A 288,358-nucleotide genomic window follows, 5' to 3' on the forward strand; every position below is an offset into this window, starting at 1 on the left:
AAAATCATGTTTCTGCACCAAACATTTTCTGGAAAACAAGGACACCCTCACAGCTTTCCAAGACGGAAGGCAGTATCCGATGTTACCTTACTGATGAATATCAGTGTTTGTCTCCAAAATAACTAAAGGGTACAGCTATTTCACAGTGATCTATAGTCCTTTTGCAAAATCACTATGTCTAATCATGCCTCCTCAGTACAGAAGTTGCATTTCTATAGATCCAAACTCCAATAACCATTAATTTACATATGAAATACAAGTCAGATGTCTGCCCCTTCCTCTTCATTGTTTAAATTAAACAAATTATTATGCACATTTTTATTCCTCTGGGTATATGGGTTGCCTGGGACACCAAAATAATGTGAATTGATTTTGAAATGAAATGTCACTTGTAGAAGAAATCAGCTGTAAATTTTCAGAATCTCATTCAACTACTCATAAAGCATTTGTAGAGAGGGAAGGCATGGGGCTTAAAGAAACACAAAGTAGTGGAATAGAAGGTTGCTGCTCCCCAGATAAAAAGGACTGGGGCTTAGGAACCCGAGACATTTGGCATCCTCCTGCTCCCTTATACCTCAACCCTTCCCTCTCTGATTTTTCTCTCTTCTCTTAGAGTCAGGGCCCTGTCTTAACACATCTTTCATTCTAAGACAGCCTCTAGCCAACAGCTGTCCTGCTGTCCTTAACACAGCCTTACTATTTTGTTTCCCTTTTCCATAGACTCTAATAAAAAATAAAGCACACATAAGCAAAAAAATTCTAAATGTTTGTTGAATATTGTCAAGTGCCAGGACTTGATGTAATTATTCATCATTCATGTCATTCAAATGGTAAATTAACTTTTTCAGGCCACTAGAGTATGAAATAGTGCAATTTAACATATTAAATAGGCCAGATAAATGAATAACCTTTCCAAAGGGCTTCATTTATTGTCAGAAATAAAAGAAACACTCCAGAGAATATGTCTTCTAAATTTTCTGGCACCAGAAAACCAACTTTGCTTTTCCTCTCTTTCTCTTTTCTTTTCCCCTTTCATTTCCCTCCCTCCCTCCTTCTTTCCTTCATTTCCTCTCTCATTTTTCCTCTTTTTCTCCTTCTGTCTCTTCATCTTCTTTCTCTCAATCCACTCATAAGGACAAGTAAACCTGGGATCCAGTCACTAACTTTGGAAGAGTGAAGGTTAGATCCTCCTGGGCCTCAGGTTATAAAGGCTTGTCTCAATTCCTGAGATGGTAATCTCAGCTGATACTAAAAGAAGAATGTGTCAAATCTACACAGAGTCACAAGGTCGCACCTGTATCCCCAGTATCAGTATCTACAAGCTAAGGATTGCCTGAATGGAGCCTTTCGTGTGCCAGCTTTAGACCAGTATAACCAGCACTACCAAACCTGGTATGAGGCTTAAGTGGATTCCTTTGGGGCCTTTAAGCATCAATCTTTCTCTTCCCACACAGAGCAGCCTCCAACAGGGAGACTCCTCCCCCTTCTCTGGACAAAATTAACTTGTGCTTATTTGTGAGCATTAAACATAAGTAGACGCATGTGTGATGCTAAAAAGGAAAAATTGGGAATTTATTTATTTCAGTTCTCCAAATTATGACTTTAAGGTGTTCAATAGAATGTATTTTCTTAGCCATCATTAGCATTATTAAATTCAGTAAGAGTGAGTGCATGAAAAGAAATATGAATGGTGAAGGACTGCTAAAAAATGTTTTTACAATAATGATAAACGTAGTCTATAATTAGTAGACTATATATCTAGAAAGATTTCAAATATCTATTTAAAATTACTGACTTAATCTGTAATGAAAATGAAAGGAAAATAAGACTCAAAAGTTGTGTTTAGATAGTTTTGCTCTGCAATCTAGTTTTTCTGGAGAAAGATAATTATTTCTTTTTAAAATTTACCTATTATAGTGAACCTTCTCTTCAGTTTTTCAAATGTGATTCATTTATTCATATGTATGCTCAATCTGTTTGCCTTGTTATCTTTTTTAAATGCTAGCTTAATATTAAATAAATCCCAGATATATTTCTCCTCTCTGTTATTTCAGCTCAGCATTATGATCTTTTTTTGTTGGCCATATTCATGCACACTACAAAAGATACTTCAGATTCAAAGAGGGAGTGCTTTTATGCTGGCACATGCTATAGACAAAGTAGGCCAGTCTCCAGGAGGCATAATTTTAATGCTATAATACAAGGACCTAGACATCTTTCCTTAATACACCTGCCACAATGGTTTCCAACTCTTTTACAAAGTCACAGATTCCCATAATGAAGACACTCCTCTGGGTGGGACAATGAAGGTGGACTATTGTATAATTGTTTTTTTTTTTAATTGGAGCTGTGTCACAGAACGCCTAGATCACAAACTACTCATGCCTCTGAACCTCAGTTTCATCATCTGCAAAATGTAACAGTAATGAGCTGCACAGATTTTATGATTCATAATATCTCTCTAAGCAAAAACTTGTGTATCAGAATCATTCAGTGTATTATAGTTGTTATATTACTATTAAAATGTACAAGATATATAGAATCAGTAAAAATTGACTTTGTTCACTAACTGTGCAATTGTGATTTATAAGAAAAAATATATTTGATCATTCAGATGGCCAAAATATATTTCTCATATATATTTGGTTTTCATTCAGGGTTCCTGGGTTACAGTGTCCAAAGGTCTAAAGCCTTTCATATTCCCTAAGTATTCAGAGTGTTGCAAGTGTCTTCATTATGTTAATGAGGTGACTTTTGCAATCACTTACGGATAGAGGCAGTTTGCCCTATTAGCTGGGCATCTGATTTAAGGGTTGAAACTTTCAGTTTCATCCTCTGTCCTGTGGGGAGGGGTGACATGTTGAAGACTGAGTTCATCACTCATGACCAATAATTAACCAATTGTCTTTCTGTACTAAAACCTCCATAAAAATCAAACAGAATGGGATTCAGAGAACTTCACTGTTGAGGTCAGGGAGATGTGGGAGGTCGTGGCGAGGTCGTGGGAGTTGTGCGCTTACCCTCCTACTTTCCTCAGGCATCTCTTCCACCTGACTGTGAATTTATCCTTAAAGTGTGCTAAGCTATTAACCTAGGTAATAAAATGTTTCTCTGAGTTCTGTGAGTCTCTTGAGCAAAGTAATCAAAGCTCTGATTGACAGCCAAAAGCACAGGTATTAGCTGGACTTGTAATAGGAGTCTGAAGGTGCGTGGGGACACTTTTGTGGGACCCAGCCCATAATCTGTGGGAGCTGCTGCTGTCTCTGAGTAGATAGTGTCAGAATTGAGTTCAATTGTACAGACAGCTGATGTCATAGAGAATCGCTTGGTGTGAGAAACCTCCACATACTTGGTAACTGCAATTGTCAGGAGTGAAGATTTCTGCGTGAAGGTCAAGGAGATACACAGGGGAGAAAGATAGCGAAAAACTTTTTTTTTTCCCTGCACAGGAAGGAAAAAGTCTGGAGATCTTTCCTTCCTACTGGCTCTTGTTTATAGTTGCTGTGGAAGGAAAGAAATAACATGTGTGATGCAAAAGTAACACTGAACCTCAACCTCTGTGCCCTTGGGCGCTATTTGCACCTCCTTCCTTCTCCTCTGACCAGCTTCTCCTGCCTTTTCATCCCTCCTTCCTCTATACCTCCCTTTGGAGATCATAGCAGCATATGCCCTAGGAAATAATAGTTTGCAAGCTGTAAACAGAAAGACTATATTTTGAAGGCAATCAAATGACCTCTCCAGTTTCCCAAAGTCCAAAGAAATAAATTAATCTTTTATATCAAAGAAATTAACATTCAATGAGCTTACACTTAAACAGGACATAAATACCCAGCGTTTACATAGTCATTCGCTCTCCTTCCTCTTTCATAGGATATAAGGATGGTGAAAGGAGAGAGTAAGAATTTGGGCGCAGCAAAGGAAGGAAGGCGGGAGGCTTGATATTGAAATAATTCTTTAAAAAACTCTTTCATCAAAGCTGAATGGGATTTATGGGAGTGGGGTGTAAGGAAGTTGATATCTACCTCTGTCCCATGAACATTTCTCAGCCTTTCCTGATTTTATGGTGAAAACATCCACATATTTGTCATTAAACTTAAAGTAATTTAATGACTCTTATACTTCCCCCAAACAAGTTGCTATGTCCTAAGCTAATAACCCTTGAATTTCAGTTTACTTCCAGAAATAATCATGTATGCTCCTGTAATGATACATATAAATTCCTGTCATATTTCTCATAGTATAATTTTTTTTCTGAAATGTTTCTTTAGTCCTATAATATATGTCTGTCATCTGTCTGTGGATACAGCATTTTTAAAGTTTTAAAATGGATATGCAATAGTTACACATGACTTAGTAGTCATTTGTGATATCATGCCTTGTATAATATTATGCCTGCTGAATATTTTGCTATTACTGTCTTCTGTCTTCCAGATATATGGAAAGTTTTATTGTCCCTATAATGGCTATAAAGGTCTTTAATAATTTTGCCTTCAGCACTACCACCCAATGATGGGCCACACAAATACTTATTTTTGAGATTCAGAGAAGTCCAAACTACAGAAAATAAAGCATGTCCCTAGATTGTGTTAAATTTACATTCTGTAGCCAGGGAAAAAGAATGGACATCGATAGAGTTTCTGTCACAGATTGTAAGTAAAATGAAAAAGTATACATGTGTGTATATATATTTGCAATAAAATAACATTGATGTATTGATTTAAAAAAAAATCATGTATTACCAGAAAAAATTATTATACTTATGCTAATCTTTGTTGTAGGCTGAAATTTAATCAGATGTGTATGAAAATGTTCTGCAAACTAGAAAGTTGGACACGATTATGAAATGTTTTGATTATTTCTCATTTTAGTTGCATGCATTGATAAAACATATTGCAAATGTGGCTATTTAGCCCTAACATTCACAACTAATTTGCAATTTATCAATTCTAAAATATATGCTACTTTACTATATTTGACTAAGGATGTAGTTCTCCACTGTTGTCAGGCAGAAGCTATAAAGTTGTTTTTATTTGTGCAAAGTTTCAAAGATTTAGAAGATAATACTGTTGATTAAAATTTTGTGGCCTGTAGCGAAAATAATAGGACTCTACAAAGATGGGTGAGTCTGGGTTTGAGAAGTTCTAAATGCAGAAAACTAAAATCCAGAGGACTGTTCAGGAATAGTTGCAATAACTATTCTTCTTCCATTAAGAATTCTTCCATTAATAATTCTTCTTCCATTAAGAATCTGAAAAATCTATAAGAAATACCTAAATAGTTATTACACCTTCCAGCTTCCAGATAAGTTCTCAAAAGGAAGGAAGATATTTAAAATTTTCTGAAGTAGAAACAAAAGAAAGAATGCTAGTGTGTTCAAGCTACGGGTCAACTGAATTGTTACAATAGCCAGTTCATCATTTGATACACTATTAGCAAATTCTCCTGGAGAATTGACAGTAAGCCAGGCCTCTCCAGTGGCACAGGGGGTTGAGCGCAGCGCTGTGAAGCGGTCCGAGACTCCGCGGCGCCGGTTCCTTTCCCAGCCAGCCAGGGAGATTCCCACTTGGCGTGGCAGACCTCTTCTGTCTCGCCCGCTGCTCCGCTCAGCAGTGTATTTCGGTCCTTCTGCCTGTTCTGCTCCATGCTTTGTCTGGTGGATTCTCTCATCCTCCTGCACCTCTGGCCTCTACCCCAGTGCTTGTATAAATAAATAAATCTTAAAAAAAAAAAAAAAAAAAAGAACTTACAGTAAGCCGAGCAAAGTGACACTAAAAAATAACATGCTTACCTCCTTGGTATCTTTACTCTAGGTCACATCCTGGTCCTGCCCTTTGAATTTTATCATACAAATTTTAAGAGGAGGCAAGGAGACTGAAACTTTAAGATCGAGAAAGCAGTTTTCATCTAGATACAGTGTAAAGCTAGCCTCTCCTGCCTACCCCCTTTACCCTGTACCATACTCCTTCAATGCCTCAAAGTCTACTGCAGATCAGTACACAGTACTGTGGAAAACCACCACCACTGACCTCTTGCTCCTCCATCTAAAAGTTTCACCTCTTAGCTCAGTGACACCATTGTGAATTTTTTTTTTTGAAGATTTATTTTTATTTATTTATACAAGCACTGGGTACAGTCAGAAGCGCGGGAGGATGAGAGAATTCACCAGAGCCAGAGCGGGGAGCAGAGCAGGCAGAAGGACCGAGGTACACTGCTGAGGGGAGCAGCGGGTGGCAGGAGAGGTCTGTGCGCCATGTGGGACCCTCACCCGCGGCCGGGGATCGAACCGGCACTGCAGAGGCCGTGGGCAGCTTCGAAACCCAGCGCTCAACCGCTGCGCCACCAGGGAGGCCCTCCATTGTGAATTTTTATAAACTCCTTATGTCCTTGTCTCATGTCAACATTATCTAAAATAGTCAAAGTCATCGAATCAGAGTGAAGGGGAGGGATGAGGAAGTGGTAAGTGGGGCACACTAATCCACCAGCATTAAGTTTCACTTAAGGAAAAGAAATAATCTCTAGAGATCTGCTTTATAGCACTCAAATATAGTCAGTAATAAATATGTTGTACAAATAATTTTGTTAAAAGAGTAGATCTCATGTTGTGAGCCTATCAGAATAAAATAAAATTTTAAAAGAAGAACCCAAGATGAATGTAGAGATTTTAAGAGTGTTCAAACCCCCTGATGAATTCAAGTACTTTGAGTCATATGAATTATAGTCTAAGACACTGGGAATGGGGGGAGTAATGCAATGAACTTAAACAGGAGTGCTAATTAGTAATCTAAGTGAAATCAGTTCCAAAAGACTGAAGATAAGGAAATTTCATTCTAGTGACCCTACAGGGAAGTACATGCATATCACAAGTGATTGGTTGCTAAACTTAAGCAGACTGGTGAGGATTCTTCTGTTCCACAAACAACAGTTCTTTCTGGATTGTTGAGCTTGAGCAGGGATAATAGAGACAAGAAAGAAGGTGGGGAAGGTAGTCTGCCTGATAGATTTCTCCAAATATTTGAAGAATTGTCACATGGAAAATGAATTATGTTCATATTGATCAATCTCAGAGTTAGAGATAGATAAATTTGGGTTCAATATAAAGGGCTATCTAAAATCCTAATGACAGAACATATTCTCTTGGGTAATAATGAGTTCCCAGGCATTGTAAATGCATATGTATTATATTATAAAGGAAAGTCAATGACATTTCTTATTCCTAACCTGAAGATACTGAGAGTCCAAGACTTAATGACCTTAAACAGTCTTTTCCATCCATACAAGGCTAATACAACATCTCAAGATTTCTTCTTTCAGCAGTTTTAAAATGACCAGATGGTCACTAAGAAGTCACTTCTGCTTCAATCTGCCATGAAACGAGACATTTAAAAAATAATTTAAAAGACTAATTAGCATACAAATGGCTAAGAATTCCCCATATTCAAGACTATCTTCAAATTGCAAGTTAATTTTAAATTTGATTTAAAATGAGTACTTTTGGTTTATGGTCCATAATATTTATATGCTCATCTGCTCCCCTAGAAGTAAAAAACAAAATGCATTTATTACAAATCATGGTCTATCGGTCTCATAAATTATATAATTTAACTAACAATTTCTGCATTCTTCACCAGTGCAAGTTAATGTTAATTATCAACTCAATTGAGAATATAAGTTACGTAAGGTTAAATTTTGACATAGCCCAAAACACAGTCTGTAAGCTATCTAGTATGTATATTTAAATAAATGCCTGAGATCACCAAATGGAGCTTTCACATGGTGGTATGAATGTAAGATTGCATTTAAACAAAGCAAAGAACAAAGAAATCTAAGAAAGGATTCTTTTTAACTACAGATGATACCCTCAGAAGTGGGTGAAATCTGAAATGTGGCCTCGCCTCTAAAGCTTTCATTGAGATGCCAGCTGTGATGACAAATGACGTTTATAAATCTTAATAACTTCTAACTGCTATATCCCTTTCTTTGGGCAAATTGTGAAAATGGTAAATTCAACAGAAAATCCCCTAGAGTGGGTAAATAAACATAACCCTCTCCTTGCAAATGATTTTTGAGATTTTTATTTTGTATTATGTGACTTTTATTTATTCAACATTTTCTTTTTCCTCAAAAAGACTAGGAAGCATCCATTCCCATTGTAGTCTCTTATTGCCTTTGTTTTTATAAATGAGGCACAAAAGGCTTTATAACCCAAGGCTCAATCTTAGAACTGGAATCAAAGTTTTTTTATTACAGAATCCAATATATAATCTAATATAATATATCCTTCTGCCACCTTAGTGCTGACAACTTCATTAATAAAACTAATTTCAACTCAATCCAGATTTGCAAGATGTCATTACTATCCCAGGCCAAAAAAAAAAAAGAAAAGAAAGAAAGAAATAACATCTATCCTTTTGAAATTTACTTAGCAGAAGATAGTGTGGTAAGGAAATTAAAACATTAAAAAAACTTTCCCTCATCCCTTTCAGTTTTTATGTTCCCATTATCTTTCTCAATTTGAGGGTATATTTACACTATAGTTAGAATCCTCTATTTCCTTTATTATCATCTAAAATACTTTTTCCCAATGAATAAAACAGTTCTGCAAACAATAAATATCTCTCATGGCTTTGCAGAGAAGATGTTTCTGTCCAGAGAAGAGAGTCAAACTGCACCATCTTAATGGGCCATGTGCAGTGCCCTACTCAAAAAGAAGGAAATGAAATAATTAAAGATGGAAATAGTATCTTCTTTCCGCTACCACTTCACAGCCAGATCTCCCACTTCATTTCCAATGCTATTGCATTAACACACTTTTATCATCCTGTGACTGGAAGAGTCTTCTGATTTTCCTGGCTCCAATATTATTTTTCTGCTTCAGTTCCCTCATATGTGAAGTGGAGAATAATAATGACTCTTCTTTCATCGGATTGTTGTGAGAAATAAATGAGTGAACACATAGAAAATGTTCCGTATCTGGCATATAGTAAGCACTAGGTAAGTGTTAACCTCATGCAAAATTTCATCCTCTGCACTGCAAGAGTAATCTTTCTATGTCGATCATATGCATAGAACCAGAATCTACCATTTTTCATCTCTTCCATCATCACTTCTCTAGATTATTGCAACAGCATCCTTACCAGTCGTTCTGCTCCTGTACTTGATCCTACAATATGTTTAGCTCAGTAGCTGAATCATCCTTTTGAATTTTAAATCAGATCATGTCACTCTTGTGCTAGCTTGCTCATTCTCTCTCTCTCTCTCTCTCTCTCTCTCTCACACACACACACACACACACACACACACTATCTCACTACAAATACAAATCAAAGTTCTTAAAGGTCCTATAAGGCCCTTCACAGCCTGTGATCTCCTTTCCATTGCTTCTCTGACTTCAACACCATCTACAGCCTCCTGCTTTACTGAGATCAATCCCTCAGGTCACTTCAAGGTTCTTCACACATGCTGCCCCTGCCCCCACCACAAGGCCTTCTTCCCTCTGGGACCTCTTCTGCCTTCACCATACTCTGCTAATTTATTCTTTCAGCTCCTTCAAATCTTAGACTATCTTATTTAGAACTTCAAGTCTTCCTCCACCCTAGTATTATTGAGATCCCTTAATCTGCTCTGTGTTCCTTTAGTATGCACGGTCTCTTGTCACGCTATATAGTTTACTTATAGATTATTTCCAATCAAGAAACAATATTTCTTACTCTGCAAGAGCAGAGATATTTTTCTAATGCCTGGAAGAGTGCCGGGCATGTGACAAATTCAAAACCCATTTATCCTATAAAACAATGAATGAATAAATGAATAAATGAATAAATGTGTTGTAACTCTGTTATCTTACAATGATAACAATCATTTCAAGAGAAAAACAAACAGCAGTATGACCATCAAGGAAGAGTCATGTCTGAACCCCCAGGATCTCTAGGTCTTTCTATAGTCACATTAACTCCAGGGAGTTTCTCTAGAATGTGAGTCAGAAGAAGAATGATTATGTATGAAAGGATTACTCCAAGGAGCTTCCAATAAAGAAAGTTAAATAAAGTTAAATAAAATGTTGAGGCAGGAAAAGTTAGAGGTAAACAAGAGACCAGGAGAGGAAAGCAGAAGAGGGAAAGAGAAAGAGGAAACGAAGAAACTGCAGCCTATTTTCCACCCAAATTGCCCTTGCAATGCCCTGGTAGCCTGAATATCAATCCACATACCTCCTATGGGGAAGGCCTGAGGTTGAGTCCCATAAAGTTTTTTCTGTCACTGCCCTTTGAGCTTTTCAGCATGGGTTTCAAGTATCCTTCCCTTTCCCCATTGCTCATAAGCCCCCTTTTTAGTTTAGGCATTTTCCCCTATTTTGTTATGTGTTTCTTGGGTCAGGGTCGCATAACATGCTGACTAAGGTTAATTACTTCATTAATTCCCCTAGTTTCCCGATGCGCAGTATTACTTTTATCACCTTCTGTTCAAAGATGAGTTGAAGTCATTACTAGGATTTTGTGCATGAAGGCCAACTAAACTTCAAATTATAGGTCAAGAGACAAAGAATAAGAAAAAAGTCCACAGTGCCAGTGATGAAAGTTACCTCCAAAATGTGATCCACTTTTACCCTCTAGTTATCTTTCTGGGCATTTATTATACACCCTGTTCCTTCACACAGTCTCTTGCCTCCATTGTAAACTTTAAAGCAAAATACATATCAGCAACATAGAGACAAGAAAGTGCTTTGCCGTCCCACCCCAGGGTACTTCCTTAACACTCTCATCCACTCCATCCATTCATTCAACACAGGGGAAAGCACTCACTGTGTGCCAGCTAGTTTGCAAAGCTTTGGACATAACCTTTTGAATGAGGCTACTCTCTGGTCTCAGCCTGAACAACATCATTAAAGAGCCAAAAACTAAACCAAAGACTTTTGTCAAGTGGGAAATACAACAATAGTAGCAATAACAAGAATAGTAATCATTGCTGAAATGTATTCAATGTTTTCAATGTGCTAGCCACACATTATTTTTCATCTATTAACTCATTTCTAACTCATTCAGATATTAACTCAAATAACCCCTTTAAAGCAGACTCTATTGTTATGCTCTATTTTGCAAGAGAGAAAAGTAAAGCACAGAGAGATTAAATCATTTGCCCAACTATTTAGTGAAGGGCTGAGCATTGATGTGAACCCAGACACAGAACCTAAACTCGACCCTAGCAACACACATCTGACTTAATCTCTGACCCTGACTTGTTGACAACCACTTCTGTGCCATACTCTCATGCCTGCTCTGTGCCATCCCCAGCCTTGAAAACAACTCAGAGCTGAAACCAAGTGCAGAGTCACGAAAAGCTGCAAGGTAAATTAGCACACCAGGCACTATGAAGAAAAGACCAAATAAAGTATAAAGGAGGCTCAACACAGGGAGTGGCCATGTTCGCTGTGTTAGGCATTCGGGGAACTTCTCACAAGAGGAGTTTGAACACCCAGAGAAGACTTTTAAGAAAATCACTCAGGGCAGAAGCCATGTCCCATCATTTCTATTCAGTCAAGTCTCTCCTCTTTTAAAACCATCCTCCAAATTTTCTTCATAAGTGCCCCCCTTAATTTTCGTCATGATTAATTTCATGTGTCTGCTTGATTGGGTCACACTATACCCAGATATTTGGTTAAACACTTTTCTGCTTATGTCTTTAAGGGAGATGTGGATGAGAGTAACAACTGTATTAGTGGACTGAGGAAGGCAGAGTGCCCTCTCTACTCTGGGTGGACCATGTCCAGTCCATTAGAGGCTTAAGTAGAGCAAAGGTGGGCTAAGGGAGAGTTGGCTCTCTCTGCTTCTCCATTTCCTAGCTAGGGCATGGTTGACCCCTGATGCAAAGTGGAGTCATGCTGTAACAGTGTGGGCCCCAGGAAAGGGGGAGGTTCCAGGCTCCCTGGACCACCCAAGGGAGGGTGGAACTGAGCAGGGGAAAGAAGAAACTGTAGAAGGGACCGAGGAAGGAAGGAATCAGGTGGAGAGAAGGAGACCTGGGAGAGGCACATGGAGCTGAGAGACATGTGAAGAAATTGCACTCACCTTTTGGTCGTGGACTTGTTAGGGGGAAAAGGATGTCCCAAAGCAAATTCCATATAGGTTTTGTGGACTCCACCCCCACCCCAGGTCAAAGCCAAAGACACTGGGAACTCCAAATCCCATCACCACCAAAGGGAAGGTGGCTGGGACCTGAGGGTGGGGTTAAGCAGCCAGGTGGATACAAAAGGCAGACACGTGGGCTTTGGGGCTCTCCATTTTTGGGCTCTTGGCCAGCAGCAGCGTCCGGTCAGCTCTGAGAGCGACTTTGGGGTTTCCAGTTCGTCGGATCGGGTAGGACGCATTAAAGACTTTATTTCCCTATTTTCTCCCTGAGTTGTACATTTTCCTTATTTCCTTTTCTCTTGTAAATAAACCTTTTATTAACCCTTTTGCATGTGTCTGTAGTAGAGTATTCATAAGTCCCTTTAAAGCGCGCGGGTGAGGACCCACAGCCAGGAACCCGTTCAATATCGGGGTTGCTCTATAACAGACTGGTTGACACAGATGTGGGTGAGACTCGTGGCGAGGTGACAGTGGTGGTTTTGCCTTGATTTGGATTTTGCTCCTTTCCTCCCAGACTTGTCTGGTTGTTTCTGATCCTTTTCTGTGGATCCCCACCAGAAGGTTCTTTATACTTGTGGCAGGCTTTTGGGTCTTGCTCTGGGCCAATCCTGTTTGAGTGGACTTTTACCCACAAGGGGACGGGTAACTTTTAAAGTTCCTTTTCATTAAAGTCTCATATGTTTTGTGTTGATGTGACGGATGGCAGAACCCATTTAGAGGAGGCAGGTTTGAGGGGTCTGGGCCCTTCCCTGCCCTGTAACAATGTCACTCACTGTCCTGTACCTCCAGCCTGGAGACAGCAGAGGCTGGATTTCCTCAGCCACCATAATCAAATGATCCAAAAATACAATGGGTTCTGTTCCTCTGCAGGACCCGGACTAATACAATATTCTTCCCATCACTGTTTTCCTGTATTTGCTGGACATGTGTATGTCTTTGGTTACATCAAGGAGGCAGATGATGAAGGATAAGACCAGAAACCTGGCTCACACAAAGCCAAGAGCTGGAGGTGGGGGTAAAAGGGATTAGTATCGCCATTGACCCAGCTATAGAAACCAGGATCCTTAGGAGACAATGCCTAGATTACAAAACATAAGATCCAAGCAGGTATCAGACTGCTCTAGGGAGTGTCTAGAGCACAGGCCCAAGGGTAAAGATATGGAGATTGAGCTCATTGTAGAATCTCCAGTTCCTTTCAGATTCTCTAGTTATTCAAAATCAGCAACTCACAGAAGGCTCACAAGGAGTAAGCCCTCCCAAACAGAAGATTATATCAGTGCACTCCCTGCACGGGCTCTGGACAGCAATCCCACTGCCCAACTGTGACTCTGCAGGTGCTTCTTTTCACCAAATCTGTCCCTCTGCAGGGCAGCAGCCTTCTTGCCTGCCCAGGACCTGTAGACTTCTCACTGACTTCCTTCAGCAGAGGCAGCTCTCCTCAAGGGCGCCCACCTACAAACATGCAGGCCTCTCTTAGCAAACCTGTCCCTTTTGGGGCAGCCCTTCCTGCCTGCTTGTGTCTATGCAAGTACTTTTTACTGTTCTATCCCTTTTCCAATAAACCTGCTCTTTAATTATTTTTAAAGATTTATTTATACATACAAGAGCTGGGGTACAGGCCAGAGATGTGGGGGATGAGAGGATTCACCAGAGACAGAGTGGGGAGCAGAATTGCAGATTGACTGAAGTGCACTGCTGAGGGGAGCAGCAGGTGAGACAGGAGAGGTCTGCTGCGCCACGCCGGCCGGTGACCAAACTCATGCTGCAGAGGCTGCGACAGCTTCATAGGTTGCCTCTTAACTGGTTGAGCTACCAGGGAGGCCCTAAACCTGCTCTTTAAATATAACATCTCTGTCTCATGGAGAAACTCACCCAAGAAACTTGCTGTGTGTCACTGAAAGGGGAGCTCTGGTGAAACCTTTCCCAGAGTGAATCCAAGGACCCTGCACTCCAAACCTACTGACTCCAAAAACGACATCACAGACATGGGAATATCTCCACAGGAACATGGTGAGTCCTCACAGGGAAAAATCCCATCACTCAATATTCTCCCCCTTTGCTGCACCCAGTAGCCACCCAATGCATGTCACTAACTTGGGGATTGGGCTAGAATTTGTCAACAATTGGCAGCATTAGGTAGGATCTCTGTATGAATGTGTGCCCTTTCTGGCAGTATCACAAACTGCCAGATGTTGTAAGACAAACTGCTGCCAAACTCACTTTCCACCAGAGCGTCAGCGAATGGTCAAACTCTTGGTTCACCTACAAAGATGTAGGTGAATGAATCTTCTATCCAGGGCAACCTCTCTAAGTCTAGTTGACCACCGAGGCAGACTCCGGCCCCAATACTATCAGAAAATTCTGAGAAACTAGAAGGGTCTCCCTCATGGGCCTGAGATGGCCCCCAAGGACGTGAACTCTTTAGAAGGGAGAATCTAGGGCCATATAGAATATAAGCTCTGTAAGGAAAGTGGTGGAGGCTCACTCATTCTTGAATCCTTGCTGATAGAATTCCCAAGTTCCATGCTTTCTCCACAGTAATGTCTGGATTCCTCCAATTTAAGAGGAAAAATTAGGGGAGTCTTTAATTACAGTAAAATCTCCCAAGTAAGGACTTACTGGAAAGGTCTTCTGTATTACTGGAAAGTCTCCAACTTAGAATATAATGAACTTTTTATTCATTAATTTCCTATATATGTTTGAGCATTTTCTATGCATTAAATACCATTCTAGTCAAATACGGGTAGAGCATTAAATGAGATGAAATCCTTGCCTCACAGGGGTGTCCAAGCAGCCTCTTCATGAATGACACACTAAGAAAGCTAGCTTCTGTTTTACAGAAGCCTTCTGCATCCATTCTGGAATCACTCAGTGTTACTTCCTTTCTCACCGGTCAAATTCCAAGTTAAGACAATGAATAAAATAAAATTCATAGTCTTTGTTATCCTCTGAGAGGTGAACCTCAAACTTTATTTGCACATATGAAACTTTTGTAGAATTTGTTTAAAGTTCATACCCCCAGGCCATGATCTCAGAGCTTCTACTTCTATAGGTCTCAGGTGAGACACAGGAATTAATATTATGGCAAGCACCCAGGTGATTCTGTTACAGATGTTTGACTCTCAGATCTCACCAGGAGAAATGATCTCAATTCACTCACATTTTCTTTTCTAGCAGGAATTAAAAATTACAGCTTGACTTTATTTTGGATCATAATTGTCCTATTAAATGTTCCCCAGATCCCAGAATGTCCCCTGGTGTCCTCAGTGGTCTCTCGCTGGAGTAACAACCATGGGGGTGACGACTAGTGTAGCTCCCCCAGCTTCATTATTTTGTTGATCCTTTCAACTCCTTTTCTTATTATGAGGAATAATAAGAATTTCTACGTATGAAGCAGACTGTGGAGTCTGTGTCTACTGCTATTGAAAAGAGAATGTAGGGATTTTCTTTCATCATTTTTGCCTTTAATTCCTATTGACACATTTTGGAAAATCGGAGTCCCCAGAATTCTGTTACTGTTTTATTGTCAGAGGACATTTGGTCTCAAGAGACAATTGTTAGCTTGACAACTGAGAGGATTTCAGTCATTGGGAAGCTTAACCTGATGTAGAGGGGGAGAGCACTGAACAAAGTTTCAGAAAGCAGTTTTTATTTTCTGAATGTATCTGACTAGCTTTACATGAAGAAAATTAAGTAAAATTTTGACATGTCCCTTCAAATTAATTGTTCACAGTTGCCCTTTAAGATAAGGAATTCTGAAGGCATCTGCAGTTCTGAAAGTGAGCTTCCCCTTGCTACTGATGGTTCTCTTTGTCATTACCCTCAGAACACTATACTTACCATCATTTTTCTCTTTTAGAAATTCTAAAACAGACAAATACCCATTTTTTCACACATTTTCCATAAATCCCCTCAAGGTGTAGGTACACATGAGAGATACTGCGGGTGAGGTCCCAGACCACAATAATAAAGCAAGTATCACAATAAATCCAGTCACAGGCAGCTTTTGCTTTCCCATGTGAAACCTATATTTATATTATACTTAGTCTTTTCAATGTGCAGTATATTAAAAGATACTTCATTGACAAAAAAAATGCCACCATCTGAGTCTTCAGCCAGGCACAATCTGTTTTGCTGCTGGAGAGTCTTGCTTTTATGTTGATACCTGACAATTGCATTGGTGGTTGCTGAAGTTTGAGGTTGCTATGGCAACTCTTAAATTACCATAGCGATGAAGCTTCCTGAAGTGATGACTCTTTCATGAAAGATTTCTCTAGCGCATGTGTATTTGATAGCCCTTTACTCACAGAACTTGAACATCTTTCAAAATTGAAGGCAATCCTCTCAAGACTTGCCACTGACTTTTTCAGTGAAGTTCATATAATATTCTAAATTTTTCTTGTTATTTTAACAATATTCACAGGTCCTCACTAAGAGTAGTTTCCATCTCAAGAAATCACTTTCATTGCTCATGCACACATGAGTTGTCATTTATTAAAATTTGACTATGAGATTACTTGTGATTGAAGTAATTCAGTTTCATCTTCAGGTTTCACTTCTAATTTTTTTTTTTTTTTTTTTTTTTTTTTTTTTTGCATAGAAGTGTTAGGGGGAAAGGAAGTCCTGAGCAAACTCCATACAGGCTTTGTGGACTCCACCCCACTACACTGGGAACTACAAATCCCATGATCACCAAAGGGAAGGTTGCCAGGACCTGAGGGCGGAGTTCAGCAAAAAGGCTCTGGTTTGGGTATTTACTGGCCATGGGGCAGGGGTTGGGGGGAGTGTTGTCGGGGGCTTGGTCATGAGGTGTGCTAGGGTTTTTGCCAGCTCTGCGGGTCATTGGGATTCCAGGTCAGCGGAATACGTAGGACGCATTTACAAACTTATCTCCCTTTTTTTCTCCCTGAGTTATTCATTTCCCCTTCCCTTGTAAATAAACCTTTTATCAACCTTTGTGTATGTCTGCAGTTTAGCATTAATAAGTCCCCTTTAAGTGAGCGGATGAGGACCCACAGTCAGGCAACCCCATTTTATATTGAGGTATGCCCTGTACCAGAAGGACTGGGGTAGAGTCCACAAGTGTGGGGCATTAGAGGATTCACCAGAGACAGAGTGGGGAATTGAACAGACAGATCTACTGAAATACACTGCTGAGAGGAGCAACAGGAGAGGTCTGCTGTGCCATAACTGGGTCAGCTCCCTGGCCAGGGATGGAACTCAGGTGATAATGGTGATAGCTCTGAGACTTAACCCCTAGACCACCAGGGTGGGCCCTCACTTCTAATTCTATTGATAGTTCTCTCACTACTTCCACCACCACATCTGCAATTCCTCCATTGAAGTCTTGAACACTTCAAAGTCATCCATGAGGTTTGGAATCAACTTCTCCCAAATTCCTGCTAATGTTGATATGTTGGCTCCTATCCATGAATCATAAATGTTCTTAATGACATATAGAAGGGTGAATCCTTTCCAGAGGATTTTCAGTTTACTTTGTTCAGATCAGTGGAACTACCAACGGCAGCTATAGCCTTACAAATTGTATTTCTTAAATAATGAGATTTAAAAGTCTGCACTGAAAATCTGTTATGCACTCTAGGCACCTTCAATAATTCTCCTAACTAAATCATCTAGATAACTTGCTGCAGCTTCTACATCAGCACTTGCTGTTTACCTTGTACTTTTATCTTAAGGAGATGACTTCTTTCCTTAAATCTCATGAACCAATCTCTGCCACCTTCCAGCTTTTTTTCTGCAGCTTCCGCACTTCTCTCAGCCTTCACAGCACTTAAGAGAGTTGGGACCTTGCTCTGGATTGGGCTGTACCTTAAAAGGGCATGCTGTGGCTGGCTTGATATCTTACCAAGACCACTAAAACCTTGTCTGTACAAGCAATAAGAAGGTTCCGTTTTGTGGGTTCACTAGAATGCACTTTGAATTTCCTTCAACAACTTTTCCTTTGCATTCACAATTTGACTAACAGTTTGGTTCAAGGAACCTAGCTTTCTGCCTTTCTCATCTTTCAACAAGTCCTTTTCAATAAGCTTGTTTCTAGCTTTTAATTAAAAATGAGGTTCAGGCAATTCTTCCTTTTCCCTGAACACTTAAGGTCATTTGTAGGGTTATTGTAAAGGTCAGGACTGGACACAGTACAGGTTTTCTGATCCCATGCAGACCGGGTAAAGGAGGAGTCAGAGTCCTTAGTGGCTTTTTGCAGGTCTTTTTATTGGGATTTACCCAGTACACAGCAGGCAGGGGTGCTGGGGGGCCGGGAGGCTGGCAGTCCTCCCAGCCCCCGGCAAGTCTTCACTCTATCTGGGCTCTCCGGCCTTCTCTCAGCTTCTGCTTCTCTTGCTTCTCTCTCGGCTTCTCTTTCGGCTTCTGCTTCGGCTTCTCCTGGCGTCCCCGTGACGCCGCCCTTAAAAGCACAGTCTTAGCGCAGGTGTACCCACTTCAGGTGCCCGCCATCAGGCACGCATTCAGGATCACAGGGTTCCCTCATCTATCCTGATGGCGGGAGGGCAGAAAAGCCTGATTTTTCTTTACCCTACAGTTATTAATTAGCCTGATTTCAACATTGTGTCTTAGGGGGTAGGGAGGCCCTAAGGTGGGGAAAGAGAATGAGGATTAGCCTGTCAGTGCAGAAGTCAGAACACACACATTTTTGGGTAGAGATTGTTATCTGATACTGGCACAGTTCATGTTGTCCCAAAACAAATACAATAGTAACATCGAAAATCACTGATCACAGATCACCTTGATAGATTATAATAACAAAATTTGAAATATTACAAGAATTACCAAAATGTGGCACAGCATGAAATAAGCACACTTACTTATGGATGTACGGTGCTGAGAGTTTTGTTCAACACAAAGTTGCACAAAACTTCAAGTTGTAAAAAAATGTAATATCTGAAAGTGTGAGAAAGCTGAGTACAATAAAATGTGGTATGCCTGTATCTCCTCCTTTTCATTTTCCTTTTATTCCTACCTCCTGTCCACAGCACATTCCCAATCCAACACGTGTTACCTATCTTTCATTGACTAGTAACCAAATCTCTACATTTAGCCAGGTGTGTGTTTAATTTTTACCAAATAATCTCTATTCGATGAGTCTACTTTTGCAGGCAAGTGTTGGAAAAATAAATGAGAACCAGAACACAACACACACACACACATACACACACACAAACAAACAAACAAACAAACAGGATTTCTTATTTTCTTCTATTACATGAAAATACTTGGATTCAGGTTCAAAAAAAAAAAAAGATATCCCAGTATTTCAAGCAAGAAATAGGTGGAATTACTCAAACTTCCAGCTCACATTAGACTCTAACTTAGTCCATAATTGAATACAATCAAAAACAATGCATATTCAATAGCATCTCAATTATACTGAAACCTCAACATGATATAGTAGTAGTAGTAATAGGCCAAGAACCCTCTCAAGGCCTCACCAAGCTAATTAATGTAGTCAGGATCAGAACTCAAGATTGCACAACTGCCCTACCCACAGCACTGATTCACTCTACTCCTGCTTGACTGCAGATAAGTCATTGAGGATGTGAACTTGAGGGTGAGACACTCCAGAGGCAGCCAATTCAAACCAGATGGTAAAAAATACACATAATTATACACATATACCATCGTCAACTGTTATGAGAATATATGTAAATTTATATATTAAATATATTAGAATGAAGATGAATAATGTTTTGCAAGATAGCTGCAAAAATAGGGCCTCCCTGGTGGAGCAAGGGGTTAAGCACAGCACTATGAAGCTATCTGCAGCCACTGCACCACGAGTTCAGTGAACTATCCACATGGCGCAGCAGACCTCTCCTGCCTTGTCCACTGCTCCCCTCAGCTGTGTATTTCAGTAGACCTGCCTGTTCTGCTCCCCAATCTCTCAGGTGAATCCTCTCACCCCCTGCACTTCTGGCCTATACCCCAGTTCTTGTATGCATAAATAAATAAATCTTTAAAAAAAAAAAGATAGTTGCGAAAATAAGGTGCGAACGAAATGGAACCTAATGGGAAAAGCGTTTGAGTTTGTTTTCTATTGGTTTGTGTCTGGTGATGGCACTGACCCAGGGCTGCCCATGGAGAACGACATGAACTCTTGTAGACATACTGCTTAGTCACTAGAAAGGAATGTCAGTTTAGGTTCTCCAGGAAGCAGCACCAAGACAAATTTAGGAATACAATGTTTACTGAGAAGGTGGAGAAGGGGATCATGTCCTTGAAAGAATGTCTCAGGCTGCAGTAACAAAAAAGCTATAAACTGTCTTAGAAACAAAAGAAATTAATTTCCTCATAGTTCTGCAGTGTGAGGAGGTAAGGATATTCTTCCCCTTCCCTACCTTTCCAATTAATCATCCAAAGATATTAATCAACAAAAGATAAAGAGGAAAGAAGAAACTGTCACCTATGAAAAGAAAAGGCATGGGGGAGTAAGATAGGACAGGGAGAGTGTTTTGGCAGCAAGGCGCAGGGCAGTTTCTCTATCAATTCAGGCAGATGGGCACAGGAAAGTGCTGGAGCCCTCAGTGGCTTTTTAGGCTTTAATGATCTGTCTACACCAATTGTGCAGCAAGCCCACAGGCTGGCAAGGCAGGAGTCGGGGAAGGAGGGATCAGGAGGCTGGCAGGCTGTAGGGGCAGGCTAGGACACAGGCAGGTTTTCTGATCCCATGCAGACCGGGTAAAGGAGGAGTCAGAGTCCTCAGTATTTTTGCAGGTTTTTTATTTGGGGTTCACCAGGCATATGGCAGGCAGGGGTGTTGGCTGGGGGGCTGGGAGGCTGGAGGCCTCCAGCCTCCCAGCCCCCAGCAAGTCTTCACTCTATCTGGGCTCTCTGGCGTTTGCTGCTGCTGCTGCTGGCGTCCCCCCGTCCCATCTACCTATGCCCACACCCTATTCCAGGTGCCCGCCATCAGGCATGCATTCAGGACAAGGATCCATCATCTATCCTGATGGCGGAAGGGCAGAAAAGCCTGACATTTTCTTTACCCTACAGTCCACCCCCTCAGGGTTTTCTGCCACACAGTCTATATATATATATATACAATTTTCTAAGCAAACAAACAATGCAGCCATGGCCCACAAAAGCAAATACATCAAATATAACAAAATACAATTAACAAAATACAACAGAACACAAATAAGTCCAGGCAGGGCACCAACCTAGTGCAAAAGACAATTATTGGTACTAGCAGATGAGCCACCAAATCTGCTGCCGAAGGCACTGCTCTTACGAGGGAGGGGAATCACTCACGGCATCTACTATATCACACCAGGAGCCGTCAGGCTTCCTGGCCTTCTCTGGCTGTAGTCTCGGCTACAAGCCACACACAGCATCCACCCCCAGGATGTACTAGCTCTGGGATTGGCAATTTTATTCTGTTGGGGGTAATTGCCAACCCTCAGGGTTTCTGTCTGCAGTCGCTCCAACACTCGGCCTTCAGGGCCACCCATGCGACTCGCAGAGCCCTGCACTCAGGCCAACCCACTGCACAAGCACATGGGTTGGGGATCCAGACTCTGCATTCGGCTTGGGCTCCACCCCAAGCCACGTCCCCACCCGTCCCCCAAGGACGGGCTCCTCAGCTCCTCACCCTCACTCAAGAATGAGCAGGGCATCACCCACAGGTGATTTTACGAGACTCACAGTTCTTCAGCATACTCAGGCTGCTTAACAGCCGCTTAGGTCTTCTCAACTTAGCATCAGTACCAGCTTTTGCCTTCTTACTTGGCTTTTCTCCTCCACCTGGCTGCTGGGCATGCACAGGCTGCTTTTGGCCATCTAGGCCCGCTGGCCACCCCCAGATTCTCAAAAAAAACCATTACCTGCCAAGGTCCTCCGCCTTCCGGCGGGATTGTCAGTCCAAGTTTATCAGTTCATGTCCATCAGTTGAAGTCCATTGGCCTCTCCCTGCTTCAGCAACGGCCTGCTGCCTCAGGGGTCATTGGCTGGTCCTTTCCTGTGTCATTGACTGGTCCTCTCGGGCGTCTTCTTCACGCCAGGTCTCATCCTGTAGCTCGTGGACGTGTCCATCTTCTGTACCGCCATGGCGCCTCCAGCGTCGTCACAGGCAGTCTTTTACTCCTTAGTCCCTCCAGGTCTTCGGAGGGCTCCAATACCCGTCTGCATGGATCCTGCCGACTTACGCCAATTGTAGGGGCAGGCTAGGACACAGGCAGGTTTTCTGATCCCATGCAGACCGGTTAAAGGAGGAGTCAGAGTCCTCAGTAGTTTTGCAGGTTTTTTATTTGGGGTTCACCAGGCATATGGCAGGCAGGGGTGCTGGCTGGGGGGGCTGGGAGGCTGGCAGACCTCTCAGCCCCCAGCAAGTTTTCACTCTATCTGGGCTCTCTGGCGTTCTCTGCTTCTGCTTCGGCTTCTCCTTCAGGTGCTGCTGCTGCTGCTGCTGCTGCTGCTGCTGCTGCTGCTGCTGCTGCTGCTGCTGCTGCTGCTGCTGCTGCTGGTGGCATCCCCCCGTGACGCCACCCTTAAAAGCACAGTCTTAACTCAGCTGAATCCCATCTACCTATGCCCACACCCTATTCCAGGTGCCCGCCATCAGGCATGGATTCAGGACAAGGATCCATCATCTATCCTGATGGCAGAAGGGCAGAAAAGCCTGACATTTTCTTTACCCTACACAGGCCTCCCAGGCCCTGGTGAATCTTTACTTATTTTCTTTGGGTTCTCTCTGGCTTTCTCTTATGATCTTTTCCTCTCATAGCCCTTGCTCACCCTCTTGTAGCTCTTCTCCTCCGTAACGGTTCTCTGTGTGACGCCACCCTTATAGCCCCTCAGCCTCCAGGCTCAGGTGTGCTCACTTACACATGCCCACACTATGCTCCAGGTGTCCACCATCAGGCAAGCACACCCTGGGCCCACACTCCCAAGGGCCTCCTGCATTAGCGAAACCAAGGCTGCAGGTGATAGCCACAGAGGGTGGCATAAAAGCCTGACCAATCTTCATTTACCCTACAGAGAGCCTCAGACTGTGATGTAGACCCGACAGCTGTCCAAACCCACTGAGCAGAAATGGCTGGCCCACAGGAACCCACCCTGCGTATTAATTAACTGGGATTTGCCTAGAAGGGGTTGACCACAAACTGAAGATATTTGCATATCCTCAAAGGGCTAAAGTTGGAGGCCATCAGTTAACTGCAGGCTGTCTGAAGCTGAAAGGCAAATTACTCCCTGAAGGGAGGTCCCTGTGATTATCATCATGGCTTTCTCACAAGGTGCTTTCTATTAAGTAGCAGGCAGGTCTTTCTCAGGACCTATTAAATCCAAGGTGAAATCTCCTTTTTTAGTCCAGTGTTCATGTTTATCAAGTAGCATTCAGATGGCCCTTTGCTTCTGGTAGGTACCTCAATAGTGGAAAAGAAGAAATCAAGGAAGCAACTCAAAGGATAATAGCTTCTAGGGGAACTGAAATGAACAAATAGACCCACATTGCTGCTGGCCCACTTTCCAAGCTTGCATGTAAGATGGGTCCACAGCAAGGTTGATTCATTTGCCAACATCACAGACATGAAACTCAGAATGGTCCAGACCCATTCTACATACTCACTCTTATTAAGAAGCATTAGTTCCCAATAGACTAAACAGTCTTGCAAAGCCAGATAGAAATCCTATTTCTAAACATGAAAAGCTAAGTACCTGTTTTAGATGCTGTTAATCATATCAATGCTTAACAACCCATGAGATCTCTTCAGATACAGTCTGTTAAGTATTGCTCACACATATCACCTTGTATTATAGCAGGCATTCTTAATGACTTTGAATTTTCAGTCCATTAATGTTGTTGCAGTTGAAATAGATCCATAAATGCCAAGATAAATTCATTTCAAGGGTCCTCTTTTAATGAAGCTTTTTAGCTTTCACTGGTTTCATTTTTAAAAGGTTTATTTATTTATACATACAAGAACTGGGGTACAGGCCAGAGGTGTGGGGATGAAAGGATTCACCAGAGACAGAGTGGGGAACAGAACAGGCAGATTGACTGAAATACACTGCTGAGGGGAGCAGCGGGTGAGTCAGGAGATGTCTACTGTGCCATGTGGGTAGTTCCCTAGTTGGGGATCCAACTCATGCTGTAGTAGCTGTGGATAGCTTCATAGTGCTGTGTCTTAACCCCTTGCAACACCGCAGAGGCCCTGGTTTCATATTTTCTAACTTAGAAAATTTCCATGGTAGAATGTTGATGTCTTAGTGTCAATATTTGAGATCATGGCCAAAGGTCATGTATATTTATAACAAAAGTCTATAAGACATATAGAGAGGGGAGAGAAAAATATTTAACTTTAAAATCAGTCCTAATGTCTAACAGCCCCTAAAAAGTTCTATTTAAGTCAACATTCAGACATTCCTCTCCCTAAGCAATATATTGTTTTGGTTATTATATACAATGTCCACATGAACACTCCTTTATTGAACACATGTAAACAGTGAGCCCTAGGGCGAGTTAGAGTTAAGTAGGCAACTTCAGGGATAGCACAGACAGGGACTGCAGAAGAATTAAAGAGGCTTCTGAGATAAGGGCAGAGAAATCCAGGAGGGCTAATGAGGGCAGTAAATTATAAGAGATCTTGGACAGGGGCAGTGAAAGAAAGACTAAGCTAAGAGCTGGGAATCTGGACACAAATGTCTGGGGAAGTATGGCCACTGGGAGAGAGCCAATCACAAAGAAGATGACCAGATTTTAGAATAGAGAGAAAAAAAGTTTAAATACCCTTAGACATGGACCCACAATGGCTTCCTTGCCCCCCCTCCCCAAGCACAGCATACCTGGGAGTCCTTACTTTCTTCCTTTAAATAAACTTTACTTTCTTAAACAAAGTTTGTTTCTCTCTGCTCACTTATCTAAAATATCTGCAAATTCCTTTTCACGGCTTCATGGGACAAGAATCCATGGTAGTACAAGGGCTAAATAACAGAGTACAACGATGTCAATAGGTTTGTTGTCTATATGGTTAAGAGTGGAACAATAAATCTGTGTGAGGGATTTCTTTATAATGTATATCCAGATATGAGATTGTCAGGTCAGAGGCATTTCACACATACCTAGGACCACTGCATTGCTGGTCCCAACTTTGGCACACACTCTCACCCCCATGACAGGACGTGATCATTACGTTTTCTCAAATCTTTGTCAGCATGTAATACTATCTAACTTTCTGGTTCTTGACAAAATTATGGGTGAAAAGTGGTATTTCTTTGTTATTTAATTAGCATTTTCTTCATGAATAGTGAGGTGGAGCACTTTTTATATTTACCAGCCATTCAGTTTTCTAAGTTGCCTCTTCATATCCTCTGCCATTTTTCTTTTAAATTTTCTTTCTTTTTGTTGATTTACATGAGTTTCTTATATATACTAAATATTAATTCCTTGTAAGTATTAGAAATATTACCTCTCAATCTGCTACCCAAATGTTAATTGTCTATGGGATTGCTCATTGTGCAAAAATAATCAATTTTGTCTATTTAGTCACATTCACTGGCTTTTTGTTTTGTGTTTTTGGTGTTCTGACTTTATTTGTTTTGAACTTCTGAGGTCTTATTTAAGCATGCTTAACCTACGTACAATGAGATAAATAAGTTTTGTAGTTTTTTCTTTCATAATTAACTCCTGAACACGTATTTTAAATACTGTGTGAGGAATCTAACTTACTTCTCTCCACATTGTTAGCCAATTTGTCCTGATTTGTGATATGCCTCATATGTATTCATGTAAACAAAGACTATATTTCATGCTAGATATAAAATACCCCTTGCCAGGGGAAATCCCTGATCTTTAATTTTTCTTAGTTATTTGAAGATCTACATTAACCCATATAAATGTTAGAATTAGCTTACTTTCCCCTACAGAGATCTTATATATATTGTGCTTAGAATTACACTGAAAGTATAGATTAATGTTGGGGAATTGGTATATATTTGTCATTTAAAGTCATTTAGAGTACCTAATCCTCAAATATGTACATTTTATTCGCTGTACATTTTATTTCCTAAGGATTTTCTAAGGACATTTAAAAACAGTTATGTTAAGCTGTGATAGTACCTACTGCTATGCTACAGAGAAATGCATATGTGAAATAAAATGTCTTATGGAAAGATACAAATGGAAATACATCTATGTAAATTGTACATGGGGATTGTGCCTATTTGTGGTTTAGAGAGCATGGTGGTGGAAAATAATGTAAAATAGAAAGTTATGGAGTCAGACACATCATGAGTTGAATTCCAAATTCTTGACTCACTGGCTATAGGAATTTGAGCAAATTACTTAATCTCTGGTGCTCAGTTTCTTAAAGTCTGGAATAGAAACATTAACAACACATAATTGAGATGAATGTAAAATGCCTGGCACATGTCAGGTATCTGATAAATGTCAACATTCCTTCTCTTAAATTCTATCCTTGGACTCAATCCCTTGAAAACATTGTATCTTTTATTCTCTAGCATCTTTAATAAGGCTGCACTCATCTGCAAAACCCCCACCCCCACCTTTGCCCCATAATCTGTTCTCACCCTAGAGGAAAATGCGCTAAAATTCATTTAGCTCTTAAAAGAAACCAAAAAATTAATGCTCTCCTTCCTTATCTTCTTATCTCACTCAAGTACTAAATCTCAGACCCTGAACACAGGTGAGCACAACCTTAGCCAGGCACACATCACTAATCTACAAACACAAAATTCCTCCCTGCATCCCAGAAAGCAGTCTCTGTGTGTGCCACATTCCTAATCATGCAAGCAATTTCATTCAATACATCAAGTTCATTTAAGTAGCCTTCCAGTTATTTTTTATCACATTGTCCATAATGTAGGTATTCACTAATTTGTATTAAACCAATTAAATTACTAAACTGTAAATAAGATTGAGATTATTGCATGTAAGTAACAACAGAGTGCATAATTTTTGCATGCATTTTTCAAGTTGCAACTATATATTCGTGTTCATTTATGCATGAAACAGGGACTCATGAAAAAGGGACTCTAATTGTTTCATTTATCATTGCATGCCCAGGAGTTAAGCCTACCCAGAGTATTTATTCAATAAATATGTGTTTAATGCATGAATGTTTTGATTAATTGATTTTTTAAGTCAGAGGGCCAATTTATTGTCAACCAGATACTGAATTTTCTTTTTTTTTTTTTTTTGCAGACTGAATAAATTGGCTTATACTGTTTCTTTGTTCCACATTCCTCAATCAGACCCTTTGATTTTTCAAGGTAGAGATTTTAAATGATGAAAACTACATAAGGAAACACTAGATATCATAGCTTCAATCAAAATTAATTCTTCTCTTTACATACAAATTTTTCACAAATGAGATCCAACCATAAAACATAATTCTATACACAGTGGCTATTCAATATATCTTGCTAAGCAAACCAATTAAATTATTAAAATTTGAACATTAAGTCAAGATTACTACAAGAAAGTAACAGCAGAGTATAAAGAGGAAAAAACTTTGAATTCTGATAACTAACTGGATACAAAGTAACTGCTATGATCCCAGGAAATGTAGGTGAATGGAGTGCTTGGGTCATGTTCTATCTGTGAGACATTAATCACATACAGTCGAATTACCATCACCTTTCATTACTCATACAGGCACGAACAAAAGACCCTTTCCCTTGAAATTCACATAGTGTTTCATGTAGACACCAGGGGACCACATTTTTAGGAATCTCTGCTGGTATAACTTGTACTTGAAAGTCTGTGAATGCCAGGTTACAGGGGCATGCTGAGAGAAACTCCAGCATTCCCCTGGGAATCCCTAAATTCCCACACCCTCGAGTTATGGTGGGCACCATAGCAACATCTGTGTACATCACCGCTTCGACGTGGATGGGCCACAGCTGCTAAGCCCTACTGGGGATCTAGCACGCCCTGTCTGGCTGCACATTAAGTCACAGTCTTAGTCCAAGATTTCTGAGAATCTCTGAGCCCTTCCCAGGAGAAATCATTAAAGTCACACTGACTTGAGCAGCGAATGGGATGGCAGTATGTCATTAGCTATTTTATGGTCGTGGGGGAAAGCCATTCCAGAAGGCAGCTGGCTGCACCTGAGAGGTGTGGCCCCTCCAAGTGCCCCAGAGGAAAATGCGCTCAGCAATGAGGCCCAAGACTAGTTATCTCAGTCAGAGGGCTGGGCAAGGCCCTGCGGCTCAGGTCATAACCACACTTTGTGTTAGGGGTGATGGGGTTTTTCTGATTGATGTGAATTAAATTAAGAAATGCAGGCTATCCTCAGGTACCTGGGAATGTTCTGAAAATGTCTAAACTCAATTCAGAAAATATACACTGCAAAGATATCCAAGTATAGGAAAAGAGCCCCACATCTGCTTTTCACAGGTTGCCAGAAAAAGCCTCCCCATGGTCTCTATAATCCTCAAGTATCAAACCTAGTATACACATAAGCCTAGACCTCTAATTCATGCACAATGTTGTAAGCCAATGTCACCTCAATAAGAAATTAAAAGGATCCCTCCTTGGTTATGTTGAAAACTAATCTCCCCTTTCAGTACATGTTCAGGTTGTGCACAAAATAATTATGCCACTTCTAAGGGGGCACATTTCACATCGTAAACATACAGAGACATTTGAAAGCTCATAGATCAATATAGAGATTCAACCTCTCAGCCAGTTTCTGGATCAGCAGGCGAGACCCCTCACTGCATAAACTCTCACTGCCATGTGTGGCCATCGATACACTTGGGAGAACATTCTGATCACACTCATTTTAACACACACACATGAGCACAGCTGTGTCCTATCATGAGCTCATGCTGGGTGTTCTCTGAAGTCCCATCTCTTGCTGCTCTTGGCCACTATCTTCAGAGTCCACATCCCCTCCCCTACGCCATCCCAACCTGTTTGGGTCGTCTCACCTGTGTAAAGAAGGATGCAAGCTGCTACCATCTGGTGTGCGTCACCCACCCAGTCCAGGGACATGTGAGTCATCTAGCCAATGGAAACCTATGCCTCTGAAGCCTCTTCTCGGGCCCCTCTGTCCTCACACCAGGCAGGTCCCTGATGGCTGAATATACACAGGGTTTTCCAATTCCTCTGTGTTTCCTGGTTTTCATCCATATCAGTCTGCCAGGAATCCTCTGTTGTGCACCCCCACAGCACATCCTTCAGAATGTAGGACAGGCTCCAACCCTCCCCTCTGGGACACTCTCCTGACCTCTCAGCCTCTGAGAAATCCCACACTGGACCCCAAACACCTTGTACCTCTCACTGTACCTACGTTCCATAGGAATTTCCACAGCTTATTATGGGCATTTTTCCCTCACAAGATTTCGATCTTCTCGGGACAAGAAACCTCTTTTTCCTCTCCAACGTCTATACAAGCAAGCACACTGCCTGCTAGAGAAATGTTTGATGGACTCTATTACATCAAACATAATTCTTTAGATGGCCGACAGGTCTTTCCATCATGTTGCTATTCAAATCCATTCAGAGTTATCCTACCCGCCCCTCCCCTTTCAATGGTGAACTAACTCTTCACCAATGAACTAACTGGTCTCACTGTCCCCAAAACACACCTTTCATTCTCCTCGCCCTGAAACACCTCCTAATACTGACCACGGAGTTGCTTGCTACCTCTCTTTCCTCATTCAGTTCAAGGATGACCCAATTTCCACACATAGCCACCCACCATGACCCTGGTCCTCTTTGTTCCTGCCTTTACAACAACACTGAGTACTCATCAATGGGAGCTCACCATGCCTGGCAGACTCAATAACTGCTCGACTTCACTCTAGAACAATCAGTGGGCCAGCTTACTTGGCAGGGCTCCCCAATTCAGTTATCTATAGGGTTTTTTTCTCAAACAGTGAAGTTTCCTCTAGACATTCATCCTCACACATCTGGCCAGGGTTTACCCCTGACTGCAGCTTGGCGAAAAGGAAGAAGAGGGTTGTGGGACTCACCCTTCTGTGGGTAGGCATTCATTTAATTTTCAGTTCGCACTCCTGATTTCTGATGTGTTCAGTGTCCCTGTCTTTCTCAGAGTAAACCCACACCTTCCACTGGGAGTATAGCACAGGAATCCATCTGCTCCATGGAGTCTTGGGATTCAGTTTTATTCTTTCAATCTCCTCCTTTGCCACTGGCCTCATGAGCTATGAGCTCATGAATTTCCCTGGTCTTGATCCTCCTCAACAAGATATGAAATTGCAAGAACTGATCTATATATTTTTTAATAATATAAATTTTATATTTATGTGTTTATGACAATCTGGCATTCGTATGTTCATGTTTTAAAATTTATATTCCACCTTCATTCAATATAATAATGGATGAAGACAGAGACTCTATCAGATCAGTGATAAGAACTGCCTGGCACACAGTAAGTACATAACAAGTATTTGTTGTGTGGATGAATGAACAAGCCCTCTCCTCAAGAATTAGGGTTAGGAAAATCTATTAGATAGCTCCGGGTGGTCATGCAAGGTCCACCAGCAGGAGGAGATTCCAATAAAATGTAAGAATTTACCAGGGAATAGGGATGATTCCAGGCACAGGCTAAACACAGATCTGGGCCTACAGGAACTTGGCCATGGAATGGATGCCTGCATGTGGGGCCATTCAGGCCCAGTGTTGAACAGTGTAGACACCAAGGGATGAGAAATAAAACATTGGTCCTCTCAGACTGACTAGCTTGACAATCTTCTCTTCCTGCTGGACCTGTGAGAAATAGACTGGCCTCCTTTAAGCAAAATAAACCCGAGTATTCCACAACATTTGTAAGGAATAGTGGGGATGGAGAATAGGGCCTTGGAGATGAAGTGAAAAAAGACAAAAAGTGAACTTCCTAATACCTGAGTGCATAAAGATTAATTTAGAAAACAAAGGAAGCTTGGTCAGTTAGTTTTTATGAAACTGGTAAAACAGACCATACTGGCTAAAGTCATTATTTCATAGAATGGTGATGAGTGCCACTGACTTTTAGATTTACTCTGATAATTAGTTATGAACCACCCGATTGTGTCCGGCACACACAAGTGCTACACAAAAAGGAGGGGTGCTAGTATTATTATTAGACAGGTAATAGGCCACCCCAGTTGTAGTTAAATGACTGTGCTGCTAAAAATTAGGTCAGTGCAATTTTCTCAGTTACTCCTCAATAGTAAATTAAAAACTTGAACAATTTCCATCAAGGCACTGAAGCTGCGTCACTAACATGATGCAGGGGAACGCTGACCTCAGCTTTGAGGAAATTCATGTTTCTCATTTAATTGCTTTTCCTTGCAAAATAACATAGCCTTTTATTCCAGTGACTTTTAACTATATTTCTCTGATTTTGAACTCAAATATTCTCCTTTATTTTTTTCTACATTACATTTTTTTAATTAATTTTTTTTACATCATTGTTCATTTTTGTAAACAATATTTGCTTCCCCCACCCCCTCAGGTGTAGTCCCCATAGAGTTTCCTTCACCAGTTCACCCGTGCACCATCACTTCAGTCCCCTATGCTCCTCCCTCCCTCCCTCTGATCCCTCTCCCTCCTCCTCCCCTGCAGTATGTCTCTGGTTTATAATTGTTTGTTTTTGCTTTGTTGTGTTTTGTATTGTTATTATTTTTTTACACTGATATCTTATTTGGTTCCCCTATATTCCTGCTATAAGTGAAACCATCGATATTTTTCTTTTTCCTTTTGGCTTATTCCACTGAGCATAATTCCTTCTAGCTCCATCCATATTGCTGTGAATGGCATGAGTTTATCTTCTTGATTACTGAATAATATTCCATTATGTATATATGCCACATCTTCTTGATTCAGTCATCTATTTTTGAGCATTTGGGTTGTTTCTGGGTTTTAACTATTGTAAATAGTGCTACAATAAACATAGGGGTACAGGTGGTCTTTTGAATAGATGTTTATGTGTCCTTTGGGTAGATCCCTAGGAGTAGAATTGCCCCACTGACTAGGAAAAAAATCTTTGCACTCCATTCAATGGATAAGGGTCTGATCACAAAGATACTAAGAACTCACATGACTCAACAAAAACAAAATAAACAATCCAGTCAAGAAATGGGCAGAAGAACTTAAAAGACATTTCTCCAAAGAGGAAGTGCAAATGGCCAACAGGCATATGAAAAATGTTCAACATTCCTTATAATCAGAGAAATGCAAATCAAAACCACATTGAGATACCACCTTACCCCAGTATGAATGGCACATATCACATAGTACGGCCTCCCTGGTGGCACAGGCGGTTGAGCGCTGCGCTGTGAAGCTGTCCACAGACTCTGCAGCACAAGTTCGATCCCTGATCGGCCAGAGGGCAAGCCACATGGCACAGCAGACCTCTCCTGACTCACCTGCTGCTCCCCTCAGCAGTGTACTTCAGTCAATCTGCCTGTTCTGTTCCCCACTCTGTCTCTGGTGAATCCTCTCACCCTCCTGCACATCTAGCCTGTACCCCGGTTCTTGTACAAATAAATCAATCTTGGAAAAAAAAATTAATATGATGTTAAAAAAAAAAAGAATGGCACATATCAAAAAGAAGCAACAACAAATGTTGGTGAGGATGTGGTGAAAAAGGAACTCTCCTACATTGCTGGTAGGAGTGCAAACTGGTCCAGCCACTATGGAAAGCTGTCTGGAGGTTCCTCAGTCTACTAAAAATGGAGCTATCAAATGTTCTCCTTTATAAGGGAAGTAATGCCTACCTCACTAGCATGTGATAAGAATCAAATGAGCCATTTGTAATTAGCACATAAATAGGACTTTATTGTCATTGCCACCCTTTCCATTCAGAGCACACACTCACTTCATGTTTCTGCATGATCCATGAAGTGATGTGGTTAGCAGCCCACAAGGGGACAGAGTAAAAAGCTCCTTTCTAGGAGCTTTCTAGGTCCTCTTTTGATTTCTAAGGCCCTTTATCATGTGCATAATGGGAACTTTATGGGAATGGTCTATTCACAAGATTCTGGAAGGATTTGACATGAAATTTACTGTGTGGTGGCATCAAAACATTTTTATTTTGGACCTCCCTGGTGGTGCAAGGGGTTAAGCACTGTACAATGAAGCAATCCGCAGCCTCTGCAGCATGAGTTCGATCCCCTGCCAGACAGGGAGATACCCACATGGCGAAGCAGACCCCTCCTGTCTCATCCGCTGCTCCCCTCAGCAGTGTATTTCAGTCAGTCTGCCTGCTCTGTTCCCCCAATCTTTCTCAGGTGGGTCTTCTCACCCCCTGCACCTCTGGCCTGTATCCCAGTGCTCGTGTGCATGCATGAATAAATAAATTTTTAAAATATAAAAAAATAAAATTGCGTGCACAGACATCATTTAAAAAAAAAAAAAGACATTTTTATTTTGATCCTGGGTACAACTTGGAATACCTTGGATGAGTTACCAAGTCCAAATTGATTGTACAATATAAAACACCATGCTGACATGCAACAGCCCCATTTCCAGAGGGCACTCAGATATGAATTAACCTACATTTGCTTTGAATATAATTAATGGGGTGAATATTAAGGCCATTATGGGTAAATCAGGAGTCAAATAACCATGTGCCCTTATGGGCTGTGATTTTGTTATAGATCTATGTGGGGGGTTTTTGTCCATTGGCTTTTATTTCGCTTTGTAAGAATTCTCAAAGGGTTTCTTACTCTTGTGTTCAAGGTAGAGTTGCCAGATTTAACAAATAAAAGCACAGGAAACTCAGTTAAATTTGAATTTCAGAAATTGAATTCTTTTAGCTATTTTGAAAAATTAGTCACTGATTTTTTAAATCCAAGCAAATGATCCTCTATTGTTTGGGGGAAAGACAAATAATATATTTTAAAGAAAGCAGCAAATCTATGCAGTCTACATAAAATTTTATTCTTAAATAGCCTACAACTAGAACAAATTGAATATTTTTAAATATGGGAGTCATGAGTAAGAATTTCACTTTGGGATGGGAGTTCTGGCATATAATGTATAATGTACAACATTATATATTGTATAATGTACAACAGATAGGGAATAACAAAGCCTTTTGAGAGCTCGTTAACTAGGGAAGGAAAGAAGTGTGCAGATCAGAGATAAAAAAGAAGGCAAAGATATGTGGGTGATGTTGGGGCCATAAGTCTACATGTCCAGGCATGAATTAAACAAGGCAGAAAAAAGAAACTACATGTCAAATGTAATTCTAGAGCTCTAAGACTAGGAGCATAATATGTCTCATTCAAGGAAATTGGGGAAGTCAGGAGAAAAGGCTGATTTTAAGGACAAAAATTCTAAAATCTCTTATGGGCTTACAACATTTTAAATGTCCTATTAATTATGTATATCTAAAGCAAAAATATCTAATTTTGTGTGGGGGCTTATGATATATATATATATTTTTTTAAAGATTTATGTATTTATGCATACAATAACTGGGGTCCAAGCCAGAGGTGTGGGAGGGGGTGAGAGGATCTACCAGAGACAGAGTGGGGAACAGAGCAGGCAGACTGACTGAAATACACTGCTGAGGGGAGCATCGGGTGAGACAGGAGAGGTCTGCTGTGCCATGTGGATAGCTCCCGGGCCAGCTGGGGAGCTCCTGCTGCAGAGGCTATGGATAGCTTCACAGTGCTGTGCTTAACCCCTTGCGCCATCAGGGAGGCCCGACTTACGATATATTAAAGTAACCTTCCAATGAAAACAGAGCTCATACTTAAAATATAAAGACAACAATTATATAATCTCCCTGGCATGACAAGTTCTGATTGTAAATTTTACCCACTTAATTAATCTTCTTTCAAAAAAAGCAATTATTTATTTTGTTTAACTTGCTTAATCTACCCAAACACTGGTTTGGGTGGGGCACTGTTCCACGTGCTGGGATTACAGAGGCAGATTGGCAGGGCCTCTACCCTCATGGAAAATGCTAGAGGCATCAAAGATAAGAATAGATGCTTGAATATTGTACAGCAAGCCCTCAAATAACACCATGTCATTATAACATTGATGAGGGGAAAAATTCCAGGCAACAGCTAACAAAACAACATTACTTAAGGATTTGGTTTTGTCATACACCATTTCACTGAAAGTTGCATTTCCAAGAACCTATGAATGACATTAACGGAGGACTTAATGCATACCATTTCAACAGGAGCCCTAAGTAGAAAATAAAGCATGGTAAGTATTAAAGAATATTGTGCTTCTGGGACTCTATCCCAAGATGATTGAGGAAGAGCTCTCTGTTGAGGTAGCATTTGAATAAGGACTTAGATAAAGTTAGGAAGTGAAATCCAGCAAAAAGCAGCCCAGGCAGAAGATGAAGAGCAGCAGCAATGTCCCCAAGGCAAACAGAATAGAGAGTATATTTGTTAGAATTCTTCTCCCCTCCCACACTTGCATGGCTTCACTTTGGGAAAAGTTTGTTCTCTTCCTTTCCCTTACACTTGGGTGTGCGTTTTGCTTTCTGCATGGGAGTGGATGCAATAAAAATCACATCTTTTCAGAAGTTTCTAATGCTCTTGTGCGGTTTGGCTTGGTCTCTAGTGTTCCTGCCATTTGTCATCAGAACTTACCCTGGGTGGCTGCTTCTCCCAGAACAGAGAGCCACAGGGCACACTTGAGCCACAGCCTGAACCAGAGCTGATCCAAACAAACCACAAAGTCATGAACAAGGAAAAAATTTTCATTTCAAGCCACTAATATTTTAAAAGGTAGGAGGACTTCACAGGATTATTGCCATGAAAGGTGGCTGATACAATAGAAGCAAGTTCAAATGCTGGGGGAATGAGAAAAGACCAGGGACTAAGAACAGAATATATGGCAGGAAGAGCACTTACACACAACAGAGGAAAACCGTAGGCCTTGTTGGCCACTTTGAGGAGTTCAAGTTTGAAATGTCTTCAAAGTGGGATAGGGAAGATTGTAAGGTTTATGTGTTTTTTAAGATTTTTCTGGATGCTGTGTGAAGAAGAGTATTAAAGGAAACAAGAACGAGGAGGGCTATCAATAAAAGATGTTTCAAGTAGACTAGGGAAGAGATGATGATGATGATCAGACCTAGACTGTAGCTGTGGGAGGGAGGATAGATTCCACTTCACATTTATTTGAGGGTGGAGTTGGCAGGACTTGCAGTGTGTTGGAGGTTGGCCTGCAGCTCAGGAGGCAAGGGGTGATTCCCTAAAGTTTGGGCCTGAATAACTACCTAGACTTTCCCAGCATAGATCTTCCTTTATGGGAGACAAAAGAAAACATAAGTCATGGTTCCCATATATGAAACCTTATAAAATAACACAAATTTTAAAGTAAAGTGTCCTCCACCTTAATACAAAAGAAAATTGAGTTTCATAGTAATACTGAAGATTGGATGGAATGTGTTACATAAGAAATATATGCACTATTCATACACACAGCACATACACAGATTTATAAACCTACACATGTACACATGCACATGGTTTTAACCTTGAGATGAAACTCCCTTAAGAAATACTCTAGCGGGCCTCCCTGGTGGTGCAAGGGGTTAAGTCTCAGCACTATGAAGCTATTGGCAGTCACTGCAGCACAAGTTTGATCATGGCCAAGAAGCTACCCACATGGCACAGCAGACCTCACCTGTTTTGTCCACTGTTCCCCTCTACTGTGTATTTCAGTAGATGCACCTGTTCTGCTCCCCACTCTGTCTCTGGTGAATCCTCTCACCTCCCAGCACCTCTGGCCTACACCCCAGCTCTTGTATGCATCAATAAAATAAATCTTAAAATAATAAAGAAAAGAAATACACCTATCTATATTGCTGCAAATGACATGGGTTTATCTTTTGTGATTGTTGAGTAGTATTCCATTGTATGTATACCACATCTTTTTGATCCATTCATCTGTTTGAAGGTATTTAAGTTGTTTCCATATGCCGGCTACTGTAAATAGTGCTGCAATAAACATAGGAGTGCAGGTTTCCTTTCCAGTTAGTGTTTTTGTGTGCTTTGGGTAGATTCCTAGGAGTGGAATCTCTGCTAAGCAAAATAAATCAGAAGGAAAAAGATAAATATTGATTGGTTTCATTTGTATGGGAAACTGTGGAGAAACTGAACAAAGGGTCAGGAAAAAGACAAAACTTGCAAGCTGACCATAGATCTGAGGCATGCAGCCAGGGGTGGGGAGGGAGAAGGGTCAAAACAGAGGAAGGAAGAGCACAAGGGACTGTGGTGATGGATCACTGGGGCTGTGGTGGTGGGAGATCTATGGGGACAACACCTGAGGGGAGAAATCAAATACAAAAATTAACAATGATGTAAGAAAATAAATTAATTGTATTAAATTTAAAAAAGAAATACTCTCAGTCACGTGGGGATTGCTGGTGACTCTATTTTGAATTAGGATATTAATAGCAGGAACTAAAAGGAAGGAACCAGTGGGAAAGACTTTACAAGGAATTTTCTCATTTATTCAAATGAGCAATTAGTTAAACTGGCTTCAGAGTTTTAAGTAAGATTGGCTGGGAAAAGATGTATTCTGAGGAAAAAGAGAAAGGCTGGTTTGGGGAAGGAGGTAATGTTGGATTTTTGTGTGTCACATTCAAGGTGAAAGCAGCACGTTCTGTGGAAATGAGCAGTGGAGCCCAAAGAAAAAGTGATTTCTGTAATAATAGTAATCACCACCTAACAGTTTGTGAGCACTTATCAGTTATTTGGCAATGCTAAGTCCTTTACATGTGTTATCTTGTTTGACCCACATAAAACCCCTAAAAGCCAGGTCCCAGTGAGAAAACCATCTGGGAGAGTCACACAGTTTTGCAAGTGGCAGAGCCAGGCTTATGCAGCCCGCCAATCTGACTCCAGAGCAGACACTATGCTATGGAGGCCAGAGGGAGAAGCAGGTGTAGAAAGTTCTGGGAATTAAATGTTCCCTTGATCTCTTGTTTGGTCAAGCTGAGGCTGATTTTCATTAGCACTATCACTGGGTATCTGCTTCAGTTGGCTTTTCCTCCTCATCCAGCCTTTCAAACTCTTGGAGGAGACTCATATTCTTATTCCTCCCCGTTCATGTTGGTCATCCTCATTCACTTTTTCTTCCATTTATCCATGAAAACCTTATGTGGAATCATCAATGGACCAGGCACTGCGCTAGAAAAGGCGACTGTCTGGGCTCTTCACCCTTGAGGAGATACACACTAACAGACAAGGATGAGGTGAAGATTGTCATTTGATGCGGTGTGATGACTGCTGTAATGCAGGTGGCAGGCTGGGTCCCCCATTAACTACTCATCAAATTTAGAGGTGCTTTTGTTCTCTTTTACCAGATACTAGAAGATTATTTGTTTTCAAGATCCTTAATTAATTACTTCAGCAAAGACCAAATCTCTAAATAAGGTGATATTTTGGGATTCTAAAGCTCATATTCAGAGAAAAATGATTATTCTTCAGAGAACAATTTTGCCTGCAAGTAACAGCACCCAGCTTGAGTCAATCTGGCTAAAAAGGAGGGAATGAGCTCACGTAAGTAGAAGGGGCAGAGTATTAATAGGGCTGGCCACTGAAGGTTGCTTTCTCCCTCTACTTGTCTCCTTTGTGCTGGTCTATCTCTGTGCTGCCTGCATTCTCTACACCTTCAGAAGGGCCTCTCCCTAAGGCTGGACACAGGGCCACCAACAGCACCTATATTCACATCCTTACATCTTTACGGTCAGGAAAGAGTCATATTGCCCAGGGCACAGCTGATTGTGTTGACTTTTTCCAGAAAAAAGAGAACTGTGCTCTACAAATTAAGAAAAAAAAAAAAACTGTTCTCCTAAAATGGTTTAAAAGCAAGAGAAAAGGGTGAAACTATTGTGAAATTGAAGTGTCAAACAGAAGTTGTGTGATATAGAAGCTGTGATAACTATTCATAAATATCACTATAATTCTTCTGATAAAATAAAAATTGAATGGTTTTTAAGCCACTAGTAAAAAATAAAAGGGCACAATTCATTGAATTCACTGGAAAATATAAAATAGTCCATCTTGAAGGGTGAAGTAAAATCTTTCTTTGGCAACTAAAGTCATCACAAAGCTCTCTCTAGCAAGTTCCTATATGGGATGCAAATAATACAGTAGTTGAAAAATTTTTACTGTAATGTACCCATTAATAAATATTTTGGGTTTTATAACCAAGAAGCAAAATCATCTAGCTACTTATATGACCATCTGAAATATGAGTATTCAAAAAAAAAACAGTTATAAAGAAAAAAAAACAACAAAAGATAATTTTCTTGGCTAACAGATCATATAAAAACAGGTGGCAATTTGCTCTTCAGGCTGAAGCTTGCCAGGCCCTGGTGCAGGACTTCAGGCAGCAAAATTTCAAAGTCTTTCATTAAGCATAATCTTGGTTTTCTTGGTAAACTCATTATCAAATATCTATGGTTAAGATGACAGCAATCATGCAGTTTCATTTTTCTATTTACTTCTAAGGAAATGGTCCAGGACTGTGAAGCCACCTGCTGGTGGTGCTTTAGCTCTAGTCTGTAGTAGAACCCAAACAAGAGCCTGGTTCTTTTAACTCCTGATCCCCAAATTTTCCCTCTATGCCAAGGTGCCTCTTAGACAGATTCATTCTTCTCAAACAACCAGATCCAAACTACTCAAGTTTAAACCCTCAAGCATTCCTGCCTAAGCCAGGCCTGATCACATAGTTGGCCCCAATTCAAAAATTGATGGGAATGACATGGCAAACTTTAGCAAAGAAAAGTGACAGCTGTGGAGAGGGAGTTGTCCCATTTGAAAAGTGCACTTTGTCATGTCTCCAAGGCATGGAGTGCTGCAGCCCCAGCCACCGCCCTCTTGAATCTTCCAGAAATGGCAACAATACCAAGAACCATGATTATAATGAACATCTTTCACTGACTGTGATCCAAGCACTTTTGTTAGATTTGTGAGGTTTTCATTCATTGTTGAAGATTCCAAACAAGGAGCTCTGAACTTCTCTGCAGTCTATTTTTTAATCTGCCATCAGGAGTCACACAGCCTGAGCATGTTAATAATGCACATTACATGATCCAATTTGTTTGTTATTATTGAGGCTGGTTTTTAAAGCTGATAATTTATGGCTTTAACATGCCACTATAAATTAAAACAGGGTGGGTGTCCAATACAGCTCACAGGAATGACATCCAACCCATGGAACATCCACAAATTCTCCCATGTAAAATCTTATGGATGATAACTTCTTGTGTTCCTTGGCAAAGGCACATTGATTTCTCAACACAAACACCTCCCCTATGCTCTCCAGTGGGTAATTCACTCTCTACTGTTGTGAATTTTCACAGCAGTTCACCAAGATCTCGTGCTTGGACATAGAGATATCTATCATGAGGCCACCATAGAAACAGAAAGCATTGCTAAACAAATTTGGAAAATTGGAATCTGTTTCCTTGCAGAAAAGAGTGGGAAAAAAGTTCATTTTAAACAATAAGTATAGAAAAGTTGTGTTTAAAGTGTCTAAGGAAGCAGGCTAAAGTATTCTAATAATAAGTTGGCAAGACTTTAATGTCAGAGACCTAAAGACCTCTCCAGTCTTACCTCTCCATCAATCCAAATTACTTTCTTTTATTCACCTTATCATTTTCAGCCTTTGTCACTTTACTCAAGCTACTCTCAGTATCTAGAACTGTCCTTATTCTAATATCCCAATCACCAGTACACCTTTGTTTTCCATACAAATGCAACCAAGGAAGAACAAGAGCAAACTGCCATCCACAAGCACTAGCAGGATGGACTGAAACGTTTTCCTTCTGGCCTTTATTCAAAGGTGTCCTACCGAAGCACACAGTTATAGTCATAAAGTTAACACACGTACCTGCCCAGTAGTCAGAGATCTGTCAGAGGATATGGGGAAGGTAGAGCAGTGACAGATCCAGCCACTGCTCTTACCAAGGTTGTGAATGCACAGATCAGCAGCCCTAGTGAGCTTCAGAATTCCTTCTTCTCACTCCACATCACACAGGAATCTACCGGTGGCCCACCCTAAGCAGAAGCATAAAGAAAAGCAAAACCAGAAAAACGTAGTCAGTCTAGTCAAGTTGACACATGACAAAGACACCAAAAGACTTTAATTTACATCATTTGCTTTGTTTTGAATGAAGAATGCTTTTGCTAAAACTGATTTTTTTAATTTTTAAAAGAAATTAAATCTAAACCATTATTTTTTTTAATTAATAATAAATTTTATTTTTATATTCCCCATACAATTTCAACCCCCTCATTCTGACCCCAGTCCCTCCCTTCCTGCCCCCCACCCCCCAAAAAGTGTCTCTAGTTCATAGTTTTTTGTTGATTTTGATTTTCACTTTCTTACAGTAATTCATTTTCCTGGTCCCTTATTTAAGTTTTCTAGATTCCTGCTATGAATGAGACCATCCGGTATTTTTCTTTTTCTTTCTGGCTTATTTCGCTGAGCATGATCCCTTCCAGTGCCATCCATGCTGCTGCAAATTGCATGTGTTTATCTTTTTTTAAATGCTGAGTAATATTCCATGGTATATATGTACCACATCTTCTTGATCCAGTCATCTATTTTTGGGCATCTGGGCTGTTTCCAAAGCTTAGCTATTGTAAACAGTGCTGCTATAAACACAGGGGTGCAGGTGCTCTTTGGAATTGATGTTTCTCTGTCCTTTGGGTAAATACCTAGGAGTGGAATTGCTGGATCATATGGAAGCTCTATGTTTAGTAGGTCCAGAAATCTCCACACAGCTCTCCATAGTGGTTGGACCAGTTTGCACTCCCACCAGCAGTGCAGAAGAGTTCCTTTTTCTCCACACTCTCGCCAGCATTTGTTGTTGCTAGTTTTTTTAATATGTGCCATTCTCACTGGTGTAAGATGGTATCTCGTGGTAGTTTTGATTTGCATTTCCCTGATTACAAGTGATGTTGAACATTTTTTCATATGCCTGTTGGCCATTTGCATTTCCTCTTCAGAGAAGTTTCTTTTTAGCTCTTCTGCCCATTTTTTGACTGGATTATTTTCTTTGTTGTTGTTGAGTCTCATCAGCTCTTTGCAGATTTTTGTGATCAGCCCTTTATCATTAGTGTTGTGTACAAAAATGTTCTCCCAGTTGGTGGGGTTTCTCTTTGTTTTTGTTATTGTCTCTTTTGCTGTGCAGAAGCTCTTTAATTTGATGTCGTCCCAGCTGTTTATCTTTGCCTTCACTATCACTGCTTTGGGTGATGTGTCTGTAAAGATGTCTTTGGTGTGAATATCACGTAGTGTTTCGCCTATATTTCCTTCTATGTATTTTATGGTTTCAGGTCTTATGTCTAGTTCTTTAATCCATTTTGAGTTGATTTTTGTGTATGGTGTGAGGTAGTGGTCAAGCTTCATTCTTTTGCATGTAGCGACCCAGTTTTCCCAGCACCATTTATTGAACAAACTTTCTGGGCATAAATCTAACAAAAGAGGTAAAGGACCTATACAAAGAAAACTATAAAACACTGTTAAAAGAAATAGAAGAAGACACAAAGAAATGGAAAGACATCCCCTGCTCATGGATTGGAAGAATAAACATTATTAAAATGGCCATCCTACCAAAAGCAATATACAGATTCAATGCTATTCCAATCAAAATTTCAATGTCATTCTTCAAAGAAATAGAACAATTATTGATGAAATTCATATGGAATCACAAAAAACCCCAAATAGCCAAAGCTCTCCTGAAACAAAAAGAAGGAAATGGAGGCATCACACTCCCAGACTTCAAACTATACTACAAAGCCATAATCATCAAAACTGCATGGTATTGGAACAAGAACAGACATACAGACCAATGGAATCGAATAGAAAATCCAGAAATAAACCCAAAGATTTATGATCAACTAATCTTTGACAAAGGAGCAAAGACTATGCATTGGAGCAAAGAAAGTTTGTTCAATAAATCTAAACCATTAAACCAAGAAATGCATGTGACCTAATCTACTCATTTCAAATAATGCATTTCTTTGACCATTTTTTGCCATTCTTTTTAATCTTAGTGTACATAATATCTTACAAATTCCTTTTGGTGTTTTATCAATATATTAACAATGTTAAAGTTAAGACAGCCCTTCTGCCCACCTGTGGCTGTGCAGGTGTTTCCCTTTGCAGACCTCCCTTTTAGGGGCAGCTCTTTCTGCCCGCTTGTGTATGTGAAAGTGTCCTTTATTCTTCTCTTCATTTGTATAATAAACCTGCCCTTTTGGATATATTTAAAACCACATCAACAATGTTAAATTTAAATGCATTTAGTAAACTTTGCTGTAATCCTTGGAACAAGTCATCATAGAAACAAGAAATCATTTATCATGAAAGTAAAACACACTGATGATATTCAAATAGTGATTTAGAAAAATAATGAAGTAACAGAAAAGGAAGGTGGCCAAAGGCCACCTTAGAATTTCCAGTTCTAAGGTATGTAAGTCCAAGGAATGTAACGTACAACATGGACTTTTGCTGCATGATAAACAGGAAAGTTGTTAAGACAGAATATCATAAGAGTTCTCATCACAAGAATTTTCCCCCATTCTTTTTTTTTCTTTTTTCTTTTCTTCTTATTTTATCTATTTGAGAAAAAGAATATTAGCTGAGCCTAAGGTAGTAATCATTACATATTATTATAAGTAAAGGCAACATGCTTTGTGATGCAAATTATTATACAAAATTAAACAAACAGGAGAGATAGGCAAGCCATGTATTAGAAAACATAATGAAGGATCAGGTGAATATCAAAGGGCTTGGTATAATAATGTGCACCCTTTATAATTGTCCATAGTCTTATATATTCACAGGTGGGGCTCTGTCCTTCCACAAATACAAAAGTTCTAAAATGTAGCATCTGACAGAACATCTCTTTTCCTTTGATTCACCACAAAGACTTATATCTCCTCCAAAATACTTATCATATTTACACATGATTTCTTTTCAACTGCCCTTTTAAATCATGAACTTCCAAAAATAAACACAAGTGAAAAATAGCACTTGATAGGAGAGACTGTATGTATCCATCAGTCATTTTTTATGAAAATTTGTGGAACTTGAAATAAAATATTGGCACATCTGGAAAATCTCGCTAAGTTGTAATCTTAATATTATGGTACTATTGTTTTTATTCAGTCCAAATAAATATTGATAGCATTAAGGTGGGGGTAGTCAGAAAAACAGGTCAATAATGACAGCTATAGCATCCTTAGTAGTCATGAATACCTTATTTATTTGTATAGTAACGACATATTGGCATGGCGTGAAAAAAGTTGAAAATCAGGTTTTCCAAAGCATGGGTCAACACAAGTATTGACCTCTGTCAAAATTGTGAACTTTGATGTAATTCTCTATATTTAAGCCATCTTCCCTCTGATAGCCAGTGAGATCAGACCAATATGAATCTTTAACTTTGCAACAAGCAGCAAAGTGCTAAACACTTCATGTATATCATATCATTTCACCTTTACAGAAAATGAATGAGGTAATATTATCTATGTTTTACTGAAGAAGAGAGGGTGGTTGAGCAACTTGTTCCAGATCCGTCTGATTCCAAAGCACATGTGCAGCTAAGACAGTATACTGCTTTCATCTAACTCTGTTCATTTAGCTCTGTTCCTGATCACAGCCCTCAAATTTTAAGGATTTCCTTACCTTAATGACAGCCCATATTTATGGAGCACTGACCCAGAGCAAATATGGGTCTGAATGATTTATGGCATTATAGTCATTTAATCCTCACAATCACCCCATGAGCTAGAGACTATTATTAACTTTATACACAAAAGGAAGGTGAGCTTAGGCAAGCATCCTTTAAGTGTGAAGAAAGGATGAGATGTGTGAGAAAGGATTTGAAACCTATCATGAATAGAGGAAGAAGAATCTGAATCCTGGGATTGATTCAAGTCCCAATAGTGTCACATTTTATATCTGTATTCAGATTTTAAAAAATAATAAATCCATACACTTACCTACTTAGCTCAACCTGTCAAGCTGCTTTATTTCTAAGCTTGCTCTCCTCACATTGAATTGCTTCATACTTCTTTATGAACTGCTTTTACCATTGACCTTATCAAATTTGTTTATTCTTGCATGAAACTCTTTAAAAATTTTGACTGACAGTGAACCCTCCGTGGTAAAGACACTTCAGATGACATAGCACAATATACTACACATTAGCACCCAAGGACCCCAAGCCTGTATCTGGTTCCCTTTGCTTCATAAGGGGAATTAAGACATATGCCAGGCCGGAGTTTTCTCTGAAACTCTCCCACATGTACCCACATGATGCCCCCTTAGCATTCCAAGTACCCACTAGAAATGTCACCAGACTTGTCCCCATCATTAGTTCTAGCAAGTTTCTCTGTTTTCAAGCCAAACAGATTCACCCTGGCTGGCAGAGTCTTCCTCCATAATAAGAACACGTTAATCAAAATATACTAATGTAGTTGCTGAATTACTGGGTATTGAAGGATTGAAGCAAAGTTTCTTAAATGTATTTAGCCTTAAAATTGTTACTATATTGACATAACACCAAAAGAGCTTGCAAGACATTATGCATGCTAAGGTGAAAAAGAGTGGCAAAAATGGTCAAAGATATCCATCATTTGAACTGTAAAGAAATGAATAAATTAGTTTGTGTGCATTGCTTTATATTTTATAATAGAACCCAAAAATCAGAAAATGCAGAAAGCTATTACGTTAAATAAATTTTTAACATATTTACATTAAGCAGATTATTAACATATTAAATAAATTAAATGATCATTATTGTCTTAACAAAAAGACAATATATATTTAGTAATATCATTATTTAGTTTTATATTGTTATTTTTTAAATGAAAATAGTATTTAATGGTAGTTATATATTGGAAGTGCTGTCACCATGTCAGAACATTTATCAGAGGTTACCTTAAGTGTATACCTAAATTTTTATTCCATTTCAACAGTCTTTGAAAAACCTATTTTTCACAAATTATGTTGTAGCAAAAATAAGAACACAAAACCAAATGTCCCAATTTTCTGGTAGACTTGTATTTAGTTGTCTAAAGTCTTTATTTCATCTTTAAATCACATCTCAATTTTTAAGAAAGTAGAGATTGTAATTATTAATTTTTTCTTTGAAAAATTTGACTTATTTAAATCAGTTTGAGTGTTCTTAAAGTTTATCTTTTCAAACCAGCTACATAAGAAATACATTTGTATAGTATATGTTTAACAAAAAATGAACAAAACAATATAAAAAATGCATTTTAAGTTTACCACATCATGCAACACACAAAAAAATCATAAATTAATTGACCTCCATCACCCTGAGGATTCATTTGTATGTCTTCAGTGTATATCCACATACTGGCCAACAGTCTGCATGCAGTTACCTACATGGGGCTTCTTAGGATTTTTACCCACATTCTCAAAGCATGTTATCTCAAAATAATAAAGACAAAATGATAAACTATATTGTATTTATGTCTTACATATATAGTAAATACATTTTAGGCAAAACACATTTCCAGACCCTCCTCTTTCCTCTCCCCTTCCACTCCTAGTAGAGTAATTCATAACATCTCAAAAACAGTAGAAATCTTAAGTGGTATGAAACATCTGCAGAAATCTATATTAAATATTTTCCCTCCTCATAATAAATGTGCATTCCAAGCTCCTTAACCTAAACTTCTGAAAGATTGCTGACCACACACTCGTAACTGAAGTTCATCAGAGACTGCTCAGCTTCTGGTGTTAAAAAGTTAAAAGTTTTCATCTTGGAGGCTACACCATCAGAGGTAATGTCAGGAATGCAGTGATGGCCATTGGAGAGGAAAGACTCTGAGCTCCGGTCCACTAATCAGGACCCAAATCACTGATACTTCCCCCACACAAGTTCCCTCCTTACTGGTCCTCTGTGAAACATGCATGATATTAACATCCTTGTGGTTTTTTTTTTTTTTAATAATTTGAGTATCTACCACATACAAAGCTCTGTCCTAGGTGACCAATACATAGTTGAGAAAAAGGTAGACCAGGTCTCTCAGGAAGTTCACAACCCATAAAGAGAAGATAGACAATTGACAAGGACACAAATAAATTTTTTAAAGGATTGCAATTCATGTTATCTTTTGAGGATGATAAAATCTGTTAATGTGTGGGAGCTTTGTTATCAGATGTAGTAATCACTATATCTGTTATATATATAGTAACCATTATATTATTTATATGCATATATGTGACCACTATATTATATACATATAAAGTAACCATTATATATATGTATATGCAAATGATCATGTGTTCATTTAAGTTGAAATTGATTAAAATTAAATAAAACTAAAAATTAAGTTTCTCACAGTAGCTACATTTCAAGTTCTCCATAGCTAGTCATGGCAAGTGGTTACAATATTGGAAAGTTTTATCATGAAAAATTTTATTTGATAGCTCTGTTAGCTAGAATAAGGAAAAGTTGGGACAAGGGAATATTTTAGATGGTGTTAATATACACGTACAACTGTGCAATGAGAAAAACAAATGATGCTCAATTAAATTGGAGCTATTATTATTTTAATATTTCTTATGAGTCTATATATTTTTTCTCACTTTATGCCTCAATTTACAAAACCTGGAAATAGATCTATTTAAATGCAGTTTGTTTTTAATTTCTAAATCATAAACTACTAATATTTGAAATTCTAGGTTAATAATTTAAGATCAACATACTTAAGCAAAAGATCAAAAAGAAGGAAAAATTTTCCCAAAAATATTGATGAATGATAAATTTCAGGAAATAGTTAAGTGCATTAAGCAGAAAGGATAGTGGGAACAATTTCTTCAAGGCTATAATTTTATTTTAAGTCAGAAAACATGAGACATATGCAATGTCAAACCTTGAAAACAAATTCTCCTCTCCTTGATTTTTTGTAACACTGGTACTGATGTATCCCATCCACCAGATCTTAAAGATCTTTATAACAACAGAACTTGACCTTGTGTAAGGCTACATTTAAAGTGAATATTTGTACACTGAATCATATCTCCCAGTGAATGTTATCTTAAGAACATTTTAGTTAATAAAAGAAAATAGCACCAGTACATGAAAATGGGTATTTACTGAATTCCTCAAATATGACCAATATTAGAAAAAGAATGACAAAAAACTAAAAATTTTTAGTATTCAATTAACCACAGTGTGCTGTGCACTGTGCAGTCATTTTAAAAACTTCATAAAATAATAGTCAGATGAATGATTAAGTCAAATTTATCTTTGCACATTTATTTAAGAATCACACATAGGTTAACTTAACACCCATCAAATCTCATTTCTATTTCTTTGAAAATGGCTAAGCAGCACATTGCCTATGCCTCAACCAGGAATTTAGCAGAATTAATGCAGCAAAAATCTATAAATAGATACATTTCCAACTAGAGCTGTGGGGTTAGGGGTTAGTTGAATTCCTGTTTGTCAGTCTAACAAGAGTGGTGTTAATACCTGTAATTGCAGGTATTAACTACTCCTATAATAGCCATCAAGATTTTGTTGTCCAAAAGACTAAATGAAAAAAGAGGTTAACTCTCTAATTAGAGGAGCTGAGAAGTGTTGCTTGAAGCAGCAGGGAACTCTGAAAATGATTTTCCTCTCTTTGGAGCTGGTGACCTCAGGGTAGACAAAAGTGACATGTTAACCATGACATATAGACACCATGTCCAAATTTATGAAAACAAACAAATATGAACGGTAAAGCCCCATTAGAGGAGCACCTATGCTGGTTCGCTAGTCAGGTATTGCTCAGAGCTCCTGATAAGAAAACTGATGAGAGCCGTTCAATCTTCTTTTTATGGTTACTCATCCAAGGAGCAAGCAAAGCTCTCTATTTGTACCTTTTCATTGTACAAAGAAAGCTCTCAAAATTGTGTCTTTAAAATACTGTAAGGAAAAAAAAATAAAGGAACTATACGTGAAAAAAAAAATACTGCAAGAAACAAACTATGTCCAATTATAAAATAGGGCTCTGGCTATGACCTTTTAGCACCAGTCATTTCAATTATATCTTCCAGATTTCCATCAACAACCCTCGGAAGCCTTAACATAAATTAATGAGTCTTTGGGACCATGCAAGAAATAACATGCTTTTTGTCTGAAACACAACACATTAGTAGACTTAAAGTGGAAACCGTATGCTCAAACTTCCTGTTTTATTCCTGATCCCAAGGACAGTGACGCAATTGTTCAAGACATTTTGCACTAATAGTCCACAGGAGCATGTCGACTTGACAAAGCTTCGGGTGAGATATATCAAGGGACTTGTTACTTTGAACAAAATTGACACTTCACTATGCAGGTAACCACATGTATAAAATATCTATAATTTTTTTCCTCTCTGCTTCCCAAAACATGTCAAGTTCATGCTTTGAAAGAAAGAAGTATATGGAAAACTAAAACCAGAATCATGAAGTTTTACTTACCTTTTTAATTGGTTTCATTCGCTTATATCATAAACATTTTCCCATGTCATTGAATGTTCCTGTAAAGCATGGGTGCACAGTGTAATGGAGCACTCTAACTTTAACAGTTCCTATATTTGACCAATTGGGCCACTTCCAAATTTTCTATTATAAATGACACTTTATGGAATATGCTTCTACATAAATCTGTCTGCATGTGTTTCTTTGAGACATTTCAAAAGTGGTAGTACTAGGTCAAATACTTTAAGTGTTTTTAGAGACTGTGATAAGTGTGGTCAGATTTAGAAAGCTACACTGATTTATGTACAACAGAAAATGAAAAAAAAAAATGTTCTTGTGGAGCATTTACTGGCAAGAACTGAATGCAAAATGACCGCACTTTTGCTTTGGTAGAATTCTTTCCTGCAAGGGCAGTTGGTTGACCCTTCACGGCCACCAGATGTCAGTCTACAACAGAGCAAACTGAACTGGACCTCACTGGCAAAGCAGGAATCCACTCTGAGGTATATTCTTGCCTAGCCTATCTTTCCCTTGGGCTATGAGGCAGTAGGACTTGATCAGATAGACAAAAAAATAATGAATATCATCCATTAGATCAAGCACAAGGATGCTGAAACGTCTTTCAATGGACACAAGGTTTAGGACCGCTGACTTGTTTTTGCTTTATAGTTCCCTAAAGTTCTTTTCATACCCTGGTGTCACAGATGAATTTTTACAGAAAAACTGGTTTCCTAGGAAGTAGCTGAATATTTCATGTCAACCCACATACTTGTTAGCTAGCTCACAATGAGACAAAGTCTCCAGGGGTAATATGAAATGTTTTAATTAGATATCTTTGATTATTTTTTTTCTACTTAGTAGCAAGACGAGGAGTGTCACCAAGCTAGAAGGAGTGATTGCTGCGATAGTCCTTCACTTTCACTTCAACCAGGGTGCTTACTTGATTCCTTTCCCTAGCTCTGAAAAGGTGCTTCATGCCCTAATGCATTTGGAGTTTCCAAAGTTGTGATAAAGCTGTTGTCAAAATGCTTGGAACATACAGAAACCTTTCCTCTAGCAGACACCATGATGCTCTAGCAGACACCATGAAATCAGCTGGCAACAGCCAAAAGCAGTTGAATTTCATAGCAGATGCACTAGAGCAGTTACCTGAGCAAGAGATACATGAAAAGGGGCAAAAAATACAACAGTTCTGGCGCTGGCCATGCTACTCATGCTGTCTGACAAGGTCCAGCCATGAGGGAAAACCCCTGAAAAGTCAGGAAGCCCATGCTGTCTGACAAGGTCTAGGCATGAGGAAAGTTTCTGAAAGGTCAGAAAACTTCACAGCTGGCTCCTGCTATTTCCGTTCATTTGTTTGTGGCAGTTATTGAAACCATGGGCATTTTCTATGAGCTTTAGAATAACACAATGAGTGTTGGCATCAGTGCCAGTTTCGGTAATGCACACCTCAGTAGTTTGAAAAAATGTACCTTCCAACATGATTGATAATGAAACAGTTTCCAATAATTCTCCATGTCCTCTAGTTTGTAATTCAGTTACCATGAGTAACACTGAGTTTTCTAACAAACCACACTTGATAGAACTGATGGAACTGAACCCGGGAAAAGTCCCCACTAGAGAAGGCCCTGAGGCGCCCCGGGAGGCGAAATGGTCAGAGAGAAACACACCTCATACTGTTCCCATGGCACCGGGACCCCTTGGTTCTATATAGGAAATGGAAGGCCGCTCTCGATTTTATAATGCCTGCTTAGCCTTGTTTTAGTTACCTAGCTTGGCTGCATAAATTGTTGTGTACAGCACCTGTTTCTATTTTCTGAATAACATACATCACCTAGGGAAATACGTAACCAAGTGACCAAGTTAATCATAGACTAGGAAAATTTAAAAAAAAAAAAGGACTGTACACTGTTAATGATCATTAATAAATTCTGAAACAATGTAAAATAAAATCACATGATTGCATGATGTAATGATCAAATAACAATTTCCAATGTATAAATGAAGACCCGCTGAGACCCTCCGCGGGAAGATGTCTGCACCCTGATCAAATGTCAGTGTCTCCTTACTGCCTCATCTACCTCATCTTTCCCTTCCCCTCATCCCTCCACTTCACCGATGCCTTCTTGTTCTTGCAGAACAAGTTGGAGTCTGTCCCCGGTTGGAGCTGGACTCCGGCAAGTTCCTCATGCTTGTGCCAAAGTTATGAAATGAACCGAAGCTTTAGTCTTAAATATGCTAAGGAAATTAAAAGGATTTACTGTTGATACCGAGGCTTTTATAATAAAAGCATAAGAAATACACACAAAGAGTGTGTAGTTTGATATTTGAGATAAGGATACCAACATCTATTGAGTAATAAACCCAGGCAATCAAAAGAGATAATTAAAAGAAAACAGGGATGAAAAAAAAATGTTGAATCTATATTCAAATAATTAAATTGTACAGAATGAGATGTATACATCTAAGTGTTTGAGAGGGCAATTGGGTAATGCAGCCGGCAGAAAAAAAGAATTAATGAATCTTCTCTGAGTCTATATTCACAGAAATGCAGTGATTATCCTATTAAAGGAAACTTCTGCCTCATTAACCAGATACAGTGTTTTGCTCAGTGCAGAGGGGAGATGGCAAACTGGACTCCATTATGCGGGAGAAAACAAAATCACAGAGTCTCAAAGCCATGTTCCTTCTGCAGAGAATGACAACTTCCCAGAAGAGAAAACCTAGGCAACAATGTGGTAGCTCTCTTCAAATAATGAATGATTAATATATTAAAAAGTCAATGTCATTTATCCCATCCTCTCTTGTTCACAAAACTAGAATCAATAAGTGAAAGTCACAGGGGGAAGGGTTTGAAGGCAAAGTCATAGGGCACAGCTCTGCGGACTCTGCACCTACAAATGGAGCTGGTTGAGAGCATGAGGTGGGGCCTCACAGTTTCACCCAACTCACTTTTATCTTTGCACAAAGTTTTCCTACACACACAATACGAACAGTACATTATAACAAGTCCTCAAACGGGTGCCTCCACCTTGCCAAGCCTTGCACATTCCCATTTCTAATTCCATGCGGGCACACTGTGCTTTAGTTGAGGCCATGTTCAAAAATTAGCATGAGGCCTGACCAAGATGGAAGGTCAGCCGGAAACACAATGAGCTCATGAAAGTCTTTAATGTCTAGAATATCTTTTCGGCAAAAATGTTATAAAAGAGAATCTCATCTTTGAATATCTTTCTAATTCTAAGATTCTATCATTCCTTAAAAAGTCAGAAATCAACCAAGAAAAGTGATACAAGCTATCAATCCAAGGGAAGAGTTTTTATTTTTATTTTTTTAATTAAATAATAGATTTTATTTTTATATTCCCCATACAATTGCAATCCCCCCATTTTGACCCCAATCCCTCCCTCCCACCCCCACCCCCCAAAAAGTGTCTCTGGTTCATAGTTTTTGTTGATTTTGATTTTCACTCTCTTATAGTTATTCATTTTCCTGGTCCCTTATTTAAGTTTTCTAGATTCCTATTATGAGTGAGACCATCCGGTATTTTTCTTTTTCTTTCTGGCGTATTTCGCTGAGCATGATCCCTTCCAGCACCATCCATGTTGCTGCACATTGCATGTGTTTATCTTTTTTGAATGCTGAGTAACATTCCATGGTGTATATGTACCACATCTTCTTGATCCAGTCATCTATTTTTGGGCATTTGGTTGTTTCCAAAGCTTAGCTATTGTAAACAGTGCTGCTATAAACATAGGGGTGCAGGTGTTCTTTGGAATTGATGTTTCTGAGTCCTTTGGGTAAATACCTAGGAGTGCAATTGCTGGATCATATGGAAGCTCTATGTTTAGTAGGTCCAGAAATCTCCACACAGCTCTCCATAGTGGTTGGACCAGTTTGCACTCCCACCAGCAGTGCAGAAGAGTTCCTTTTTCTCCACACTCTCGCCAGCATTTGTTGTTGCTAGTTTTTTTAATATGTGCCATTCTCACTGGTGTAAGATGGTATCTCATGGTAGTTTTGATTTGCATTTCCCTGATTACAAGTGATGTTGAACATTTTTTCATATGCCTGTTGGCCATTTGCATTTCCTCTTCAGAGAAGTTTCTTTTTAGCTCTTCTGCCCATTTTTTGATGGGATTATTTTCTTGTTGTTGAGTCTCATCAGCTATTTGCAGATTTTTGTGATCAGTCCTTTATCATTAGTGTTGTATGCAAAAATGTTCTCCCAGTTGGTGGGGTTTCTCTTTGTTTTTGTTATTGTCTCTTTTGCTGTGCAGAAGCTCTTTAATTTGATGTAGTCCCAGCTGTTTATCTTTGCCTTCACTATCACTGCTTTGGGTGATGTGTCTGTAAAGATGTCTTTGGTGTGAATATCACGTAGTGTTTCGCCTATATTTCCTTCTATGTATTTTATGGTTTCAGGTCTTATGTCTAGTTCTTTAATCCATTTTGAGTTGATTTTTGTGTATGGTGTGAGGTAGTGGTCAAGCTTCATTCTTTTGCATTTAGCGACCCAGTTTTCCCAGCACCATTTATTGAACAAACTTTCTTTGCTCCAATGCATAGTCTTTGCTCCTTTGTCAAAGATTAGTTGACCATAAATCTGTGGGTTTATTTCTGGATTTTCTATTTGATTCCATTGGTCTGTGTGTCTGTTCTAGTTCCAATACCATGCAGTTTTAATGATTATGGCTTTGTAGTAGAGTTTGAAGTCTGGGAGTGTGATGCCTCCATTCCCTTCTCTTTTTTTCAGGAGAGCTTTGGCTATTCGGGGTTTTTTGTGATTCCATATGAATTTCATCAATAATTGTTCTATTTCTTTGAAGAATGACATTGAAATTTTGATGGGAATAGCATTGAATCTGTAGATTGCTTTTGGTAGGATGGCCATTTTAATAATGTTTATTCTTCCAATCCATGAGCAGGGGATGTCTTTCCATTTCTTTGTGTCTTCTTCTATTTCTTTTAACAGTGTTTTATAGTTTTCTTTGTATAGGTCCTTTACCTCTTTTGTTAGATTTATTCCCAAATATTTGATTTTTTTTGTTTCGATAATAAAAGGGATGGTTTTTTTATTTCTTCTTCTTCAGATTTATTGTTTGTGTATAGGAAGGCTACTGACTTTTGCGTGTTGATTTTGTATCCTGCCACTTTGCTGAACTGATTGATGAGTTGAATTAGTTTTTCTGTGGAGTTTTTGGGGTTCTCTATGTATATTATCATATCATCTGCAAATAGTGATAGTTTGACTTCTTCTTTTCCTATTTGGATTCCTTGTATGTCTTTCTCTTGTCTTATTGCTCTGGCTAGGACTATTATATTGAAAAGCAGTGGTGAGAGTGGACATCCTTGTCTTGTTCCAGATCTTAATGGAATTGCTTTCAGCTTTTCACCATTGAGAATGATACTGGCTGTTGTCTTGTCATATATGGCCTTTATGATGTTGAGGTACATTCCTTGTATCCCAAGAATTTCAAGGGCTTTTATCATGAATGGGTGTTGCACTTTGTCAAAAGCTTTCTCGGCATCTATTGATATTATCATATGGTTTTTATATTTCTTTTTGTTGATGTGTTGGATAACGTTGATTGATTTTCGGATGTTGAACCATCCTTGTGTCCCTGGAATGAATCCTACTTGTTCGTGGTGAATTATCTTATGGATACATTGTTGGATTCTGATAGCTAAAATTTTATTGAGGATTTTTGCATCAGTGTTCATTAGGGAGATTGGCCTGTAGTTTTCCTTTTTTGTGTTGTCCTTATTCAGTTTTGGTAAAAGGGAAGAGTTTTTAAATGAAGTTTTAAGGAAATAATTGTGACAGCACCACATGGGCTTTGGTTCAGATACCAGTTCCTGGAATCTCTGAAACAAGACTAAAGCCAAAGTCAGTGGCATTTCAGGGTGCGGACGAGAATGGAGGACACTTGAGCTTGGAGAGCATATTGATTGACCTTTACAGAGGAAGCAAGGACCACTCTGAAGTCAAATTGAACCAAGTTTTAAAAGCCAAGAAGGAAGATCACACCAAGACATCTCCACAGTGGGGCTTTGGGAACACTGGGGAAACCCTGCATAAGCAGCATCTCTTTAAACACCTGCCAGAAACTTGAATTTTAATAATAAGCTTTTGGGAAAAAAAACATTCTCTCCATGCTTTCTTTTTCACTTTCTTTTCATGATTGTGCGCTTTCCTGATTCTCTGGCAGCTGTTCTTGATCTCATTGCTAGTCACTTCTTTTAAGGTCATTGTCTAAATACTAGCATCCTCCCCGGGCTCCATCTTCTACTAATACCTCTTGTTCCTGCCCCATCAATCCCTGGGTGAACATAACTGGTATTAAACATCACTGCCGTTTGAATGGCATTAACATCCCAAATGTACATCTCCAGGCCAAATGGATATACGCAAATGCCCACTGGATCACGCCACTACACAAGCAGACATGTTCCCCCCTCACCCCCAATGTCAAATCTGCTCTGACCATTTTCACTAAGGGTAGCAAAATTCAACCAGCTGCTCAAATCAGAAACCCAAATATATCCTAAGTTTCCTCCATCTTGTCTCATGTTACAGATGACTACAATATCCATAATCACCAAGTTCCAGTAATGCTAGTTCCTAAGTTTACCTTATCCTACCCCACTTGTATCTTGATGCCACTGTACCACCTCAAGCCTCACAGAATCTGGTTTGGACTATTGCCATAGAATTCTGTTTAAAATATCATGCATACTTGGGCCTCCCTGGTGGTGCAAGGTTTAAGTCTCAGCGCTATCAAGCTATTGCCAGCTTCCGTGGCATGAGTTTGATCCCCAGCGAGGGAGCGAACCCACATGGCACAGCAAACCTCTCCTGACTCACCCGCTGTTCCCCTCAGCAGTGTATTTCAGTCAGTCTGCCTGTTCTATTTGTTCCCCACCCTGTCTCTGGTGAATCCTCTCCCCGCCCCAGAACTGACCTGTACCCCAGTTCTTGTATGCATAAATAAATAAAATAAATCTTTAAAAATAAAATGTACAGTTATTCCTCCAAAAGTTAGATTCAAATTCTGTGACCTTCAAATTTAAACTATAATTAATGACTTATTTCCGATGAATACAAAACAGTGGAAGTGAAAATGAATGGCCATATCATTAAAGCATCACTGCTCTTTATAATGATGTCTCTTAGGTCCCTGGCTCTAGAGGAAGTCAGTTGCCATGAAATGCAAACCATCAGGTTGATCCTATGAATTGTTCTGAGCGGCTTGAAACTGAAAGCTCTGGGAAATAGCTGATGAGACTATTACACTGAGACTTCTAGACAGAGGTCTCACAAGCCTACAAGGAGGTAGATTCCCAAAATTCAGGTGACCACAGCCTAGTCAATATCTTGACTACAACCTTATGAAAGACTCTGAACCACCCCCACCCAATTAAGATGCTTATGATTTCTGACTGTGAAGCTATAAGGTAACAAATGCTTGCTGTACCAAGTCACTAAGTTTGAGGGTAACTTGCTCTAAAGCAATAACTTATACACGATCTATCTCCTTAATGCATCTTAAATCCATCCATTTTTCTCCGACTCCACAGACAACTCCCTGATCAAATTATAATCAGCACCAAGGCAGCAGCAAGTCTCCAAATCCTCTCATATTCACTACTACCCTCCCCATGCAATTCACTAAATCCTAAGGGATCATTTTAAAGCATAATTCTGATTCAACCCATCCCCTGTGTGTACTTAAGTGACCTCCATTCCTTCTGATATGCAGTTTGCAACGTTTGACAAGAGCCTATATGATTTGGCTCTTACATCTTCTACAGCTACCACTCTCCAACCACACAAATGGCCAAATGTTTCCTACTTCACAGCTGCAGCAGCAGTTTTCTAGGACTGCTTTAACAAAATGCCAAAGATGGGATGACATCAATTAATTTTCTCATAGTTCTGGAAGCTAAAAGTCCAAGATCAAGGTGTTGGCAAGATTGGTTTCTCCTGGGGCTTGCCTCCTTGGCTTGCAGATGACCATCTTCTCACTGAGGAAGAGACCTCTTCACATGGTCTTCTCTCTCTGCATTCTCTTCCCTGCTGTCTTTAGGTGTAGTGTTCCCCCTTTATCTGGTTGGGAATGAGGGAGGGGATACATTCCAGGGCTCCCAGTAGATTCTGGAGGGGCAGGTAGTACCAAACCCTGGACATTCTATATTTTTTGCTATCAATACAAAACCTACGGAAGTTTAATTTATAAATTAGGTACAGCAGAGATTAAAAACAATAGCTAATAATAAGATGGAACAGTAAAAGTAATACACTGCTATGAAAGTTATGTAATATAGCCTCTCTCTCAAAATATCTTTTTTAATAAGGATTTTATTTATTTATTTTTGTGTAGAAGAACTGGGGTGTAGGTCAGAGGTGTGGGGATGAGAGCATTCCCCAGAGACAGAGTGGGGAGCAGAACAGGCAGATCTGAAATACACTGCTGAGGGGAGCAGCAGGCAAGACAGGAGAGGTCTGCTGCAGCACGTGGGTCAGCTCCCTGGCCAGGGATCAAACTCAGGCTGTTGCAATGGGCTGTCATGGTGGTAGTGCTGAGACTTAACCCCTAGGCCATGAGGGAGGCCCTCTCTCAAAATATCTTATTGTACATAGTAATTTTGGACTTTGGTTGACCACAGCAGAAAGCAAACCCACAGATAAAGGGGACTACTAAGTGCCCAAATGTTCTTATCTTAGGACAACAGTCATATTGAATTACAACTCACCCTAAAGGTCTCATTTTAACTCAACCACCCCTTTACATACCCTAGCTCTAAATTCAGTCATCTTTTGAGACACTGGAGTTTAGTCTTAAACATAAGAAGGGGAGTGAGGTGTGTGCAATTCAGTCCGTAACAATAACCTTCATTCTTTCTGTCTTCTCTGCTGGACGTGGCTTTGCTACAGGAGAGAAAGAGAAAAGATGCAGAGGGTAGTTGGAGCAAAGCAGGACAGGAAACACTAAACAGGAGGAGAAATGGAGATTAATAGACCTTAGATAAATACTGCCTACCTCACAAGTTTGCTAAAAAGAATTTATTTAAGGTTGCATCGTTTCTGCCTCCGATTGCAGAATATGATGTGAAGAAAGAAGATTGTAAACTCATGGGAAAATATAACATTAGAACATAAAAGGTATAAAAAAGCAGCTTCTCCTGCTGCAACAGGATAATAGCATAGAGGTCAGAATGTTAACTATCTGGCTATATACCAGAGAAATGAAATACAAATTAGCATACAAAATACAAAAATACTTATCCTTATGGCCAATTTTAAAGTCAAATTCGCTTTCATGAAATATATCTGCTTAAACGAGTTAAGAAACTAGAGGAAGAATTTTTCACACTTCCAAAAAGAAAATCTAAATGCAATTTAGTGTTTCTGGGGTATTTCTTACCTCTTTTAACCTACTGGCATTCTGGAAAGAAAACTGATCAAATATTGCCATTTGCTTAGGCATAATAAAAACAAACTTTATATTTATCAATCCATTTTACAATCACTACTCAGGTAATGAAAATGAATTCATGTCATTGTTCTCACTAGTAGCAAATGCACGTTATTGCCAAAAGTTACTCTTTTAATAAATGCTCATATTTCTGTCAATGTTTGCTTATATCTGCACATGATCACAGCAACAATACCAACTGATGTTAGAATAAATCTTCACAGTTTACACAGTATTTTCACATACATCATGTTTCTGAAGGCTCACAATAGATATATAGTGTTTTCAATGCACTGGTTAGCACAAGAGTTCAAAAGTATTCATATAAAACTGGGAGTCAAAAAGGTTAAATGACTTCCCAAAACCACACAGATAATAAATGGTGGAGCAGCACTTGAGTCTTATCTTTTAAATTTAACTCAGGGTGTGTTTCTATACATAAGAGTTCATTCCTACAACTGCATCCTAGACTTTATTCATGTCGTAGAAACACAGATGCATGAAGGTCAGCCCTTGCCTTGATATCATTTGTCTAGAAACATGCATGTAAATAAGAAAGTATAATTAAGTGTCAAAATCCATAACATAAATATCCAGAAGGGACATGAAGAAGAGTAGACATTTCTCCCTAAAGTATGTCCCGGCAAAGGGGTAAGAAATATCTTCATAAAAAATGCCTCAGATGAGTAGATGATCATCAAATGATGACAGAAGACATTTCTGGCCAAGTGGGACATGTTACCAAAGAAGGTATTGAATGTTCTTTTCACTAAACACTGCATATAGCTCAATTCAACTAGAGCATAGTGTATGTGGAGATATGAGACATAGTGATGACTTCAGGCATGAGATGAGGTAAAGGTTTAGTTATACAGGCCTTTTCTACAAATCAAAAATTATAAGCTATGTCATGTTGATTGATTATGTGTAGAATAGGTATAATTTGGATTATAGGCACTGTGACAGTGGTGTGTTATATAGGATGGATTGTAGTATAAGATAGGAAGAAGGTAAGTCAATGAGGTCTTTTTTTTTGGATAAGTTAAATGATAAGGATATGAACAAAATAAGCAGTGGATAATATGAAGAAAATTCAGTTATCAGAACTCTCCCAAACATGACCATTATTCCCTGGTGGGAATAAAAAGAACAGTCTTTAGGATGATATAGGACCCATTTCCATCAAGGTAGGAAAAAAGGAGGAATAACAGATGATTAATTCAGTTTTAAACAGGCTGAGTTTACGATGCTTACGGAACACGCTGAATCATTATCTGGTAGGTAGTTTGAAATAATAATCAGAACTTAGGGGAGAAGTGGGTAGAAATTTGAGTCATCATGAAAATATGAGAATAGTTTTCGATATTTCTCAAAGAGAAAGAGGACACCCAACAGAGAAGAAGGCCATGAACAAAGCTGTAAGTGGAAAACAACATTCAATGTATCTGAAAGGAAGAGAAGCCAGTAAGGAAGAAAATATCAGAAAGGAGGAGAGTCAAGAGAGATATATCTCAAAAGCCATGGGTCAGAAAATGTCAATGTCAGGTATCTCTGATAAGGCAAGGATTATAGGGACTGTACAAGTTGGGTGATCTTGGCACTTTGGATGTCACTGCAAATTACCACGGCAATTTTAGCAGATTAACAAGATGCTAACTACAGAAAGTTTGAAAGGTACTGAAAAAAAAGAGATGAAAATAAATAAAAGCTCTTCTTCCAAGATGTTTACTGTGAAAAAAAGAAGAGAGAAGTGTAGTAGTTAGAGAAGAACATATATGCTAAGGAAAAAAAAAAAAAGATTGTTTATTTTTTGGTTGGAGAAACTTGGACATATTTACAGTGAAAGAAGAGAGTAGGGAGAAAAATGTAAAAATTGGACAACAGAAGGAATAATTCATGTGTCAGAGTCCCAGAGGAGGCAGGAAGAAATAAAGTGAAGAACCTACATTAATAAATCAAGTTTTGGGCCTCCCTGGTAGTGCAAGGGGTTAAGACGCAACCTATGAAGCTGTCTGCAGCCTCTGCAGCACAAGTTCAAATCCAGCCAGGGTAATACCCACATGGTGCAACAAACCTCTCCTGACTTGCCTGCTGCTCCCCTCAGCAGTGTATTGCAGTTCATCTGCATGTTCTGTTCCCCACTCTGTCTCTGGTGAATCCTCTCATCCCCCACACCTCTGGCCTGTACCCCAGCTCTTGCATACATAAATAAATAAATCTAAAAAAAAGAAAAAAGAATCAAGTTTGAAAAAAAGAAAGAATCAGGAGGAAGAGAGACCAGTAAAGTAAGGGAAAGAGAAAAAAGGGGCTGTTCAGAGTAATAGCCACAATTTTTCCAGTCAGAGAAAGTGAATAGTGTGGGAATAAATGAAGAAAAGCACAGAAGTTTGGAGTCGTAGTGGTAAACTGGAAAGGGAACTGATTACAGTGTGAAAGTAGTAAGGACTAATAACACTAAGGTTTCCTGGTTGGAAAGCATGCCTTAGCAGTGGTTCTCATTTGGAGGATATATTGTTTTCTCCAGAGCTTTCACCAACCTTGGATGTTGTTATAGAGGAGGCAGAAAATTAGATAATGTAAGAATAGGGGTTAGCAAAATAAAGGCAACAAACAGAGCTGCAGTGAGGATGTTAGAGGATTTGTAAGAAAGCGGTTAAAGCTGACATAATAGACAGCTCCTGTAGATTTATTCAACCCATTCTCTCACTCTCTCAACCCTTTCCTCCCTTGTCTTCCTCTACTCTTGAGGTTGGGTAGCTAAATGCTTTTTTTCAGGTTTTATTGCAGTTGAAGTTGACCTCATGACCTGGTTTGGACTAATGATATAAAAATTTCAGGTTTTGCATACCTGAAATAAAGGAGCAGGTATGGACAGAATGGCCCTTTTCTACTTCCTCCTGTTTTTCCTGCCTGGAACATGGAGCAATCCTAGAGGAGTAACAGTTATTTAAATAGGAGGCAACAAAGCATGAGAAGCAAAGCCCAAGGTGATAAAAGGTGGAAAGTGCTGGGCCCATAGTGGCACCTTGGGGCATGTTATAGATGGAGCTCATTAATTGAAATCCTAATTCTCTGTACCTCACTAGTGACCTTCTTTGAAAATAGGATTTTACAGAGATAATCAAGTTAAAATGAGGTCAGGGGGCCTCCCTGGTGGCACAAGGGGTTAAGCGTCAGCACTATGAAGCAATCTGCAACTACTGGAGCAAGAGTTCAATCCCTGGCCAAGGAGGTAACCCACGTGCCACAGCAGACCTCTCCTGTCTCACCTGCTGCTCCCCTCAGCAGTGTAGTTCAGTCAGTCTGCCTGTTCCATTCTCCACTTTGTCTTGGTGAATCCTCTCACCTTCCCCCTATCCCGCACCTCTGGCCTACACCCCAGCTCTTGTATGCATATATAAATAAATCTTTACAAAAAAATAAAATAAAATGAGGTCAGAATGGTGCATACTAATCCAATATGACGGTGTCCTTACAGAAAGGGAAACTCCATACATGATAAAGGAAAATATTAGGAGATGCTTCCACAAGCCAAAGAACCCCAAAGATTATCAGTAAAATACCAGAATCTAGGGAGAGACACAGAATAGATTTTTCCTCACTGAGCTTGTAAGAAACCAAATCTGCTGACACCTTCTTCTTGGATGTCTAGGCTCCAGAATTGTGAGACAATAATTTCTCAATAGTTACAATAATTTCTCAATAGTTACTCAATTTGTGAAAGCTTGTGACAGTCTTAGAAAATTAATGTAGAGTATCCAAAATTCCTACAGTAATCCTTACATCCACATTTGAAGGTGAGAAAAATGGACATCTGTTTCTTTAAAATTAGTCACTGGTTTTTTGATTTCCTATAGTGGAATACAATCTTAAACTAAGAGACCTAGAAAATGAATGAAATTAAGTCATACAGGTGGTAGACATTGGGATGAAATGTTTGGGTCAAGAAAAACAACAGGGAACAGTTGTGCTAAATAATCAGATTCTAGGTGTGGCATTTTTGATGATATTAGAATATGATTATTGAAGTTAAGAGATCAGGAAACCTTGAGTCCAGGTTGGTAGATTATTTAAAACCTTAAGCCATCTATTATGATTTGAGAATATAAAATGAAAAGATTGAGGGCCTCCCTGGTGATGCAAGGGGTTAAAATGCAACCTATGAAGTTATCCGCTGCTTCTTCTGCAGGACAAATTCAATCCCCAGCCAGCCAGGGAGCAACCCACATGGAGCAGCAGACATTTCCTGACTCGCCCGCTGCTCCCCTCAGCAGTGTACTTCAGTAGATCTGCCTGTTCTGTTCCCCACTCTGTCTCTGGTGAATCCTCTCAACTCCCCCCATACCTCTGGCCTGTACCCCAGCTCTTGCATGCATAAATAAATAAATATTTAAAAAAAAAAAAAGGAGTTCCCAGTGAATGGGTTGTAAGATTAAATAAATAAATAAATAAATAAATAAATGAAAAGACTGAGGTTGGAAAGAAAGACTAGGGGTGAGCAAACTTGAATGTCATGAGAAAGGGTGATAAAATCAGATGAGAACTCAGGAGACAGAAGGATTTTGTTCTAAGAATGAAAAATAGTGATTTGGAGACGTTATGATGGCTTGATAACTGATAGTGTTCCAACACCATCTCCAGGCTACATGGTAGATAAAATATTGGGAATAGAGTCTATTCAGCTAGGGAAAGATAGAAGTGAAAGTGACTTTGAACTTGCATAATATATGCTATACCTCAAAATATTATCACCTGAATTATTCAAATCATTAATGTCAAACAAAATAAAGGAGTTAAAATTATCTGAGTGAGCCTCAAATTTGGAAGGGGTTTATAGGTATTTAGTTCAATCTCATTCAGAGTACAAGGGCTCTCAACCTTGAGTTTTCATGTCAAGTTGAAGGCCTATCCCTGGCCTCAGAATTTCCCTTGATTTTGTGACTCTATGTAAGAGACTAGAGCGAGTGAGGAATAGTTGGTTCTTATTGTTTTGAATATGTTGATTCAGCAGATTATTTTTAAATGCACCCAATTTAACTCCCATTTCTTCCTTCAGATTCCAGTACAAAAGAGACTCCAAAGAAAGAGCTCTTGTAACTATAAATATACACTGAGAAATTGCAGTGTCTCAGAAAATAGGTTAGAATATCAGAGAACTAGCATTCCACAATTTTTAAAGATAGTAATAAATGCATATTTACTACTAATACACTAAGTATTTCATTCCTTAATTTATTGAAATGTTATCATCATCCTTCAGGAGAAATGAAAAAAAAAAAAAAACTACACCTCTAAAATGAGATAGAATTCATTGATGTGCTCCCTAGTCTTTCAGAAATCTACCAGACCCAGAACTATAAAGGGACTCACATTCTCTTTGTATTGGGGAAATCTACTGACTTATAACTCAATCTAATTGAGTGAAGTACATTACTATCTTTAATCCTCTCCCTCTTCTATTGGAAACAAGGAGAAAACTTAAAATCCAAATGATCCGCAAAGTGCTCACTGCTAGGAGAAGAAGCTTCCCTGGATTTGGAAATTTGTCATCCTGACATTTACTGCGTAATGAACAACAGCTTGCTTCATTTTGCAGAGTGCTGGACTGAGTGAACGGATGCTGGCTATCAGTTGGAGAGCAGAGGTATTCACTTGGATTGGATTCTTTGAAGAATGAAAAATAAAGTACTGATTAAGAACATGCAAATTATGTGATAGAGAAGCATCCCTGAGGCTATAAATGTCTCATTTTATATTAAATGAGAAATGCTCACCATGAAGAATTCTCAGTAACAGGTTTGAGCAGCCCACTTGACTCCCCTTGAAACACAGGTTAAATGAGAAGGCAAATATCTCTATTAATAGATAGTCATCAGTCTCTGCAAAAGGTACTTTTGATTTTTCTGAGGTCAAAAAAATTAAATAATCCTAAATATGATGCTTTTTTTTTTTTTATAAATCTTTTAAACTTTTTTTTAATTTTTTTTATAGAGGCATGTTTTTATTTATTTATTATTTATTTGTTTGTTTTTTGTTTATACATGCACTGGGTACAGTCAGAAGCGCGGGAGGGTGAGAGAATTCACCAGAGCCAGAGCGGGGAGCAGAGCAGGCAGAGGGACCGAAGTACACTGCTGAGGGGAGCAGCGGGCGGCAGGAGAGGGCTGCGCGCCATGTGGGACCCTCCTCTGGTGGCCGGGGAGCAGCCGGGGATCGAACCAGCGCCGCGGAGGCCGTGGGCAGCTTCGCAACCCAGCGCTCAACCGCTGCGCCACCGGGGAGGCCCTGATGCTTTTTTAGAAATATATGGTTCTCAAATAAAATAAAACCATTAAGTGATACAGTAATACAGCTTTCTTTACTTTTCTGTACCTGAATTTGGCTTACCGGCCCCTATCTTCATAGATTATTTGATGGTATTATTTCACCATAACTGAATTCCTGTATTTAACCACTCAGCCTGTTTTGGTTTATTTCTCTTCAGTTCAGGGATTATTCTCCCCCTCTCCTTACTCCCAAGGGCATCTGGACTTGGGGGCTTATGTAGCATCACAGCACCAGCCAGTGAGTAGTTGAGTTGCATTGGGTATGTGTGCTCTTCTCTGTTTTACTAAAGAAACATTTTTTTCACACTTTCTAAAATGGTAAGAAATATTTTATTCAAGACTATCAAAATAAATATTTTCAATAAAGGAGAGAAATTAGACTCAATATGGCAAGGAAAAGTGGGAATAGAAAATTACTAAGAGGAGATATTCAGGTTAGGGGGATTGTTAAACCAATCTGATATGATTCTGGCTGGAAAATCAAGGACTTACACATCAAAGGTGAAGGATAAGGACTTCAGTTAGATCTAATAGGTAGGAAGATGATTTGGTAGGATTCTTTGCTAAGGCAGGACTGGACAGACCAAAGACAGGACAGCACCAAAGTCAAGGATTAGTTGGAAAGAGGGCTAAGAGGAACTTGACCAAAGTCTAATCAATAAAGTCCCTGCCAGTTCCTCCTGAGGCCTTGGGCTCAGTCTGTCTTCTCAGCGTGTGCTGCTGAGGTCCTGATCACACTGCCCCCCACCCCACTTCACCCATGACCTCCCCTTCTCAGATCACTCATTCAGTCTTACTAACTCCACCACTGAGGTCTTTCCAGGCAAACAAACTCTGCATCTGCCTAGGGGCTCAGAGTCTGCTATCTGCATTCCTTCATCATATTGGGGTACTCAGGAGAGACTTTGGGGAGATAATGTCAAATCACCCACCTTGACATCCTCAAAGCTATTATTACTCTAATATTTGAAGTTTACAGGCATATTAGATCCTGGAATGAGAATGCATCTGGGAACAAAGGTACACAGACCTTGGTTTTAGTTTCATTTAAGTGGGTGGGGAAGAGCTACTCTCAAAATTTCAAAGAGATCTTGGATAAGTTGGACAGAAGCTAAAGAAAGTTGTTTTCTCATCACAATCCATGACCTTAGCCAACATAACCATTCCATATCTCTAAAGTCTTTATATTTCCTTGTTTATGAAATGAAGAGTTTATCAATGTAATGCTTCTTAACGCAGGACACACACCACAAGCAATATGTGCATTTAACATTATGGAAAGAAACAGTTTATTTTTTTCTTTCTGAAATTATCTTAATAGTGAGCATTAGAATAAAAAATATGGTTATACCGCAGAATACTGTGGTTGGTCAGTACGCCATTCCCACACCAATTCAGAAACTGCATTAGTTGTTTTTGTAATGAAAACTTACAGCCCTTCCCAGGAACAGTGATCTTTCCACTCTATTTGGGCAACAACCACATTTCTGAAATCCCAACAACATGTTAGCAGGTACCCAGTCATCAAGATGAGGTGACAAACTTGTGATTGACCAATCCGCCCAGCAGAAAGGACCTGAGAACCTGGCAGATCCCCTAAACTCCACTGCTGGCTTCGGCAGTGTCGCTCTCAGGGAGCCCAGATGTCACTGTCAGCCTAGTGTCCCCAGGCTCAGGGAACAGGGCAGAACAGGACAGTTGTGATGGCCTGGCTGTAGTGATTTCTTCCAGCCAGAGAACGGAGTGACAGTGACAGATGGCCAGAGCGCTCAGCAGAGCAAGTCAGTTTTATTAGATGTTGAAGGCTATAAGGATTAAATTTTAGTTCACAGCTATTTAAACTTCTGAAGAAATTCTTTCTAGGTGAAGTAAACAGTGATGACAAAGCAAAAGTTTTGAGCCCTTTTACCCTAGGCCAGTCTCGACCTCGAGCTGGACACTGTTTCTGTTCCCTCCTCTATTTAGGGTGTCTGAGAAACAGATAAGCAATAAGATCATGCAATTTGTTCAATGAAAACCAGGGCACAGAGGAAAGGGAGGAAGATCTGGGTAGCTGGGATAGAGGAAGCTGCCCGCAGATGGTCTCTGCCTTGCCCTGCCCGGCCAGGAGAAATGATTAAGTGGGCTCACCTGGAGCCTGACACCTGCACTCTTTTCCTCTCTCTCTCCCACCTCTTTCAAATCTCTACTCATGCACTAAGTCTGCCCAATCCAATTCATTTTAAAATTTGTGAGCACCTGTAGTGTAGAAGATACAAAGCAGAACTTTGTGGACCACAATGTAGAGACTTAACATGACTCAGACAGAGTTGCCTGCAAAGAATTTACAACCTTAGTGGGATGGTCACTGATGTAAATGAACATACAGTGGAATTAAGGAAAGGTTATCTGTGGGATGCAGAATATCCCAGAAGCTTATGCCGTGTATGTTATCAATATTAGGAAAAAATTAGAGAAAACATTGAATTTGATGAGGCATGGGTCAAGTCCACATGGAGGCATAAATGGGGAGAGGCAAGGAGGGTGGCCAAGTGTATTTGAAGGAAAAAGCACGTGGGAGGGGGCATTGCAAGTGGAGAGGCCATGTGCACTTGGCCAGGAAACAAGCTTTAGGCTGATGTGGAAGGTCTTGAATAAACCAAGAAATGTAGACTTCATTACATTATAAAGGCAATCAAGATACATATAAGTTCCTGTCCTGCAGGTAATCCTTCCACACTGTGACTATCAGATCACAAAGGCAATACGACACCAGTGGAGACCAGGTCAGAGTTACTGCAATGGTAGAGGTGGAGATGACAGAGCTGGAGAATAGCTAAGGTTTAACTGGGGCACCAATGATAGTAACTAGGAAGCAAATATGAATATCACTGTATCAGGGGAAGCAAGAGACCTTGGTGAGTGATGGTGCAAAAATATGACCCATTTTATTAGCTTGCAACACGAAAGGTGATCATACCATTTATATTGTGATTAAATGTCCCAAACATCCATCTTACCCAGGGGGACAAAACTTAACAGCCTGGTGTCACTGTTGAACTGAGGCATAGCTCATACCCACTTTAAACCTCCTCATCCAAGAAACCAGTTACAGCATCTTTCTAACTTGGTTCCCCTCCGTGCCTAATGTATTCTTCTGCCAAAGACATAATTTGTTGTACAAAACTACCATGAGATACCATCTCACACCAGTGAGAATGGCACATATTAAAAAAACTAGCAACAACAAATGTTGGCGAGGATGTGGAGAAAAAGGAACTCTTCTGCACTGTTGGTGGGAGTGCAAACTGGTCCAACCACTATGGAGAGCTGTGTGGAGATTTCTGGACCTACTAAACATAGAGCTTCCATATGATCCAGCAATTCCACTCCTAGGTATTTACCCAAAGGACACAGAAACATCAATTCCAAAGAGCACCTGCACCCCTATGTTTATAGCAGCACTGTTTACAATAGCTAAGCTTTGGAAACAACCCAAATGCCCAAAAGTAGATGACTGGATCAAGAAGATGTGGTACATATATACCATGGAATATTACTCAGCATTCAAAAAAGATAAACACATGCAATTTGCAGCAACATGGATGGCGCTGGAAGGGATCATGCTCAGCGAAATAAGCCAAAAAGAAAAAGAAAAATACCGGATGGTCTCACTCATAGCAGGAATCTAGAAAACTTAAATAAGGGAACAGGAAAATGAATATAAGAAAGTGAAAATCAAAATCAACAAAAAACTATGAACCAGAGACACTTTTTGGGGGGTGGGGGGCGGGAGGGGAAGGATTGGGGTCAGAATGGGGCGTTTGCAATTGTATGGGGGAATATAAAAATAAAAAAAAATTAAAAAAAAAAAGAATTCTGAAAAGACATAATAAAATATATGTGAGATGAAAAAAAAAAATGTGAATTTCTCATAAAAAAAAAAAAAACAAAGTTGATACATCACACAAGACCAACTCTTAATCTTTTCAGTACTTAGATAGGGCAGTCCATCTTCCTCATGGGTTATCATGATATAAATCTATTGTGGCTCTATACCATACCAGTGAGGAGACTCAGCAAGTTGGAAAAAGGCATAGAGAAAGACATAGACATCTGTGAAAAGTGAGCAAGTTGGCTTTTAAGACTCTTGATGAGGTTTAGACACATGCATGTAAGTGTTGACTCTCATTCCTTTTAAACCAATTAGAAAATAAAGAAAGTGTACTTCCTTTACACAGTAGGGTAGTCAGTAAAAAAATTTGTCATTCCATTTTACAGATCCTGGGAAAAATAAATTGAACACATCTTAAGCAAAAATCTTGCCATGACTAAATATTCTTTTTTCAGAAGTTGTGTTTGTTTTTCTGCTCAGAGAACAGTCATTATGGTGACCCTTAAGGTAGTCATTAACTATGATAGGAAGTGTAGGAGAAGAGCAGATGTGGGATGAGAGGGAAAGACCATCTATTGTGTTGAAACTGAGGTTCATTCATATTCCAATTTTATACTGAGGTTCACATGAGAGGTTATTATTAGAAAAGCAAACTAGTGGAGTATTGGCAGAGATCATTGCTGGAGTTATGAAACTGAATGAGATTGGCCTCAAAGTGAAGATAAAAAAGATAACCTCATGGGACACTTTTATTTAAGGGTCAAATGGAAAAAGATGAGTGAAAGAGATTAAAGAGCAGTTCATGAGATGAAGACCACGGGAACTATAAAAATCAATGGAGAGGGTAGTTCTAAGAGGAAAAAAACCACACTAAAACTCTTCTTAAACTTCATTTCCTATCTTTTTAGGGACAGAGACAATGAAATCAAGTTATTTGTTGATTCGAGAGATAAAGTGTTGTGGTAGACACCTAGAGGAAAAATGTTTTAAAAAGAACAAGGAAATGAATGAAAGAACTGCTGGACATTAAAGAGCTTAAATTGTAGCATGAAGCTAAAGGTCATCAAATGGAAATGAGTCTTCTTGGATTCTCTAAAAGTTACTTGGATAATGTCTTTATCAAGTAAAGCAAGTTTTTTTTAGAGCTCAGTAAGACAGCACACCTTGATGGGGCCTTGTAGCATCTTGGAAGAGGAAGTCATAGAGGGACATTTATAGGGTTCAGAACTTGGCTGGGTGAATTTTAGTCAGGCCTTCAAGGTAGTAAGTGTGGATTATAATAATTTTTCTAATGATGTACATGTGAAAGCAAGGATCTTGAAGCAAATCTTGATAATCCACCTGTCAGTCTTATTTCTTAGGAGCAAATATTTCCCCAAGCAAGGGATTAAGTTATTTTGTGTTTGCTTTCATTATTATCTCATTATTATTTTTCAGCATGGGATGAAAAATTGTTTGGGTTTCATTTCTTATTTTGTAATTTTCTGGAGATAGCAAGAGAAAAGCGCGAGTGAAAGACAAAATGTGAGGTTACCCAGAGTTTACAACAGACAAATTAGGTAAGATAATGCTAAGGAGGTGACACAGTCAAGTCTGTTAAAGAGGGCATTGGGGAGAAAGGCAGGTTAAACAGGAAAGCATATAAAGATGAGAAGGAAATGAGCAGAGGTTCAAATAATAAATAATAGGGCCTCCCCTGGTGGCGCAGAAGTTGAGTGCTGGGCTGCAAAGCTTCCCGCAACCTCTGCAGCCCCGGTTCTATCCCCGGCCACAGGCAAGGGTCCCACATGGCTCGCAGACCTCTCCTGCCGCCCGCTGCTCCCCTCAGCAGTGTATTTCATGAGTCTGCCTGTTTTGTTCTCTGCTCTGGCTCTGGTGAATTCTTCACCCCCACCGCCACACTTCTGACTGTACCCAGTGCTTGTATAATAAATAATCTTTAAAAAAAAATAAATAATATTTGAGTTTCAGTTTGAAAAGGTGAAATGATAGGAGGTGGAGTTGAGAAAAGATAATAACATTTTAAAATATAGGGAGTAAAAAATGATTTAATCACACTTTTACTAATTATAAGTAATGGATTCCCTAAATTATACCAAAACTTAGATATAACCTGGAATAAATAATTCCCTTGTCCTTTTCTCCCAATTCTGCCTGGTAAATTCATTCTCATATGAAAAAACAGTTCAAATCTTTCTGCGATGTTTCCCTGCTTTGTCAGCCATTATCTCTAACCAATTTTACACCATCTCTGTCTAGATCTCCATAGAGACTCCTATCCCAGTGTATTATTTTTACTTGGAATGGGTGGGAAAACCACATTGCTATTTAAAAGCAAACCCTACAGCAGCCATTTCTGCCCCTAAGAGAGTGACAAAATTTCCCTACAGAGTCTTCTATTTAACAACATAGATCCACTATGGTTATGACCTACAGAGTGTGATTTGGAATGGTGCAGTGAAACTAAGAGAGAATACAATTGCATTTAAAATGAGCAAGAATTTGGTATTGGAAGCAGATCAAAGGGGAAATATAAGACTACTGGACACTCAAGGAGTCAAGCAAACTCCTCACAAAGGGAGTCAGTGGAGCAAAATTGACCAGCTCTCAACAGTAAATGTGGCCTAGTAGATTCTAAAAGGAGAGGATTCTAAAATAATTTGGTGGCATCCACAGAATTAGTTTCTGTGTAGTCTTTGTCACTGTATCATCCCAAATCTTTAACAAAGCACCCCATATGCAAGAACGCCTTATTTTTTTTTTTTTTTTCAGGAAATCCAGGAATGGTAGATGAACACCACACCTGAATAGAAAATAGAATAAATAATGGAAGCTGAGACTCATGGAAAAGTCAAGGTATTTGGAGTCATCAGGAAATTCAAATGTGGTGACCATGAAAATGTAAGCCCATGTCATAGGACAAAACAAAATCTTATCAAGGATGATAACTTCCCTTAGGAGGTGCAATCAGTGTTAGCACAATTTTTCTTAAATGTCCAAGGAAAGGGGTTCCAAATGCCATCTGAGATGACTATATATATACCCCACTAACATTATGTCATACACTGATATACAGTTGTTAATAAGTATTGGTAAAGTAAATAGATAAAATGCAACTCTATTTTATTATATTAGATCCTATATTTTCTTGTTAGTGTGAGAAGAGTGTATTAGCAAGAGAGAAAAATCTTTAATTTCATGTTCAAAGACCTGTAATAGAAAAGGAACTCACATATTTTCATGCCATGTCCTACTCTTGAAAAGTGGATATGAAAGCTGGAAGGAAAACACTGTGACTACTGAGAGAAGGTAAAACATATGGGAAATGAAATCCTTATGGAGGAACATGAGTGTGTAAAAAATTATGCAAAAGAAATAATGACCAGGTTGACAAACTTAGCTTCCATTATACAGTATTACACAGGTAAATTTTTATGTCAGCTCTATAGGGCAGAAAGTGGCAATACCTACACAAACAGGAAACCAGAGGCAAAACACACATACACACACACACACAGAGAGAGAGAGAGAGAGAGAGAAGAGAGAGAGAGAGAGAGAGAGAGAGAGAGAAAAAGAGAAGAAAATCAGACTGAACTGGTTTCTATACCTTGAAGCATGCCAGTGGTAGTTTCCAAAGCACAGTCTCCTAACATTGGCAGCAAGGAAACTAATATGCACAGGAAAGACCATTTTTAAAAATCAGATGATTCTCTACCAACCTTCCTGGAATTGTGAAGGCCTGTTGACATTTAATTTCACTACCTAGCTCTCTAATAAAAGAACTATACTTGGCGTACACTTGCCTTTGGTTTTACTCATAATCTTTTGCAATTTATCAGATAATGCTGGAGACATTCTAGTAAGTTAAGAACCATCACATTACTATTAAATTGTGCCTTAAAATAATGTAGAGTAACTTGTGTTTCATACAACTATGTCATTTTTTCCATACCATTCTGATGGAATCTAAAGCAATAAACTTTGCTTCAAAGAATTAGATTTAGAAGCCACTTTTATAAAAATGAAACACTCTAACAGTCTAAAGTAGTAAAATGAAGATCAAGGCAATATTTTTCTTTATTTACAGAATCATAACAAGAAGAGTGAATTTCAGATGATAGAAAGTGTTGTCGACAGAGGTGAGATGTGAAATTACTCCAGTCCCTAAAATCACTCCATATAAATATATAGCTTCAGTGCCAGTTTTCTTTACATAGCAGTGAAAAACAGACTGAATTTAAAAGTTAAAAGCTTTTTTATTATTAGGAGTTTACATGGGATAAATAATATATAAACACTTCAATATAGACTAGTTTATGGAATAATATGACACTAGGATCATTATTAGAACATTTATTAGGAAAGTAAAAAGTCTTTATTCCACTCTTCAGGAAAAATCAAGTGCCCCCAATTCTCATTTTTTTGAAAAAGCGTTTACAATACTTGATACCAGATGATTTTGTAAAGTGCTTTGAGAAACTGAATAAGAAGAATGCTCTCAGATACAAAGCAGTGAGCATTTTTCTCCTTTCTTATAGTAAAAAAATAAGTACTCCATTCAGTCCATCAAGTCATTTTACAAAGCCAAACAAATCACTTATTTTCTTTGCCTTGTATTTTTGGGAAGATTTCTAGGCAATTTTTCAAAAGAATATTCCCTGACTATTTTTCCCAGTTACCTTTCATGCTTGAGACTGACTTTATAGTTATTCTACCTTTATGCTCATTGTATAGAGATTCTTAAACAAAGCAAAGTCATTAATAAGAAGCTGTAGAAATAGATTACTGAAATTAGAACAAAAAAAAGACTATTTATTTTGAGTTTACTATAGCAAGAAAGTTAAGATAATTTATTGCTTATAAATGTGTGCAAGCCATCATCACTTGGATTTAGCAGTGACTCAAAGGTGGATAGGAAATAAGAAAACTTAATAGTGAAAGAGAGCTTGATTGGGGAAATCTTCAGGTATGATCTAATTGGAAGTTCTTGGTATTAGGAAGCTAGAGGAGGGAGAACTAAAAGTATGGCATAATGTAATTGGTTTGGAGACTATATTTGCTTTCCTTTGATTGGTGCTAAGTTGGAAGCAGAAACAAGAAAAAAAATTAGGGAAGCTGGCAGTGATTGATCATGCTGTACCCATTGTAGAAGGATGCTGGATAGGTTGTAGTTGCTGCCTAGGTTGTGGTTTGACTTCCCAGGCTATTTGCTGTGGAGATTGTGGGTCAGAGTTCTATTATCTATATGATATGGCCTGGCCACTATCAGTAATATTCAGTCTCTCACTTCCCTATTTAATCAGGTTTTTACTTGTGAGAGTTTCATCAATTCAAAGAGGACAAGAGATCCAATCGTGATTGCTCATGGGTTATCCCACCACCTTTTTAATCAAACTCTAAGCAAGATTGCCTTGAACTCTTGGTTATATGATCACGGCTATCATCTGATGAGAGAGCAACTATTCAGAGCAGACAGCAGTGGAGCAATGTAGTGACCATTATGACAAAAACAAGAACAATCAATCAACAGCTCCTTTAAAACACACAGAACCAGAATTCTAATTGCCCAGCTCAGGCCAAGAACAAATTTCATAGTCTAGAAGTATCAACCTGAATAAGACAAGTAAATTTCATTATGGCAATATATGATCTATTCTACCATGTTCCACCATTAATACAAGTAGGTATCAGAAAGTAGGAAAAGAATTGGTAATGACATAGATGCCACAGCAACTAGTCAGCAAGTCCAGAGCAAAGTGTTTGTCCATCAGTGCACTTGCCAATGAGTTGACATGAAGCTGTATTCCATCTAAAGCAGAGGTGGATCATTAATAACTTCTGCCAAATTTAGTGATGAGTGCACACAGTCTTTTTCATTTTTATGATTCCCACAGATGGGAACACTGCTATTATTGCTTGTATAAACAATGAGTCAGTAACTCCTCCGGGTAGGATACCTGAATATCAAGGGTGGCATTGTTTCAGAGCTTGGGTCTGAATCAGAATTTCTAGTCTCGATGATTTGTAGAATTAGGGTCTCTATGTACAGACAAGTTTCAGAGAACTACTTCTAAAGTGTATGAATTATTGGCCTGAGATGTCAGATGTTCTAGGCAGGACCAGGCTTTCTGGATACAAGAAAGTGGTATCCAGTTGGGGCACATAGAAAGCTAGCAAAAAAAAAAAAAAAAAAAGGGATTATTGGCGCTAAGGGTTTGTACCAAGGCCTTACATTATTTATGTTGTATATTTAATCTCTATTTGTCTTTTATTTGTGACAGATATTTGGTCCACCACCCTATAAGGGTGGTTGACTTCAAATTTAGACTAACCCTTGTTCTTATCAGTAGACTGTAATAATTCCTACAAATGATAATGGACTACAATTTCCTAGAAGAGGGGGAGACAGCAAAGTCATAGTTTGGTTTGTTTAAGGTCATTTGTCAATGTTTAAGATATAACTGAAAATGCTATTTACCTAATGGCACAATAAGTGCTATAAGTGTCATGATTCCTTATGATCCCATTTGATGAAACTAAAACTTAGCAATTTTATCATGGGAATCCATGTGATGTGATAGATGAAATGTCCAGTAGTCAATAAGATTGGGAGCAGTGACTCCTTTTGGGGATTATCTAACAATAATAACATTGGAATGACTCTGTTTTGTTTTGATCTAACAATTACCATAAAGAGAAGAGAGGCCATTGTGCGTAGCTGAACAGAGATGTATAGAAAATGAGAATAATTATAAAGAAACAGTGGAAAGCAAAACAGGGATTATTCCAGGATTTGAGTCTGATATCTTCGGTAAATCTGTCCACTCTGAGCTCATAGGCTTATTCTGAGAGTCTTGGGTCAATGGTCTGCTTTTGAAGATCAGATGCAGCTAGAGGATTTCTGAGAGCCCACATTTAAAGTTCCTGTCTGGAGTAACATTTCAATACCGTGGAATTCTTATTGTTGTAAAATGTGAACTCAGGAATTGACCAGTTGTAGTTTCACTGCTATATTTATTTCTAACAATACCTTAAAAGTTCTACCAATGAGGTTCACAAGCAGATTTTCTCTGAATATCTCTTCTAAAACACAAAGTATCCTGGCTGAAATGATAAAATGGGGAAGAAGTTGGGGAAAGGTGGCCTTAACAGATTGGTGACAGGAGTGAGTATAGTAAATTAGTTTCTTGAAATATTTAATCATGCCTGCAAAAGTGAGCATGAAAGAGTGAAAGTAATAAAATCTCATAAGTTAATTGGCTGAAGAGTGCAGCAGGATGCAGCAAGATGCAGTAAAATATGAGGTGACATTCTAAATGTATGAGCCTTCTAGTCACCAGTTTATAGACGGATCATCAATGTGTCCCCAAGGGAGTGGACCATATGATCATAAGGATTATTGAGAGTATATCGATGTCCATGGGAGTTCAAGAATTTCTGAAAGCTTTATTAGTTTTAAGCGACAAATGACATTGGTTCTTTCAAGATTTCCAGAAAATTATGGGTGGTAAATGCAATGTAGTTTCTGATTAACAGTCAACACCTTACCAAGTTCTTTCATAATAGTTCCCTTGAAGTGTGTATATTGGTCACTTAATATAAAATTTGGTATACCCTGTTTGGAAACACAAAATCTAGCAGTTTTTTTTTTTGAATAGTTTTTGTCAAGGATGTATTTCAACCCATCCTGGAAATAAAGGTAAAGACTGTAACTTATTCAAATCACGAGAATAAAGTTCATCTGAAGGTCTTCCAAGGATCCATAAAGCTTGATTCCTGGCCATCCATCTTTGTAGTTTTCCCAGGATTATGCTATAATTGAAAATAACTATCTTTTGGGCCTCCCCGGTGGTGCAGCGGTTGAGCGCTGGGTTGCAAAGCTGCCTGAGGCCTCTGCGGCACCGGTTCGATCCCTGGCTGCTCCCCGGCCACCGGAGGAGGGTCCCACATGGCGCACAGACCTCTCCTGCCGCCCGCTGCTCCCCTCAGCAGCGTACTTCGGTCCTTCTGCCTGCTCTGCTCCCCGCTCTGGCTCTGGTGAATTCTCTCGCTCGCCCTCCCGCGCTTCTGACTGTACCCAGTGCATGTATAAAACGAAAACAAACAAACAAACAAATAAATAAATAAATAAAACATGCCTCTATTTAAAAAAAAAAAAAGTATGGCTAAGCATTTAAAAAAAAAAAAGAAAAGAAAATAACTATATTTTTCAAGTTTCCTCATCAATGTTGATTCAAGATAACAGTAACCAATTTTCATTATGGGAAGTTTCACAGGGAAATTTAACACATACATTTGAGGTGATTTGACATTTCAAACTAAGTAAATTGAGAGTGACAGAGATGATGTGAGTGAAGGATCAACCATATATTTCCATTCTTCCTTATCCAAATCAAAAGCTAAAAGTTGGTATTTTTTTTAATTCTCTCTTTTAATTGTTCCCAAGACTTATACCTTGAGAATTTAGTTAATATCATAACCTTGGTTAATACTGCTTGTTTGGGCCTCCTCGGTGGTGCGGCGGGTTGAACGCTGCCCTGTGAAGCTGTCCTCAGCCTCTGCTGCGCGGGTTCAATTCCCAGCCAGTCAGGGAGAAACCCACATGGCATGGCAGACCTCTCCTGCCTTGCTCGCTGCTCCCCTCAACAGTGTCTTCAGTCTGCCTGTTCTACACCCTGTTTTGTCTCTGGTGAATTCTCTCAGCCTCCCATGCCTCTGACCTTGTAGGGTAAAGAAAATATCAGGCTTTTCTGCCCTTCCGCCCTCAGGATAGATGATGGATCCTTGTCCTGAATGCATGCCTGATGGTGGGCACCTGGAATAGGGTGTGGGCATAGGTAGATGGGATTCAGCTGAGCTAAGACTGTGCTTTTAAGGGCGGCGTCACGGGGACACCAGCAGCAGCAGCAGCAGTAGCAGCAGCAGCAGTAGAAGCCGAAGCAGAAGCCGAAAGAGAAGCCAAGAAGCAGCAGAACGAACGCTAGAGAGCCCAGATAGAGTGAAGACTTGCTGGGGGCTGGGAGGCCTGCCAGCCCCCCAGCCAGCACCCCTGCCTGCCATATGCCTGGTGAACCCCAAATAAAAAGACCTGCAAAAAACCACTGAGGACTCTGACTCCTCCTTTACCCAGTCTGCATGGGATCAGAAAACCTGCACTGTGCCCAGTTCCAGCCTCTACAGACCTGTGCCCCGGTTCTTGTATAAATAAATCTTTAAAAAAAAAAAAAGTTGCTTGTTTGGTATAATAAACTGCCAAAGCATTTCCTTCAGCTTCTCTATCATTTCTTTTGACATGGACCTCAACTTTTATAATGACCACATCTCCAAGAAGTCAGAGCGCATGAAAATTCTTTATCTGTAACTCATTTTTGATGAGGGTTCCAACAGATGAGAATTCCCCTTTGTTTCTAAAACATGCCAATGTCTTACACTGTTCAAAAAGCATGCCTACTATTTGTGTATAAGTACACTCTCTAGTGTCTGGAGAATCAACAAGCTCCAGAAAGTTCAGTAAGCTCTGCAATTTGATCTGATTTTACCACAGATAGAAGACTGTATTGTAAAGGAGAGTTTAAATTAAGGACAGCATATCCTGTTTGATAGCCTCTGGTTTCAGTGCTAAGGAAGGACCCATCAATAAATAATATCAGGTCTGGATTTTCAATGGGGGTAGCTAATGAATTTCGGTAGGGTGTAGGAATTTCCCTAACTGAGGTTAAGCAATTGTGAGGTTCCACATCTTCTGGCAGAGGTAACAGAGTAACAGGATTCAGGGTGTTGCAAAAGTGAGCGTGAGAGAGTGAAAGTAATAAAATCTCATAAGTTAATTGGCTGAAGAGTGCTGTATGTTCTCAATCAGTAGTATTATCTACACTGTCTAAGGAAATGAGCAGGGAACCTAAGACCTAGCAGAATCATCAACAAATTTTGCCATGGCAACTATTGTGCTAAGACAATAGGGCTTTTGCCACCAGGTCAAGAAGGAGGCCTTAAGAAGTAGTGATTTTAACAATCACTATGAAGTTTAAACCACAAGCACCTGTCCATATTGTTCATGCACAAACAGACGAAAGGATTGTTTGAACTTATGAATACTCTTTTGAGTTAAACTGCATCCTCATTCAGAAAAGACATGTTGAAGTCTTAGTCCATACCTCAAAATGTGGTCTTATTTTGAAATAGGGTTATTACAGATGTAATTAGTTAAGATGAGGTCATGCAGGAACGGAGTAGGCCTTTAATTCTACCTGAATGATGAGGAGACAGCCATGTGATGATGGAGGTAGATTTGTCCACAAGCCAGGAAGGTTAAGGATTGCTGGCTAACACTAGAAACTAGGAAGAGACAAGGCAAGATTCTCACCTATCGGTTTCAGAGGAAAAACACTTCTGCCAACAACTGATTTCAGGCATCTACCGTTCAGAACTGCAGGACAATAAAATCTTATTTTTTTTTAAGCTACCAATTTGTGACACTTTGCTAAGGCAGCCATGGGAAATTAAGACAGATCCCTGGGGAAGGGAGATCTTGAAGAGTCCCCTTCAGGTTCCAGAATTCCTCTTCATGTTTAGGCTTCCAGAAGACAGAATCTCTCCCTGGGAACTTAATCGATTCATAAAGATATGTCACACTGAGAAAAAATTAACACCTATTAACTGTGATATCCACTTAAACCTAGAAGTTCTCTCAAGTGTTATTCTGTGAAGTATGTAGGGTAAGTTTGCATGTCTTGACCAGGAAAATGAGTGTCTCCTTAGATAGTTTATGTCCAATAAAGGAGTACAACTAGTTAAGAAAGGAAGGATTTAAGGAAATTGATTTAATTTATTCCTATTTAAGTTTGTCAAATTTTTCATTATTTTTGACCAAAGATTTTTGGCAAAACAATTTTTTAATTAGAATTTTTTTTAGAATAGGTAACAATGCTGTATTGTACACTTGAAAATGTGTTAAGGGTAGATCTCAAGTTAAGTGTTCTTACCATAATAAAAAATGAAGTAAAATTGCAACTAATTTAAATATACTGTCAGAACAAATAGAATGCTTTATCAACTACCATTTATGTTAATGGAGTTTGGAATTTATTTTTAAAAATATCAACACCAAACACAAACTGCTCATGGTGGTAAATATATTTTGTCTAAATATGAATCCATGTAACTTGTCTTTTCCTTTTCAACATGTTTTGATTGATAATGTTGCTCTACATCAATAAGGATTTTTATCGATATCAGAATGTTTTTTTATTATAAAGATTATGTTCAGAGAAAGGAGGGCACATCTTATTAAATAATTTTTTCTAAGTTTGATTTGGAAGCCTTTGCATAAAAATAAAAAGCATTGTCTAATGGTCTAATTTTATTCTTTTACATGCAGCACCATTTGTGGAAGACACATTCCATTTGCCAATGTATATTCTAGACTTCTTTGTTGTGGATTAACTGTTCATGTTAGTATGGGCTAATTTCTGGACTCTCAGTTCTTTCCATTGATCTTGTGTCTGTTTTTATTTCCTTACCATATTGTTTTTATTACTACAGTTTTGTAGTATAGTTTCAAGTCTTGTAGTGTGTTACCCCCTTTCTTTTTTGTCAGGATTGTTTTGGTTATTCAGGATCTTTTGTGAATCCATATAAATTCGATTTTTTTTCTATTCCTTTGAAAAAATGGCACTGAAATTTTGATAGGGGATTGCATTGAATCTGTATATTATGATGGGTAAGAGACAGAGACCATATTAACAATGTTGATTCTTCTGATCCATGAGCAAGGAATATCTTTCAGTTTCTTTTTGTATTCTTATATTTCTTTTAATAACCTCTTAGAGATTTCATGGTACAAGTCATTCATCTCCTCTGAAAAATTTATTCTTAAGTATTTTTTATGTAATAGTAAAAGGGACTTTTTTAAAAATTTTTTTTTCATCCAGTTCTTTGTTTGCATATAGGAAACAACTAATTTTTAAATATTGATTTTATGGTCTGCCACTTTACTATACTGATTTATTGTCTCTAATACTTTTCTCATACCACATACAAAAATTAATTCAAAAAAGATTAAAGATTTACATTTAAGACCTAAAACCATAAAATACACAAAAGAAAATAGAGACAAAAAACACCCCATGACATTGACTTCATAAATGTCTTTGGTGACCCAACTACAGCAAGGAAAATAAAAGCAAAAATAAATAATTTGGACTCCATCATACTAAAAACCTTTTGCACAGTGAAAGAAGCTATTCAAGTGAAAAGACACACTACCAAATGGGAGAAAATATTTGCACATTCTACATCTCACAAGGGACTCCTTGTACCATCACTGACCCTTAGCCTATTTCTGGGGTTGCATCAAAATGGTGCTATCTAAACAACCAACTTTATTGGTAGCTCATGGTGGTAAATATATTTTGTCTAAATATGAATCCATGTAACTTGCCTTTTCGTTTTCAACACGGTAGCTCTTATAGCTATTGTTTTTGTTATACATAAAGGAACGGGGAGAAATATAGGAGATCTCACTTAGGCTGATTAACTAAACCTAATCCAGGTATAATAAAGCTTTCTTGACTTAAAAGACAAATCTTTCAGCTACTCTGTGCTTTTATAGGTTTCAGAACCGTAGTATGATTCAGCACAGATGTTGCCAAATTGATTTGCTTTCCCCTTGCCTGTTCAATAACTGAGAAATCAATGGCCAGAAGAAAAAGAGAGGGAGAGAGTTCTCAAAAAGGAGTGCTTTTTTTTTTTTTTAAAATAGAGGTAATTTTGGTTTACCACATTGTATATGATTTAGAGGTATAGGATCACCCCTTCAGGTGTTGCTACCACATCACACCCACCACCAAGCCATCCATAGTCCTCTACCATAGTCCATCCGGCCTCGTCTCTGCTTCGCTCTCTCCTCCTCCCTCTGGTAGTTTCAGTTCTACAGTCATATTTCTAAGACGTGTTATTTGTTTTCCTTACCTGACCCTTTGTTTTGTTTCTTTATATTCCCCATATTAGTGATGCCATTTCTATCCCCCAAAAGCTGGAGAGTCATCTTCCTTCAACCTCCTCAGTTTTGGCTTCTTACTTCTCAGGAATAACCTCTGCTTTCCTTTGGGGAGCTCCCTTCAACCACCCAAAATTTTTGATCTTGTGTGGACAGTCTTACCAACTAAAAATGGTGGATATAATTTTTCTCTACCCTCCTGAGGGAGTTAATTAAAGAAATGGTCCCTTGGTTCCTGCTACTTGAGAGGAACCCTTGTCCCTGAGCGCTAATATTTAACTTTTCTTTCAAATTTGAGCTATCCATAGTTTTTTATTTTTCCTTAAATTAGCTAGAATCAGTTCTTCTGACTTAAAACCCATGAAGCTGGCAATAGAAAGACTTTAAAATTTGTGATCAAATAGCCCCAAAATGCAAGATGTCCAGATTTTGACTGGGTGCCATTTTTACAGCTTTAAGGGTTGAACCCATTTACCTAACAGAAGCATATGAAGGAAGGCCTGTCAATTTCAAAGGCTCAGCAACTATGTTAAGAGTAAAAAAAAAAAAAATGCCAAATCCAATCAAGCAACCTAGATGGGAATTAAAAACTTCCAAAAACAATAAAGGGAAGTGTACTTCATGAACTAGGGGAATAAACTCTTTACATTGTGAAGCATTTCTAATAATTGGTATTGCAAACAACAATCCAATTATTACCTCAGCTCATATCTTTATTCCTTACATGTTACACATGTGAGAAAGTACCACTAAAATTTCTTAGGCTTTGATAAATATTACTGTAGTGAGTAAATATTTTAAACCCAGGAAGATTTAGACTTCAATATTTAAATATTTTAGAGAATTTTATGTAATCTCTACTATTTGACAGAATTTAGCCCACTAATATAGTTGTCTTTACAATTCTGTTTAAAAATACATCAATATATAATTAGATTGGTGATTTTAAGTAGAAAATTTGTTCATTTATAATCAGATCGTACAAAAGAACTAATGAATCATTATTTACAAATTAAATTATTTCCTTTCAAAGAACTATTCAAAAATTCAGAGAGGTTTTGTTCATTAAGCCTGACAACAGAAATGCCCAAAAGGGAAATAAAATATTAAGTTGATAATTGCAATTTAAAATGTTTTATGATGTTTCATTTGCTTTGCATAGAGTGCTGAATATTATGCAATAAAATTATAAGTTGAATAGAAGAGTTTTGGTATTACTTACTTTAATTTTAAAATAAAGTCATTATTAAAATGATTAATAAAATAGCAAATAATAATATGGTAAAGTTTCAACCTTAGGTTTCTAATTACTCCACTGCCAATTAGAAGATCCCACCAGCATTTCTCTGTGCTTTAAGGAACAATTTACCTGGCAAAGCAAGAGGCTAAGTAAATTTTCAATAGCCCCAGATTGCACCATGACAGTTGCTAACCATGTCTGGTTATTTTGACTTCAAAATGTGCCTGATATAAATTGAGACATTGTATTAATATAAATAGACACTGGGTTTGAAAATTTCAAATGAGAAAAAGAATGTAAAATAATTCATTAATAAATATTTTAATATATTGGATTAAAAAAGGCACATTACAATTAATATTACCTGCTTTCATCCTTCTCTTTTAAATGTTACTTCTAGGCATTTTTAAATTACATAGGTGTTTTGTATTTTACTTTTGTTAGACAATGCAAATCTACAGTACCAACTCAATCTTAAGTTTTAGACTTGTTTAAATAAGAGGCTTCATTATGTGCATCACTTCCGAGAGAAGCCAGTTTCTTCCTTTCTGAGATATTTTAAGGACTTCCGCCTTAATTAAAATAAAAATTTGTGACATGTGGTTTAGTGTTCTCAAAGAGCCCCCACAGCCTCAAACAAGCTCATTTAAATCAGGGAAACAATCGTGTTTCATCTTGCCCTTTTGAAACTTGAAACTGCCCTTGTTTGAGCAAATGTTTCTTGGCAAAGTTCCAGAGTAACCCTTTTGTACATATTGCATAACTGCCTTTAATCTTTCTTGTCATTAATATTAAAAAAGAGGGAACTGGAGTTAAGAAAAGCAAAGCAAAGTGATGTGAGGAAGCCCCCAGAGACATTTTCGCAATGCAACTTGGATGGAGAAATGAAACCAAAGCAAAACACATGGGTCTGGAGGCTACTGCATCCCTGCCTTTAAGGAAAAAGGTGAGGTGAGGAAGGTGCTGTCAGATACTGCAGCTCAGTTGTAGTGGGAGTAATTAGTACTAAGGGCAGAGCTCAAGTTATATAACTGTGTGAAGGAATAGCTGTGGCAGGCATTAATGATTCTCTTGGTATTTCATTTTTTAAGCTTATTTTTAGATAAAGTACTTTTTTTCTTATATTACTACTAAATTTTGGACAGTATTTCATTTCTGCCCTCTGGTACAGTCCCCGCAGTTCTCCCACCAGTATAGCATCCTTGACCATCACCATAGTCCCTTGTGCTCTTCCCTCCCCTGCTTTGACTCCTTCTCTTCCCTTTGCCCTGCTGTTTGTCTCAGCTCTATGGTTTGCCTGCAAGTTTTGTCTTTGTTTTTAATGTATCCCAAAGTTTCTCCTCTAACACTAGCTAACTTTTTATTGGCACTTAAAAGATGACAAACCTTTCTCATTTATAATCCATTCAATCATCCCAGGAGGAAAGTAAGGTTTAGAGGTGCCATGTAATCAGCATCCCTGAGTTAGTAGATGGCAGAGGGGGATTCCAGTCTGGAAAAATCACAGACCAGACATTAGAAAGACGCCTCTAACCACTGACTGTTGCCTTGCCAGCTTTCTCAACCACATTATTCTGTCTCTCTTGAGCCATGATAAATCCAAAAGTCCAGAGCCAGCATTTCTGTATTATCTTACATATCTGACATTATGCATTGATTATAATAAGTTCAAAATGTGAAATAAGTCAACCAAGAGCAACTTTTGTAAAATATTGAAAGTCTACAACACCAGAAATTCATTTTATAATGATCAAAAAAAGTGTGAGAGTCAGTAAGAGACAGATTTATGTTAGATTTTATCCCAATGGAACATTTTAAAAGAATCAAGAGAATTCTATGAATAAGCTGACTTTTGTCATACGTGACAAAAGGGTTACAGGCAAATTCTATCCCTGATCCTCTTGAGGAGAGTAAGTCCCTGCTGTATCTCATTGTCTCTTTTGGCTTCCTTCACATTTAAACTCTTTAAATATTTCTCACTTCCTTTATCAGGATAACTTTATAGAGTGTAAAGTTTAAACAGATTACATAAATGCTTGGAACAATTCCTAACACATAACAGAAGTTCAATAAATGTTAGTAGGTATTATTATATATCACATATGCGTAATGTTACTCTGCATATATTTTTGTGGCAATTCCGTGTTTGACTCACTACTATTAAAATATAAGCTTCCTGATGGCACGGGCAATGAGCCACTGAGACACATATTACAACTGTTCCCCGCCCTCTAGTTCACCTTTCCATCTGGGTACAAGAAGAGATTGTGCTGTCTTGCTTTCTTAAAGTTGGCCATTGATTTGCTTTAATCAATGAAATACGAGCAGAAACCTTATTTCTGGGTAGAAGATGTAAATGCTGCACTTAACTTTCTACTTCTCTCTTCTGCTGTCTCAGTGAGTAAGGAAGCAGGTATTTTTATATGCAGGTAAGAAACTGAGTCAGTTACTCTGGGAAGTGACCTGGAACCACAGTCAGCTTTGATCAAGTGAGAAATCAATATCATTGTCTAAGTCTCTGAGACTTTGGGGGTGGTTTCTTACAGAAGCATAAGCTAGCCTACTACAACCTATTACATCCCCAAAGTCTAGCATAAGGCCTGGCACTTAGTAATTGATCAAGATGCTATCATGTATAAATTGAAAGTTTGAGTCATTAATAAAAATGATTTCATTTTAAGAAATTATTTTCAGCTCAATTTTAAGTGATTATTTTGTGGGGATCCCAAATCATTATCTTAGTTATCAAAGTCATTGTAGTCTGGGGGGACCACATTACCGTTTTGTTGCATTTCAACAGAATATTTTGGGGGAGGTGGTTCTGAAAAACCTTTATTTTTCTCCTAGAATCACTTACTTAAATCACCCTATTTAAAGAGGCCAGTGCCTTATAGAGTGTCACTGCAAAATCCCATCTGTGTGTAGTTTCTACCTCCATGACAACCACAACCCAGAAGCAGAAAGTCTTCCCATTCATGTAGATTACATTTGAAACCAGAAGAACTTCAAGGTCAAAAGCCTTCAGAGAACATGTGGGATAAGTGAAATTTGTAGTTACTTCCTCCAGGGCGGAGGAATGGGGAATAGATACTTTATTGCAGTATTTTTGCTTTACATTCCACCAAGAATCCATAAATTTACTAAGACAAAAGAAAAACTATGAGCCCAGTTTAACTTGCTTGCGGGGTTAGCATTACAAGTGGTCATGTGGATTCAGAGGAATTGACCTCACAGATAAGCGATAAGGCCCAAAAGAGTAAGAAAATAAAGCCCGAGGCACCAGTAAGAAGCCAGAAAAAGAAAGTTGTTCTCCAAAGCTACTGTTGGTCCTGAGCAAATCAATTTTTTAGGAAAGGTCATTAATTCCTGCAGTTTCCCAGTTCTTGCAAGTAGGAAACCACCCAGGCTATTAACAACATAGATTTGGGGAGCAGATCTGGTATTTGGCTTAATAATGTGTAAGAAATAAGCAAGTCTAGAGTGAAGGGAAGGTAAATGAAAGGTCAACTTTGATCTGTATCAACACACAGAACTTTTTGGTTTTCAAGAGGAAGCACATTCAGGCATCTGATCTGTACCATTAGCTGGTTGTCTGACCTTGGCAAGTACTTAAACCTGTTTGTGTTTCCATTTCCTCCCTTTAAAGTGACGATACTTTTCAGTGCCCATATCAAAGGATTACTGTGAGAGTCTGACTTGCCTAATACCTGCACAGAACGGTTGTCCAGGACACAACCATAATTCAGGAAATGTCAGCCTTTGTTCTTTTTTTTTTTTGAATTATTTTTTTTTCATAGAGGCATGTTTTATTTATTTATTTATTTATTTGTTTTGTTCATACATGCACTGGGTACAGTCAGAAGCACGGGAGGGTGAGAGAATTCACCAGAGTCAGAGCAGGGAGCAGAGCAGGCAGAAGGACCGAAGTACACTGCTGAGGGGAGCAGCGGGCGGCAGGAGAGGTCTGCGCACCATATGGGAGCCTCCTCCGGTGGCCGGGGAGCAGCCGGGGATCGAACCGGCGCCACAGAGGCCGCGGGCGGCTTCGCAACCCAGCGCTCAACCGTTGCGCCACTGGGGAGGCCCTCAGCCTTTGTTCTTATGGCCCTCGTGTATAAACTTCCAGCTCTTACCCGCTATGTGACTTTGAGCACAATCACTTGCCTTCTCTGTACTGTAGTTTTCTCATTTGTAAAATGAAATGATTTTCTGTCCTGGGGTTGTTAGGAATCAACAACCTAGCCCAGTGTCTGGCTCACAGTTATCCCACCGTCACTGATAACTGGTATTACCGCTATTTCTCCTAGTAAGAAGCTGTATAGGACAGCAGTCATACTAACTCAGGCATAGGGACGTGCAATAGGGTTGAATGTGTGTAAGGGTTTAATGCACACCCAGTAACAGTCCCAGAAATAAGGGGAAAAATTCTCATCCCTGGGAAGAAATCCGTATATTGTTTGCAAAGGTGTGGCCTGACTCTCCCAGGGGACGCCTAAGATGGCATATGGCCACATGCTTAAAAGCGGTAAACTCATGTAACAAACGCTGAGATAAATTTCTAGAGAGCAGATACCTGCTTTTACTTCTTCACTTCTTCTTAGTACCTAACACATTGCAAGTAGTTGCAAACATTTGCTGAACCGATGCAAAACTCAGACCTCGAGCCCCAACTATCCAGCAGAGGCCGCCCTGGGCCAGGGCTCCCGGGACCTGAGCGCTGGAAGAGGGAAAGCTAGGGGGTGGCCCTGTCGCCACTACCGGGCCGGAGTGGGAGGGGTTTGGCGGATGCTGGCGCGGCAGCAGCGGAGGCGGCCCTGGGCTCGGACGGGGATGGAGCAGAAGCACGCCGGGCGCGGGAGAACACGCAGCTGACAGAGCCGCGCTGCGTTCGCCTCTCTTCCCAGCCAGCCGCCCGGCTCGCAGAGCTGCCCGCCGGGCAGAGGAGGAGCGCGGTGCGCGCGGAGCTCTCGGTCAGTCCCGGCAAACTCTTCTACCGCCCGCGCCGGATTCGGCACCAAGCACCAGGGTACCATGGTCTACCAGACTCTCTTCGCTCTCTGCATCTTCACAGCAGGTATTTCGGGGCGCCGTCCTCCCTGAGCGACCCCTCGGCTGGGGCCAGGGCTAAAGCAGGGAGAGCAAGAAGTCGCCGCGCGCCTGTGGCCAGAGCGCTGTGTGCCTCGCGAGCTGTGCGAAGGTTATGTGCGCACTTGAATTTGGGGTGATGCGCGCCTTTGGAGATCCTGTGTCTTGCTGGAGGAAGGGGGTGACGGGGCTTTTCTGACGCAGTCTGGGCGCTCACAAACTCCGGGCTTTGTGGAACAGGTGGCTGCGGGAAGCTTTCAAACCCCGGGTGGGTGACACTGACTGCAACGCTAGGTTTCTCGGGTCTCCAAGCGCGCCCTACCTGAGTCAGGCGCTAGACGTCTTGACGAGGTTTGATTCCGGAAGGGAAGAAGCAGCAGGGGTAGCCGGGGTGTAGAGGGGTCAAACCTGAAAAGATTTGAAGTAGTAGCTGCATGCCCCGCGCGGTTATTTTGCGTTCCGAGAGACTTGGCATCTCTTTTCTCCAGCGTCCCTTCCTAGTTACGCCTGGGGATGATGCGGCAATATTACAGTCTCACCCCCAGCATCCACCACCCGGTCAAATCCGCGATCGCCGCTTACGGTTTGCAGTTTTACCGGGTGGGCCGGCGCATCCCCGAAATGCGTGCCTGATCAGAAACTATTAACTTGACAAAACCAGCATCCCTCCTTTCTATCCCTCCTGCCCTCACCCCACACACACACTCTCTGCCTCAGGACGACGGCTTCCCCTTTCGCGCCTTGCAGGTCTCTGGATCTTGGAAGGTGGCAGCCTCCAGCTGGGGGCTGGGGGCAGAAGAGCAGGAGGTCTGAGATCTTCCTGCTTGGGGCCCAGGAGAGATTCAGAACAACACTTTAAGTCTAGAATTGGGGTACCCAGTTTTTTTTCAGAAAATGCAGCTTTTCAGCGTACAACTATGAATAAGGTACTGGTGCAAAAGGGAGTGCGAGGGCGTGATCACTGACGTTTTAAGAACCTGTTCCAAAGCCGTAGAGCATAAGCCGATTTGACTCACGTTCGCGGTCCGTGTATTTTTCTCCCCCCTAAATTCCTTGGGTTCCTGTAATTGTGAGCACAACTCGTTAGAACCCCTTGAAAAGAAGCTAGGAGTTTCCTGGCAGCTCACAAAGGATAATACTCATTTGAGGGAAACTTTCGCAACTTGAAGCTATAGCGTGTTTTTATTTCTACTACTAATCTTCATCTTGCGGGGTGGGGTGGGGGGCCGGGAAAATGCTCCCTTTTTTGCTCTCAATCTGCGCGGTTTGGAGATGCATTAGGGAAGGGAACGGTTTCCCGACATTGTCAGGTGGCTTCTGCCACGCCGCCTCCAGCGCTGGAGCCCTGCATCCTGGCAGGTGTAACAGCCAGGGCCCGGGGTTGCCACGTGTGCTAATTCCTGTAATCCTCGAAGCAAGACCTGTTTACGAAATGACACGAAAAGAACCTTTGCTTTCTCCTTACAAGAAATTTTTTTAGGAGCTTCAAGGCTCAGAAAATCTTGAGTGAGTCAGGAGAGCCAGTAAGTAGGACTGTTTGCTAATTTTATTTCATGGCTTGTCTTTTGTATTTGTGTTTTTAAACAGCTCTGGCAGTTGGCAAAACCAAAATTAGTCCTGCTAGGCAGTGTATGGTAGTGTTTTTTTCTAAGAAGTTCAAGATTTTTTTCTTGACTGGTTTTGGAATTCAGCCCAGATTAGATAGCTAGCTAGTATAAATACAATACACACACATACACATATATGTATATGCACACATATATAAAATACATACATCATAAATATATATGATGCAAGTTTTAACCTTGATATAGAGATAATATAAACAGACAGATGTAGATTGTATTTTTTTTATTTTTTTCCCCGCAGGAGGGTGAGAGAATCATCATATATATTTATTATTTATTTATACTATATATCTCTATATCTATGTGTATTTATTTATATCTATATCTATGTTACGTCTAACTTTTACTGGTTGCTTGTTTTCTTAAACCAGCAGTATAGAAAGTCACCTGAGATGGCAGTTTGGTCAAGGCTGGAGTTAGGGGCAGACCAATGGTCATTTGGGAGGACTCCAGCTTGGTGTGACAAGTCCTTCACATGCAAGGGCCAGACCAACAGTTTGGCAGCCAGGGCCACCTTTGAGGCCAGAATTAACTGGAGGCTGGGCTTTCTGAGCACAAACTCTTGTGGGTGCCAGAATGAAGAGGCTGGTGCCTCGAGGGCCAGCTGAACAGCCTCACCCACTATCCCCCACCAAGTGAGTTGAAGGTCAGGCCAAGAAGATCACTGCCTTCCAGTTCTGGGTCTTCACCAATTCTGGAAGACATAGTTATGATTCTAGGTGCATTCTTTGTACACTTACAAACAGTGATGAAGCCTCATGCTTGCCCTGTGAGGTTTCTGACACTGGAGAAGTCTTTTAGGAGTCAATGTGTCTACAACTTACTACCAGAAAAATAATAGAAGGATCGGCATAAATACCTGATGAGGTATTTCATCAGGATGATCCCCAGACAGGATGTTCTCACAAATTAAAATACCATCTTTCCAGGAAAAAAAAAAAAAAGAGATGTGTTGATACTGGGGAGAGGGGGAGGGTTCCTGAAATAAAAGTGTCATACATGTTTCAGTGGCTCATTAGGGGGTACCCTTGGCAAAGCTCTAGTTAGTTTCACCAGGCTGTTGCTTCTTTTCTGTTTCCTTCTTTATTAAAGCCCTCCAGCTTTAGAGGAAATTTTCTACAAAATTCTTTAGGTGATATTTTCTTCAGGCAGGAATGGGACTTGGCAGGGGGCTTATTTTTAGCTTAATAAATCCATTCAATAAGTACACAGCATTTCCTCCAGCTATTATAATGGACACTTACAAATATGTATGTGTTGTCAACAAGCCAGCAAAAGTAGATCTCTATATTTATTCACCTGCATTTTAAAAAGAGAGAAACCTTGGACTGTTCAATATTCTCAAAGTTAATTGTGGTAGAAAGCTAGCATGGCTTTTTTGCAAACCATTCCCAAACACCTCTTATGCCTGTATATACAACGCACACAAGACCACTGCCTCCAAATTAAACACAAGGCAGAATCGACAAAGCCTGGTAACAGATTTTAGCAGGGAGGGAAGATGGCAGGCTACAGCGAGCTTTCAGGCTTATCCCACTCCCTCCTCCCTCTGGTTTCTGGTCCTTCATCCCCACCACCTCAATGCTGTTGTTTTGATAAAAACCCCTTCAAGGGTCTATGGCCCAATTTGTTAACACGCACACACACACATACACACACACACACAAACACCTGCCTCACTGAGATTATCTGAGATATACCAGACATTTCAAAAGACCTTTTCCTAATGCTCAAGGAGGAAAAGGGGAAATAAGCTTAGGTAAGAGAAGCACAAAACCTATGCTGCTAATCTCTTGCCCTGTCTGCTCTCCCCTTCTCCCAGAGCGAGTACTACATTCTACCCCATTACCCAGAAGACTTACTGGCCCCTTGGAGATGCAGACCAGGAGAGCCAGATTCCTGACTGCCCCCAGGGTCTGGTGGTGCACCTGTCACATAGTTCATCTCAGGTGACTGACATCAATCGAGAAGGTCTTTATTCTTAAGGAAGACACAACCCTACACTTTTATACCCTACCCTTAGTTTAGGTCCTTATATGTGTCAGGACTTTATCATAAGCTTAGTAATACCTTATCATAAGTCATATCATAAACATGCTAAAAATATACCAGAAAATGTACACACATTCACAGGAGCAGTCAGCTTGCCTGTAGTTTATCGAGGTGGGTGGGGTGCAGAGTTGCTTACATTCCTTTTGCGTGGTTACCTCCTGCTCACCTGAAGTTTGTGTCACAGTCAAAGTAGTGACATCTCCTTCACGTGAAAGCTGAGCTGAGGAGGAACCTCTTCTTTGTTACCTGAGACACTGAGACAGTGAGTCAAGTGGAAAGCTCGAGATTCTGCTGCTAGATCACCTAGGGACCAAGCTGAGTTTCACCAGTTACTGATTGTGTCATTTAAGGCAAGTAACTTGACCACTTTGAGTTTTAGCTACAAAACTGGGGTAATAAAACATCAGGCTGTTAAAATTGTTAAATGATTTCAGCTACTTACAGTGCCTGGGACATGGTAAGCATTCAGACAGTATAAGCTATTGTTATTACTATATTATTCTTGTCTATAAAGTTTATGGTAGTGGATACTAGCTAGGTTGTCCTCTCCAAAAACATTTTATATGTTTGGACTTGGACTAAGTAAATCAAAGTTCTCAACTAATATTCCAGCACTGTGCCAGCTGTTCTGGCAAACCCTAATATGCAAATTATGAAAATATTCAGCTGAGCCTACTAAACGCCTAATTTGAAAAGGTTAATAATGTGCCAACTCAGATTAAGTACAACTGTCCAAAGAGACTCAGTAACAAATAGAAGAAAAGTCTCACCAAGGACTTTCTTTCTTCCCCCAATTTGCAAACTGGTGTGTTTCAAAAACCTAACTCAGCTAAAGCTTAAGGTCAGCTTCCCAGAACCCCAAATTTGGATAATTCCTAGCAGACAACTTACAATTTATGGTGTCTGAATGATCCACAGTGGATCTTTACAGAACACAGAATCATCAATAATTGCCACATCTCAGGCCTCCCTGGTGGCACAAGGGGGTAAGCACCGCGCTATGAAGCAATCCACAGCCTCTGCAGCACAAGTTCGATCCCAGCCAGCAAGGGAGCAACACTTATGGTGCAGCAAACCTCTCCTGTCTTGCCCGCTGCTCCCCTCAGCAGTGTATTTCAGTCAGTCTGCCTGTTCTGTTTCCTGCTCTGTCTCTGGTGAATCCTCTCACCCCGCGCATCTCTGGCCTGTACCCCAGCTCTTGTATGCATAAATAAAAAAAATCTTAAAAAAAATAATTGCCACATCTCTAATTTAACTTGAGCATTTGGAACTGATCTTATTGTGCTTGTGTTTTTATGAAAAAATTATTGTCAAGATGGAGCACTTTCTTAAGCAATAATCTCCCCTGGGAGAAGGTTATGCCACCCACAGGGAACAATGGAGAGGACATTTAAACAATATTTCCAAAAGGGATTAGCTGTCTGAACACCCAAATGAAAGGAATTCTGCCCTGCCATAACATTTACAACAATTTGCTCCCTTTTGAAAGTACCTGTCAGTGAAATTGCACCTGTTTGTTTAGAAATCAAATATTTGCTAATAAGATATTGAATGAAACAGGTGCTTGGAAAAATTAATGTTTCATTTAGAAGATGGTGGCACTTTTGAAATAGATAGGCAAGTAGTGTGAGAGCCTTATGAAATGAATTCTTTTTACTTGGAAACTCATGGCTACTAGGTCATCTTCCAAGCAGGGTGACTATAAAATAAGACTGATTTGCATAAGGAGCCTATGACATTACATTTTAGTCACAGTTTAAATTACTTAAATGGTGAGGATTGGTGAAACATCAGATTTTTTTATATATGGATCTTTAAATGTTTGTCATAATCCTTTACATCAGCTTAGACCATTTCTTTGACCTGTTATAATGGTCATTTATAAACCCTGAGACCTTTGCCATTTTATGAGTAATAAAAATCGTTCAAACAAAAAAGACAACTGTATCTTTTGATCTGTGCTTTTTATTGTTAAACAGTGGTATAATGTCAACTGTCCTTTGTCTATTCTGTTGTAGCCAGAATTAGCAAATAAAAATACAGGTCACCCTATCTAATTTGAATTTTTTAAAAAAACAAGAATTCTAAATATTTCCCATAAAAATTCAGGGCGCACACTTAAGCTAAACAATTCTTCCTTATTTATCTTAAATGCACATCTACTGGGAAACCTTTCTTTGTCTGTGAATCCTACCTTTCTTTGACCTTTGATCTGTGGTTCATTTATGCAAAAAGTTATATAGGGTTAGCTTTATTCTGAACCCTGCCTGACTAGACTTCAGTTACCTGCATCATTTCATTAAAAGCAGTCTGTTCCCAGGGAGATATAGAGATTTCACAGTAGCTCTCTCTCCAGTAGCAACTACAAGCATAGGGATTCAGAGGCAGCTCTCCAATGAAATATTCTGAATCTGATTGCATATCCATTAACTGTGAATTATTGTGTCTTTCTGAACATTTGATGGTATTTCTATAGCCTCCCTAAGGCTGCATTACCTTACCTTCTTGTGACCCTTCCTTTTAAAAAACAAAAAAACCTGTGTTTTAAGTGGTAGTAATATTCTCACATAGGAATTGGAACTGGGAGTCTTCTAGAATCCAGCTGGAAGCTGATTAAAAAAGAAAGATATAGAATAGCCTCAGATTTCAATGTTCTCTGCTATGCCAGGATCTTAATACATCTCACAAATATTAATTATATAAGGTTTACATAATTCCTGCAGGATAGTTCTATTGGTATCACTTGAAAGCGATGGCTATGGAGAGGCCGAAGCCACTTATTAGACAGGATTTCAAGGCAGATTGAAAAAAAAAAAATCCCTAAGTAATTGGACTGTGGTAGAAATTTGCACCTTTTACACCTAAGGCAAAATCTATGAATAGGTAACTGTTAAGTAGAAAAAACTGTGGGAAATTGCCAGGTGTGATATTTAGAAAACATGCCTATTCAATACAAAGTAAGATGAATGGTAGAATACAACTTTGAAGATAATATCTCCCACTTACAGTCCAAATTCTGACACCTGATTTTCTTTTCCAGCTGGGAGGAAATAAGGACACGGGAACGAACTTTAGTGCAGGTGTTGAACATGAAAAGAACTGGTGGAGAGAAGGCTTTGTTTGATTTCTTTATTTTGGGTGGTTGGTTTTTTGTTTTTTGTGTTTTTTTTTTTTTTTTTTTTTGGCAATGATCATAAACTTCTAACCATCATTCAGATTTCTCACTGATTAGAATACATTATGTTTTCTTATATGTGATTATTAAAATACATGTTTCCTTTGAACTGATATTTTTGCCAGCCCTGGGTAGTCCAGAAACATAACCTCATTACTGACAGTGCTTATTCACCACCGTTATATCCATGATAACTTGTTACTGGTGCTTTTGAAATTTTTTTTAAAGATTTATTTATTTATGCATACAAGAACTGGGGTACAGGCCAGAGGTGTGGGGGGTGAGCGGATTCATCAGAGACAGAGTGGGGAACAGAGCAGGAGGACTGAGTGAAATACACTGCTGAGGGGAGGAATGGGGGAGTCAGGAGAGGTCTGCTGCACCATGTGGGTAGCTCCCTGGCCAGGGATCAAACTCAGTGCCTGCGGGCAGCTTCATAGCTTGCATCTTAACCCATTGGGCCACCAGGGAGGCCCCCCTTTTGAAATTTTTCAGTTTCTGTTGGAAAAGCTTTTGTAGTCCCACTGATAGACGGCAGACACACACCGCTGTATGTCACTGATTTGATTGTTTAAACACTCCATCCTACAGGATTCTTACTTTGTACTGTAATTTGGATTCTTTAGGAAGAACATACCAAGTACTGTAAGCATAAAAAATGCCCTCTTGATTCTCTATGCAAAAGCTACAATGCACTGCCTACATGTGTTTAGGGGACTATTTAAGACTCCAATCATTCTATGGAGCTTATGTAATGGGCCATATTAAGTGAGGATCTCAGTAAATCTCAGAATTGCAACATGAAGGAGCCTTGATGCCACTTGTTCATAATAGAGCCCTAGAAAAATCTCTTGGACTAAACATATTTGTTTTGGCCTGGAAAAAGAAGTGACTTATTGGTGGACCACAAACTCTACTGGCCATAGGAATTCTTGATGAATCTGCTGCATGAGCAGCAACACCAAGACAAACTGTCACACCCAACCAAGGGGGAATCCTGGATGCTTTATTTTAAAATTATAATGTTGAGGGAGATGGCATTCAAGAGGAGTGTCCAGAAGTTCTCATCTATGGAGGTCTGAGCAGAAGAAAGGATTATGAACTTTTAAGGCAAGATATATCATTTACATTGTAGGAGATACTGATGAGGAATGAGGTGTGCTATCAAATTACACATGGAAACTGGGTAAGAAATGAACACTAGGAAAGGGCAGTGGCTGTTGCAGAATTTCTCATAGGCTCCATCGGAGAGGAAGAAGAGACTGAGAGAATCTCAGATGGGCTGAATGAAGAGGGTGACTGTTGAAATTATTTGGGGCAAAAGATCACCTTCTTGCTATGAATGGAAAATTTATCATTTCTTTTGGTGGTGGTGGCAGGAGGTGGGGATGGGGTGTTAAGGGATTCTTCTCAAATTATGAGAACATAAAGCCCATTGTACTACACGTTTTTAGTTCCAAGAAAGCTTGCAAATTAAACCTTTTAGATGAAATAATGTGGTGGCTCTTATAGCCAGTCATTAAGGTACCCTTGACACTGTGAAAAGGGATGAGGAGTGAGAAAATGCCCTGAATTGGAGAGATGAATTCAGCAGCATGGTTTGGATCCATTAAGGAACTGGGATGCTCACTTGCTTGCTGCCTTCCTAGAAATGCACTTCAAAAAGAATTCTGCTATGAGAAAACTGTCCTCTAAAAGCTTATATGAAGAGAAACACAGCCTTGATATTTATCAGGTAAGGCTTGGATTTGTGTTATTTCATATGCGATGCAGCACGATATGGTAGAAGGACTTCAGAGTAAGAGTGGCTGGTACGGAGATCTGTTTCCTCCCTGTAGAGTTATGACATGGAGTATATGTAACAGTCAACAACTGTTTATTAAGACAAAAGACTTATTTTGTTTTATTCCATTTTTTGTCTGCCTCCCATTATTAGATTGTAAGGTACATGAGAGCAGAAATTTTAGCTCTTTTGTTCCCCTGTATCCTCATCATGTAGAAAAAACAGAGCAAGACATGTAGTGAGTACTTAGTAAATACTAGTTAAATTAATTTTTAATTGAGAACCTGCATATACTAAATGCTATTCAGTGTTCTGGAGATATAGCAAAGAACAAAATAGACAAAATTCTGCCTTCAGGGAATTTACATTCTTTTAAGATGATGAGTATTGAATTGTTCAAAAGACAACCCATAGTTGAAGACCTGATACTCATCTTAAAGTCATATACATAGAAAGTCAGACTCCTAGTCTTCCTTCTCCCTCTCACCAAAAAACCTGCACTGAAGCCTTTCCCATCTCAAGTAATGGTAACTCTAGCTTTCCAGTTGTTTAGGCTCAAAATTATGAGTCATCTTTGAATCTCATTTTTTTCCCAACACCCTTCATCCAATCCTTCAAGAAAATTTGTCCTACCCTTTAAAATATGCCCAGAATTCAAACATTTGTTGCTTTCCACATTGATCTTCCTTTGGTCCAATTTGCCATGATCACCTGGAACACTGTAGTGGTCTCCTCTCAGGATGCCAGCTTTCACCCTTTCCCTCCTAAGCCATGCTCTCTACCTGGTGATAGTTGAGCCATTGGAAATGTACCAGATGATGATTGCTCTGCTCACAGTTCTGCAATGGCTCCTCATTGTACTCAAAGTAAAATCTCAGGGCCTCAAACTGACCCCTAAGACTGCAAGAGCTGGTGCCCATTCATTCTGGGACCTGGATTTCTAGCTGTTTCTTTGCTCACTCTATAGCAGTCACACTGAATTCCATACAGCTTACAAAGGTTGGTTCTTCTATTTGGTATATACTTGATCCAGATATCACCTGGGTAATTCCCTCATCTACCAAAAACCTATGCTGAAATGTATGTAACCTTCTCAATGATACTTATCCTGTCCACATTTTAAAACTGCAGTCTGCTCCACTTCCCAATACCATCTTCCTAGTGTCCCTTATCTGCCTCTTATCTCTACTTTTTCCTTAATGTTTATATCTTTCTAACTTTCCTTCACCCTTGCCTCCTGGGATTTTGTCTCTCTCTAATGTAGTATTCCAATTCTAAATAGTGTGTGTTTCTTGGGGGGGGGGGTACCTTAAAATATATTTGTTAAACTAAATGATTAAAATACACTTTTGAGGACTGATGAAATAAAGGCATAACTCAGATTTTACCTCCAATCATCCAAAAATGAGACATTAGCAAACTTGCTTACTTATCAGATTCTTATGTCTAGTGTTTCCAAATAACTCAGACTTTTATTTTTTCATTGAGGATTAAAAAAGTGAAATTTTAAAGTCAGCTATATTTAAGCTAACCGTACACAAAACACTTTTTTTTTGCCGTGGGTATTACTTTAAAATAGCTGAAATTTCTTAAAGTCTCTGGCCAATTAAGAAATGTCATCTTTGAGCTCAGCTAGAGAATATAAAGATAACTTCCCTATTTGAACTTTTTTCAGAAATTTCTGATTAAATAAAAATAGCCTAATAATAAAAGTGATTTTATTCTATGGGAAGCATAACTGGCAAATTCCCAGTAACATTTGAGAACATTAAATAAACTCAGATGCTTGAGTGTTGAGGTTGTAAGTTAGTAATAAGCTCAGGAACAGAATAGGAATCTTCTTGGCCTTACCAACCCTATGTTCTTCCTTCACTGGTGATTCTTAAATATGAATTATGTTTTAGTCCAAGCAACAGATAAAAGTGATGTGAAATCCTGACTAAAATCAAGCCTGTATCCTGTGAGCCTTTGATATCAAATATCAACACCCCTTAAAATGACTGATGTTAAAATCATCCAGGCTGGCACATCCCCCAGCTTTACCGTCATTACCGTCTAACAGATACTTGTGGTACTTTCTGCCTTACCCAGAATAGGAACTTTTCATTATTTAGCAGCTGCCAAAAAGGACATGAGCTTAAAAAAATAGCAACATATTCAACTTGAGGCCATAGAGATAATGGTCAAATTTAAAATTATATCACCCTGGGGCCTCCCCGGTGGCGCAGCGGTTGAGCGCTGGGTTGCGAAGCTGCGCGCGGCCTCTGCGGCGCCGGTTCGATCCCCGGCTGCTCCCCGGCCACCAGAGGAGGGTCCCACATGGCGCGCAGACCTCTCCTGCCGCCCGCTGCTCCCCTCAGCAGTGTACTTCGGTCCTTCTGCCTGCTCTGCTCCCCGCTCTGGCTCTGGCGAATTCTCTCGCCCTCCCGCGCTTCTGACTGTACCCAGTGCATGTATAAACAAAACAAACAAAGAAACCAGCAAACAAATAAATAAAGCATGCCTCTATAAAAAAAAAATAAAATAAAATAAAATTATATCACCCTGAAGATCAACAGTCCAATAAGCCAACCAAAGATGACCACGGTGTATCTATCCATTCTTGGGAAGAGAAGGCACCTGGTCACCTTGACGTGTAGAGACATTGAGGAAGTGGGAAAGTGGTAAATAACCCTGACCTTGTGTTTGAGGACAGACAGGGAACTGTGTCAGGTGTTGTGAGTGTGACTGGAGGACAGTTAACCGCCTACCCCTGCGTGAGAGATACCATATTCTCTGATGAAATGAAAAGGGCCTAATTTCTCACCGGAAGGAAAAAGGAACACACATCAAAGAGAAGGCTGGTGTTGCCCCAATTTTCAAAAGGCAAGTGTGGCTACTGAAAGATCACAAATTATGGTCTCACAGAAAATAGGGTTTCAGCTTGGAGGATAAACAGAAAGAAAGGAGATGTGGCTTTTGAGACTCAAAAATTTACAGGAAAACTTTGGGTAAAAAATATTTAAACTTTACTAAATGACAATTGTCCCTTGTTTTATAACACTTTGTAAATCTGCACTCGAACATTAAGTTTCTAAATTTCTTCTTATGAAAACATAAACACAGAGAGAAATGCCTCTATCACCTATCCAGACCTGATTCAGTCTTACTTTTTTTGCTTAAGAACTTTTAAAATATCAGTACATCGACAATGATGTAAACATGTATCTACAAAGCACTGGTCTGATAAACTAGCACACATTAATCCTTCAACTGGGCAAATACTAAGCAACTGTTTACAAGATTGAGGTGGTTCACTCTGCACTTATATCTAAAAATAGTTGCACTATATTGAGCCAATATATTGTAGCTTATATTTCACAATATACTGAAGAAACAAGTTACGGAATAAAATGAACATTGTGATGAAATATTTAAAACATTATGTTTATGTGAGTGCCTGCAGAGTCATTAGAAGGATACAATTATTGTCTTTGGCAAGTGGGCTTTGGATCAGTTTCACTTTTTATGCTCTCTGTGCTTTTGTGTTGCCTGAATTTTTTTTAATAATTTGTATTGCCTTGCAATTAAAAAATCAAAGATATTATCAATAGTTTGGTCTTTCTTTATCAACAATTAATGTGACCATATTAACTGTTAGATGAAAATTTCTATCTTCAAAACCTTGTTTCAAAAATCCTTCTGATGAAGGCTTCAAAAATAAGATCTTAGAAAAGCAAATAACCTCAAAAAGGTTTACAGGATATCGCTGATGTAATGGGCAGGGAAGGTTCTGGGAAGAAATTGACTTAAAGTAATATTACATTTTCTAAAACCAGAGTGCTGCATAAATCATTGATTAGGACAACTGTCTTGGATAGTATTTTAAGAGGCTCTGGGCTAATTGATCAGTATTTAAGTTACTTTGTTAGTTTATATTGTTTTTAGCATTTGTCACTCATGAGAGCAATTTTAAATTAAAATATTCTAAGCTTTTTAAAAATGAAACTTATCAACTTAGGTATTGAATACAACAAACAACTCTCAGAATAATGTATAACTTGCTTTTCTTTTGGCAACACTAAAATTGTGACATTGTCTTTCAGTAATATAATCAATAAAATGTGGTTCAGGCAAATGCAGGAGGAGCCATTAATATTCCAAGACTTCATCAGAGAACAAAGCAAATGTGACTAGGTAGAGAGCGAGAATAAATAGAATTAGAGGAGACTTTGGTGTGATCTAGGCCAACTCTTCATGTTATAGATAAAAGTAGATATGTTGGAGAGAGAGGGAAAATTATGTTTTTATTTTCTGTTGTACTAGTCACACATTATGTGACTTTCATCTGCATCGTCATCATCTAATTCTCCCAACAACCCCATGGGAAAGGTAGTAAGATTCCTACTTTGCCATTCAGCTCTGAGTCTCAGCAGTTAAGTAATAAGTCATCGATCTCACAGTTAGTTGGTGAATGACAGAGCTGAGCTTTGAACCAGGCCTAGTACCTTGTACTTGTCTCAGCCTCCACTTCATTAAACTGCCCATAAGTTGATACTTCTTATGTAAATTGGCCTCCTTTATAAAATTATTCCTAGTCATTTAATTCTTTCTGCTGCCATTGTGAAAAGGATCTTTTTTTTTTTAAGATTTATTTATGCATACAAGAACTGGGATACAAGCCAGAGGTGCAAGGAGGTGAGAGGATTCACCGGAGACAGTGAGGAGCAGAACAGGCAAACTGACTGAAATACACTGCTGAGGGGAGCAGAGGGAGAGACAGGAGAGGTCTGCTGTGCCATGTGGGTAGCTCCCTGGCCAGCTGGGGATTGAACTTGTGCTGCAGAGGCTGCAGATAACTTCACAGTGCTGTGCTTAACCCCTTGCACCACCAGGGAGGCCCAAGAATCATTTTCTTAATTTTTTCTTCTAGCTCGTGGTATACAGGAGTGCAACTGATTGTTGTATGATGATTTTGTAGCCTACCACGTTACTGTTTTCATTTGTTGTTTCTAATATCCTTTTAGTGGCATCTTTAGAGTTTTCTATGTATTGTATATTATTCTGTCACTGCAAATACTTCATAGTCTAGATTTCTTTTGTTTCTTTTTGTCTGATGGTTCTGCCTAAGAACCTCTAATACAAAATTAAATAGAAGCAGTGTGAGTGGATATCCTTATCTTGTTCCTGAGTATAAAGGAAAAGTTTTCAATTTTTCTCCCTTGAGAATCATATTAGGTGTGTATAATATATGGCCTGTGTCTTTGTTTCTTCTCTCTCCTTCCCATGTGTGACTGTGTACATGTTGATAGCTCAGTACTTACTGAATGAATGGAAGAAACTAAGGTTCAAAGAGGTGAGCCTGGAGGTGTCACAGCTGAACATTGACTAAAAATCTCATAGATATAGGAATATAAGTCTCCCAACTTCAGAGACTCCAGAACCATGTCAGCATTGTTCCCCAGTTCTCCTCTTAAAGTTATGATTTAAAGATTTATTTATTTATTTATACAAGCACTGGGTACAGTCAGAAGCGTGGTAGGGTGAGAGAATTCACCAGAGCCAGAGTGGGGAGCAGAACAGGCAGACTGACGAAGTACACTGCTGAGGGGAGCAGCAGGAGGCAGGAGAGGTCTGCGCGCCATGTGGGACCCTCGCCCTGCGGCCGGAGATCGAACCGGCGCTGCAGCGGCTGCGGGCAGCTTTGCAGCCCAGCGCTCAACCACGGCGCCACCGGGGAGGCCCTTAAAGTTATGATTTAAAGGCTTCATGGTCTCTGACATAACTAACATATTCGGCTGCTTCAAGTTACCTATCTTTTGCTATGCACTGTCAAGTGGAAGAGCAGAGATTCTAGAGGAAGCAGGAGAGAACTGTAGGACAAATGTGTTGATAGTGAAAAGAAGCCTGAGAGCTGGGACACTACTTGGATAAGGAATTCACTTTGGTGGGCACCATAAATACACTGGACACCAAAAAACCCCAGGGGAAGCCCAAAAAAGAGGTATGGGAGGCTGCTGGATGACCATCTAGCTTCCCATACGTGATCATACATTAGCATGTGAAACCAGAACAAGATTGTGGTGATTTCCAGACAAGCTTGCTATCTTTGGGCAACATCTCTTATATAAACATCTTTATAAAATAAAATTTCACCTTACACAAGTTGAGTCCAGTAAAAATCATCTTTGAAATGATCCATAGGTAGAGTTAGCCAGTGCTAACTACAAGAGAGACTTTTACTAGAGGGAAATAATCACCATGTGTCCTCTGAAAAATGGATCTTTTTGTTGTTTTGTATCCACTGAGAAAGGGCACGGCCATGTTTCCCTATAGATTGGTGTTCTGATTTTAATATTGCAATTCCCAGTTTAACCTTTGAAATGTGTTGTCAAAACAGAGTTTACACAAGGCCAATACACAGAAGTTCATGAAGGCAAACATGTCTATGAAAATAGATGTACTTGGCTGTCCCTCTCCTGCTTCCCAGCATAACCCTGCTTCAGCACTAGAAAGAGTGACAAAGAAGGGAGTCTGGTTTTCTTCTCTTGATTTTTATGTCACTCAAAATCCTGAATTTTTTCCTCCGAACTGAGGACTCTGGCAATCTATCCTATTGCCATCCACCATGTCTAGAGACAGTTAAAAGGAGGTATGGTTTCCTGGGTAGAAGGGAGAATCCTTCCTCTGTCTTTATTACCCAACGTGGAGGTTGCGGTAAGTAAGTGTCCTGTCTCCAAACATTACTCCCCAAATTGTTGTGACCCACGTGCTCCCTTGAACGATGCCAAACTGCCAGGCTTGGGATAAATATAGATTAGCTATTGTCTTAGTTTCCTAGGCTGTCATAACAAATTACCACAAACTTGAATAGCTGAAAACAACAGAAATTTATTCTCTCACTGTTGTGGAAGCTGCAAGTATGAAATCAAGGTTTCAACAGGACCACACTCTCTCCAAAACCTGGAGAGCCCACGTATCTTTCAGCTTCTGTTAGCCCCAGGCGTTGTTTGGCTTGTGGAAGCCTGTTAACTCTAATCTGTATCTTGGTCTTCAAGTGGCTTCTTCTCTCTGAGTCTGTGTGTATCCAGATTTCCCTCTTGTGAAGAGACCAGTCATCCAATCCAATCATATTGGATTAGGGCTCACCCTAACATAGTATGACCTCATCTTAACTCAGTTACATCTGCCAAGACCAGATTTCCAAATAAGGTCACAGTCACAGGTATTAGGGGTTTGGGCTTTCTCTCTCTCTCTCTCCACACAAACACACACACACACACACACACACACACACACACACATACTTATTTAGAGGGCACAGTTCAACCCACACCAGCTATATTATTATCACATCTAACATTCCCCCACAAACAAAAGAAACAGTTAATAGCTTAATCAATAATAAGCTACTTATATTAGAGACAACAAGAGCTATTGTCTTAAGTATATTTTTATTTGTTTATTTGTTTATTATTGATTTAGTTCCTAATGGTAGAGGCTGGTTGGAACTGTTTAAATCAGATGCTTCTCAACCAGAGTTGGAGGGAGACATAGCATATGGAGACAGTGTTCCTAACCACTAAACAGAACACACAGGCAGTGTGACAAGCAGGATATAACAAAAGCAGAGGAAAAAAGTAAAAAGAAGGGAGAAATGGAGAAGGAAGGAAATGGCATCACTTGGTTCCAAAATTAGCAGACTGATTGCAAACCAAAGGTCTAAATTAATAAGATTTCTAATGGCTCTCCTTAGAGCCTGAATGACTTGTCCTAAGCAATGGTAGTTCTGCTACTTGGCCAACCTGCTCACTGTAAGAGACTTTCCTAAGTTTCAGGAAAGTTCTAGTTTGAAAATGGCTAGTCACCTGTATACCATTTGGGAGGCATGAGACAAAATTTGAGGTCATCTTTCACTTTCCTGTCATGTGTAATATTTGTTGTTTTCAACTTTGTGCCTGAAGTGAAGTTAAGAAAAGAACAGAAGCAAAAAGTTACATCAGTGCGAATAGCCTCTTCTTTTTTTTTTTCCCCACAAAGCTTATTGCTTGGTAGATATGCAGTTCCACTGTGTGCAGGGAGAACAAGCTCCATTCCCCAAAAGGCATCTTTTACTCAGTTCTATTTAATGTATTGTTGGGTTGAGATACAGGAGGTTCAGGAATCTTTCATGGGAAAAGGCAGAAATTGTGACTTTCTAGAATGGATTTGAGTCTGCCAATCTTAAGAGTATGTTTCATGTGTGAATATAGATATCTGTGGATTATCTGTCCTTACTAAAATAATTAGAAGAATTTAAAAAGGGGAGACCACATAGGACTAGAAAGAATATCTTTTTCAGAGAAAGTTAATGAATGTACACAGTTATTGGAATACTTAAAATTCAATTCTCCCTCCCTATTTAAAAAAACAACAGGATATTCTATACATGTAACAGCTATCAACAAATATTTCCATGTCTTCTGATTAGTAAGTAGGATATTTATTAGGTAGAACATAGACATTTATTTGGTTCTATAGTTTCCTATTAAATTTTTTTAAATTATAGCTTTCTTACAAATATGAGTGAGAAATCAACATTTGAAACCTTTTCCCTTAGGGGAAAAAATAATTTCACTTATAGAAGATTTAATTCCTTGCATAGTTTTGTGTCTATTGGCAAGAGAAATAGTCCAAGAAAGGTGAGAGCCCAACTATCTAAAGCCTTCATTGATTTGGGTTATTCTTAAAGGAATAAGAAAATTCAAGGCTTTGATACTATGAACAAAGTTCCTTGAGAAGAACTGAGCTCATGCTGAGATAAAAAGTTACAAAGCAAGAGAACAACCTCATTATATTTTTTAAATCCCAGAGCAAGCCATTGTTTTGCCCAAGCAATGTGGTAAAACAGCCTGGGACTCAACATCCGAGCCCAGGAGACTAGCAGTAAAGAGCTTTAGAAGCTTTGAGTCTGTTTTAAAACAATTAAGATTAAAAGAGTTAATCAGGAAATCTGATGTTATATAAGAGCTGAATAGATCATCAGCTCATATATCTGACGTGGGCCACATGCTTGGGTTAACCAAATTTTTCCACAGAAGATTGTGCTTTGTGATAATTCTTCCAGAATGAAAAAAAATGACAAGAAACCTTGAAGTTTGAAAAGTGATCCTTACCACCACAGACTTCTGAGACCATCCTGCCTTCTCCAGAGACATCTGACAGAGAAAAGCAGATGAGCCAGCTGGGCCTCGAACCCCAAAGGGCTCAACAGGAAGAGGCAGGAAAGTGGGTCACATCTCATGAAGCAGGTTTCTCTCCTGGCAAGTCAAGCTTGCCAATTTGGAGACTATCAACTCTACCATGGCTGCTCTGGCCACCTCGCCTCCTCTCCCAAGGTGACATGGGCCGCTCCTTGAGACTTTACTTGGTATTTGAGACAGAAACTATGAATAGATCTGGACTACCTCCTCTGAACATTAAACTTAATACCCACAATGAATAGAAAAATCTCATTCACTACTAAAGGAGTCTCAGTTCTGAGATGGTGTATGAAGGGATGAGTTCTAGGGATAAAACCCAGTTTCCCTTTGACTTAATCAGCATTGGGTTTTTAGAAAAGCATAGAAAAATTGAACTAGAGACACAAGTTTCATTGACATGTCCCAGTTCATCCTTCACTAAATCTTTGCTAGTCCGTGACATCATTTATCTTTTTTCTTAAGCTGTATGCTAGTCAAACTTCACCAACGGTAGCAGCTTGGATCTGAAAGAGCAGCTATGCTCTTGGCTAAGCACTTACTACAAGGTTTTTAACAACTCAAATTTAATGGCTTTGACTCATGATGCCCAGCAAATAAAAAAAAAAAAAAAAAAAAAGTGCTGCCGTTACGAAAATACGAAGCAAGCAACAGATTGATCGGACCTTGATGTAAACTCCACAGATCTGGCTGCTCATTTTCTTTTTACTTGTGACACTGATGGCCCATTCTAGCACCAAGTTCAGAAAACATGAACCAGCTCGGCTGCACTGTCAGGAGAGCAGTTTCTGCTGGTTGTGATGACAGTGCTAAGTAACAGGCACCAAACCCCCATCTGCAAGGGGAACATTGGTGTTCAATACCAGGACTCCTAAGTACAAATCATATTGTTTTCATATTTCCTTAATTTGTTTTATAAAAATGCACTTTTTTTAGCATCGGGCATAAGCAAGCCTTGGCTTTTCTTTTCAATGAGGAATTTAACAGAACATAGGCAATTAGCTGGGCATGGTGGAAATTCAGGGAATCTGCTTAACAGTTAGATCAAAATTCACATAAGAGTTAAGGTTTAAGTGCTGGTAGACTAAGTTGCCTTCAAAAAATGTTAACAATTTGGCTTTAAATGGGACAGTAGATTAGTTCAATCTGTGCTTCCCTGCCACACGGCATCTTTTCAATATATAAATTCAATTTATGATAAGGAAAATGAATAAGATATTCATAAGCTTGTCTTGATTTAATAAGAATGACAAATTAAGTGTTCTGGTAAATATTACAAATAACTGAGCTTTCTCTATATAATGCAGGTTGTCATTTTTTGTAATGGGAAAAAGCTATTTTAAAACTACATTTAACATTTCTGGTAAATTCTTTGGTAAACTTTGTATCTCCATTTGTCATCTCTTAAGTAAGAAGATTAAAGGAAATGAGCTTTAATATCTGTTCTTTATGATCTAAAACAGATTCTTAACCTGAGGTTTACCAACACTTCAATGATCCATATATAAGCATTAAGAACACCTCATTTTAGGGCCTCCCCTGGTGGCACAGTGGTTGAGTGCTGGGCTGCGAGGCTGCCCATAGCCTCTGCAACATTGGTTCCTTCCCTGGCCCCAGGTGAGGGTCCCACAAAAAAAAAAAAGAACACCTCATTTTGTATCCAAAACAACTAAAATTGTATCTAGCTTTGCATGTATATACTTCTGTACATTTTTTTCCTTGGGTAAAGATCCATTAATTGTATCCAGTACTTGAACTCTGTGTCTTAGGGAGGTTAAAAACATCTTATATTCATTCTGTGATTAATTTGACCACTTAATGATTTACTCTTCCTTTGAAAATTCATAAGGCTCCTGCAGTGACCTAGTGCTTGCGCTGTCATGCTGACAGTAGTACTGGCCCTACTTTATTAGGTTGATGGCTTTGAATGCACGGATTGCTTTTGCACGCATTCACCTTACCCTCAAGTCACCCTCCAAAGCCCAGATCTCAGCCATGGACGAGAGAGTAAGTGTGGACAGAACAGCTCAGAGATATGTTACGAAAGTGGTCTTTGAGAGCCCTGGGAGTCGGTCGTGGGTGTCCTAGTTTCTTGGTTTGGTATTTCTGCTAGAGCCCATTATGCAGAATACCATCAAAATGGCATTTCTTAAATTTGCAAATTCTTTTTTTTTAATTACTGAGGTAACATGGTTTTACAACACTGTATGTGGATTTAGAGGTATAAGGTCACACCCTTAGGATGTATGTTGCCACAGCACACCCACCATCTTGTTCCATTGTGCCTCCTACTTTGTTCTACCTCTCCCCCTCCTCTGGAAGCCTTAATTCTATAGTCAGGTTTTTAGAATTTGTTATTGGTTTGCTTTTGCCTGATCCTTTTTCTTGTTTCTCTATATTCCACATATAAGTGACACCATCCAGCATTTGTCTTTCTCTTTCTGACTTATTAGAAAAATCTCATATATGTGTGTGTATGTATGTATATGTGTATATACACACACATATACAATGGAGGGGCTTATGCTAAGGGAAATAAATCAGGAAAAGCTACATTTTTAAACAGCATTTTAGCATTTTGAAAATCACTTGTTAGTAAAGCTCTCCAAACTCCAGGCTCAAAGAAAATAAACTGATCCAAAACTAATTAGACTAGTGACCATTATGAATTCAAATTTTAAAATGGAAAATACTATGTTGGCACACAGTTTTTCAGGCTCCTGCTCTTTAAATTCTAATAAAATCATTTAAATAGCACCTTGTGAGTTCTACAAAGCTTTCAGGTACAAAATAACCCTCAAACCTCACAAGTTCTGACAGTCAGATAGTACTCCCTTTATATAGATGAGAAAAATTAAGGTGTATAGAAAGTGGAGTGACCTGTCCAATCTCAGAGCAAGGGTGAAGCCAGAATTCAATGCCAGTCTAATGACTGCATATTTGCACCAGCTCACTGACCCACACCTGTCTCTTCATTGTTCTTAGGACACTGGAGGTAGGAAGAGGCACACAGTCTGGAAATACATTTCCAGGTAAGACAGATTCATGCATCAGAGAGAAAGCTGTCTGTAAAAGACAAATAATGTAAATAATGCATCCCTTGCAGTCTAGATTTGAAGAATTTTTCTAAAATTTCATTATCTTGCTTGATACCAAGCATAGGATAAATATATGCCTCACCAGCAAGAAAACTACTGAGACTGAAATCCTCCAGCAATTTCTAACTGCAACTTTTACAACTTTTTTCATTGAATTGCATTTTCTTTTTCTTTCCAGAAGAACATAGCCTGCTTCAGAACAGGGGAACTATGAGAGAGATTTAGGACAAGAAAGGCTATTATTGCTCCCTACATCTTACTGGCTTTTCGCAAATTCCCTAGGAACTGAAACTTTATTCTATTATCTTTTGCCAATGTTAAACCTTTTTCCCTAAGTAGTTCCATGACATTAAGTGGTTGGCAGAGATATTTTTATGATCAGGCTGTACTGAAGGCACATCATAATGCACTGGGAGATGCATGATTTATGTATTTTTATTTTGACTTTTAAAATATTTACATCTGGGCATAGATACATAAAATAAGAGAGTGTTTTGCTAATACCCAGGAAAGAACCATTCAAGTTCAGCTGGTTTGATTCCCTCACTGTAGTGGTAGAGGCACAGCTCAGAAAAGAAATTGGATTTGGCACCCATGACCCTGCTTGTGAATCCCAATCCCAACTCTGCCATTTGCACACAAGAAAAAGAGAAACTAACATTACAGCAAATAAAGTGCCAGCCACTATGTTAGGCACATTAAGATGTTTTCTTATCTTACCCTACAACAGCCCTGAAAGGTTGCTACTACTAGTGTCTATTTCCAGGTGAGAAAATAGATTTAAGGTTATGTGTCTAAAGCCACAGAATGAGTGCCCTAAATTTGAATACAGATCTCACTGCCACTAAACTCATACTCTTTCTATTTGACGTTTCTTTTCTGCACTTCATTGTCTTCATCTATAAAGCGTGATCATCGATCATACCTTTAGGATTGTTGGATTTCAGGCAAATAATTTACATAGAATAACTGATATGCAGGTGAAAAAGGAAGTTGCTAAATCTGCTGCTTGGCTTCTGTTGCGTGCTGGAGCGGCAAGTTCCTGTGGTGTGCTGCATGCCCACCGTAGTAGCCACAGCTACCTTGACCCCCTTCCCAAACAATAAAGTCTATGATAGATGGGGTGACAAGCTTCCGCATACAGACTGTATAAAACCTTACCATTCCTGCAATTCAGGGTTCAGACCTTTTGGGAGCTATCCCACTGAACCCTCAGGTGTGACAGATAAATCTGAGCGCCGCCTGATTTCTTTGGGAAATTGCCATAACACAGGAGCTCTTCAATAAATAATATTTCTCTTTCAACACTCTGTTCAGTAGTAATCCATATTATTTGTTTGTTTGTTGACTTGTTTGTTTAGGTTGATTGATTAGGGTTTTGTTTTGTTTCTTGCATTTGGGTCTAGGCCAGCACTTCTTACAATGCAGAAGCATAAAGATGACCTCCAATACAGGTGCTTCTGTGACTTTAGAGGTCAAGAAAGGCCAGAATAACTTTTTTTCTGCGCTGTGTCTAGGTGAAGAACTGCAGGGCAGAGCATGGGGGAGGGGGAAGGGGGCCGTGCTGTTCTGCTTCTTGGGAGAATGTGTGTTGCCAGGTGTCTTTTTACAGTGCATGAAGGCCCTTGTGAATAACTTTAACAACTTCCAAAAGCAGCTGCAGTCCTATTGTTTTGGGAGTGCTTGAATCGAAATAGAAGGCAAGCTCCACCCTGATAGGCCTGCACTATTTCCAAGTGACCTCTGTCACCATAGGCAGGTAGCCCAGCACACCGCCCAGGCCTGATGTGGGTGGAAAATGTGAGCGGAACTCCACTAGAATGGATGGGAGGTAGCAGCATCTCCTTGCCTGTGAGTGGAAGCCTGCTTGCAGAGAGGCGTGGGAAGAACAACTTGTCTCCAGAATAATTAGTATGTATGTATGTATGTATTTGTGCACATGTATTTGTATTTAACTTTTCTCTCTGCCTGAAGGACCTGGAACCTTCTGCTTGGAGATAATGAATGCATCCAAACAAGTTCCAAGAACAATGGAAAGCATTTAGATCAACTGGAATATTTGGAAAAGATGGTTGTTACTCTTAATCATAGATAGATTATTTCAATTTTTTTTAGTAAACATTGATTCAGCTCCTTATTTTTCCCTGAGGGTATATGAAATGATTGAGGCACAAATTTCATCTTAAAAAAAGTACAGCACAGGGCCTCCCCGGTGGCGCAGCAGTTGAGCGCTGGGTTGCGAAGCTGCCCGCAGCCTCTGCAGCGCCGGTTCGATCCCCGGCTGCTCCCCGGCCACCGCAGGAGGGTCACACATGGCGCGCAGACCTCTCCTGCCGCCCACTGCTCCCCTCAGCAGTGTACTTCGGTCCTTCTGCCTGTTCTGCTCCCTGCTCTGGCTCTGATGAATTCTCTCACCCTCCCGTGCTTCTGACTGTACCCAGTGCTTGTATAAATAAATAAAAATAAATCTTTAAAAAAAAAAAAAGTGCAGCACAGTCTGGTAGAAGACAGGACTGGACTAAACTAGGCTAAATAATATAATACTTTAATAAAGCCTGGTGGGTTCTGGGTGTGAGGTATGAATGAAATGTAACATAAACCCAAAGCAGATAACTATTTGATATTTCAGTTAGTTTTTAAGGAATAAATAGTTAGTTTCCATGGAAAGAAAAGGAGGGGAACAGGGTCTTAGACAACATCTGTGCAAAGGCCCAGCAGACACCAGAAGATTTTGAGGATTCATGAGACTTGGCCACAAGGGAAGGACACCAGACACCACCCTTGGAGTCAGTATGAAACATCTGGGGCTCTGGATGAATCTGGTCAGTGGACTCAAGTCCTAGATCCACCATTCCTGGGACTAGGCTCTCAGTGTCTTCCTCATTTGTGACAGAAGGCTGTTGTGAGAATTAAATCAAAATTACTTTGGCACAATTCTAACAATGCTGGTGCTCAATAAATATCAAGTCTTAGTAGTATAAGTGGCAGTGATAAGTAGTATGAGGTTATTGTAATTTTACAATAATTGTAATTTTTTTAAGAAAAAGAACAGAACTTTCCAATAAAATGCTGTCACATGGAAACGTTCTCTTTCTATACCACCCAATTAGTAGCCTTTACCTGCATCTACTACTGAGCACTTGAAATGTGAAACTGCAATTTTATTTTAAATTCAATTTAATTTTATCTAAATAGCCACACATGCTTAGTGGCCACTTTGTTACAGTGTGGCAGTCAAGACTCGTGGGAACATAAAGTGTTTAACGGAGAGATCTTGGAGGCTGAAATATACTTCCCATATTCTCATCTGCAGCCCCCATTTACAAATGTAGAAATGGAGCCGCCAAGAGGGAAAAAGTCTTGCTCAGGGTCACACAGCTCATCTTGTGGCTCTGCCCGCAAGGCTCTCATTATCCTGAAATCTGATTGGATTATCTTTTCCACTTGAGAAAGTAGCTCTTCTCTTATCCAAGCATCATGGGTCCTGAAGTCTCTGTCAAGTGCCTTTCCTTCCCCCACAGAGCACATTTCTGTTTGTTTCTAACACACACTACATCTAATGGATCTCCAATAATCTACAATGCTGGACAGATGTTTTAATTCCTGGTTTTGACAGATGCTAATAGGAACACAGTATGTATTGGTAGCAACTCATTTAGTACAAAATGTCTAGCACTGCTATTTTCATAGCCAATACTCTTTTGTTATTGTTACACTATTATTTCTTCATGTTGTTATTCTGCCTGGGTATTACACCAAAGTGTCAACAAAAATACTGACCTTCTACACTATTTACAAAACATGAGCCCAAATTCTTTACGCTTGAAAAATTGAGGGATGATCAAGTACAGGCACAAGTCTTTACCACAACTACTGTAGTAAGTTAGCCTTGAACTGAGAGGGCTAGGCTGCTGAGACCATTTGTCACCAGAGCTACAAATGGAACTTTTTCCTTCTGCTGGGAGAAGTCTCGGCCTTTTTCTGTAGCAGGCTCTGGTGACGATGGCTGATGATGTCAAGGAGCTGACCTGCAGGTTTGTGGGACTAGCTTTTTGGCTCATTCTCTTCCTTCCAGACACCTGTTTGTGGAAGAAGCAGGGTGTTGGGTAGCCAAGGGAGTTTGAAACAAGTCAGTCAGAGTTATTCACAGCTCAGGTAGTGTCTGCTATGGTGGGGTCTGCTATAATGCTTCACTCTTGCCCTTCCAACCACTTCTCTTTGCACCCCCCTTGCAGGACAGCATTCATCATTTTGAATGTGGTCTGAAGCCGGTGCTGCATGATTGCACAGGGCACGTGGGTCTCCGTCCCCTTGAATTCTTAGAACATTCCAGTAGGCCCTTGTTCAGCCAGGACTGCACTTTTCATAACTTTACTTACTCTTATTCATTCTTTAGGTCTAGTGCAAATGTTAGTCTTTTGGATCAGCATTTCCTGACCTCTACTCCCAAAAGTAGATGAGCACTTCCCACACCCTGCAAATTACACAGCCACTCACATGCACGTGCTCACACAGTAGGTCTCATTGCATCCTTCCTTGATATTTTCACAATGATTCCTGTCATAGTTCGAAAGAACATCTTATTTGGATTCTAGTCCAGTTCCAGACACTTTGTAGGAGCTTAAAAAGTATCTGTTGCATTCAAATGTAACTAACAGAAGTTATAAACAGAGACTAGCCAATGGAGCAACTAAACACAAAGAGTAAATTTTTTTATTGAGTGAGTGAAAGAATAGACTGTCCTATGATTTCTAGGTTACTAAAGAAGTCTCTGCATCTCTAGCAGTCTTGCCTAACGAACACTTAGGAGTTGGGAAGAGGATATAGGGCAAATAACTGAATCATGAGTAAATTTGTGATTGCTTTTATTTTTTTTGTTTTTATTTATTTATTTTTAAAAGATTTATTTTATTTATCTTTATTATTTTTTTTACATCGTTGTTCATTTTTAAACAATATTTGCTTCCCCCCACCCTCTCAGGTGTAGTCCCCATGGAATTTCTTTCCCCAATGCACCCGTGCACCATGTGACTGCTTTCTAAATGTTTCAGTGAAGGAAGCCAATATTAAACACTTAGCAAAATAACCTTAATTACAATTTCATTCCCCCATTACCCAAGCCAACACAATTTTCTTTGACTATCCAGTTCATCATCATCATGAGTGGACATTGTATTGCAGGTCATTTTCTGCCTGACAGATTTTGGGTAGGAAAAAATATTTCTATACCTCCTTTTATGTGAAAGAACACATTTGTGATTGCAAAAAAAAAAATTCTTATGTACTACATCCTTATGCCTTCTGCGTAGATGAGCCTTCAGAAGTGTCTTTGATGAACAAGATGCATGAGAAGAAAGATAGATGGGGGAGTCTGCGGAAGAGATGGGCTGGAGTTGATGGCTTCCATAGGCTGCCTGGGTAATTGGAGGCCACATGGGCTGCCCTTCCTGTGTAAGAAGGAGAAATACTGTTACCAGTGGAAATTTTCACTAACTTATGCTCTGTTGTATGACATTGACTTTCTCCTCCTTGAAGTCCTCAGTAATATTACTTCCTCATGTCTTGGGTAATGGGATTAGTTCTTGAAAGCTATGGAATGTGAAAAGTCTTGCTCTAAGGTTAATGAGCAAAAGCTGCCATGTTTGTAATAGAAGAATCAAAATAATCAGAAAAACAGGATCAAGAGATTAAAAGGACAATTTACTTCTGTGGTATTTTCAAAACTCAAATTCTAGCCTAGTGAGAGAAATACACACCAGCCCAAATCAGAGTTATAGTACTAGATATCTGAACAATGTTCCTTAGGAGGGCTAGGTGATGAAACAAGGAATGATGGAAAAACTGTCACAGACCAGAAGAGACCAGACAGACATGAAAAGTGAGTGCAATGTGGGACCTGGAAAAGAAAGAGAACATTAGTGGGAAAACTGATGAATCCAAAATCTATTTAACAGCAATCTTAATGAAATTTAAATGTTTAATGAATAGTATTGTACCAATGACAATGTCTTAAGTTTTGACAAAAGCAAGATGTTAACAATGAGAAAAACTAGGTGAAGAGTCTCTGACAACTCTGGACTATCTCTGTAACTTTTTTGTAAACATGAAATTATTCCAGAGCAAACGGTGTATTTAAAGGTAATGTGTCAAAACTAAAATAGCCAATGTTTTCTGTAAATCTGAAATTGTTCCAAATAAATTGTTTATTTAAAGATAAAGCCTCTAAACAGAAGTAGTCAATGTTGGCTCTTTGTTAAATTATTAAGAGAAGCAGGTAAAATAAATGACTGAAGTTTTCTAAAAAACTTACTTGAACAAGGTAGTCACAAAAAGGAAAACTTAAACTCCCTCCTAAACAGTGACACTTGTTGTCAACAAAATACCTTGAACTATGCTTCCTCTTGAATACATTTAAAGAAAATATTATTCAGACACTTGTTAAAATGACAAGGAAACTATTTAAAGTCGTTGCAATAGGGATGAGAGATGGGACCCGATTCTGAATACAGCAAGGCCAAGTGGGAACGTACAGCCAAGGAGCAGTGTGAGGGTCAGTTGATGGAAAAATCACTAAGAGGAGACATCAGGATAGGATTCTTGCTAAAATGACCTAAAAGGATTCTTACTGAAGGCAGTTCAATGACATATACATTGAAGATGGGGGATGAGAAACTTGGTCAGGTATTACCAATGATCAGATATCAAGGTTGAGGGCGGGGAAGTATTCTCATTAAACTGAGTGGGATTCTTGATAAGATTGCCCTTGGCAGGCAAAGACAGAATAGGGAGGGAAAAGAGGGACTTCAAGAGTGAGAAAGGAAGAAAATTCTGACTAAAGCCTGTTCAAGGAGAGTTTATCATCATCAGTCATGCTAATACCATCTGAATCCAATTTGAGTGGCGCCTGTGCTACCAGCATTCATCTTGCTTGACTCCTGTCCAGGTAATTTGGTTGCATCCACAGTCTTGGCATGTTGCAGTCTGGGAGCAGATTCCACCTGTGATTTCATATCCAGCATCTGGATCCTGGCCATTGGCATTACTGGGTTGATGCTGTGTGAGCCAATTTCTTCCCAAATTGATTGAATTATGAGTCTGGAGACACAAGTGTATGGATTTGGCATGTAATTTTGCAGATGGTTTGATACCTAGAATTCACCTGGTGGTTCTTTCCCAGAACAGAATTCATTTTATTTTTTTCAGAAGATCTTTATGCAGATGTAAGAACTTTACATGCAGTGAAAACACACATCCTACAACTTTGCCAATTTAAGTCAAGAAGATAAACTGCAGGAGGACTACTTTGTTTCCCTTCATACCAGTCCAGCACATTTATTCACATTCACATTCACATTACCCAGGTGTCCAGACTTTGCAAAATGGATATGCTCAGTCTCTGCTCCGCCTTACTCTGGGTATACAGTCTTGCTTCTTTGTCGTTGGACTAAGTTCTGAAGTGGTGGTATCTCTCCATGTAAAGTCAGATGACGAAATGAGGACAGCCAGGCAATTTCAGGCAGAACCAGTTTTGGTTTTTGGCCTGTATTCTGACCTAAAATTATCTTCACAATAGCTCCAGTTCTCCACCTGCCTTTGGACATAAGGACACCTTAGAACTCTGGCCACAGGGAGACAGACTGTGTCATAGGGAGCACAGAGGACAGGGCTCCCCAGGGAGGAGGACAAGAGGTTGACATTGGCACATGGGCTGAGCTGGTGAAAACTTAAATTCGAAGTTGTTCCCTTTTTTTCTCAGGTTTCAGTTCCAAAAAAAATTTCATAAGCTAACATATTCTGACTCTCTCATCTTCTTAAATAAATTCTGAAAGGATAGGAAAGATCATAAAATCTAACCAAATCCATGTCTACCTATAAGGTCCTCTTGTTTTTGAGGCTGTGGTTTTTCCTTAGAGAATAATTTATATGCGAAGAAGGTGAAACAGCGGCTGGGTAGTGGGCAAAATGTAGCCATTATTAAACAACACACTGACAGATTGTCAGGTAACACCTAACACATAGATGGGTTAGTTGTTGTTGGGTTTTTTTTTTTAATTTATTTACTTATTTACATCTTTGTTAATTTGGGGCTAGTATTTGGTTACTCCCCTCAGATGCAGTGTCCATAGTTCTCCCACCACCAGAGTAACTATGACCCATCCCCATAGTCTCTTGTGCCCTTCTCTCCCCTGTTTTGACTCCTCCCCCTCCCTTGCTGTATGCCTCAGATCTATGGTCTGCTTGCAAGTTTTGTCTTTTATTTTGTTTTTCCTGACACTTTGTTTGGTTTCTCTATTTTCCGCATATCAGTGAATCCATCCAATTTTTTTTTATTTTACTTAACATATTCCCTTCCAGTTCCATCCATGTTGCTGCAAATGGCATGAGTTTATCATTTTTCATTGCTGAGTAGTATTCCAGTGTGTGTGTGTGTGTGTGTGTGTGTGTGTGTGTGTGTGTGTGTGTGTACCCCATCTTCTTGGTTCAGTCATCTGTTTGGGGCATTTAGGTTGTTTCCATATCTTTGTTAATGTAAATAGTGCTATAATAAACATAGCAGTACAGGTTTCCTTTAAAATTAGTACTTTTTGTGCCCTGTGAGGTAGATTCCTAGGAGTGGAAATGCTGAATCACATGGTAAGTCCCTTTTTAGTGTTTTGAGGATCCTCCCAATGGCTTTCTGTAGTGTCTAGAACAGTTTGCTTCCCCACCAGCAGCGTAAGAGGATTTTAGGTGGATTACTTAAGCATCCCACCAGCACAGTGGATAAAGCAGAAAACAGAATTTTCATGTCTTGGGAGAGGTTGAAAAGGAAATATTGGTGTTTCATTATTCCTGAAGTCTTATTGGGTTTTTTCCCCTACTACTTTCATTTCCATCTTGCAAATCTCTTTAATTGTAACACCATCTCTTGGACAGCATTCCAAATAAAATTAATATACAACTATGACTTCATTTCTTTTCAGCAGTTCATGATATTTGAAGACAGGCTTACCATAATTTATTTATAGAATTTGATCCCATTTCTGTTTCTCTATTTTATCTCCTAGAAAGCAGTGGAACATAGCTCTAAATATATCAGAAAAATTAGACATTGAACTTTACTTTCCCCCAAATGCTACAAATAAAATTAGAGCATTTGTCTCAAGAAAAATTGAGGAAAAGAACATTACATCATTGGAAATCAGATTACTAAAACATCAGATCTCGATAATTAAGTTTATACAGGTCAAGAAATAAGAAAGTTGATTTATTCTGGTTTTATGCCTCACCCTTTATGTGGCTGCTTCCCAAACTCTGTACCATCTCAACTTCAAATGAGACTTGAAATTTGCACATGTCATACCCTTATTATTTACTGGTGTGCATAGGGAGGAAAAAAAGGAAAATAATACTGGCAATTAAATTAACTGAAATAGTAATTAACTGTGAAAACTCTGCCTCCTTCACTTAATCCTCCTCACTGCAGAGAGGAAAAAAGCAGTTTAGGATGTGTTGTCTCCTGTGCTTTCTTTTGCCAATTTTACATGCAATTTTTTCCAGCACAAAGGAGAAGCTTTCCTTTTAACCATTTGTTTGTCTCTCCATTTTTCAAAGGTAGGAAATACATGCTGTAATTTCTTTGGACAGAATTAAACCAAGCTTAAGTTTAGGAATGTATCAAAATTGTATCCTACAAATAGGTATTTCTTTTTTTTTAAAGATTTATTTATGTATGCATACAAGAACTGGGGTGTAGGCCAGAAAAGCCAGGGGTGAGAGGATTCGCTGGAGACAGAGTGGAGAGCAGAACAGGTAGATTTACTGAAACACACTGCTGAGGGGAGCAGCGGGCAAGACAGGAAAGGTCTGCTGCGCCATGTAGGTCAGCTCCCTGGCCAGGGATGGAACTCGTGCTGCAGTGGCTGGCAATAGCTTGACAGTGCTGAGACTTAATTCCTACACCAACAGGAAGGCCCAAATATATATATATATTTCTGTTTGGTGAAAAGCTGACATCTGTGGAGTCATTTTAAAATGGAGTCAAGGAGCCATTACAGAGAAATTGCATTACCTGTCTCATTTGAATTGGGCTAGAGACCCTTGGACTGGGCCAAAGGCTATTTTTTTTAGAAACCATCAAGCAAACAATTGTTTGAGAATTGATGATTCTGGACTTTTAGGTGGAAGGTGGAATCAGGCAAGTTTTATGCTCATTCTTTCTAGAAGACAGTAACCAGTATGTACAGTCAAGAATGGTTTATTAACACTAATCAACTCTTTTCTTTTACCATTTATCTCTTCTTCCTACTCTCCTTCCATAAAAAACTTCTAATTTGGTCCCTTTGGGGACATGTTTTACGTTTTCGGTCTAAACCGTGTACCCCAAAGTACAATTCTCTGATCCCAAATAGACATAATTTGTCTTTTATTTGTCTTCTGAATTTTTAGACTAACAATTCCTGCTCATTCTGAGAGTAATGGTGCTTCCCACATTTAAATAGTGTTGTGACACATTGAGAATATCTCCAACTACATGATTAACATCTGGAGGCCTGACACTTCATGTGGTCCCACTGTCACTGCCTAGTATAAGAAATGTTTAAACCTGAAAACCTAGTGCTTAGGTGGTGCTAATTCTGTAACATTACCTGGTTCCAATAAAAATTGAAAACCACACTTGTAAAAATGTTTCTTTGGGGAAAAATGCTGAGAAAGACTAGAGTAGATTATGGGCTAGTTTGCTAGAGCTGTACTTCAGACTCAGTTGAATACAGGAACAGAGTAAACCACATTTGGCTGCCATCTCTCTGCTGGTAGCTACTGTCAAGGTGCTTTACAGTGTGCTTCTGTAGGGCTGTGGTGAGGAAGGAGAAGGTGAGGCAGAGACATCTTCTGTTCCATCTCACTTCTGCTCAGAGGGACCCAGATTCGCTGGCCCCTGTCGTGTTATGGGGACCCAGGACTGCTTCCCAGCTGTTAGGTTTGCAGGCACTCAGAGGGAAAGCATAAACCTACTTAGCATACAGGATGGGATTCAAATGTAAGGTTATTTCCAAGTTGCCTCAGGGAACACCAATTCTGGATGCATACCCTCATCTCAGCCAGCATCAGCATGCATGAATGCTGAATGATGATTCACAGAATGATCTCCAAAGTCAAAGGGGGCAGAAGGACTCACATTTTATCACAAGAGCTCAAGCAACTGGTCTACTCACACCACTTGGAGCGTGTTTCCTTTCTTCACGAAGCAGGGAACAAAAAGAAGATAAAGGTCAGAAGACCAGACGGCAGCATGATGGAACCCAAAACTTGATGAGATGCCTTCGTTCTGCTCCCAGCAGGCGGCCTGACTGCTCCTTTTCTTTAGGCCCACAAATGCCTACTGTCAGCTGCTGTTGTTGCTAGTTTTTTTAATACGTGCCATTCTCACTGGTGTAAGATGGTATCTCATTGTAGTTTTGATTTGCATTTCCCTGATTACAACTGATGTTGAACAATTTTTCATATGCCTGTTGGCCATTTGCATTTCCTCTTTGGAGAAGTTTCTTTTTAGCTCTTCTGCCCATTTTTTGACTGGATTATTTTCTTTGTTTTTGTTGAGTCTCATCAGCTCTTTGTAGATTTTTGTGATCAGTCCTTTATCATTAGTGTTGTGTGCAAAAATTTTCTCCCAATCAGTGGGGTGTCCATTTGTTTTGTTTACTGTCTCTTTTGCTGTACAGAACCTCTTTAATTTGATGTAGTCCCAGCTGTTTATCTTTGCCTTCACTACCACTGCATTGGGTGATGTGTCTTTAAAGAAGTTATTGAGGTATATGTCATGCAGTGTTTTGCCTATATTTCCTTCTATATATTTTATGGTTTCAGGTCTTATGTCTATTTCTTTAATCCATTTTGAGTTGGTTTTTGTGCATGGTGTGAGGTAGTAGTCAAGCTTCATTCTTTTGCATGTAGCAACCCAGTTTTCCCAGCACCATTTATTGAACAAACTTTCTTTGCTCCATTGCATATTCTTGGCTCCTTCGTCAAAGATTAGTGGACCATAAATCTGTGGGTTTATTTCTGGATTTTCTATTAGGTTCTATTGGTCTGTGTGTCTGTTCTTGTTCCAATACCATGCAGTTTTGATGATTATGGCTTTGTAGTATAGTTTGAAGTCGGGGAGTGTGATACCTCCACTTCCTTCTTTTTTTTTTTTCAGGAGAGCTTTGGCTATTCAGGGTTTTTGGTAGCTCCATATGAATTTCATCAATATTCTATTTCTTTGAAGAATGTCATTGAAATTTTTATTGGAATAGCATTGAATCTGCATATTGCTTTTGGTAGGATGGCCATTTTGATAATGTTAATTCTTCCAATCCATGAGCAGGGAGTGTCTTTCCATTTCTTTGTGTCTTCTATTTCTTTTAACTGTGTTTTATAGTTTTCTTTGTATAGGTCCTTTACCTCTTTTGTTAGGTTTATTCCCGAGTATTTGATTTTTTTTTTTTGCTTCAGTAATAAAAGGGATGGTTTTCTTGATTTCTTCTTCAAATTTATTGTTTGTGTATAGGAAGGCTACTGATTTTTGTGTGTTGATTTTGTATCCTGCTACTGTTACTAAACTGATTAGTTTGATTTGTTTTCTGTGGAGTTTTGGGAATTCTCTATGTATATTATCATATCATCTGCAAATAGTGATAGTTTAACTTCTCCTTTCCCTATTTGGATTCCTTGTATGTCTTTCTCTTGTCTTATTGCTCTGGCTAGGACTTCCAGTATTATATTGAAAAGCAGTGGTGAGAGTGGACATCCTTGTCTTATTCCAGATCTTAAAGGAAATGCTTTTAACTTTTCACCATTGAGAATGATATTGGCTATGGGCTTGTCATATATGGCCTTTATGATGTTCAGGTATGTTCCTTGTATCCCAAGAATTTCAAGGGCCTTTATCATAAATTGGTGGTGTACTTTGTTGAAAGCTTTCTCAGCATCTATTCATGTTATCATATGGTTTTTATATTTCTTTTTGTTGACGTGTTGGATTATATTGATTTTCAGATGTTGAACCATCCTTGTATCCCTGGAACAAATCCTACTTTTTCGTGGTGAATTATCTTATGGATACATTGTTGGATTCTGTTAGCTAAAATTTTATTGAGAGTTTTTGCATCGGTGTTCATTAGAGAAATTGGCCTGTAGTTTTCTTTTGTTGTGTTGTCCTTGTTCATTTTTGGTATTAGTGTAATGTTGGCTTCATAGAACGTGTTTGGTTTTATCCCTTCCTTCTCAATTTTTTGAAAGAGTTTGAAGGATAGGCACTAATTTGTTTCTGAATGTTTGGTAGAATTCATTTGTAAATCCATCTGGTCCTGGCCTTTTGTTTCTGGGGAGGGTTTTGATTACCATTTCAATTTCACTGCTTGTAATTGGTCTGTTTAGGTATTCTATTTCTTCTTTATCTAGCTTTGGGTGATTGTAAAGTTGTAGGAATTTGTCCATCTCTTCTAGATTGTTGAACTTGTTTGTATAAAAGTGTTCATAGTAGTTTCTGACTATTCTTTTGATTTCTGCTGTGTGACAGATACTTCTTTCTGCACATGTAGCTCCCAGAGTTCACATAGTGGGGCCGGCTGGGGCTGTGGAAGCCCTGAGCAGGAGCATTGGTAGCATGTGCCACCCTCTCTGAGCAGAACAGGGGAGCAAACGCTGAAATTCCTGAGTCATGCCTGGTGGCAGAGCACTGCCTGTACAACCTTCTTAAGGAACTAGAGACACAGAGGGCAGGCATGACTCTGGAACCATCTGCAAGATCTTGCACCATTTTTAGGGACCCCTTCTTTGCCCTACACTTTGGTTTGTTTAATTTTTACAATGTAAACGATATATGCACTTCAAACCATATTCCTCACTTGTGTTTTGAAACCTATCTGTATGTTTCTTTTAGAGCCCCTACATTTAATGTTGAGCTGTATGTTTGTCTGTTTCACAACAATAACATAAGAAAGAAGCACAAATTTAAGTTAAAATCTGTCTAAAATCTTTTCCTGTTTTCCATATTCATCCACAGCTGAATATGCATATTCTCAAAATTCTTTTAGCACAGCTCTTAGAGCATTGTGTGAGCACTGATATTCTGCTATAAAAACAACTTCTTGGAGTCAAGAGTTATATTTGGGGACTTGTCTTTTACTCTAACACCTTTGTGAAAACACTTCTGGTAAATATGCAAAGTAGTACTCCACAAGCCCTCATTCTGATCAGCAGTAACCTAGACTCAATCTGAGCCTATTAACAAATGACCCTATATGTTATCTGGATAATTGTATTTTAAATGTTAAGTCCTTGATGACATAATCTTGATGATGCCCCCATATTTCCAGCCAGTAAGATGAAGTGAAAATTCACAATTTTGGCCTAGAAGGACTGAGGATATCTGGAAGGCACACAGGCAGATCCACTGAAATACACTGCTGAGGGGAGCAGTGGGCCAAATAGGAGAGGTCTGCTGTGCCATATGGGTTGCTCCCTAGCTGGCCGGGTGGAACTCTTGCTGCAGTGGCTGGAGATAGTTTGATAGCTCTGTCTTTAACCCCTGTGCCACCAGGGAGGCCCTCTTTACTATTTTTTGTAGTTTGATTTTTGATTTTTGTTTGTTGATCATTAAAGGGTAAAATCTGGTTGTTTTTACAGTATCACGCTCTACACACAACACAAACAAAATTGAAAATTTAGCAAGCCCTGCCATTTAGGGGATGCTGGAGAATATATATGGAAGAGAGTAACATATCTTTCCCAATAAATATAAACAGACTCCTAAAGAGTTTAAAAAGAATAAGTTATCTCCATACAGAAAATACTTAGACTTCCCTCAAAATGACCTTAGTGTCCAGAAAGCAGCCACGGTCTTCCTGAGGATTGCGTCACAGCCCAGGGCTAGAGCTGGGTCATCCTCAACTGCATTGGAGCCCTGGCAGGGAGCAGAATTGAAGATGACTCCTTGCCCTGACAGACTGGATAATGTCTCTTTCTCTCCTGGAACCTCTTGCAGTGGGTTCTCAAGCTGGCCACTGAGTTGAACACAGATATAGAAACTCACAGTCTATAAGTTCTGGTTGTCCTCTGATAAAATTCCTGATATGTTGGCTAAGGGAACCCAGGCCATCTCCCTCAAGTTTCAGCACCCTGAGATCCTAATGTTGGAAGGCCATGCATTAAAGGAAATTTGCCTCCACATGAGAAATGAGAGGCCCAGCTCCCTAAGTTAAACTTAAAAGATGGTTTGTGGACAGGAGGTGCACAGCATCTGGGGATCCTGGGCTAGATGAGACATTCCAGATAATTCTCTTCCAAGTTTAATGTGTGCCTCAGGAAGATGGGATACCAACTCCCTCCTGCTGTAACCAAGATGTGCTAGGAGGATGGACCACTGGGAATTGTGTTGTTGTTGTTTTTTTAAACATCCTTGTTTACTGTTACACTATATAAGATTTCTCCCCTCCGGGCAGGCACTGTAGTTTTCCCACCACCAAAGGACCTGTTGAGCAGCATCCAAGAGAGGACCTGTCCTTGTTTGCAGACTTCCATATTTTTGCCAATATTGACTCTGCTCATTCAAGCTCAGGACACGTGGAGACAGATAAGGCTTTTATTGGCCATCCTAGCCTGTCAGAAACTTTGCATCCCCTACCTACTTTATTTGCACAGAACATGAAGGTGATTGCAACCACAGTGCAAGGAGATGAACATGGAGGCAGCCATTACTGGGAACTTTCAGATTTTGGCCACCTGAGGGGGTGACTTTCAGGAGCAACATTGGGCACTACAGCTGCCTGCAAGCCCACTCCACCACGTCAGTAGGACCGTCCAGCCCCAACCTGCCAGAAAGTTGATGCCACCATTGCATGTCCCTCCAGAGACAGCCCATTTGCCCTCAGCCCCTGAATGTCCATGTTGTCTCTGAAAATCTGGAACAGACTGACCATGGCATCCAGTTTTGGAAAGATTGCAGCCTCTGTTAGATGCATTAAATTCTGACATTTTTTTTAAGAAAGCATCTTTAGCCTGGTTTTAGAATTAAGTTAGTTCAAATTAGAAAGCAATACAACAGTTAATGAAAGTTTTGTATCTGTCAGTCATACTAGATTATGATTATGTTTTTGTTTCCAGAAAGCAAAACAGAAACAAAAGACACATAGCTCTACCCAAGCAGTAGTAATGTCAATTTCCTCCATTCCCTTTGTGAGTTTTAAGATAGTTGAAAGCTATGAGCATAGTTGTGAATAAGAGTGAAGGAATATTCCTGATTAGGTTTTGACATTTCCCAAGTGTTTTACAGGCATCTATATACCGAAGAAGTTGTAAACAATGTTATTGAGTCACCTCTATTTCATTCCTTGTATTAATTAGACCAACATAGTCAGGAATTAGTTTACCAACCTCTGTATAATCAAGCCGCCCACAATGGCTTGGGGATAGTTTTTTTTTTTTTTTTTTTTTTTTTTTCAGAATGAGCTTTGCATTATTATATTTGCCATTTTATAGTTGCAGTATATAGTTATTGTAGAAAATTGGAAAATTCAGGCAAACAAAGCTTTTTTTTCTTTTTAAATAACCACTTCCTCTTCCTACTCCCCAAAGTCATTGCTGCGCAACTTGCATGCAGGAGTGTATTTTTCAAATAAAATCACAGACACCTGGATTAAGGTTTGACTCTCAGCACCACTGGCAAATGTGAATTTACTCCAGAGGTAACCACCCTGCATATCCAGGGGAACTTTCAAAAACTCTTCCTTCAGGAACATTTTCTGAGAAGTTCAGCCAAGTTTTAAAAGAAAAAAGGTCTAAAGCAATTTCCCCAATCATACCATTATTACGTTTCCATTATTCCAAGACACATAGAGGTTAGTTCTAATTATTTTAAACTGGAAATCATGGGCCACCCCAGTGGCGCAAGGCATTGAGCGTTGTGCTGTGAAGCTGTCCACACTCTGCAGCACGAGTTCGATCCCCAGCCAGGGAGCTACCCACATGGCACAGCAGACATCTCCTGACTCGCCCACTGCTCCCCTCAGCAGTGTATTTCAGTCAGTCTGCCTGTTCTGTTCCCCACTCTGTCTCTGGTGAATCCTCTGACCCCCCACACCTATGGCCTGTACCCCAGCTCTTGTACGCATAAATAAATAAATCTCTAAAAAAAATAATAAACTGGAGGGCCTTCTCGGTGGTGCAGCAGGTTGAACACAGCACTGTGAAGCTGTCTGCAGCCTCTGCAGCAAGGGTTTGATTGCCTGGCCAGCCAGGGAGCAGCCCACATGGCACGGCAGACCTCTCCTGTCTCACCCACTGATCCCCTCAGCAGTGTCTTTGGTCCATCTGCCTGTTCTGTTCCCCACTCTGTCTCTGGTGAATTCTCTCACCCTCCCGCACCTCTGACCTGTACCCCGGTTCTTGTATAAATAAATACTTTAAAAAAATGTGCTCTACTTATTAAAAAAATAATAATAAATAAACTGGAAATCATTATCAGCCCTTGAGCCAGTAAGCTCACCAGAGGACTCTGCTCTGATACCATTAAGTTGCTTGTTAGTCTCAGGCATGGTCCCCTACTTTTCCATTAACAATTTAACAGGAAAAAAATTCAGATCCCACTGCCCTCCCTCTCTCCCAACAGCATAGAAAATTGTTCCAAGGATCAGATACTGTCATGGACCTGCAATGACACCTCAGAATCCCATCCTCGTCAGAGGGAAAACTACAGACCAACTACAGTTCAGGACCAGGAGGGGTTAATGAAGGCCACTGAGCGGCACCGCCCTCCCCTGCTATGAGATTCACAGAAGAGTCACTTTGATCACAGATAAGGCCTGGGGATGAGGTTGTTTACAAAACTAAAACTTCTCTCCTTTTATGCAGGGAATTTTTGAAATCTTAACTCCTAAGTATTTGTGTGTGTGTGTGTGTGACAAATCTTCTGCAGTGTATACTTTTCTGACTCAGAAAACAAAACAGCTTTGCATCACTCTTGCATCTGTGGCATCTCAAGGTCTCAGGTCATTGCTGTGGCACTTCAGTGATGCAGCAATGCCATGGAGTGCTGTGTGGTCCAGCCATTAGACACCGGGAGGAGTTTACTCTCCATCCTGAAAACTGGCTCTGCTGGTCACCCATCTGGACACGATTTACATCCTCTGTCAAAGTGTCTACTCCCCTCTGCTGCTTCTGTGGCCACAGCTACAGCCTCCTACAGCTGCTCACTTCAGCTTCCTGCCCACACTCCTCCTACATCCTCTTTCTTTCACTACTTTCCCTCTCCTTTAGGTCTGACCCTGGAGAGCTTGCCTTTTTAACTATAACCAGTAACTGAAAACTTGCAGTTTTCTTTGCTTTCTCTTTTGCCTTGACCTTTCACCGGCCCACTAAAGCACGGGAGGGTGAGAGAATTCACCAGAGCCAGAGCAGGGAGCAGAGCAGGCAGAAGGACCGAAGTACACTGCTGAGGGGAGCAGCGGGCAAGACAGGAGAGGTCTGCGCGCCATGTGGGACCCTCGCCCGGTGGCCTGGGATCGAACTGGCGCTGCAGAGGCTGCAGGCAGCTTCGCAGCCCAGTGCTCAATGGCTGCGCCACCTGGGAGGCCCCTCTTTCTTCATTCTTTATGCCATTTATATCTTCCTGGCTGTTTTTGTTCCGCTCTCTCCTGAGAGGCTCTCTGGACCATTAAGAGTTAACTCGTTGGTGATGCATCTTATTATCTCCTGTGCTGTTGGAGAAGCCATTCTACAGCCACCTAGGGTTAATAAAGGGACCTTCTAGCCCCCTCAGAGTGCCTCTCACACTGTAGGTGAAAATACTGATCTGAGAATGTAACACCTTCTTATGTTATACACCAAAGCTGTACTTTGTGAAAAACAACTCAATAATTGAAGCAAGTTTAATAACCTCTGTCATGTCTTGGCATACACAGAGAATGACACTACTTGCACTGCCCATTAGGGATTAGTGCAAAGGGAAGAGAGTACCTGGGGCCACTTGCTCAGTTGCCCCTAAGGCTGAGGGGTTCATTGTCTACACACACACACACACACACACACACACACACACACACAATGCTTACAACCTGTTCTTTTTTTTAATATTTTATTTTGTATAATTCTTACATCATTTTTCATTTTTGCATAATGTATACATTTTCATTTTGGTTATATTCCCCATACAAGTGCACCCCCCTTATTTTGACCCTAATCTTTCCTCTTCCTGCCCCACCCCCCTTGTAGTGAGTCTCTGGTTTATAGTTGTTTGTTGATTTTAATTTTTACTTTGTATTAATTAGTCTTTTTCCTGGTCCCTTATTTAGGTTTTCTAAATTCCTGCTATGAGTGAGACCATCCGGTATTTTTCTTTTTCTTTCTAACTTATTTCGCTGAGCATGATCCCTTCTAGCTCCATCCATGTTGCTGCAAACTGCATGGGTTTATCTTTTTTGATTGCTGAGTAATATTCCATGGTGTATATGTACCACATCTTCTTGATCCAGTCATCTATTTTGGGGCATTTGGGTTGTTTCCAAAGCTTAGCTATTGTAAATAGTGCTGCTATAAACATAGGGGTGCAGGCGTCCTTTGGAATTGATGTTTCTGTGTCCTTTGGGTAAATACCTAGGGGTGGAATTGCTGGATCATATGGAAGCTCTATGTTTAGTAGGTCAAGAAATCTCCACACAGCTCTCCATAGTGGTTGGACCAGTTTGCACTCCTACCAGCAGTGCAGGAGAGTTCTTTTTTCTCCACAACCTCGCCAACATTTGTTGTTGCTAATTTTTTTAATATGTGCCATATGGGCTTACAACCTATTCTTGGCTCCCTGTTGAGAAGCAAGACATAAGGAATTTCCCTATTACCAAAGATGCAGACTTACTTGCAGAAGAGGCAGGAACTAATCGCCATACATTATATGTCCACCAGAATGTTTTGCATTATTTGGGAACATTGTTTGGGGGACTGACGGGATTTCCTTAGGTTTAGAGACTGGCACACAAAAAATACTAAGTGTAACAATAGATAGTGGTTTATTGAATCTTCCATAATCTAGTACATATTGTTTTAAGTGCTTTGCATGGCTATTAGGGAAGAACCTGAGCCTCATCAGAGTGGGGTCACATCCTGACCCCACATCTATCTTTTCATGTTCAACCTGTAAATTAAAATGGTCTTTACATTTCTAAAAGGTTGTTAAAGGAAAAAATTACATACAAGAACAGAATGTGCAATAGAGGCCATATGTGGTCCCAAAGCCTAAAATATTTACTATCTGACCAGTACAGGAAAAGTTTGCCAAGTTCTGTCATGGAGGATGGTAAGGAGTAACAAGATCCCCAGCAAGATCCAAGGGACATGAATAAGCCAACAGGAAAACAGACTTGCCAAAATGCCATCGTTACTGAAAGTAGACCATGAGACTCAATGGATAGGAACAAGACAGTTCTTACTTACAGAAAGCAAACGGCAATAGCATCCTCTGCTATTAAACCCCACAGAACAGGATGGGCCTAGATGGTGTTTTTGTAGGAAGCTGCACTGCAGCTGAGCAATCCAGGGCCCAGGCTCAGCACCTTTTTAGCAAGTACTGAGCAAGCCAGGCTTCCCCTGGGGAGCTAGTAGTCATGAGGTAGTCACTCCATGTCACTGTGACCTACTTAACTGGCTATGTGACTAGCTACCAAAATGGCTCAGTGTCAGAGGACTGTTAGGTCTTGTAGGTTGGCACAGTTCACAAGAAAGAGTACTGATGTTCTGGCCCCAAAACACAATCCCTTTCCCAGCAGTAGATTGCCCCTTACATTCTCACTGCAATCCTGTTAAGTAGATACTTCTGTTGTCTCATTTCATAGATGAAGGAGTTGAGACTCAGAGGAAGAAAGTAACAAAGTTATTTGCCCAAAATCAAAATTAACATATCCAAGTTTGCATAGTCATGGGTGAATCCTGTTTTAACCTTGATCTGTCTGAATAGAGTCCAAGCAACATAAAACTGCTTCATTTCATTCAGCAGGAAGTCAGGAGCCACAAGGACTAGACTTAAATTATATACCTGACAAAATAATTCATTGTTTCACTTTCTTTCTTTAATAATAATAATGCTGAGTGATGGAATTTTTACAATGCAGAGGGCCTATGATGCATAATCCATTTGAAGATTTACATATGTTTAGATGCCAGCAAAAGTTTGCCAAAAAACTTCCCTGGTTAAAAAAAAAAAATGAATTTGGCTAGGCTTTACATTTCCCACTTGTTTTGAAAGCTTTCCTTTGCAGAATGAAAGGCAAAACACCGATTTAATTATCCTTCTCTAGCTAATGTTAGAACAGCCTAATTACTCTAAAAGCATTAATTGCAGATATTATGAACAGCATCTCACAATAAAATATTTCCTCATAATTTAACTGGGCCCATCAATTAAACCAAGTCCCAGACATCTTCTTCCAAACCCTTTACATTATCCTCTCAACGTTTCCACAAACAAGTAACTGATTTGTATGTGTAGAAGCAGGTGCAAAAGCATGCTGTGCTTGTGTGCCGATGTGGAGAAAACTAACACAAACAGCAGAGCAGGAGGCTGGCAATGGGAATGCAGCATATGCTCATGGACTTTGGTGACAGGGCTAGGGCTGACACCAGAGAGGCTGGGCAAGGGGTGAGGCTGCCTATGTCATTTTAGGTTGCACGTAACTGAACCCTCAAATTGTTTAAGCATGGGGGAAAGTTTATTTTTTTTAATTTATTTTCTTACTTCAGTGCTAGTTTTTGTACAATACTTGCTTTCTTTTCTCAAGTATAGGCCCCGCAGTTCTCCCACCTATGATAGCACCTGTGATCCATCACTACAGTCCCTTGTGCTCTTCCCTCCCCTGTTTTGACCCCTCTCCCTTTCTTTCCCCTGTTGTTTGCCTCTATGATCAGCTGGCAAGTTTTGTCTTTTTTCCTACCCTTTGTGTTGTTTCATAGGGGGAGAATTTAATGAAACAAATTGACTTTCCTTATAACATCCAAAAGTAGAAAGTTCAGATAATTCTCAGGCCAGACTAGGAAATCTCTCCATAGGAGACCAGTTGATTCTGCTCTCTGGAGTGCTGAGCACCTGCGCTGTTGCAATAGGTTATGTGTAACTCTGATGATGTTTTGATCAATGATTGATCATATGTACAATGGTAGTTCGAACAGGCTTTTCTGTAGTGCTCAGGTGTGTTGTAAGTCTACCTGCATACATTTGCCTAGATCTCTAGGTATCCTCTAGGTTTACAGTATTGCACTGCGGGACTCTGGGACAGTAATGAAATTGGCAGCTATGCATTTCTCAGAATGTATCCCAATGTTCAGAGAGGTCTGACTGCGTAATATCATGCTAACAAGCTGGACTCTGGAGTGGATTCTGGAATCACATCCCTGCTAGGCCACTTCCATTAATCTCTTTGCCTTAGTTTTCTATGAATGCTTGAGTTGAGCCAAGTTCTATGAGAATTAAATGCGATCATATCTGACACATATCAAATGCTAAGTATTATTTGTGCTTCTTTCCTATTTGCTTTACTCTCTTTTATCTGCAAATTGGCTCTCCCTTCTTCTTTAAGCCCATGAGAAGATGCCCTCTCCATTTAAACATTAATCGGACAGACAACCTGATGTCTCAGTCTCAAGAAAAATTTCCGGGAGGAAGAAAATGAATGGGTCCTCTTAGGGTGGAGTGTCTATGCTCTGAGCTGTGATTGGAGGACAGGACCACACTTGGACACAGAATCTCATTCCTTTGTAAATTCTTAGGAGAGAGACACAATATTTTCATATCACTTTTGCATCCATTGTAATTATTTAGTTAGGGCCTCCCTGGTGGCACAGGCAGTTGAGCACTATGCTGTGAAGCTGTTCGCAGCCTCTGCAGTGCAGGTTTGATCCCGGCCAGCCAGCAAGAATCCCACATGGCACAGCAGACCTCTCCTATCTTACCCGCTGCTCCCCTCAGCAGTGTATTTCATCAGTCTGCCTGTTCTGTTCCCCGCTCTGTCTCTGGTGAATCCTCTCACCCTCCCATACATCTGACCTGAACCCCACCTCTTGTATAAATAAAATAAATCTTTAAAAAAAAATTTAAAAAATCAAGCTTATTTTAAAAAATTATGTATAGTTACAAGTGAGAGAGACAAGTGAATATTCTAGTAGTCCTATCTATAAACAGTTATTTTTATTAAAGAAAAGTGTGTGTAAATCAAATGCTAGTTCAAATGTTTAAATGGCCTATAAGAAGATCATGAAATAAAACTATTTGTAAGGGCTCCTATTAAATTTGAAATAATAGCTACATTGAATATCCCTTTTATATATTAAAAAACAAAATACTTTGAAGTCTTATTTAATCAGATTATATCACGGTCAGTAGATGACATTGTGTGAAGTTTTAAAATTTGACATTCAATTCATCGGATTACCATTTTTTTTAATTAATAAATTCTATTTTTATATTCCCCATACAATTGCAATCCCCCCTTTCTGACCCCAATCCCTCCCCTCCCACCCCCCACCCCCCAAAAAGTGTCTCTGGTTCATAGTTTTTGTTGATTTTGATTTTCACTTTCTTATAGTTATTCATTTTCCTGGTCCCTTATTTAAGTTTTCTAGATCCCTGCTATGAGTGAGACCATCCGGTTCGGATTACCATTTAAAGAAACAAGACACATTCTGTGTTGTTTGTGGTATTCTGTTAGGTTTGCCCAATAAGGACAGAATTCTTTTCTGTTTTGGAAAGGATAGAAGTCAAATACAAAGTAGCAATTCAGTACCTACTCCTTCCAAGAATATTAAATAACCTTTGTCCTCCTTTCTGGTATTTGAGGCATTATTTGGCATTATCCTAACTCTTGTTTGAACTGTATTTATTTCATTAATTTTGAAATAATCCATTTCAGCTCAATTCAGTACTTACTGTATGTCATGTAAGACCCTTGGCTTCCATGAGTGAAGCCAGCAGGAGTAAGATATGGCTGTTCCCTGGGGAATCTCACTGTGGGAAAAACAATCTAGGGAGCAGTGAACACATTCACACTGCAGTGGGGGATGACTGTGTGTCAGAGGGTGACAGGAGACAGCCATATATGGAGTTGATGCTTTCACTTTGTGACCAGAGAGATGCCCATTATTCCATTAACTCTGCAGCATGGAGTCTTGCACATCATGGTGCTCAGTCATTACTTGTGAATGAATGGACTAATTGATGCATCAAGGCAGGATGATAAAAGTGCTATTAGATAAATATAGAATGTTATGTAAGTATAAAAAGGAGTCTTTCAGTCACCAAATAAATATTAACTGTGTGCCAGGCACTGTCCTAAGCATAAGTACATAGCTATTACTTCTGGCTGGGAACTTTGAGAAAATGACATGAAGGAGTTGGCATGTGTGCTGGACCTTAAAGTTCAGATTTATAGGTTTAAACAGGCGTAATGGGTCTGAAAGCATTCCAGGAGAAGATAGAGTGCAGTTGGCTGGATATGACAGGTATAGGGTGAGGCACAATGGCTGGGATTACAAAGGTAATGTAAGCCAAAATCACTGAGGAAAGAACCCTAGCAGCTGGAGGATCAACTTGGACTGAGTTTTGTAGACAGAGGGGAGCTATTGGAACATCTGAAGAGGGACATCACATAAGCAAGCTTGAGGGAAATTTCCCAGGAGATAAGTGTGGCATGAGCAGGTGATGCGAAAGACAGGGGCACTGAGGAAGAGGCCTTGCAGCAGGGAGTAGTGATATGACCATAGAGAAAAATGAATAAAAGAAAATGAAAAATGAATAAAAGAAATATCAGAAGGTTAGAATCTATAAAATATAGGGACATCCTAAATGTAACCTGTTGGAACTAAAACAAGATCAGGTGAAAATAGTAAGAAACAGGGGCCCCCCGGTGGTGCAAGGGGTTAAGACGCAGCACTACGAAGCTATCCACAGCCGCTGCAGCACGAGTTTGATCCCCGACCAGGGAGCTACTTGCATGGCACGGCAGACCTCTCCTGTCTCACCTGCTGCTCCCCTCAGCAGTGTATTTCAGTCTATTTGCCTGTTCTGCTCCCCACCCTGTTTATGGTGAATCCTCTCACCCCCACATCTTTGGCCTGTACCCCAGTTCTTGTATGCATAAATAAATAAATCTTAAAAAAAAAAAAAGAAAGAAAATAGTAAGAAACTAAGCTCAGAGATGACTCCTGAGCTTGGAACTTACCTAATAATTGGGAGGTTGAAGTCATCACTAAGTAGACACCACAGGGGAGAAGGATCAGGAAGACAGGGAAGATGAGAAGTGGAATTTTGTATATACTGGTCTTGAGGTGAGGGCAGAGTGACAACACAGAAATGCATAGCATAGCCATTGGTGGGTTTTTTTTATAGGTTAAATATGTGCTATTTATTGTATATCACTTACAATTCAATAAAGCTATTTTTATTTATTTTTAAAGATTTCATTTATTTTTATGCATTCTAGTGCCAGGGTACAGGCCAGAGGTGTAGGGGTGAGAGGTTTCACCAGAGACAGAGCAGGGAACAGAAGAGGCAGATCTACTGAAATACACTGCTGGGGGGAGCAGCTGGGAGAGACAGGAGAGGTCTGCTGCGCCATGTGGGTAGCTCCCTGGCTGGGGATCGAACTCATGCTGCAGAGGCTGCAGAAAGCTTCATAGTGCTGTGCTTAAACTCTTGTGCCACCAGAGAGTCCCTAAAGCTATTAAAAACAAAAAATGTAAAATGAATGTAAAAATGATGCCCTGATGAAGAGATGGTAACATCTGAGAGTCACTCAATATACTGAGGAGAAGCTAGACAAGTTCCTAAAGAGACAGATGTGCCTTTAGGTTTGGACAGTTCCATCGCAGCACTCTGGCTTTCATTGATAATTTTCTCTCTTCCTTCCTATCTTTGTTTAAAAACTGTTTTATATTTTATCTAATATTTTCTAAAGGAAAGTCTTTTTTTTTACAATTATAAAAACAAATGTCAAATTCCATTTAACAAATGGCTTTAATTTCATTGTAATTTTAAAAATTAGGATTGTCGATAAGTAAAATTTTATTTATTTTGGTATGTAAATTGGGGGAGGGGTCAGGAAAGTTTGTTTTCCTCTTTTTTTTTTTAAATGAAGTACCGTTATTTTACATCTGTGTTGATTTTTTCACTATATAGGATTTCTCCCCTCTGGTGTGGTCACCATAGTTCTCCCACCACCAAAGCACACATAATCCTTCACCATAGTTTATTGACATCGTTTTTAATTCAAGCAAGCAAAGTCTGCAATATATCTTTAAGGAACTGACTATCACTTATGAAATAGTAATTTCATTGATATCCTCATCTATAAAACCAGTTTTTCCAGTTGAAGAAGGAAGAATTTTGCAACTACAGTGCAAATGGTTATTGGTGAGCTCATCTGGAATACTGTTGGCCTCAGAATACCACAGACATAGCCAGAGATGAAACGTAGATATGCAGGACCCATACCAGAAAGAGCAAATGAACTTCAGGTTCTGTCTGTGATCCAAGGGATAGGGACTTAGGATGGCCCAGGGAAAGTCTTGTAAAGTCACAAGTTGCTACTAGCTTAGTGGGAAGACACCAAAAACTACAGCAGGGATTGGAAACTTATGATCAGAAGGTGGGGTGATAGCCAAAATAATGGGTGTCAACCGTAATAATTAGGATCATCAGACTAATTTTGCCAGACAGTTGTTTTCTGCCTCTGTTCACCTTAAAAATATTTGGCACATAAATTCCAGTTTGAGGCCCTTTGGTGTTGTAAAGTTGCCATTAGGTATCCGACAAAGTTAATAGTTGGAGCCATCAGATTGGATGACATTACAAAAGGGAACACCTGTACTTATGGAGTGGTAAGAGGAATTAAATACAGACAAGAGATAAGAATCAAAAGATGCAACACTATAGAAACAAAGGGAAGACACTTCCCAGCCCACCCTTCCAAGAGACCATAGAAAGGAAAATATATATTTTACAACATGTGCACAGCACTGTGCTAGGTACAAATTAAGTCAGGTGATATGGGTTTGACCCTCCAGGAGCACTTTTCATGGACATAATATATAAAAAATTTGGGGGTAAGGCCTCCCTGGTGGTGTAAGGGGTTAAGCACTGCACTATGAGGCAAGCCACAGCCTTTGCAGCATGAGTTCGATTCCCGGCTAGCCAGGGAGCAGCTCACATGGTGTAGCAGACCTCTCCTGTCTCACCCACTGCTCCCTTCAACAGTGTGGTTCAGTCGGTCTGCCTGTTCTGTTCCCCATTCTGTCTCTGGTGGATCCTCTCACCCCCTGCATCTCTGGCCTGTAACCCAGCTCTTGTATGCATATATAAATAAATCTTTTAAAAAATTGGGGGTAAACTTACTTACAGATTACTAAAACACATGGAACAGATATCCACTCTGGGACATGATGAAAATAACAGGGACCAGTTTTAACTTTCTACCATAAACAGTGGCGGTGGGGGGGAGGCAAATTATGTGAACCAGTGGTTGTCTAATATTGGGTAACAGGCAGGGTAAGCCCTACAGTTGCCTCAGCTGATACCTACACAAACTGTCCAGGTCAGAGTGCAGAGAAAGTAAATTAGGCAGAGCCAAGTAGTTTCTCCAAGTTGAGAAGCCAAAGTTGAGACTGTTAGGAGAGGCTAAAGCAGCTAGAAATCCCAAGGCTGGGTAAAAGGTTAAAGCTTTCTCTATAGAGAGAGAGCTCCAGAACATGAAGTTTCTTTTCAAGTCCTAAACTGAAAACTGATTAATGCATGCTTGTGTAAAAAGTTCTGGAAGTTGAGATAAAAATCACCAGGAAAGAAATGAAAGCAAAATTCCTGACATTCATTTAAGACTGGAAATAATTCATGTTCCCAGCAACCAGAGAAACCTCATAGCACATGGGACATCAGATTCAGTATTTGGAAGAGTATTACCTGAGTAGAGGAGCTAATGGCTGCTGTGGTCTCAACTAATGAAACTTACATGCAAGCTGTGCAAGAATCAAAATGTGTTCAAGCAACTTAATTATGTACCAGAATAAAATTGAAAAATAGTTAAAATGATGCAAAAGGAAAAAAAATTAATACCCAAGAGCATAAAAAGGAACAATATCTGTCACCTAATCAAAAATTACTAGGCATTTAAAGAAGCAATAAGATACAACTCATATTAAGGAGATAAAATTATCAATGTATACAAGCCTGGAAATAATACAGATGACAGTATTAGTAGAAAATAACAATAAAATAGTGACAATGAATATATATTATGAATATACACTAGTAGAAAATAACAATAAAATAGTGCGAAATTAAACCTATAGAAAGAAAATGAGAATGTCTAATATGGAAAATACAGTGAATGGATACATCATGATGTATTGAAGATAAAGAATAAAATTGAAGATAAAGAATAAAAATGTCCAAAATGAAATGGTGAGAAAGGAGAAAAAGTACTCAAGAATCTGGATTCTGGGACTCCCTGGTGGCGCAGCGGTTGAGCACTGGGCTGCAAATCTGCCCACAGCCTCTGCAGTGCCGGTTTGATCTCCGGCGAGGGTCCCACATGGCGTGTAGACCTCTCCTGCCGCCCGCTGCTCCCCTCAGCAGTATACTTCGTCAGTCTGCCTGCTCTGCTCTCCCCTCTGGCTCTGGTGAATTCTCTCACCCTCCCGCGTTTCTGACTGTACCCAGGGCTTGTATAAATAAATAAATAAATCTTAAAAAAAAAAAAAAAGAATCTGGATTCTGCCAACCATCGTGTGACTGGAATTCAAAGCAGATCCTTCCCCAGTTGTATCTTGAGTTGACTGAAACTCTAGATACTTTGCAGCTTTGTGAGAAATCCTTAGAAAGACAACCCTACTAAGCTATGCCCTAATTCCTGACCCACAGAAATAATACATGATTTTTTAAGTCATTCAGTTTTAGAGTAACTTTTTTTTTTTTTTTTTTTTTTAAATTCCCATAGTCTCTTTTTTTTTGTTTTGTTTTGTTTTTTTTTTTTTTTTTTTTTTAAGATTTATTTTATTTATACAAGCACTGGGTACAGTCAGAAGCACGGGAGGGTGAGAGAATTCACCAGAGCCAGAGCGGGGAGCAGAGCAGGCAGAAGGACCGAAGTACACTGCTGAGGGGAGCAGCGGGCGGCTGGAGAGGTCTGCGCGCCATGTGGGACCCTCCTCCAGTGGCCAGGGAGCAGCCGGGGATCGAACCAGCGCTGCAGTCTGCGGGCAGCTTCGCAACCCAGCGCTCAACCGCTGCGCCACCAGGGAGGCCCTAGAGTAACTTTTTATGTATAGAGCAATGTAAAATTGATACATCAGTGAGAGGAAAATGAAATATATAATCATAAATATAAAATACTTTTTTCCTTGTTTTTTACATATCTCTATAAGATAATTGAATGTTTAAGGCAAGAATAATAATGATGCATTGTGATAGACTTAAGAAGTAAAGTGCAGGGCATTTTTTTTTTTTTTTATTTTTGGTGACAGAAAGCAAATAAATGGCTGTGTGGGGTCATGTCTGGGTTTGAAGAAGGATGGAATTACAAGGGGACAGGAAGAAATTTGGAGGGTGATGAATATGTTCAATATCTTACTTGTGATGGTGGTTTCACAGGAATATACATATTTCACATTTCTTGTTTTGTACATTTTATATGTATACTGTTTCATGTTAGTCATGCATTATTTATATACAAAAAATATACATAAATAAAATGGCAGTTTAAAGAGGAGAAAAGTCAATGTGGGTTGTAATTATTACAAAGGGATGTCCCAGAGGACCTAGCAATAGAATCAGGCTTTGGTAAATGATGGAAGGAATGTGGGGGAAGTCAGGCTTAACAATGAGCAGAGCATGGCTTTTGAAGAAAACAGTCTTCCTTTATCTTTCAAGGGTAATTTCTTCCTGAAAATCTCCATAAGGCAAATTCCTATAAGTCTAACTCATAATTGTTGTTCATTTCAAGAGATCTTGATACTTCCTGAGCCCTGGAATTAAGCCTTTTACATGAAAATACCACCAAATCTCCTTAAGATGAACACTGTCACTTCAGTAATTGACATTAGCTGCCATGGGGTAACCTTCCAAGGCAGTCTCCATGCATTAATAACTCTGTGATAAGGTTGAATATCTTTGTTCAGTTCACTTATTGCTATTGCATATCATACATCTAAACCTTTACTGTCCTTTTTTAGCCCACAAAAGACAAAATAGATCAATAAAAATGATGCAAATGATGCATAAGAATGTCACTACTATAGACTTACAAACCAAATATACTTGGAATACTTCACCACTGGGAAGATGACCTCATAGGGCTTTTGCTTCCTGGCGCTCAGCTACTTGGGAGGTACCCACCATCCAAAGCACTTCTCATAAATGGGAATTAGTGAATCATCATAAGCCATTACATGAAACTTCTTGCAAATTTGAATTCTTGCAAACCAAAAGGGCATATCCCGGGGCATAACTTTAATGGGAAATAAGGTTAAGAGTAAATAGGACCAGGTTAAGAAGAGTTTTAATTGTTAGATTAAGGATTTGGGGAAACTCGTGAGGTCTAGAAAAGGGGAGTGACATGATGAAAGATGTCTTAAAGAGTCATCTAGAAGTCTTGCACCGAGTAGAATTCTACAAGGGAAGAATATGGTGAGAAGTCTGTTTAAGCTGCCACTGTGTGGTAAAATGAGGTGATGAGATTGTGAATAAAGAAAATGGCAATCTAATACCAAACACATTTAATAACAATAATTCATACATACTGAGTGCTTTTATGTGCCTGGCACTGTTCCAAGTGCTTAAGTGAATTAAAGATGCATTTACTATGTAATTAATATGAAGTGTACATATTATTATTTCTATTCTATATTTAAGAAAACTGAGGCACCAAGATATTAAATCACCTAAGGCCATAGAGCCAATGAGAAGAGTTGGGATTTTAACAGACTCATCTGACTCCATTTCCACATGGTGATTTGCAGATCCTCAGGCACTCACTGTGCACAGGCCCCTTGATAATATGAGTGACATTAAAGGAACCCAGTCCAACAGGGATCCTGAATGCACTCTCCTCTCTCCATCTCCATGGTTGCTACTTTAGTGTCCAGGGCCATGGCTTCTTTCTATGAAATGGACTTTAGCTGCCTTCCCTGGCTCCAGACTTGCCAGCCCCCAGTGTGTTCTTTGTCCTCGTCACAGTGATCTTCCAAAAGCAAAAAAAGATGATTGCATCATATCTTTGTTCAAAATCACTGGATAAAGTCCAGAGCTCATAGATGTCTTATATGGTCCCATATGATGTGGTCCCTGGTGATCTCTTTAACCTTGTGTCTTGCCCGTCCCCATTTTGCATTCCAAGTTTTAGACGTAAGACATCATGCTTTTCTCATTTCTAGGATTTCTTTCAGAACTCCTAGTTTAAGATGTATATATAGCTAGCTTGTTCAATTTTAAATATATATACATCAAGGAATATTACTCAGCAATCAAAAAAAGATAAACTCATGCCATTGGTGGCAATATGAATGGCACTGGAAGGGATAACACTATGTGAAATAAGTCAGAAGGAGAAAGATAAATACCAGATGTTGTCATAATATGGGGATATAAAGTAACTAAGAGTCAGAGAAAGACTATCTTAAAAACTAACCCTTCATAACTGATTACAGAACTGACACACCAAGGTAGAGAGGGAATAGGGGGTGAGAACAAAAAGGGAAGAAAGCACCATGGACTATGTGGTGGACTATAGTTGAGTTGGTGGTGGATACATGTGGTGGTGGTAAATTATGATGAAGGTATCCAAATATCACCTCAATTAAAAATAAATAAAAGAGTTCCTTTTTCTCCACAACCTCGCCAACATTTGTTGTTGCTAGTTTTACACTGTTGGTGGGAGTGCAAACTGGTCCAACCACTATGGAGAGCTGTGTGGAGATTTCTGGACCTACTAAACATAGAGCTTCCATATGATCCAGCAATTCCACTCCTAGGTATTTACCCAAAGGACACAGAAACATCAATTCCAAAGAGCACCTGCACCCCTATGTTTATAGCAGCACTATTTACAATAGCTAAGCTTTGGAAACAACCCAAATGCCCCAAAATAGATGACTGGATCAAGAAGATGTGGTACATATACACCATGGAATATTACTCAGCATTCAAAAAAGATAAACACATGCAATTTGCAGCAACATGGATGGCGCTGGAAGGGATCATGCTCAGCGAAATACGCCAGAAAGAAAGAGAAAAATACCGGATGGTCTCACTCATAGCAGGAATCTAGAAAACTTAAATAAGGGACCAGGAAAATGAATAACTATAAGAAAGTAAAAATCAAAATCAACAAAAAACTATGAACCAGAGACACTTTTTGGGGGGTGGGGGCTGGGAGGGGAGGGATTGGGGTCAGAATGGGGCATTTGCAATTGTATGGGGGAATATAAAAATAAAATTTATTATTTAAAAATAAAAAATAAATAAATAAATAAAAGTAAAACATAAATAAAAGTCAGCAAAAATTGAAATAAAATAAAATGTTTTTCTCCCTTCTTTCCACTCCCACCACCATTCTTCATGGACTAATGACTAGTCATCGCTCTCATCCAATCAGAGGGCACTTCCCTGGAGACTCTGTTCTCACACCCTGACCCACGTGTGTCTGAGTGCTCCTCTGAGATGCTTGGACTGTACACTGTGCCATCGCTAATTATCCCACACACTAACCTCAGTTTTAATAATTGACTCATATTCCTGAATATTAAACTCTGTAAGGACAATGACCTTTTTCATTACTTTATAGCCAACACTTCAGATCACACCTAGTACACAGTGGGTTCTAAATTGTTTTAACTAAAGGTTAAAAATAGGATTAAACCTGACAGAATATAGGAAACAAAAGTGAGAAAGAAATCAAAATTTCTTCTAATACATTAAATTTAACTAATGCCATTGAAAGCATCAAGAGATCATTTAGGGAATAATTTTGGACTTGTTTGGTTTAGCCCAGGACATACTGAATTTGATGATAAAATGTTTTCCAAGAAGAAATGCCCTTCATGTAGCTAGAATGATAGAATTGGAGCTCACTTGTGAAGCTGGAGAATCAGACTTGCTAATACTTTGAGGTTTTATCCTATTTTAAAAAGTGGATTTTGCTTTCTTCCCTTTTCATAATAGTGTTTACTTAGACTGATATTGGCTTATTATGGTGAAACAGAAATCAAAATTATTACCTGGCATATTAGTCTCTTGGTTGTGTGTACAATCACATTCATAAAGGAGAAATAATTTTCCCTATATGGTTCAGAGAATTTGCTTGTGTCTTTTTTATTTGGTCATTACTTACTTAGGTCATGGGGAAAAAAGTGAATTTCAGAGAGTGAGAAGTCAAAGCTGAAATGCTCTTGATTCAATTGCACAGTAAATAGAAATGCTATTTCTGATCTTGTGAAGAATAATTTTGGATTTTCTGTGTATCATTATTTGATAAGGACTTAGTAAAAGGTACATTTTATGGAGGAAGACTTGTGAATGCAATTATAGCCCCATTACCATAGCAAACCCAAGGTTTGTGCTTCAGCCTGCAGGGACTTGACAAAAGTTGACAAGTGCTTTTAGGGTGAGATGCGAATCTGCCATGCTAACACAGTCTCTGAGTGAGAGAAGTCAATAGTCTGGCTGGCTCTTGTTGAAGGACATGTGAGCATCTGTCCTATGACCTAGAGAATGATCCACCCCTTCCTTCTGGTGAACGCTGCAGGAATTTGTATGATTGACTGAGCAGAAAATGTTCTTCCATTCTGATGGATCATTTAGAAAAGTGAGAGAAAGAGAAAGAGAGAGAGAGAGTGTGTGTGTTCTCATGTGCAGCTTAATATTTCATCACAGTGCAAACAAAGTACTTCCCTTAGTAGCCTCCCTATTAGCAGAAATAAGATCCTTTTTACAGAAAGACCTGAATCATTAGACATATCTGCATCCAAAGCCCAGCTTTGACTCTTGTGAACTTTGTGACTTTGGATGAGCGAATAAAAAAAAAAAGATTTATGGAACAAATAAGTTAGAAAGAAAGAAGCATAGAGAGATGGATATATCTACAGTGCAATGTTAATCAGCCTTAAAGGAAAGATTTGCTGCAACTTGTTGAACCATTGTGCTGAGTGAGATAAGCCAGATACAGAAGGAAAAAAAATTGTATGATCTCACTCACCTGTGGATTCTAAAAAAATTCAAATACATAAAATTAAAGAGTAGAGTGGTGAGGGGCAGGGAGGAGAGGGAAATAGTAGATGTTGGTTAAAGGGTACAAACTTGCAATCGTGTAGGTTGAATAAGCCTATGTGCAGGTTGATGACTGTTAATGCTATTGTATTAAATACAGAGAAGATGCCACGACTGGACTTCAGGTGCTCTTATCACACCTATTTGCCATCTCCAGATGAAAGTAACTACAAAGGCGATGATATGTTTACTAACTACAGTATATAATCTTTTCACTATGTCTGTGTGTGTATATATGCATACACACATGTATGTACATATGTGTGCATATATAAATATAATCATTGTGTTGTACACCTGCAATACACACAATTTTTACTTAAAAAACAAAATGAAGAGAACTTAGATAATGGGAAAGAAGATGACAGATATAAGGAAAGCCAGAGGAGCTGGTTTGACGTGGAAATACACTCCAGTTATTAGACCAGACCATTGACTTTAACTGCAAAGCCCCAAAAGCATTGGAGATGACAGGGGTGGGGAGCACACAGGAGAGGATGCAGGGCTGAATATTTATACCTGGAGTCACTTTTAAAATAAATCCATGAGACAGAGTTGCCTCTACCTCCAGTCCTGCCTCTGTGCATTATTAGGGTGTCACTGCTTAATTCCAACATTGCCAGAGGGAACTTGGGAATCTATTAAAAGGCTGGTTCATAAGATCTATTGATAGAATCTACAGTTAATTTTTTAGTGACTTTTTTTTCTAAGCAGTACCACTTAGAAATGTATTCCAAATAACTATACCAAAAGCAAAATTACTCTTTGAGTGGAGCTACCAGCAGAGTCCATTTCTCCAGCTTTCACAATTCACCCAAGTTAGCTCCCCTCGCCAGATTCTGTCCTTCCAGATTGATGGCTTTAATAGCATCTGTCAGCAGTGGCTGTGGAGTAGCATGTTAATGACCCCCAAGTTTTCATCAGAATATGCTGCACTCCAGTAACCATGCCAGCGGCACCTCCCCAATGCGCTGCCGGCACTTCCCTTAGCAGAGGTGGCTGTGCTACAGGCATCTGAGAGATAGTGGAGACAACAATTGTTGAAACCCTGAAGATGGTGTTGTGAGGATGTGTGTACCCAAGTAGTGATTTATGTTATTTTAAGCAGACATGCAAACTATGAGTAAGGAGAACAGGTTGCTTATTTCTAGAGCAGTGAATGCATCCAGCAACAAGAGCATGAGAGAGTCTGGATTTTCAGGCAAATTAAAAATTAGAAAGCTTCCCTACATAGGTTACCAATTAGGTGGTAATTAATCCCATTAAAATATGAGGATTCACCATGGAATAATTTCAGTCAGTTCCCCTCATCACTTAAAGTATTTGATTAAAATTCATGACCCACTGCATCTCTAACATAAAGTATGATTCCTTCTATTGATTATAACTGATTTACATCATTATGAGGGACATTTATAGAGAAAAGATTCACTCCTACACAATTAATAGGTTGCTTCAATTACAAGTGCTGGAAATAAACTGTGCCCACCTTCACCTATGCTCTTTATACCTCCATGTGTGCTGCAAGCGTGCACGTGTGACTGAACCTCCTAATGTCTGAGCTCCCACTCTCCAGCCACTTCTCTTTATTCAGGAGAAGAATGGGCACCTGGTTCCTTGCTGCTCTGAGATGGTCTGCTCATCATAGCACATTCCTTAAAAAATCAAAACATGAAGTCCTTTCTTGGAGTCTTAAGTGGTAAGCTGGGTCCTGCTGTACAGTGTGGTTCCATTCACAGCTCCACCCTCCCCTCAGTGCGGGTTCTGAAAACGATCCCTCTCAGCAAGGACAGCACAGCACTCAGTGTGATTTTGGGAACAAGGGCTAATCATCAGGGAAGCACTTCTCAAGGAGAAGATGACCTTATTTGCGGAATTGTGGCCTCTGTACTCTCAAGGCTGCAAAGAAAGCTCAGGGTTCCAAAATCTGCCTTTGCACCCCCACTGGAACACTCAAGCAAGTAACAAACCTTGTGCTCAGTTAAGCAGTGATGGGGGAAAGAGCTCTTCAGATTCTAGGACCTGTGTTCTGAGACAGTAAGTTTTTTTTTTTTTTAAATATTTAATTTTTTTATTTTATTTTTTTTTTAATATTAAATTTTATTTTTATATTCCCCCATACAATTGCAAACGCCCCATTCTGACCCCAATCCTTCCCCTCCCGCCCCCCACCCCCCCCAAAAAGTGTCTCTGGTTCATAGTTTTTTGTTGATTTTGATTTTCACTTTCTTATATTCATTTTCCTGGTCCCTTATTTAAGTTTTCTAGATTCCTGCTATGAGTGAGACCATCCGGTATTTTTCTTTTTCTTTTTGGCTTATTTCGCTGAGCATGATCCCTTCCAGTGCCATCCATGTTGCTGCAAATTGCATGTGTTTATCTTTTTGAGACAGTAAGTTTTTAAGCCTGTAGCTTAAAGAGGGCCTCCCTGATGGTGCAGGTGGTTGAATGCAGTACTGTGAAGTTGTCTGCAGCCTCTGCAATGCGGGTTCCATCCCAGCCAGCTGAGAAGATACCCACATGGCACGGCAGACCTCTCCTGTCTCACCCGCTGATCCCCTCAGTAGTGGATTTCAGTCAGTCTGCCTGTTCTGCTCCCCACTCTGTCTCTAGTGAATCATCTCACCCCCCCCCACCCCCGGATCTCTGGCCTGTATCCCAGTTCTTGTATAAATAAATAAATCTTTTTTAAAAAAAGGCAAAAAAGAGCTTATGGGCAGAAATTATAATTAATATGTTACCTTATATGTTACTTAATATGTTACCAATTCCTTTCACCTATTCATTTATCTCCATTTGTCTTAGTCCAGTCAGGATGCTGTAACAAAGTTCCACAGACTGGTAGCTCATAAACAACAGAAATTTATTTCTCATGGTTCTGGACACTGGAAGTTCAAGGTCAAACACTAGCAAGGTCTCATTCTGGTGCAGGTCTTCTTTCTGGTTCACATGTCTTTATATGGTGGATGTTATCAGGGAGCTTGGTAGAACCTCTGAACAGCCCATTTATGAGGGCTCCACTCTCAAACACCTCCCAGAGGCTGCACCTCCTAGTACCATCATATTGGGGGTTAAGATTTCAATACTTGAATTGGGGGTAAGATGGAGCAATGCACATTAAGACCATAGCCCTGGCCTTTCAGCATACTTGACAAAATAGATGGTATGTTCAAAGCATGGGTTATATCAGACTTGAGCTCCAGTATCAGACTCAAGCTCCGGTGTCAGATTCAAGCCCCTGTATCAGAGGTCTTTATTAGAAAGGTCATTAATTAGCAACATACATGACATCTAAAACAAATTTATATCCCTTCCTCCATTTCACTTAGATAATCTCCTGGCTGTCTTGCTCATCACAGTTATTCAATACATACCTGTCAAGTTGAAACTAACCAAACGAAAGTCCAATTACATTTTTAAAGAGTGCACTGCTAAGTGATGCTTAAAATTTAAAAATAACAGCAAAAGCTCACACAGTGAGCATGTTCTTGCTTAGACCTCATGGCACTGCTAGACAGGGCAGCCTGTCACAAAATAACCAGATCCACGTTTGTTGCCAAGTGCTCTGAGAATGCTAACACGTCCAGTAATCTCCCTCTCACAGTGCTAAAAAGAGCCTTTTGAAAATAATTTGCAAATTAATAGAGGTTAAGACACAGGTCCCAATTAGACAAAAGTCAACATAATAAACCTAATATTTTTTGAACTCTTACTTTATACCAGACATTATGATGAGCTTTCTACATGGTCTATCATCTATATTGCAAGTAATGGAAAACCTGACCAAACTGTGCCTTAATCCCAAAGGCATTTATTGGCTATTTAACAGGAAGTCTGGAGACAAGCATACCTGACCCAACTTGGCAAGATCAGCCGTATCATTAAAGCAAAGATTCTCCCTCTCTTTCACATTCATCATCCTTAGTGTGTTGGCTTTCATCCTTGGCCTTACAGGATGGCTGCCTCTGTACCAGACATCAAATCTGCATTAAATAGAGGAAGAAAGGCAACAAGAGAACTTTCCTCTCTTACATGTTCCTTTTATGAGGAAGCAAATTTTTTCTGGCTGTCCAATAGCCTATATCCTATTAATTTCATTGCACAAAACTGGGGCACATAGATGCTTGAGCTGCAGAGGACACTAGGAAGGGAGCATTTAGCTTTTATAGCTCTGCAGAGGCAGGCAGAGGGGACTAGGAATGGCTGTTTGATGAGTCAAGCATTGTGTCTGTCTTATGTTATTAATCCCTGCAATAGCTCCATAAATGGAGATATTCTTGTTATCTCTTATATGCAGATGGGAAGATGGACAGAGTGATTTAGAGACTTGTTTAAGGTTACACAGCTAATAAGTAGTTTGGCTTGAAACAGACAGCTACATAGAAAAATGACTAAGAAAGCAAGTCATTGAGATAGACTATCTTCTAGAGTTTGAATCCAAGCTATACTGCTTTCTAGTTAAATGTTTTGGGAAGTTATTTAACCTCATTCTGCCTCAATTTCTTCATTTTTTTAAAAAGATTTATTTATTTATTTATTTATTTATTTATTTATTTATTTATTTATTTATTTATTTATTTATTTATGCAAGCCCTGGGTACAGTCAGAAGCACGGGAGGGTGAGAGAATTCACCAGAGCCAGAGCGGGGAGCAGAGCAGAGCAGGCAGGACCGAGGTACACTGCTGAGGGGAGCAGCGGGCGGCAGGAGAGGTCTGCACGCCATGTGGGACCCTCCTCCGGTGGCCAGGGAGCAGCCGGGGATCGAACCGGCACCTCAGAGGCCGCGGGCAGCTTCGCAACCCAGCGCTCAACCTCTGTGCCACCGGGGAGGCCCTCAATTTCTTCATTTTTAAAATGGAAATAACAAGAAAAAAATCTTAGGTTTATCATGAAGATTAAATAACTAATACTTGTACTTAGAATTTTGTTTATAATAAGCTTTAGAAAAGTGTTAACTAAGAAACTATAATTCAATGTAGCTTCATTTATAATCCTAAAATGGAACTAATCCAAATTTCCAATATCAATAAAATGGGCAAATATTTATTTAAATTGTAGTACATTCATGAATATTATACAGTAATGAAAAAGGACACATTTTAATACATACAGCAACACAGGTGAATCTAATACTGAATGAAAGAATCCAAATATAAGAGTATACACTGTATGAATCCATTTATGTGAAGCTCAGAAATAGTGATAAAATCTACAAATCTACAGTGATAATGGTCAGACTTAAAATTACCTTTATTGAGTTATGTCTATGAGACGGCTGGAGAGAACTTTTGGGGGTATTGGAAAGTTTCTATATCTTGATCTGGGTGGCAGTCATGCAGGTATATGCACATGCAAAATTCACTGATTTGTACACTTAATATATATACATTTTACTAAGTTACATTTCATTTTTAAATGATGCAAAAATAAAGAAACTATGAAGCATACCCATTCATGCTGATGAGCTTTGTTTTGAAACAATCCGTAGACAAAATGGCATTAGGGGAAGGAGCTCAACAGTCTCACTGGTCTTCTCTCAGAGAGCCACTGATGCGCTCTCCCACATCAGGGCAGACTTCAGAGGAAACTTCTGCTGAGTCAAGTTCCCAGTCATGGAGATGTGTCTACCCTGGAAACATTCTTGCCCTCCCCCCTGCACCAGTGTGAACAGTGGGGAACTTTGCTCATGAAGCAAATAGAAGTATATCTGATTGCATTTCATGAGCATAATCCTGTGATTAGTCAAATTGCCAATAAGAATGCCAGGATGCATCCCAGAATGTTCCAGAATGCCCCAGAGAACTGTCCTTCTAGAGGCAGGTTGCCATGGAGTTAACCACCTAAAGAGCCCCAGCAGTTTGCAGGACAAGGAGTCATGGATAGTGCACTCAGCTGGGCCAGAGACAAAGAGAGGGAAATCATATGAGTGAAAATATATGGTGCCTGATGCTTTTCTTTTCCCCATCTGACTTATTTCACTTAGCATAATACTTTCAAGGTCTATTTAAGTACTCATAAATGGCAAGATTTCATCTTTTTTTTATGGCTGAGTAGTATTATTATGGACCTCCTTAATGTTCTAGTAGTTTCCAAGAGCTGCAGGGTCTAAAATATGACTGGATCGTGATTTGGACCTGTAGGCAGTGGGGTGGAAGGAAGGACATGCCACCCCCTACCAAGCACAAGACCACTGAATCTGACAAACATCCACATACAACGACCTTTTTTTTCCGATCTGAAGAGAAACTTTTTTTGAAATTTTGGTAATTGAGCAGACAGGAGAGAGACAAGAAGCTGAACTGGGTCCCCAGACCAGAGGATGGAGCCTGGGACAGTGCCTGAATGACCCTGAGGAGGAAAGAACCCCAGCCTCAGCATTGCCTCCGCTCCCGTCCCTGCTCAGGGATGCTGAAAATCCTTCTAGAAAAGTGAGGCCTGGGGCAGGGGAACTTGCTCCCAGAAATTGCCTGGGAAACGTATCTAGTCAGTCTCCATTGTGGTCCCAGTAGACCCTAACACTGTTCCTGCCAATTCCCGGCCAATTAATATTGAAGTCACTAGAGGGTCCCCTGGAAGTGGGCTGTAGGGCCTGGGTGAGCATAGATTGGGCCACAAAACCATCTTAATTTATAACAGATAGTTAACCAGTCTCTTTATGGACCTCTCAGTGCGCTCTCACCCTGTATCACATAAATGTCAGGATGGAGCCTATACAAGGGAAATGCCAGAGAACCTGACGTTGTTCAGAAAATCCCCTCATATTTTAAGGAAGTATTAGGTCTGTTAGTTCTCCTATCCCACTACCCACCATGCACACCCATATCCATCTTCAACCACGAAGTAGCCAAAGAGGAGTTACCTCCCTCCCACTCCTACGTTCTCTTTCTCTCATTCTTTCATTCTCTCTCTCTCTCTCTCTCTCTCTCCCTGCGCCATCCAAAGAAACAACAATATACTGCTTCTAATTTTCACATTGTTCAACACAGCCTCCTCCTGAGGCTGATCACCTCAGTTCCCCCAACCCCAAATAAGGAGTTTTGGAGGGTATTTGACTGACAAAGACAGATGCTGCTTCTGGGGGAAAAGAAAGAAAATGGTATATTATCTTCCCCCAAGAAGTACAACACTCTTCACAAATGTTATTGTCTCATTAGCATTCACAGCACCCACAGGGAGCCTGGTGAAATCATCTGTCCTGATTTTATGGATGGAGAAATTGAGTCATTCACCAGGTCTTCAGGTTCTGACTCAGTAGCTGGATAACAGAAGTTCCTTTCTTTATGTTTAGACTAGAATTGTATCTCATTTTCATGAACAACACACTCTGCTTTGAACATGTATCTTCTTAAACATGACTTGATGGCTTTGGGGCATGCACATTCTGACAAACATATGATAACTGAGTCTGGTTGGACCAGACTCTGATTAGTAATGGTTTTATAGATGTCAGGGGAATCTTCTGAAATGTTGGGTACCCTTAGCAACCCCAACCAAAGATAAGATAACCTGGGAAATTTGTGTGTGAAGGCCCGAAATGGTAACTTTGCTCAACTCTAAAGCACAAAGACCTAGCTTTGATGTTACAAAAATATAAATCATTTTTAAGATTCTCTCTCTCTCTCTCTTTCTCTCTCTCTCTTTCTCTCTCCCTCTCTCTCTCTTAAATGCCTGCTGATATTGTCCATTCAGTACAGGGAGGGCAAGGCTGCCTGTGTTAAGGCCAATGATGGGCTGTCAGTTTTGCCAGAGCTGCTGGTTCTGCTCTATGCCTTGCACAGGGCAGGGAAATCCCTGCACTCTCCAAACAGGAAAAAAGCAAACAAAAACAGCAAACACTCTTCCAAATTTCTTATTAGCCCATGTTTTTTTTTACCAAACTTACAGTCAAATCAAAGGATGCATTTCTGGTGTCATGGCTCAGGATATAAACCAGGAAACTTTTTTCAGAGGATAGAAAGTTCATGTTTGCTCTCAGTGAACAGTTACTGACACCCTCTCTGTGCCAGGCAACAAGAACATAAAACTCCCAACGGCCGGGAGATAAGGATGGAGAAAAAAGATGGCTTAGGCCAATGAGTGCTACAGCTGAAGTCCCTATGAAGGGCTGTGGCCACATGGAGGAGGCGGCTATAAACGTGGAGAATGCTTCAGGGAGGAATAGAGGCTCTGGAGTTCTCACAAGTGGGGCGGGAAGAGAGGAGTCAGTTGGGAAGGGCATGGACAAAGGGCAAGGGCAGGGCCACAGGCCTGGGTTCTTTCGGTAACACGTGATAATTCAGATGCCCAAATCGCCTTGCTAGGAATGGGTGGGGTCAGGAGATTATAAAAGGGGTTGTGCGTTATGCCAAGGAGTTCAGAATTTGTGTTGAGGATCTTAGGGGGTCTGTAACAGGATGAAAGGAAAGAAAAAGGGCTCATTTGGTCAGAGAACTTTTTTATTTCTCTTTAATTTTCAAAAATTTATTTTCTTACATTGTTAATTTTTGGACAGTGTTTGATTTCTCCCCTCAGGTGTAGTCCCGTAGTTCTCCCACCACCGCAGCACCTGAGAACCATCGCCACAGTCCCTTGTGCACTTCCCTCCCCTATTTTGACCCCTCCTCCCTCCCCTGTCCTGCTGTATGGCTTAGATCTATGGTAACGATCACTTTAGTGGTCCACACTAGAGCATTAGTGGAGATAGAAGTGATTGATTGATTGCCTTACAGACATGAGGTCCAGACTTTGAAAAACACTTTTAAATTTTCCAATACAATGAAGGAGAGTGGTTCAAAGGTAAGCCTGGAGCCAGTTCCAGGTTCAGACTTCTGCTGTAATATCAGTGTGACCCTGGGGAAGTTACTTACTTTTCTAATCCTCTGTTTTGTCATCTGTGAAACCAAGATAACAATGATTATTGTTTTGACTAAGCTAAATGATGCATGTTAATTGCTCAGCACAGTACCTTTCCTAGAGCACTCAGCTCATTCATGAATTCTTTCAATATCTATATCCCTATCTACTTATCCATCTGTCTATCCATAGATCTGTCAATGTATGTATCTGTTTATCCATCCATCTCTCCATCCATCCATCCATCCACCCATCTGTCTGTCCATCCATTCATCCAAGTCCCACTACAAGTCAGGCAATTAGAATCCATGGTGAATAAATTCTCTAGAGTCCCTGTTCCATGTAAATCTTGGAGTCTAAAGGAGAAGGCACACATTAAAGTTTCTCACAAGCAATTACATAATCACATTCCAAATTCAATGCTATGAAGGTGAAATATAATATGCTCTAAGCACAATATGAAGTTGGAGGGGATGGTGGAGATGGATTTAGAAAGACAATCAGCAAAAACCTTTAAGCTAACACTGGGAGAATGAATAGTGTTTAGGCAGAAGGGATTGAATAAAGAAATAAGCCTGGTATGTTTGGGAACCCAGTTTGGGAACATGGTTAAAGAGGGAGACTAAATCATAGAGAACTTTCTGGACCTTGATAAGGATTTGAAGGTTTATCCTTGTAGTACAGGGAGAAACCAGTGCAGGCTTTCTTTCCCACACCCCTTGAAGGGGAATGATATGGATGGTCCACGTGGCGTTTTGAGAAGTTCACAGTGGCCATCAAGCAGAGTAACCATTAGCAATCAACTGGCCTGCAGACCTTCGCAGCCATGGGGCTTCAGCCAGACAGGTCTGGCGTGATCCATTGAGTCCACAGACAATACACAGGCTGACCTGGCAGCAACAGGAGATGGCTTGACTGTTTCGATCAAGTTTCATGAGATTTGCCAAAGCTTTGTCACATGTTTTCTCAGGTACTTGATAAGCCAAGGACAGGCAAGGGCATGTTGGGAGGGGGAGCAGGAATAGGTGAGCAATGTAGGTAATAGGGCTGTCTGGGACCCTGGCCCTGGCCCAGGTACTTGCTCATGAAACCCAGGAAAAGGAGGCAGTTTGAAGCCTTCATTGTCTACCCACTGCCTGTGCTGCAGACTCCTGACACCTAGCCAAACCAGGAGGCAAGAGTATATGAGCAGAATGCAGACTCTTGTTTAGAATGTTCCATAACTCCTCTCAGCACTAGGAGGACACTCATGCCTGTCCTAACCATCAGCTCTCCAAACCCTCTCCTAGCAAGACAAGAAACTGGAATCAAGCCAGAAGCAGCTACTTTATATATCAAGGATACATAAACTATATTACTGGTCTCCTCCATAAATGACAATATACATGGAAATGAATGCTTTTCTACTCAACTAAGAATCTGCTTTTCTTCTGAGCAGCAATCTCTCTGATATTCTTGCAACATTAAAAGTTTTAACCTGGTCAAACATCAAGAAAGACTATCATTGATTAACTTACAAAGAGGAATTGCTGATTAGGTTGGCCATCATATCCCTAGATCTTTCATTTGGATCAATCTAAGAGCTGTGCTTCCTGAGTTTGCCCATTTCAGGCCTGTCCCTGCTCAGGCAGTGCTCACCACATCTGGCAGTGCCACTCTGTTTTGAAACAGTTCTCAGTCACCTGTAATTTGGAAATTAATGGACTCAATTTCTTCATTTTATTGTCTCCACAATTTTCTCAAGAAAATCCTGGAACAAATTCTTTTATTCAGAGGAAAGTGGCTCTATTTCAGATGGGAAGGTGTTACAGAGCACTGCATTATTTTAACCTCTTGAGCTGCCCAGGACCACAAGGGGCTCCCCCTTGGTTGCTCTGCAATGACGGTAGCTACAATACCTCTACCAGCCTTGGAGAGGGAAGGGGGAGAGATACAATATGATGTGAGGTTCAGAAGGTGAGTCCTTACAAGGTTTACAATGTTCTTTCGGATATTTTCAGGCAACACTGACCAACTCCTCCTCTTATATATGTGAGTTGTACTATACCATCCCTCTGTGTTTGTTCTTTCATTTATCAAATGAGACTGTGCTTACTTATCACTTAGGTCCTCTCTAATTCTAAAATTTCCTTTGAAATCCTGAGAAAATCTGCATCCTTATCTGTGTGAATTTTTTTTTTAAGATTTATTTATTTATTTATACAAGCACTGGGTACAGTCAGAAGCATGGGAGGGTGAGAGAATTTACCAGAGCCAGAGTGGGGAGCAGAACAGGCAGACTGACAAAGTACACTGCTGAGGGGAGCAGTGGGCGTGCAGGAGAAGTCTGTGCGCCATGTGGGATCCTCACCGGAGGGCCAGGGATCAAACCGGTGCTGAAGAGGCTGCAGGCAACTTCGCAGCCCAGCACTCAACCGCTCTGCTACCAGGGAGGCCCATCTGTGTGACTTTTTGATTCACCTTTCCTTTGGAAATACAAGTCCTACATGTAAGAAAGCAGAAATGCTATTTCTTCAGACTATTTCAGTGATTCTGAATGTTGAAGCCCTACTCCCCAGTGTGATGGACAGAGGCTCTGATGCATTGTTGGGGTGATGATAGCCAGCACTGTCAATGTCTTGCACTGTCATTTTGCTAGCAGTTCTTTACTAGACTGTAAAGTACCTTAATTCAGTGCTTAGTAGGTAGCCATGAGAAATGAATGTCTACCTCTTTGGAAGCAGGAAGAGCAAGAGTTAAAAAATTACATTAATCCAAATTGAGCCAGAAAAAGGATATGCCCATAAAGCCAATTCCTAGGGTGTGTCATTTCAGTACTATAATGATTTCCAAGGTACAACTTTTAGCTCCACTGGAAATTTCAATGCAAGTATCACCCCGAACACCATATATGTAAGTGGCATCTGTGTGTTCTCATTCTGTCAGAACTAAATCAAATGTCATTCATCTCTTCTTTGACTTTTGTAAATGTCATTTGAAAATGGCATTTGTACATTTTTACATTCCATGGTCCCCATGGAGAATGTATTCATCTCTCTCCCATTTATCACATCATAATATAGGAATTGGGTATCCTTTCTGTTGTACCAGATAGTAAACTCTCTAAGGGCCAGGTCAAGGGCATAGTAGCTACTGAATAAAAGCTTGCACGAATGAATTGATGAATGAATGAATGTTCCTCTGTGTATGACTCATTCCTCTTTCATCCCAGGCTTCCACAGACTCTGACTTGGCTACAGACTGAGACTCTCCCCACCTCCATATGCTCATCTATTATGTGATGCTATTACTATTAGTTAAACATTGTCATTTTGGGTCTGTGGCCTCAGAATCTTCAGTGAGTTACCAGCATGCAGAGCCAGTAAGTTCTAAAGGTCACACATGAAGATACTGTGTTTTGATATTTGTTCCAACTGTTGTTTTGTCCTGTGTCAAAGAGTTCTTGATCAGTAGTCATTCTGAAATTACTGACATTTCACAGTTGCCAAAAGTCCACTATATAAACATGGACCCTAATGTGGCCTAGTTTGGGATATCGGCCCCCCTGTTTGCTAGAAGAGCGACTGTCCTGTAGTCTTGACCAACTCTTTTTAATAAGAAAAAATAATTATTTTGACAGCAATAGAAATGTTAAATTCAGGTAAATTCTGTAGCACCATTTTTCATTGGCTTCTGAATATTGTTTGGTAGAATGAAGAATTAAGCAATTTCATCTTAAAAATGCCTCCCTCATGTAACTTTTCTCCCCTTCCTCTGTACTGGAATCTACCCCACATTTTAGACCTTATGAATCTTATTCATGTTCGACTGTCACTGATATGTTATCCCCAAGGAATCTCTGCAGAGTGTGTGAGATCAAATAGTTAAAGGTAAAGTAGTTGAAGACTTAGTAAGACATCAGAAAACACCAGGTAGGCAGAGGCAGCCATCCCCAAGGCAGCTAAGATGTGGCCATGCTAAGCAACACATTGTAGACAGCAGAGAGAGCTGGAGTGTTTTTGAATAGGGTTTTAAGTTCATTCATTTCTTTCTCCCTTTCTCCTTTCCTCTCACCTTCCTTTTTTCTTTTTCCTTCCTTCCTATCCTTCTTGCTTCCTTTTTTTGCTATAACTACCTATTGAGCACTTACATATTATAACCTATGTACTCTCCTAGTTTGGGGAAAACAGCAATGACTAAGACCAGGTCCCTGTAACATTGTGAAGCTTATTTTCTGGTAAAAGAAAAAGATAATAAATAAGTAAATGAATAATGTGTAATACCAAGAAGAAACCATTTTATTTAATCTATGAAAGACAAAATGAGCAAAGGGCCTAATAATTAGACCTCAAATAATTAAATACAGAATTACCATATGATCCACAATTTCCAGTTCTGCATATATGTCCCTTGATTTGAAAGAGTTCAGTATGCATTCAGATTTATAACAGCATCACTGAAGACAGACAGAAGGTGGAAGCAACCCATCAAGGCCCATCACTGGATGAAAAATGTGGCATATATATACAATAGAATATTATTCAGCCTTAAATGGGAAGGAAATTTTCACACATGTTATAAAATGAGTGAACCTCGAAAATATTATGCTAGGTAAAGTCAGTCAGTCCCAAAAGGACAAATAGTGTGTGATTCTAATTGTATGAGCAGTCAAATTCTAAAGACTGAAAGTAAAATAGTGGTTTCTAGGCACTAGGAAGAGAGGAAAATGAACAATTTGTTGGGTAAAGTTTCAGTTTGGAAAGATGAAAAATTCTGGAAATGGATAAGAGTGGTGGGTGGATACTAATGTGGATGTACTTAATGACATCAAATGAGCACTTCAAAATGGCTGAAATGGCAAATATTTTTTTTACTGTTTTTTTAATTTAAATATTTTATTTTATATAATTCTTACATCTTTTTTCATCTTTGCACAATGTATACATTTTCATTTTGGTTATATTCCCCATACAATTGCACCCCCCCCTTATTTTGACTCTAGTCCTTCCTTTCCCCACCCCTGCCTCCCACCTACCCCCACCCCATAGTGTGTCTCTGGTGTATAGTTAGTTGCTTGTTGATTTTGATTTTTACTTTGTATTGATTAGTCTTTTTCCTGGTCTCTTATTTAGGTTTTCTAAATTCCTGCTATGAGTGAGACCATCAGTATTTTTCTTTTCCTTTCTGACTTATTTCGCTGAGCATGATCCCTTCCAGCTCCATCCATGTTGCTGCAAACTGCATGTGTTTATCTTTTTTGATTGCTGAATAATATTCCATGGTGTATATGTACCACATCTTCTTGATCCAGTCATCTATTTTTGGGCATTTGGGTTGTTTCCATAGCTTGTAAATAGTGCTGCTATAAACATAGGGGTACAGGTACCCTTTTGAATGAATGTTTCTGTGTCCTTTGGGTAAATACCTAGAAGTGGAATTGCTGGATCATATGGAAGCTCTATGTTTAGTAGTTCAAGAAATCTCCACACAGCTCTCCATAGTGGTTGGACCAGTTTGCACTCCCACCAGCAGTGCAGGAAAGTTCCTTTTTCTCCACAACCTCACCAACATTTGTTGTTGCTAGTTTTTTTAATATGTGCCATTCTCTCTGGTGTAAGATGGTATCTCATGGTAGTTTTGATTTGCATTTCCCTGATTACAAGTGATGTTGAACATTTTTTCATATGCCTGTTGGCCATTTGCATTTCCTCTTCAGAGAAGTTTCCTTTTAGCTCTTCTGCCCATTTTTTGACTGGATTATTTTCTTTGTTTTTGTTGAGTCTCATCAGCTCTTTGTAGTTTTTTGTGATCAGTCCTTTATCGTTAGTGTTGTGTGCAAAAATTTTCTGCCAGTCGGTGGGATCTCTCTTTGTTTTGGTTATTGTCTCTTTTGCTGTGCAGAAGCTCTTTAATTTGATGTAGTCCCAGCTGTTTATCTTTGTGAAATGGCAAATATTAATGTTATAAGTGTGTGTGCATACATATATATGTATATATATACACACATATATTTATATATTTATATAAACAGATTTACTTAAATATTTTTTTAAATATGCTGGAATAAACATGAGGATGATTTTATTTAGGATGTTAACCAGAGATGAGAACACAGGACAACATCAGGGAGCAATTTGGGATTTTGTTCTAAGTACAGCAGAATACCTTTGGAAGGTTTTGATCTTCTAAAGAACATGATTAGTTTATCACTTTAAAAAAGCATACTGATTGCTACACAAGAAGTTAACTGAAAGGGAGGAAGCCTGGAAGCAGAAAACCAGTTGAGACTAAGGCAGTTGCAAGGCAAGTGACTGATGTTGAGATAATGTGGGAGGTGGTGAAAGTGGTTAGTTTGGGATATATTTTCTTTTTGCTTTAAAGATTTATTTATTTATACATACAAGAACTGGGGTACAGGCCAGAAGTGTGGGGGGTGATTCACCAGAGACAGAGTGGGGAACAGAACAGGCAGATCAACCGAAAGGCATGGCTGAGGGGAGCAGCAGGCAAGTCGGGAGAGGTCTGCTGTGCCATGTGGGTAGCTCCCTGGCCAGAGACTGAACTCATGCTGCAGTGGCTGTGATGAGCTTCATAGGTTGCATCTTAACCCCTTCTGCCACCAGGGAGGCCTAGCTTGGGATATATTTTCAAATTAGAGCCATCGTGATTCACCAATGGGTTTGTTGTGGGGTGTGAGGGAAAGAGGTACATCGAGATGATAGCTCAGTTTTATGGAGCAACAGAGTAAAAGTAGATAACATCAACTGAGATGGAAATAACTAGGAGAAAAGCCAGCTCGGGAAAGGCCAGAGGAATAGGGAAGGAATCTGAAGATGCTTTATATAAACTGTGAGACCATGAATTCTTACAGAATGCTGACACATAGAAACCATTTGCTAAATGATGACTGGATAAATGGATGGATGAAATTAAATGGATAAATTGAAGGAAAGAGGAAGGGAGAAATGAAACTAATTCTAAAGTTTACAAAATGTGAAGGAGAACATTTTACAAACTGAAATGACCATAAAGACCCCAAGCTAGAATTGGGGAGAACTGAATTCAGTCTCAGAAATATTTCAAATCTCAGATTCCTCCTCTCAGCTTTTATTCTGATACTCACCATCTTTCCCCCTCCACAGGGAGTGTGCTCACAATCTTATACATCCTTCCCAGCAAGCCCAGAGTCCTTGCATCCCTGTGCAGAAATGCAGAGCACAACCCAGGGCAGAACAGTTAATCAGTAAACTCCTCCAGTTTTGCATACACCAACCTGCCTTTCACCCCGGACATCTTGGCAGGCAGCAGGCTTAGTGAAGCAGACCCCTCCCTCTGCAGCACAAATTCCCTTAAAGTGGTTCCTCAGACAGCCTCACCTTTTAAGGCATGGTTTGAGCAAGCAGGAGACTACAGCAGTTTATTCCATGTACTGGCTGGACATGTGTCGACTGACCCTCTCCTTGGTCTTCCTGGGCCTGCAGGCTGGTTCCAAATGACAGTCATAAAAGGGTTCCCAGCAATTAGTGGGAAGAAAATATTTTAAAAGTCACGGTAGGGATAGAATAATGCCAAATGAGACAGTCCTGTGACAATGCAGTAAGACAGGGCTGTGTCTCTGGTGTTCATGCACTAATCACTATACTGGCTCTTCCACAGGACTGAGGGTACAGAGTCTGCCCACAGCATCCCTCTTGCCTGTCTCTCTCTCAGCCAAGACTGTCCCGACGACAGCCATCTGGACCAGCTCTCTACAAAGCCTTCCTGCCTCCCCTACCAGTGGCACGCCCAGCAACTCGGTGCTTCCTGTCACAGCATCATCAGTGCAGACATCTCCCCTCCCCAAGAACGTTTCCACAGAACCCACAGAAGAGGAGGCCACCACTGCAGTCTCAAAACAGGCAGTCACAGACACGCACTCCTCGCCCACAACCAGTGGAATCCAGTTAACACACACGCCAGTGGAGCACAGCCCTAGCACGCCCGAGCCCAGCGTGCCAACTACCAGGCCACCATCCTCTGTGACGTCCCCCACACTCACCATCTCTCAGGCTCCAGCCTCTTCACCCTCACCCCTATCAACCACACCACCAGAGGCATCCTCTGTCTCAATCAGCACCAACCACAGCTCTGCTGAGAACAGCACCCAGCCCACAGGAGCCCCAACTCCACCGAAGTCCACAGCAGAGGAGCACAGTTCTGACCACATAACCTACACACCTGCCTCAGCTGAGCCAGTGCCTGCAGAGACAACACACCCAGCCACCGTGTCAACTGTAGTGACCTGCAGGCTGAAAGAGGTCGAGATCACTACGGCCTCCCCTGGGGTGATCATGCAGGAAGTGGAGCATGCACTGAGTTCAGGTGAGGCTCATCTAGACACACTGGCTACCCTGGAATGTATGAATGCAGTTCCGTTAACCAGACACAAATGATGAAGTTTCCTTTGGAGTGCAATGCCTGAGCTAAATTAAAATTCATAAGAAATTTTTATGAATTATAATTTAGCTCACTTACTAATTTCCACATTTGTCAATTTTCCACAATGTCAACTGCAGCCAGTGGCCTTTGTGATTTGTTTTCCTGTTGTCACACACAGGGAATGGGTCCAGTTGAGACCATGCAAAAAAAGGGACTAACAGTGTGACTTTTGATCACACTTCCTGTGTTTGATTCTGGCTCCTGACCTAGGGCAAGTTGCTTCATTTCGTGCCCTTATTTTTCCTCATCTATAAAATAGCATAAAACAGGTTCTGTCATGTATGGTTTTTGTGAGGATTAAATAAGATGATATGTAAAGTGCTTAAAACAGTTCCTAGCAGGGAATAAGTTCTTTGGAAATATCAGTTTCTGTTATTACTTTACTCAGTGTGTTAATGAAGTGTTTACCTCACAGAAACCAGTCAAGAATGTAGGTTGGGGATATAGAGAAAGTGCTTCTTCTTTATAGCCTGATGTATTTTGTGGGGAAGACATAAATTTCACAGGACATGGTCTTTGTTTTCATTCTCTCAACAACCCTGTGAAGCTAGTCACATTTTTTTCCTTGATTCTGCAATTTTGAAAATTGTGGTAGAGATATAGGGTTTTTTCTGAGGTCACGTATATCTGACACTGACATGAAGACTATAGAACAATGCGGTGTTGAACAGGAAATGGCTTTAATGGGGGCATCTGGCTCCTGATTGAGAAAGAGTGAGAGAAAACAGCCAGAGGAAAAAAAGAAAAAATGGAGCTGTGGGCCTTCCCCTGTGTCCTGCCAGGGATATGGGCTAAGGGAGGGATATTCAGTATAGAGTCAGATTTACGACCAACTTGGGTTAAAGGAATGCCGTGACTGAGATGAAATTAACATATTTTAATAATTAATAATCAGCCACTCTGATTGAAATCTGTTAGACAATGAGATGGGGAGATAGAACTGAGATTTAACAAGACTTGCTTTCTCATGGAAGAGCTCACAGTTTACTTGGGAGGAAAGTCCCAAAGAATTGCAAATTCTTTTTCAAAGCCCCACTAAGTCATTGCAAATCTCAACAAGAGAGATACAAACAAACTGGGGTAAGGAATCACAACATTTATGACCAGAATATAGGGGAACACCATGGATCATAATAGCATAATAGCTGTCAAGTCAGGCCTAGGAGGAGTCTAGAAGGCAGTCCCAGAAGGAGAGTTCTGTAGGATGGACCACATTGTAAAGAACAGTGATTCTTGGTTGAGGAACACGACTGAACCAGGTTCATCTCCTGGTAGTAAAGGGAATTAATATGCTGCCCTTGTGCCCCCTCCCTGGCTGTATAGCCAGAAGTGAAAATACCAGTCACTCTATAGTTATATAGGTTACCCCCTGGAGGGCAATCGCATAGCAAGGTGAAAAGTGAAGAATAGATCTGGAGAATGAGGAAATTTGGCCCGCCTAGTTCCAAAGATGATTCCTCTGTGTAGCCTCCATCCCCGAGACCACACTATTCATACTCCAGCCAGCACTTTCACTGCATTAGAGGCATTTTCCATCTCTGTTTCTACTCTAGCTCCCAAGCCCTCACTTTCCACGTATTTTCCATGCTCCCAGCGTGCAGGTCACATCTCCAGCATTGATCACTTACCCGGAACAGAGTGGGAGATGATTTGGCCCAGTGTCTTAAGGACTGTCCAGGTTCAGATAAGGGCTTCCATCTCCTCTTTCCCATCTCATCACTTAAAATCTCTTCCTTATGTTGATAACTCTGAGATGTAAAATTCTACCTTATTTTGTTTCTTTGAACAAGTACATCTATCAACCAGCTCATGCCTTTCCATGTAGGGGGCTCGGAGGTGTCTCTTCTTTTGATTCCTCACGCCAAAAACCTTGGACTAATCTTAGACTCCTTTCTCACCTTCTCACTAGCCAGCCTACAGTTTCTTCCCACCCTTGACTTTTTCATATGTATGACTTTAATACAGTAATCTTCAGTAATCTGCAATTTCCCTTGTTTCAGTAATCCACCATCAACCTTGGTCCAAAGATATTGCATACAAAATACTTTAGAGCAATAGAGACAATATCCACATGTTTATTACAGTACATTGTTATAATCATTTAATTCATTATCAGTTATTGTCATAAATATCTTGCCTTTTCTAATGTATAAATTAGCATTCATCATAGGCATGTATATTTAGGATAAAATATGTCATTATAGAGTTTTATTTCAGGCATCCCCAGGAGACTCAGATATATCTCCAATGGGTAAGAGGAGACAAATGTATTCTTGTAACTGATCTTACTACTCACTATACCCTCGCCAGAAAGATCCTCTTAAAACTGAGGACACTGTCACTCTTGGCTCTAACACTCTAGTTACTTTCCCTCTGAATGAGAGCAAAAGTCATAATCTGCGGCATGCCTACACTGCTTAGGGTAGTCTCAGCACCCACAAACACACGAAATCTTTCTGTTTTTGGAGCATAGGAGGACACTTTCCTCAGGGCCTTTGCACTTACCCTTTCTTCTGCCTGAAACATTTTCCCACCAGGTCTTTAGTGGCTCATTTCTTTTTATCAGTCAAGCCATCAACTGTTATCTCCTCATACACCTTACCTTTTACCTCCTTTACTCAACTGCATTATCTGAAATATTAATCTCATCATTCTTGATCCCTTTACCCTGCTTTATTTTCCTTTTGATTCATCACTATCTGACATTTATTTGGTGAATGAATTTCTGTTTTATGCAACTAAATTACTAGGTCCATGAAACTAAGTACCTTGTTCACAAAGAGGAAGAGGTAGGTTACATCCATACCCCCTAGAACAGAGCCTGTCACTTAGGAGAACTTCCCTGATATTTGTTGAATAAATGAATAAGTCAATCAACTAGTACCAGCAAAGTTGGTTTTTTTTTTAAAGATTTATTTGTTTATTTATACAAGCACTGGGTACAGTCAGAGCGCAGGTGGGCGTGAGAATTCACCAGAGCCAGAGCGGGGAACAGAACAGTCAGACTGACGAAATACACTGCTGAGGGGAGCAGCGGATGTGGCAGGAGAGGTCTGTCACACCATGTGGGACCCTCGCTGGTGGCCGGGGATCGAACCAGCGCTGCAGAGGCTGCGGGCAGCTTTGCATCCCAGCACTCAGCCACTGCGCCACCAGGGGAGGCCCAGGAAAGCTCTTTAATCTCTCTGAGTCTTGTTCTTCTCATCAGTAAGAATGAATAAGGGTAGCGTGGTATATGAGAGGGTTGTTAGAAGGTTTAATTGATATAATAAATTTACAACCTAGTGATATTGAACAATGACTCATTGATGCCTATGAACATTATTTCACTACTACTATCAGAATTATAATTATTACTATTTTGCCATCATTATTGCTAATATAATTACTATACTTATCATAATGAAGCATGCCTGTCATCTTCAAGAAACTTTTATGGAGCTTTTACTAGAGGTCAAGAATCTCACCAAGCACTGGGGATTTCACCATGAAAAAAACAGTGAAATCATTAATCTCATGGATTTTATAATGTAACATGTACAGAGCAGGCAAGAAACCTAGTTTGGCAGATCCCAGACTGTGTGAAAGGGGACATTGTGAAAGAAGCAGGGGGATTTAGGAAAGTATTAGAATACCTGAGTAGCAGGATGAGATGATTGAATGATTTACTTAATTGCCAGGCCATAGTTAGTCTCCAAAGGCTTTTGATTAGAACAAGAGAATGCTGAGAATTCTATTTTAAATGGTCAGCTGGTAGGAATATGTATGTCAAGTTGCAAGGAGTTCAATGAAAATGTTGACCACCAGATCCTAATTTCTGGTTTGCCATTGCTACTGATAGACGTCACTTAATGGCTTTATCTTTAAGGACTCTCAGCTGCAACTGCATACAAATGAGACAATCTTTTGGGTCCTTTGGGCTTATCATGTCAGACAATTGTTTATTACCATTATCCTATGAGAAGAAGACTCATATTCATGTGAGGTTTACTTGGAATATACATGTTCCAAGAGTTGAGCTAGCAACTGATATAGGTAGCCCCTCCTCTGACCTTGAAAACATTCTAGTAGGAAAACTACACAGTGTCTGTTCTACCTGTTATGAAATAGCCCCAGAGAAATTAATCAAGTTCTGACTTGGGTAGGGAGTTCAGGATTCAAATTCAGTTCTTCTGACTAAGCCTAAGTCAAGTGTTTTTCTTCATGACACTCATCCTACCTAAATCAGTAGAAATGAAACATTGGGAGAAGACCAGTGGCTTCCAGAACTACTGTGGAAATGAACTACATGAGACATTGTCCCTGCCTGAGTGATCCAGAGGACCAGAAGTTGGGGTTGCCTAGTGGACAAAAAGCAGGTAGTGGTAGTGGCCATTGAAATATGGCTGTGCAGAAGAGGCAAGTTTTGATTTTCAGTTTCTGTTTTGCTCTTAAAAGAACAGATAAGAGATCTGTTAAATGTGGGTTGTCTTGTGTCATTAAATCAGAGTTCTTCAAGGATGGAAACGATGGCTGCAATATGTTTTGAATGAAATTGAATGGTGCTATGTACCAATTTGGTGCTTAGCAAATGCTTGAGAGATTAACTAACATTACACACCAAGTTGTTCATCATTGGTTCTTGTATGCACACACTTTAAAATGATAGTGATTCTGCCTGTTATAAAATGGATGATCTCTCTTATCCATAAAACTCAAGTGTTCACTAGTCTTAAGCCATCCTATACTTTTCATTACAAAGAGGACACTTAATTGTGAAAATTGGTGAAGTCCTTTGAACTTTAAATTGCTAGTCTGAGTCCCAGTTTTTACTCAGTATGAACTATGCTAATATATACCTTTAAAGAAAGGGCCAAAAGCAAGCCAGACATCTAGATCTCTCTATAGCTGTACCTGCAAGGGACTTTCCTCTCCATACGACCTCTCCTTATCCCAGAATAACTCTTAAGGTGAGTGTAGATTTGAAAGAAGAATTAGCTCCAACAAGGTAGAAGCATAATTTTTAAAGCATATTTTGGAATGAAAAAAAATGTATTGTTAATAGGTTAATAACTATTATATTTAAGTGACTTATTAAAATATGTTAAAGGGGGAAATAATAATTTTATTATAAAACATATAGGTGAGAAAACCATGTTAAAAATGTTAAACATTTACTGATTGAATTCTTATGGAATGCCCAGAATATATCAAGAGGCAATAATCCTAAAAAGTAATATTTCTTAGGCTGTTTTAAAATACTAGCATACAATATTTTTGTAGGCCAAGCCTCTTACAGTGAATGGTTCCTCCATCTTTCAGTTCATTTCCCCTTCTTTCCTGTGTCCTCTTCATCACTGTTGATTTTTACTTCTTAGCAGTTTCCCAATGCACCCACTTCTCTTCATTTTCACATCAAAGTTCTCATAATCCTACAGTGATTGCCTTCTATCTGGCAACTTCATGTCCTCCCCTGACCAATCTCCCATATTCCCATTCTCCAGAGAGTACCCAGAATGACAATTAAGTTTAAATATGATCAGGTCACACATAACCTTCCTATAACCATGTTGGTCTCCAGTTACAAACTATCACAACTCAAAGGCATCTCTTCACAGTGTATAATCACACATTTACTTGTGTGGCTCTTTGTTCATTAATTATACTGCTTTTCCTGGTACACAAGGGTGGACCTGGTCTGTTTTGGCTCACAGATATACACCTAACTTTCAGTGTAGGTGCTCAATAAATGTTTGATGAATGAATAAGTGAATGACTTTTGATGACTAAATATCAAGTTTCAGACCATAAATTCACATGTTTTCTTATTCTCCTAAATCCTGATCTTTAATTGAGAATGAAGAAAAATTAAACACCTTCACCTGTTGTCTTAGTCTTCTTGGGCTGCCATGACAGAGTTTGTTAAGTTACTGCTATAACAGAGTAACTGAACAAACTCATTTCTCAAAATTCTGGAGACTGGGAGGTCCAAGATCAAGGCGCTGGCAGATTTGGTGTCTAGCAGGGACCCACTGTCTCCTCAGTGTATTCTACACAGCAAACGGTCCAAGGGAGCTCTCTAGGGTCTCATTTGTCAGCACACTAATCCCATTCATGACGGTACCACCCTCAGGACTTAATCACTCCCAAAGGCCCCACATCCTAATAGTTAAGAGGTTAGGATTTCAACATGAATTGGGGAAGAAACAGGGGGGCAGAAACATTTAGTCCATAATATCTGTGCATGCAAACACACTCCCCTAACATGCCACCATTATCACAGGCCATCTGTGGTTTCTGTCACCTCCCATTCCCACCACACCTCCTCCCCCACTGCCCTATTCTGAGTCCCACTTTGTGTTCCTGGGAATTTCAGGCCTGGCAAGGTTATGGATGGTTATAAACCCTCACTCATTTTTCCTTTCATGTCCATTTCTTTAAATTTAGGCTAACTCTTAAAGTTTGCTAATGCCAAGTAAACTCCCATAAGGAGTACCAACTGTCAGATTATATTTTAGGTAAAAATTATCCTGAATATTTGTCTCTATTCATTTTGTTTCCCCCTTGTTTACATTTACTGTCCAAATCTTAATCTGGTTTCAAATATTTCCAAGATATCCTTTGAAAAATATGTCAGGATAATAAAGCCAGCTAGTTGCAATTTACATGTCACCTAATCACAATTCAACTCCATCACATATTTCAATTGTCTTAATATTACCCCCATTACATTTGGAGAGGTTTTTTTTTTAAACATTTATTTATTTATGCCCACAAAAGCTACATACAGGCTAGAGGTGCCGGGAGGGGGGGGTGAAGGGGAGGGTGTGTGTGAGAGGATTCACCAGAGACAGAGTGGAGAAGAGAACAGGCAAACCGACTAAAATACGCTACTGAGGGGGAGCAGTGGGATGTGGGTTGCTCCCTGGCCAGCCGGGGATCAAACTCATGCTGCAGAAGCTGCAGATTGCTTCATAGTGCTGTGTGTAACCCCTTGTGCCACCAGGGAGGCCACATTTGGAGAGTTTCTGTCTCCATGGAACACTTTCTGTTCTCTGTTTCAAACGCTTTCACTGGTCACATATGGCTAAGGTGACTGAAGTGATTTTGGAAAGGCTTCACTGAGAAAGTGGGAGTCAGCTCCTAAGCATAGTTAATATCATTACTGAATGTTAACCTTGTTGGCTCCTTGGGAAAACTTAATAGAATGAGCCTGGTTCCATAACCAGGCTGAACCCTTCCTGTAAGCCTCTAACTCAAAAGACTACCTCGTTTAGTTACAAAATAATAGCAGCAAGTGAGAATGGATCAGCACCAACCAATCGTTCCATCAGAAAAGGATCTAAAAAACCAACCCAAGTACGAAGTCTGGAGTATTCTGTTAGGAGAACATATAATGGAGCATTTGATTGCCCATAATCAGTATGAATATGATGTTTTCCTCAGCCTGCCTTGTTCCTTCGTGTTAAGAAAGAAAATACTGACCAGGAAGAGAGAGCATTCTACTCAACAGTGTCTCACTTTCATCATCACACTCAAAACCTTCAGGGTGGCCCACTGGTCAAAAATGAAGGTGAACTTGGGGTAAAATCATAAAATCTCAATAATTATATGGAAGTGAGCCATCAAAAACACCTGTCCATATTCCTGGTTGGAGAAATTATGGGGTCATCTCAAATCCAACTTCAGATCTCACGAATGCCATTTGCTAAATGGGAGACTCGGGTACATGTGTTCATTACTAAATGTCACATTTCCTCATTTATGAAATGAGGGCAATAATAGTGCTGTTCTTGCCTTATAAAGTTATTATTAGGATTAAATGAGACAATTATATTAAGTGTCTCTTACATAGTTAGCACTAAATAATATTATAGTTGGGTTCCTAATTCCCGGTGTGGTTGCCAACAAGAGTTTGACTCTTCTAAACTCTTCTGTCTGTTGGAAAAAAAAAAAAAAAACGTAATGTTTGTAAAACACTTTAAGTCTCCCCAAAGGATTATTACTACAAAAATTAGGTAGTAAAGATCCATTAAAGCACCCACCCATAACACAATACAGGCAATGATAATCAAAAAAATATAAAACAGAAAAATAACTATACTTATATTTGCAAAAGTAATGTTTTTGTGAAACTTGGGAAATCTATAGGGAGGGTTTAAGAGTGCAAACAATTAGAGATCCTAGCTGGGGGGAAATAAATATTGGAGTTGGGGAAGAGGAAAGAAAAGCTGAGCTCTTGCACTTTGCCAGTGCCCCACTTGGCCCCATGGATGAACAATTAAGAGCTGGAAGTTACACTCTTCTCTTAACTGGCAAATCTTGTAAATTATTTTCTTTGCAAAGTTTTAACTCTAAAACCCTGGGGGCTTGGTTCCTCTCTGGCCTTAGTGATTAATTAGATGGAGGCAAGGCTATGTCAACTAATGGTTCTGTGGAGATCCCTGAGTCCTTAGACTGCAGTAATTATACTGATATCAATGCCCCTTGGCCAAGGAATTGGGGTAAGTGACCTGAATCTGTGACCTTCACCTCCTCACCCCTATTCTAGAATAAAAATGATAAGCTTACACACAGAATTAGGACTGCTTGGCAAACAGAATTAGGACTCTCTCCCAGGCTCTGAGAAGTTCCTCCCTTCCCTCTTGTTGATATTCTCTAAACCAAGAAAATCCCCGTGAGCAAGGCCTTACTTGCTAAGGCTGGTGAGCCCCAAGGGACTCTCAACCTTTTCCTGCAGACTGGATCTCAGAAAGGGCATAGGTCAACTTTTCTGGTTTATTTTTTTCTCTCATTATTGTTTTATGTATTGCCATTGTTCATTATTATCATCAAAATAATAAAAGGATAGCGAGCAGGAGGTTAAAACTTCCTTCAGTATTTGAGAAAATAAATGGCAGCTCTTGAGCAAAACAGTGACATACAGAAAGCCCCTCTATGTGTTTTTCACAAAGTGATGGCATCAGAGTTGAGCTCCCCAACCTGACTCTCCATGTTGGAAGTCAAAGGCTACAAAAGGTTGCTGTCTCAACCTACATATGCCTTCTCCTTCCCATTGCCACACAACAGGTTGTCCCAAACTGGAAAAAACCCAGAGAATTCTTTTTTATAATTTCCATGCTAATTGCATAAGGACACTCAGATAGCAAAGAGATGTAGGGTTTATTCTCCTCTATCTGACCTGACTCCTGAATGGCAATATCACTACTGTTCTGCCAAAGACCCAGGTCACCTGACATCACACATCGGACCCACTCACTCTATATATAGATCAACATTTTCAGAAGAGAAGGAATGTTCTCATCCAGGACCAACAACGGGGTGGGGGGAGATGGGGAATTCCCCACCTCTCTCTTTTTTCAATTATTCTCCAAAAATCTCTCCAACCTTGACCACCCTTTTCCTACCCCCTAGGAGATCAATTGTAGGGATGATTCAGGGCTGAGAATCCCACCATATCAAGGTGTATTTCTCTTCATCCAGTGGAAGTTACAATTCAGCCCAGGCTGAACTATATTCATTACATAAAGCAATTTTAAAATAACTGTGATAGATTTACCGTGCTGGAAACTGCAAATCTATCCTACAGAAGAAATAGGAGGAAGGCAGAAACTGACAGGGAAAATGTTAAGGGCCAGACATCAAGAGTTAGGGCCACAGACCTAGAAGTGAAGTCTTTGCTCATGTCTGCACTGCTACTCCTGTAGGTGGGTAAGTCAGGACAGGAGTCTTCCCTCAGTTGTGGCCTCCACCATGCAACAGTATTCATGAAGCTACCACATTGCCTAGAGCAGTGGCACATGTGATGCTGGTGCTGTAGGCCCTAGCACTGCCCACCATTCCCCCTGTCCTCTTCAGGGGCTCTGAGGGCAGCTGACTTAACCCCACTCCAGCATCTCATGCCCCAGCCCCTTTGTGAATCTGGGATTCCTTGGAGCAGAGTTCTCAGAAGTATGGTTTCCATCCTTACCTGGGTAGTGTCAGATGATGAACCTTTGTTATTAAAATAAAAATTGTTTTTGCTTAATGTGAACTTGAAAGAAGAATAAAATAGAACACCAAACTGATGATTCCCTAGCTATTATTGCTTAAGGTGATATATATTAGCTTAAGAAAAATAGTGACTTGCTATCAAGACAGATATTAAGAAAATAAGTGATGTGGACATGACAAAACACAGGCGAGCAGTCTGGAGATGTCTGAATTTTGAAACAATACTCCAAAGGAAAAATTGGGGTCTTGTCCTTCTTTACTGTCTCAATGATCAATGCTTTGAGGCTTTCACTTGGGATGAGACCAAGAGGTAGAGAATTAAAAAGAATGGAAACTAAAAATCAACAAGTATTTAGTTCCAACTTTTCCACTGATAGAGTCTCTAGTTTTTGGTAACCTTCCATTTTATCATCTGCTTTAGAGAATTTTCTTTCAACAATAAAGTTACATTATTCCATTGGTCATGATCTGGCTGAAATCAAAATTTGAACTTGACATCAACAGTCATTTCTAATACCCAGATTCATTCAAATCTCCTCTAGATCCAAGAGTTTTTTTATTTAAATATTTTATTTTATATAATTCTTACATCTTTTTTCATCTTTACACAATGTATGCATTTTCATTTTGGTTATATTCCCCATACAATTGCACTCCCCCTTATTTTGACTCTAGTCCTTCCTTTCCCTGCCCCTCCCCCCCCATAGTGTGTCTCTGGTTTATAGTTGCTTGTTGATTTTGATTTTTACTTTGTATTGATTAGTCTTTTTCCTGGTCTCTTATTTAGGTTTTCTAAATTCCTGCTATGAGTGAGACCATCAGTATTTTTCTTTTTCTTTCTGACTTATTTCACTGAGCATGATCCCTTCCAGCTCCATCCATGTTGCTGCAAACTGCATGTGTTTATCTTTTTTGATTGCTGAGTAATATTCCATTGTGTATATGTACCACATCTTCTTGTAGATCCAAGAGTTTTGATGGGTAAGAAGTACTTGATTGAGACCTTTGCATTGTACTTCATGATGGATAGTTATTTTTTTTTTTTGATGGGTAAGCATTTTAAATACACTGTTGAATCTGTGAAGGCACTCTGAAAAGAGGCAAGTGTTTCATCAAAGTTTAACACATTGCAAACAACAGACATCAAATATGTAAATGATTGAATGAATTCTCATTTTATAGGTAGCGATAAGAACACCAAAGAGGCCATGAAGGTGAGAAATGTAAAGTGACTTGCCCAAGACTATTCAACTAGTGCATTTATACAGCAAGGATAATCTTCTGGTCATGGAAAATAGAAATGCACTGGTTTGGGAATCCATTCTCAAAAGTTAAATCCTGTTTCTGTCAGTTGAGCAGGTTTTTTGCTCACTGCTTCAAACTGGTATTTCCTACACTTCAAAATGGAGATGCCTACCCAGCCCTGTTCACTCAGCACAAGGCACAGTGTAGCTCTGGAAGTGATGGCACCTGGTATCAGGACTGTTACTCTTCATGTTTTCATTCCTGTTCTTGGCTCAATACTACAGATGGCCCCCAAGAACTTTTGTTAAGCCAAGACTGGAATTCAGAGGCATCTTTAAGAGATTCTGTTAATAGCATTCAGATAGAAGGGTCACCCATGTTTCAGGGGGAATTTGCATTCCCTTTTTGGTGTGGGGAGCTCCTTTTTGTCTGGGGACTGCCTCTAGGCCAACTGAGTGAGAGCAAAGCTCCCTGACAATCACCCGGAGCTTCTGTGTAGTAATCATCTTGTCCTAATACAAAGCAGGGAGCGAATGAGGGTCAAAATTAGCTGTCCTCAGAAAACCCAGTATAGTTCACATTGTTGGTATCTAAAGAAAGCTGGGATCTGATGACCTAACCAAGTCATTATAATAAATTCCAGGTAGGAAAGAGTCCTCATTTGTGCTTGGAAAGATGGTAATTGTCAGTGAAGTGAAACTCTAACACCATGGTAACCAGGAACAGTGCTGTCTTGTGTGTATTAATTGCAAACCTGTGCTCCCTGTGTCCATAAAGTTAAGCTGTTGTGCCGATGTGAGAGAGAAATGGAGGAAGAGGAAAGAGGCTCTTGACTTGGGCAAGTGATAATCTTTTATTATCTCCACAGAGATTGCTGTTTCCAGTATACATGCTGGACTGTGTGCTATCTAAGAAGGTGAAATGATTTTTGATTAAAGTAGAACCAATACTCAAGTCAGGTCTTTTGATTCCAAGCAGTGGAAAAGTACAGATCTTGGGCAGCCTGCCCCAAAGTTTGAATCCCAAGAGTGCCCACTGATCAGTTCCTCCCACAAGCTGGCTTTTACATAAAAGGATGGACATGAAATAAGAGAGTCTACTTGTGGTAATATTTGACTAATTAAAGTCTACCTCTGCCACTCTGGGTGAAGGGATGACTAAGCAGTAATTTAATGATATAGAGAGTTTGGGGAGAGGTGGTTAGGAGGACTAATTTACTGAGACATACTTAGATTGTGTTAATTAAAAACCTTCTCTAGCATATTTGCATGCAAGCTGTGTGCCTTATAGGAATTTATTTTTGCATCATAACTACTAATAAAGTTCAATTAAAAATATAGCTAGACATTTAGAAGAAATCAGTTCTTTTATGAACTGATAGTCTCTTGTTTTTGGTAACAAGATATATACTTGGTATCCCTGGCTTTAAGTTTCAGTTTAGCAAAAAGGCAGAATGTGCTCATGTAAAACCATTATAATAAAAATGCACTTCATATATATGTGTCTCTCTATATACATGTATACATATATACATATGCAATGTATGTATATTCACACATTTGCGTAACTACTCACAGCTAATGTCACTATTAGTTATAGACTAGAATAAGTTTACTGAATTGAACCATACAAAGCAAAAGGGTAAACATCAGAAAAAGAGGATTCAGGATGAGCTGGCCTCATTGGGGATGATTTCCAACAAAGGCTGGACTTGAGAAGATTCTTTCAAATTATCCCTCTGTCTAAAACTTTTCCAGGGTTCCCACTCCCCACACTGTATCTGACTTTCAGAATCCTCTGTGATTTGGCCCTGGGCACTCAACCATTTTCATTGTTCCTCTTAATTTCCATTTCACCCTTTTATGTAGACTGTGGTCTTGGTTTTGTCAATTGTGTGACCTTGGATAAGGAAGTATTTCAGCCAATCCCTAAGCATCGCAGGCTTCTAATCCAAAGTGAAGGGACCAGGCGCTGCTGAGATCTAAACAGTTCTCTTCATTTGTACTAACTTACAAACACTTCATCTCACTCCAGCCTACAGCCCTAAGAAATGAAGAGGAGATTATCCTGTTTCTTAGATAACCACCCCAGTTGACATGCTTCAGTCTCCAAACTCAATCCTAATCCTTCAAGCCTACAAATGTTGTGTGTCCATTCTCCATCTAGCCAGTTCCCACCTCCAGCTTCACTACTGTCTGTTCAAGTCCTTCCCATCTTTCAAAGAAGAGCTTCATTCCCCCTTTTCCCAAGACTGCTCCAACTTTTACAGACATCCCCTCCCTCTCTAGTTTGAGGCAAACATAGAGAGTTTGGTGCCACCCACCTCCCACCTTACCTACCTGTCTACCCATCCCTCTAATGCTACTGCCCCCTGCAGGGTTCCCAGACCCTCATGCTTGTCCCTGCTATTGGGTAGTGAACCTTCAGAGCCCTGGCCTGTTGCTGCTCTTCTCCCTGCACTGCCCTAGACCAAGGGCCAATTTCTCCTAGACCAGGAGAAACTTGTGGGATTCATTTGAGGCCAGAGGGAGATAACTTGCTTTCTCTGGTGTGGGAAAGAGTGGGAGCGGGGGAAATGAGTGTAATCTAGGCAGAATCCAAGGTCAGAAGTCAAAGAGATCTTCAATTGGTAAATTAGGATTCACTTAGGTGATCGCACCCCAACACTGAGAAGCTCATAGAGCATCCCAGACCCAGAGAGTGAGTCACTGCCATGGTTACTATTAGTATGATTGTTCGTTGGAGGAAGGAGATGTGATGTGAGTCCTCAGGGAGGTCTAACCTGCAAGCCCCCTTGCACAGCAGCGGCCCTCGCCCCTTCTCTAGGGCATGCGAGACACATGCTTTTTTTTTTTTAAGATTTATTTATTTATGCATACAAGAGCTAGGGTACAGGCCAGAGGTGTGGGGGGTGAGAGGATTCACCAGAGACAGAGTGGGGAACAGAACAGGCAGACTGACTGAAATACACTGCTGAGGGGAGCAGCAGGCAAGCCTAGAAAAGTCTGCTACACCATGTGGGTAGCTCCCTGGCCTGCCAGGGATTAAACTTTTGCTGCAGAGGCTGTGGACAGCTTCGCAGTGCACAGACACGTACTTTTAAAAAGAGTTCCTTTCAGAAAAAATGTTCCTTTCCTCTTGGTTAACCTTGACAGAGGATCCTTCTCACACTGAAGTGCCCACCTGCAACTCTCCCCCATTTTGTCCCTGATCTCTAGACCAACAAGAAGAAAGAGTAAGAATATTGAGAAACAGTCAAGAGGTTTGTGAAAGACTCTTCTCAAAATAGGTCAGACATACCCAGAACTTGGGCCGAGTACTCCACAGACCTTCTAAATACGCTGGTTGTTGAATGTCCAGGGAGAAAGTGGCTCAGAAGGCATCTACAGTTAGCAGCAAGACACACACCTCTTTTTCATCCCTGGAAGCTTCCCACCATCACCTCTACCCTCATCTCTCTCAGAGCAACAACAACGTCTTTAAAGACCCTAGTAAAGCTCCCCTTTTCCTGAGGTTGTTCGGATTCACCCCAGCACATCTTAATAGTCTCATTTTGAGTGACTGGCAAGTATCCTGCCAAAGAATCAGATGAAATATTTCTTTCTTGTTTAAAGGGAGAAAAAAGAAATCTTCTCAATGAGAAGGAGTCCCAGAAAAATGTTTGAGGTTTCTGCAGAAAGTTTCCATTAGGTCAACTGAGAGGAGCTAACTTGGCTACCAACAGACTCCCACGTGGGTGTGGAAGACTTCCCGTGTTCAGAAAAGACTGGTAAGAGTGTGGTAGAGAAACAGGACACATCTGTGGTATGAGCACAAGTACGGGAGAGAGACCCCATAAATCATGCTACAATTTATTCAGGCCTGCACAGGACATAGAACAGAGGCCAAGGAGACCTCCAGGGTAGCCTTCTTCCTTATGAAGTCTGACTGGGTCCAACCAGAAGTGGTTCGTGACCTTCTGGGAGTTTTCTCTGTTTACATCAAGGATATGATTCCTACACTAACTGTCCTCCAGAGAGCTCATCCATGGAGACATCAAGTACATGCTGTGGGGGCTGGATCACAGCTGTAGTCTTGGGTGGAAGTACTCAGGTGACACCTGGGGCCAGGGATTCCAAGATGGGTAAGAAAGGAGGCTGCTGCTCGGGAACTTTCTTACCCGTGACTGGTCTCAAAAACTGCTATTTATGCTTTTCTCACAATATTACATATACTAATTAAATTCACCTAAGTGAGCTAGACACTGCCTGGTATGAAGAGTGCAGGAAGAAGGGGGAAGACATGCAAGATGCAACTGATTAGAATCTTCCCAGGGAAGCTCATCACCATAACACAGAATGTTTAAAAGAAGTTGACACAAATTACTGAGGACACACAACATGATCATTTGCTTGTGGCTGTCAGAGAAAGGTTGATATTTAGATATGTCTAGGAAAAAGAGGAATTGGCCACACCAAAAAAAAAAAGGGTCAGATTAATGCTAAGCCAAGCTGATGTTAATGATTAAAAATGCAAAATCTAGAATGAAGTAGCCCTGGGTTCAAATATTATTTTAAAAATTTACCAGTGAAACATGCATCAAGCTCTTAACTCTCTGAGCCTTAACTTTCTCATTCATAAAATGGGAAGGATTCCACTCATCTCACAAAGAGATTTAAAGGGCTAGAGGGTAGCATGAAAGGTCTTGTTGGCACAGTGCCATCCCAGTGTAACCTCCCGTAAAGGCAGCTATGGTTATTCTTTAGTCTGTTTTTGTTCGAGGTTATTATGAAAGGGTGAAATGACACCCTGAGAAATTCCAGTCCTCAGAGAACCCCAAAATTCTCTCTGCCTCATGGACCTTCAACAGCACTCTGGTCAGGCAGAACATGTTGACACAGTGGAATGTGCTAGCACTGTGGAATATTCTTGCATCTCGGCTTATAAAATATACAGAGAAGTTTCCTCCAATTCTCTCTTAATTTCTTCTGGCTCCAGGACTTTACAGCATGAGTCACACCCAGTCTGTAACTCAAAAATCTCTGCAAGAAAGAACTGAGATGTCAGCCCACTTGCCACCCCCACTCCCAGCAGAGCTCACTAAGCATCCGCACCTTTCTTGCAGGGCTGAGACTCTCTTGCCCTAGTCACATCTTCCTCCTTTTACCTCTCTTTGCTCTACCTTGAAAAAAGATAGAGTAGGAGGAGAAGGGGAATTCCATTTTAGTTTAAACAGAACTCAGGGGGAAGTGACATTTGTTTTCACAAGGAGGAAATCAAGCTTTTTCAGTTACCATATAAAGTTGTGCTAATGTTGGCTCAGCTACTCCTCATATGCTCAAGCTGTGATGCCCCGAAGCGTGGAACTTTCCAGAGTGAGGTGCTCATCTGCTTCTGAATTTGGCAGCTACTTGGAAGTGAGACTGTACTCAGGATACAACCTCCTAGGCAGAGAGCCTGATAAAGGCCTTCTTCTCCTGGAAGACCTTGACCCCATGGCTGGCACCCTTTGAGAAGAATAGGTGGATGGCAGAATAGTTAATAAGGTGATCTGAATATTTAACAAGTCTATTTTATCGACTACATTTTGTTATCAATGTCATCCCTCAGAAGTGCACCTTCATTCAGGTGCCCATCAGGTGGAAAATACCTGCTAATCCCAGCTCTGGTCTCAGGAGCTGTCCTCTGTGAACAAGGTGGGGTGGCCTTGAAGAACCCCGCTTGAAGACCAAGAGCCAGCCAGCCAACAGCCACATCGGGGCGGGGGAGAGGTCACTCTATTGCTTGCTGGTTTGGGGTGTTTTTTTTAAGAACAGCACTTAAGTTGGGGAACTGCCTGATTTATCTTTAGAAAGAGGTGCTGTGTAAATCAATGCAGTAAATCGCAGGGTTGGAGGACAGCCAACTGTCTAGAGTTAGGGGAGAAACTTTGAAAAAGGTCAAACATGATTTCCTGTACTAAACTATCCCCTGGGCAAGTAAGTAGAGTGTTATAGGGAAATCAAACTACATTCCTTCATTTCTCCCATTTTTTGTAAAGGGGAAAATTAAGTGAAAAGGGTAGTTTTTAAAACTGCTCCTAATTGCAATCATAGTATCTTTATAAATTTTATTTTGGGGGTGGGGGAACCCATCACTTTACTTTGCAGGAATAATTCGCATTTCACAAGCTCTTAAAAGAGCTGTTAAGAGGCTTCAGTGAACTTTGAATTGTTCTAATTTCAGCACAGTTTGGAAGCGAAGAAGCTAAGTGCAACCTTTCACAGTGGAGTGGAGGTTTTCTATCAGGGGATCTGACCTTGAACTTTCTCTACTTGATCTGGTCTGTACAGTTCAGCATTCAGTGCCATAATTCTGGCTTTATAATAGTCAAAAGGGGAAGAGAGATGTGCTGGTAATTACATTTAACCTGGCTCTAATGGATCCCGGGAGCAAGGAGCTGGGTGTGTGTAGGTCCAGATGTGTGGAAGTTTTGAAATGTTGCAAGCTGGACAGTCTGCGTAGACACATCAGCTCTGGTCTTAGTCTCAGCATTAACTGTGGCTCTCATAGAAATTATAACCAGCAGGAGCCTGGGTGTCTGACATAGCCTTCTTCTACCAAAACTTTTGGAAAGTTACTAAAGAGTTAATAATTGAAGTGATTTTCTTTTCAGCTCTGCTCTAATTCCTTTGGAGGAAACGCTAATGAGATGAACAGTATACAAAAGCCATTCATCAGAGAAATAAAAAAAAAATAAAGGGAGAAATGGCAAAATAATCTGCAAATGAGAAATCTCCAAAAATGTGGGGGCAGGGGCCTCCCTGGTGGTGCAACGGGTTAAGCACCGCACTATGAAGCAATCCGCAGCCTCTGCAGCACAAGTTCAATCCCCGGCCAGCCAAGGAGCAACCCACATGGCGAAGCAGACCTCTCCTGCCTCGCCCGCTGCTCCCCTCAGCAGTGTATTTCAGTCTACCTGTTCTGCTCCCCACTCTGTCTCTGGTGAATCCTCTCACCCTCCACATCTCTGGCCTGTACCCCAGCTCTTGTATGCATAAATAAATAAATCTTTTTAAAAAAAATGTGGGGGCAGAGCACAAGAAATGGGCATGGTCCAGGAAAGCACACTAGGATAGAACTTTAGCTTCATGCACACGGCAGCTCATTGAACCCCCTTAAAGCCATGTGAGGGGGTACAACAGCTCTTCTTTCTCCATCAGTGCAGGTGAAGAGTGCACGACTCAGCCGTGGGGTTAAATAAATAAACCAGGGCCCCAGAGCTAATAATGATGAAACCACACTTGCATCCACATAATCGGATCCCAGGTCTCTCGTGCTCCTTGCAGTGTGTTCAAGAGTCCCATTCATTTGTCAGAGTAGTAAATAATTTCCCAGCGGCCTCAAAGAGCAAACAGGGTCCCTAGCACCAGTTTTAATGCCAAAAAGTCACTTTAACCATTAGGGAACAAGAGCCCAATTGATTCTTAGCAGTTCTAAGGTAAAATAAAACTGAAGTATATACATTATTAGTCTGAAGCTCACACAAAAAGACTGTTGTGCTTCAAAGTAGTAATCTTTGGAAGCAGTGTGGTTGCTCTTACAAGGCTACACGCTCAAAGGATTTTTGAACTGCCCACTAATAGTTGCCTTTGGAACCAGATTTCAAACTACACAATAAAACATTCATATTACTTTATAATTGCACCTGGTTATTTCTACAAATAAAAAGTCATGCTACCAACCAGGCTTGACCTTAATTTTCCACCAAACTTGACTTGATTCTCTACAAAATCAAATTCACCACTCAAGGATGAAAAACTGGGCATGTTCAAAAGTGCTTCAAGAGATCAGGTCAGGATGGCAGCATTGGAGGGACCTGCGCGCACCTCCTTCCCCAGACACAACACATCTACTCTGACAAATGGAATGACTTAAAAAAGAGGAGATCTGCAAAACAAACCAATGGAGATACTGCCACAGAGGAGAAAAGGACAGCATCAAGATGGGAAGGAAAGCTGAGAGAGCTCTGGCTGAGGAAGCGATCTCAGACCCAGGTGTGCAGATGCACAGTTGGGAGGGATCTGAGAGAAGTGGACTTTTTCCCTGGGGAACGTGGGAAGGCAATATCCTGCCTCAGGCCCTCCAGTCTTTAATTCTGCACAGCAAAGACATGTCCCTGGAGTTGGCATTGAGGCTCACAGAAAAAACACTCGGGAGAGTTTAATGACCACAGGAAAGAGAGAACCCACTCTTAAGGAGCCTACACATAGACTTACCCAGCCTGGCACTCAGCACAGTATCACATCTGATAAATGCCCAAATCATAAATGAAAGAAACCCATTTGCCACTCCTCAAGCACCTGCCTGAGAAAGAGGAGTCCTTGGGGATGATTCCCAGATCAGAAACATTGGCACAACCTTGGCAACTTCAAGCATTGTTGCTAATTCCACGGTCCATGGATGCTATTTATTTACTTTTTAAAAGATTTATTTATTTATACAAGCCCTGGGTACAGTCAGAAGTGTGGGAGGGTGAGAGAATTCACCAGAGCCAGAGCGGGGAACAGAACAGACAAACTGACGAAATACACTGCTGAGGGGAGCAGCAGGTGGCAGGAGAGGTCTGTCGCGCCATGTGGGACCCTCGCTGGTGGGCAGGGATCAAACCAGTGCTGCAGAGGCTGAGGGCAACTTCGCAACCCAGCACTCAACCACTGTGCCACCGGGGAGGCCCCATGGATGCTATTTAGAAGCCATCCCCCAGCCTACTACAGATTGTGGGGTAGCCCTACCGAGACCTCACTCACCTTTGCCATGTAACCATCAGTGCCCAACTCCTGACACTTACCCAATTCACCACCTGGCACCAGAACCACCATGGACTAATCCCATAAGGCTCACCCACGCAGATGGGATGAACTGGTGCCCCCGCACACCTACCTCACAGCATCAGTGCACCACAGCTGGCCCATGGTACCATCCACACAGCACTCCAGTCATACTCCTCCACTGTGCCCACCCACCACTATAAGTGAGGCAGACAAATTACCCCACACAACCATGCAACAATAACACAGCAGGAGGGAGGTGCAGGGGACATGTGGAAAGCCTAACTCAGGTGGCCATGGGGGACTGTGCTCCTAGAATCTGAGGGATAATACCCCCATGAGACCATTCCTAAAAGGAAGGTCAGGGAACGTGGTTGACTAATACACAGAAACAAGCACAGAGAATCCACAATACAGACAGAGAGAAATATGTCTAAATGAAAAAATAACACAAATTTCTTGAAAAAATATAAAGAAATGGACATAATCCAGCTGCCTAATAAAGATTTTAAAGTAATGGTTATAAAGATCCTTACCACACTCAGGAGGAGGATAGATAAACTAGAAAAATTAAGAGCCAAACAGAAGTTACAGAGCTGGTGAAAACAATGATACTGAAAGCAATAGCAGGGCCCAACAGTGGAATGAATGAAGCAGAGGCTTATGTAAGTGAACCGGAAGCTTAAGTAATAGAACTCACCCAGGCAGAGCACCAACATGGAAAAATAAATTTTAAAAAGCGAAGGCACCTTAAGGAACCTCTGGGACAGCATCAAGGAGAACCATGTTTGTGTTATAGGGGTCCAGAAGGAGAACAAAGGACCAGAAAAATGTTTGAGGTAAGAATGAGTGAAAATGTTCTTAATCTGGAGATGGAAACATATCCAGATACAAGAAACACAGAGTTCCAAATAAGATCCACATCAAGACACAGTAAAATTAAAATGGTAAAAAATAAAGATAAAGAGAGATTCTTAAAAGCAGCGAGAGAAATGCAGTTTGTCACGTACAAGGAAAACCCCATAAGGCTAGCAGAAGATTTGTCAACAGAAACTTTTAAGGCAAGAAGAGAGTGGCAAAACACACTCAGAGGACAGAAATTATTTATCTTCCAAGGTTAACATTGAGAAATGGAGCAAGTGAAAATTTCCCAGATAAACAAAAATAGTCTGTCACCACTAAACTGGCCTTGCAAAAAACGCTAAAGGAAACTTTTTAAACATTAAAGAAATGGCACTAACAACAAGAAAATATATTCACTGGACAAGATAATATACTCACTGGACAAGATAATTATACAATAAAAGGAGTAGATCAATCACTTATAAAGCAAACATCAAGACTAATAGGTAAAATTGACTAAAGTCGCAATAATTATTCAAGCGATAAATAGGCATGAAATGAGAATTCAGAAATACAAAACATGAGGGGAGTTTTAGCATATGTTCAAAGTTAGGGAGTTGTCAACCCAAAACAGAACACTGCACATGCAGGATGCTCTAAGTGAAGTCAGTCAGACAGAGAAAGGCACAGACTTTATGATTTCACTTTTATATGGAATCTGAAAAAAACCAAACTCATAGATACAACAGATTGGTGGTTGCCAAAAGGAAAGGGAGGAATGGTAATAGGGAAAATGAGTTAAGGTAATCAAAAGGTACAAGCTTTTAGTTATAAGATAACAAAGTTATATGGATCTAATGTATCCATGTTGATTGTAGGTAACAGTACTGCATTGCATATTTAAAAGTTGCTAAGATAAATGTTGGCGAGTTTGTGGAGAAAAAGGAACTCTCCTGCACTGTTGGTGGGAGTGCAAACTGGTCCAACCACTATGGAGAGCTGTGTGGAGATTTCTGGACCTACTAAACATAGAGCTTCCATATGATCCAGCAATTCCACTCCTAGGTATTTACCCAAAGGACACAGAAACATCAATTCCAAATGGCACCTGCACCCCTAAGTTTATAGCAGCACTGTTTACAATAGCTAAGCTTTGGAAACAGCCCAAATGCCCAAAAATAGATGACTGGATCAAGAAGATGTGGTACATATATACCATGGAATATTACTCGGCATTCAAAAAAGATAAACACATGCAATTTGCAGCAACATGGATGGCGCTGGAAGGGATCATGCTCAGCGAAATAAGCCAGAAAGAAAAAGAAAAATACCGGATGGTCTCACTCATAGCAGGAATCTAGAAAACTTAAATAAGGGACCAGGAAAATGAATAACTATAAGAAAGTGAAAATCAAAATCAACAAAAAACTATGAACCAGAGACACTCTATGGGGGGAGGGGGGCGGGGAGGGGAGGGATTGGGGTCAAAGTAAGGGGGTTGCAATTGTATGGGGAATATAAAAATAAAATTTATTTTAAAAAAAATTTAAAAAATAAAAATAAAAATAAATAGAAGTTGCTAAGATAGTGTATCTTAAAAGAGCTCAGCACAAGAAAACTGTTGTAACTATGTAAGGTGATGGATTTTAACTAAACATACTGTGGTAATGGCTTTTGCTATATATATATATATATATCTCAATTATTACCTTGCACACCTTAAACTAATACAAGATAATATGTCCATTCCAACTAACATATCTGAAGGGGGGAATCCCATACTTCTGAAATATAAATCAATGTTGCCTCAAATTTTTTTTAAATAATTAAATAGACACAGAAAACTGGGTGGGGGAAAATTATCAAATATAGACAGTATTTGTTTTTTTAAAAGATTTATTTATTTATGCTTACTAGAGCTGGGGTACAGGCCAGAGGTGTGGGGTATGAGAGGATTCACCAGAGACAGAGTGGGGAACAGAACAGGCAGATCCACTGAAATACACTGCTGAGGGGAGCAGTGGGTGAGACAGGAGTGGTCTGCTGCACCATGTGGTTTGCTCCCTGGCCAGCTGGAGATCGAACTTGCGCTGCACAGGCTGCAGACAGCTTCATAGGTTGCATCTTAAACCCTTGCGCCACCAGGGAGGCCCTAGTACAGTATTTGTGACTGGATTTTAAAATTAAAAAAAAAAAAATGCTTATACTGAAAAATTAAACTAAAATTCTTTGTTTGCATAGCATCATTAAAATGAGTGCAAATCTCTTACCAAGAAGACCCTTTTGAAGTGGATACTACTGACATGACTGTGTGGTTCTGTTTTATTTAAAAACCAACCTCATTCTTTGTAGTAGCCCTGAAATAAAACATCCTTAGTAGCCTCCTATTTCACAAGGGGTAGGAAAACAAGCCAGGGTCTATCAAAGAACAAAATACGGCTATCGGGAGACTTTAAATCCACTACCCTTGTGAACAACAGCAGCAGCAGATTGGTGTCTTGTTAAAAAGATAAGTATTACTACGAAATGTGCTCCGAACTTCAGATCAGCCAAAAAGCCTTAATAAATGTCAGCCTTCTACCAAACCTCACTTATCGTGAGAAGCACTTTGGTAACAGAACTTAGATCTGGTCTCGTTCTAGCGCTGACGTCTCCCTCGTCTTCTCCCCCTGCTCTCCGCAGGCAGCATCGCCGCCATCACGGTAGCCGTCATCGCTGTGGTGCTGTTGGTGTTTGGAGTCGCAGCGTACCTGAAGATCAGGTGAGATGCCCTGGACTCTTCACGAGGAGAAGGATTCTATTTTGTTGGGCTCCAGGCTGAGCTGTTTTGCTGAGTGCTTGTTTCTTGATAAGTATCTCAGCTCCGGGACATGTTGGCAGGGCAGTGGGAATGGCTGGCTATCCACATTGGACAGGAATAGATGGTACAGTCTCTGAGCCTTGGCACAGGAAGAGAAATAAGCTGAAATACACAGCATGATGAAGTAATAGAATAAAATGAACCTGAATCAGGAGACTGAGGCCTTGGCTCTCTGCCCTTAACTTACTTCATCTCCCTGAGAAAGCCACAAGCTTTGCGAACCTCAAATTTGTCTCATCTGTGAGATGAGGGAGGTGGGGGACTCAGTGAATCTTAAATATGAAAGTTTCTCACTGCTGTATGCCTGTGACCCTGTCTGTAATGAGGCTTCTGTTGGTTCTGAAGGAAAAATGTTAAAAATGCAAGGAAAGGGTAGCATTTTGTATAAAATTACTTTCCCCCACACACATTCTGAAATTATACCTTTATATTTTTGGTTTTAAAATTTCGTTTATGGAAGCAAGGTGATCACAGATGGTGGCTAAGTTTGTAATCTCATCAGCCAGATAGAAAGTTGTACTCCTTGTGACTCTCCACGTATATTGTCATCTGCTCTGTGAAATCCCAAAGTCTCAAAACCACATTACTCAAGTGTCCTTCAGATATAAAATGCCACATGGTAAGTGCAGTCTGAACTGCCAGTGTGTACAGTGCCCATACGAAGGGACAGCAGGACATGTGTCACCACAAGGAACACATCCTCCTCTTGACCTTCACCATATGTCATTCCAACAGCGAGAGTCACCTTCATGGAACTCCTCTGACCCTGTCACTCTCTCCTTAAAAACCTCCAGTGGCTTCACCCTAAATTTATAATTAAATTCTAATTCTTTAACCTGACCCTTGCGATCATTCACGATCCCACCCCACTCTACCTCTTCTTGTTCATTGTATTTCTCTCTCCCTCTTAACCACTGAGCTGCAGTCACTCCAGCTTTCTGTCTAGTTCTTAGAACACACCAGATTCTTTTTCTCTCCAACCTGTGGCTCTTGGTCGCCCCTCTCTCTGAAATGTTTTTCTAGGGCTTCGTCATGTGGCTTTCATGTCACACCATCCAAGAGATAGCCCCCTTACTTGCCATGCCAGTGTGGTGCCCGTTATTTATTCATTAGTGCCTTGATTACAGTAAGTCCTCACTTAGCATCACTGATAAGTTCTTTAAGCATAATGATATGAAATGAAACCCATTTGACCATAGGCCAGCTGATATAAGCAAGTATTAAATTCTTGTAGCATATTTCTAATCATAAAACACCACCAAACTTCTACATGAAGACCTAAAATAAGTCTAATATTGAACAACCATTTGTATTTACTCATTCATTCATTCATTTTCCAAAACACTTATTCCAGTTCAGGATCTCAGGTGGCCAGAGCAATTCCATAGGCAGAATCCAATCCTGGACACATGTCCTTCCATCTCAGGACACACCGAACACACACACAAGTTGGACAGTGGAGACACGCCAGCGAACTTCACACTCACATCTTCCAGATGTGGGAGGAAACTGATGTACCCAGAGAAAACCTACACATATCGTGACCCAGGCCAAGACTTGATTTTTTCCCATTAACTTTATAATGAAATGACATTGAACAAAATGATACTATTTGAAAACCTGCTATACTCTATCCTCCTGACATCACTGTTATTTCATTATTTTTTTGTGTATATATATCTATATATATATACAAAGTTATATATATGTGTGTGTGCTTATATACATGTATATACATACATATGTCTTTTTTCTCATTTATTGTCTCTTTTCCCCATGAAAATGTGAACTCTATGAGGACCCAGACTTGGTCAATGAGCACAATGCTGAGTGCAAAGAAGATGCTCAATAAATTGGATGAGTAAATGCAGAAAATAAGAATACACAGCCCTGAAGAAACTGTCACAAGTCCTCTTCTGACTCTCTGCCCCTCCCCACAAGCTCCTTCTTCCTGCAGGGATGTGTGATGTCAGGCCTAGTCCTTCCTCCTGTTTGGGGTATCTCCCCACCATCCCTTTGATATCCCTCCATCTCTTGTTCTCAGTGTCACCAGTCACTCTAAAGATGGTGTCAAGTGAGAGAGTGCCTTGTAATATCACTTGTATCTAAGACAGAAAGGCCAGGAAAGCCAGCTTTCAAAGAGAAATTGGAATTAAAGGGCCAGAATCTGTGTTGGAAAATGTTCTGAAAAGCATTGAGTCTCCCTCATATTTTAAAAAATCCTTCTCCTCATTAAAGCTTTATTTCTTTGAATTACAAACTTCATTTTATGAATTATATCTTCCTGAATGGCACACTTTTCCATCTGTTTTAATTACTCGTTTCTCACTGCAGATACACTGCATTTAATTATGAGTTAAATTGGCTTTTGTGAACAAGTCTGAGAATCTCATTTCCACTCTGTGACAAAGTTTCCCTTTGTGTCGGGGGTGGAGGTTTGTGGGAAAGGAACTTATGGATAAACTTTAGAGTCATTTTAGAATTGCCAGTATTGAGTTTCTGAGGGCTATGTCACCAAAATATATGACCTCTGCTGGAGTGGAGCGAAGCGAAATAGAAACACTTCCCTCTTGCCAAAAATGATGTTGAAATAACCTAAGGACTCTTAACTTCAGGCAAGAATTTAAACTCAAATCTACTACTCAGTAATACACACAGGCACTCTGGAACAGTGGTTAAGAACTGAGAGTCCAGAAACAGGAAACCACAAGTCAAATGGAGCTCTATCACTTTATAGCAAGTTTGAGTAAGACTTGAGCACATTGACTTCACTGGCCCTACTTCCCTTCCCTGTAAGGTAATGACTATCATTTTCACTACTTGGTAGCATTGTTGGGAAGATCAATGGACTCTGCTTCCCAAATACAAACCAATGCCCTCATCATCACCATGGTCAACTGGAATGGATCCAGCAAGACAGTTCTTGACACATAATATTAGCAGCTTCCCAGGTTAGCCAGGCATGTTTCTAGTATTGGGGTACATCTGATGAGACACAAGACATTGTATTTGGAAAATTTTGTTAACACACCATTAAAATTGGTTCTAATGAGTGCTAATTAAAATTACATTTGCTTTATTTTTAAAACTAAAATTGTATTTTCACTAGGCATTCTCAACACTACATAAATTCAGTGAATGACTGAATTGAATTTTTCATTGTTTTTCTCCCCCACATTGGTCTTCCCTCTTAAATGTAAGAAGCCCTCCAGTGGTACAAATTATAAGGCTGCTATTTTTCTTTGGCATTGCAAACTTAAAGATGGATAAAGTGATCAAATTCCTATTTAGAAACTCCCTAAAGAAAACCCCTTTCTGCCGCTCTGTTAATTTTTTTCAGCAAAATGATAACATTAGGAGGTTAATAACACTCATGAATCTTAAGGCTGTGCTAAAACTCCTTTGAGTATGATTTTGCTAGGACCTTGGAAAGCCCCACTAATCATTCATCAAAAATACATTTGACTTAATTGACAATTGTGTGAATGTGTATGTGTGTGTGTGTATACCCAAGGTTGGCTTTTGCCAACTTTTTTTTCCAGTAAATTTGGAAATTTATTCTGTCCTATCACCCCAGATTTCTGAGAACAGTAACATGACAGGAGGCCCATCATCTGGGGGCTTTAGCTCACTTGACTGCAGCAGCAACTGGCTGAAATCAGAGCCTGCGAGGGAACCATGAGCTGGTAGCATGTGACCATGGGCTATAGCCCTGGTTCAGCTAATGTCCATGCAAACACAAGAGAAGTGTCTCCTTAAAAAGGGAGCCTCACAACCAGAGAAAGGGTGTGTCTTGCAAGTTGTGCTAACAGTGGCACAATAGTTTCACCTTTCCCAAATTCTAGTTCCCTCAGAAGGCACTGGTAAACTCATTCGCTACCTGTTTTCACACTCCTATTTTTTTAGGAACTGTGACCCCTAGTTTTGTCACAGTGTCCCCAGCCTACAGAATCACATCTTTCTGTTATCTAAGCCAATTTGGATTTATAAAAATGGATTGCGGGCCTTCCCTGGTGGTGCAGCGGTTGAGTGCTGAGCTGCAAGACTGCCCGCAGCCTCTGCAGCACTGGTTCAATCCCCGGCCGCCAGCGAGGGGGAAAAAAAAAATGGATTGCCCTGAATATCCCAAGATTCTTCTCTATTATCCACCCCCCCACCCCGATTCAGCCAGTAACAGTATGGTGTGGAGGGAAGGACATGGGCTTTCCGTTTCCATGCTGACCCTTCTACTTACTATTTAGATGGTTATGGGCAAATTATAATCTTCTGTGATCTTTAATTTCTCCATCTCCAAGAATAGAGCTAATAATATCAATATTTCAATATTTTAAAGAGGAGATGAATTAATGAGTGTAGAGTAACTAGAGAGGTCATAGAGCATGATGGCTAAGAACCTGTGCTAGGGCAAGCTGATTAATCCCTGTACTCAGTCTCTTCATTTGTTAAATGGGACCACAATATGAATACCTGATCTAGGATAGGTATAAGGATTAAATGATGGCATAGATAAGCATTCAGCACTGGGTAAAAGTGGAGAACAAAGAGCAGACTACTAAATTACTGTTGTTAAAATAGTGTTTAGGGATCAGGAAAAAGACTAATTATAATAAAGTAAAAATCAAAATCAGAAAGCAACTATAAACCAGAGACACACTATAGGGGGGGAGAAGGGAGTGGGATCAAAACAAGAGGGGTGGGAATTGTACGGGGACTATAACCAAGATGAAAATGCACACATTGTACAAAAATAATGTAAAAATATATAAAATAATTTTTTTTTAAATAGTGCTTACTACTTAGGTGCTCAGTAAAATGGTAGCTACCAACATTCAAAGGAGAGAGGAGAGAGGGGAAGGGGTGGATGATGCAGCAGACCTGCTTTCTAATTATAGACAAACATGCCTCTTTCTGTTGTGCTTTGCCTTATTGCACCATTTACAAATTGAAGGTTTGTGGCAACCCTGGGTGAAGCAAATCCGTCGGCAGCATTTTTTCCAATGGCATGTGACGATGGCTACCATTCCTTTGCAAAATATAGTTTAAAGTATGTACATTTTTGGGCATGATGTTAATGCATACTTCATAGACTACAGTCTAGTGTAAAATAGCTTTTATATGTACTGGGAGACAAAAGGGGAGTGTGACTCACTATACTGTGATATTTGCTTTATTGCGTTGGTCTGAAACCATACTGCAGTATCTCCAAGGTGTGGGCTTCCATGTTCCATTCTGGCTATTTCAGTTGTGCTTTTTCCAAATGCCTGTAAAGTTTTGTCCATGTTGTACATTTATAAGTAGAAACTATCTCCAAACAGTCTTATTTCAGGGCTGGTTTGCAACTTTCAAAGAAAGCAAAGGCCCTGCCTGCCTCTAGCAGAAGGGTATCTTTAATTAGTGATGAGTGAAGAATGAGGTAAGTCAATTTTGTTATGTTTAAATTGGCTCAAAACTGTTCAGCCACGAGATAATCCTTTACGCAGGAGACCGTATCTGCTATCGCCAGCAATGTGGATGCTGCTATAATTAGTCGTGCTGGTAACCCAGACAGGCAACATGAGCTGTTCCCTTCACAAAAATAAAATGTGCTCTTGATTTATAGGCACAACAGGACCTGGCTCTTAAAGCATCTTGTTAGAAGAAGTCAACCGGTTTGCTCTGTTTTCCAGTGATTACAACTGGATTTTTTCTGGAAGTTGTTAGGTTTGAAGAATAGACCCAGCCAGCCATAAAAGCTAAGATCTTCTAGAATTTGTTAACCTACAGACTGACTTTTTTCAGATCAGCTTTTGGCATATTTTTTGTCTAGTTTGCCTGATTCTCTACCTCAGTGGTTCTTACATTTTCATGTGTATAAGAATCAAGCTTGTTAAAAAGTTTCCTGGATCTAATCCCCAGCAGGTAAATTAAGTAGGTCAAGGTGATTTGGGATTTCTTTAATTCTTTTTTTTTACTATTTAATTATTTTTATTGAGGTAACATTGATTTACAACACTATAAATTATTTAGCATAGGTTTATATCTCTTGAGCTTTGTGTTATCATACCATGCCCCCAACCAAAGCACCAATAACCCTCCCCCATAGTCCACTGAAGCCCCTCCCCCTTTGTTCCCATCCACACCCTCCCTTTCTGGTAGCCACAGTTCTGCAGTCACAATTCAAGAGTGTGTTTTGTGTGGTTTTTGTCTGTTCCTTTGTTTTGTGTTTTATATTCCACATTATAACTGAAATAATCAGTATTCATCCTTCGTCTGACTTATTTCACTTAGCATAATCACCTCTAGTCCCATACACTGTTGTCACAAATTACGTCTCTTTTGATAGTTGAGTAACATTCCATTGTGAAATGGGATTTCTAACCAGTTCACAGTTAAAACCAATGTTGCTGGCCTGAGGACCACAGTTTGAGCAACGCTGCTCTAGCCTCAGCTCCTAATGATCCAAACACATTTATTCTGCAGTTTCTCCTGTGTAGTGCCCTACTGTTTCATGTCTTTGTTACTTTAAATGTACTAATCCTTCTGTCAACAGTGTTAAGTTCACCTCTTTTTTATCTGGTTAATTCCAAGTAGTCTAGTTCAAAAGACCTCCTCTGGGAAGCCTCTTCTCTCCTTCCCCACTCACTTCCCTGTGCTGGATTCCTTCAATTTTCTGCTGGTCCCCTCTGCAGAAGGGGACAAAGCCCTTGACACAAACCAGCTGTTCTGTAAACATTTGTGAACTGAGTGAATGGTTCTAGGTAAGGAAGTTTGGGATGCAAAAGTATTATTTGTTTATTTTAAATCAGAAGAAAGTAGGTTTAGGGAAGGGAAAGACTTTCAAGAGTTACCCTAGACTCTGAACTTGTTACAAACAGACTTTGTGTTCCAAAGTGCTGGCCTCTTCTGGAGCAGTGTCTGCCAGTATGTTTTAAAAAGTAAAATAATTTTTTCTACCCTTACAGGTAAAAGTGATTATTTAAAATAAGCTTGAAAGTAGCTGTACTCTCCTCTCTCTCACTCTCTCTCTCTCTCTCTCTCTCTCTCTCTCTAAAGGAAGCTACACTACGGAAAAAAGCAGTTTGAAAATGAATATTTGGAAATATTTCTGTCACTGAGATTTTGGTAGAAAAAACACAGACCTGCTAGGACTCTTGACGTTCATTCTGCCACTGACTTAATATAATAACTGTAGGCTATTAAAAATATAATAATTGTGAATTGTAATTCACAATGCCAATGTCTTAGTTTTGACAAATGTGCTACGGTTATATAGGATGTTAACATCAAGGAATGCTAGTTGAAGGGCAGCTGAGAATTCTTACCCCATTGCTGTAATTTTTCTATAAATCTAAGACCATCCCATTATAAAAAGTTTACTTTTAGAACATAGTTCAGTAGCTCCCATACCAGTGTGTTGTTTGCTTCTGCCCCAGAGCCTTTGCACCTACTGTTCTCTCTCTTTCTGTAGGTGTATTTCAGGCATCCATGTGGTTCATCCCATGTCTTATTTATATATCTTATTTACATGCCATCCTAGTGAGACTTCCCTTGATTACCATATTCAAAAATACAGCCCCTTCCCAACTGGAATTCCTCATGGTCTTTCCTTGCTCTACATTCTTTCATCTGTCATGTTATTTTTATCTCATTTATTGTGTCTGACACTGGAATGAAAGCTCCATTAGGTCAGGGATTTTTCTCTGTTCAACTACCTGAAATATGTTGCAGGTCCTTGAACAGAGCCTGGTAGACAGTAAGGTGTTAATGAATATTTAAATAAAGGAGCCAAACACGGAAATGACAATCAGAAAAAGAAAGCCAGAACAACAGAAACAGAAGAGAACAGTAACAGGTGCCCCAAACTAGTGATGCTAATGGATGGTAAGAGTCTAAGGCTTAATTACTAATGACAAATAAGCTGAATGTTCATCTGTGTTTTCCCAGCATCAAGTCATATCTTCTTCATCTTTATATCCCACCTTCTTAGCATATATTAAGCATTAGTGATTGAATGACAAGACTAAATAGAAGAGGGCCTCCCCTGGCGGCACAGTGGTTGAGCGCTGGGTTGTGAGGCTGCCCGCAGCCTCTGCAGCACCGATTCAATCCCTGGCCGCTGGGTGAGGGTCCCACATGGTGCGCAGACCTCTCCTGCCGCCCACTGCTCCCCTCAGCAGTGTATTTCATCAGTCTGACTGTTCTGCTCCCTGCTCTGGCTCTGGTGAATTCTCTCACCCTCCCGTGTCTCTGACTGTACCCAGTGCTTGTAGAAATAAATAAATAAATCTTAAAAAAAAAAAAAACTAAACAGAAGAGGACTTTGGGAGGAGTAGCAATAAATCAAGTTGGAGGCTTGTTGGAGAAGTGGGGTTGACTCTTGCAAAGGAGATGTTTTCTAAAATATGCTTGTTTCAATACAAGGAAAGTAGAACTCATTCTTAGAGACAATTGAATTTCATTAAGTATTGCTCTACAGTTATCTTAGGTGCCATTTTGCAGTTGTGAAGAAGCCCTTAAACCACAAATATCATGACCACAAGTACCAGTTGTCACCAACAAGGTGTTACCAATTGGGCGTGGGGAGTCATGGGTGCTACTTCCTATTGGAGCAAAGTCAATGGAGAATAAAGCATTGGGGCGAGGGCTTAAAAGGAATCATTGGCTCCTCTGTCCCCTCAGATTCTGCCTTTAGCTAACACAACCATAAAATAGAGTAAATAGCATTGTCAGGAAGCCCAGTACCATTGATTAACAGGGACTGCAAGGACTGCCCTGAGTGCTTTAAAGCCGTTCATTCATTGCATGAATGGGAGAAATTTAGCTGTGGTTCTCATCCACTTCCTATCTTTAAGGTCAAAATGGAGACTTTGACCCTTTGTGTTCTTTAATAAGATGTTTTCCCTTTGCCATCGTTACACTGCACAATGAATCGCCACAGGCCATCTGATCCCTGCTGGTATTGACTAAGCAGACTCTATCTATACACTTTATCTGCTACTGGATGTAAGCAGTTATCATCAAATATTTATATAAAAATAACCATTGCATCAAGAACAACATACTGAATCTTCAGAAAAGTGTAGGGAAGACATAGTCTGTCCCCAGAAGTTTGCCATCTAAGGGAAGCCGAGGCACAAGCAAAAAATGAAGCAATACCAGAGAAGTGCAGGTCTTTGTGAAGAAATAGAGTCAACAAAACTGCTTTGACCTGATGAGGATACCATTAGATTGCTGTTCCTGTTGAAATTAGGTGAAGCAGTGTTATATTATCAAGCCAAGAGGTTGCTACTAGTTCTACTATTTAATCCCATGGACAAAGTCATCTAGATTTCTTGAGCCCCACTTTCCTAAGCTTGGGTTGGGTTTTGTTTTGTTTTTTTCCATAGTTTTCACTAATGCCAATCTGAAAACAACCCCATTTCTATCTAAAACATGCCATCATTTAAAGGTTTGACCTGGAAAGGTAGTTTAAAATGATCATTCATTATTCTCCACTTGTCTCTCCTTTCTTTCCCTTTGTCTTTGTCTCTCCCTCTCTTCCCTCCACACACACATGTGCTTGTCTCCTTCTTCAGTATTACAGGATTTATGCAAACCTGGCTGGAATCCGAGCACAACCAGTTCTTGTTTAGACTCATTAATATATTAAAACAAGCCCTATAGTTTCAGTACATTCCAAAATATGGTTTATCTACCCCTCTTGCTTCATTTTCTTTATCAATAGTATTTTGCTCAACTCACCCTTAATTCAAATAATAAGGCAAAGAAAAATGAAAGTAGAGACTCATCTTTTTCCCTCTGTTTTTCTGATATTTATATCATAGACATGTCTTAGAATATAGCAGATTCACAAATAGAACTGATCAAGTAAAAAAATTACAATAAGAAGCTGGTTTCATTGTTAAACTGGGGGTAAAGTTTCAGGAGTTCCCAGTGAGAGGGAGGATCACTTTTCACTCAATGCTCTTTCTTACAATTTGTAGATCTCCCTGTGCTTGAGTAAGTTTCATTATAAGAAAATTTTTTTTAATATTGGGCACCATTCATTATGCATATACATGTGTCAGCCCTTTTATATTCATTATCTCATTTAAATCCTCCCAACAACCCTAATGCATATTTTTTAAATTTCTGAATTTACTAGATGAAGAAACAGAGGGTTCAAAGCAGATTTAAGTATCTACATCCACTGGCCAAACTGATATTTTATGTGAATAAAATTATATACTAGATATAACAATGCTGTGAGAAGTTCAATGATCATATAAAGGTGAGTCAGGAGCACCCTATCGATACGGGAACGCATTTATGCGGTAGATGTTTGCCAGGCCAGCAAGAGTGAGTTATGCTAAAATTTAGGCCCAGCTCCAGTATTGTTATCCCCAGGTTTTCACTTATTCATTCTGTAGCTTCCATTTCTCAACCATCCTGTTAAAGGATGTCACTGGAATTGGAGATTTTTGATGTGGGGGGAATATTGGTAATAGATAGTCAGACCCTTATTCAGCAAAACTGGCCGCCACATCTATTGCTGTCAACCAGAAGAGCAGTGGCATGTTATTCGTGGTCTCCTTCCTTCTCCTGCCTGAGAAAGTAATATGGGCCTGCAAGGAAGACAAAGTATATTGTAGTATAGCCTCAAGTTTCCAGATGTAGCTGTTGACTGGGTCAGTTGAGCCAGCCTTTGGGATGGGAAATCAGAAGTCTGAAGGCTAAGAGTTTGAAAGCAGCACAGTAAGAGCGAGTTCTCTGCAAGAGATCATCTCTTTTCAAATACTCAGCCATGGTAAACAAACTTCAGAAGAACGACAGTAATTATTTCAGCAACAGATACAGCAAATGATTTGTTGTCTGTGCCTTTCAGATTATATTTTCATTTTGTATACTTTTCATATCTGAGAAAAAAGGAAGGTTTGGGAGAGTAGATATGTGTATCTGTCCTATAAATAGCATAGCTGATTTCCAGTGGAAGGTGTAATAACGGACACACTAGCAGAAACACCAGATGTTCATGTGGCGGTGCCCTCCCAATCCTGTCATTAGTTTCAGTTTTAAAATAATCCTCTTTGGGACGCTCCCACATTATGAATAAAATGGTTCTTCTGTATATATATGTTTCCAGTCACTGTTTCTTCCACATTTACTGAGGATTTACTATGTACCAAATAGTCTTCTAAGTGCCAGAGATAGAGCCAAGAACAAACAGAGTAAGCAAATAGTCTGTACTTATAGTTTAATGAGGGGAGAGAAGAAGTAACAAAATAAATAAGTAAATGATATTCTTGTTAGAAGATGATGAATATTGTGAGGAAAGTTTAGCAGGGAGGGTTGGGGGTGGGAGTTGCAAGTTTAACAGAGTTCTTAGGGAAAGCCTCACAGAGAAGGTGACATTAAATCAGACTTGAAGTAGATGAAGGAGAGAACTCTGTGGAGAGAACTGCAGGACAATTGTTCCAAACTCAAGGAACAGTAAGTGCCACAAAGGGCTAAGCATCAGGGGGAAGAGCAAGGAGGCCACATATTTGGAGCAGAGGGAGCAAGGTGGACTATAATAGCTATGACGAGCTCAGAAAAGTAGCAGAGGCCAGAGCCTATAGGTCACATCCTGTTATGACTTTGACTTTACTCTGTGTGAGATGAGGCACCACTCAAAGCTTTTGAACAGAGGAATAATTATGATTTGATTTTGACTTCTTATAGAAATAATATTAATTATAGGACATGTTCCCAGAATAACCCAGCAAAGTATGTTCACCCCACATTACCATTGAACTACAGTGCTAATCTACTCTGGGAAACTGACCTCAGAGTACTAGATTTAGATCCAGGAGACAGAATTTGATTCACAGCTCAGTTGGATGAGTTTGAGCATGTCAGTTAACATCTCTGAGACTTATTTTCCTCATTGGAGAAATAAGGACAAGCAAAAACTGCCTTGTGGCTTTATTTGGGGGATCAAGTTAAAAAGAACAAAGTAGAAGCTCTCTGTAGTTTGTAGAACACTAGATAACCATCAGGAGGGGTGGTGAAAACAGCAGCAGTTGTGGTTATGTCGTTATTTCAGGGAAAATTAAGCCCAAGAACTAAGTCAAGATGCCAAGAGTGCAACCTTCCCTTTCTCAGTATTTCTGATTAAATGGCCATGGAAATTACTCCTCCTTCTTCTCCTGAGAGGTGAAAGGGAAAAGCAAGGACCCAGCTGACCACAAGGGAAGGCCACAGCGGGCACCCGAGTGGGATCTGTGATAACTTACAGGGGATGGAGGATGGGAGCCTCCACCGCTCGGTCTGCTCCCAGGGGATGTCCTGGTGAGGAAGCACGTCTTCCCCTCTGGTAGGCCTCCCCACTTCAGGCCACAGGGTATGGACTGTCCTCAGATGGGCAACTTCTCCAACTAACCACAGCCCTTCTCTTCTCCCCGACAGGCACTCCTCCTACGGAAGGCTTTTGGATGACCACGACTATGGGTCCTGGGGCAACTACAACAATCCTCTGTATGATGACTCCTAACAAAGGAACATGGCCTGAGAGGAGGAATAACTATTCTTTATTTATAAGTGCTTACCCAGTAGAATTAATTACAAGTACCTGATGCCCACTGAGCGACAATCTTAAGCCCTGTTTCGTTGGTATGATTGTTTCGTTTTCCTCCCTCTCCTCTGGCTGCTGTAACTCCCCCTCCCTGGTACAAAAAGAATCATTATTTCAAGGTATGTGAAGACTGATTTGCAGATGAAATGGGCCAACCTTGGGCAGGTCAGGCCAGACCACCATGCTGGAGGCTTCTGTTCCCACCACCTGACCCACTTGGAGAAGGACTGAGGAAGAGGAACTGAGTTGTTTTGTCAGGGGTTACTTTTAAGGGACCTTTTTGTTTGTGGCATTTCTTAAACTTTTATTTAGGAAGTTACTTTAACTGTCAATGAGGTGAAAGGAAATGAGGACAGGGAGGATTCCGCCCTGCATGTGTGGGAGCAGAGGTTTCTCAGATTCCTTTTATCTCTGATTATCTGGCTGTCTGACAGGGCAGCTGCTAGGCTCAACACACTGCATACCAGCTCCTGAGCTGCCTAATTAATGAAAGAGGAAAATAGAAGGTGCCCTGGAGGAGGTCAGCAGGCCAAGGAGCAAAGTCTCCTACCTTTTCCCCCTCTAGATCACTGTTATTTGCTAAAGATGCCCTGGCAGCCACTGCAGCTATGTCCCCAGCCCACAAGCTTTCAGCGGCATTGCCATTCCACAGAAGGCTAAGAGGTGAGCTCAGTAGTAGAGAGAAAGGAAGAGACATGTGGCTTGAGTATCCAGTGCGGGGAGTGCAGGAGGGTGGAAGCAATGAGCAGAGGGGAGCACTGAGCACCTGTTAGGGAATGTGGGAATCAGCCCTCAATAATAGTCAGAGACATCCACGGCTGGCGGAGCCCACAGAATCCTTGCTGTGTACCCATAAATCTGGTTGGCTGCCTTATTGCCTGTTGGGTAATGGCTGTAAACTGTTTTTAAAAGAAAAATGTAAAGGCACTAGTCTGTCTGCAGTTGTTCTGAGAGGCATTTCCACAAGAAAAGACACCACGATTAATCCATTGATTTTTCTTATATGCTTCCCTTATTAATTCTCCCTTTTAGTAAATGGACTCTCCAGGGTAAATGAAGCTCTGTGCTATGAGTTTAGAAAAAGAACTGGTCATCTTCACCGACATCTGTTTATGACAATGGTTTTCAGTCAGCAGGCTATTTTTCCCCCAAAGGATACCATGTAACAGTGGTCACATTGTTACAATTTGGGGGTATCCCAGCTTGGTGGGTAGAGGCTAGTCCACCACCTCATGAATTCTCTGGCCCAAGTCAATAGTGCTGAATTTGAGAAACCCTAATTTATTGCAATGTCCATTGTGACGGAACAAGATATTCACAGACTAATAACATTTTTCATTTTGAATGAAATCAAATTATTTGTTAAACGTTTATTTCAAAATATTGACTGATGGGTTGTTTTGGGCATGATTGCCTTTTTATTTGTATGTATGTTCTACAAAGCTATACTTCTGTCTTATAATACCTGCTATTAGCAACCAGCATTAAATGTGATAATTTCATGTGGCAAAAACATGTGCTGGGTCCTGTTTCAGAATCTATTATGTGGTCCTACAATGTCATAAAGAACCTGAAACTGGATCAGTTTATATTTCTAAACTTGGACCTGCTGCCATGACTCTGTTTAGTTTACAGAAACTTGACTCTCAGCTCATCCCATCCCCTCTGTAGGCCAGCAAAGCACTGACATGGGCACCACCACCCATGCTGTTCTAGCCCTCTGGGTCAGAGGCCCGAGACTCAAGTCACTTCCACAATGTGTCATCCAACACCCTGAAAGAAATCATTCCAAAACTCCTTAGCTCCCAAAGGAGCAATCCCCAAAAATATTTTTCAACAGGAGTTGGTAAAATCAGAATTCTGATAATTAAAAAAAAACAAGAAAGTAGACGTGTCCAGAAAAATGGCCAGGATAACCTCTGGCCATGTATGGCTTGAATAATTTTTCCTCTTTCCTACCATCTTCCTCCCCTTCCTAGGTTTTCAGTTTAGCACAGGACTATACTATTCAATAAAAACAGAACATTCCATATTTTTTTTTCTCCCTCTACCAAAAACATTTCAACAAGCCATCCATGATGCACCTTTGGAGAGGTGCACTTCTGGATGTTGCTTCAGTCATGGGTCAAGGGACTAACCACTTCCCAGGGAACCCTGACTGACTGTAAGCCTCAGACTCAGCAAGCAAGATGGGTTTGTTTGCTAGTAATAATTTCCAAATCCTGTGACAAAGAGAGGCTCTGGACCTAATGTAGATTTAGGCAGCAAGTTGACAGCTTTTATAAAAACTCAAGCACTCTTCGTTATGTTAGTATACATACCTGTAGGCTGAACCTCATTTTACCCAATGCATTTTTTTTTTAATTTTTGAGTTGGCCAAAGGATTTTAGCACCTGAATTCAATCAATAAACACTGCCTAACAAACGCATGCACACACATTTGAAATGTATGCTGGTAATGGACGTCCTTTACCTCAGGGAAGTCTGTTCGGGTCTACCCAAGGAAAGACTCCAGTAGATCTAAACAACACATACCATCCAGGGACAGGACTTGCCATGAAGAGAGAATGTCAGAGCAGGAGGAGGCAAGCAGCTTCTTCCAGAGCATAGATAGCAAATAATGAGCGTGGGGTTCAACTGTTTTTCCCATGGCAGCAATGAAGTCTCCTGCCCTCCCTGGACATCTGTGTCTTTATTTCTTAAATGGGGGTGATGCTTTCATACAGTCCTCACCCCATGCTACCTCACAAGTATGTTGTGAGGATTAATGAAATCATGTCTACAGTGTTTTCAGTTCCTGGAGAAAAATATTTTAAGTATTTTAAGTATTAGTTAGATGTATAAGTGATCTCAGTTTCCTGTTGGTTGTTATACTGGTGTGTAGTTTTTACTTAAATCTATAGAATACCAGTTGTGTCAGAGTCACTCACAGCTGTTACACCCCAGTCTGCCCCCCAGTGCAGCTGACTGACCACAGGGTTAACCATGCCTGGTTTCCACAAAGACAATTTCCATCTCCAAATGAAAGGATGGCCCTGGGCAAAGGTCTCACTGATAATTAAGTAGGAGCCAGGAGTTTAGGGTAACACAGTGTGGATACCCGAGCACTAACAGAAGTAGACCTCTGGCCTTTACCATCCTGAACTATTGGGGACCCTTTGTGGAGTCGATTTGAGTTTGATGTCATCTGTTTGTCCTTCATATTGATTACAAGGGTGCATGGTTCAACCCCTCGCATCTGGGAAATGAATCTTGCAAGTGGGCCAGATGCTAATTTGCACGTTGATTCACCTTCTTTGCCTTTAACCTCTTTTTGGCAAATGAATGTACCATTTCAACTTTGATTTTAAAGTGCTAGTTGATATTGGTGATAGTGCTAACCAAGAGATCAATGCCAGATTGCTTTCTTGGGGTGAGTTAGCCAACATCATTTAAATATGGAAAGATGTGCAACTTCTTTGCAATTTAATGTTGTTGTACCTACATTTGTTGTAAGACATATTGCATACTGATAATTATATCAATTAAAGTTGTTAAAAGCTTGCATCTAACAGTGGTGATTCACATATTTATACATATATATGTTTTTATTTCAGTCAATAGGTTGATACCTCAGTACTGCTCATATTAGTAGCTTGGCTTGTTGTTAAGGAAAATTTATCCCACATCAATAAATAATATTTTCTGCAGAGCAGGGAGGTCTCACTTATACTAAAACAGAATTGGAGGTCCAAAATAAAGAAACTTCCACAAAATGATTTTGATTTTAACTATATGCCATTCCTTGTAAAATAGATGTAAAAATAAATACTTTGACCAATAAATAGGTAGTAATACATAATCAAGTCACAGTAAGATATATTGCAATTAGCACATTTGATACTTGTTTCCTCCTCCTTCACAATATAAAATTCAGCACACCCTCCATTCTCCAAATAGCAGGCAGTTTTAATCATCTAGAATATAATTTCAACCACCAAAAGCTATCCAAAGATTATTCTGATTCTGAATAAAAGAGCACCAACAAAGTCCATGTATTTTGCAACCAGACAGAAATGAAACCACCTGCAAACTAATCTCATTAGGTTAATAATGGATACAGACATAAAGTCAGGTTGAATAGGTTTAGGTACCTGGACTTCAGTGGCACAGCATGGAAGATTGACGAGGCAGTCAAAATGGGGAATGAAACAGGTCCAAGCATGAAACATTGTCCTTTCCTGCTGTGTATTCATTCATTTCTTGAGGACCTAACATGAGAATAAAACAGGTAAAGACTATTATTCCAAGTCAGCCTGAACAGGATTGCTCAGAATGCACTTTAAATATGCATAAAAAGAAAAGACCTTGTCCTTAATGTGTAATGTTTACATATTATGAATTCTTGGGTCTTGGGTTCTAACTGGTATTTTCTCCTGTGTTATAGTTTTTCCAAGTCAGATCATAATCTATTTAACTACTAGTAAACTATCTGCAATCTTCTATTCTCATAAATTTCAACAATACTCACCAAAAGCTAGCTCCATTTTGATTTTTATCAGAGAGCATTGAGTCATAAATGACACTTGCAAAGCACTGATCAAATTGGGAAAACCCCTGTAGGATGTATGATCTCTTCTCTTAAAGGATCTAATTGTTGGCAAATGTAGAGTGAGCGAAATTATTGCACTAAAACAGCATTAATTATTTTGCATCAACAAATTTGTTTCTAAGCAAAATATTGAATATTCACTGTAAAAAAGAAGGTTTCTAATATTAGGGACTTTAGGTGCCTGTGGCATTAATGCAATCCTTGTATCAGCTCGTATGATAATTACACTCTCCCCATCTTATAGATGGGGAAAATGAGGATCCAGGATATTAAATTCATTCATGCATGTACTGGATCCTTCTGAAGAATGAATGTTGACTCCTGCTCTCCAAGTCTTTACAGTTTAGTAAGTAGTGTAGGTGGGATTCAAGCCAGGTCTATTTGTCACCAGAACACTTGGTCCTTTTCCACCCAAAGGACTGGTATCTGACATAAACATCTCCCAGCTTTTAAGACTCCCACACCCCCTACTAATATGGGACCCTCAGCTATTTTGGGCCATCTTGAGGGTGTGTGGCATGCAGCCCAGAGCAGAGCGCAGTCAGCACCCAAGCACATGTCCCCTTCCAGACACTGTTACCTTTCTGCTGGCTCTTGCTGCCCTGCTGGGCTGTGTCCCCTGCCAGGGGAGGCTGCCTCTCCCACCCCCAGCTCTGTCAGAGGACTGACAGAACTACCTCCCAGAGTTTTAGTGAAAACCTCCCTCTTTGTTTCCACCGACAGTGTCCCTGCTCTCCACAAGGAGTCACAAGAGAGTCCGCAGCAGCCTGGGATAGGATGTTGCCCTTGGAATAACATCCCCAACTTATCAAAGCACCATCATGGCACTCGCGTTTTCTTGGTGATGTAAAAATAATGACAGCTTCTCACATGACACTATGAGCCAGATACTGTTCTAAGCACTTTACATGGATTAACATATCTATGAGGTAGATACTATTCATTTCCCCATTGTACAGCTGAGGAAACTAAGGGTCAATTGGGGCAAAACTTCCCAAATCATATAGCTGATAAGTGGTGGGGAAGAATTCAAATGGTGACAGTTGGCCTTAGAGTTCATGCTCTGACTACCTCACGGAGGCCTCATTCCACACCGGATGCTCCTGGCACCTACACTCAGTCAACATGTCTGAACCTCGTCTGGAACGACTTAAAGCCCAAACTAGATGCCCATCACAGAAACAAGGTCCTCCTTAAAGGAAGATTCCTGAGACCTCACAGGCGCCTGATTCTGTAGCGTCTCCAGCTAAAGGCCGGTACTTGAGCCAAGGTTACCCACTCAGCAATCACCACCTCAGCAGCGGAGCCAACTCAACAACAGGGGCCTCCAGGCTGCCCCTCCCGGTCACCAGATCCACACAGCTGCTGCGCTGAGAAGTTCAGAGCACAGTCGTCCTCACTAGCCTCACCCCTTGCACTTGGACAGAAGTCACGTCACAAGCACTGCTGGGGGGAGTGTTGAAAAGTTTAAGTCATACAGAAGCTGGGTTTTGTCAGGGAGTGCAAGAGACAAATGCCCCCTCCAGCCCCATGCCAGCACATTTGACCTGTAACAGGGATTATCAGGGGAAATCAACACTTGCTGTGCCATCCTGGGATCTATATTAAAACCTTAAGAGTTATATTTATTAAAATATTAAGGAATAGGATTCTGTGTAGATATTAGAATTTAACACAAACTGAAAGCACAGGAAGAGAAAGAGGCAGAAGCCAGGAGCAGGTGACTGCTGAAGTGCTTGGGGCTCCGGGAAGTTGCTCTGTCTCAGGTGGCAGTGGGGGGGCAGGGGTTTCTCAGCAACAGTCCCTGGAGAAGAGCTTTGCCCTTTGCCCATCTTCCGTCTCTCACCTGAGACCCTCTCATGGACATGCTCTCTCTGGGACAGTGTGGCCAAAGGGGTCATAACAAATGTAGTTCCAGCTCCACCCTGAATTGCGGAGGGGGTCTTAGGGAAGGATGGTCACGGTGCTGCATTGAAAATAGACTGCACAGTCCGCCCCTCTAACTCCAGATTAGAACTTCCCAGAAAGGACAACATCGTGTCATCCCTAACATGTGATACAACGATAACCACCCCTGACTCAACTGAAGGTGCTCTCACCTGCCCCCTAAAAGAAAAACAAGGCTCTATAGATCACTTTATCTCTGAAATAGTCACTCCTCTCCTCTGAAATAGTCACTCCTCTCCTCAGATGCAGCCTGACTTAAATAGCAAATGATAGGATTAGCCACATTATGTTAGATAGAGGGTTGGTGAGGAGAAAGAATTGATTCTACACACACAGCTTTGATCTATACATATGATATGCATATTTCCAAGCAAGGAAGATATTAGGCATAGTTACAGACTTCCTTTCTGCAACTAGTCCCATGACCATGTTGGTATTTATAACCTCTTTCCACATGCCATCTCATGCTCCTTTTGTCCTCAGCCAACATCTCACTAGGCATCGGCCTTTATATAGCAGGTGACTCAAAGCTCACATCAAAATGTGATGCCAAGAGCTGCTGAAGTGGATACTGTCTCTACCATTAAAAAAAATTTTAAGAACACAGAGAGAGAATGGCACACACTATATATAATATGCCTAATACTGTCCCCTGCCTAGCTGTTCTTTCTCTCCTCTCTCATCCCTCTAGTTCTCTAGCCAATCTCTTTCACCTCCATCAAATAGAAAAATAAGTGGGGGGCTGGGGGCAATAGAGAAGGGGTTCAAAACCATTCTCAGCACTTAGCTTGCAGCATGCAGGGCCCTGGGTCGTTCCAAATACCCATCCACCCACCAACCCCTCTCAGCTGCCTGATTTCCACTTGGAGGCTTCTGGGAAGAAGAGTGCATTCTCCAGAAAGCTGGAACTTGAAAAAGACCAGCTAGGAAGAACTCAGGGAAATAAAAGTGGGGTTTCCTTTATTTACTTTCAACATGAAGTTCCATGGACCATTCCTCCTTTAACACCCACCAGTCCCATCCTTCCTCTCCTAAAAGGATGCTCCAAGCTGCAGATGGTTTTGGTAAGCCATGAAGATAAGCTGTGAAGTTGATATGCAATGAAATGAAATATATTTAACTGTCACAGGAGGAGAAATCCTCAGTGGCAATGAATCTCAGGTCCTGAACCCAGGGGCTGTTTGAGGCATTGTGTAGTCTCCTCCTGAACATCCATTTCCATAAAGCAGGGAAACAAACCAAGCAGTCCTATTAAACAGACATGGCCCCAAGGCTATTGTCTGTCCTGCAACGCTATTGTCTCTCCAGCCACTGCTGTTGTCAGGCAGCTGCAGCTCCCCAGCAAGCCTCAGGGTTCCCAGCATAACAACCTTAGCCTCTTCTCCTGCATAATGGAGAGACTGGATTTTATGTGGCTCCCCTGTGCCACATTCAATGTTCCTGTCTGGGTTCGGGTAAATCCCTGGGCTGACTTCTTGGATACAGAAGCCAAATGGCTCATCAGTAAAGAAAAGTACAATCATTCATTCCTAGCCTCACTTATCTCCTGGAATCTGAGGCAGCTGGTTTCCTGAAAAGTAACAGGCTCTCAATCCAACCATAGTCAAAACTACGAGCCAAGGAGAATGGTTAGCTAGAGACTTTGCCAACTTTCTATCCTTCCCCTCGGTTCTTCTTAGCTTCGGACGCCTATGTAAGAGAGAAAGTCAGGCAGTAGCTGAGAGAGGCATGTGGGAATGACCACAGGGATCATTTGCTCATGGAGGGCCTCACTTTAAGCATTCCAGAGATTCCTCGAAGTTATGTCCTATGATGGAATTGTAGCCTAGGAAGAAAAATTTCACTCATTTGTTCATTGCTCTTTCAACAAACAGTATTCATTTAGACATTCTAGATGTATAAAATAGTAAAACAAGACATAATAAGGATAATATTTATCCATAAAAATGACTTTCAATCTAATAAATCAGTAAAATCTCTGTATAGAGTGATGGGCACTTTGATAGGGTGGTGTGTAGGGTACGCTGGAATCACAACAAAAAGTTGAAAATGTTTTGGTGTGTTTTGTCCATCTCATTCTGGATGCCTCTGTGGTTCTCATCCCTCTACTATCCTGCCTAATCAACACTGTCCTCTTCCTTTACACATTAATTCTTTGTTACATCAGTCCCAGATTTAAATTTGTTCCTTCTAACTGACCTCCCCCAACCCTGGTCAAATCCAGTTCAGCCTTCTCTTCCAGTGCTGCTCATGCCCCAGCTGAAATGTGGAAAGTACAGTGTTTCCATCGGTGGAAAGAAAGCAAGGGAGTGAGGAGGGACGGGGAGAAGAGACAGAGCAGAGAGGAAATGAATATCACCCTCTCATTTCTTGCCAGTTTCCTAGGTGATAAGTCCCTAATGATCACCAAAGAGCAAAACTGGTTTTCCTATGTTCTCTGATGGACGGGAAAAGAAGAGATGGGAAATGACATTTGTTGAATGCCTACACCATGAAGAAGGTTTTAAAATCTTTACAGAGACAGGGAAATTTACAGAGACTGAGAAAAATTAAGTGAAACTTCCCATGGTCACACTCCTATAAGAGGCAGAGTCTCAATTTTATTCCTGGACCTTCTCACCCCAAAGCCTTTGTTCTATCTAATATGACAATGCTTCTCAAACTTTAATTTGCATGAAAATCACCAGGGATCTTGTTAAAATTCAGATTCTGATTCATAGGTCTGGAGTGGAACCTCAGATTCTGCATTTATAATAAGCTTTCAGGTGGTACTGATGCTAAATATTTCCGGCTGCCCCTCAGTTTTAAACAGCAAAGCAATATAAGACACAGCCTACTGTTCATTGTCTCAGATAAATTCCAAGGGCCTGGCTGGGATCAGTTCTCTGCAGAGTTTATAACACCACTGCTACCTCCAAAGCCATAATGTGTGGCATGGAGTTTCATTTTTTGTTGTGTTTTGGGTTTTGTTTTTAGTTGTTACTCTGACTGACAGAGTTACTGGCATTTAGTGTCTGACAGCCAAGGATGCTCCAAATCCTACAATGTATGAAATAATCCAGAATTGTCCCATGTAATATTCCTATAACATCCTCATCAGGGACACCAGAACAGCAGGACAGGGTGTTAGGAACTGCTGTCTGACACTAGCCCTTTTGCTGACTTATCTCCATTACTTGTTCTCAGTCATTGGAAATATTGGCTCTGCCCGCCAGCTGCTCTGCTCCCAACTGTCATCATTGACTGCTGCACCACATGGGTGCATGTGGGTGCACCCATTGCCTGCTGGAACTCTAACCTGGCCATAGAAAAGATTCGAGATGAACATAATCAGAGGAGGGTGTGCTAACATATTTCTGGTGCCCCCAAAGAGCACAGGGATGCTGCTATTACAAAATAATGGGCATTCTAGGAAAACATGTAGATCAACTGATCCCTTCTTATCCTTTTGCTTTCTGTGAGAATTCAAATGGTATTTATTGCAAAGATGGAAGAGGAGCTGACATGTACTGAGCTTCCGCAATGTGTCAGGAACTGGAAATGCTTCACAGATATTCACTGCATCCACAGCTTGGAGGAGCCACTGCAATCTCAGACTCTGGAACTAGTGTGTCTGGTTTGAAAACTCAGCTCAGCTCATCAACACATGTATTCCCTTGAAAAAATTATTTAACCTTATAATTCATCAGTTTCTTTTTCTGTACAATGAGGATCAGAGTAGTACCTGCTTCATTAGGCTGTTATGAAAATTAAACACATCAAAACCTGTAAAATATGTAGAACAGTATTTAGAACAAAGACTATCAAAGTAGACCCTTACTAAATAAAATAACTACACAAGATAAATTATTTTTCAACATTTTACAGATGGGAAGAACTGGGCTCATCCAAGTTCACACAGTTACAAAGTGATAGAATCTGCCTGATTAATCATAAGAAGAGTTAATATTTACCAGGCACTTATAATGTACCAGACATTATTATGAACAATTTACTACCATCAACTCAATTTATTCTCACCACCACCCTAGAAGACAGGTACTATTATTCCCATTTTATGGTATGAGGAATCTGACTTGCCCGAGGTTAGCGGTAAATTGAGAAACTGAGCACAGCGGGGTTTGGCTCTGGAGCCTGGTGCCCTGGTTCCAAACTTCATGCTTTATCCACTTTTCCACCTACTCCTATTGATAATCTACCATATGCATATTAGGTTGAATTAGGCATATTTTGCCATAAAAAGTAAAAGTCACAATGTTTACTTACAAACTAATAATTTCATGTTATATCTTTACATACACACTTGTAGGAAAGATCATAGGTAAAGCATTTGTAATAAGCTTTCAGGTGGTACTGATGTTAAAGGTGTCTGGCGTCCACCAGTTTTAACCAGCAAATAAACCTGCAGTTAAGTCTCAGTTCTACCAATTACTGACTTCACTAACCCTACACATGTAACCTAAGCTCCTCGATCCTCAGATAACTTAAAAATGAGATGACAATATTTGGCGGTGGTGTTTATGAAATAGTACCCAATAACCACTAAGCCCTGTCTCTTCTTTTCCCTCCTCTATGACTCAGAGGGGATGAAAAACTGGAATTAGACATGCAGATGTTGACACAATTCATTATAAAGTTTCTGGATGATAGCTTAAAGAGCCCCATAGTTATAAATTGAGTTTTGTCCCTAAAAAATCCATTTCATGTAATTAAACTGTAAGATGATCATGAAATTCCAATGCTTTGGCTACACACTTTAACACATGTATTTAATACGTAAAACCAAAACATTTCATTAAATCTGTATTTGAAAATATTTGGGGAAGAGACAAGCATGGGCTGATAGTTCAGTTCCTGAAAATATGAGTTCTGTGAAGTGTGGACTACTTTACCTGCTAGCTTTCATATCAGTCAGAATCAGCCATTTTCATTGTTCTGGGGACCCTGGAAGCATTTAACATTTCCTTCAATCAGGGCAAAATTTTCCTCTGGTGAGTTAATGAGCACAAGTTAAGGAGTTAAAGAGCAGTTTCAAAGGTGATTTCTCTAACAACGATCTCTTGTTCCTTTCTCAAAAACATGGAGCACTTTTCTTGATGAGTAGCCTTCATCTTCAAAGACTTCAGCTAACTTCTCCGGAGAAGCTGCCAATGCCTTTGTATCAGGCCTCTTCACTCCCCCTGAAATCTGATAATTTGCCATCCAGTTCTCTTTCTGAATGGCTAAACCATCCTTTACATCACTTAACACATTTTCTTGAGGGTTTCCCAAGCTCTGGTAATAAGACTTTGTAAAAGGAGCAATCAATGTCTTTGCCAGAATTTATTGCTGAGTTTAGGAACAAGCTCTTTAGCCAATCATGAATCCATAAGATGAAAAGATTTCTTTCCCACCTCTCAAATCCATATACCACCTTGTTTTATCCCTAGTTATTTGCATTGACTTAACTCTAAGGGCACATCAGTTCAGCTCTTAGGTAATCATAAATACAAAGTATGTTCACTGTAGTTAAAGTACTACTTATAATAAACCTATAAAGATTGAACTTCTCAAGTTAATCCTTCCTAAGTCAGGTGCTGCCTGTTTCCAAATATTTTATTAATCACACATGATGTCTTTGCTCAAAATGGAGATTCTGGTCTGTTAACTAATCCTACTCACATCATTTCTCTCAGAGCTAGAAAAAAATTTCAGGTCTCAACTGAGTTATTTTTGGCAGCAGGTAATTCCATGTCCCAGAGATGAAGTTCTTTGCATAATCAAGATTTAAAATGTCAGTGGCAGTTTGGAAGGTTATTAAAATATTTCTGACTTTTGAGAAGACTTCCAAATATCCTTAAGTTTGTTTAATCTTTCCTAATGAAGTCAGATGAAAAGTGAAGGCTTTGTCTGTCTAAAGGGGATTCCAGCATCCAGGCCATGGATGCTGAGTGCTATGTCTGCATTTTCAGTGCTGAAATATGTAGCCCTTCATCCAGAGAAAATAGCCCAGCCTTGGAAAAGTTGAAGTCACAAGTTTGAAAAGCTTAAATAAACAAAGAGAAGTCATGAAGTATGCTTACAGTCCTTTAATAAAAATCCTGTTTATATTTAGCATTTTTCCAATCCCATTTTCTACCCAATTTCATTAATTGGCCTTTCTAGGAATTTGAGAGATTGGAAGAAAAAATTGTGTCTTATTTGATGGCAAACAAGACCAGCAGAGTTCAAAATCATCTGCTATGCACCATGTAGAAGTTGGAAAGGTGAAAAAGAAATAGCCATTGGCTGATGACATATAAACACATGTCCAACAATATTTATGCTTACAGCCATTTTATAAATGAGCATGTAAAAATATTTCCAGTCTTGCTGCTATTTATAAAATCCTAAAGAAAACTAATGTATCATTTTGCATCATAAATTTAGGCAACAAAAAGCAAATCCTCGACTTTAAAAATCAAGGCAACCAATGTCAAAAAATTCAGTGATGAGACTATTCTTTGCTATATTTCTAGTGGGATACACTATGGGCAAACCTTCTGTCACATGTTAGAAACCTGAAAATCACACTCTAAGACAGAGATGTTTATACCACAGGTGATTTGGGTAGCAACACCTAAAGGTGCAGTAAAAAAACAGAGCTGGACAGAAGGAGACTTGGAACTGCTATACCTTTGCAACAAAAATCTCCATTAATCTGACAAGGAGCACTGGGGCCTGGCCGAGGTGATCCTTTGTGTTGTCTCTAATGAGAGCGTTAGCTGCAGGCTCCCATCTGCATAAATTTGATTTAGGCAGTTCCCTCTAGCTGGTGTAAAGTGCCAGAAAGGAAACTCAGTTGAGAACTGCTTACTACCAATATGCCCACCACTGAGGAAGTGAATGGACTGAACTGGAAAGGATCTGGGTGACACACATTGACGCTGCTATAGGCAACTCTGTGCTCGGCTTAGATCCACTTGCTTTGTATAATAAATTTTGTGGGAAGGTCCTCCAACACCCTGTTTGGTTTTCTTTTCTGGAGGAAGGTTAATGAGGAAAACTATTATCCCTGCCATTATATCTGCTTTTAAGGAAGGAATAGTTACTTATCCTGCCTATCATCTACCATCTATTCTAGAGTCTGCTTTCAACTAGCATCTCTGCTAGTCTAGTGACTGGTTGCTGCAGTGGGCAGACACCTCTGAATAAGAATAGCCATGGGCCACTTTTTCCCCATGACCTTCCCAGACTATTGTTGCCACCACATTTAACATTAAAATTAGGCATACAGTTACTAAGTGGATCACCTGAGCACCAAACACATCCTTTCTCTCCCCTCAGCTGTACTTCTGCCTGATGATCAGAATCAATTATCCCTGCCAGGACAGTGACTGCTTTCCCTACCTGCTGGTATTTGGTGACAAGATCTTTCAGGTATTCAAGTTCTTCTAACTAATGAATAGGAACTTTGTCTTATTAACTACTTTAATAAGATCTTGCTGTGACCCTGAGTGGAATCATTTCCCCTCTGAGAACCAAGATGCCTAAATTGCCAGAATCCAGAATTGCACAGAAGAGAAACACAAAGCCCCCAAAGGGCCCCTGGGGCATAGTAATCAGTTTTCTGCAAATTTCAACTTTCACCTCTTGTTTCCTGGATCCATTTGTCAAGAGTAGTATCTGTCTTCTGTGTCTTGAAAACATAACACTATTTAATATTTAGTGATTTTGCATTGTATAGTAGCTCTTGGAGGATAGCGTTCCATCTGCACAGCAAGTCTTCAAGATGGCACCTCAGGTGGGCCTTCAACAGACTGTTCCAGGCTCTGTCAGCCTATGGTAATGGGGTATTATAATAGGACTATGGCTACCATGACCATGTGTCCACTGTTTGCCTCCTTTGTTCTATAATGCATTTCTTGGTCTAATGAAATTTTATGTGGGATTCCATGTTTATCGATCAAACTCAAAGTCCTTGATAACCGGTACTGGCTGAGGTCTTGAAGGCAGAAGAGGCAAGCTCATATTTGGAATAGGTGTCAAGACCAGTGTGGAAGAAGTCTCGCAGCCTGACTACTGCAGATTTTTTTCTGTTCTCAGCCCCACACAAAGCTGGTAGTCTTTTATGTGTTACCCTATGCATGGATTGAATCAATATTCCCAGTTTGTGGTCTCCAGAAATTGAAGACACATATCAGGAGTTGTGTTTCTTTCTGGTGATAGGAAAAGAAAGATGCATTTCTGCAATTTCAGAGAGAAAGTTCCAGCATGCCTCAGACTATTAGACTAAAACTTGCATTGCTGCTGTGGGCCCCTAAATCTTAGGGTTTTCCCCCACCCTCTGGAACATATGCATTAATTTTTTTTGTTGTTGCATAAAAAAGTACCACAAACTCAGCAGTTTAAAACAATCCCCATCTATTACTTCACAGTTCTGGGGGTCAGATGTTCAGACAGACTCAATAGGATTCTCTACTTAGGGCTTCACAAGGTCAAGGTCAAAGTCCAGTTGTAGGCTACATACTATCCCAGTTCACCACTGTCAAAATGTTAACAATGGAGCCTCATCCACAGGTTATGGGTTCTACTGACCATCTACTTACTTACTGTCCCAATTTGTGCATAATATATTAAACATTATGCATTACACATAATACACTATTCCCTCTAAAATTAAAACATGGACTTACCTTACTTTGAACTTTTCTGAAAAAATGAATGATTTTACATTTTAATAGAATCTCTTTTACTTACTCTAAATATGGCTGGTTCTCCATCACTACTCATGTCAATGTATGTTTTCCTCTCTACATCATGACTCACAAACTTATTAAGTAAATGAACAAAACTCTCCCGGCCATGGGTTTTCCGGAATAAATAGAACAAAAAAAATTGTCAAGGAACTTCCCCTCTGTAATGTGAAAAATGTCAGGAGCTACTTAAAACTCTGAATCCCAGTGGCAACTTATAGAGCTACAAAGCAAAATATTTACTATTATGTTCTTGTGATCGTAATTGTGCCTTTATATTTAATACTGAGCAAAATACAGCTATTTCATAAAGAAATTATATCAATAACCTGAAACAAGATATTTATCATTAATTTTGTGACTAATTTTATAAGGTTCTTGTGATGTCTGCAGTAAATACTTATTTTCGTCATGCATAGTCTTACTTTAAATGATACTTCCATTTTGCTCTTTTCTTTGTTTTAGCAACAAAATGTACTTTTTTTAATAATAGAAAGCATCACTTTGGGCTTATCCTTGGAAATTAGTTTGCTTTGAAGGTCATTTATGGGAAATTGCTATACAATATCCATCCTCTCTTGCCTTCATAATGTCAGGCTGTCAACTTTTAGATGGACTCCATGCTGCTCAGGTGGCAGACCACCTACCCATTTCCCTGGAAGCTATGATGGTCTGTGACTAAGTTCTGGTCAGGAAATTAAACAGGGGTATTAGCATGGGTCTTCTGGGAAGTCTCCTTAAAGGGGAGTGAGTGTGTCTATCCCTATTTCTTCCTGCTGGGTTGAGTGTGATTGTGATGTCTGGAGCTCCAACAGCCATCTTTGACCATGAAGTAACTATGAAACAAGCTACACACTAAGATAATGGAATAAAGAAAAAAAGAATCTAGGGACTCTGATGACATAATGGGTCTGTTATGCCAGCCCTTGACTGCCTGTCCCCAGGCTTCTTAAGAAAGAGAACAGGGCATCCCTGGTGGCGCAAGGGGTTAAGCACCACACTATGAAGCAATCCACAGCCTCTGCAGGATGGAGTTCAATCCCCCAGCCAGCCAGAGAGCAGACCTCTCCTGACTCACCCACTGCTCCCTTCAGCACTGTATTTTAGTCAGTCTACCTGTTCTGTTTGCCACTCTGTCTCTGGTGAATCCTCTCATCCCCACATCTCTGGCCTGTACCCCAGCTCTTGTATGCATAAATAAATAAATGTTTAAAAAAAAAAAAAAAGAAAGGGGCCTCCCCGGTAGCACAGCGGTTGAGCGCTGGGTTGCGAATCTGCCCATAGCCTCTGCAGCCCCGGTGCGATCCCCGGCTGCTCCCCGGCCACCAGAGGAGGGTCCCACATGGTGCGCAGACCTCTCCTGCAGCCCGCTGCTCCCCTCGGCAGTGTACTTCCGTCCTTCTGCCTGCTCTGCTCCCTGCTCTGGCTCTGGTGAATTCTCTCACCCTCCCGCGCTTCTGACTGTACCCAGTGCTTGTAAAAACAAACAAATAAATAAATAAATAGATAAATAAATAAATAAATCTTTTAAAAAAAAAAAAGAAAAAGAAAAAAAGAAAGAGAACAGTGGGCCTCCCCGGTGGCGCAAAGGATTGAGATGCAACCTACGAAGCTCCACAGCCACTGCAGCGCAGGTTCGAACCCCAGCCAAGGAGCTGTCCATATGGCACAGCAGACCTCTCCTGGCTCACCCGCTGCTCCCCTCAGCAGTGTATTTCAGTCGATCCACCTGTTCTGTTCCCCACTCTGTCTCTGGTGAATCCTCTCACCCCCCCACACCTCTGGCCTGTAACCCAGTTCTTGTATGCATAAATAATAAATCTTTTTTAAAAATTAAAAAAAAAAGAGAACAGTAACTTCTCTCTGTGCAAGTAGCTTATTTGGAGGTTAATTTCCTAAGTGCAACTGAAATTTTCCTAGTGGTTATATTGTCGTATTTTGTTTTTAAGAGATACAAAAGCTAGTGTTTTCATGCCTCTATTGAACAATATTTTTCAATAACTAATACACTAAATATTAGGGGAAATTATGTCAGTCCAGTAACATTCAAATTTCAGATATCTGTTGTTATGCTCTAATAATGCCTTCTATTTCTTCTGCAAAAATCATCATTCCCATAGATTTTCTTGTCCCAATTGATGGAAATTCACAAATTATGTTCATTATATTCACATTCTCTATTGAGAATGTATGTTCTTATCCTCTGAGTTATAGTATTTATGTGACTATTATTATTATTACCATATTTATACTTTAATAAATCCTTTTAAGTATTTGAATCATTTTGATAAAAGAAGGTAACACACAACAACCAAAATTAAAAATAACAAGCATAAACAACACCACCAAATTAGATATAGTCAGAGAGGGCTTGGGGGAAAATACTTAACTTGGCAGATTTTCTACACACAATAGTTAGTAATTAAGTATAAGGTGGATGGAGAGTTTGTGAATATGAGAAAAGCAAAGAGTTACTGTGGACAACACGCACATGAGTGTCACAGGAGCTGGACTCTGAAAACTCTCTAAGATGACAGAGTGACATTAAGATGTTGGGCATACAGCAGGGATTAAGAGAACATCTACACATGTTTGAGTTTATAACATAAGTGAACACCACTTGTTATATTTGGAATGAACTAAATATGAGCACAGTTCAAGGAACAGTCATGGACAGCGGGAGAAGGACAGGTTGTCCATTCTGACTGAGGAAATGGCGACTGGGAGAGCAAGTTAGATCCTCACAGTCCTACTCCTACTTATCAGACTATAAAGAACACCCTCTGGCCTCCCTGGTCGTGCAGGGCGATAAGCACAGCACTTTGAAGCAATCTGCAGCTTCTGCAGCATGAGTTTGATCCCCGGCCAGGGAGCTACCCACATGGCGCAGCAGACCTCTCCTGACTCGCCTGCTGCTCCCCTCAGCAGCGTATTTCAGTCAGTCTTTCTGTTCTGTTCCCTACTCTGTTCCTGGTGGATCCTCTGACCCTCCCTCACTTCTGGCCTATATCCCAGTTCTTGTATGCATAAATAAATAAATCTTTAAAAAAAAAAAAAAACACCCTCAAAAAGGCAGCATGATGAGCAGCTTGCACTTCAGCTGTGAGGAGCACTTGCTACTTGTATGTTCATCTGTTCTAAGCCCCCCACGGCTGCTCAGACAGGTCGCCTTCTTTCTGTAGATCTCCATACTTCCAGCTAAGGAAATGTTTGGACCTCTGCATCCCCTTCCTGGGCAAAGAAAAGTGAGGGGAGGAGGGCATGTCTATATGGTTAAAGAAATTTCGCCTGTCATTTATTTTTGTTCCCTACATCATCGGGGGTGAAATGTCTGCCTGTGGAGTAGTCACCACGAACTTTTTGAAATTCAAACCGACACACCCACAGGAATGGAGATGAACCACATTTAGACAGGACAGTTGACCGACAGGGCCTTTGACACAGAAATGCTTTTAGACTAGTTTGATTTGTTAGGAATCTAACAGAATTTCTCTGAAGCTTATAATTAATTCTAAGTTGCAATATGTGAAATATACATGGACAAAATGTTCATTGCTTTTTCCTGTAAAAAATGACATGCTTCCTGAGGACTTGTTGATAAATGACTGGGACAACCAGTGGTCGCAGGAGCCCACGTAGACCTACTGGACGTCAGCAGCAGAAAATGTCACAGTGAGAGAATTTACAAGAGCAGAACCTGGAAGCTCTGACAGCCAGTGCATAGCTCTCAAATAAACTGTTCAAAAAACTCCAGCGCCTTCTGATTTCATGAGGAAACTGAACAGTGTAGCAGCCTGACTGCAGGTCCTTGGCAAAATGAGCATAGTAACTGAGTTGCAAATGACAGCTGCCCAGGAGAGGGGATTGGCTATTAAGAGGGAAAAAATCCTATTGTGCTTTATATGGTTTTATAATCTCTGATCTATGCTCTAATTGTAACTCTAGGGAGGTTTACTTTAATCATTAAGAGAAATATTTCCCTGCCAAGCATAACTTTATGATACCCCTGGACTCAGGGAAGAAGGGTATGTTGTAGGACTTTTGGTTTGTCCATCCTTGGAAGTGTTGGGTTGGGATTCCCTATACCCAGCTGCCTTCTAGTTATTACCGGTTAGCAGTGTAAGCCTCCTCTTGGGCATGGATAGAGGAACTAGGGGAGTGAATTGCACATCACAGAGAAGCTCTGTCAGGCATCTGGCTGCTCATAGGTAGTGCCAATTTCAGCTGGAGGATGCCATTCCCACGGTCCACAGAGTCACTGCTACCCCTAGGGAAGCATAATGTGGTGACCCTGGCCCCAAGGCCCTCTGCAAGGGTCTCTTCAATAATGCATGTAAAATCATTCCCTAAGGAATAAATAACTATACAAATCTATGGTATTTGGGGAGAATGGCACTATTTCCAGTAGCCCCCTGTTAACTTATCAGTGTGTCACTTAGAGGTACTAATTTATTAACATAATAGCCTTGTCTAATAAGTGGATCAAATGACATGATATACTCAAAAGCAAATTTTATGGAAATCTACAAATGTAAGATATTTGGAAAACAATAGTGTCTGGGTAAAGAAGTAATCTAATAAAGAACAGAGCCGCCAAAGAATCAGGTAAAGTTTAATGGGAGAAAGAGTCTAGGTGAGCCAAGGTAAGGAATTAAAGTAAGGGAGCCATCATAGAAAGCATAAGATCACTGAGGCCCCAAGTCTCAGGGGCTAGAGGAGTCAAGAGGATAAATGAAGATGCTGAAAATAAATTTCATTTCTTTTTTTTTTTTTAATTAATTTATTTATTTATATAAGCACTGGGTACAGTCAGAGACACGGGAGGGTGAGAGAATTCACCAGAGCCAGAGCGGGGAGTAGAACAGACAGAGAGGCGAAATACACTGCTGAGGGGAGCAGAGGGCAGCAGGAGAGGTCTGCGTGCCATGTGGGACCCTCAGCCGGCGGCCGGGGATCGAACCGGTGCTGCAGAGGCTGCGGGCAGCTTCGCAACCCAGCGCTCAACCGCTGCACCACCAGGGAGGCCCAAATTTCATTTCTTAACAATTTGCCTTTTGTAATCACAAACTCATTCTATTTTGCTTGCTCTCTATCTCCTCCTTTATCTATTCTTATCAGGCTTCAATTTGTTAAAATAAGAACTAAACTCAGTTCACTCAACCAGGGCTGTTCAAAGATTAATTAAATGTTCTGAGATCCTTGAGTTTCCTCTGCTGGGAATAAACACCTCATGTAATTTCATTGCTCAATGAAATCTTGAAAGGGCTGACACCTTAAGGCAGCTTCTCTAGTTTGCTTCCTTGATTTCTGCCTTTCCCTCCCCAAGAACCAGCCATGTTTTCCTTCAGAATACTTTGCTCAGAGTCAAAGTTATCACTTCTGTTCCTCTTCCACAACACACTAGATTTTCAGTTCCTTGAGATGGCGCGAGCATCACTTTCCATTCCTCACTACTTGATAAGGAGGGTGGTTGGACTTAAACTACACTAGTCTCCTATGGAGAGTGACTTCACAATCATGTTATTAGCCTCAAGTAAGTGAGGCAAATTTTATCAAGAAAATCTTTGGGCCTCCCTGGTGGCGCAGTGCTGTGAAGCTGTCCACAACCTCTACAGTGCAGGTTCGATTCCCAGCTGGCCAGGGAGATACCCACATGGCACAGCAGACCTCTCCTGTCTCACCTGCTGCTCCCCTCAGCAGTGTTTTTGGTTCATCTGCCTGTTCTGTTCCCCATTCATCTCTGGTGAATGCTCTCACCCTCCCACACATCTGGCTTGTACCCCAGTTCTTGTATTAATAAATCTTTTTTAAAAAAGGGGGGGCCTCCCCTGGTGGTATAGGTGTTTGAGTACAGCGCTATGAAGCTGTCCACAGCCTCTGCAGCATGAGTTCAATCCTGGCCAGGGAGCTACCCACATGGCACAGAAGACCTCTCCTGTCTCGCCCACTGCTCCCCTTAGCAGTGTATTTCAGTCAGTCTGCCTGTTTTGCTCCCCAATCTGTCTCTGGTGAATCCTCTCACCCCCTGGCCCCACAAATCTGGCCTATACCCTAGTTCTTGTATGCATGAATAAATCTTTAAAAAAAAAAAAGAAAGAAAATCTTAAGGCTCTAACCATCAGTGCTCAAGAACATTAATACTTATTCCTCCTTAAAAAATAGGAAAATGTACCCATGAAAGTAGTCTTTACCTGCAGATGTTTGGGGCTCACTAGGGAGAAAGAAGCATAGGCTTGAAAGAGTCCGGGCTACTCATCCCAGAGGCCTGAGGGGCTCAGAGAAGAGATGGAAAGACAGGCCATGTTTCTGTTTTCATTCAACTTAAAATCTAGTGGGAAAAACCAAATAACAAACAAACAAAAAAAAAAAAAAAGAATAAACTCAGTGACCCCAGATATGGTAAACTGCTAGTGTATACTTGAAATTTAAACCCAAATTATGATTTTAAAAACTTGCCCCTTTCCAGTTTGTAAAGAAATGAAAATCCTTCTCTTATGTGAGATTATATTTCAAATGTGAAGTAGAGGGCTGACCCCATTAGAATATTATTTTATGTAACTCCATAAACTTAAAATCAGAGTTAAAGAGCAATCTTTGGCTTGCCTTGAAAAAACAAAACTCATTTAAATCAAAGCCCAAGGGAGTTAGCTGCAGAGTGGAAAATATTGTTATAGTGATTTTTCTGGATCAGTTTAGTAAAGCTGAAACTACGTTTCCTAATATTCTGTGGTCAAATGCTCTGCCACCGAGCTATACCCCCCTTTTCCCAATATTTTCATATGAAGTTGGTTGAAATTGGAATCTGCATGAGATTTATAAGGGGGAAAATGGAGTAGCTGCCATTATTCTCTAAGGTCATCAAGTTTAGATGTTAGTGACAGACAGACACAGATGCCAACAAGTTCCACATTGTTGTCACTCTCCTCTGTTCAAGGGCACGTTCTTCTTCCTGACCACTCACCCTGCTGTTTAACAGACATTCCAGGTTCATCAACAGATGCCTGGTTGTAGATCCCACTATGGCAATAGTCCACGCAGACCTCCCCATCAACATCCCTTTTGGTTTCAGTTTGACAGCTGAATATGTGGGGCTTTCAGATTTTGACTGGTTGGTATCTTCTATAATCCTTCACCTCACCCTTCAGATCTTCACCTGCTCAGTCTCCCACAATACATAGGGCCTAATCCCTTAATAAAGCCATTTCCACAGCTCACACAGGCTAGTTTCCAGGTTGATGTTACAAGTGGTTAGAAAAGCTCACTCAATTCCTTTAACATTTGCTAAGCATCTATGGACCAACTGTCTTTGCATCTATTAATCTCATTTTATCCTCATGACAGTTATCTGGGGTTGACATCATAATACCTTCTTACAGAGAGGAAAACAAAATCTGAAAAGGATTAGCCAACTTGTCTAAGAGAAACAAGCTAGAAGAGAAATAGTGGAATAAAGCATTTCTCCATGGCCTGCCATCCCCTGCTCCACCCACCTCATACCCACCTCATACACATGTATACACACACAGTAAAGAAGATGTGACAGTTTCATGTTCTCAACACCAGAAAAAAAGAATTGAATTGCATCACGATTAATGACATTCAAGTAATCAAAAAAATTGTGAATGGGGACTTGGGTTAAATTAGAAGCTGGTGGCAGAAATGGGAGGAAGGGAATTAAGTTTGCTAGAAACACTTCACAAATTCTCCCAACAAAATCAACATCTTAATAGAATTCTTTAACAGAATAGGAAACAATGTCTAAAGTCTCAAAGCCATTAAATCAATACAAAATGAGTCATCAAACCTGTTAGTTTTCAATAGCAGAGCAGTCAAAAAGAACTCTGAAAAACCCTATGGCCTTTCCCCATAAATAAGAGAAAGGGAGGGAGGAAGATCACATGAGACAGAAAGAAGATTAAGATGAATGATTAGGAAAGAAGGGAGTGAGGTTGACAGATGATCTCCATTCATTCCAAGAACATTCTTGGTCACCTGTTCAGGATCTGAAACTGCAGGCTATGGATATGTGATATGGAAAATTATTTCCCTCTCCATGGAGCTTACTTTCCAGTACGTAAACCAGAAACTAGACATTAACATGCAAACTTAACAGTTGCTATATTATCTGCCATTTACTTTAAATTACTTCACAGACTATGTCATATACGGGCAGGCACTTTAATTTATAGAATAGGGAAAGTTAATTAATATCTGAGCTACCACAATGAGAAGAACATATTTCAGGGGTTAGATAGTCACCTCTGAAATATATATCAAAATCCACACAAGGACAGCTGTAATAAGGCTACAGTTACCTTAATAGCTGACAGGTTTGTTAATATAATGGATGTTGAAAGTAATTTTTCTTTTGGTGAAAAAAAAAATGATCTTCCAATTGTATGAATGAATAAAAATATTGTACAAGCACTATTACCCTTACATAAACAAATATAGGAATCCGGCAAACTTAGTAGCCTTATAGCTTATGAAATGATACCCTACATCTTCAGGTTTCTTCTGGCATCATATAGTACCATTTAGGCAATATTTGACTCTGATTGGAAATTTAGTTGAAACTTGCTGCAAGACTTTCACATTTGCCTCAAATGAACCCTTTAACTGAGAGCTCATCTGGGTGCATAAAAAAAACAGAGAGATATGGGGGACTCCCTGGTGGCACAGGGGTTAAAGACAGCACTATCAAGCTGTTGCCAGCCACTGTGGCATGAGTTTGATCCTGGCCTGCCAAAGAGCAACGCACAGGGTGCAGCAGACCTCTCCTGTCTGGCCCACTGCTCCCCTTGGCAGTGTATTTCAGTAGATCTGCCTGTTCTGCTCCCCCAACTCTGTTTCTAGTGAATTCTCTCACTCTCCGCACCTCTGGCCTGTACCCCAGTTCTTGTATGCATAAATAAATAAATCTTTTTTTTTTAAAAAAAGAGAAAGCTAGGATTTCACTGAGCTTCCAGGACAGGCTCTGTGATGGTTTGAGGGCCAGCTTGATATTTTTGAAAAATCCATTTTAAGACTTGCCTTCAGGGCCTCCCCAGTGGCGCAGCGGTGAGGTCTAGGTTGCGAAGCTCCCCACGGCCGGTCCCACATGGCGCACAAACCTCTCCTGCCACCCGCTGCTCCCCTCAGCAGTGTACTTCGGTCCTTCTGCCTGCTCTGCTCCCAGCTCTGGCTCTGGTGAATTCTCTCACCCTCCTGCACTTCTGACTGTACCCAGTGCATGTATAAACAAACAAACAAACAAACAAACAAATAAAAATACATGCCTCTTTAAAAAAAAAAAAAAAGACTTGCCTTCAGTGTAATATCCCTGTTGGTTTTAAGTTCTGGAAAGAAAATGGAATAATTAAATATGTCCACGTTTGCTTAGGCCATTTTTCAACAGCAATTAACATCAAATATTATGAATGCCTAAAGAAGAAATAGAGGGTAACAAGGGGAAAGGCATATGACATCTACTTCTGATATAATCTAATAAATCAGAATTAAGGGTTTATTTGTATATGCAGGATTGGGGGAAATGAATCCATTTTTGGTAAAATAATCAAGATCAAAAAAGGTTGGAATATTTAAGATGGAAAGAAGGCAACCTGTGGGGACTGAACCATGTCAGGAAGAGGATACATTGGTTTAGGCAAAAAGGAGCCAAATCATACCGGCCTTGCAGGTAAAGATTTTAAATAGATCGAATTAAAATAAGAAAAATGAATGAGACCTTCCAAACAAAGAGACCAGAAAAAAAGAATGTTAGATCTGAATACACAAATACTTTTGAAGACCAACATATCTTTTTTTAGTTCAACTCTTGGAGTTACAGGCTCTGCTTAGAACTTGGTTTTGGACAACTTCGAAAAGTCTTCTTCCTTCTTCGCAGGAAGATTAGTTTTTCTGATCAAAACCCCTACTTATGTAAGTTCTTCTGGTTTTTAACTTTGTTCTTGTACATTATGTATATCTGGTAGGTTTTGATGTGCTTAAAGAGAGCTCAGAGATGGAGATTAGCGGGTTTCTTTTAGGCACCATGTTTGGCAATGGTGTTTTTGTACCAGTGCCCAATTAACCCACAACTCCTCAGTGAACAACAAACCTCATTCATTTGCATAATTGTTTCCTTTGCTGCTTCCTTTATAAAAAAATAATGAGCCATTATGCATATAATTAAAGCAACCTTAACAAACGAGGGTAGGGCTGACAAGAATCACAGGAGAAGGTCAAGGAAATTACCATCTTAGCATCTAGGAGGACTGTTTGCTAAGCATAAGGCCAATCTAATATTCACTGTCCCCTGGGAGCATGATTCCTTTGGGACCTCTCTTTTTGGACTTGCACTGAGGTCAGACTTCCTGGGGAAAACATGATTTGATTTCATGCTTTTCCTTCTGCTTCTCTCCTTTTCCTCCTGCTCTTCTCACTGAGAAATATATGGCTTGCTTGTTATTAGAGTAGTTTGGAACAAATTCTCTGTCTCTTTTCCTCCTTCCCTTGAGTCAAACATTTTCCCAGTGGACCATACTAAAAAATTAATAGGAATCAGTGAAGGTCTTTAATCCTAAGAAATCCAGAGAAGAGCTTTGCTCACAGAGTGGGTAGAGCAAAGCAGGGATGTTGGTTAAGAATCGTCCTTCCTAATGTGGTAAAACAGAAACTCAACTACACTGCTGGTGGAATGCAAACTGGTCCAATCACTGTGGAAAGCTGTGTGGAGGTTCTTCAAACTACTAAAGATGGAGCTACCATATGACCCAGAAATTCCACTCCTAGAGATCTACCCAAAGGACACAAAAACATTAATTCAAAAGGATACCTGATCCCATGTTTATTGCAGCACTATTTACAATACATAACAAGGGGGAAACAACTCAAATGCCCAAAAATAGATGACTGGATCAAGAAGATGTGGTATATGTACACAATGGAATACTATTCAGCAGCCAAAAAGATAAACTTATTTTAACAACCTAGAAGAGATGGACAAATTGCTAGAATGATATAATCATGCAAAGCTGGACAAAGAAATAGAACAACTAAACAGACCAATTACAAGCAGCGAAATTGAAGCAGTAATCAAAGCACTCCCAAAAAACAAAAACCCAGGCCCAGACGGCTTCACAAAGGAATTCTACCAAATGTTCAGCAGTGAATTATTGCCTATCCTACAAAAACTCTTTCAAAAAATTGAAAAAGAAGGAACACTACCAAATACGTTCTATGAAGCCAACATTACACCAATACCAAAACCCAACAAAGACAGCACAAAAAAAGAAAATTACAGGCCAATCTCCCTAATGATCACTGATGCAAAAATCCTCAACAAAATCCTTGCTAACAGAATCCAACAATGCTTCCACAAGATAATACACCACGACCAAGTAGGATTTATTCCAGAGACACAAGGATGCTTTGACATCCAAAAATCAATCAATGTAATCCAACACATTGACAAAAAGAAATATAAAAACCATATGATAATATCCATAGATGCTGAGAAAGCATTCGACAAAGTGCAATACCCATTTATGATAAAGGCCCTTGAAATTCTCAGGATACAAGGAACATACCTCAACATCACAAAGACCATCTATGACAAGCCCACAGCCAATATCATTTTCAATGGTGAAAAGCTGAAAGCATTCCCATTAAGATCTGGAACAACACAAGGATGTCCACTCTCACCACTGCTTTTCAACATAATACTAGAAGTCCTAGCCAGAGCAATAAGACAAGAGAAAGACATACAAGGAATCCAAATGGGCAAGGAAGAAGTCAAGGCAAGAAAGAAGTCACTATCACTATTTGTGGGTGATATGATAATATACATAGAAAACCCCAAAAACTCCACAGAAAAACTAACTAATCAATCAGTTTAGTAAAGTGGCAGGATACAAAATCAATGCACAAAAATCAGTAGTCTTCCTATACACAAACCATAAATCTGAAGAAGAAGAAATCAAGAAAACCATTCCTTTTATTATTGAAACAAAAAAAAAATCAAATACTTGGGAATAAACCTAACAAAAGAAGTAAATGACCTATACAAAGAAAACTATAAAACACTGTTAAAAGAAATAGAAGTAGACACAAAGAAATGGAAAGACATCCCCTGCTCAGGGATCAGAAGAATTAACATTATCAAAATGGCCATCCTACCAAAAGCAATCTACAGATTCAATGCTATTCCAATTAAGATTTCAATGTCATTCTACAAAGAAATAGAAAAAATATTGATGAAATTCATATGGAGCCACCAAAAACTCTGAATAGCCAAAACCCTCCTGAAAAAAAAAAAAAAAGAAGGGACTGGAGGCATCACACTCCTGGACTTCAAACTATACTACAAAGCCATAATCATCAAAACTGCATGGTATTGGGCCTCCCCGGTGGCGCAGCGGTTGAGCGCTGGGTTGCGAAGCTGCGCGCGGCCTCTGTGGCGCCGGTTCGATCCCCGGCTGCTCCCCGGCCACCAGAGGAGGGTCCCACATGGCGCGCAGACCTCTCCTGCCGCCCGCTGCTCCCCTCAGCAGTGTGCTTCGGTCCTTCTGCCTGCTCTGCTCCCCGCTCTGGCTCTGGTGAATTCTCTCACCCTCCCGCGCTTCTGACTGTACCCAGTGCATGTATAAACAAAACAAACAAACAAACCAGCAAACAAATAAATAAAGCATGCCTCTATAAAAAAAAAAAAAAAAAAAAAACAAAACTGCATGGTATTGGAACAAGAACAGACACATGGATCAATGGAACTGAATAGAAAACCCAGAAATAAACCCACAGATTTATGGTCAACTAATCTTTGACAAAGGAGCAAAGAATATGCACTGGAGCAAAGAAAGTTTGTTCAATAAATGGTGCTGGGAAAACTGGGTCACTGCATCCAAAAGAATGAAACTTGACTACTACCTCACACCATGCACAAAAACCAACTCAAAATGGATTAAAGAAATAGACTTAAGACCTGAACCATAAAATATATAGAAGGAAATATAGGCGAAACATGACATGCACCTCAAAGACATCTTTACAGACACATCACCCAAAGCAGTGATAGTGAAGGCAAAGATAAACAGCTGGGACTACATCAAATTAAAGAGCTTCTGCACAGCAAAAGAGACAATAACCAAAACAAAGAGAAACCCCACCGACTGGGAGAACATTTTTGCACACAACACTAATGATAAAGGACTGATCACAAAAATCTACAAAGAGCTGATGAGACTCAACAAAAACAAAGAAAATAATCCAGTCAAAAAATGGCAGAAGAGCTAAAAAGAAACTTCTCCAAAGAGGAAATGCAAATGGCCACCAGGCATGTGAAAAAATGTTCAATGTCACTTGCAATCAGGGAAATGCAAATCAAAACTTCAATGAGATACCATCTCTCACCAGTGAGAATGGCACATATTAAAAAAACTAGCAACAGGGCTTCCCCAGTGGCGCAGTGGTTGAGCGCTGGGTTGCGAAGCTGCCAGCAGCCTCTGCAGCACTGATTGGATTCCCAGCTGCTCCCCGGCCACCAGAGGAGGGTCCCACATGGCGCGCAGACCTCTCCTGCCGCCCGCTGCTCCCCTCAGCAGTGTACTTTGGTCCTTCTGCCTGCTCTGCTCCCCGCTCTGGCTCTGGTGAATTCTCTCACCCTCCCGTGCTTCTGACTGTACCCAGCGCTTGTATAAATAAATAAATAAATCTTTAAAAAAAAAAAAAAAACTAGCAACAACAGATGTTGGTGAGGATATGGAGAGAAAGGAACTCTCCTGCACTGCTGGTGGGAGTGCAAACTGGTCCAACCACTATGGAAAGCTGTGGGGAGATTCCTCAGCCTACTAAAGATAGAGCTTCCATATGATCCAGCAATTCCACTCCTAGGTATTTCCCAAAGGACACAGAAACATCCATTCCAAAGAGCACCTGCACCCCTATGTTTATAGCAGCACTGTTTACAATAGCTAAGCTTTGGAAACAACCCAAATGCCCAAAAATAGATGACTGGATCAAGAATATGTGGTACATATACACTATGGAATATTACTCAGCAATCAAAAAAGATAAACACATGCAATTTGCAGCAACATGGATGGAGCTGGAAGGGATCATGCTCAGCGAAATAAGCCAGAAAATAAAAGAAAAATACCGGATGGTCTCACTCATTAGAGGAATCTAGAAAACCTAAATAAGGGAGCAGGAAAAAGAATCTAAGAAAATCAAAATCAACAAACAACTATGAACCAGAGACACACTTTGGGGGGCAAGGTGGGGAAAGGAGGGATTGGGGTCAAAATCAGGGGGTTGCAATTGTATGGGGAATATAAAAATAAATAAATATGTAAATAAGGTAAACTTATGCCATTTGCAGCAACATGAACGGAGCTAGAAGGGATTATGCTCAGTGAAATAAGCCAGAAGGAAAAAGAAAAATATTGGATGGTTTCACTTATAGGAGGAATACAGGGGAACACAACCTCCTTTGAGATAAATAGAAACGCCACCTGGTCCATTTAATGAGGGTTTTTTGGCTTAGGGAACCTTACCTACTGGGTAGAGTGGGAGTGGTTAGGATGTTCCAGGTTCTCTCTCCTAACCCCCTGATTTCACCAGATGTCAAGACAATACATGTTTGACCTTCATTTTAGGCTACATACCCCACAGGCAAGCCATCTTATTAAAATACTAATTCTACAATATCAAATTTATATATGTATATATTATATATAAATATGTATATCTATCTATATATAAACATATGTATATATTTACGTATATATGCAAACACCCAAGCATAGTGCCTGGACTATGGAAAATCCTCAATAAATGTTTATTACTCCCCATTTCATCTCTGCCTTTAGTATTGACCATATAATAACCATAGCCTATAAAGATTCCAATTCTATTGATGTTATTTGAACACCTACCAAATGCCAGGCACTATTAATTGCTCACATATATGACCTTATTATAATATTCAGCCAAATGCCATCAAACCGTTGGCCTTATCTTTATTTTATAGACCAGGAAATTGAAGTGAATTTGACCCAGTTAAAATGGACCATGTTTATTGTGTCTCTTGATGGCATTCATCAATATAATCTATGATCAGCTATAATAATACAATGAGAATCTAGCAGTGCAATACAACCTTCATAAATATACAGATGCCAGTCACAATTTGTGAGAAACCAGCGGTGGAAAAAAAAAATTGAATTTATTTGGCTAACTCAATAACATGAAAGGCAAGGATGAGCAGGTATAAAATGTTTTGGACTTGATTTGCTAGACTGATGCAGATAAAGTCTGACAGTAACTAGAAAGTTACTTGAGAAACAAGTAATTGAAAGAGACAGTCTAGGCGATATAGTAACTATCAATTTTTCCAGGTTCTCTAAGTTCTATCTGATTAATTTAGATCCACAGCAGCAGCACACATGGACTACATTTTTTTAATCCCCAAAAGAAATGCCTTGCTTTCTTATGAGTAGGGGCAGTAGAGCCCAGTGGTTAGACTACAGACTCTGGGTCCATACTTCCTAGGTTCATATCTCAATTCCCCAGCTTTCCGGCTCTGGTGTCAGTCTCTTTAACTTTTTAGTGCCTTCTGTATTCCATTTGCAGGATACAGGCAATAACAGAGTCTATTCATAGAATTGTTGGAAGATGAAATGAGTTAATACACATAAACAACTTAGAACAGTGTCTGGTGCAGCGCAATCACTAGCTAAAGAATGTTATTATTGTTATGAACCAAAGTTATGTCCTTGACTCACACAGAAGGTTAATAAAATGTGATCATGTGAGACATCCAAATAAATGGAACAAAATAGCCCAAGAACATACAAACATATGGAGTATGTAATGTATGTGTGTGTATATATTTATGTACACGTGTATATATATTATATTATATATAATATGTAAATAAATAAGAATATTTTATGATAAAGGAGACTTTCAATCTGCACATAAAGACTGAATCATTCAATAGACACTGTGGGGAGAACTGGATAACTTTTCCTCCCTCTGTACCCCATCATATGCTACTATTTGTGAGTAATCATGTCACTACATGCCACGGATTACCAGTGTCCCATTTCCATTAGCAAAACTTTCTATTCATATATTCATCAAGTGAGAGGAACTCAACCCCAGAAGTCCATTTTAAACACCCATAGCTGGGGTTCCTTTTGGTAGCATTATGTAATCCAATGGGGTGCTGGCAGGATACAGATGGCATATTCACACAGAGTGACAGAGTTTAGTGAAGAGACTATTGACAAAAACATGGTGGAAATCAACAGAAATGCTGAAGAGTCACATCCTAGCAACAATAAATCAGATACCATAGACAGATCTGAAGAGGAGTAGTAGTTATCAGAACTCAGCAGGACCTGTAATTTTTGGACATTCACCTGACGGGAGTTGTGGCTTTGGGCAGGAATCTCAGCCACTACCAATCTGAAGCCTGGTGGGAAGAGATGCAAATAAATACTTTGCCTCTCTTCTGCCACCCTCTGCACTTGTGAAAGCCAAACAGCAAGGGAGGACAGTTAAAGGCCTCCCTGGTGGCACAGGGGTTGAAGATAGCGCTATCAAGCTATCACCAGCAACTGCAACATGAGTTTGATTCCCAGCCAGGGAGCTACCCACATGGTGCAGCAGACCTCTCCTGTCTCGCCGCCACTCCCCTCAACAGTTTATTTCAGTGAATCTGCCTTTTCTGCTCCCCACTCTCTCTGGTGAATCCTCTCATTCCCTGCGCCTCTGGCTTACACCCCAGTTCTTGTATGCATAAATAAATCTTTTAAAAAATCTTTACAAAAAAGGGGAGTACAGTTGATCCATATCAACATGGGGTCCTAGGATGAGGAGAGGGAAGAAGGAACTATCAGGAGTAAACAAAGAATAAGAAAATATCTAACATGCTCAGTAAAAGAGCTGAGGAAGACTGGGGATTCAAGTTTGATTTGGGCAGGTCAACTGATGGTTTGCATGTGAGCATGGGGTCAGGAAAGGAGAGGTTGGGGTGACACCCAGCGTGTAAAGAATGCGCAGTCATCAAATGACAGTGTCCGTATCTAGGGAGAATTATTCTGTCCCTCTATCACCCTTCCCCAAACACGCAAATCCAAGGAAGACTGAAAAGCCACAATTACCAAGATAAAAAAGAGGAAGTTCAACTTGGTGAGGAGAGAGGACTACACCTCTTCATCCCCACCTTCCTGCCTGAAAAAAACTAGCAGCCAGGGAAGCAGAAATATGTTAACTTTAAATCAGCTTCAGAGTTCGGATAATTACTTGAGACTGGATGTCTTAATTTTTGAATTCAGTGGTGGGTTGAGATGGTACAATTATTTTTTATTGTTGTTATGTAAAAGTAAACAGAGACTGAGAAACTCTTCCTCCAGTGAATATATTTTAAACAGTGGGAGATAAAAAAAAAAAATGAGTATACTCCTTGAATATATCCCAAATACTGCCTGTTCAAGATACTCATAACAAAAATGACTTTTATGATTAAAAAAAATCAACCAATATTAAATTTTTAATGTCAATTTAATGAATATTTTCATCATATAAATCCTAGCTGAATATATTATGTGTTGCACTGTCTTTTATGTGAGGATTGATGTGACAAATTCTTCAAAGAATAATTTTGATCTCCTAAATGTTAGCTGTTCAAGAAAAAATATTTTTAAATTTAAATTTTATATTACCTCTATTCCAATAAATATTTTTGCCAACCTATTAAATGCTAGATGTATGCTAATGATAATAAAATGGATATGGATACTGCTCTGGAGCCCTGGAACTTCTAACTTGTAGAAGAAACAGTCATTACTTAAATATAAAATTATAAATTTTGATAAGCATTACAAGGCAAAGTATTATGTGAGAATATAACAGAAGATAGCAATTTAGACCAACAAATTTAAGAAATGTCTCTCTGAGGAGCTGACATTTATACCCAAACCTGGGGAATAGGAGTTAATTGACTTGGCAGAGAATAGGTGAGTATCCTGGCAGAGGACAGCGTCACCCCACCTTCAGGTGGGAAAGCCCCGGATGCATTGAAGAAAATAAGACAGGCCCATAAAGAATCAAAGGGAGGGCACTGTTAAAAGTATCTGGAGAAGCAGCCAGATTATGCAGAATTTTGTAGGACACTTAAAGTTCAGTGGGAAACCATCAAAGGGTTTTAAGAAGGAAAAAGACACTCTTTGATTTACGTTTTTAAAATGGTTACTTTGGCTGTGTTATGAGAAATGTATTCAAAGTGGGTGAGAATGAAAGAGGGAGGATCCCTAAGGTGGCTATAACAAATTGTCCTCTCCAAGGAGAGATCATGGTGGTTGGGGAACTGAGGAAGACTAGGGGTTCAAGTTTTTTTCAGGCAGATGGACTGATGACTTGCATGTGAGAGTGGGCTGAGGAAAGGAGAGCTTGTGGATGACTCTCAGCATATAAAGGTTCTCATTTTCCCTTTGCTGCCCTCAACCTGGCCCACCCTTCAATGTATCCTCCCCTCCAACCTGCTATCCATTCAGTACTTATGGTCAGCAAAGTGGCAATTGGTGTGAGGCTAAAGGACAGCCTCTTCCCAGTGTCCTGGAGTTTGGCCAGATATCCAGACTGAGAGTGGAAAGGCAAAGAACAAAAAGCCCAGACCATGGCAGTAAAACCACTGACCATCTGACCTGTGACAGATTGGCAAGTGATAATTACAAACGCTATTGACAGCCCTTATCGATATATAATCTTTTTGACAGTTGCATTTACAACAAGAATCCATCATCCAAATATTAACACATTAAGTTTTAAATAATATTTAAATGCTAATCATTTAATTTATCACCCAAACCTTAAATAATAATGAGGGCATTTGTCTTAGAATCACTGTGGTCTCTTGCCTTAACTATTTCTAAAGTTATTCCACCTATTTTATCACTGCTATCTGGTCCAAACTCACATGATGCCCTGGTGCCATAAATTGTACAGACTGATTCATCAGAGCGACAAGTACAACAGAATGTCTTGGTAAGGGGCTCTGAAGTATGCCAAGGAAAACCTGTATTATAGTTAGAATAAACTTTAAATTACTGTTTGTAAGAGAGAAAACAAAGGAATGTAATGACTCCTGCATTTCTGGCACCAAGATCCAGGTGGATGGAGTTAGCATTTAAGAGCAAAGACCAAAGGAGGTCCATGAATGGGGGTCAGCAAGTTTCAAAATGTTGTGTTTGCAATGCCCATGAGATCCCTGGATGGGGCAGTCAAGTTCATCATTCTATGTAAGATCTGAAGTTTAGAAGAACTCTCTGAGTTATAGGTAGAAAACAAATTCAAACTGTTGGAATAAAAATTATATGCAAAACTTTGTTGAAAGATAAGATTTCCTAACAAAGTCAGGGTAAAGGGAACCAAAAAGAAATCTCAGGGCTGAATTCTGAGAACTCTTATATTAGTAGCAAGTCGAGAGAGACTATGCAAAAGATATTGAGGATTGGGCCTCCCCGGTGGCACAGCGGTTGAGCGCTGGGTTGCGAAGCTGCCTACAGCCTCTGCGGCGCCGGTTCGATCCCCAGCTGCTCCCCAGCCACCAGAGGAGGGTCCCACATGGCGCGCAGACCTCTCCTGCCGCCCGCTGCTCCCCTCAGCAGTGTACTTCAGTCCTTCTGCCTGCTCTGCTCCCCGCTCTGGCTCTGGTGAATTCTCTCACCCTCCTGCACTCTGACTGTACCCAGTGCTTGTATAAATAAATAAATCTTGAAAAAAAAAAAAAAGATATTGAGGATGGTAGCCAGAGGGGTAAGTAGAAACCAGAACCAGAATGTCATGGAATCCAAGAAGACAATTTGATTTTAGGAAGCTGAGCAGATCCTTAATTGTGATAGCTAACTCATTCACATTTGTCATACTGGAAACTTTACTAAATCTCTCCACTCTTTGCTCTCCTGTAAATCTTCATGCTTCACTAACTGCCTGCTCATTCTTTGGCTGTATTGCAGACAGCATGAATTATGTCGGGCATTTACTCAGGGAAGCAAAGGAAGATAAGACCCGAGGGATTGCCAGTTGGTCTAAAAGAAAGATCATGGCCATAAAATCTGCCTTCAAATAATTTTCAATCCAGACCCCCAAATTTAACCTTGTAACTTCTTTACATGAGGAATTGCTGTACAAGAGGGACTAAAAGATAGATGGAAGAGTTTTCAGGGGCTGTCTCTTCTACCAAGTTCTCATTATTAATATCTTTAGCCAGGCTTTCAAATCTTTACATGTTGCAATGGTTATTTTGGAAGAAAATGATCTCAATCTGGCATATAACCTAAGGTCAGTCAAATAATATGGAGGGCCTCTGTGAGCTACAGGGAAATTTATGAAGGAAAGGAAAATCACCATTTAGGACTCCTCCAGACTGCCTTAAAAAGAGAACTGGACCATTCAAATCTTTTCCCAAAAGACCTGAAAATTTTTTTAATGGTAAGCAACATTATTGTGACTTGAGTGTTTAAATGACATTCATTTGTCTTAGAATCACCGTGGTCTAATCACTGTGATTGTAGTTAGTGTATTGATGAAGGTCAAATATATTAGAGTTGAATCATTATGTGACATATGTATCATTAATATGTTAAAGACCTGTATTTATAATATATACATATATTTCATAAACTCCAATAACATTTTATTAAATATAGAAATAAAAATAATAAATTACTTTAGATGTCTTTGTTATATACATATATATTTGGCATCAGAGATTATACCTATGATTTGCTTAATTATAACTCTTTTTTTTTTTAATTTTTTTTTTCTTTTATAGAGGCATGTTTTATTTATTTATTTATTTATTTATTTATTTGTTCGTTTGTTTTGTTTATACAAGCACTGGGTACAGTCAGAAGCGCGGGAGGGTGAGAGAATTCACCAGAGCCAGAGCAGGGAGCAGAGCAGGCAGAAGGACCGAAGTACACTGCTGAGGGGAGCAGCGGGCGGCAGGAGAGGTCTGCGCACCATGTGGGACCCTCCTCCGGTGGCTGGGGAGCAGCCGGGAATCGAACCGGCGCCGCAGAGGCCGCGGGCAGCCTCGCAACCCAGCGCTCAACCGCTGCGCCACCGGGTAGGCCCTGCTTAATTATAACTCTTAATTCAGGACTGCACCTCCGTATTATAATACTGTTGCACTAAAAAAAAAATGGGTAATAATAACACAGACTTTAGAATTAAATCTTCACCTGAGACTAATTTCTAATACTTACTAATTATAAGACCTCGAGCAAGTTACCCCGCCTCTCTAGCCTTAAAGTCTGAATCTATAAAGGGTATGTACTTCACAGAGCTGTCGGCGGAGTTAGAGATAATAGACATGACATACTCATTACTTAATTTATCGTCCTAATCAATGCATTTTGCTGCAGTCCTGGGGTACCCATATAAAATAATTTTCCATGCAGAAGGTACTCGTTCCCTTGGAGACATCACAGTGGACAGGGCAAGGCCGTAGGGCTTATTGTCATTGTTGATATCAAATAGTATTATTTCATTACAATTGGAAGGGTATATTGGGAAATCACTCGTTATTTGAGGAAAGTAAACCTTTCAGATTTCTTAATAGGAACATGAGCCAGGAAGAAAATTAATATGATAATAGTCATTCCAAAGACAAAGAGGATGCCCTCACCAACCCAAGGCTGCATTATTGGACACTGCATCACTAGAGGAAAAAAATCCACCTTCTCTTTTCCTTTTCTTCTTATCAGCTACATTTCTTTGAAAGATGATAGCATAGAAGTGTGTATATAGGCATCATGCAAGAATTTGATGATAGCAAACATATGACCAAATGCACAGAATAGGAAAGATATATTTTGAGTCCCAGTTTCACAAACAAAATCTGAGCAATTTTATTATTTTAGTTTTAGAGTTGACTAAATGAAGACTCAAAGACTAAGTTAACTCTCCTTAGAGAGGTTTATCTAATAAATAATAGAGCTGAAATTTGTACCCAAGTCTCATCTTGGCACAATGAGGGAAAGTGAATTAACACCTCCCAATTCCTCACCATGCCTATCCCCACACTTTGGCACATAACTTCACACTTCCTCCCATTATGCATACATCATATACATAATATACATCAATGGAGTATGCATCATAAATCCCCATTCCTTCACCTTGGGTGCAGTCATAGACTTGTGGTGTTCAATAGGATGAGGGAAATTTAATAGAGTGAAGGGCCTCAGAAGTCTTCATGTTCTCTACTCACCTCACTGAGCCAGTGCTATCACCATGGGAAAGATGTCCAGGCTCACTCACTGGCCTTAAGGAAATGAGGCGAGGCAGAGCCACCCCAGTCAAACCTAGCCTCCCAACTAACCCAGAGCTGACCTGTAGATGTAAGAACTATAATAATAGATTGTCATTGGGCCTCCCTGGTGGTGCAGGCGGTTGAGCACCGCACTGTGAAGCTGTCCGCAGCCTCTGCAGCACTGGTTCAATCCCGGCCAGCTGGCAAGAATCCCACATGGCACAGCAGACCTCTCCTGTCGCGCCCACTGCTCCCCTCAGCAGTATATTTCATCAGTCTGCCTGTTCTGTTCCCCGGTCTGTATCTGGTGAATCCCCTTACCCTCCCACGCATCTGGCCTGTACCCCAGCACTTGTATAAATAAAAAATAAATCTTTAAAAAAAAATAATAGATTGCATTGCTAGTCACTGAATGTGAGGGTAGTTTGCTTCACAGCCATAGCTAGCCGATGTACATGATATCAACAGATTGATCTTGACATTATTGTTACTCTCATAAAAATGTCTTCTCTTAACTTTCTGAGAATGGTAATACAGAAGATCAGCTGCAAATGCCATCTTTGAGAAAGTTATTAAAGGTATTCCTGAGAAATCAAAAAGACTCATTGTGATGGTTGAATTTGTATACATGAGGAGGACAAAATCTATTGCTAATTCTCACAATCTGAGTCTTTGGCTTAGTTTCCCCAGTCTCAGTCTTGGCTGTCTGCTGTCCATTTTGGCCTGAGGTCTATTCCATCAGCACTTTCCAGGTCCAGCCACTCCACCCACAAATGGCTTTCTTGAATGTTCTACCTCTTATTTCTCTTACTCTGAACCACTTATGACTTGCAATGCAATTTTCTGAAGCAGACTAGGTCTTCATTATTTATAGGAATCTGTTATTTATGAAGCAGCCTCTTGAACGTAGATGTCACCTCCAAACTATTAAATAATAATTGTGGTGGCTTTCCATCGGTAGAAATCTGAGCTAGATGCAAAGCTATTTATTCAAAGTGAAGGTTATGTCATTAATCAATAAGTTCCCAAGTACCTGTCTCCTTCTATGTTCACCCTTCTTTATCATCCCTTGTACTCTTTTCTTCAGGTTTTTAATAAAACTGCAGTGAAAAATTGGGGTAATGATTTCAAGAGAAGGGGGAGAGAAAGTAACAGCAGCACTCCTTAGCAAAACTATTACAAGATCATATATAATCAGTCATAGGCATACGATGACTTTTATTTCTTAATTTAACTTGTTATGCAATGGTTCCATATGTGTGTATAAATATACTCATTTGTTTTGCTACTCCTAATAGATTGCAACTTCTCTGTGACTCTAGTGCCCATTTGTGCCATGAACATAATAGATGCTCAATAAGCATTTGATAAGTGAATAAATTCTCATTCCACATTGCTCAATGTTCAATAATAGAAATTCTCTTCAGTGATGATTACCAAGTGAAATAACCCAAAAGGACCCCCCAGCACAATCTCACTCTTGGGGCACTACATCACCCTCAGAGAGGGAAATGTCAACAGCTACTTAAAAATTATTCACTCTCAAGCAAAGGTAACAAAAAAAATCCCTCAAAAAACATGTGTCACTATTAATTGAAAAATAAGAAGCTCTCCAATGATGCAGAAGCCTCTCTTTTTACCTACTTTTCCTCTCCCTCTTTTGCCCTGCTCTGTCCCATAGCCACATACAAAAATATGATATTTACATTAGAAATTTTCTCACTCAATTTGCTATGTGAGCTCCTCAGGAAATAAACGAGGCAAAGCAATGTGATTTCTCTCTGATTCAGTTACCTAAGGATATATCTCTAAGTTCACCCAAAAAAATTAGTACCTTTGGCTGAGAAAGCTTTAGTATCTCCCCGTCTCTCTTTCAGATTGTCTTCATTCCATTCCATTTCCAATATTGCACTAAAGTAATCTTCTAATACATACTTATTCCCCTATTTAAGAATCAAAAGAGCTCTCATTGACAAAAGCAGTAGTTTTTTACTTTAATGGAGGACATTCCCTGATTCATAAAAATATCCATATGCATAAATCCACTAAACCTGACATACACCCTTAGATGTTCCGAGGTCCAAAGAGTAAGACCTTGTAACCAGGGAATTCCCACTCCTACACCTCACACCCAGACTGAAATCTTCCTAAACTGTTTCCAAACGATCTCATCTCCTCAAATTCTCCAAGTTTCCTTTTCCCATTTACATTTCCATGTCTTAAAAAAATTGAACTGGGGGCCTCCCCGGTGGCGCAGCAGTTGAGCGCTGGGTTGCAAAGCTGCCCGCGGCCTCTGTGATGCTGGTTCGATCCCCGGCTGCTCCCCAGCCACGGGAGGAGGGTCCCGCATGGCGTGCAGACTTCTCCTGCCGCCCACTGCTCCCCTCAGCAGTGTACTTCAGTCCTTCTGCCTGCTCTGCTCCCCGCTCTGGCTCTGGTGAATTCTCTCACCCTCCCACGCTTCTGACTGTACCCAGTGCATGTATAAACAAAACAAACAAACAAATAAATAAATAAAAAAAATTGAACTGGAAGTCAGAATGCTAGATTCAATTACCTAAGGGATTTTATGAAGTGAGTTGTATTCTCTGAAACTCAGTTTCCACAGTACAAATTGCTAGTGCTGGTTTTGATAAATGTTTCCTGAAGTATACGTGAACCACTGACTATTGGTGGCACAAAGCCTAGTATGTTTTAAGAATTGTGTGTTTATTTTAATGTGATTGGGGAAAACATAGTTATAAGTTCTACATTTTAAAAATATAATGTTAATATATATTACACATCTACACTATAATTTACAGCTATTGTTATTGAAATGGTCAATAACTGGTGAAAGAAACTGCAAAAACCAGCAAGGTCAGATGCAAATCTAAAGGTTGAAGAGCATTGGGTCAATGCTCATCCTGGCCCATGGACACAAGAGTTCCTTATTAGAACCCCTTTTCGAGGAAAATTTGGCTCCCAGAGCTGAGTATAAGCTGCTCTCTCTGAAACAAGGTAAGAGAACAAAGGGCTGCCTCTTTATACTCAACAAGGGAAACAGGTGATTTTTTTTTTAAAACATTTTCCATTTTTACATGGAGACAAAGAGAAGGGATTTCCACCAGGACAGTATTGCTGGGCACAGAACCCAGCTCTTGCTCCCTCAGGGTTGACATTGGCAGATCTGTTGGGGCCAACTGATGGCATAGTTATGACTCAAAACATAAAGGAGCACAAATTTTTTTTCTTAATGACTAACAAATACACATTCAGATTCAGACAGAAACTGCAGCTGCTCCCTCCAACTACTCCAAGTTTGATGAACAGATGGCAGGCTTCCTCTGGGAATGGAGAGATTTAGGGTTGCCTCATAGTTGAAATTGCATAAAGTTAAAACAGCAGGAGGAGTGGGTGTTAAAACTACAAATGTATTCAAGAATTGCCACAAAAAGCTCTGAGTCCTGTATACTGCACATCACTCATGGCTAAGGTGGTTTTACATTTAAAATATTGATGATTCAAAGTCTGAGTATCATTCAACCAGATATATAGATAGAGAGGTAATGGCTTTGTACCCAAAGAGATAAAAGTTTCTTCTGGATAAAGTTTTCTCCCTTGATTTTAAGATAATCTTTCTAACACTCACATCTTTTTTTTTTTTCCCCCAACACTCACATCTTTACACAAAAATTTCTTCTCCCTCTTGCTCTATCCCACCCCACCCCCCAAGGGCACACAAAAACCAGGATTACAGTCCAGGTAATATTCTTCTTAAATGTTATCCCATAATTTAAAGTCAGACTAAGAAGGACAGCAGGAATTGCTATATAATAGTGGTGTGGCATTTCAGTTTTGCAAGATGAAAAGGTTTTGGAGACCTGTTGTACAATAATGTATATGTACTTAACACTACTGAATTGTGCTCTTTAAAATGGCTATGATGGCTTTTTAAAAAAAATCAACCCCCCAAACTATAGTTTAACCCCTGGTACACATTCTATGTTAAATCTAAAGTGCCTCCAATAATCTTGAATTGAAATAAATCCTGAAAAAGCAAAAGAAGAGAGGTAGGACCTCCCTGGTGGTGCAAGGGGTTAAGACATAGAACTATGAAGCTATCTGCAGCCACTGCCACACAAGCCCAATCCCCGGCCAGGGAGCTACCCACATAGCGCAACAGACCTCTCCTGTCTCGCCCACTGCTCCCCTCAGCAGTGTATTTCAGTCAATCTGCCTGTTCTGTTCCCCACTCTGTCTCTGTTGTATCCTCTCACCCCCCACACCTCTGGCGTGTACCCCAGTTCTTTTATGCATAAGTAAATCTTTTTAAAAAAAAGTAGAAGAGAGGTAAATAAAGAAAGCATTTGACACACATTCAAAGATGCATCCAGCTAATGCCCTCTGGAGATAGGCCCATTAAGAACAGGAGGAGGCACACACTTAGCAGAGAGATAGTAATTGCCAGGAGAAACAAAGAGACTCCTTGCAAGAGATGTAAAAGTAACCAGTAGGAGAAATGACTCTGACAGTAAAATATGAACCTGATCATAGTAGGTTTAGTGGAGAGAAAACAAACAGATCACCTTGTTCGTTGACAATGACTCATGAGGTCATCTTACAGAAGTTAGATACTAGTACACTGAGGGTGCATCAGGAAGCCCCTCCCAGTCTACAGTTTCCTTTCTCTTCAGTCTGTGCTTTGTCATTTATAGTTCTCATTTCTAATAAAAAAAAAAAAACCCACAATTTTTACTAGTTAACTGAGAGTCAGGAGTCTTAGATTAAACTATGATGATCCAACATTTCCCCTTGAAAACTCCATCTCTCATCTCTAAAGCAAGTAATGCACACCCTGGGGTATGGGATTTCTTCCTGCAACAATAGTTACTGATTGGAAGAATGAATGATGCTAGTAGCAAAGTTTGTTTTGCTATTTGGTTCTGTGCCTCATCTTCTCTATGTGGACAATACGCCATCTAGCACTTCATAAAGAAGATATCTTAAAATTATACCTGAGACAATAAGCCTATTTTAGGTGTTGCAGTGAAGAATGAGATTTGGAAAATAATACATCTTTCAACTTACAGATATGATGAAGAGTGAGCAATAGGGAATAAACAGATACAGAGATTGTACAGAATTGTACAGAGAACACTTAAAACTCAATAATTAAACAACCCAACTTAAAAATGGTTAAAGACCTGGCAGACACCTTACCAAAGATGATATACAGTTGGCAAATAAGCATATGAAAATATGCCCCACATCATGTCTTCAGGAATACAAATTAAAACAGTGAGATAGCACTACATACCTATTAGTATGACCAAAATCTGAACATAACCAAATTCTAATGAGGATATGGAGCAACAGGAACTATCATTCATTGGCAGTGAGACTGCAAAGTGGTACAGCCACTTTGAAAGACAGTTTGGTGGTTTCTTACAAAAATGAAGTTATTTTTATCATATAATACAGCAATCATACTCCTTGATATATAACCAAAGGAGTTGAAAACATGTTCACAAATGTTTAGAACCATTTTGTTCATAATTGCCAAAAACTTCGAACCAATCAAGATTTCCTGTAATCCATGAGCAAGGAATGTCTTTCCATTTCTTTGTGTCATCTTCTATTTCTTTTAACAGTGTTTTATAATTTTCTTTGTATAGCTCCTTCATCTCTTTTGCTAGGTTTTATTCCCAAGTATTGATTCTTCTTCAGATTGATTGTATATAGGAAGGCTACTGATTTTTGTGTGATTTTGTATCCTGCTACTTTACTGAACTGGTTGATTATTTTGAGTAGTTTTTCTGTGGAGTTTTTAGGGTTCTCTATGTATATTATCATATTGTCGGCAAAAAGTGATAGTTTTACTTCTTCTTTCCCTATTTGGTTCCTTGTTTGTCTTTCTCTTGTCTTATTGCCCTAGCTAGGACCTTCAGTATTATATTGAAGTACAGTGGTGAGAGAAGACATCCTTATCTTGTTCCTGATCTTAAAGGAAAGGCCTTCAGCTTTTCACCATTGAGAATAATATTGGCGGTGGGTTTGTTGTATATGGCTTTTATCATGTTAAGGTGTTAGCAACAACAAATGTTGGCGAGGATGTGGTGAAAAAGGAACTCTCCTACATTGCTGGTGGGAGTGCAAACTGGCCCATCCACTATGGAAAACTGTGTGGAGATTCCTCAATCTGCTAAAAATGGAGCTACCATACGACCCTGCAATTCCACTACTAGGGACCTACCCAAAGGACAAAAAACATCGATTCAAAAGAATACCTGTACACCTATTTTTATTGTAGCACTATTTACAATAGGTAAAACCTGGAAACAACCCAAATGCCCAAAAATAGATGACTGGATCAAGAAGATGTGGCACACATACACAATGGAATATTATTCAGCAATCAAAAAAGATAAACTCATGCCATTTGCAGCAATGTGGATGGAACTGGAAGGAATTATGCTCAGTGAAATAAGCCAGAAGGAAAAAGAAAAATATCAGATGGTTTCACTTGTAGCAGGAATATAGGGGAACCCAAAAAGACATCAGCGTAACAAAAAATAGTAACAGTACAAAACACAACAAAGCAAAAATGGACAATTATAAATCAGAGGCATACTGCAGGGGAGGAGGACGAAGAGGGATCAGAAGGAAGGAGGAGCACAGGGGACTGAGGTGATGGTGCACAGGTGCATTGGTGAAGGAAACTCTATGGGGACTACACCTGAGTGGGAGGGGGGAAGCAAATATTGTTTAAAAATGAACGATGAGGGCCTCTCCAGTGGCGCACCGGTTGAGCGCTGGGTTGGGAAGATGCCCGCAGCCTCTGCAGTGCCAGTTTGATCCCTGGCTGCTCCCCGGCCACCGGAGGAGGGTCCCACATGGCGCGCAGACCACTCCTGCCGCCCGCTGCTCCCCTCAGCAGTGTACTTCGGTCCTTCTGCCTGCTCTGCTTCCCGCTCTGGCTCCGGTGAATTCTCTCACCCTCCCGCGCTTCTGACTGTACCCAGTGTTTGTATAAATAAATAAATAATAAAAATAAATAAATAAAATAAAAATAATAAATTTAAAAAAAAAAGAACGATGATGTAAAAAAATAAATAAAGTAGGAAAAAAACAAAAGAACAAACATTAAGGAGCAACACACACAAAAAGATTTCCGTCAGTAGGTAAGTGGATAAACTGCAAAACACTCAGACAATGGAACATTATTCAATGCTAAAAATAAATGAAACTGAAAAGTTATGGAGGAACATTAATGCACATGACTAAGTAAAATAAGCCAATCCGAAAAGACTACATACTATATAATTCCAACTATTTGACATTCTGGGAAAGGCAAAACTCTGGAGACAATATAAAGATCAGTTGTTTCCAGGGAATGGAGGTAGAAGAAAAGTGACAAATAGGCGGAGCACAAAGGATTTTTTTTTTTTAAGATTTATTTATACAAGAACCGGGATATAGGCCAGATGTGCAGGAGGGTGAGAGGATCCACCAGAGAAAGAGCTGGGAACAGAACATGCAGACTGACTGAAATATACTACTGAGGGGAGCAGCAGGTGAGACAGGAGAGATATGCTGCACTATGTGCGTTGCTCTGTGGCCAGCAGGGATTGAACTGGCACTGCAGAGGCTGTAGACAGCTTCACAGTGCTAACTAAGCTCAACCGCCTGCACCACCAGGGAGGCCCCAAAGGATTTTTAGGGACGTGAAAGCATTATATGTTATCATAGATATGTTATCAAAATTATACATTTGTCCAAACGCATAGAATGTATATCAAGTGTGAACCTTAATCTAGATTTTGGATGATTACAATGTGTCAGTATATGGTTAGTTATAATTTATGGACCCATCTATTCAGGGCTGTTAATAATAGGGAAGGCTATTATCATATGTGAGGGTAATGGGCTATATGGAAAATCTCTGTAGTATTGTTCACTGTTGCTTCAACTTAAAACTGTTCTTTAAAAACTCTTAATACTTCTTAAAAAGAGTAACTGAAAAGTTTACAAAAGCCTAATCACGACTCTAAATTGAAGGAAATGAAATCATTTGGCAGAGTGCCATAGAAAGTAGAAATATTATCTTAACTTACAAACAATCCAAGACAAAAAAAAATGACAAGCAGAACAAGATAAGAAAATTGAAATTTCTTAGGAACTGCAGGAATAGTTAAGGCAAAATCTTTTTTAAAGCATCCAGGAAATATATTATAGTGTTTGTAAAGCCTGGGTCTCCCTAGATCTTAGATATTATGAGTCAATAAATCAGTACTACCACTAACAACTGATTATTATTCTCTTCCCTTCTTTCTAATTACTATCATTTTTATTTTGCCTTCTATTTCAAAACTTTCTAAAACATTTTAGTTGTTTATGGTTTGTGATCAAATTCATGCAATTATTCCCTCTTCCATAGTTAACTAGTTTCTGTGTTTCTTTGGGGAAGTTTTCCCATTGTTGGCCTCCTCCTTCTTTTGGCTTATTTCTTGACCAGTTAGAAGCTGTACTCAAATAGGTCTTTCAAGAAGACCTGGTGAAGTCATTTTGGATATCACAGAATGTTATTCTGTGGCCTTCACATACATACCCTGACTGGATTTTTTTTTCTTAGATCACAGTATTATCTTTCAAAATTCTGTAACTTCCTCCATTGTCTCTTTGATTTGGTATCTCCAAAGAAAATGACCTGAGAAGGTATCATTTTTTTGTTCCCTTGTTAGTATCATATTTTGCCTTCCTTGTTGCTTGTGTAGTTGTTTCTCTGTCCTTGTAATCCATGAAAATTGATATACTATACCAGTTTTATACTGGTAAATTGTTTAAAATTAAGTTCCAGCCCAGTCCACTTATCATGTATGTTGAGAGATTTTGTTGACAAATAGGATGTGTAGCACACAGATTATAAATTGTCATAAAATAGGGCCTCCCCTGGTGGCGCAGTGGTTGAGCGCTGGGCTGCGAGGCTGCCCACAGCCTCTGCAGCACCAGTTTGTTCCCCGGCCACCGGCGAGGATCCCACAAAAAAAAAAAAAAAAAAAAAAAAAAAAAGGTCAAAAATATATAATTCTTCTACAGCTGCAATCTAGAACATGTTTGGCTCCATTGAGTTAGTTGATTGTTTCTTCTATATTAAGAAGAAAGTGAAACCAGAAAGACTGTCAGAATTTCACTCATCTGTCAGTGATCTGAGTAAATTTTTTCAACAGAAAAAATTTTAATACTAGAAGGATATGTCTTCAATTTTTTGTGCTATACACAGAATAACAAAAGACAAATAAAAAGCTCAATTTTAAGTTTAATCTTCATTAACATTTCTCCATCACTTCCTGCAGTCTAGACAATCAACAAAATAAACCAAGCCCTGATTTGTAGCATCACTGAGTTCAAAGGTGAAATACACCCACCAAGGCCAATTTTAAATGTCTGCAGTGATATCACTTAACAGTTAGGGGGAGAGGTTCAGTGTCACACCATTATTTAGTATTACCTCCATACAGATACAATAGGTGTAAACAACCTCTAAGGCATAGATAATGGTAAAACTATTAGGCAATTTTAAGTTTTGAGTGCTTACTTTTGTTTTTAAAATAATTCACTCAATTGTAAGTTTGAAACTTTTCATTTTTAATAATGGTTGTGATTAATGACAAGCTCACAGAATTTCTGAAAATAAAATCAGATCTTATAAGCTAGTATGAGCTAGCTTTAGAAACTGGTGGGCTTAGAATCCAATAAATGATGATATATACAATACTGAGCATTCACTGTGAACTATATACTGTTCTAAGGTAGCAACATTCTGTAACGTGATGGCTTTTCCAAAGATAGGCTACAAACTTATCCTATTCCATATCCTCTTCTTACAGAGTAATCATGACCATCATCCTACTGAGTGGCAGGATCTGTGATATTTTTTCCCTTGAACCAGAAAGGACCATTATAAGTCCTTCATCTGAAACATGAAAGCAATAAACCCATGTGACTACTAATGCTAATTCATATAAAGTGTTACACTGTATACATAATTCTGTTGGAAAGCTTGCTCTTGGAGCACAGTCTCCATGCTATAGGAAGCCTATGCAATATAGAGATTGGAGGTGTTCCAGCCAAAACTAGCTGAGGTCAACATGATTCCAGCCCAGTCTCCATCTGACAGCAACTACATAACTAAATCCTAAAAAGAATGGTCCAGATGAAACAAATCAATGACTACTCTAATAGTAAAATCATTGTTGTTGCCTTAACACACCAAGTTTGGAGGTATTGTGCAGTAATAAGGAGTTATAATACATTATAAATGTATTTACTCTTCATAAAACCCCAATAAAATCGGTTTTATTAGTCCTACATTTCAGATGGGCAATCTATGGCATTGAATGTTTAATTTGCCTAAGGCAAGTGGCAAAGCTTGGTTTCCAACCCAAGCAGTTCGGTTTACAAGATTTTATGATTTTAATCAATATTCTGCTTCATTTATGCCCCTCTTCCATAAAAAGATGATGGAAAGAAAGTTTTTTTAAAAATCAATAGTTAAAGGGATTGAGAGGCATATTCTTTCTAACGGAGAATATTTATCAATTCACAATCACCTGTAACCATAGCTCCCATCTCTATCTGGGAGAGTATAGAGCTATTGGGGCAACTAGCATGGGTTCCTCTCTACACCCACAGTGTCAGAAGCTGGGGCCAAAGGGGATTCCAGAGGAGCCATCATTTTCCTCCACTCTCAGCCACCTCATCTCTGTCACCTGCAGATATACTTACTTAACAACCACAGAATGCACCGGTAGAGAAAACCAGTTTCTCTAGGGTGCTTTAACAAGCCAACAAATTTTGTTGTTAAATCTGAGGACTAAAGACAAGAATTGTAACATTCAGCATCAGTTCCAAGGTAGCATGCTGGGTGACCCTGAAGCAGTCCACTGGACTTATAGTGAGGGGCGAGTAGAGCATAAAGTAATTTGGGTACAACCAATGTAGGAAGAGCAAACCTTCACACTTATACATTGTGGAAAGTGCCAGGGAATTTGTAATAATCTCACCTGAAATTTCACATCTGGCTGCCCCAACCTGCCAATGTTTTAATGATTTCTTACATCGTGACTTTGGACTGCAGAAAGACTAAAGTTGCTTTTATGGGAACAGGTTTGCCGGAGGGACACAAGAGATGGGAACAAGTTACATAAAAATCATGTCTAAGTGTTTGTCAGTAGAATTCAAAGTCAACCTGGATAGCTGAAAACAGAAAAGGCAGATATACAAGCAGCCTGCTTTCTAAAGAGCTATAAATTATTTCTGACCTCACAAGTTACAGAAATGACTCACCAAACTGTTCATTTTTAATACCAGTCTGATTACCCCTTCAACTTCACAACCAATTTCACAACACTGGCAGGAAAATCTATCAGCGTTAAAAAGACATTCAACTACTGAGTCTGAGGCCGCTTCAAATTAAAACTGCTGATGTGAAAGTAAAACTCCAGATGAATCAGTATTTTCCTTCTAGTCTCTTTCAGTGCCTGAGATCTATTCAACTTAGCTTTGAGTCTCTCATTCTCCTATACAACCCCTTCTCCCATACTCCCCTCACCCCGTAGCGGGGCAACCAGGCCCAGGGCAGACGGGGCAGGGGAAGGCCGCAGAGTGGGGGAACCAAGGAAGTAACCAAGCCTCCGAGCCCTCTCAGGAATCCTTACACTCTTGCTCTGGGCTCTCTCTGGCGTTCTCTCCTGCTCTTGCTTCCTCTGTAGTCACGCAACCCCTCCTAGCCGCCCTGTTTCTGTGTGACACCACCCTTATATGCCTGGCCTCTAGGCTCAGGTGCGCACACTTACCCATGCCCGCACCATGCTCCAGGTGTCCACAATCAAACACACATGCCCCTCATCCACTCTCCGAAGCGCCTCCTGCATCAACACAATCAAGGCCGCAGGTGATAGTCACAGAAGCTAATGGCATAAAAAGCCTGATTAATTCCATTTACCCTACACCCCTATATCCAAAGCATTCTAGGGTTCACATTACATGCATACCTCACTTCACATTAAGTATAAAGTGCACATTCTTTTTCTAATGATGACATTTCATATCATTTTCTTTTTTTTATTACTGTTAACATTGGTTTACGTTATTGTTTGTATTGTGGAAGTATAGGATTACACACACACACACACACACACACACACACACACACACACACACACACACGCTTCTAGTGCTATTATCATAGCTCTCCCACTGCCAAAGCACCCATAGTCACCACCATAGTCCATTGTGCGCCTTCCCTCCACATTTTACCTTTTCCCCTCCTTCTGCCCCTCCATCTCTGCCTCAGGTCGACGGTCAGATTTCAAGAGCTAGTTTTTGAATTTGGCTTTGTCTGAGTTCTCTATATTCCACAAAAAAAAAAGTGAAGCCATCCAATATTTGTCTTCCTCCTTCTAACATTTCACTTAGAATAACCCCTTCCAGTTTAAGGAGCATTGCTTAAAGATAGTCTCAGATTTTTTAATCACATTCTCCCCAGTACTTATTTGTGTTTCCAAAGACTTTATTTTGTTGTCAAGCAGTTTTTCAAATACTGTGCTCCCACATACCATATTTTCATTCCAATATTCTCTGGTTCGTTTTTTTCCCCTCCCACTACGTCTCCTCAAGTCATCTTCAAATGGTCAGAACACATAAATACACTGAGGAGGGGGTATGGCTCTGCGAGCTCCTTTTCCTTACCAACAATTCTGAAATTCTGGATGTTTTTGTAACCACTGAATATACTACAAATGCTCACAGGACCAATGCCATGATGGAACTTGCTGTGAGTTGAACTGAATTTTAATTCAAGAATTAAAACACATTCTTCACCTCCAAGCATATTCCTTTCTAATGAATCTATCTTTAGAGTTTAATACAAGAGCCAGATCTCAGCTATTTCAGGTCATGAACACTCACAGTGCATTTAGAATGGACAGGTGCTATATCATATCTCTGGCCACACTCCACTTTCAGTAATGACAGTTGGCACCGGCAAACCCCTTTGTGACATGGACATGAGATCTGCAATTGTTTTGCCCTGTTTAATAGCTGAAATGTGGGTCCCCTATGAAGGCTGCTTCGTGTGGACAGAATCAGACATCAGGAAACATTTTCTGAGGTACAGAGGCCCTCCTGAAAGTCCTCTCGCAGTCACCACCGAGCAAAGAGGCTAGGGTACCACACAAACCCCCTTTCTGCTGCATGGATCTCTGTTGTATTCGCAATTACCTTTCCTAAGTGTCTCCAAACATAACAGTATTGTTGAAATCCAGTTATTCATGATTTGTTTCTGAACACTGAAAGCATAATTGACTGAGATTCCCCAAGACTGGAATAGAAATAATCCATTAAAAAGCATGATGTGGCACAGCCTTACTCTTCAGCAAAAAAAAAAAAAAAAAAAAAAAAAAATTATATATAACACACAACGATGAAGATGAATCCCCAGAGCATTATGCTGAGTAAAAAAAAAAAAAAAAAAAATCTCAGAAGGTCACATACTATGTGATTCCATTTGTATAACATTCTTGAAATGACAAAATTACAGAAATGGAGAACAGATGAAAAATGGCCATTGGATAATGATGTGGATTGGGTATGAAGAAAGTGGGTGTGACTATAAAAATCAGCACCAAAAATTCTCTTGATAATACAAGAATTAACATATTAATAGGTTCAATGTCAAACCCTTGGCCATATTGCAAAAACAGTTTTGCAAGATGTTACCACTGGGAGAAACTAAAGAAAGGATATAAGAATGCTCTGTATTAGTTCTAGCTCATGTGAGTATGCAACAATCTCAAAACAACAGTTTAATTTTTTTAAAGATTTATTTATTTATGCATACAAGAACTGGGGTACAGGCCAGAGGTGTTGGGGGGTGAGAGGATTCACCAGAGACAGAGTGGGGAGCAGAACAGGCAGACTGACTGAAATACACAGCTGAGGGGAACAGGGGTGAGTCAGGAGAGGTCTGCTGTGCCAAAAGTTTAATTTTTTAAAGAAAGAAGTCATTGGATTGGGGCTAATGAGACCAGGCTCTTGTTCAAGGTCTGCCAACAAGCATTAGCCCAGTTGCTCAAGCACTTTTATCCTCAGTGTGATCATCTGTGAAATGGAGTTGGATAAGATCACTCCAAAGTCCTTCTGAGTGCAACAGCAGAGCAATTCCAGGTCTGCTTTCAGACAACAGCCTTTGACACAGCAGGGGCCGTGTGGAGAGCCAGCCACCATAACAGAGTGGGGGCTTTACATAATAGACACTATAAAACCATTTTTAAAAACACAGTCCTAGCATCTATTAAGCATAACATGGAATGACATAAACAAAGAATAATTTGATAAAGAAAAAAACTTAAAATGAAGAATATTCTCTTCATTGAAGTCACCACTGGTTAAAAAAAATTCTATGAAATAATGTGATTAAGCAAGATATTTGTTTACTATAAACCAAGAAAGCTAAGCAGCAATTTTGCCATTTTCTTGATATAGTACACACATATCACCTCCTCATTTCCCAGTTTCTTTCATTGTTAAACTGTTCTTATTCTCAATGCTCTATTCTCTGGGGAACCATAACGTACAAAACAGGAAGTTCTTTAATATAACTTACAATTTTAGAAGGGAAAAACCCAAGCAACCTATTGAAAAATGAAAATTTCAGACAAATTGTTGATTTTCATGTCACCAAATACCAGCATTCATCAGATGAACTAAACTGAATAGCTGATTAACATCACATGTATATTCAGTGTTGAAGTATCAACAAATTAAGACTATTATATCAAATTAGCAACCTTTACAATTTCCTATAAAAAGGAGGTCTTTATGTACATCTGTTTTAGGAGCAATAAATCATGCTACAGAAAGCTATAAAGGGCCTCCCTGGTGGCCTAGGGGTTAAGTCTCAGCGCTATCACCGCTAGGGCCTGAGTTGGAGCCCCAGCCAGGGAGCTAACCCACATGGCGCGGCAGACCTCTCCTGTCTCGCCCACTGCTCCCCTCAGCAGGCTTTTTCAGTAGATGTGCCTGTTCTGCTCCCCACTCTGTCTCTGGTGAGTCCTCTCACCCCCACCCCATCCCCGCACCTCTGGCCAACACCCCAGTTCTTCTGTGCATAAATTAAGTAAATCTTCAAAAAAAAGAAAAAGAAAGACCGTATAAAGAAGGATCATAGCAGAAAGAGTTCAAGATGGTAGGTTAGCAGAACCCTCGAATTCCTTCCTCCCCAGACACAGCAAACTTGCATCTGATTTGGAGCAGCCACTTTTGAAAAAGAACAGAGGATTTGAGGATCAACATCTCCACAAGGAAAAATGACAGGAACTCTGAGAAAAGGCAGGAAAGCCTATGACATGGCCTCACCAGGAGTACTATCAGGCATTGTGATCCAGGGTAGGGAGGAATATGAAGAGCACCAAGCAAGTCCTGGAAACTGAAGGGCTTACTCCCATATGGGGTGACCTGGTATCTGGTGGCTCCATCAGAGAAGGGGATGCAGACATTCATGTGTGGAAAGCAGAGGGACTTTTCTTTGGACAACAGGACTCTAGGGAGCAGAGATCTCAGAACTGAGAAGAAAGGGAATAGATTGCAGGGGACACAGACCTAGATGAAGCACTTACATTTGTTGAAACTAAAATCTCAGCATGAGAAGCAAGAAGGAGCAACAGTCTCTCTGTGAACTGAGATGCTGTGAAGTGCCTTGTCTAGGCTCTCTTTGGTATGTGCAGTGTTGGCTCTTGCAGAAGCTGAAATTAAATAAGGATCTGGGGTTAGAGGGTGAAATGTCGCATCCCTTCACCATCAGGGGTTTTTTGTAGCTTCTAGTCAGTTCTTGCAACTACTGGGCTGCACTAAACCAGAGTATATAGCTCCAAAAATTCTGGAGCTTCTGCTCCATGGAGAAACTTTGTTTTTGAAACTTGCTGGGAACAGGCATTGATCACCGGTTTTTTCCAGGTTTTCCCACAGCCTGCTTCTGTGGTCCCAAAGGTACACCCATCCCCAACCCTCTGGCTCCACAGTCTTTCTAGAACTCATTGTTCACAGCAATCCCAGGAGGATGCACCTTCAGTGACCTATCTGTCTATGGAACTTGCTGGGAGTGGGCTGCAGTCACAGTTCCCCTAGGGCTTGCCATCAGCTGTCCTGCCAAACACTCACCTCTTCCCCACCAGGGTTCTGTGGGGCTGTAGCCACCTGCAATCACCCATGGTACCTGCCAGCAACCTGAGCCTCTCCCCCATATTTGCTCTTATATGAGACTCAGGAGGTAAACTACTTGCAGATCCTGCCATGACCACAGCTAGGTTGTAGGTGAGAAGTAAATTATAGCTGGAGACCACTGGCAATTCCATCAGAGGAATCTGCCTAGTGGTTGCAAATCCTTCCCTCAAGTCAGCGGTTATAACCTCCGGAGTGGTGTGTGCCCTTTGTACACCACAGCAGCAACCTCTTTGCTTAGTACCTCTCAGGCGCCCACCCCATAGATAGGGTTCTTGAGCCACAACCCTATGCTGGCACTTTAACTCTAGTCATCCTGATTGATGATCATGCTTCACTTAGGCTATGCTTTATCTCAGTATCTTGTAATATAATGAGATTTTCTGACTTGATATTTTAGAAGTTCATCATTTCCAAAATGATTTACATTTCTAAATAAAGAACATGTACAATTCAATGGTGACTTTTTTCCTGATCATCCCCATTCTTTTGTAGGAGCTGCACAGTATTTCATCATGTAGATGTACCCCATTTATTCAACCAATTTCCGGTGTACAGTCAGGCAATTTCCAATATTTTGCAATTACAAACAATGCTGTACTGAATAACATGTGCATTTTTTTTCAATGTGAACATTTTAACTATATTTTTTATTATAAATTTTATTTTTATATTTCCCATACAATTGCAATCCCCTTATTTTGACCCCAATCCCTCCCCGCCCCCTACCCCCCATAGAGTGTCTCTGGTTCATAGTTTATTGTTGATTTTGATTTTCACTTTCTTACAGTTATTCATTTTCCTGGTCCCTTATTTAAGTTTTCTAGATTTCTGCTACGAGTGAGACCATCCAGTATTTTTCTTTTTCTTTCTAACTTATTTCGCTGAGCATGATCCCTTCAAGCGCCATCCATGTTGCTGCAAATTGCATGTGTTTATCTTTTTTGAATGCTGAGTAACATTCCATGGTGTATATGTACCACATCTTCTTGATCCAGTCATCTATTTTTGGGCATTTAGGTTGTTTCCAAGGCTTAGCTATTGTAAACAGTGCTGCTACAAACATAGGGGTGCAGGTGCTCTTTGGAATTGATGTTTCTGTGTCCTTTGGGTAAATAACTAGGAGTGGAATTGCTGGATCATATGGAAGCTCTATGTTTAGTAGGTCCAGAAATCTCCACACAGCTCTCCATAGTGGTTGGACCAGTTTGCACTCCCACCAGCAGTGCAGGAGAGTTCCTTTTTCTCCACAACCTCGCCAACATTTGTTGTTGCTAGTTTTTTTCATATGTGCCATTCTCACTGGTGTAAGATGGTATCTCATGGTAGTTTTGATTTGCATTTCCCTGATTACAAGTGATGATGAACATTTTTTCATATGTCTGTTGCCCATTTGCATTTCCTCTTCAAAGAAGTTTCTTTTTAGCTCTTCTGCCCATTTTTTGACTGGATTATTTCCTTTGTTTTTGTTGAGTCTCATCAGCTCTTTGTAGATTTTTGTGATCAGTCCTTTATCATTAATTAGTGTTGTGTGCAAAAACGTTCTCCCAGTCGGTGGGGTTTTTCTTTGTCTTTGTAATTGTCTCTTTTGCTGTGCAGAAGCTCTTTAATTTGATGTAGTTCCAGCTGTTTATCTTTGCCTTCACTATCACTGCTTTGGGTGATGTGTCTGTAAAGATGTCTTTGAGGTGCATATAATGTATTGTTTCGCCTATATTTCCTTCTATGTATTTTATGGTTTCAGGTCTTATGTCTAGTTCCTTAATCCATTTTGAGTTGGTTTTTGTGTATGTAGTGGTCAAGCTTCATTCTTTTGCATGTAGCGACCCAGTTTTCCCAGCACCATTTATTGAACAAACTTTCATTGCTCCAATGCATATTCTTTGCTCCTTTGTCAAAGATTAGTTGACCATAAATCTGTGGGTTTATTCCTGGATTTTCTATTCGATTCCATTGGTCTGTGTGTCTGTTCTTGTTCCAATACCATGCAGTTTTGATGATAATGGCTTTGTAGTATAGTTTGAAGTCTGGGAGTGTGAAGCCTCCATTCCCTTCTTTTTTTTTCAGGAGAGCTTTGGCTATTCAGGGTTTTTGGTGATTCCATATGAATTTCATCAATAATTGTTCTATTTCTTTGAAGAATGACATTGAAATTTTTATTGGAATAGCATTGAATCTGTATATTGCTTATGGTATGATGGCCATTTTAATAATGTTTATTGTTCCATCCATGAGCAGGGGATGTCTTTCCATTTCTTTGTGTCTTCTTCTATTTCTTTTAACAGTGTTTTATAGTTTTATAGTTTATATAGTTTATAGTTTTATAGTTTATAGGTCCTTTACCTCTTTTGTTAGATTTATTCCCAAGTATTTGATTGTTTTGTTTCAATAATAAAAGGGATTTTTTTTTATTTCTTCTTCTTCAGATTTATTGTTTGTGTATAGGAAGGCTACTGACTTTTGCGTGTTGATTTTGTATCCTGCCACTTTACTGAATTGATTGATGAGTTAAATTAGTTTTTCTGTGGAGTTTTTGGGGTTCTCTATGTATATTATCATATCATCTGCAAATAGTGATAGTTTGACTTCTTCTTTTCCTATTTGGATTCCTTGTATGGCTTTCTATTGTCTTACTGCTCTGGCTAAGACTTCCAGTATTATATTGAAAAGCAGTGGTGAGAGTGGACATCCTTGTCTTGTTCCAGATCTTAATGGGAATGCTTTCAGCTTTTCACCATTGAGAATGATACTGGCTCTTGGCTTGTCATAGATGGCCTTTATGATGTTGAGATATGTTCCTTGTATCCCAAGAATTTCAAGGGCTTTTATCATGAGTGGGTGTTGCACTTTGTCAAAAGCTTTCTCAGCATCTATTGATATTATCATATGGTTTTTATATTTCTTTTTGTTGATGTGTTGGATAACGTTGATTGATTTTCAGATGTTGAACCATCCTTGTGTCCCTGGAATGAATCCTACTTGGTCGTGGTGAATTATCTTATGGATACATTGTTGGATTCTGATAGCTAAAATTTTATTGAGGATTTTTGCATCAGTGTTCATTAGGGAGATTGGCCTGTAGTTTTCTTTTTTTGTGTTTTCCTTGTTCAGTTTTGGTATTAGTGTAATATTGGCTTCATAGAACGTGTTTGGTATTATCCCTTCCTTCTCAATTTTTTGGAAGAGTTTGTGAAGGATAGGCACTAATTCGTCTCTGAATGTTTGATAGAATTCATTTGTAAATCCATCAGGTCCCGGGCTTTTGTTTTTGGAGAGGTTTTTGATACCATTTCAATTTCGCTGCTTGTAATTGGTCTGTTTAGGTGTTCTATTTCTTCTTTATCTAGCTTTGGGTGATTGTAGAGTTGTAGGAATTTGTCCATCTCCTCTAGATTGTTGAACTTGTTTCCATATAACTGTTCATAGTAGTTTCTGATTATTCTTTTGATTTCTGCTGTGTCCATTGTGATTTCTCCTCTTTCACTTATGATCCTGTTTATTTGTGCTTTCTCCCTTTTTTCCTTTGTGAGCCTGGCTAGGGGTTTGTCTATTTTATTTATTTTTTCAAAGAACCAGCTCTTGGTTTCATTGATCTTTTGGATTGTTTTTTTAGTTTCAATTTTATTTATTTCTGCTTTGGTTTTTATTATTTCTTTTCTTCTACTGGTTTTGGGGTTTTTTTGTTGTTCTTTTCCTAAATCTTCGAGCTTCGAGATTAGGTTGTTTCTTTGAGTTCTTTCTTGTTTCTTGATGTGAGCCTCTATTGCTATATATTTTCCTCTTATTACTTCTTTTGCTGCATCCCATACATCTAGGAAATTGGTGTCCTCCTTGTCATTCAATTCAAAGAAATTTTTGATTTCTTCATTGATCTCCTCATTAGTCCAGTGGTCTTCCAGAAGTGTGGTTTTCAATCTCCATGAGGTAGGAGAGTTCCTTGCCTTCTTTTTATGGTTTATTTCTAGTTTGATGCCTTCATGGTCAGAAAAGATGGTTGGTATTATTTCAATCTTGGTGTATCTGTTGATGTTTGTCTTGTGTCCCAGTATGTGACCGATCCTGGAGAATGATCCGTGTGCACTTGAGAAAAATGTGTACTCAGATTTTTTTTTGGGTTTAGTGTTCTATAGATGGCTGTTAAACCCAAGCGCTCTAGGTCCTTATTTAGAGCTTTAGTGTCTTTACTTATTTTTTGTCTCGTTGATCTATCCATTGTTGATATTGGTGTGTTGAAGTCTCCCACTACGTATGTGTTTTCTCTGATGTCTGTTTTCAGAGAGGACAACAGTTGTCTGATATATTTTGGTGCTCCTTCGTTTGGTGAATATATGTTAATGAGTGTTATTTCTTCTTGAAGTATTGTCCCCTTGATCATAATGTAGTGACCGTAGGGGTCTCTTTTTCCCTTTTTGAGTTTGAAATCAGGTTGACATAAGTATAGCTGTTCCTGCTTTCTTTTTTGGTCCATTTGCTTGTAGGATTGTTTTCCATCCTTTAACTTTGAGTCTATTTTTATCTTTTGTAGCTAAATGTGTTTCCTGGAGACAGCAAAAGGTTGGGTTTTGTTTCTAAATGCAGCCTGCGACTCTGTGTCTTTTTATTGAAGAGTTTAGTCCATTTACATGTAGAGTTAATATTGATATGTTAGCATCTGTATTTGCCATTGTGTTTGTCTTTCCTTTGATTTTATTTATTTATTCTTTTAATAACTTTTTTTTTTTTTGGCCTTCTTTCATTGTTATTCTCCCCTCTGAGGTTCTGGCTTTAGGACTCCTTGTAGTATGTTTTGGAGTGGGGGTTTAGCCGTAATGAAATTCCAGAGTTTCTGTTTGTCTAGGAAGGTCCTTATTCTTTCTTCATAGAGTAAGGAGAGCTTTGTGGGATAGAGTATTCTTGGTTGGCATCTGTTTTCTTGGAGTCTGTTGACTATGTCCCTCCACTCTCTCCTTGCCCGTAGTGTTTCTTCTGATAAGTCTGATGTCAGTCTGATTGGTTTTCCTTTGAATGTTATCTGTTTCTTCCCTCTTGTCAGCTTCATTATTTTTTCCTTGTCCAGGATTCTTGGGAGCTTTACTACTATGTGACTTGCTGTATTTTTCCTTTCGTCGTGGTAGTTTGGTGTTCTTCTTGCTTCTTGTATATCAATTTTCAGCTCCTTCTTCGCATTTGGGAAGTTCTCTTCAATTATCTCCTTGAATATTTTCTCTGTTCCTACATCTCTCTCTTCTCCTTTGGGATTCCTATAACTCTTATATTCCCTTTCCTCATGGAATCAGATAGTTCCCAAAGTCTTTCTTCGGTCTTTTTCCTTTCTTACCACTCTTTCCTTTTCTGTTTTGGTTCTTTTTATTTCTGTGTCTTCAAGAGTACTTATTCGTTCTTCCATTTCATCTATTCTGCTTCATTGCTTTTCACAGAGTTCTTTAGCGCCTCCATTAATTCTTTGATCTCCTCCATTTCTTTTACTTCCCTCTTTACGGACTCAATTTCATTCTTCTGATTGTTGATTATTTTTCCCTTATCATTGTTTTCCTTTATGACTTCTGTCAGTTTTTTAATCATGGCAATTTTAAATTCTCTTTCTGGAAGGCTCAGAAGTTCTTCCAAGTTACTGTTGTTGCAATCTGGGGGGTGGTTTTCTTTTTGTGGTGTGCTTTTTTCCTGAGGAGTTTCTGGGTTCCATGTGGTTTTTCTACTCCCTACTGTCTGTTTTCTAATTTGCCGTATGCACTGGGACACTGTGTTGGTGGGACTGGCCGGCATCTTGGGCGAACTTCCCTGCTCACCTCTGGCTCTCCCGGGAGACTTCTGCTGGTTTCAAGCAGTCTTTACTGAAGAAATGTCCCTGTTCTAAAATGGCAATGGGGGACGCACTCCCTGCGCACCCGGTCTGCCCCAGCAGTGGGTTCCTGCTCCCCCTCTGGGCTGGGACTCCAGTCCAGAAGGGGCCTGCCATGGGTGAACTTCCCAGCTCACCTCTGGCTCCTCCGGGAGCCTTCTGCCGGTTTCAAGCAGTCTTTATTGAATAAATGTCCCTGTTCTAAAATGGCGATGGGGGACGCACTCCCTGTGCGCCTGGTCTGCCCCAGCAGTGGGTTCCTGCTCCCCCTCTGGGCTCTGACTAACATGTGCATGTTAACTAACACCTATCACTAAATTACACCTTCAGAATAAATGCCTCAAAGTGAGATTATTGGGTCAAACAGCATATATATATTTGGTAGATGTTCCCAAATTATTCCCTATGAATGTCACAGTAATGTTCATCTCCCGTGCTTAGTTCAACATTCATATTCAGAAGGCACACAGACCTATTTTATAATAGTATTGCTATGCCTAGTCAACATTTTACCACATTTATCCTTCCTTCACTTGCTGTACAGCAATTTATGTAAGCTACATTATTTTCACTGCATTTATTGTCTCAGTATGAAGGAACAGACTTAACTATTTCAAGAATTGATGTTTATCTATTCTGAAAAGATTTATTCCAAAAAGCATTCCAATGCTTCTTCATCATGAGAAATTTTGCAGAAATAATGTTAGGACATGATTTTTTTTCTAGACACCCCTTTTTAAAAATATTTTGATTGAAGTAATGCTGGCTTATTACATTATATAAATTTCATTTGTGCATCATTCTAAGTCAACATCTGTATATACTACATTATGTTCACCACTAAGTCTAATTATATCTTTCACCATACAATTGACTGCTACTCCCCTCAGCAGTGTATTTCAGTAGATCTGCCTGTTCTGCTCTCCACTCTGTCTCTGGTGAATCCTCTCACTCCCCACACCTCTGGCCTACACCCCAGTTCTTGTGTGCATAAATAAATAAAAATTAAATCTTTAAAAAAGAAAATGAATACATGTTCATATCACACAGTCTATGCAGAAGTATTTTAAAGAAAATTATCCAAGACCTGTTGACTCCTAATATCTGGGCCTGAAAATCTGCATTATTGCACAACTCTGGATATGATGTCTATGCACACAAAAATTTTGTGAACCACTGTCATAAGAGGTTCTAGCAGCTCTGGGGGAAATATATTTGTGCTGGAATTCTTACACTTCCAACACATGGGCCTTTGGTAAATTTATTTGTTTTGTGATTCAGTTTCCTCATCTATAAAATGGTAGTAATAATAACTGGCTTATGGGATTATTGTAAGAGTTAGTTTAAGTAAAATTCTTAGCCCAGTGTTGTGCATATATTGTGATTTCCACTTATATGAACAATCCTGAGTTTTCTTCTTCAAAGGACAAAAATCCTATGTAATTATGTGCATTTTCTATACCTCTCTAAGTTGGAGATTTCCCCACTAAATGTACTCTCCTAATTGTGATCTGAGCAGGAAATTGCAGAACAGAGCAATCACTGTCTATGGAAAAATAATTTCAACAAACTCTAAAGCCACAATGGTTTTTTTTGGAGGTCATATCACATGGTTATTTTTATATTGTCCTTAATTAAAATATGGAAGTATTCTTTAAAAATACTTTTGCAAGTTCACATTCATGTGTTCTGTACTTTTTGGAAGAATCAGTTGTGAGATTTTATATTCTGTTGAATTTCTTCCTGTTGGATACAACATATCAAGATTTTTTTAATTCTTTTTCTGTCATACAACCTATCTGTTATCCTTCAACTTCATAAATATGATTAATTTACACTTAAAATTTTCAAGTCTTTGATTATACAAAAATGTGAACATATCAGAATGTTCCAACCAAGTTAGAGTCATCACTCTTTGTGAGGAATTATACAAGACAACAGTGACTGATCTCTTCAATTGTTATTTTATACTAGTAGAGGTCTTCTTTTTTTTTTTTTTCTACAAGCATATTATGAGGAAGAATGTCTTACATTCCTTGATACAGGCCAAAGTATACCACATCTATCATTTAAACTTGTTTTGTCAGCATATCAATTTTCACAAAGCAGAAAGTTAAAAAGTTAGCATGCCATGATTTATTTTTATTGAAATGATATTAATGTAGAAAATTCCATTTTTGTTTCTAAATAAGGACTGGGTTTTAACTCTTATGCCAACAACAATTAATGGATAGTGGTAGCCTAGAGCATAATTTTGACAATGATTCAAGTCCTGTCCAAACACAGCAGTCAAGAATGCCATGATGATTATTTATCAATGTCTCCCATGGATATTTAAGATAAGAAAGTGGCAGCATACTTGTAACTTATTTATATACCATCTGTGGCCTGGATTTTAAAAATCTAGCCCTTAATTTACTAGACTCTAGAATTTTATCTGACCTGCCACTCTAGAGTCCATCTTTTTCCTCCCATGGACAGAATGATGTATACCAATTTTTCAGCATGCCAACATCTCGTACTTTTCATACTTCTTCAAGATGGTGAACTGTCTCAGTGGTATGATACATGAGTTTTCTCAGTACAATTTGTTGTAATCCCATCTGAAGAGGTTTTTAACTCATTTACAGTAAGAAAAATGTTTTGTTATAATGAAAAAAACTATCATTTTAATTTGAAATGATGAATCAAAGGAGAAAATTATTGTGCATGACCACAATAACATAACCTTTTTTTATTATTCTGACCTCAAACCCTGGGCCTACTCCTGGTCACTCATTGTTTGTTTGGGAGGAACTGTCCAGCACCACTGCTTCCTGAATTAAGACCATTCATCCCAGTGAAAGAAATCCTGCCTTGACCTCCAACATGTGTTCTAGGTCTGAACCACATTTGAGAGAAACCCAAGACCCTTACTCATGTAAACTCACAGTGAGCTATAGCCTCACACGCATAAATGCTTGTTAATACCACAGTCAACACACAATGTAGAATGTGAATAAAGCCCAACTTATTTGTCAACTAGAACTTTCATAATCCCTGAAACATAGGGAAATTTAAAAGTTTATCTTTCCAGAATAAATAGTACTCTCAATGTCTCTTTTTAAGTACACAGTAAGCTTAAAGAAGTGAACCATAAAATACATTCAAATATGCATCATTTTTGTGATTGCCACTAGGACTAAATTCTGCTCTGTAAAATGAGAATATTTTGTGATGATTGGCAGAAATGCTTCAACATTTACAAATTTATGCTTATAAATTCAACTACTTCTTTGTCAATAGGCCTTTGTTGGAGGTTTTGTAAGAAAATAATTTATTTCCTTTTCCTGAAATTTAATCACTGAAAAATAGTTTTGGAAGAACAAGAATATTATTCTTAACCCATTGATTTTCATAGATATATGCTCAAAAAAGTGGGGAATGAACGAATGCTTATGAAATGGTGGCCATGCTTCAGATGTTTTAGAATTATATATTAAAACAAGTTTATAGCTTTTAATAAAGCATATTTTTTTAATTTTAAGGTTGATGTTTTTAATAAGGAATGTTAAGGAAATAGAATGCCAGTTCAGACAGTCACTCAGATAACAGCATATTGGGCTAGGTGTCATAGCAAATTTTAAAATATAACAAGATATAGGTAAAATATGTTCCATATGACCCACTCCATGAAACATTTGGACTGATGCACTTGTCATCATATTTTACTTTTACTAAAGACTTCTGCAGCTGATATTTCCTAAATAATACATTATAAAGAACAACCCAAAGTTTGCATTTTCTGGCAAAGCATATCTCTGCTCCTTTTATTATACAGGCAGTTTTTTCCCCAAAGTCCATACATGGTTCATATTTGCTCATATAAAGGATGACATATTTTAAATTTTGACCTGTCTTCCAGAGAGGGTGTTATTTAGATTTGCTCCTTTGGATTCCAAGTATGCAAGTCAGAATGAACAAATGGTAACCATGGTGACAGAAAGCGAAGTTCAAATCCTAGTGGGGTCATGTCATTCTTTCCCACAGTACAGAACTCACATTCTAAGGCTAATCCAGTATCTAAAAATATATCTCAGGACAGCTCACGTTGCCATTTATGGGAAAAAGTGACTAAGTCAGTTAACTAATCTTCTTGCTGTACAAAAAGTATCTTTAGTTGGTAAGAGATTCCAGTTGTAGAGAAATGAAATGACAAAGGGAATGGGAGAAGTTTCTTGACTTCCAGAGAAGCTTAGAGCTACCCTTGAAACAACAGAAATGCAAAATCAGACCAGATGAAAAGATCTACCATAAAAACAATGTTAATGAAATAACCATATTTGACACTACTTGGTATAGATCCACATAGACAACAGCAATATGGTCACTAAAGAATTCCTCCAACTCACAAGCATATCTGCTGCTGTTTCACTGCTTGACTTTGTAACTAGGACCTGGAACTGGCTCTCAATCACACCACCAAGTGTCTGGTGTGCAAGCTGATCATTCACATGGCTGTGGATCTGTCCACCCCTGGTCAGCTCTAGCCATATATGAGATACCAGCTCAGAGCTTCTCTTCATGCCCACTTTAAATTATATATAATGTTTTGATTTTATCCATAGCTTTCAGGTTAGGTAAGTTCTTTGTAACAACAAAAAATAAACAACTGGAGTGACAATAAAAATCTTGACTTATTTTCAAAAAATACTATTGTTGATTGTCCAGTCTTGTTAAATTAATTTGACAGATACAAGCATTTAAATCATGCTTTACTAGTTTGTTGCTTTATTTCTCAATATTAATTAAGCTTCCTTTTTTTAAGCTCAGTTCCTTGAATATCCCAAATTTCTATCACCAGTTCTTCTCACACTTTTTCTCTGAAACTGATCATAACTGATCATACATACAGTGTTATCCACAATGGTCTACGGTTATACATTAGATCCTCAGACCTTATTCAACAGCTGAAAGTTTGTATGCTTTTACCAAGCTCTCCTTCTCCAACCCCACCCAGCCCAGCTCTGGAAACCACTTTTTTACTCTATTTCTCTGGGCTCAATATTAAATCATTATGTTGTACACTTTATCTTACAATTTTTGTGTGTGTGACTTATACCTCAACAAAGCTGGGGGGAATTTTTTCTCTTTCAATTTCACTGAACATTATTGAAGGCTGTTTCCACTCTTCAGGCCTTGAGACTTACTTTCAAGCTAGGCATTTATCTCTAGGTAATAATATTTATCCAGTTTCCACTCTATAAAGACCTCTCCCCTCCCAAGCACACAGACTATGGGTATTCTCCCTGACTCCTTAGATAATATTTAAAACCTTATATAGTATTTAAAATTTTCTATGCTATATGCAAACACAGCTTAACTGAGTCACACCAGAGTCTGGATTTTGAAATAGTTTTATTACTTGGCAATATGATGTTTATACTAGGCACTACCTAACAAAGAGCTTGACATAGTCAGAGTGCTTCTCTTGACAATATAGCTGACTTGGTGGGCCAGGAGTAAACAAGAGAGAGGACTGGAGACTCTTGTGCAATTCAAGAAGAAGGGATTGACAGTGAATGGGAAAATAAAGCTATTATAAAGTAACTGAAAAAGAAGATGTAAAGTGTGATGACGAGAGAGAACAACACTAAGGTAAAATTAGCAAGCTTGTTTTAAGTAAATGGCCATACACATCTAATATATTTTCCTGAAAATAGCTTGTACAATGAGATGTTTTCACAGTACAGAAAGTAGTTTTCTGACCTAGCCAACTAACAAAATGGAAATAATCACACGGAACAGCAATGATAAAAAGCTATGAATTTTCAAAATTTCTACATCCAGGAAAGAAACTTTGGGAGGTAGAAACTATAGCAGACAATATATAAGCAGTGGAACTGGGGGAGATGGGCAGGCTACAATTAGTCTATTATAGGTTGTGTTAGAGTTAATTTTTGGAAGGATGCCTGTATTTAGAGGTTGAGTCAAATGATGAGGCTGTAGGCCTAGGACAAAGCTTGGAAACACATGCTTTCTTCTCTTAGTAGAGCACCTATGATCAAGTTATAGAACATAAGAGCATGAGGTATCCCTTACAGAATGACCTCAGTAGTCCATGAAGCCTAATCCTGAGATGGATTGAGAGTTAGCACAGCAGTTCCACCTGCCAGAGTATTGTCTATAAAGACTGAGGATATACAGTGCCTTTTATTTTCCCAAAGATCATAGTCAACCCCTTTTTTCCTTACTACTTTAAGGCAGTGACTAAACGACTTAGAACTCTTGGAGAAAAACATTAGTCATAGAGGTTTATATAACAGTGTTTTTCATTCTCTAATCAAAAGAACATTAAATAATAATCAAATATCTTCCATTCTAATTTCTCAACCTACCTTCTGCTGGTGAAGTTGCTTTCATTGAATCACTTCCAAAGTCTGAATCATGGGACCATTTCACCATATTAAGAATGCAGGCCATAGAGAGGTTGTCCTTCAGCAAGGTGTATGAACACAGTCTATGGCCCTGTAATAGATGGCATGTTTCCCTCTTTTATAAATGACAGAGATGAAATCCAATTATAACTCTTCTTTTCTCATGTGGAGCCATGAGAGGTAGGTCTTCCTCTATTTTGTGATTTCTAGAAATATCAGAGACTATCAAGACAGAGAACGAAGTAAAGATTTTGGGGGTTTTATGCCTTCCTTCCTCCCCCTTGTTGTTAATTATATAAATAAATTATCACTTGGGAATTCAGCAATTCCAGTTTGACTACTAAGATACCCCATGAGAGTTTATCAAGTACTTACATTTTTCAGATGAAAAATGGAGTAGTACAAATCAATATGAGACTTGAATTCTTCAAATAGGATCGTCCAGAGTCCCCTGGCATTTCAATTACAGATACACTAATTTATGACTATTACATGAATGGACTGTGTTTTTCCAGCAAAATGACAGACATGGTGGTGCTCTCAACTATTCCACGTTTCCCTTCCCTGTGCTTTGCAGTCTCCTATGGTTAGGTTAGCACTGTGTGCCTGGTTCTGGCTAAGGGCTATGAAAAGATGTAAAGCATGTCACCCTCCATTTGAGGTGCCCGAAAGCAAGTAAGTTTTCCATACTCCCTCCCCTGACAACCCTAAAGAAGTTTAGATTCCTGAGCTGCTGTCCTGCGGTGAGATGCCCTGAAGTGTCAGGTCACTTGCATTGGATTTTATGTGAGCAAGAAACAAACTTTTGTAATGCTTGGCCACTGAGAGTTTAGGGTTCATTTGCTCCTGATACAGTTTAACTTTATAAATTCAAGGGAAAATAAATCTTGCAAGTGTGCTAGCTATTGTCCAAAGTAGTGTGTGTGTGTGTGTGTGTGTGTGTGTGTGTGTGTGATAAACTCACTCAAACTTCAAATCCAAGTATTCCCAGGGAACCAGTCTTTACTAACATAGTGTTTAAAAATTCTGAATTGAGGTTGGGTTAGATACCAGTTTATGCCACTTAATAAATGTAACTAACTGCATGTAACTAAACTCACTCCAACTCAATTTCCTAGTGAGATTTACACTATCAGACTCTGACTTTAAGATCCACTGACTCTTCATATACCCACAGTCACCACCATCACAACCACTGCTACTCCTACCAGAACCAGAATGTGTGAGTTTGGGATGATTATTTAATTCCACAAGACTCAATTTCTACATCTGCAAATTACAATTAATATGAACTCATAAATTTGTTTTTTAAGGGTTACATAAATTAGCCTATTTAAAACACTAAGAACACATAAGTACTTAATAGACATACACATAATTATTTTACTATGATTATTTTTGAAAGTTTCATTGTAAAATTTTGGTCATGATAATCTGAAAAAAAAAATCAATTAACATTATATCAGGACTGTCAGGTGAAGAGGGGATGGTAATGACTCTGTGACCCAAGGTGATGGTGGTCAGATTATAAATAGTGGCAATTCTGGTTCTGGTAGGAGTGGCAGTGGTTGTGATGGTGGTGACTGTGGGTATATGAAGAGTCAGTGGATCTTAAAGTCAGAGTCTGATAGTGTAAATCTCACTAGGAAATTGAGTTGGAGTGAGTTTAGTTACATGCAGTTCCCTTTTCCTGCCATCATTCAGTGGATAAAATCTCTTTGAAGGATTACAATAAATATCACCCATTACATGCAGCAAATCCTTCCCTTAATCCTTCAAGAAAAGGTGAACTATCTTGGCTTCAGAGCTGTGGGCAGTATCAGTCAATTGAATGACCATTTTATTTTTGATTAGATTCTTTCAAGTATCTAGCACAATAGTATCAAATACATAGTAGATGCCCAAAGAATGCCTGTTGAATAAATTGATCACATGAGGAAACTCTTCCCCTGGCTGCAACTGTAAGATAAAAACCTACAATTTACATTCTTGTGCTTTCCATATTCACCTATATTTTGGAAACTATAATGTACAACTATATTTTAGAGTTCAGGGTCTGGAGTAAAAGCCAGCTGTCTCTCCTCCCTCTAATCCAGATTAAACAAAAAGGAATGGACCAGAGGATGCTGCAGATTTTTAACCAAATCAAAATTAAGGGCAATTGTGGTAGATTTATCTGCCACTGATGTAGTACTGGCTGACAGAAAGTAGCCCCTGTCACCTCTAGAAGCAGATTTCTACTGCTTCTAGAAATATAGAAGAGATATAGAAATAAGACAGCCCGGGGCCTCCTTGGTGGTGCAAGGGGTTAAGATGCAACCTATGAAGCAATCTACAGCCACATCAGCACAAGTTTGATCCCCAACCAGCCGGGGAGCTACCCACATGGCACAGCAGACCTCTCCTATCTCACCCGCTGCTCCCCTTAGCAGTGTACTTTGGTCAATCTGCCTGTTCTGTTCCCCACTCTGTCTCTGGTGAATCCTCTCACCCACTGCATCTCTGGCCTGTACTCCAGCTCTTGTATGTATAAATAAATACCTTTTTTTTTAATTTTTTAAAAAAGAAATAAAACAGCCTTCACAGCTGTCAGGTATTAAAGAAAAAACCAAAAAACATCACCTATTATTTTGAAAAGTTAAAAGAAAAAAATTTGAAGGTTAAGTATGTAGGAAACATTTTGCATGTGGGAGGGGAAGAGGGTAAAGAGTGCTTAGGGAAAGAAGCATCATGCCTTAGAGAAGGCAGACATCTGGAAATTCCATTTGAGTATCCGAAGCAGAACTATGGAAATGAAAAAGATTAAGATTAATTGACGTATGTGATGAAGAGATAAAGCAAATGATTCCCTGACAACAAAATATCCAAACAAGTTGACTTCCTCCTTACCCTTAAAAAATATTTTTAGAAAACAAGGTTTCTGTTCTTCTTGGCCCCCGCTTTTCAAATAATTAATAAATAGTAAAAGGGTGGAAATCGCATTCTTTTCAAGCAGGTAACTGGAAAGAATGTATGTCAAGTGGAAGAACAACTCAGAACTATCCTGGGAACAATGTGTTAGTAACTTCCTTTTTGTTTACAGAAGACTGGACATTTCTCAAGGGGAGGAATTTTAAAGGCCTGCCTCTTCTTGTTCTTTACACAATATCATGAAGTCACTGATTCTTTGACGGAAGACAGTACAGGTTGTTGACGCTGCTCTCCCCAGGAATAGAACACAACTATTCTGACTTCTATTTAATGCACATTTTCCCCCCTTTGGGGCATATTTGAAGACAAACTATTACTGTAGGTCCTTGATACCTGATCATAAACTCTGATATGTAGTCTCAGATTTCGAAATTCAAATGTAACCACCTCAACCTTTGCTGGTGAAGATGGAGGTTCAGAACACACCTTCCCAAGACATGTCATTTTCGTAAGTGGATTAATTCCAACTAAGGTCAACGAAGGCCTTGAAGACTCATGAGAAATTTCTACCATGCCCTGAGCTATCTAGAAGTATGAAAATTAGGGTCTTATCCAGAACTAGGATATTTACCAGGAATAATCTTTCCATCAGGAAAAGCTATCAACATAGCAAATGAACACTTTTTTTTTTTACATTTTTATTTATGCAAGAGCTGGGTACAGGCCAGAGGCACGGGAGGGTGAGAGCATTCACCAGAGACAGAGTGGGGAACAGAACAGGCAGACTGATGAAACACACTGCTGAGGGGAGCAGCAGGTGTGACAGGAGAGGTCTGCCACACCATGTAGGCATCTCCCTAGCAGGCCGGGATCGAACCCATACTACAGAGGCTGCAGACAGCTTCACAGCACTGCGCTCAAGCTGCTATACCACCAGGGAGGCTGGCAAATGAACATTTAATTAAAGAGCATCTTATCTTCATCCTATGTCCTTCTCTCCTCATCATGTGACCCTCTCATCCTTACAGCCCCAGCTCCCATTTCTTTTTTTTTTTAAATATCATTTTTCCAGTACTATTCTTTTTTTTTTTTAAGATTTATTTATTTATTTATTTATTTATTTATTTATACAAGCTCTGGGTACAGTCAGAAGTGCAGGAGGGTGAGAGAATTCACCAGAGCCAGAGCGGGGAGCAGAGCAGGCAGAAGGACTGAAGTACACTGCTGAGGGGAGCAGCGGGCGACAGGAGAGGTCTGCGCACCATGTGGGACCCTCCTCTGGTGGCCGGGGAGCAGCCGGGGAGCAGCCGGGGATTGAACCGGTGCAGCTTCACAACCCAGCACTCAACCACTGCGCCACCAGGGAGGCCCCCCCAGCTCCCATTTCTTAACTCAGGATAGTTACACTTATATTTTGCCCCACTGGGTTTAGAACCCACATTCTTGTGGATTTTCCATAAGAATGTAATTACATTTGTTCTTTTTCTCCTATTAAACTGTCTGATATTAATTTTATTGCTTGATGGGATCAAGAAAAGCGTAAAGGGGTAAGTGAGAAATTTCCTCTCTGGCCCTAACCTGGTACATGCAATTGTAGCTCTGGAGCCTCCAAAGGAGGCTTACACTTGGCTGCCACATATTTTCCTCGTGTGGTCAACTTATATAACAGGCATTTATCAAACGCCACTATGTATGAGATACTATTGTGCTAAAACTTGAATCAAATCAGAAATAATGAGGAAGATTTCAAAGAAGTTGGAAAAGCAGCCAATGCTTAAAGAAGTTTTTAGAAAGTTCTTGTAAAAGAAGGCAATGCTTGAAGATTTTTTTTTAAAAGAAGGAAGGAAAGGAAAGGAAAATGAGGGGAGAGGAGGAAGAAAAAGAAACTCCACATTCAGGTGAGCACTGAAAATGGTAAGATGACCATATGACATGCTAATGTACCCAGAACTAACCTAAGATGTAAGATTTGAAACTAAAATATTCACCAGTCGATTGCCTCGGGGTGAATGATTGGAACTGACTGGCATTGCTTCAGTAAAGATTAATAACAAAATTCTACATATTTCACCCTTATGCCAGGATTCATGAAAGGAACACAGGCAAATAAATGCAAATTTTAAAATTGCCCTGCATATCTATAAAAACGCAGACTGAGAGTTACTTGAGGCAGACTTTTTCTCCTCCATATCATACCCTCTAACTGGCAACAGAGTGACTTGCCTTCCCTGCCCCTCTTCTAGTCAAATCTCTTCCATGACAGAAGAGATGGGCCCGAAATGCAGTGAAAAATACCAGCTCCAGGAAACTGTAGTAGTATCATGTGCCTACAGCTGTTCTTGAAAGAAAAAAAAAAGGGAAGCACCAGCTCCCCATCCGAGGTCTCTCCAGGCTTGTCAGCCCATCATCCCAGAGCCCACAGAGCTGAGGACACCTGAGTCACCCACCAGACCCTGGTCCCATTAATTTGACTGTCAGTCTTTGCCTGAAGCGGGAGGCTGGATGAAATATATAAACAGCAAGGGAATTAATAGCAGCACTCAAATTAAAATGACATGGATAACAAGCTGTAGAGGTTACAGTCAGATAGGAAGAAAAGAGGAATCTATCAAATCATTTGATATTTAAAACCTTTCTTAAAAAGTACAAGAGGAAATACTGTACTACAGAAGTAAAATTTGCTCCTATTCAGAATCCCATTGGAAGCAATTCTCAGCAACGTCCACCAAGACTTTCTTTATTACGTTGTGTTGATTTGATCAACAAATAGATCTCTATTAAAAATTATGTCTCTTATTGCAGGGGAGGAGGTGGGAGAGGGATCAGAGGGAGGGAGGGAGGAGCACAGGGGACTGTGGTGATGGTGCACGGGTGCCTTGGGGAAGGAAATTCTAAGGGGACTCAATCTGAGGGGGTGGGGGAAGTAAATATTGTATAAAAATTTTAAAAATGATAAATGTTAAAATAAAAATAAATAAATATTATGTCTCTGGTACTATATAGTAAAGGTGTGCATTGTGCATATGGAGTTGAAATAATCCTCAAGGAGATAAAACATGCAAGAAGGAAAGGGGAAAAGGAAATAAGGCATAATATTAACAACAGTATGGGGGACAAGAATCTGGCCACAAATAACTTATTTAGATGATGTTTTCAGAAAGTGCTAGAGAGAGTGAGGTAGCAAGATGGGAAGGGAAACCCATAGGGTGTATGACTGAGCAGGAAACCTCTGTAAGTAAGGGGGCTCGGTTCTACTGAAGGTCCTCTGAGAGACTGTGTGGAAATGTCTGAAGATTATCCCAGTGCAGGATAAATGAACAAATGCAGTATTTCTCAACTCTATGTCCCACCTGGTAAGGGTGATTCTGGGGTTGTTAATTCCCCAATTCCTCCATCCTACCTTGCACATTAACCAGAGACGTTTCCAGATGAGAGAACACCTTCAGGCAGAGAAATGCAGGAAGTCATCACCCTGTAAGGAAGGGCACATCTAAGCTAGGTCAAGGGATCTGTTAGTCTTCTAAATTAGCTCGATGCAGTGACATCAAATACTGGAGAGTGAAGCAGGAGATCTGTGCTATTGGTGCTTAGGGGAGGGAAATATTGTCATGAGCAAAGGAAATCGAGTTAGCCTTCATCTGTCCTTTACAGCTGCAAAAGTGAACAACTTATTTTTTTTTTTTTTAAGTTCATGATTCCCTCGCTAATACTGGGAGTAAAGAGCTTAAAAATAATCACCGTTTTCTATTTAAAGCAAGTTCCAGTAAATGGAAAAAAAAAAAAACCTTCTATAATTACCACCTTTTTCCTCACTCACCCCTCAACATGGTATTCCTCCCAGAAGAGATTTATTTCCTGTCCTGACCATGTTCTAATGAAGCAAAGTTCTTGAATATTCTGCTAAATCTGTCCTCTGTTGATGTGTCTTAAAGATGTACTCTGCTTTGGTAGAATCAATGTCAAAACCACATTAGTAATTGTAGCAAAACTCAATTTTTTTTAAAGATTTATTTATATGTTTGTTTGTTTGTTTGCTTGTTTATACAAGCACTGGGTATAGTCAGAAGCGAGGGAGGGTGAGAGAATTCACCGAGGCAGAGCGGGGAGCAGAGCAGGCAGAAGGACCGAAGTACACTGCTGAGGGGAGCAGCGGGCATGGCGGGAGAGGTCTGCGCTGCCATGTGGGACCCTCACCCGGCGGCCAGGGATCGAGGGGCTGGGATCAAACTGATGCTGCAGAGGCTGCAGGCAGCTTCGCAGCCCAGCGCTCAACCGCTGAGCCACCAGGGAGGCCCAAAACTCAGTTTTGGATCTTGATAAAACCTTGATGCTGCAATGCATGACACTCAACTTTGCAGGACCCCCATCCTTGACTTTTTTAAATTAGTTAGGAAGGCCTCCCTGGTGGCACAATAGGTTAAGACACAACCTATGACGTGATCCGCAGCCACTGCAGCACAGGTTCAGATCCCTGGCCAGGGAGCTACCCACATGGTGCAGCAGACCTCTCCTGACTCACCCACTGCTCCCCTGAGCAGTGTATTTCAATCGATCTGCCTGTTCTGCTCCCCATTCTGCCTCTGGTGAATCCTCTCACCTCCCCCCACCCCCCGCCCCCAACACCTCTGGCCTATACCCAAGTTCTTGTATGCATAAATAAATAAATCTTTCTAAATAAATAAATTAGTTAGGATATGGAAGGGAATGCTCCAAATGAGAGGAAGGGCATCTTAGAGGTAAAAGTGACAAGACATGATTGGTAAATGATAACTAAACCAGTCTCACAGGAATGTAGGGCAATGTCAAGGAAGAGAGAATTTTAACTGCAAAGGGAACTCAGCAGGCTCTGGAAGATTCTGCACAATGGAGAAGCACTGGCACTTCTTCCCACAGGCACAGGGAGATGCCCAAGATGTTGTGTAGAGAGATGAGAAGGCAAACGTGGTTTGAAAATGAAGGATAATGAAGTGTATATGAAACATATATAACTGGCAAAACTGAAGACCAGGAGACCAATTCTGAGGCCATTTACTAATTCAGGCATAAATGTTAAGGGTTTATAAATATTTTTCAATGTAAAATAAAATGCATACAGTCACACAGGTTTTACAAAAAGCTAGTTGAGAGAGGACGCTAAGCACTCTTCCTGATTTGTCCACCCATAGGAGACCCCTTTTTCTAGTTCCAGCAAGGGAACAGCATGTGGTAGCAAGAAGCCTGTCTGCATTTAAAGCAGACACATAAACATACTTGCAGAGATGAGGTTTGACTAGGTAGGCAGCAGTGAAATGAGGTAAAAGTTAAATGAGAGTAACATTTAAATTGGTATTAGTAACACCCACCCCACAACAAGATAGTAAAGACATGTAAGTTAGAATATTAAAATATAAATGACATTTCATTCCTGGTTTAATAAACTTCATTTAATTCAAAAAAGTGTTATGGTAGGGCCATTAAGGCTTGCAAATATTCTTGTTAATAATATTGCTGAATCTATAAAATTTGTATAATATCTCACTTGCACAGCTTATAATCATCAGAAAATGTAACTGACTGTAAAACCAAGTGGCGAGAGATTTATTCCTTCCTGGGTGTTTCAGAAGCCCTCAGAACTCTGCATAGCATCAGGTGAATGGTGGCAATATCAACAATCACAGTACAGAATTATGAAAGAGAACTGGACACTTTATTCTTTCTGGTGGTTTTAATGTTCTCATCCTTTATCATTTATTTAACACACACATGAGCACACACAGCCAAACTTATAAATACTCCCCTTTGAGTTTTTATGACATTGTTTTCAGATGTGACCTTTGCAAACAGCCTACTCAACCAAAATTATCTCAGAATGAAATCTGAAGGATGTTCCATCCATTATTCTTTCAAATTAGCAAGGAACTAACTCTTCAATATTTATGACCACTCACTGAAAATACATGATTGTTCTACTGGGAAAATAAGGTTGCCTTGAGCAGAGTTGCAGGAAATCTGATTTGAAAATCCAAGTTAATAATCTCCGCAATTCTAATAGGGCAATGTTGTAAATGAAATCTAAGTTAATAGGTACAGCAAAAAAAAATGACCTCTGTGGATTCCAATTAGAATAAGCTTATCAAGAAGGAGAGATAGGGGCTCAGCAATGGTTACAGATGGCAGTTATGGCTTATGTCATAAATAAGAAACAAAATTAAAAACTGAATAGAAGCAAAGAACCCTCTCTTGCTTATTGAACAACCGAACCCTCACTTGCTTATGCGCCAAGATCCTTATTACCTGAAGTGCAAATATTGTCAAAGGTTGAAACTCAAAGTGCTCATAGCAACTAAAACATGAGTGCTTAAGAACTAAAGACTCAATTATCAGATCTGTCATTTATCAGTTCAACGGTTTGTCCAAGTTACTTAATGTCTCCGAGACTCCTTTATCTGAAAAGTAAGTGTGATAATATTAACTTATAGATTCCGGGAAAATGCTAAACACAAGACTTGCTTATACAGTTGGTGCTCAATTCATCCATTTCTTCTTCCCCTCCTTCCATCTTAGATGTAAGAAAATGCATACATTGTGCAAAGATGAAAAATGATGTAAGAATTATATAAAATAAAATATTAAAAAAATGTAAAGGAGGCATGGTAAGATGTAAATAAAAACATCCAAAATAAATTAAAAAAAAAGAATAACCTTAGAGAATATGGAGGTATTTGAAACATGAATGCATTAGATATTCCTCCAGGTGTAACTGGTGAATTTTCCCAGGGTAACTGCTGTCTTTTAATGCAGTGATCTCCTTGCTAACAACATGAACTTAGCAGCTTCGTGGAACAAGGTATGTAAGACCCATACTATCTGGGTTTGAGTCCTGACTCTGTCATCTGCCAACTGCATGAACTTGGAAATGTTACTTAATCATTCTCTACTTAAGTTTACTTAGCTGCAAAATGGAGATTAACAAAACCTTATCTCTTAAGGTTGTGGAAGTAAATGACCTAATCTATGCAGGAATTTTAAATGGTAATTTTCCATGGCACACACTCAATTAAATGTAAATCCATTATATTAAAATCTCAGCCCTGGAAAACAGAGAGATTCAGGGAAATTGTTTACAGGGAGAAATATATTGATATTTCCATTATTAAGGAAATTCTGTCAGAAAATGGATCAATTTGGTTTGTTGGCTGGAAGGAGGCCTGCAGAGGCAACACTATGCCTAGCATAGATGCCAGTCATCTGTGAACATGGATTTGTTTTTTTGCCTACTATGTGCAGAGCCCTGTGAGAGTACCCCAACTCCCAACTTCTCATTGTTTGGAGAATTTCTTCCCAGAAACTCACATAGAGTATTAGATCTTAATTTATATATTCACAGTAGTTTTCTTCACTGTGGATTTATTTAATATAAAATGAGCATCCTCCACTAGTAAAGGGGTTAGGTTCAATATGAAGTAGGTAAATCATAAAGGAGTATTCATACCCCTCTGAGTGGATTCCCTGCGGAAGTTGATACTGAGTCAATATTTCATAGTTGAGTTTCAGGGATGCTAGCATTTGACTTAATCAGCCAAAGCTCCTCCAGATTAGTGCTACATGACAAAACTGTCACCTTGCATTTCCATTACATTCTTCCCCAGGGACGGTGAAGGAAGCGCCACAAACACTAAATATAACAGAGCCGGAAGACCATTATTATTAAAGGAATCAAAACAAGGTTCAAGGCAAGGCAGCCACATCTCCTCTGATGGCTGGTGTGGACAGGTGGGACTCTCAGCAAATGGCCATGCAACTGCTGCACCCACCTCCTTGCCTTTCAGTTCTGACAAATACTGAAGAATCTGCCTGTCTCTCACCTGTCCTTCAGGTGTTTTCCTATTATCTTTATCATGAGGTAGGGAGGCAATATGTTATTACTGTGTGTGCCAGTTATGAAGCTATTAACTGTCTATTCTAAATCAATATTGCTCTGCTCCATTACTGTGAGGAGGATTCTGGAAACTTCCTTCCTTTGCTGGTTGTTCCCATTTTTACCAACAGGGGGCACTAGAGAGTTTGGAAGTCAGGAGGAGAGGCTCATTCCCTCCTATTTGCTTGAGGCTTCAGTGTTTCTCAGCAATGGCTTTTCACCCTGCCAGTGGCAGTTAACACGACCCTCCTCCCCTTCCCTCCTCTCTCTCCTCCTCCTGCTTCTCTTCCTCCTCTCCCTCCTCCTAGTACAGGACAGCAAGGGGTACTAAAACCGGCCAAGGACGGTACCCAAATAGTTCACCAGTCACTGAGTTCTTTATCCACGCGCACAATCGCAAGACTACAGATTCAGAAACAACAATAATGGGATTTATTTAACAAACCAAGAAAAAACAGTTACTGATGCAAAAAAATGGCTGTTGACCTCACCCGAAGTGGTGTCCAGTGTTATAAAGTCCTAAACACAAACGTTCCCAAGATGGTATCATCCCACCACTGAGGACCCAGAGCACATGGCAGCCAGACTACAAGCCAGGATCCATCTCACAAAGGCAGCAGAAAACACAACAGGAAATGCTCACTGGAGCCACCAAGATGCCCCAGCACAGCACCAGACAAGCAACACTCAAAGCAGCAGCTGCAGCATGCAAACGACCCAACAAATGGCCCATACTCACGCAGCTCAGCGAGGTGCCCAACTCCAGGTCTTTGCCTTCCCTGCCAGGCTGCAACAGCAGCAAAATGTGGAACAGTTTCAGTCGCTCAGCTACTTGCAAAGCCTCCAAAATTTTCCTCTCTGAGGTTGGCTGCTGTAGGCCTCTCCATGTCCTTCGGAAGCCCACAACAGCCTTCTGGAAGGCTTCAACATGGTGGGGGCAAAAAAATCTCTGACCCCAGAATAGCCAAGATCTCAAAATGCTGAAAACCCTAACACTGAATGAATCCTGGGACTGCTTCTGCAGTCCCTTGTTATTTCTTATCAGAGTCTCCACCCCCACTGATACTTTGTTTGTATTTCGCCTAGGGCCATTCATACTCACCAGGACCCCGCTCCAGGGGTCTCCACCGAGAACAGTCTTTGGCTTCACCCACCCACTGGTTGCATTCCTCCATTTCCTGGCATCCTCAGGATCATCTCATCTTGCCTTCCTCATTGATCTAAATGCAGTCCCAGTGTCTAGGTACTTATAACCCCAACAGCAGCTCTTGGTTCCCCCAGTGCTAGCAAAAGTGACTGCTCCTTGCACTTATTCTGTCTGTGACAGCCGAGCATCCACTTTTGCTTTTTCAGTTTTCCAAAAGTTGTTTAACCAGTTTCTTATGTTCAGTTCTTTCTGTTGAAATATCTTGTGAAGTGTCTGCTCACCTCACTAAACATATCTCTGATGAATCTGTTACGTCTGCTCCAAAATATTTGGAGAAATAGAAGCAATAGTATAAAATAAGGAAAGTCCATTTTTTGCCCTTCTCCATAGTGCTATCTGACATTCTTTCTTCTACATGAGTATGTGTGTTACCAGCAAAAGCATTCATTTCTAATTCAGATGTCAACTGATAATGGCTTAAAATATAAACTCTCAAGTTACTGACATTTTTCAAAATTTTCAGTAATTTTGCTTTTAACAGTCTAGAAATGGAGGCCTCCTTGTTGGCGCAAGGGGTTAAGACTCAGCACTATCTAAACCAGAGACACACTACACTAAGGGCAGGGGAGAGAGTAGGATCAAAACAAGGGGAAGGGGTGGGAATTGTATGGGGACTATAACCAAGATGAAAATATATACATTTTACAAAAATGAAAAGTGATGTAAAAAATATATAAAATTTAAAAAATAATAATTAAAAAAAAAAGACTCAGCACTATCAAGCTATCGCCAGCTACTGTGGCTTGAGTTTGATCCCCGGCCAGGGAGCCACCCACATGGCGCAGCAGACATCTACTGTCTCACCCACTGCTCCCCTCAGCAGTGTATTTCAATCTGCCTGTTCTGCTCCCAACTCTGTCTCTGGTGAATATGCAACAGGGTGGTCCCCAGGAAAGGGGGAGGTTCCCTGCCCCACCCAAGGGAGGGTGGAGCTGAGCAGGAAGAGGAGAAGCTGAAGAAGAGACTGAGGAAGGAAGGAGGATGGAGCCAGAAGGAGACCTGGAGGAGGCGCATGGAGCCTAGAGACACGTGAAGAAACTGCGCTTGTCTTTTGGTCATGGACTGGGTGACACAGATGTGGGTGAGACCCATGGGGAGGTGACAACGGCAGCTTTTATCTTGATGTTGATTTTGCTCTTTTCCTTCCGGGCTTGTCCGGTTGTTTGTGACCCTTTTCTGTGGGTCCCCACTGGAAGATGTTTTAGACTCATGGCAGGCTTTGGGGCCTTGCTCTGGGCCAATCCCATTTGGATGGACTTTTACCCACGAGGGGATGGGTAACTTTGGGTGCTTGATTTAGAAACTAGATTCTTTGCCTTACCTGTATTGTTTCCTAGTTTTATTAAAGTTCCTTTTCATTAAAGTCTCCTATGTTTTGTATTGATGCGGCGGATGGCAGAACCCATTTAGAATAGGCAGGTTTGCGGGGTTTTGGGCTGCCCCTCTCCCTGTCCTATAACAAATACTTTCACCTCCAACACCTCTGGCCTACACCTCAGCATAAATAAACTAAATTTGTATGCATAAATAAACTAAATCTTTGAAAAAAAATAGTTTAGAAATGTGTAGTGCCTTTCTGGATGCTTGGCATTGAGTTGGATGCTATCAAGGAAAGAAAGAGGTTATAAAATGGCATAAAATAATGTCTCTGCCCTCAAGGGACTGTAGTTGAGGGAGGAAAAGTCAATGTGCATATATTAATCAGAAAACTACATGAAATGCAATATAATTATAAACTGAGTTGGATGGTGCCGGCCATACATGGAAAGGAGATGAGAAATTGAAGAGTTCATCGGGGGTCACAGTAGATGGAGGTGGATTTGGAACGATTTCCATATGGCAAGAGAATGGCAACAAACATGCCAGACTGGGAAGCAGCATGACAAGGGTACGGGAGCGGAACTTTAGACTTTGGTATACATCTATCCATCGGTGCCAATTAATGTGAGCTTGTCATTCTAGGGGTTCGCCTAGGTTTGCCACCTAAGTAGAGCCCAGATTCCCATGAATTATAAATAGTCAAACCAACTGGAATTCCAGCTGCCACTTTAAAGATGCCTCTGTGAAAATCAAACTCAAGTGTCACTCAACTGTGTCATATAAAGTCATAGTTCATGCATTGTTAGTAATACCTGGGGATTTGATATTAAGGATTAATATTTTGGTAATCCTTTTGATTGACATGGAGGTTAATCCAAAAGGTTTTAATCCTTTGGGAATAACTCAGACACAAAGACAAATGCAGTCACCTGTGGGAGAAACCGTTAGGTGCCAAGAGCAGTCTGCTTAATTAGAATCAAACTTATATTAAAATACATATATATTACTTGTATCATTAAGCACCAAAACTAAGCAAATTATGACTTTTGGTACTTGGTTAGAATCAGGTTTTTAGATGGGATTTTTAAATATCTTTTATAAAGTTGAATAAGAAATCAAGTAAATTATGCGACTGCCTTCACCAAGTACTTACAGTGAATACCATGGGAACAGAACTCTTTACATTATAAGCAGATGTCAATAATGACAAAATCAATTCCTGACCATTCCCATAAGAGAAATCCTCCTCTTCCCACTCCGACCCTTCTCTAGTTTACAGTAATTTAATCCATATGGAAGAAGTCAGTATGTGTTTGGGAACCAACTCCTATACTTTCTTTTCCATCACAAAAGCCAGTTGTTCTTCAGAACCATCCATCAGGATCACCTTACACTCAGAAGCATTAAAAAGTGGACCTGAGCTCAGACCTCCTGCTGAAAAGTTAAGTTGTCAGTTGTTAGGCAGAAAATCAATCAGAAATGCATTTGGGACAAAGGCGTGCTGCCTGGAATTACACCGGGCTGGGAAAAAAATCAACCCAGCGGCAAAAAGAATACTAATGGTTGGAGATACCCATTTCGTCTCAGACAAGGCAGATCAATTTATTTAGACACATTTGCTAAACTGAAATATGCTAGTGCCAAGTCTTGGGCTTGCATAGAATTGCAGCAGAACATTTACAAAATTTTCTCAGAAGAATCAAGATACTCTCAACATATTCCAGTAACTTCAAAATTTGCGTGGAACCCATTAGCTGACTCACATGCCCATCCCTAGGTCTTACAGCAGGCCCAGAGAATGCCATAGCTTGGGTAAATTATCGTCCTTCTGCAAATGCTCTTGGAAGACACCTCATAGCCAGTGGTATCACAAACCCATTGTAGTCCCTTGCTGAATTGGTAGGAGGCAGGCAAAAACCCTGGGCCACACTCTACATATATGGTCTTATTTCCAAAGTGATATTAAAGATAGTTAGAATCCAATGGCAAAGAAACCAGCTCATGTTCCCCTAAGAATAACATAATTAAAAATAATAGCTAACATGATTTGAACACTTATTATGCATCCATTGCAATGCTAAGCTCTTTGCATGTTCCTGTAACCCTTCCAACTATATTGAGTGATAGGACCTCTTATCTTCATTTTACAGTCTGGGAAACTGTAAAAACAGTTTGGGAAGCTTAAAACAGTCTGGGAAGCTTACAGAGGATTAGTCATTTATTTAGGGTTACTGGTTGAAGGGATGAGCCAGAAAACAAGGTCAAGCTGAACGATGCAAGGTCAATCTGGGTGAATCCAGGCCTCCATACTCAACCCTTGACAATGCTAGCCTTTACACATCCTTAAAAACCTAAGCACAAGGGCCTTCCTGGTGGCACAAGGGATTAAGCACCTCACTATGAAGCAATCCACAGCCTCTGCAGCACAAGTTCGATCCCAGCCAGCCAGGGAGCAACCCACATGGCACAGCAGACCTCTCCTGACTCGCCCGCTGCTGCCCTCAGCAGTGTACTTCGATCAATCCGCCTGTACTGTTACCCACTCTGTCTCTGGTGGATCCTCTCATTCCCCCCCTATAGGGTAAGGAAAAATGTCAAGCTTTTCTGCCCTCCCACCATCAGGACAGATGATGGATCCTTGCGGTCCTGAATGCATGCCTGATGGCGGGCACCTGGAATTGGGTGTGGGCATAGGTATATGGGATTCACCTGGGCTAAGACTGGACTTTTAAGGTTGGCATCACAGGGACGCCAGCAGAAGCCAAGAAGCCGAGATAGAACAGGAGAGCCGAAAGAGAAGCTGAGAGAGAAGCAAGAGAAGCAGAAGCAGAAGCAGAGAGAACGCCAGAGAGCCCAGATAGACTGAAGATTTGCTGGGGGCTGGGAGGGCTGCCAGCCTCCCGGCCCCCCAGCACTCCTGCCTGCCATGTACCCGCTAAATCCCAGTAAAAGACCTGCAAAAAGCCACTGAGGACTCTGACTCCTCCTTTACTCGGCCTGCTGGATCAGAAAACCTGCACTGTGTCCAGTCCTGACTTTACACCACCACCCCCACCATCTCTGGCCTGTACCCCAGCTCTTGTATGCATAAATAAATAAAATCTTTAAAAAAAAAAAAACCTATGCACAAAAGAAAACTGCTCGAAATTATGGACCAGTTACTTCCCAAATGTTTCTGTGCCCAATAGTTTCAAGAGATCAGAGAGCTTGGCACTCTCATACTCAGAGACCTGCTTGGTACAGATTATGACAACTTTATTTTTGTGATCTTAAGTGTGAAGTCCAGCAATTATCCACAACCTTGACTATGTGCTCAAAAAGTTTGAAGCTGCTCACAGTGCAGACTTCTAAAACCAATCACTGAACAACCAGCAGCTCCTGTAGTAGAAATATACCTTTCCACTATACCCATGCAACTCTTCATTGAAGCAACACTTCACGTGGTCCTCTGGAATTTATCAAACACTGGTGTGTTTATTTGGGCAATTATTTTCTTACCACTAAGCAAATGTGACTATTTAGAGTAACTGCTCAAATGCTGATTCAATTCTCCAGGCTTTCAAGCATTTATTCCTGTGAGGATATGTCTGTGGGGAGGAAGAGGTGTTTCTAATTTACAGATGCAAAGACTGAGGCACAGAAAAGTTACAAAAGTAAAATTTTCTAGCACTTGGCTCAATTTGCTAGTCAAATTAAGCACATCTTTGTTAATGCAATAGAAAATCACTGAAACTTCAGGCTATGCTACTCAGATCGCTGATTTGATGCTACTTGTTGCAGTGTATTAGTTTATAACCTTGAATGTTCAATTACTTCTTTCTAAACATCACTCTTGCACTCACCCATTGAACTCAAAAATTCTTATTCTAGCCTATGTTTTTAAGTTTGACAAGCATGGTTTTTTTTTTTTTTTGGAATTTATTTAATTTAATTTTAATTTTTAATTTTTTTTAAACAATATTTTCTTCCCCCCACCCGACAAGCATGTTTCATAACACTGAATTATGCACAGAGAGGCCTGCGGTTAACACGAGATAATTCTTAAGGAAATGTTATGTTGCTAAGTTAGCACAGTGTAGCAGTCACATGCATGGATACTAGAGCCAAAACGCCCAGGTTAGCATCCCAGCTTCAAGTGTGTGACCTTAAGCAAACTAATAACCGGTGCTTTGTTTCCCCATCTCTGGTATGGAAATAGTAACGGTACTTAATTCAAAGTCCTTGTTGTGAGAATTAAATGAGTTCATGTGATGCCTTTAAACAATTCCTAAAATATATTAACTGCCTGCTATTTTTACTATACCAAACAGCCCTCCTTCCTTCACCTCAGAAGAAAGACATTTCTGCTGAGATAGTCCCTATTAATTTCATTCAGGAAGTTCTAATCAAATAAAACTCATCGTCTATGACTTATCCCCTCTCCCCTTCCTCAGAACCATATCTAAAGTGGACACCACCGTTGCTGGACCTTACCATAGCCTGCTATGCAAGCTGTGGATGCAGCAGGTTTTCTCTCAAAAAGTCAGGCTTTGGTATAGCAGAGATGTTCTGTCTAGAAATAACCCTCACAATAGATTTCACTTCTTAGCTGAATCAAGAGCCAACTTTTTCTCTAACAGACTGTGTATTAGCATAGAATCTTCCAAATTCCCCATTTCATTCCTATCCCCAAACTAGGCCGCTATTCTGGGAAATTTGCAATATGAACCTCAGAGGCCAGTTGGTCTTGATGGGAATGCAAGAGACTGCCTCTCTTCAGGTGTCTTTTTTCTTTTTCTTTTTAATATCAGATTGCTCACTATTATAGACACTGGTAGCTGTTCCCAATATCCAGAAAGGGAAAGACTCTTCCCCGCTTTCATTGCTGTACAATTTTAGCTGGGCACATGGCCACTAGAACAAAGATGCTTCCCAGTCTTTGAGAGCTTGGTGTAGCATGAAAATAAGTTCTGGCCAATGAACATAAATGAGGTGCATCACACTACTTCTAGGCTGTGTTCATAAAGGGAGGGGCAGCCATTTTCTGCCCTCTCCTGATCTGCTGCTCAAATATAGATTTGGTGGTGACAAAACATAGACTATGTAGCAGGAATTTAGAAAACCTAAATAAGAGACCAGGAAAAAGACTAATCAATACAAAGCAAAAATCAAAATCAACAAGCAACTATAAACCAGAGACACACTAGTGGGGTCGGCGGGGAAAGGAAGGACTAGAGTCAAAATAAGGGGGGAGGTGCAACTGCATGGGGAATATAACCAAAATGAAAATGCATACTTTGTGCAAAGATGAAAAAAGATGTAAGAATTATATAAAATAAAATATTTAAATGAAAAAATAAACATAGACTATGTAAATAAGAGCAATATCCAGAGATAGAGAAGCAACAAATACAATAGAAGGAGACTGTGTCTCTGAAGAATCTGAAAGAGCAGAATTACTATACAGCCTGGTCATCCTACCTTGTGTGTTAATGGGTTTTACATCAGTCAGAAACTATAAAAGTTTTAACCTACTCTAATTTTGGCCTTTCACAGCTTAATCTACCTCCTAACCAATACACTACTCCATTTTGTATTTTTTTAAACAAATTTTCTTCTGTCCTGATTTTAGATTTAGCCTATTGCAAGAGATGCTGCATTTTCTTGATTCTAGTCCATTTTGTTTTCCTTTATAAAGTGCATGCTCAATTGTATGTAAATTTCACCTTAAGGCAGTGTTTTTGTTACTTCATGTAAAAGTAGTAGTGAGTTCATTGCCAAAAAATGATTCCCCCCATATGTTCTCTATTAATTTGCTGTAGGATTTTGGACTTACCTGGCATCCATTTTCTTGATTTCCATACAGTTTATCTATGCCAGAGTTCCACATTTCTGAATGATAATGATGTATATTATGTTTGTTTCATAATCTTATTTATTTTCAATGATATGATTACTTAGGGATAAAAGCTAGGTTTGGAGAACCAAATATGTGTTTATGTACATTTTCATTGTTATTTAGCTTTATTTTCCCAAAACAAATTTCTTTTGAATGCTTGGCATACAGTGTACTTTTTTTTTTTTTTTTAAAGATTCATCCATTTATGCATACAAGTGCTGGGGCTCAGGCCAGAGATGCGGGAAGTGAAAGCATTCACCAGAGAGAGAGAGGGGAACAGAACAGGCAGACTGACTGAAATACACTGCTGAAAGGTGCAGCGGGCAAGCCAGGAGAGGTCTGCTGTGCCATGTGAGTTGCTCCCCAGTAGGCCAGGGATCGAAATCATGCTGCAAAGGCTGTGGACTACTTCATAGTGCGGTGCTCAACCCCTTGCACCACCAAGGAGGCTCTAAAGTGTGCATCTTTAAATGTGAATATTCTAGTCCATTATTGCTGCTCTTGCATTTATAGTTTCAGCTTCCATTTCAAAGATAAATTTCCTCAAATATATCTACATGAGATTCACTGTAGGTGCCATTGTGTGTTTTTGAGTTGCTGCTCACTCAATTCAACTATTTTTCTCTAGTAGTTTTCTTTAAACTTTTTGTTTCAATTTATACATTTTATTCTATTTACAAAAACATAAATTTTAATAATTACTCTTAAGAGTAATTCTTTGATTGGTTTCTTTTATAAACTTAAGATCCCTTAAACATTTATGACTACATTGACATACTTACTATGGGTCATTTTTTTTTTTTTTAAGATTTATTTATTTAAGCATACAAGAACTGGGGTGTAGGCCAGAGGTGCAAGGGGTGAGAGGATTCACCAGAGACAGAGTGGGGAACTGAACAGGCAGACTGACAGAAATACACTGCTCAGGGGAACAGCAGGCAAGTCAAGAGAGATCTGCTGCACTATGTGGGTAGCTCCATGGCAGGCCAGGGCTCGAACGCATGCTGCAGAGGCTGCAGATAGCATCACAGTGCTGTACGTACACCACCAGGGAGGCCCTGTGTCATTTTACAGTAGCTTTTGCATGTCACCATAAGGAAAACTTTCCCAAATAATTAAAAATTTAACTAAATTCAATATATTAAATTTAAAATACAACAATTAAACCTGCTCATTTAATACCATTTACAAACTTAATAAAATATTTAATGCATTTCAACTTAAAAATCGTAAGTCTAAGTCAGTCACTGAATTACAAATTTAAACTGAAATCACATGACTCATGTTTATAATAGATACAATCCCTTTAAATCCAAATGTTCATCTATTAGTATAGTCAAATAAACAGAAAATATTAATGTTATGTGTTTGATTTATGTCATTATCTCTAAAATTAATCTGTTTCCCTTAGGGGAAATGAATTTTCTACTACAGCTAGTAAGTGAGAATTTGTCAACTCAAGCGAATACTGGAGACAGTCTCACATAGTGAGGTTTCTTAGTGGTCAAAGGCTTTGGCGACTCTCCATAGGTCACTAATGCACAAGGGAACCCTTTTATAGAGCCATTCTTCCAAGAGGAATGCAAGCCATGCCCTCCAAATAAGTGGGTTTCATGGTTCTGTAAATTCAGGTTGCACATTCTCTTTTTCTTCAATTTGATTTGAGTTTGTAAATCCCTCCTCCCCTGATTGTTTTAACACTTGATTAGATATAACTAATCCACTTACTGCCTGGTTCCATTCTGAACACTTTTCATATTTTGCTTTGGTCTTCCATCACAAATCTTATAGCAATTTAAATGACATCTGATTGAATTCTGCATATTTCTCATCTCTGACTCAACAAGCCCCAGATATCATGCTAATGACAGTAGAGAGACGGGTACATCTGGACATTATTATTAGAACTCATTTATAACAAATGTATGCCTTCAAACTGTTTTTACATTTTGAAGTCATTTTTGTCCACAATGCACATTGTTAAGCCTGGTGTTCTTGTAGTTGTTAAACATGAAAGGCAAGTTTTATCCTTTTTTAAATCATTTGTTATGTATTTTTTATTCTAAAAACAATGCAACCATCCCTTGAGGGCAGGAAGCCCTGGCTTTATTACTTAAACTTGTCTCCTTTTGCCCCTGGAATCTCCTTCCCTACCTTCATGCAAAACTACATCACATAGCAGACCACACTCTCTTAAAACTGCCTCTTTACAAGACCTTTATAGGGTAACTATTACAAAATAATTTCAGACTTCCAGGAAAGCTCTTAAAATAATTGAAAGAATTCCCATCCACCACACCAGCATTCCTCAAATATTATCATCTTACTTCATTTACTTTATCATCCTCTCAAATCCTGTGATGCATCATTTGTCTTCTAAAACACTTGAAAGTATGTTTTAGATAGGATATCTCTTTACCTTTGAATATTTCAGTTGCATTTCTTTAAAATAAGGACATTCTCATACATAATCAATGCAGTTACCAAAATCAGGAAATTAACATTGATAGAATGTCACTAACATCACTAATGCTAATATCATTATCGAATTTATAGACAGATCTTATGCAGTTTGCCAATTGTCCCGCTAATATGCTTTAAATGGTCCAGGAGTAAATGCAGGATCACAATTATAGCCTGTTATCATGTCTCTTCATCTTCTTTGATCTAGAACATTTCTTTGTTCTTATATATTTTCATGACCTTGATATTTTGAAGAGTTTGACTAGTTATTTTGGGTTTGATTCATGTGCCTTCAAATTAGATCCAGGTTATGCATTTTTGTCTGGAACAGCATAGAAAGGTTGTTATACACTTCTTGGGAAGCATCTGATGTCTACATGTCCCACTGACTTTATTGCCTAAACACCAATTGAACAAGTTGGTGTGGTATTAACTCTATCATATGGTTAACATCATTTCTGACAGCTACCTCCACTATAAAGATAGTTTTTCTTTGAAGTTAATAAGTATATAGTGGGGAAATACTTTGTGACCACATAAGTATCTTATTTTTTATCAAGCTTTCACTGTCTGGTTTTAAAAGTCACTGGTGATTTTTACTTATAACAATTATTACTATAGTGGCTGTCAAAGGGTGATTTTCTAACTCTATCAGTCTTTCTGTCTTTATTAATTGGAATTCCACTTAATAATTATCTTGGGAAAAGCATTCTCTTCTCCCTTATTTATTTATTCATTTATTTACATTGGTATGAACAAAAAGATCCTTCTTCTTTTTTTTAGATTATACTCCAAAACTATGTCATCTTTATGATTTGGCCAGTGAAATCCCCTTCAACCTGAATCCTGTGCCTTTACACATGCCCCCCTTGTTCTTTGATTTTTGCCACAAGAAATGTTCCAAGTTCACACTGTGTTTTTTCCTGACCTGAAGTCAGCCACCCTTCCTAGGAGCCCTGGATTTTTTTTTTCCAGTGGAGAGTGAATATTTAGAAACCAAGATCTGAGTCCCACATGTGCTAATTATTACTGAAGTGTTCTTGGAAGCTTTTCCAAGCATTGCTAATGACAGAAATTATAGCTGACTGATATCTTTGGGAAGTCTGCAAGTTAATCACCCAACAGTGTCATAACCATAGTGTCATAACCTAACCCCCATGGCAATAGTTAGGTCTCCTTCACACCAACCTGTTCAATTGGTGTTTTCCAGGGTTGTGATCAAATATTAGACTAAGACTTCCTAAGGATCATTCCCTCCTGGTTCATGTCATTTATCCCCTCCCAAGGGTAAAACACATTGAAGGGGATTCTGTCCCCACCTCCTTCCCAAACAAGAATATAGAGCTCCCTCCCTGCTAGAAATTTCCTCAGTACTTCCCCCTCTTATCCATCTCTTTCTTCATACAAATTTCTTCCCCCTGATTTTTATCCTGGATTTCTTAGAAATGATTCTTTGCACAGAACTTGTTTCTTGGGCTCTTTTTATAGATTCTGGAGTTTTAGAATGGAGAAGAAAAGAATTAACATAGGCATTAACTCTCTTTTCCTCCATCACTAAAATTGATCATATGGAGTATAGAGAACTGGGAAAGACAAGGGAAATTCATCCCACTGTGAAGATTGTGAGACTTAAGCCTTACACCATTAAGTAAGATCATTTAAGATTGAGAGCAAAAGAAAACAAAGTAAAATGAACTGTATAATCAAAAAAAAAAAAAAAAAACCCAGAATGAAGAAAAAGGACTATTTAGAACACTAGATTAAAAAGGCCTGTAAATGCAGCTCCTACACAGTGAATATTGAAGACTTAGGGCTGCTTGGTGAATAATGTGTGCAGAGTTTAATTAAATTTGACAAGTTAGAGGTCAGACTTCAGTCCAATATGGAGGAAACCTTTAGGAAATCATTTAGAATGGGGAGGCAGATCTATAGTGAAAGCATTTCTTTTTTTTTTTTAAGATTTATTTATTTATAAAAGAACTGGAGTACATGCCAGAGGGTGAGAGAATTCACCAGAGATGGGGAGCAGAACAGGCAGATGGAGTAGCGGGCAAGACAGGAGAGGTCTGCTGTGCCATGTGGGTACCTCCCTGGCAGGCCGGGAATCAAACCCGCACTGAAGAGGCTGCCGACAGCTTCACAGTGCTGCACACAACCTAGGGAGGCCCTATAGTGAAAGCATTTCTATGTAACCATGAGGTATCAAACAGAGCTAAAGGCAAGTAAAGGCACTAAGGAAGAGTTACAAAGAACAGTTCTCATGGGCACTACTAAATATTTCATTGGTAAAATGTGTGTGGATAAATTTTTAAATCCATATACAACCTTTTTATCTTTTCCACTGAAAGCATCTCATTTTAGAAAAATATAATAGAAACAAATGCAGATGTACTTTTAGGTTAAAAGAGTTATTTTCTATACCTATTTTACATTATAATGTATATATGTATATATGTTTAGCATATATATAACATATATATTTATATATCCTTAGAAATAAGCCTATATCCCCCCAGGGGTTTACAGTAATTATAGGTTGTCCAACCCAGTAATGATCCATGTGACTGTCACCTTCAGAAACCTGGTATGCTGCTGACCTTATACCTGGACTGAAACCCTTGCTGTCCTGCAAAGACAGAAAGTGTTATAGGACAGGGAGAGGGGCAGCCCAAACCCCGCAAACCTGCCTATTGCCTATTCTAAATGGGTTCTGCCATCTACCGCATCAACACAAAACATATGAGACTTTAATGGGAAGGAACTTTAATAAAACTAGGAAACAATACAGGTAAGGCAAAGAGTCTAGTTTCTAAATGAAGCACCGAAAGTTACCTGTCCCCTCGTGGGTAAAAGTCCATCCATATGGGATTGGCCCAGAGCAAGGCCCCAAAGCCTGCCACAAGTCTAAAGCATCTTCCAGTGGGGACCCACAGAAAAAGGTCAGAAACAACCAGACAAGGCCGGAAGGAAAAGAGCAAAATCAACATCAAGATAAAAGCTGCCATTGTCACCTCCCCATGGGACTCACCCACATCTGTGTCACCCAGTCCACGACCAAAAGACAAGCGCAGCTTCTTCACGTGTCTCTAGGCTCCATGCGCCTCCTCCAGGTCTCCTGCTCCATCCTGCTTCCTTCCTCAGTCTCTTCTGCAGCTTCTTCTCTCCCTGCTCAGCTCCACCCTCCCTTGGGTGGGGCAGGGAACCTGGAACTTCCCCCTTTCCTGGGGACCA

At 39.9% G+C, this 288,358-nt stretch overlaps 1 protein-coding gene across 3 annotated transcripts; it reads left to right on the forward strand.

Moving 5' to 3' along the window:
* Positions 1-88,281: 88,281 nt before the first annotated feature.
* Positions 88,282-200,948, forward strand: PARM1 (prostate androgen-regulated mucin-like protein 1). 3 transcript variants are annotated; one of them, XM_054688508.1, is made up of 5 exons: positions 96,861-97,136; positions 109,388-109,434; positions 160,281-160,985; positions 184,634-184,712; positions 197,217-200,948. In XM_054688508.1, exons 1-5 carry the CDS (start codon positions 97,105-97,107, stop codon positions 197,299-197,301), a joined length of 948 nt encoding a protein of 315 aa, XP_054544483.1. In that variant the 5' UTR covers positions 96,861-97,104; the 3' UTR covers positions 197,302-200,948. The 3 variants fall into 3 exon arrangements, with proteins under 3 accessions (XP_054544484.1, XP_054544483.1, XP_054544482.1); XM_054688507.1 differs by lacking the exon at positions 96,861-97,136 and adding an exon at positions 106,428-106,540; XM_054688509.1 differs by lacking the exons at positions 96,861-97,136; positions 109,388-109,434 and adding an exon at positions 88,282-88,535.
* The last annotated feature ends 87,410 nt before the right edge of the window (positions 200,949-288,358 follow it).

This window comes from Talpa occidentalis, unplaced genomic scaffold, assembly GCF_014898055.3.
Source record: "Talpa occidentalis isolate TD23 unplaced genomic scaffold, MPIMG_talOcc4v2.1 talOcc4.6, whole genome shotgun sequence".
NCBI classification, from domain to species: Eukaryota; Metazoa; Chordata; class Mammalia; order Eulipotyphla; family Talpidae; genus Talpa; species Talpa occidentalis.

Coding starts and splice junctions, on each gene's coding strand:
- PARM1 (XM_054688507.1), top strand. CDS start 106,506: ATGGCTGCTCTGGCCACCTCGCCTCCTCTCCCAAG. Junction 160,986..184,633: donor GGAGCATGCACTGAGTTCAG/GTGAGGCTCATC, acceptor TGCTCTCCGCAG/GCAGCATCGCCGCCATCACG. Junction 184,713..197,216: donor GCAGCGTACCTGAAGATCAG/GTGAGATGCCCT, acceptor TCTCCCCGACAG/GCACTCCTCCTACGGAAGGC.